At 52.8% G+C, this 288,358-nt stretch overlaps 3 protein-coding genes across 7 annotated transcripts in view; 2 read left to right on the top strand and 1 right to left on the bottom strand.

Annotated features, from left to right (window-relative positions):
• LOC129813314 (lysyl oxidase homolog 3B) overlaps nt 1–104,857 on the top strand; it is a 328,772-nt gene extending 223,915 nt beyond the window's left edge. For 2 of the 3 annotated variants that reach the window (XM_055865659.1, XM_055865656.1), the window contains 6 exons: nt 86,988–87,147; nt 87,837–88,080; nt 102,095–102,210; nt 102,833–102,969; nt 103,297–103,408; nt 103,586–104,857. In XM_055865659.1, the coding sequence (XP_055721634.1) occupies nt 86,988–87,147; nt 87,837–88,080; nt 102,095–102,210; nt 102,833–102,969; nt 103,297–103,408; nt 103,586–103,659 (843 nt within the window). In that variant the 3' untranslated portion in view covers nt 103,660–104,857. Of the gene's footprint in view, nt 1–85,461; nt 85,679–86,987; nt 87,148–87,836; nt 88,081–102,094; nt 102,211–102,832; nt 102,970–103,296; nt 103,409–103,585 lie in introns of those variants that run through there. The other variant, XM_055865657.1, reaches the window with a different exon arrangement.
• A 23,780-nt stretch (nt 104,858–128,637) lies between these two features.
• mrps26 (mitochondrial ribosomal protein S26) lies at nt 128,638–132,577 on the bottom strand. The gene is made up of 4 exons (XM_055865655.1): nt 132,196–132,577; nt 130,762–130,908; nt 130,469–130,592; nt 128,638–130,300 (listed from the first exon to the last, which is right to left on the bottom strand). The coding sequence occupies exons 1-4, from the start codon at nt 132,411–132,413 to the stop codon at nt 130,169–130,171; spliced, it is 621 nt and encodes a 206-aa protein (XP_055721630.1). The 5' UTR covers nt 132,414–132,577; the 3' UTR covers nt 128,638–130,168.
• A 1,769-nt stretch (nt 132,578–134,346) lies between these two features.
• alms1 (ALMS1 centrosome and basal body associated protein) lies at nt 134,347–276,910 on the top strand. Of its 3 annotated transcripts, XM_055865650.1 has the most exons (22): nt 134,347–134,490; nt 137,628–137,688; nt 137,972–138,080; nt 138,236–138,380; nt 153,711–155,951; nt 156,092–156,257; nt 188,143–190,182; nt 197,820–197,935; nt 222,032–222,685; nt 224,060–224,675; nt 225,208–225,369; nt 227,008–228,612; nt 228,718–228,869; nt 230,768–230,876; nt 234,900–235,112; nt 237,774–237,933; nt 238,074–238,227; nt 244,170–244,335; nt 265,793–265,850; nt 268,172–268,228; nt 273,625–273,724; nt 276,593–276,910. In XM_055865650.1, exons 5-22 carry the CDS (start codon nt 154,206–154,208, stop codon nt 276,635–276,637), a joined length of 8,319 nt encoding a protein of 2,772 aa, XP_055721625.1. In that variant the 5' UTR covers nt 134,347–134,490; nt 137,628–137,688; nt 137,972–138,080; nt 138,236–138,380; nt 153,711–154,205; the 3' UTR covers nt 276,638–276,910. The 3 variants fall into 3 exon arrangements, with proteins under 3 accessions (XP_055721625.1, XP_055721627.1, XP_055721626.1); XM_055865652.1 differs by lacking the exon at nt 234,900–235,112; XM_055865651.1 differs by lacking the exon at nt 268,172–268,228.
• The last annotated feature ends 11,448 nt before the right edge of the window (nt 276,911–288,358 follow it).

Genomic DNA, 288,358 nt, shown 5'->3' with positions numbered 1-288,358 from the left:
TACCCCCAACACCCTGGTCCTCCATTTCTCCCAACACCCTGGTCCTCCATTACCCCCAACGTCCTGGTCCTCCAGTACCCCCAACACCCTGGTCCTCCATTACTCCCAACACCCTGGTCCTCAAGTACCCCCAACGTCCTGGTCCTCCATTACTCCCAACACCCTGGTCCTCCATTACCCCCAACGTCCTGGTCCTCCTGTACCCCCCAACACCCTTGTCCTAAAGTACCCCCAACACCCTGGTCCTCCATTACTCCCAACACCCTGGACCTCCATTACCCCCAACGTCCTGGTCCTCCAGTACCCCCCAACACCCTGGTCCTCCATTACCCCCAACGTCTTGGTCCTCCAGTACCCCCCAACACCCTTGTCCTAAAGTACCCCCCAACACCCTTGTCCTAAAGTACCCCCAACACCCTGGTCCTCCATTACCCCCAACGTACTGGTCCTCCAGTACACCCCAACGTCCTGGTCCTCCAGTACCCCCCAACACCCTGGTCCTCCAGTACCCCCCAACACCCTGGTCCTCCATTACCCCCAACGTCCTGGTCCTCCAGTACCCCCCAACACCCTGGTCCTCCAGTACACCCCAACACCCTGGTCCTCCATTACCCCCAACGTCCTGGTCCTCCAGTACCCCCAACACCCTGGTCCTCCATTACTCCCAACACCCTGGTCCTCCAGTACCCCCAACGTCCTGGTCCTCCATTACTCCCAACACCCTGGTCCTCCATTACCCCCAACGTCCTGGTCCTCCTGTACCCCCCAACACCCTTGTCCTAAAGTACCCCCAACACCCTGGTCCTCCATTACTCCCAACACCCTGGTCCTCCAGTACCCCCAACGTCCTGGTCCTCCATTACTCCCAACACCCTGGTCCTCCATTACCCCCAACGTCCTGGTCCTCCTGTACCCCCCAACACCCTTGTCCTAAAGTACTCCCAACACCCTGGTCCTCCAGTACCCCCAACGTCCTGGTCCTCCAGTACCCCCCAACACCCTGGTCCTCCATTACCCCCCAACACCCTGGTCCTCCATTACCCCTAACGTCCTGGTCCTCCAGTACCCCCCAACACCCTGGTCCTCCATTACCCCCAATGTCCTGGTCCTCCAGTACCCCCCAACACCCTGGTCCTCCATTACTCCCAACACCCTGGTCCTCCAGTACCCCCAACGTCCTGGTCCTCCATTACTCCCAACACCCTGGTCCTCCATCACCCCCAACGTCCTGGTCCTCCTGTACCCCCCAACACCCTTGTCCTAAAGTACCCCCAACATCCTGGTCCTCCAGTACCCCCCAACACCCTGGTCCTCCATTACCCCCCAACACCCTGGTCCTCCATTTCCCCTAACGTCCTGGTCCTCCAGTACCCCCCAACACCCTGGTCCTCCATTACCCCCAACGTCCTGGTCCTCCAGTACCCCCCAACACCCTGGTCCTCCATTACTCCCAACACCCTGGTCCTCCATTACCCCCAACGTCCTGGTCCTCCATTACTCCCAACACCCTGGTCCTCCATCACCCCCAACGTCCTGGTCCTCCTGTACACCCCAACACCCTTGTCCTAAAGTACCCCCAACACCCTGGTCCTCCAGTACCCCCAACGTCCTGGTCCTCCAGTACACCCCAACACCCTGGTCCTCCTGTACCCCCCAACACCCTTGTCCTAAAGTACCCCCAACACCCTGGTCCTCCAGTACCCCCAACGTCCTGGTCCTCCAGTACACCCCAACACCCTGGTCCTCCAGTACCCCCCAACACCCTGGTCCTCCATTACCCCCCAACACCCTGGTCCTCCATTTCCCCTAACGTCCTGGTCCTCCAGTACCCCCCAACACCCTTGTCCTAAAGTACCCCCAACACCCTGGTCCTCCATTACCCCCAACACCCTGGTCCTCCAGTACCCCCCAACACCCTGGTCCTCCATTACTCCCAACACCCTGGTCCTCCATTACTCCCAACACCCTGGTCCTCCAGTACCCCCAACGTCCTGGTCCTCCAGTACCCCCCAACACCCTGGTACACCCTGGTACATCCCCGTGTGGCTCAGTTGGTAGAGCATGGCGCTTGCAACGCCAGGGTTGTGGGTTCAATTCCCACGGGGGGCCAGTACAAAAAAAGTATGAATGTATGTACTTGTAAGTCGCTCTGGATAAGAGCGTCTGCTAAATGACTTAAATGTAAATGTAAATGTAACACCCTGGTCCTCCAGTACACCCCAACACCCTTGTCCTAAAGTACCCCCAACACCCTGGTCCTCCATTACCCCCAATGTCCTGGTCCTCCAGTACACCCCAACACCCTGGTCCTCCAGTACCCCCAACGTCCTGGTCCTCCAGTACACCCCAACGTCCTGGTCCTCCAGTACACCCCAACGTCCTGGTCCTCCAGTACACCCCAACACCCTGGTCCTCCAGTACCCCCAACACCCTGGTCCTCCAGTACCCCCAATGTCCTGGTCCTCCAGTACACCCCAACACCCTGGTCCTCCAGTACCCCCAACACCCTGGTCCTCCATTACCCCCAACGTCCTGGTCCTCCAGTACACCCCAACACCCTGGTCCTCCAGTACCCCCAACACCCTGGTCCTCCAGTACCCCCAATGTCCTGGTCCTCCAGTACACCCCAACACCCTGGTCCTCCAGTACACCCCAACACCCTTGTCCTAAAGTACCCCCAACACCCTGGTCCTCCATTACCCCCCAACACCCTGGTCCTCCATTACCCCCCAACACCCTGGTCCTCCTGTACCCCCCAACACCCTTGTCCTAAAGTACCCCCAACACCCTGGTCCTCCAGTACCCCCAACGTCCTGGTCCTCCAGTACCCCCAACGTCCTGGTCCTCCAGTACCCCCCAACACCCTGGTCCTCCATTACCCCCCAACACCCTGGTCCTCCATTACCCCTAACGTCCTGGTCCTCCATTACCCCTAACGTCCTGGTCCTCCAGTACCCCCCAACACCCTGGTCCTCCATTACCCCTAACGTCCTGGTCCTCCAGTACCCCCCAACACCCTGGTCCTCCATTACCCCCAACGTCCTGGTCCTCCTGTACCCCCCAACACCCTTGTCCTAAAGTACCCCCAACACCCTGGTCCTCCATTACCCCCAACGTCCTGGTCCTCCAGTACCCCCAACACCCTGGTCCTCCTGTACCCCCCAACACCCTTGTCCTCCAGTACCCCCCAACACCCTGGTCCTCCTGTACCCCCAACATCCTGGTCCTCCAGTACACCCCAACACCCTGGTCCTCCTGTAGCCCCCAACACCCTTGTCCTAAAGTACCCCCAACACCCTGGTCCTCCATTATCCCCAACACCCTGGTCCTCCAGTACCCCCAACGTCCTGGTCCTCCAGTACCCCCAACACCCTGTTCCTCCTGTACACCCCAACACCCTGGTCCTCCAGTACCCCCAACACCCTGGTCCTCCAGTACCCCCAATGTCCTGGTCCTCCAGTACACCCCAACACCCTGGTCCTCCAGTACCCCCAACACCCTGGTCCTCCATTACCCCCAACGTCCTGGTCCTCCAGTACACCCCAACACCCTGGTCCTCCAGTACCCCCAACACCCTGGTCCTCCAGTACCCCCCAACACCCTGGTCCTCCATTACCCCCAACGTCCTGGTCCTCCAGTACACCCCAACACCCTGGTCCTCCATTACCCCCAACGTCCTGGTCCTCCAGTACACCCCAACACCCTTGTCCTAAAGTACCCCCAACACCCTGGTCCTCCATTACCCCCCAACACCCTGGTCCTCCATTACCCCCCAACACCCTGGTCCTCCTGTACCCCCCAACACCCTTGTCCTAAAGTACCCCCAACACCCTGGTCCTCCAGTACCCCCAACGTCCTGGTCCTCCAGTACCCCCAACGTCCTGGTCCTCCAGTACCCCCCAACACCCTGGTCCTCCATTACCCCCCAACACCCTGGTCCTCCATTACCCCTAACGTCCTGGTCCTCCATTACCCCTAACGTCCTGGTCCTCCAGTACCCCCCAACACCCTGGTCCTCCATTACCCCTAACGTCCTGGTCCTCCAGTACCCCCCAACACCCTGGTCCTCCATTACCCCCAACGTCCTGGTCCTCCTGTACCCCCCAACACCCTTGTCCTAAAGTACCCCCAACACCCTGGTCCTCCATTACCCCCAACGTCCTGGTCCTCCAGTACCCCCAACACCCTGGTCCTCCTGTACCCCCCAACACCCTTGTCCTCCAGTACCCCCCAACACCCTGGTCCTCCTGTACCCCCAACATCCTGGTCCTCCAGTACACCCCAACACCCTGGTCCTCCTGTAGCCCCCAACACCCTTGTCCTAAAGTACCCCCAACACCCTGGTCCTCCATTATCCCCAACACCCTGGTCCTCCAGTACCCCCAACGTCCTGGTCCTCCAGTACCCCCAACACCCTGTTCCTCCTGTACCCCCCAACACCCTTGTCCTCCAGTACCCCCCAACACCCTGGTCCTCCTGTACCCCCAACATCCTGGTCCTCCAGTACCCCCCAACACCCTGGTCCTCCAGTACCCCCCAACACCCTGGTCCTCCATTACCCCCAACGTCCTGGTCCTCCAGTACACCCCAACACCCTGGTCCTCCATTACCCCCAACGTCCTGGTCCTCCAGTACCCCCCAACACCCTGTTCCTCCAGTACCCCCCAACACCCTGGTCTTCCATTACCCCCCAACACCCTGGTCCTCCAGTACCACCCAACACCCTGGTCCTCCAGTACCCCCCAACACCCTGGTCCTCCATTACCCCCCAACACCCTGGTCTTCCATTACCCCCCAACTTCCTGGTCCTCCAGTACCCCCCAACACCCTGGTCCTCCTGTACCCCCCAACACCCTTGTCCTAAAGTACCCCCAACACCCTGGTCCTCCAGTACCCCCCAACACCCTGGTCCTCCATTACCCCCCCAACGTCCTGGTCCTCCAGTACCCCCCAACACCCTGGTCCTCCATTACCCCCCAACACCCTGGTCCTCCATTACCCCTAACGTCCTGGTCCTCCATTACCCCTAACGTCCTGGTCCTCCAGTACCCCCCAACACCCTGGTCCTCCATTACCCCCAACGTCCTGGTCCTCCAGTACACCCCAACACCCTGGTCCTCCTGTACCCCCAACATCCTGGTCCTCCAGTACACCCCAACACCCTGGTCCTCCTGTACCCCCCAACACCCTTGTCCTAAAGTACCCCCAACACCCTGGTCCTCCATTACCCCCAACGTCCTGGTCCTCCATTACTCCCAACACCCTGGTCCTCCATTACCCCCAACGTCCTGGTCCTCCTGTACCCCCCAACACCCTTGTCCTAAAGTACCCCCAACACCCTGGTCCTCCAGTACCCCCCAACACCCTGGTCCTCCAGTACACCCCAACACCCTGGTCCTCCATTACCCCCAACACCCTGGACCTCCATTACCCCCCAACACCCTGGTCCTCCATTACCCCCAACACCCTGGTCCTCCAGTACCCCCAACGTCCTGGTCCTCCAGTACCCCCCAACACCCTGGTACACCCTGGTACATCCCCGTGTGGCTCAGTTGGTAGAGCATGGCGCTTGCAACGCCAGGGTTGTGGGTTCAATTCCCACGGGGGGCCAGTACAAAAAAAGTATGAATGTATGTACTTGTAAGTCGCTCTGGATAAGAGCGTCTGCTAAATGACTTAAATGTAAATGTAAATGTAACACCCTGGTCCTCCATTACCCCTAACGTCCTGGTCCTCCAGTACCCCCCAACACCCTGGTCCTCCATTACCCCCAACGTCCTGGTCCTCCAGTACCCCCAACACCCTTGTCCTAAAGTACCCCCAACACCCTGGTCCTCCATTACCCCCAACGTCCTGGTCCTCCAGTACACCCCAACACCCTGGTCCTCCTGTACCCCCCAACACCCTTGTCCTAAAGTACCCCCAACACCCTGGTCCTCCAGTACCCCCCAACACCCTGGTCCTCCATTACCCCCCAACGTCCTGGTCCTCCAGTACCCCCCAACACCCTGGTCCTCCATTACCCCCCAACACCCTGGTCCTCCATTACCCCTAACGTCCTGGTCCTCCATTACCCCTAACGTCCTGGTCCTCCAGTACCCCCCAACACCCTGGTCCTCCATTACCCCCAACGTCCTGGTCCTCCAGTACACCCCAACACCCTGGTCCTCCTGTACCCCCAACATCCTGGTCCTCCAGTACACCCCAACACCCTGGTCCTCCTGTACCCCCCAACACCCTTGTCCTAAAGTACCCCCAACACCCTGGTCCTCCATTACCCCCAACGTCCTGGTCCTCCAGTACCCCCCAACACCCTGGTCCTCCATTACCCCCAACGTCCTGGTCCTCCAGTACACCCCAACACCCTGGTCCTCCTGTACCCCCAACATCCTGGTCCTCCAGTACACCCCAACACCCTGGTCCTCCTGTACCCCCCAACACCCTTGTCCTAAAGTACCCCCAACACCCTGGTCCTCCAGTACACCCCAACACCCTGGTCCTCCATTACCCCCAACGTCCTGGTCCTCCATTACTCCCAACACCCTGGTCCTCCAGTACCCCCCAACACCCTGGTCTTCCATTACCCCCCAACACCCTGGTCCTCCAGTACCCCCCAACACCCTGGACCTCCAGTACCCCCCAACACCCTGGACCTCCAGTACCCCCCAACACCCTGGTCCTCCAGTACCCCCCAACACCCTGGTCCTCCAGTACCCCCCAACACCCTGGTCCTCCAGTACCCCCCAACACCCTGGTCCTCCATTACCCCTAACACCCTGGTCCTCCATTACCCCTAACGTCCTGGTCCTCCAGTACCCCCCAACACCCTGGTCCCCCCCAACAACCTGGTCCTCCTGTACCCCCCAACACCCTGGTCCTCCAGTACCCCCCAACACCCTGGTCCTCCATTACCCCAACACCCTGGTCCTCCAGTACACCCCAACACCCTGGTCCTCCATTACCCCCAACGTCCGGGTCCTCCAGTACACCCCAACACCCTGGTCCTCCATTACCCCCAACGTCCTGGTCCTCCAGTACCCCCCAACACCCTGGTCCTCCATTACTCCCAACACCCTGGTCCTCCATTACCCCCAACGTCCTGGTCCTCCAGTACCCCCAACACCCTGGTCCTCCATTACTCCCAACACCCTGGTCCTCCAGTACCCCCAACGTCCTGGTCCTCCATTACTCCCAACACCCTGGTCCTCCATTACCCCCAACGTCCTGGTCCTCCAGTACCCCCCAACACCCTGGTCCTCCATTACTCCAAAAACCCTGGTCCTCCAGTACCCCCAATGTCCTGGTCCTCCAGTACCCCCCAACACCCTGGTCCTCCATTACCCCCAACGTCCTGGTCCTCCAGTACCCCCCAACACCCTTGTCCTAAAGTACTCCCAACACCCTGGTCCTCCATTACCCCCATTCGTCCTGGTCCTCCAGTACACCCCAACACCCTGGTCCTCCAGTACCCCCCAACACCCTGGTCCTCCAGTACCCCCCAACCCCCTGGTCCTCCAGTACCCCCCAACACCCTGGTCAACCATTACCCCCAACGTCCTGGTCCTCCTGTACCCCCAACACCCTGGTCCTCCATTACTCCCAACACCCTGGTCCTCCAGTACCCCCAACGTCCTGGTCCTCCAGTACCCCCAACACCCTGGTCCTCCATTACCCCCCAACACCCTGGTCCTCCATTACCCCCCAACACCCTGGTCCTCCATTACCCCCAACGTCCTGGTCCTCCAGTTCCCCCCAACACCCTTGTCCTAAAGTACCCCCAACACCCTGGTCCTCCAGTACACCCCAACGTCCTGGTCCTCCATTACCCCCAACGTCCTGGTCCTCCAGTACACCCCAACACCCTGGTCCTCCTGTACCCCCCAACACCCTGGTCCTCCATTACCCCCAACGTCCTGGTCCTCCAGTACCCCCCAACGTCCTGGTCCTCCAGTACCCCCCAACACCCTTGTCCTACAGTACCCCCAACACCCTGGTCCTCCAGTACCCCCCAACACCCTGGTCCTCCATTACTCCCAACACCCTGGTCCTCCATTACCCCCAACGTCCTGGTCTTCCATTACTCCCAACACCCTGGTCCTCCATTACCCCCAACATCCTGGTCCTCCAGTACCCCCCAACACCCTGGTCCTCCATTACTCCCAACACCCTGGTCCTCCAGTACCCCCAACGTCCTGGTCCTCCATTACTCCCAACACCCTGGTCCTCCATTACCCCAAACATCCTGGTCCTCCAGTACCCCCCAACACCCTGGTCCTCCATTACTCCCAACACCCTGGTCCTCCATTACCCCCAACATCCTGGTCCTCCAGTACCCCCCAACACCCTGGTCCTCCATTACTCCCAACACCCTGGTCCTCCATTACCCCCAACACCCTGGTCCTCCATTACCCCCCAACACCCTGGTCCTCCAGTACCCCCAACGTCCTGGTCCTCCAGTACCCCCCAACACCCTGGTCCTCCATTACCCCCAACGTCCTCGTCCTCCAGTACACCCCAACGTCCTGGTCCTCCAGTACCCCCCAACACCCTGGTCCTAAAGTACCCCCAACACCCTGGTCCTCCATTACCCCCAACGTACTGCTCCTCCAGTACACCCCAACGTCCTGGTCCTCCAGTACCCCCCAACACCCTGGTCCTCCAGTACCCCCCAACACCCTGGTCCTCCATTACCCCCAACGTCCTGGTCCTCCAGTACACCCCAACACCCTGGTCCTCCATTACCCCCAACGTCCTGGTCCTCCAGTACCCCCAACACCCTGGTCCTCCATCACCCCCAACGTCCTGGTCCTCCTGTACCCCCCAACACCCTTGTCCTAAAGTACCCCCAACACCCTGGTCCTCCATTACCCCCAACGTCCTGGTCCTCCAGTACACCCCAACACCCTGGTCCTCCTGTACCCCCCAACACCCTTGTCCTAAAGTACCCCCAACACCCTGGTCCTCCATTACCCCCAACGTCCTGGTCCTCCAGTACCCCCAACGTCCTGGTCCTCCAGTACCCCCCAACACCCTGGTCCTCCAGTACCCCCCAACACCCTGGTCCTCCATTACCCCCAACGTCCTGGTCCTCCAGTACCCCCAACGTCCTGGTCCTCCAGTACCCCCCAACACCCTGGTCCTCCAGTACCTCCCAACACCCTGGTCCTCCATTACCCCCAACGTCCTGGTCCTCCAGTACCCCCAACGTCCTGGTCCTCCAGTACCCCCCAACACCCTGGTCCTCCAGTACCCCCCAACACCCTGGTCCTCCATTACCCCCAACGCCCTGGTCCTCCAGTACCCCCAAAGTCCTGGTCCTCCAGTATCCCCCAACACCCTGGTCCTCCAGTACCTCCCAACACCCTGGTCCTACATTACCCCCAACGTCCTGGTCCTCCAGTACCCCCCAACACCCTGGTCCTCCATTACTCCCAACACCCTGGTCCTCCATTACCCCCAACGTCCTGGTCCTCCAGTACCCCCAACACCCTGGTCCTCCATTACTCCCAACACCCTGGTCCTCAAGTACCCCCAACGTCCTGGTCCTCCATTACTCCCAACACCCTGGTCCTCCATTACCCCCAACGTCCTGGTCCTCCTGTACCCCCAACACCCTTGTCCTAAAGTACCCCCAACACCCTGGTCCTCCATTACTCCCAACACCCTGGACCTCCAGTACCCCCCAACACCCTGGTCCTCCAGTACCCCCAACGTCCTGGTCCTCCAGTACCCCCCAACACCCTGGTCCTCCATTACCCCCAACGTCTTGGTCCTCCAGTACCCCCAACACCCTTGTCCTAAAGTACCCCCAACACCCTGGTCCTCCAGTACCCCCAACACCCTGGTCCTCCATTACCCCCCAACACCCTGGTCCTCCATTACCCCCAACGTCCTGGTCCTCCATTACCCCCAACGTCCTGGTCCTCCAGTACCCCCAACACCCTGGTCCTCCATTACCCCCAACGTCCTGGTCCTCCAGTACACCCCAACACCCTGGTCCTCCTGTACCCCCCAACACCCTTGTCCTAAAGTACCCCCAACACCCTGGTCCTCCATTACCCCCAACGTCCTGGTCCTCCAGTACCCCCCAACACCCTGGTCCTCCTGTACCCCCCAACACCCTTGTCCTAAAGTACCCCCAACACCCTGGTCCTCCATTACCCCCCAACGTCCTGGTCCTCCAGTACCCCCCAACGTCCTGGTCCTCCAGTACCCCCTAACACCCTGGTCCTCCAGTACCCCCCAACACCCTGGTCCTCCATTACCCCCAACGTCCTGGTCCTCCAGTACCCCCCAACACCCTGGTCCTCCAGTACACCCCAACACCCTGGTCCTCCATTACCCCCAACGTCCTGGTCCTCCAGTACCCCCAACACCCTGGTCCTCCATTACTCCCAACACCCTGGTCCTCCAGTACCCCCAACGTCCTGGTCCTCCATTACTCCCAACACCCTGGTCCTCCATTACCCCCAACGTCCTGGTCCTCCTGTACCCCCCAACACCCTTGTCCTAAAGTACCCCCAACACCCTGGTCCTCCATTACTCCCAACACCCTGGTCCTCCAGTACCCCCAACGTCCTGGTCCTCCATTACTCCCAACACCCTGGTCCTCCATTACCCCCAACGTCCTGGTCCTCCTGTACCCCCCAACACCCTTGTCCTAAAGTACTCCCAACACCCTGGTCCTCCAGTACCCCCAACGTCCTGGTCCTCCAGTACCCCCCAACACCCTGGTCCTCCATTACCCCCCAACACCCTGGTCCTCCATTACCCCTAACGTCCTGGTCCTCCAGTACCCCCCAACACCCTGGTCCTCCATTACCCCCAATGTCCTGGTCCTCCAGTACCCCCCAACACCCTGGTCCTCCATTACTCCCAACACCCTGGTCCTCCAGTACCCCCAACGTCCTGGTCCTCCATTACTCCCAACACCCTGGTCCTCCATCACCCCCAACGTCCTGGTCCTCCTGTACCCCCCAACACCCTTGTCCTAAAGTACCCCCAACACCCTGGTCCTCCAGTACCCCCAACGTCCTGGTCCTCCAGTACACCCCAACGTCCTGGTCCTCCAGTACCCCCAACACCCTGGTCCTCCTGTACCCCCCAACACCCTGGTCCTCCTGTACCCCCCAACACCCTTGTCCTAAAGTACCCCCCAACACCCTGGTCCTCCATTACCTCCAACGTCCTTGTCCTCCAGTACACCCCAACACCCTGGTCCTCCAGTACGCCCCAACGTCCTGGTCCTCCAGTACCCCCTAACACCCTGGTCCTCCAGTACCCCCAACGTCCTGGTCCTCCAGTACCCCCCAACACCCTGGTCCTCCATTACCCCCAACGTCCTGGTCCTCCATTACCCCCAACACCCTGGTCCTCCAGTACCCCCCAACGTCCTGGTCCTCCTGTACCCCCAACACCCTTGTCCTAAAGTAGCCCCCAACACCCTGGTCCTCCATTACCCCCAACACCCTTGTCCTCCAGTACCCCCCAACACCCTGGTCCTCCATTACCCCCAACGTCCTGGTCCTCCAGTACCCCCAACGTCCTGGTCCTCCAGTACCCCCCAACACACTGGTCCTCCAGTACCTCCCAACACCCTGGTCCTCCATTACCCCCAACGTCCTGGTCCTCCAGTACCCCCAACGTCCTGGTCCTCCAGTACCCCCCAACACCCTGGTCCTCCAGTACCCCCCAACACCCTGGTCCTCCAGTACCCCCCAACACCCTGGTCCTCCATTACCCCCAACGCCCTGGCCCTCCAGTACCCCCAACGTCCTGGTCCTCCAGTATCCACCAAAACACCCTGGTCCTCCAGTACCTCCCAACACCCTGGTCCTCCATTACCCCCAACGTCCTGGTCCTCCAGTACCCCCCAACACCCTGGTCCTCCATTACTCCCAACACCCTGGTCCTCCATTACCCCCAACGTCCTGGTCCTCCAGTACCCCCAACACCCTGGTCCTCCATTACTCCCAACACCCTGGTCCTCAAGTACCCCCAACATCCTGGTCCTCCATTACTCCCAACACCCTGGTCCTCCATTACCCCCAACGTCCTGGTCCTCCAGTACCCCCCAACACCCATGTCCTAAAGTACCCCCAACACCCTGGTCCTCCATTACCCCCAACGTCCTGGTCCTCCAGTATCCCCCAACACCCTTGTCCTAAAGTACACCCCAACACCCTGGTCCTCCATTACCCCCAACGTCCTGGTCCTCCAGTACACCCCAACACCCTGGTCCTCCTGTACCCCCCAACACCCTTGTCCTAAAGTACACCCCAACACCCTGGTCCTCCATTACCCCCAACGTCCTGGTCCTCCAGTACACCCCAACACCCTGGTCCTCCTGTACCCCCCAACACCCTGGTCCTCCAGTACCCCCCAACACCCTGGTCCTCCAGTACCCCCCAACACCCTGGTCCTCCAGTACCCCCCAACACCCTGGTCCTCCAGTACCCCCCAACACCCTGGTCCTCCAGTACACCCCAACGTCCTGGTCCTCCAGTACCCCCCAACAACCTTGTCCTAAAGTACCCCCAACACCCTGGTCCTCCATTACCCCCAACGTCCTGGTCCTCCAGTACACCCCAACACCCTGGTCCTCCAGTACCCCCCAACACCCTGGTCCTCCATTACCCCCAACGTCCTGGTCCTCCAGTACCCCCCAACACCCTGGTCCTCCAGTACCCCCCAACACCCTGGTCCTCCATTACCCCCAACGTCCTGGTCCTCCAGTACCCCCCAACACCCTGGTCCTCCATTACTCCCAACACCCTGGTCCGCCATTACCCCCAACGTCCTGGTCCTCCAGTACCCCAAACGTCCTGGTCCTCCAGTACCCCCCAACACCCTGGTCCTCCAGTACCCCCCAACACCCTGGTCCTCCATTACCCCCCAACACCCTGGTCCTCCATTACCCCCAACGCCCTGGCCCTCCAGTACCCCCAACGTCCTGGTCCTCCAGTATCCCCCAACACCCTGGTCCTCCAGTACCTCCCAACACCCTGGTCCTCCATTACCCCCAACGTCCTGGTCCTCCAATACCCCCCAACACCCTGGTCCTCCATTACTCCCAACACCCTGGTCCTCCATTACCCCCAACGTCCTGGTCCTCCAGTACCCCCAACACCCTGGTCCTCCATTACTCCCAACACCCTGGTCCTCAAGTACCCCCAACGTCCTGGTCCTCCATTACTCCCAACACCCTGGTCCTCCATTACCCCCAACGTCCTGGTCCTCCAGTACCCCCCAACACCCATGTCCTAAAGTACCCCCAACACCCTGGTCCTCCATTACCCCCAACGTCCTGGTCCTCCAGTATCCCCCAACACCCTTGTCCTAAAGTACACCCCAACACCCTGGTCCTCCATTACCCCCAACGTCCTGGTCCTCCAGTACACCCCAACACCCTGGTCCTCCTGTACCCCCCAACACCCTTGTCCTAAAGCACACCCCAACACCCTGGTCCTCCATTACCCCCAACGTCCTGGTCCTCCAGTACACCCCAACACCCTGGTCCTCCTGTACCCCCCAACACCCTGGTCCTCCAGTACCCCCCAACACCCTGGTCCTCCAGTACACCCCAACACCCTGGTCCTCCATTACCCCCAACGTCCTGGTCCTCCAGTACACCCCAACACCCTGGTCCTCCTGTACCCCCCAACACCCTTGTCCTAAAGTACACCCCAACACCCTGGTCCTCCATTACCCCCAACGTCCTGGTCCTCCAGTACACCCCAACACCCTGGTCCTCCTGTACCCCCCAACACCCTGGTCCTCCAGTACCCCCCAACACCCTGGTCCTCCAGTACCCCCCAACACCCTGGTCCTCCAGTACCCCCCAACACCCTGGTCCTCCAGTACCCCCCCAACACCCTGGTCCTCCAGTACACCCCAACGTCCTGTTCCACCAGTACCCCCCAACACCCTTGTCCTAAAGTACCCCCAACACCCTGGTCCTCCATTACCCCCAACGTCCTGGTCCTCCAGTACACCCCAACACCCTGGTCCTCCAGTACCCCCCAACACCCTGGTCCTCCATTACCCCCAACGTCCTGGTCCTCCAGTACCCCCCAACACCCTGGTCCTCCAGTACCCCCCAACACCCTGGTCCTCCATTACCCCCAACGTCCTGGTCCTCCAGTACCCCCCAACACCCTGGTCCTCCATTACTCCCAACACCCTGGTCCTCCAGTACCCCCAACGTCCTGGTCCTCCATTACTCCCAACACCCTGGTCCTCCATTACCCCCAACGTCCTGGTCCTCCTGTACCCCCCAACACCCTTGTCCTAAAGTACCCCCAACACCCTGGTCCTCCATTACCCCCAACGTCCTGGTCCTCCAGTACCCCCCAACACCCTGGTCCTCCATTACCCCCCAACACCCTGGTCCTCCATTACCCCTAACGTCCTGGTCCTCCAGTACCCCCCAACACCCTGGTCCTCCATTACCCCCAACGTCCTGGTCCTCCAGTACCCCCCAACACCCTGGTCCTCCATTACTCCCAACACCCTGGTCCTCCAGTACCCCCAACGTCCTGGTCCTCCATTACTCCCAACACCCTGGTCCTCCATTACCCCCAACGTCCTGGTCCTCCTGTACCCCCCAACACCCTGGTCCTCCATTACCCCCAACACCCTGGTCCTCCTGTACCCCCAACACCCTGGTCCTCCAGTACCCCCCAACACCCTTGTCCTAAAGTACCCCCAACACCCTGGTCCTCCAGTACCCCCCAACACCCTGGTCCTCCATTACCCCCAACGTCCTGGTCCTCCAGTACCCCCCAACGTCCTGGTCCTCCAGTACCCCCCAACACCCTGGTCCTCCAGTACCCCCCAACACCCTGGTCCTCCATTACTCCCAACACCCTGGTCCTCCAGTACCCCCAACGTCCTGGTCCTCCAGTACCCCCCAACACCCTGGTACACCCTGGTACATCCCCGTGTGGCTCAGTTGGTAGAGCATGGCGCTTGCAACGCCAGGGTTGTGGGTTCAATTCCCACGGGGGGCCAGTACAAAAAAAGTATGAATGTATGTACTTGTAAGTCGCTCTGGATAAGAGCGTCTGCTAAATGACTTAAATGTAAATGTAAATGTAACACCCTGGTCCTCCATTACCCCCAACGTCCTGGTCCTCCAGTACCCCCCAACACCCTGGTCCTCCATTACCCCCAACGTCCTGGTCCTCCAGTACACCCCAACACCCTGGTCCTCCATTACCCCCAACGTCCTGGTCCTCCAGTACCCCCCAACACCCTGGTCCTCCATTACCCCCAACGTCCTGGTCCTCCAGTACACCCCAACACCCTGGTCCTCCAGTACCCCCAACACCCTGGTCCTCCTGTACCCCCCAACACCCTTGTCCTAAAGTACCCCCAACACCCTGGTCCTCCATTACCCCCAACGTCCTGGTCCTCAAGTACCCCCCAACACCCTGGTCCTCCATTACCCCCAACGTCCTGGTCCTCAAGTACCCCCCAACACCCTGGTCCTCCATTACCCCCCAACACCCTGGTCCTCCAGTACCCCCCAACACCCTGGTCCTCCATTACCCCCCAACACCCTGGTCCTCCATTACCCCTAACGTCCTGGTCCTCCATTACCCCTAACGTCCTGGTCCTCCAGTACCCCCCAACACCCTGGTCCTCCATTACCCCCAACGTCCTGGTCCTCCAGTACCCCCCAACACCCTTGTCCTAAAGTACCCCCAACACCCTGGTCCTCCATTACCCCCAACGTCCTGGTCCTCCAGTACACCCCAACACCCTGGTCCTCCTGTACCTCCAACATCCTGGTCCTCCAGTACACCCAAACACCCTGGTCCTCCTGTACCCCCCAACACCCTTGTCCTAAAGTACCCCCAACACCCTGGTCCTCCATTACCCCCAACGTCCTGGTCCTCCAGTACACCCCAACACCCTGGTCCTCCATTACCCCCAACGTCCTGGTCCTCCAGTACCCCCCAACACCCTGGTCCTCCAGTACCCCCCAACACCCTGGTCTTCCATTACCCCCCAACACCCTGGTCCTCCAGTACCACCCAACACCCTGGTCCTCCAGTACCCCCCAACACCCTGGACCTCCAGTACCCCCCAACACCCTGGTCCTCCATTACCCCCCAACACCCTGGTCTTCCATTACCCCCCAACACCCTGGTCCTCCAGTACCCCCCAACACCCTGGTCCTCCAGTACACCCCAACACACTGGTCCTCCAGTACCCCCCAACACCCTGGCCCCCCCCAACACCCTGGTCCTCCAGTACCCCCAACACCCTGGTCCTCCAGTACCCCCCAACACCCTGGTCCTCCAGTACCCCCCAACACCCTGGTCCTCCAGTACCCCCCAACACCCTGGTCCTCCATTACCCCTAACACCCTGGTCCTCCATTACCCCTAACGTCCTGGTCCTCCAGTACCCCCCAACACCCTGGTCCCCCCCAACAACCTGGTCCTCCTGTACCCCCCAACACCCTGGTCCTCCAGTACCCCCCAACACCCTGGTCCTCCATTACCCCAACACCCTGGTCCTCCAGTACACCCCAACACCCTGGTCCTCCATTACCCCCAACGTCCGGGTCCTCCAGTACACCCCAACACCCTGGTCCTCCATTACTCCCAACACCCTGGTCCTCCATTACCCCCAACACCCTGGTCCTCCAGTACCCCCAACACCCTGGACCTCCATTACCCCCAACGTCCTGGTCCTCCACTACCCCCCAACACCCTGGTCCTCCATTACCCCCAACGTCCTGGTCCTCCTGTACCCCCCAACACCCTTGTCCTAAAGTACCCCCAACACCCTGGTCCTCCATTACTCCCAACACCCTGGTCCTCCATTACCCCCAACGTCCTGGTCCTCAAGTACCCCCCAACACCCTGGTCCTCCATTACCCCCAACGTCCTGGTCCTCAAGTACCCCCCAACACCCTGGTCCTCCATTACCCCCCAACACCCTGGTCCTCCAGTACCCCCCAACACCCTGGTCCTCCATTACCCCCCAACACCCTGGTCCTCCATTACCCCTAACGTCCTGGTCCTCCATTACCCCTAACGTCCTGGTCCTCCAGTACCCCCCAACACCCTGGTCCTCCATTACCCCCAACGTTCTGGTCCTCCAGTACCCCCCAACACCCTTGTCCTAAAGTACCCCCAACACCCTGGTCCTCCATTACCCCCAACGTCCTGGTCCTCCAGTACACCCCAACACCCTGGTCCTCCTGTACCTCCAACATCCTGGTCCTCCAGTACACCCAAACACCCTGGTCCTCCTGTACCCCCCAACACCCTTGTCCTAAAGTACCCCCAACACCCTGGTCCTCCATTACCCCCAACGTCCTGGTCCTCCAGTACACCCCAACACCCTGGTCCTCCATTACCCCCAACGTCCTGGTCCTCCAGTACCCCCCAACACCCTGGTCCTCCAGTACCCCCCAACACCCTGGTCTTCCATTACCCCCCAACACCCTGGTCCTCCAGTACCACCCAACACCCTGGTCCTCCAGTACCCCCCAACACCCTGGACCTCCAGTACCCCCCAACACCCTGGTCCTCCATTACCCCCCAACACCCTGGTCTTCCATTACCCCCCAACACCCTGGTCCTCCAGTACCCCCCAACACCCTGGTCCTCCAGTACACCCCAACACACTGGTCCTCCAGTACCCCCCAACACCCTGGTCCCCCCCAACACCCTGGTCCTCCAGTACCCCCAACACCCTGGTCCTCCAGTACCCCCCAACACCCTGGTCCTCCAGTACCCCCCAACACCCTGGTCCTCCAGTACCCCCCAACACCCTGGTCCTCCATTACCCCTAACACCCTGGTCCTCCATTACCCCTAACGTCCTGGTCCTCCAGTACCCCCCAACACCCTGGTCCCCCCCAACAACCTGGTCCTCCTGTACCCCCCAACACCCTGGTCCTCCATTACCCCCCAACACCCTGGTCCTCCATTACCCCAACACCCTGGTCCTCCAGTACACCCCAACACCCTGGTCCTCCATTACCCCCAACGTCCGGGTCCTCCAGTACACCACAACACCCTGGTCCTCCATTACTCCCAACACCCTGGTCCTCCATTACCCCCAACACCCTGGTCCTCCAGTACCCCCAACACCCTGGACCTCCATTACCCCCAACGTCCTGGTCCTCCACTACCCCCCAACACCCTGGTCCTCCATTACCCCCAACGTCCTGGTCCTCCTGTACCCCCCAACACCCTTGTCCTAAAGTACCCCCAACACCCTGGTCCTCCATTACCCCAACACCCTGGTCCTCCAGTACACCCCAACACCCGGGTCCTCCATTACCCCCAACGTCCGGGTCCTCCAGTACACCACAACACCCTGGTCCTCCATTACTCCCAACACCCTGGTCCTCCATTACCCCCAACACCCTGGTCCTCCAGTACCCCCAACACCCTGGACCTCCATTACCCCCAACGTCCTGGTCCTCCACTACCCCCCAACACCCTGGTCCTCCATTACCCCCAACGTCCTGGTCCTCCTGTACCCCCCAACACCCTTGTCCTAAAGTACCCCCAACACCCTGGTCCTCCATTACTCCCAACACCCTGTTCCTCAAGTACCCCCAACGTCCTGGTCCTCCATTACTCCCAACACCCTGGTCCTCCATTACCCCCAACGTCCTGGTCCTCCTGTACCCCCCAACACCCATGTCCTAAAGTACCCCCAACACCCTGGTCCTCCATTACTCCCAACACCCTTGTCCTCCAGTACCCCCAACACCCTGGTCCTCCAGTACCCCCCAACACCCTGGTCCTCCATTACCCCCAACGTCTTGGTCCTCCAGTACCCCCCAACACCCTTGTCCTAAAGTACCCCCAACACCCTGGTCCTCCATTACCCCCAACGTCCTGGTCCTCCAGTACACCCCAACACCCTGGTCCTCCATTACCCCCCAACACCCTTGTCCTAAAGTACCCCCAACACCCTGGTCCTCCATTACTCCCAACACCCTGGTCCTCCAGTACCCCCCAACACCCTGGTCCTCCAGTACACCCCAACGCCCTGGTCCTCCATTACCCCCCAACACCCTGGTCCTCCAGTACCCCCAACACCCTGGTCCTCCATTACCCCCAACACCCTGGTCCTCCATTACCCCCAACGTCCTGGTCCTCCAGTACACCCCAACACCCTGGTCCTCCAGTACCCCCCAATACCCTGGTCCTCCATTACTCCCAACCCTGGTCCTCCATTACTCCCAACACCCTGGTCCTCCATTACCCCCCAACACCCTGGTCCTCCATTACCCCCAACGTCCTGGTCCTCCATTACTCCCAACACCCTGGTCCTCCATTACCCCCAACGTCCTGGTCCTCCTGTACCCCAACACCCTGGTCCTCCATTACCCCCAACACCCTGGTCCTCCATTACCCCCAACACCCTGGTCCTCCATTACCCCCAACACCCTGGTCCTCCAGTACCCCCCAACACCCTGGTCCTCCATTACCCCCAACACCCTGGTCCTCCAGTACACCCCAACACCCTGGTCCTCCAGTACCCCCCAACACCCTTGTCCTAAAGTACCCCCAACACCCTGGTCCTCCAGTACCCCCAACGTCCTGGTCCTCCAGTACCCCCCAACACCCTGGTCCTCCATTACCCCCAACGTCCTGGTCCTCCAGTACCCCCCAACACCCTGGTCCTCCATTACTCCCAACACCCTGGTCCTCCAGTACCCCCAACGTCCTGGTCCTCCATTACTCCCAACACCCTGGTCCTCCATTACCCCCAACACCCTGGTCCTCCTGTACCCCCCAACACCCTTGTCCTAAAGTACCCCCAACACCCTGGTCCTCCAGTACCCCCCAACACCCTGGTCCTCCAGTACCCCCAACACCCTGGTCCTCCAGTACACCCCAACACCCTGGTCCTCCATTACCCCCAACACCCTGGACCTCCATTACCCCCCAACACCCTGGTCCTCCATTACCCCCAACACCCTGGTCCTCCAGTACCCCCAACGTCCTGGTCCTCCAGTACCCCCCAACACCCTGGTACACCCTGGTACATCCCCGTGTGGCTCAGTTGGTAGAGCATGGCGCTTGCAACGCCATTGTTGTGGGTTCAATTCCCACGGGGGGCCAGTACAAAAAAAGTATGAATGTATGTACTTGTAAGTCGCTCTGGATAAGAGCGTCTGCTAAATGACTTAAATGTAAATGTAAATGTAACACCCTGGTCCTCCATTACCCCTAACGTCCTGGTCCTACAGTACCCCCCAACACCCTGGTCCTCCATTACCCCCAACGTCCTGGTCCTCCAGTACCCCCAACACCCTTGTCCTAAAGTACCCCCAACACCCTGGTCCTCCAGTACACCCCAACACCCTGGTCCTAAAGTAGCCCCAACACCCTGGTCCTCCATTACCCCAAACGTCCTGGTCCTCCAGTACCCCCCAACACCCTGGTGCTCCATTACCCCCCAACACCCTGGTCCTCCATTACCCCTAACGTCCTGGTCCTCCATTACCCCTAACGTCCTGGTCCTCCAGTACCCCCCAACACCCTGGTCCTCCATTACCCCCAACGTCCTGGTCCTCCAGTACCCCCCAACACCCTTGTCCTAAAGTACCCCCAACACCCTGGTCCTCCATTACTCCCAACACCCTGGTCCTCCATTACCCCCAACGTCCTGGTCCTCCATTACCCCCAACGTCCTGGTCCTCCATTACCCCTAACGTCCTGGTCCTCCATTACCCCTAACGTCCTGGTCCTCCAGTACCCCCCAACACCCTGGTCCTCCATTACCCCCAACGTCCTGGTCCTCCAGTACCCCCAACACCCTGGTCCTCCTGTACCCCCCAACACCCTTGTCCTCCAGTACCCCCCAACACCCTGGTCTTCCTGTACCCCCAACATCCTGGTCCTCCAGTACACCCCAACACCCTGGTCCTCCTGTAGCCCCCAACACCCTTGTCCTAAAGTACCCCCAACACCCTGGTCCTCCATTATCCCCAACGTACTGGTCCTCCAGTACCCCCAACACCCTGGTCCTCCATTACCCCCAACGTCCTGGTCCTCCAGTACCCCCAACACCCTGGTCCTCCATTATCCCCAACGTCCTGGTCCTCCAGTACCCCCAACACCCTGGTCCCCCAGTACCCCCAAACACCCTGGTCCTCCATTACCCCCAACGTCCTGGTCCTCCAGTACACCCCAACACCCTGGTCCTCCATTACCCCAACACCCTGGTCCTCCAGTACCCCCCAACACCCTGGTCCTCCAGTACCCCCCAACACCCTGGTTTTCCATTACCCCCCAACACCCTGGTCCTCCAGTACCACCCAACACCCTGGTCCTCCAGTACCCCCCAACACCCTGGACCTCCAGTACCCCCCAACACCCTGGTCCTCCATTACCCCCCAACACCCTGGTCTTCCATTACCCCCCAACACCCTGGTCCTCCAGTACCCCCCAACACCCTGGTCCTCCAGTACCCCCCAACACACTGGTCCTCCAGTACCCCCCAACACCCTGGTCCCCCCCAACACCCTGGTCCTCCAGTACCCCCCAACACCCTGGTCCTCCAGTACCCCCCAACACCCTGGTCCTCCAGTACCCCCCAACACCCTGGTCCTCCAGTACCCCCCAACACCCTGGTCCTCCATTACCCCTAACACCCTGGTCCTCCATTACCCCTAACCTCCTGGTCCTCCAGTACCCCCCAACACCCTGGTCCCCCCCAACAACCTGGTCCTCCTGTACCCCCCAACACCCTGGTCCTCCAGTACCCCCCAACACCCTGGTCCTCCATTACCCCAACACCCTGGTCCTCCAGTACACCCCAACACCCTGGTCCTCCATTACCCCCAACGTCCTGGTCCTCCAGTACCCCCCAACACCCTGGTCCTCCATTACCCCCAACGTCTTGGTCCTCCAGTACCCCCCAACACCCTTGTCCTAAAGTACCCCCAACACCCTGGTCCTCCATTACCCCCAACGTCCTGGTCCTCCATTACCCCCCAACACCCTGGTCCTCCATTACCCCCAACGTCCTGGTCCTCCAGTACACCCCAACACCCTGGTCCTCCTGTACCCCCCAACACCCTTGTCCTAAAGTACCCCCAACACCCTGGTCCTCCATTACCCCCAACGTACTGGTCCTCCAGTACACCCCAACGTCATGGTCCTCCAGTACCCCCCAACACCCTGGTCCTCCAGTACCCCCCAACACCCTGGTCCTCCATTACCCCCAACGTCCTGGTCCTCCAGTACCCCCCAACACCCTGGTCCTCCAGTACACCCCAACACCCTGGTCCTCCATTACCCCCAACGTCCTGGTCCTCCAGTACCCCCCAACACCCTGGTCCTCCATTACTCCCAACACCCTGGTCCTCCAGGACCCCCAACGTCCTGGTCCTCCATTACTCCCAACACCCTGGTCCTCCATTACCCCCAACGTCCTGGTCCTCCTGTACCCCCCAACACCCTTGTCCTAAAGTACCCCCAACACCCTGGTCCTCCATTACTCCCAACACCCTGGTCCTCCAGTACCCCCAACGTCCTGGTCCTCCAGTACCCCCCAACACCCTGGTCCTCCATTACCCCCCAACACCCTGGTCCTCCATTACCCCTAACGTCCTGGTCCTCCAGTACCCCCCAACACCCTGGTCCTCCATTACCCCCAACGTCCTGGTCCTCCAGTACCCCCCAACACCCTGGTCCTCCATTACTCCCAACACCCTGGTCCTCCAGTACCCCCAACGTCCTGGTCCTCCATTACTCCCAACACCCTGGTCCTCCATTACCCCCAACGTCCTGGTCCTCCTGTACCCCCCAACACCCTTGTCCTAAAGTACCCCCAACACCCTGGTCCTCCAGTACCCCCCAACACCCTGGTCCTCCATTACCCCCAACACCCTGGACCTCCATTACCCCCCAACACCCTGGTCCTCCATTACCCCCAACACCCTGGTCCTCCAGTACCCCCAACGTCCTGGTCCTCCAGTACCCCCCAACACCCTGGTACACCCTGGTACATCCCCGTGTGGCTCAGTTGGTAGAGCATGGCGCTTGCAACGCCAGGGTTGTGGGTTCAATTCCCACGGGGGGCCAGTACAAAAAAAGTATGAATGTATGTACTTGTAAGTCGCTCTGGATAAGAGCGTCTGCTAAATGACTTAAATGTAAATGTAAATGTAACACCCTGGTCCTCCATTACCCCTAACGTCCTGGTCCTCCAGTACCCCCCAACACCCTGGTCCTCCATTACCCCCAACGTCCTGGTCCTCCAGTACCCCCAACACCCTTGTCCTAAAGTACCCCCAACACCCTGGTCCTCCATTACCCCCCAACGTCCTGGTCCTCCAGTACCCCCCAACACCCTGGTCCTCCATTACCCCCCAACACCCTGGTCCTCCATTACCCCTAACGTCCTGGTCCTCCATTACCCCTAACGTCCTGGTCCTCCAGTACCCCCCAACACCCTGGTCCTCCATTACCCCCAACGTCCTGGTCCTCCAGTACACCCCAACACCCTGGTCCTCCTGTACCCCCAACATCCTGGTCCTCCAGTACACCCCAACACCCTGGTCCTCCTGTACCCCCCAACACCCTTGTCCTAAAGTACCCCCAACACCCTGGTCCTCCATTACCCCCAACGTCCTGGTCCTCCAGTACACCCCAACACCCTGGTCCTCCATTACCCCCAACGTCCTGGTCCTCCAGTACCCCCCAACACCCTGGTCCTCCAGTACCCCCCAACACCCTGGTCTTCCATTACCCCCCAACACCCTGGTCCTCCAGTACCACCCAACACCCTGGTCCTCCAGTACCCCCCAACACCCTGGACCTCCAGTACCCCCCAACACCCTGGTCCTCCAGTACCACCCAACACCCTGGTCCTCCAGTACCCCCCAACACCCTGGACCTCCAGTACCCCCCAACACCCTGGTCCTCCATTACCCCCTAACACCCTGGTCTTCCATTACCCCCCAACACCCTGGTCCTCCAGTACCCCCCAACACCCTGGTCCTCCAGTACCCCCCAACACACTGGTCCTCCAGTACCCCCCAACACCCTGGTCCCCCCCAACACCCTGGTCCTCCAGACCCCCCAACACCCTGGTCCTCCAGTACCCCCCAACACCCTGGTACTCCAGTACCCCCCAACACCCTGGTCCTCCAGTACCCCCCAACACCCTGGTCCTCCATTACCCCTAACACCCTGGTCCTCCATTACCCCTAACGTCCTGGTCCTCCAGTACCCCCCAACACCCTGGTCCCCCCCAACAACCTGGTCCTCCTGTACCCCCCAACACCCTGGTCCTCCAGTACCCCCCAACACCCTGGTCCTCCATTACCCCAACACCCTGGTCCTCCAGTACACCCCAACACCCTGGTCCTCCATTACCCCCAACGTCCGGGTCCTCCAGTACACCCCAACACCCTGGTCCTCCATTACTCCCAACACCCTGGTCCTCCATTACCCCCAACACCCTGGTCCTCCAGTACCCCCAACACCCTGGACCTCCATTACCCCCAACGTCCTGGTCCTCCAGTACCCCCCAACACCCTGGTCCTCCATTACCCCCAACGTCTTGGTCCTCCAGTACCCCCCAACACCCTTGTCCTAAAGTACCCCCAACACCCTGGTCCTCCATTACCCCCAACGTCCTGGTCCTCCATTACCCCCCAACACCCTGGTCCTCCATTACCCCCAACGTCCTGGTCCTCCAGTACACCCCAACACCCTGGTCCTCCTGTACCCCCCAACACCCTTGTCCTAAAGTACCCCCAACACCCTGGTCCTCCATTACCCCCAACGTACTGGTCCTCCAGTACACCCCAACGTCATGGTCCTCCAGTACCCCCCAACACCCTGGTCCTCCAGTACCCCCCAACACCCTGGTCCTCCATTACCCCCAACGTCCTGGTCCTCCAGTACCCCCCAACACCCTGGTCCTCCAGTACACCCCAACACCCTGGTCCTCCATTACCCCCAACGTCCTGGTCCTCCAGTACCCCCCAACACCCTGGTCCTCCATTACTCCCAACACCCTGGTCCTCCAGGACCCCCAACGTCCTGGTCCTCCATTACTCCCAACACCCTGGTCCTCCATTACCCCCAACGTCCTGGTCCTCCTGTACCCCCCAACACCCTTGTCCTAAAGTACCCCCAACACCCTGGTCCTCCATTACTCCCAACACCCTGGTCCTCCAGTACCCCCAACGTCCTGGTCCTCCAGTACCCCCCAACACCCTGGTCCTCCATTACCCCCCAACACCCTGGTCCTCCATTACGCCTAACGTCCTGGTCCTCCAGTACCCCCCAACACCCTGGTCCTCCATTACCCCCAACGTCCTGGTCCTCCAGTACCCCCCAACACCCTGGTCCTCCATTACTCCCAACACCCTGGTCCTCCAGTACCCCCAACGTCCTGGTCCTCCATTACTCCCAACACCCTGGTCCTCCATTACCCCCAACGTCCTGGTCCTCCTGTACCCCCCAACACCCTTGTCCTAAAGTACCCCCAACACCCTGGTCCTCCAGTACCCCCCAACACCCTGGTCCTCCATTACCCCCAACACCCTGGACCTCCATTACCCCCCAACACCCTGGTCCTCCATTACCCCCAACACCCTGGTCCTCCAGTACCCCCAACGTCCTGGTCCTCCAGTACCCCCCAACACCCTGGTACACCCTGGTACATCCCCGTGTGGCTCAGTTGGTAGAGCATGGCGCTTGCAACGCCAGGGTTGTGGGTTCAATTCCCACGGGGGGCCAGTACAAAAAAAGTATGAATGTATGTACTTGTAAGTCGCTCTGGATAAGAGCGTCTGCTAAATGACTTAAATGTAAATGTAAATGTAACACCCTGGTCCTCCATTACCCCTAACGTCCTGGTCCTCCAGTACCCCCCAACACCCTGGTCCTCCATTACCCCCAACGTCCTGGTCCTCCAGTACCCCCAACACCCTTGTCCTAAAGTACCCCCAACACCCTGGTCCTCCATTACCCCACAACGTCCTGGTCCTCCAGTACCCCCCAACACCCTGGTCCTCCATTACCCCCCAACACCCTGGTCCTCCATTACCCCTAACGTCCTGGTCCTCCATTACCCCTAACGTCCTGGTCCTCCAGTACCCCCCAACACCCTGGTCCTCCATTACCCCCAACGTCCTGGTCCTCCAGTACACCCCAACACCCTGGTCCTCCTGTACCCCCAACATCCTGGTCCTCCAGTACACCCCAACACCCTGGTCCTCCTGTACCCCCCAACACCCTTGTCCTAAAGTACCCCCAACACCCTGGTCCTCCATTACCCCCAACGTCCTGGTCCTCCAGTACACCCCAACACCCTGGTCCTCCATTACCCCCAACGTCCTGGTCCTCCAGTACCCCCCCAACACCCTGGTCCTCCAGTACCCCCAACACCCTGGTCTTCCATTACCCCCCAACACCCTGGTCCTCCAGTACCACCCAACACCCTGGTCCTCCAGTACCCCCCAACACCCTGGACCTCCAGTACCCCCCAACACCCTGGTCCTCCATTACCCCCCAACACCCTGGTCTTCCATTACCCCCCAACACCCTGGTCCTCCAGTACCCCCCAACACCCTGGTCCTCCAGTACCCCCCAACACACTGGTCCTCCAGTACCCCCCGACACCCTGGTCCCCCCCAACACCCTGGTCCTCCAGTACCCCCCAACACCCTGGTCCTCCAGTACCCCCCAACACCCTGGTCCTCCAGTACCCCCCAACACCCTGGTCCTCCAGTACCCCCCAACACCCTGGTCCTCCATTACCCCTAACACCCTGGTCCTCCATTACCCCTAACGTCCTGGTCCTCCGGTACCCCCAAACACCCTGGTCCCCCCCAACAACCTGGTCCTCCTGTACCCCCCAACACCCTGGTCCTCCAGTACCCCCCAACACCCTGGTCCTCCATTACCCCAACACCCTGGTCCTCCAGTACACCCCAACACCCTGGTCCTCCATTACCCCCAACGTCCGGGTCCTCCAGTACACCCCAACACCCTGGTCCTCCATTACCCCCAACGTCCTGGTCCTCCAGTACCCCCCAACACCCTGGTCCTCCATTACTCCCAACACCCTGGTCCTCCATTACCCCCAACGTCCTGGTCCTCCAGTACCCCCAACACCCTGGTCCTCCATTACTCCCAACACCCTGGTCCTCCAGTACCCCCAACGTCCTGGTCCTCCATTACTCCCAACACCCTGGTCCTCCATTACCCCCAACGTCCTGGTCCTCCAGTACCCCCCAACACCCTGGTCCTCCATTACTCCCAACACCCTGGTCCTCCAGTACCCCCAATGTCCTGGTCCTCCAGTACCCCCCAACACCCTGGTCCTCCATTACCCCCAACGTCCTGGTCCTCCAGTACCCCCCAACACCCTTGTCCTAAAGTACTCCCAACACCCTGGTCCTCCATTACCCCCATTCGTCCTACTCCTCGAGTACACCCCAACACCCTGGTCCTCCTGTACCCCCCAACACCCTGGTCCTCCAGTACCCCCCAACACCCTGGTCCTCCAGTACCCCCCAACACCCTGGTCCTCCAATTCCCCCAACACCCTGGTCCTCCATTACCCCCAACGTCCTGGTCCTCCAGTACCCCCCAACGTCCTGGTCCTCCAGTACACCCCAACACCCTGGTCCTCCATTACCCCCAACGTCCTGGTCCTCCAGTACACCCCAACACCCTGGTCCTCCATTACCCCCCAACACCCTTGTCCTAAAGTACCCCCAACACCCTGGTCCTCCAGTACCCCCCAACACCCTGGTCCTAAAGTACCCCCAACACCCTGGTCCTCCAGTACCCCCCAACACCCTGGTCCTCCATTACCCCCAACGTCCTGGTCTTCCATTACTCCCAACACCCTGGTCCTCCATTACCCCCAACATCCTGGTCCTCCAGTACCCCCCAACACCCTGGTCCTCCATTACTCCCAACACCCTGGTCCTCCATTACCCCCAACACCCTGGTCCTTCATTACTCCCAACACCCTGGTCCTCCATTACCCCCAACACCGTGGTCCTCCATTACCCCCCAACACCCTGGTCCTCCAGTACCCCCAACACCCTGGTCCTCCAGTACCCCCCAACACCCTGGTCCTCCATTACCCCCAACGTCCTCGTCCTCCAGTACACCCCAACGTCCTGGTCCTCCAGTACCCCCCAACACCCTGGTCCTAAAGTACCCCCAACACCCTGGTCCTCCATTACCCCCAACGTACTGCTCCTCCAGTACACCCCAACGTCCTGGTCCTCCAGTACCCCCCAACACCCTGGTCCTCCAGTACCCCCCAACACCCTGGTCCTCCATTACCCCCAACGTCCTGGTCCTCCAGTACACCCCAACACCCTGGTCCTCCATTACCCCCAACGTCCTGGTCCTCCAGTACCCCCAACACCCTGGTCCTCCATCACCCCCAACGTCCTGGTCCTCCTGTACCCCCCAACACCCTGGTCCCCCCCAACACCCTGGTCCTCCAGTACACCCCAACACCCTGGTCCTCCTGTACCCCCCAACACCCTTGTCCTAAAGTACCCCCAACACCCTGGTCCTCCAGTACCCCCAACGTCCTGGTCCTCCAGTACCCCCCAACACCCTGGTCCTCCATTACCCCCCAACACCCTGGTCCTCCATTACCCCTAACGTCCTGGTCCTCCAGTACCCCCCAACACCCTGGTCCTCCATTACCCCCAACGTCCTGGTCCTCCAGTACCCCCCAACACCCTGGTCCTCCATTACTCCCAACACCCTGGTCCTCCAGTACCCCCAACGTCCTGGTCCTCCATTACTCCCAACACCCTGGTCCTCCATTACCCCCAACGTCCTGGTCCTCCTTTACCCCCCAACACCCTGGTCCTCCATTACCCCCAACACCCTGGTCCTCCTGTACCCCCAACACCCTGGTCCTCCAGTACCCCCCAACACCCTTGTCCTAAAGTACCCCCAACACCCTGGTCCTCCAGTACCCCCCAACGTCCTGGTCCTCCAGTACCCCCCAACACCCTGGTCCTCCATTACCCCCAACGTCCTGGTCCTCCAGTACCCCCCAACGTCCTGGTCCTCCAGTACCCCCCAACACCCTGGTCCTCCAGTACCCCCCAACACCCTGGTCCTCCATTACTCCCAACACCCTGGTCCTCCAGTACCCCCAACGTCCTGGTCCTCCAGTACCCCCCAACACCCTGGTACACCCTGGTACATCCCCGTGTGGCTCAGTTGGTAGAGCATGGCGCTTGCAATGCCAGGGTTGTGGGTTCAATTCCCACGGGGGGCCAGTACAAAAAAAGTATGAATGTATGTACTTGTAAGTCGCTCTGGATAAGAGCGTCTGCTAAATGACTTAAATGTAAATGTAACACCCTGGTCCTCCATTACCCCCAACGTCCTGGTCCTCCAGTACCCCCCAACACCCTGGTCCTCCATTACCCCCAACGTCCTGGTCCTCCAGTACACCCCAACACCCTGGTCCTCCAGTACCCCCCAACACCCTGGTTCTCCTGTTACCCCAAACACCCTGGTCCTCCAGTACCCCCCAACACCCTGGTCCTCCATTACCCCCCAACACCCTTGTCCTAAAGTACCCCCAACACCCTGGTCCTCCATTACCCCCAACGTCCTGGTCCTCCAGTACCCCCAACACCCTTGTCCTAAAGTACCCCCAACACCCTGGTCCTCCAGTACCCCCAACGTCCTGGTCCTCCAGTACCCCCAACGTCCTGGTCCTCCAGTACCCCCCAACACCCTGGTCCTCCAGTACCCCCCAACACCCTGGTCCTCCATTACCCCCAACGTCCTGGTCCTCCAGTACCCCCCAACACCCTGGTCCTCCAGTACACCCCAACACCCTTGTCCTAAAGTACCCCCAACACCCTGGTCCTCCATTACTCCCAACACCCTGGTCCTCCAGTACACCCCAACGCCCTGGTCCTCCATTACCCCCCAACACCCTGGTCCTCCAGTACCCCCAACACCTTGGTCCTCCATTACCCCCAACACCCTGGTCCTCCATTACCCCCAACGTCCTGGTCCTCCAGTACACCCCAACACCCTGGTCCTCCAGTACCCCCCAACACCCTGGTCCTCCATTACTCCCAACCCTGGTCCTCCATTACTCCCAACACCCTGGTCCTCCATTACCCCCCAACACCCTGGTCCTCCATTACCCCCAACGTCCTGGTCCTCCATTACTCCCAACACCCTGGTCCTCCATTACCCCCAACGTCCTGGTCCTCCTGTACCCCAACACCCTGGTCCTCCATTACCCCCAACACCCTGGTCCTCCATTACCCCCAACACCCTGGTCCTCCATTACCCCCAACACCCTGGTCCTCCAGTACCCCCCAACACCCTGGTCCTCCATTACCCCCAACACCCTGGTCCTCCAGTACCCCCCAACACCCTGGTCCTCCAGTACCCCCCAACACCCTTGTCCTAAAGTACCCCCAACACCCTGGTCCTCCAGTACCCCCAACGTCCTGGTCCTCCAGTACCCCCCAACACCCTGGTCCTCCATTACCCCCAACGTCCTGGTCCTCCAGTACCCCCCAACACCCTGGTCCTCCATTACTCCCAACACCCTGGTCCTCCAGTACCCCCAACGTCCTGGTCCTCCATTACTCCCAACACCCTGGTCCTCCATTACCCCCAACACCCTGGTCCTCCTGTACCCCCCAACACCCTTGTCCTAAAGTACCCCCAACACCCTGGTCCTCCAGTACCCCCCAACACCCTGGTCCTCCAGTACACCCCAACACCCTGGTCCTCCATTACCCCCAACACCCTGGACCTCCATTACCCTCCAACACCCTGGTCCTCCATTACCCCCAACACCCTGGTCCTCCAGTACCCCCAACGTCCTGGTCCTCCAGTACCCCCCAACACCCTGGTACACCCTGGTACATCCCCGTGTGGCTCAGTTGGTAGAGCATGGCGCTTGCAACGCCAGGGTTGTGGGTTCAATTCCCACGGGGGGCCAGTACAAAAAAAGTATGAATGTATGTACTTGTAAGTCGCTCTGGATAAGAGCGTCTGCTAAATGACTTAAATGTAAATGTAAATGTAACACCCTGGTCCTCCATTACCCCTAACGTCCTGGTCCTCCAGTACCCCCCAACACCCTGGTCCTCCAGTACCCCCAACACCCTGGTCCTCCGGTACCCCCCAACACCCTGGTCCTAAAGTACCCCCAACACCCTGGTCCTCCAGTACCCCCAACGTCCTGGTCCTCCAGTACCCCCCAACACCCTGGTCCTCCATTACCCCCCAACACCCTGGTCCTCCATTACCCCTAACGTCCTGGTCCTCCATTACCCCTAACGTCCTGGTCCTCCAGTACCCCCCAACACCCTGGTCCTCCATTACCCCCAACGTCCTGGTCCTCCAGTACCCCGCAACACCCTTGTCCTAAAGTACCCCCAACACCCTGGTCCTCCATTACTCCCAACACCCTGGTCCTCCATTACCCCCAACGTCCTGGTCCTCCATTACCCCCAACGTCCTGGTCCTCCATTACCCCTAACGTCCTGGTCCTCCATTACCCCTAACGTCCTGGTCCTCCAGTACCCCCCAACACCCTGGTCCTCCATTACCCCCAACGTCCTGGTCCTCCAGTACCCCCAACACCCTGGTCCTCCTGTACCCCCCAACACCCTTGTCCTCCAGTACCCCCCAACACCCTGGTCCTCCTGTACCCCCAACATCCTGGTCCTCCAGTACACCCCAACACCCTGGTCCTCCTGTAGCCCCCAACACCCTTGTCCTAAAGTACCCCCAACACCCTGGTCCTCCATTATCCCCAACGTACTGGTCCTCCAGTACCCCCAACACCCTGGTCCTCCATTACCCCCAACGTCCTGGTCCTCCAGTACCCCCAACACCCTGGTCCTCCAGTACCCCCCAACACCCTGGTTTTCCATTACCCCCCAACACCCTGGTCCTCCAGTACCACCCAACACCCTGGTCCTCCAGTACCCCCCAACACCCTGGACCTCCAGTACCCCCCAACACCCTGGTCCTCCATTACCCCCCAACACCCTGGTCTTCCATTACCCCCCAACACCCTGGTCCTCCAGTACCCCCCAACACCCTGGTCCTCCAGTACCCCCCAACACCCTGGTCCTCCAGTACCCCCCAACACCCTGGTCCTCCAGTACCCCCCAACACCCTGGTCCTCCAGTACCCCCAACACCCTGGTCCTCCATTACCCCTAACACCCTGGTCCTCCATTACCCCTAACGTCCTGGTCCTCCAGTACCCCCCAACACCCTGGTCCCCCCCAACAACCTGGTCCTCCTGTACCACCCAACACCCTGGTCCTCCAGTACCCCCCAACACCCTGGTCCTCCATTACCCCAACACCCTGGTCCTCCAGTACACCCCAACACCCTGGTCCTCCATTACCCCCAACGTCCGGGTCCTCCAGTACACCCCAACACCCTGGTCCTCCATTACTCCCAACACCCTGGTCCTCCATTACCCCCAACACCCTGGTCCTCCAGTACCCCCAACACCCTGGACCTCCATTACCCCCAACGTCCTGGTCCTCCAGTACCCCCCAACACCCTGGTCCTCCATTACCCCCAACGTCTTGGTCCTCCAGTACCCCCCAACACCCTTGTCCTAAAGTACCCCCAACACCCTGGTCCTCCATTACCCCCAACGTCCTGGTCCTCCATTACCCCCAAACACCCTGGTCCTCCATTACCCCCAACGTCCTGGTCCTCCAGTACACCCCAACACCCTGGTCCTCCTGTACCCCCCAACACCCTTGTCCTAAAGTACCCCCAACACCCTGGTCCTCCATTACCCCCAACGTACTGGTCCTCCAGTACACCCCAACGTCATGGTCCTCCAGTACCCCCCAACACCCTGGTCCTCCAGTACCCCCCAACACCCTGGTCCTCCATTACCCCCAACGTCCTGGTCCTCCAGTACCCCCCAACACCCTGGTCCTCCAGTACACCCCAACACCCTGGTCCTCCATTACCCCCAACGTCCTGGTCCTCCAGTACCCCCCAACACCCTGGTCCTCCATTACTCCCAACACCCTGGTCCTCCAGGACCCCCAACGTCCTGGTCCTCCATTACTCCCAACACCCTGGTCCTCCATTACCCCCAACGTCCTGGTCCTCCTGTACCCCCCAACACCCTTGTCCTAAAGTACCCCCAACACCCTGGTCCTCCATTACTCCCAACACCCTGGTCCTCCAGTACACCCCAACGTCCTGGTCCTCCAGTACCCCCCAACACCCTGGTCCTCCATTACCCCCCAACACCCTGGTCCTCCATTGCCCCTAACGTCCTGGTCCTCCAGTACCCCCCAACACCCTGGTCCTCCATTACCCCCAACGTCCTGGTCCTCCAGTACCCCCCAACACCCTGGTCCTCCATTACTCCCAACACCCTGGTCCTCCAGTACCCCCAACGTCCTGGTCCTCCATTACTCCCAACACCCTGGTCCTCCATTACCCCCAACGTCCTGGTCCTCCTGTACCCCCCAACACCCTTGTCCTAAAGTACCCCCAACACCCTGGTCCTCCAGTACCCCCCAACACCCTGGTACACCCTGGTACATCCCCGTGTGGCTCAGTTGGTAGAGCATGGCGCTTGCAACGCCAGGGTTGTGGGTTCAATTCCCACGGGGGGCCAGTACAAAAAAAGTATGAATGTATGTACTTGTAAGTCGCTCTGGATAAGAGCGTCTGCTAAATGACTTAAATGTAAATGTAAATGTAACACCCTGGTCCTCCATTACCCCTAACGTCCTGGTCCTCCAGTACCCCCCAACACCCTGGTCCTCCATTACCCCCAACGTCCTGGTCCTCCAGTACCCCCAACACCCTTGTCCTAAAGTACCCCCAACACTCTGGTCCTCCATTACTCCCAACACCCTGGTCCTCCATTACCCCCCAACGTCCTGGTCCTCCAGTACCCCCCAACACCCTGGTCCTCCATTACCCCCCAACACCCTGGTCCTCCATTACCCCTAACGTCCTGGTCCTCCATTACCCCTAACGTCCTGGTCCTCCAGTACCCCCCAACACCCTGGTCCTCCATTACCCCCAACGTCCTGGTCCTCCAGTACACCCCAACACCCTGGTCCTCCTGTACCCCCAACATCCTGGTCCTCCAGTACACCCCAACACCCTGGTCCTCCTGTACCCCCCAACACCCTTGTCCTAAAGTACCCCCAACACCCTGGTCCTCCATTACCCCCAACGTCCTGGTCCTCCAGTACACCCCAACACCCTGGTCCTCCATTACCCCCAACGTCCTGGTCCTCCAGTACCCCCCAACACCCTGGTCCTCCAGTACCCCCCAACACCCTGGTCTTCCATTACCCCCCAACACCCTGGTCCTCCAGTACCACCCAACACCCTGGTCCTCCAGTACCCCCCAACACCCTGGACCTCCAGTACCCCCCAACACCCTGGTCCTCCATTACCCCCCAACACCCTGGTCTTCCATTACCCCCCAACACCCTGGTCTTCCATTACCCCCCAACACCCTGGTCCTCCAGTACCCCCCAACACCCTGGTCCTCCAGTACCCCCCAACACACTGGTCCTCCAGTACCCCCCAACACCCTGGTCCCCCCCAACACCCTGGTCCTCCAGTACCCCCCAACACCCTGGTCCTCCAGTACCCCCCAACACCCTGGTCCTCCAGTACCCCCCAACACCCTGGTCCTCCAGTACCCCCCAACACCCTGGTCCTCCATTACCCCTAACACCCTGGTCCTCCATTACCCCTAACGTCCTGGTCCTCCAGTACCCCCCAACACCCTGGTCCCCCCCAACAACCTGGTCCTCCTGTACCCCCCAACACCCTGGTCCTCCAGTACCCCCCAACACCCTGGTCCTCCATTACCCCAACACCCTGGTCCTCCAGTACACCCCAACACCCTGGTCCTCCATTAACCCCAACGTCCGGGTCCTCCAGTACACCCCAACACCCTGGTCCTCCATTACCCCCAACGTCCTGGTCCTCCAGTACCCCCCAACACCCTGGTCCTCCATTACTCCCAACACCCTGGTCCTCCATTACCCCCAACGTCCTGGTCCTCCAGTACCCCCAACACCCTGGTCCTCCATTACTCCCAACACCCTGGTCCTCCAGTACCCCCAACGTCCTGGTCCTCCATTACTCCCAACACCCTGGTCCTCCATTACCCCCAACGTCCTGGTCCTCCAGTACCCCCCAACACCCTGGTCCTCCATTACTCCCAACACCCTGGTCCTCCAGTACCCCCAATGTCCTGGTCCTCCAGTACCCCCCAACACCCTGGTCCTCCATTACCCCCAACGTCCTGGTCCTCCAGTACCCCCCAACACCCTTGTCCTAAAGTACTCCCAACACCCTGGTCCTCCATTACCCCCATTCGTCCTGGTCCTCCAGTACACCCCAACACCCTGGTCCTCCAGTACCCCCCAACACCCTGGTCCTCCAGTACCCCCCAACACCCTGGTCCTCCATTACCCCCAACGTCCTGGTCCTCCAGTACACCCCAACACCCTGGTCCTCCATTACCCCCAACGTCCTGGTCCTCCAGTACACCCCAACACCCTGGTCCTCCTGTACCCCCCAACACCCTTGTCCTAAAGTACACCCCAACACCCTGGTCCTCCATTACCCCCAACGTCCTGGTCCTCCAGTACACCCCAACATCCTGGTCCTCCTGTACCCCCCAACACCCTTGTCCTAAAGTACCCCCAACACCCTGGTCCTCCATTACCCCCAACGTCCTGGTCCTCCAGTACACCCCAACACCCTGGTCCTCCTGTACCCCCAACACCCTGGTCCTCCATTACTCCCAACACCCTGGTCCTCCAGTACCCCCAACGTCCTGGTCCTCCAGTACCCCCAACACCCTGGTCCTCCATTACCCCCCAACACCCTGGTCCTCCATTACCCCCAACGTCCTGGTCCTCCAGTACCCCCAACACCCTGGTCCTCCAGTACCCCCAACGTCCTGGTCCTCCAGTACACCCCAACACCCTGGTCCTCCTGTACCCCCCAACACCCTGGTCCTCCATTACCCCCAACGTCCTGGTCCTCCAGTACACCCCAACACCCTGGTCCTCCTGTACCCCCCAACACCCTGGTCCTCCATTACCCCCAACGTCCTGGTCCTCCAGTACCCCCCAACGTCCTGGTCCTCCAGTACCCCCCAACACCCTGGTCCTCCATTACCCCCAACGTCCTGGTCCTCCAGTACACCCCAACACCCTGGTCCTCCATTACCCCCCAACACCCTTGTCCTAAAGTACCCCCAACACCCTGGTCCTCCAGTACCCCCCAACACCCTGGTCCTAAAGTACCCCCAACACCCTGGTCCTCCAGTACCCCCCAACACCCTGGTCCTCCATTACCCCCAACGTCCTGGTCTTCCATTACTCCCAACACCCTGGTCCTCCATTACCCCCAACATCCTGGTCCTCCAGTACCCCCCAACACCCTGGTCCTCCATTACTCCCAACACCCTGGTCCTCCAGTACCCCCAACGTCCTGGTCCTCCATTACTCCCAACACCCTGGTCCTCCATTACCCCCAACATCCTGGTCCTCCAGTACCCCCCAACACCCTGGTCCTCCATTACTCCCAACACCTTGGTCCTCCATTACCCCCAACATCCTGGTCCTCCAGTACCCCCCAACACCCTGGTCCTCCATTACTCCCAACACCCTGGTCCTCCATTACCCCCAACACCCTGGTCCTCCATTACCCCCCAACACCCTGGTCCTCCAGTACCCCCAACGTCCTGGTCCTCCAGTACCCCCCAACACCCTGGTCCTCCATTACCCCCAACGTCCTCGTCCTCCAGTACACCCCAACGTCCTGGTCCTCCAGTACCCCCCAACACCCTGGTCCTAAAGTACCCCCAACACCCTGGTCCTCCATTACCCCCAACGTACTGCTCCTCCAGTACACCCCAACGTCCTGGTCCTCCAGTACCCCCCAACACCCTGGTCCTCCAGTACCCCCCAACACCCTGGTCCTCCATTACCCCCAACGTCCTGGTCCTCCAGTACACCCCAACACCCTGGTCCTCCATTACCCCCAACGTCCTGGTCCTCCAGTACCCCCAACACCCTGGTCCTCCATCACCCCCAACGTCCTGGTCCTCCTGTACCCCCCAACACCCTGGTCCCCCCCAACACCCTGGTCCTCCAGTACACACCAACACCCTGGTCCTCCTGTACCCCCCAACACCCTTGTCCTAAAGTACCCCCAACACCCTGGTCCTCCAGTACCCCCAACGTCCTGGTCCTCCAGTACCCCCCAACACCCTGGTCCTCCATTACCCCCCAACACCCTGGTCCTCCATTACCCCTAACGTCCTGGTCCTCCAGTACCCCCCAACACCCTGGTCCTCCATTACCCCCAACGTCCTGGTCCTCCAGTACCCCCCAACACCCTGGTCCTCCATTACTCCCAACACCCTGGTCCTCCAGTACCCCCAACGTCCTGGTCCTCCATTACTCCCAACACCCTGGTCCTCCATTACCCCCAACGTCCTGGTCCTCCTTTACCCCCCAACACCCTGGTCCTCCATTACCCCCAACACCCTGGTCCTCCTGTACCCCCAACACCCTGGTCCTCCAGTACCCCCCAACACCCTTGTCCTAAAGTACCCCCAACACCCTGGTCCTCCAGTACCCCCCAACGTCCTGGTCCTCCAGTACCCCCCAACACCCTGGTCCTCCATTACCCCCAACGTCCTGGTCCTCCAGTACCCCCCAACGTCCTGGTCCTCCAGTACCCCCAACGTCCTGGTCCTCCAGTACACCCCAACACCCTGGTCCTCCAGTACCCCCCAACACCCTGGTTCTCCTGTACCCCCCAACACCCTGGTCCTCCAGTACCCCCCAACACCCTGGTCCTCCATTACCCCCCAACACCCTTGTCCTAAAGTACCCCCAACACCCTGGTCCTCCATTACCCCCAACGTCCTGGTCCTCAAGTACCCCCCAACACCCTGGTCCTCCATTACCCCCAACGTCCTGGTCCTCAAGTACCCCCCAACACCCTGGTCCTCCATTACCCCCCAACACCCTGGTCCTCCAGTACCCCCCAACACCCTGGTCCTCCATTACCCCCCAACACCCTGGTCCTCCATTACCCCTAACGTCCTGGTCCTCCATTACCCCTAACGTCCTGGTCCTCCAGTACCCCCCAACACCCTGGTCCTCCATTACCCCCAACGTCCTGGTCCTCCAGTACCCCCCAACACCCTTGTCCTAAAGTACCCCCAACACCCTGGTCCTCCATTACCCCCAACGTCCTGGTCCTCCAGTACACCCCAACACCCTGGTCCTCCTGTACCTCCAACATCCTGGTCCTCCAGTACACCCAAACACCCTGGTCCTCCTGTACCCCCCAACACCCTTGTCCTAAAGTACCCCCAACACCCTGGTCCTCCATTACCCCCAACGTCCTGGTCCTCCAGTACACCCCAACACCCTGGTCCTCCATTACCCCCAACGTCCTGGTCCTCCAGTACCCCCCAACACCCTGGTCCTCCAGTACCCCCCAACACCCTGGTCTTCCATTACCCCCCAACACCCTGGTCCTCCAGTACCACCCAACACCCTGGTCCTCCAGTACCCCCCAACACCCTGGACCTCCAGTACCCCCCAACACCCTGGTCCTCCATTACCCCCCAACACCCTGGTCTTCCATTACCCCCCAACACCCTGGTCCTCCAGTACCCCCCAACACCCTGGTCCTCCAGTACCCCCCAACACACTGGTCCTCCAGTACCCCCCAACACCCTGGTCCCCCCCAACACCCTGGTCCTCCAGTACCCCCCAACACCCTGGTCCTCCAGTACCCCCCAACACCCTGGTCCTCCAGTACCCCCCAACACCCTGGTCCTCCAGTACCCCCCAACACCCTGGTCCTCCATTACCCCTAACACCCTGGTCCTCCATTACCCCTAACGTCCTGGTCCTCCAGTACCCCCCAACACCCTGGTCCCCCCCAACAACCTGGTCCTCCTGTACCCCCCAACACCCTGGTCCTCCAGTACCCCCCAACACCCTGGTCCTCCATTACCCCAACACCCTGGTCCTCCAGTACACCCCAACACCCTGGTCCTCCATTACCCCCAACGTCCGGGTCCTCCAGTACACCCCAACACCCTGGTCCTCCATTACTCCCAACACCCTGGTCCTCCATTACCCCCAACACCCTGGTCCTCCAGTACCCCCAACACCCTGGTCCTCCATTACCCCCAACGTCCTGGTCCTCCAGTACCCCCCAACACCCTGGTCCTCCATTACTCCCAACACCCTGGTCCTCCATTACCCCCAACGTCCTGGTCCTCCAGTACCCCCAACACCCTGGTCCTCCATTACTCCCAACATCCTGGTCCTCAAGTACCCCCAACGTCCTGGTCCTCCATTACTCCCAACACCCTGGTCCTCCATTACCCCCAACGTCCTGGTCCTCCTGTACCCCCCAACACCCATGTCCTAAAGTACCCCCAACACCCTGGTCCTCCATTACTCCCAACACCCTGGTCCTCCAGTACCCCCAACACCCTGGTTCTCCAGTACCCCCAACACCCTGGACCTCCATTACCCCCAACGTCCTGGTCCTCCAGTACCCCCCAACACCCTGGTCCTCCATTACCCCCAACGTCTTGGTCCTCCAGTACCCCCCAACACCCTTGTCCTAAAGTACCCTCAACACCCTGGTCCTCCATTACCCCCAACGTCCTGGTCCTCCAGTACCCCCCAACACCCTGGTCCTCCAGTACCCCCCAACACCCTGGTCCTCCAGTACACCCCAACACCCTGGTCCTCCAGTACACCCCAACACCCTGGTCCTCCTGTACCCCCCAACACCCTTGTCCTAAAGTACCCCCAACACCCTGGTCCTCCATTACCCCCAACGTCCTGGTCCTCCATTACCCCCCAACACCCTGGTCCTCCAGTACCCCCCAACACCCTGGTCCTCCATTACCCCCAACGTCCTGGTCCTCCATTACTCCCAACACCCTGGTCCTCCATTACCCCCAACGTCCTGGTCCTCCTGTACCCCAACACCCTGGTCCTCCATTACCCCCAACACCCTGGTCCTCCATTACCCCCAACACCCTGGTCCTCCATTACCCCCAACGTCCTGGTCCTCCATTACTCCCAACACCCTGGTCCTCCATTACCCCCAACGTCCTGGTCCTCCTGTACCCCAACACCCTGGTCCTCCATTACCCCCAACACCCTGGTCCTCCATTACCCCCAACACCCTGGTCCTCAATTACCCCCAACACCCTGGTCCTCCATTACCCCCCAACACCCTGGTCCTCCATTACCCCCAACACCCTGGTCCTCCAGTACCCCCCAACACCCTGGTCCTCCAGTACCCCCCAACACCCTTGTCCTAAAGTACCCCCAACACCCTGGTCCTCCAGTACCCCCCAACACCCTGGTCCTCCATTACTCCCAACACCCTGGTCCTCCAGTACCCCCAACGTCCTGGTCCTCCAGTACCCCCCAACGTCCTGGTCCTCCAGTACACCCCAACACCCTGGTCCTCCATTACTCCCAACACCCTGGTCCTCCATTACTCCCAACACCCTGGTCCTCCAGTACCCCCAACGTCCTGGTCCTCCAGTACCCCCCAACACCCTGGTACACCCTGGTACATCCCCGTGTGGCTCAGTTGGTAGAGCATGGCGCTTGCAACGCCAGGGTTGTGGGTTCAATTCCCACGGGGGGCCAGTACAAAAAAAGTATGAATGTATGTACTTGTAAGTCGCTCTGGATAAGAGCGTCTGCTAAATGACTTAAATGTAAATGTAAATGTAACACCCTGGTCCTCCATTACCCCTAACGTCCTGGTCCTCCAGTACCCCCCAACACCCTGGTCCTCCATTACCCCCAACGTCCTGGTCCTCCAGTACCCCCCAACACCCTGGTCCTCCATTACCCCCAACGTCCTGGTCCTCCAGTACCCCCCAACACCCTTGTCCTAAAGTACCCCCAACACCCTGGTCCTCCATTACCCCCCAACACCCTGGTCCTCCAGTACCCCGCAACGTCCTGGTCCTCCAGTACCCCCCAACACCCTGGTCCTCCATTACCCCCCAACACCCTGGTCCTCCATTACCCCTAACGTCCTGGTCCTCCAGTACCCCCAACACCCTGGTCCTCCTGTACCCCCCAACACCCTTGTCCTCCAGTACCCCCCAACACCCTGGTCCTCCTGTACCCCCAACATCCTGGTCCTCCAGTACACCCCAACACCCTGGTCCTCCTGTAGCCCCCAACACCCTTGTCCTAAAGTACCCCCAACATCCTGGTCCTCCAGTACACCCCAACACCCTGGTCCTCCTGTAGCCCCCAACACCCTTGTCCTAAAGTACCCCCAACGTACTGGTCCTCCAGTACACCCCAACGTCCTGGTCCTCCAGTACCCCCCAACACCCTGGTCCTCCAGTACCCCCCAACACCCTGGTCCTCCATTACCCCCAACGTCCTGGTCCTCCAGTACACCCCAACACCCTGGTCCTCCATTACCCCCAACGTCCTGGTCCTCCAGTACCCCCCAACACCCTGGTCCTCCAGTACCCCCCAACACCCTGGTCTTCCATTACCCCCCAACACCCTGGTCCTCCAGTACCACCCAACACCCTGGTCCTCCAGTACCCCCCAACACCCTGGACCTCCAGTACCCCCCAACACCCTGGTCCTCCATTACCCCCCAACACCCTGGTCTTCCATTACCCCCCAACACCCTGGTCCTCCAGTACCCCCCAACACCCTGGTCCTCCAGTACCCCCCAACACCCTGGTCCTCCAGTACCCCCCAACACCCTGGTCCCCCCCAACACCCTGGTCCTCCTGTACCCCCCAACACCCTGGTCCTCCAGTACCCCCCAACACCCTGGTCCTCCAGTACCCCCCAACACCCTGGTCCTCCAGTACCCCCCAACACCCTGGTCCTCCATTACCCCCCAACACCCTGGTCCTCCATTACCCCTAACACCCTGGTCCTCCATTACCCCTAACGTCCTGGTCCTCCAGTACCCCCCAACACCCTGGTCCCCCCCAACACCCTGGTCCTCCAGTACCCCCCAACACCCTGGTCCTCCATTACCCCAACACCCTGGTCCTCCAGTACACCCCAACACCCTGGTCCTCCATTACCCCCAACGTCCGGGTCCTCCAGTACACCCCAACACCCTGGTCCTCCATTACTCCCAACACCCTGGTCCTCCATTACCCCCAACACCCTGGTCCTCCAGTACCCCCAACACCCTGGACCTCCATTACCCCCAACGTCCTGGTCCTCCAGTACCCCCCAACACCCTGGTCCTCCATTACCCCCAACGTCTTGGTCCTCCAGTACCCCCCAACACCCTTGTCCTAAAGTACCCCCAACACCCTGGTCCTCCATTACCCCCAACGTCCTGGTCCTCCATTACCCCCCAACACCCTGGTCCTCCATTACCCCCAACGTCCTGGTCCTCCAGTACCCCCCAACGTACTGGTCCTCCAGTACACCCCAACGTCATGGTCCTCCAGTACCCCCCAACACCCTGGTCCTCCAGTACCCCCCAACACCCTGGTCCTCCATTACCCCCAACGTCCTGGTCCTCCAGTACCCCCCAACACTCTGGTCCTCCAGTACACCCCAACACCCTGGTCCTCCATTACCCCCAACGTCCTGGTCCTCCAGTACCCCCCAACACCCTGGTCCTCCATTACTCCCAACACCCTGGTCCTCCAGGACCCCCAACGTCCTGGTCCTCCATTACTCCCAACACCCTGGTCCTCCATTACCCCCAACGTCCTGGTCCTCCAGTACACCCCAACACCCTGGTCCTCCATTACCCCCAACGTCCTGGTCCTCCAGTACCCCCAACACCCTGGTCCTCCATTACTCCCAACACCCTGGTCCTCCATTACCCCCAACGTACTGGTCCTCCAGTACACCCCAACGTCCTGGTCCTCCAGTACCCCCAACGTCCTGGTCCTCCAGTACCCCCCAACACCCTGGTCCTCCATTACCCCCCAACACCCTGGTCCTCCATTACCCCTAACGTCCTGGTCCTCCAGTACCCCCCAACACCCTGGTCCTCCATTACCCCCAACGTCCTGGTCCTCCAGTACCCCCCAACACCCTGGTCCTCCATTACTCCCAACACCCTGGTCCTCCAGTACCCCCAACGTCCTGGTCCTCCATTACTCCCAACACCCTGGTCCTCCATTACCCCCAACGTCCTGGTCCTCCTGTACCCCCCAACACCCTTGTCCTAAAGTACCCCCAACACCCTGGTCCTCATTTACCCCCAACATCCTGGTCCTCCAGTACACCCCAACACCCTGGTCCTCCTGTACCCCCAACGTCCTGGTCCTCCAGTACCCCCCAACACCCTGGTACACCCTGGTACATCCCCGTGTGGCTCAGTTGGTAGAGCATGGCGCTTGCAACGCCAGGGTTGTGGGTTCAATTCCCACGGGGGGCCAGTACAAAAAAAGTATGAATGTATGTACTTTTAAGTCGCTCTGGATAAGAGCGTCTGCTAAATGACTTAAATGTAAATGTAAATGTAACACCCTGGTCCTCCATTACCCCTAACGTCCTGGTCCTCCAGTACCCCCCAACACCCTGGTCCTCCATTACCCCCAACGTCCTGGTCCTCCAGTACCCCCAACATCCTTGTCCTAAAGTACCCCCAACACCCTGGTCCTCCATTACCCCCAACACCCTGGTCCTCCAGTACACCCCAACACCCTTGTCCTAAAGTACCCCCAACACCCTGGTCCTCCATTACTCCCAACACCCTGGTCCTCCATTACTCCCAACACCCTGGTCCTCCAGTACCCCCCAACACCCTGGTCCTCCATTACCCCCAACACCCTGGTCCTCCAGTACAACCCAACATCCTGGTCCTCCAGTACCCCCCAACACCCTGGTCCTCCAGTACCCCCCAACACCCTGGTCCTCCTGTACCCCCCAACACCCTTGTCCTAAAGTACCCCTAACACCCTGGTCCTCCATTACTCCCAACACCCTGGTCCTCCATTACTCCCAACACCCTGGTCCTCCTGTACCCCCCAACACCCTGGTCCTCCATTACCCCCCAACACCCTGGTCCTCCATTACCCCCCAACGTCCTGGTCCTCCAGTACCCCCCAACACCCTGGTCCTCCATTACCCCCCAACACCCTGGTCTTCCATTACCCCCCAACACCCTGGTCCTCCAGTACCCCCCAACACCCTGGTCCTCCAGTACCCCCCAACACACTGGTCCTCCAGTACCTCCCAACACCCTGGTCCCCCCCAACACCCTGGTCCTCCAGTACCCCCCAACACCCTGGTCCTCCAGTACCCCCCAACACCCTGGTCCTCCAGTACCCCCCAACACCCTGGTCCTCCAGTACCCCCCAACACCCTGGTCCTCCATTACCCCTAACACCCTGGTCCTCCATTACCCCTAACGTCCTGGTCCTCCAGTAACCCCAACACCCTGGTCCCCCCCAACAACCTGGTCCTCCTGTACCCCCAACACCCTGGTCCTCCAGTACCCCCCAACACCCTGGTCCTCCATTACCCCAACACCCTGGTCCTCCAGTACACCCCAACACCCTGGTCCTCCATTACCCCCAACGTCCGGGTCCTCCAGTACACCCCAACACCCTGGTCCTCCATTACCCCCAACGTCCTGGTCCTCCAGTACCCCCCAACACCCTGGTCCTCCATTACTCCCAACACCCTGGTCCTCCATTACCCCCAACGTCCTGGTCCTCCAGTACCCCCAACACCCTGGTCCTCCATTACTCCCAACACCCTGGTCCTCCAGTACCCCCAACGTCCTGGTCCTCCATTACTCCCAACACCCTGGTCCTCCATTATCCCCAACGTCCTGGTCCTCCAGTACCCCCCAACACCCTGGTCCTCCATTACTCCCAACACCCTGGTCCTCCAGTACCCCCAATGTCCTGGTCCTCCAGTACCCCCCAACACCCTGGTCCTCCATTACCCCCAACGTCCTGGTCCTCCAGTACCCCCCAACACCCTTGTCCTAAAGTACTCCCAACACCCTGGTCCTCCAGTACACCCCAACACCCTGGTCCTCCAGTACCCCCCAACACCCTGGTCCTCCAGTACCTCCCAACACCCTGGTCCTCCAGTACCCCCCAACACCCTGGTCCTCCATTACCCCCAACGTCCTGGTCCTCCAGTACACCCCAACACCCTGGTCCTCCATTACCCCCAACGTCCTGGTCCTCCAGTACACCCCAACACCCTGGTCCTCCTGTACCCCCCAACACCCTTGTCCTAAAGTACCCCCAACACCCTGGTCCTCCATTACCCCCAACGTCCTGGTCCTCCAGTACACCCCAACGTCCTGGTCCTCCTGTACCCCCAACACCCTGGTCCTCCATTACTCCCAACACCCTGGTCCTCCAGTACCCCCAACGTCCTGGTCCTCCAGTACCCCCAACACCCTGGTCCTCCATTACCCCCCAACACCCTGGTCCTCCATTACCCCCCAACACCCTGGTCCTCCATTACCCCCAACGTCCTGGTCCTCCAGTTCCCCCCAACACCCTTGTCCTAAAGTACCCCCAACACCCTGGTCCTCCAGTACACCCCAACACCCTGGTCCTCCATTACCCCCCAACACCCTTGTCCTAAAGTACCCCCAACACCCTGGTCCTCCAGTACCCCCCAACACCCTGGTCCTCCAGTACCCCCCAACACCCTGGTCCTCCAGTACCCCCAACGTCCTGGTCCTCCATTACCCCCAACGCCCTGGTCCTCCAGTACCCCCAACGTCCTGGTCCTCCATTACCCCCAACACCCTGGTCCTCCATTACCCCCCAACACCCTGGTCCTCCAGTACCCCCCAACACCCTGGTCCTCCATTACCCCCAACGTCCTGGTCCTCCATTACTCCCAACACCCTGGTCCTCCATTACCCCCAACATCCTGGTCCTCCAGTACCCCCCAACACCCTGGTCCTCCATTACTCCCAACACCCTGGTCCTCCAGTACCCCCAACGTCCTGGTCCTCCATTACTCCCAACACCCTGGTCCTCCATTACCCCCAACATCCTGGTCCTCCAGTACCCCCCAACACCCTGGTCCTCCATTACCCCCAACACCCTGGTCCTCCATTACCCCCCAACACCCTGGTCCTCCAGTACCCCCAACGTCCTGGTCCTCCAGTACCCCCCAACACCCTGGTCCTCCATTACCCCCAACGTCCTCGTCCTCCAGTACACCCCAACGTCCTGGTCCTCCAGTACCCCCCAACACCCTGGTCCTAAAGTACCCCCAACACCCTGGTCCTCCATTACCCCCAACGTACTGCTCCTCCAGTACACCCCAACGTCCTGGTCCTCCAGTACCCCCCAACACCCTGGTCCTCCAGTACCCCCCAACACCCTGGTCCTCCATTACCCCCAACGTCCTGGTCCTCCAGTACACCCCAACACCCTGGTCCTCCATTACCCCCAACGTCCTGGTCCTCCAGTACCCCCAACACCCTGGTCCTCCATCACCCCCAACGTCCTGGTCCTCCTGTACCCCCCAACACCCTTGTCCTAAAGTACCCCCAACACCCTGGTCCTCCATTACCCCCAACGTCCTGGTCCTCCAGTACCCCCCAACACCCTTGTCCTAAAGTACCCCCAACACCCTGGTCCTCCATTACCCCCAACGTCCTGGTCCTCCAGTACCCCCAACGTCCTGGTCCTCCAGTACCCCCCAACACCCTGGTCCTCCAGTACCCCCCAACACCCTGGTCCTCCATTACCCCCAACGTCCTGGTCCTCCAGTACCCCCAACGTCCTGGTCCTCCAGTACCCCCCAACACCCTGGTCCTCCAGTACCTCCCAACACCCTGGTCCTCCATTACCCCCAACGTCCTGGTCCTCCAGTACCCCCAACGTCCTGGTCCTCCAGTACCCCCCAACACCCTGGTCCTCCAGTACCCCCCAACACCCTGGTCCTCCATTACCCCCAACGCCCTGGTCCTCCAGTACCCCCAACGTCCTGGTCCTCCAGTATCCCCCAACACCCTGGTCCTCCAGTACCTCCCAACACCCTGGTCCTCCATTACCCCCAACGTCCTGGTCCTCCAGTACCCCCCAACACCCTGGTCCTCCATTACTCCCAACACCCTGGTCCTCCATTACCCCCAACGTCCTGGTCCTCCAGTACCCCCAACACCCTGGTCCTCCAGTACACCCCAACACCCTGGACCTCCATTACCCCCAACGTCCTGGTCCTCCAGTACCCCCCAACACCCTGGTCCTCCATTACCCCCAACGTCTTGGTCCTCCAGTACCCCCCAACACCCTTGTCCTAAAGTACCCCCAACACCCTGGTCCTCCATTACCCCCAACGTCCTGGTCCTCCAGTACACCCCAACACCCTGGTCCTCCTGTACCCCCCAACACCCTTGTCCTAAAGTACCCCCAACACCCTGGTCCTCCATTACCCCCAACGTACTGGTCCTCCAGTACACCCCAACGTCCTGGTCCTCCAGTACCCCCCAACACCCTGGTCCTCCAGTACCCCCCAACACCCTGGTCCTCCATTACCCCCAACGTCCTGGTCCTCCAGTACCCCCCAACACCCTGGTCCTCCAGTACACCCCAACACCCTGGTCCTCCATTACCCCCAACGTCCTGGTCCTCCAGTACCCCCAACACCCTGGTCCTCCATTACTCCCAACACCCTGGTCCTCCAGTACCCCCAACGTCCTGGTCCTCCATTACTCCCAACACCCTGGTCCTCCATTACCCCCAACGTCGTGGTCCTCCTGTACCACCCAACACCCTTGTCCTAAAGTACCCCCAACACCCTGGTCCTCCATTACTCCCAACACCCTGGTCCTCCAGTACCCCCAACGTCCTGGTACTCCATTACTCCCAACACCCTGGTCCTCCATTACCCCCAACGTCCTGGTCCTCCTGTACCCCCCAACACCCTTGTCCTAAAGTACTCCCAACACCCTGGTCCTCCAGTACCCCCAACGTCCTGGTCCTCCAGTACCCCCCAACACCCTGGTCCTCCATTACCCCCCAACACCCTGGTCCTCCATTACCCCTAACGTCCTGGTCCTCCAGTACCCCCCAACACCCTGGTCCTCCATTACCCCCAATGTCCTGGTCCTCCAGTACCCCACAACACCCTGGTCCTCCATTACTCCCAACACCCTGGTCCTCCAGTACCCCCAACGTCCTGGTCCTCCATTACTCCCAACACCCTGGTCCTCCATCACCCCCAACGTCCTGGTCCTCCTGTACCCCCCAACACCCTTGTCCTAAAGTACCCCCAACACCCTGGTCCTCCATTACTCCCAACACCCTGGTCCTCCATTACCCCCAACGTCCTGGTCCTCCATTACTCCCAACACCCTGGTCCTCCATCACCCCCAACGTCCTGGTCCTCCTGTACACCCCAACACCCTTGTCCTAAAGTACCCCCAACACCCTGGTCCTCCAGTACCCCCCAACACCCTGGTCCTCCATTTCCCCTAACGTCCTGGTCCTCCAGTACCCCCCAACACCCTTGTCCTAAAGTACCCCCAACACCCTGGTCCTCCATTACCCCCAACGTCCTGGTCCTCCAGTACCCCCCAACACCCTGGTCCTCCATTACCCCCCAACACCCTGGTCCTCCAGTACCCCCCAACACCCTGGTCCTCCATTACCCCCCAACACCCTGGTCCTCCAGTACCCTCCAACACCCTGGTCCTCCAGTACCCCCCAACACCCTGGTCCTCCATTACTCCCAACACCCTGGTCCTCCATTACTCCCAACACCCTGGTCCTCCAGTACCCCCAACGTCCTGGTCCTCCAGTACCCCCCAACACCCTGGTACACCCTGGTACATCCCCGTGTGGCTCAGTTGGTAGAGCATGGCGCTTGCAACGCCAAGGTTGTGGGTTCAATTCCCACGGGGGGCCAGTACAAAAAAAGTATGAATGTATGTATTTGTAAGTCGCTCTGGATAAGAGCGTCTGCTAAATGACTTAAATGTAAATGTAAATGTAACACCCTGGTCCTCCAGTACACCCCAACACCCTTGTCCTAAAGTACCCCCAACACCCTGGTCCTCCATTACCCCCAACGTCCTGGTCCTCCAGTACCCCCAACACCCTTGTCCTCCATTACCCCCAACACCCTGGTCCTCCATTACCCCCCAACACCCTGGTCCTCCATTACCCCCAACGTCCTGGTCCTCCAGTACCCCCAACACCCTTGTCCTAAAGTACCCCCAACACCCTGGTCCTCCAGTACACCCCAACACCCTGGTCCTCCATTACCCCCCAACACCCTTGTCCTAAAGTACCCCCAACGTCCTGGTCCTCCATTACCCCCAACGTCCTGGTCCTCCAGTACACCTCAACATCCTGGTCCTCCAGTACACCCCAACACCCTGGTCCTCCTGTACCCCCCAACACCCTTGTCCTAAAGTACCCCCAACACCCTGGTCCTCCAGTACCCCCAACGTCCTGGTCCTCCAGTACCCCCCAACACCCTGGTCCTCCATTACCCCCCAACACCCTGGTCCTCCATTACCCCTAACGTCCTGGTCCTCCATTACCCCTAACGTCCTGGTCCTCCAGTACCCCCCAACACCCTGGTCCTCCATTACCCCCAACGTCCTGGTCCTCCAGTACCCCCCAACACCCTTGTCCTAAAGTACCCCAAACACCCTGGTCCTCCATTACCCCCAACGTCCTGGTCCTCCATTACCCCCCAACACCCTGGTCCTCCATTACCCCTAACGTCCTGGTCCTCCATTACCCCTAACGTCCTGGTCCTCCAGTACCCCCCAACACCCTGGTCCTCCATTACCCCCAACGTCCTGGTCCTCCATTACCCCCCAACACCCTGGTCCTCCATTACCCCTAACGTCCTGGTCCTCCATTACCCCTAACGTCCTGGTCCTCCAGTACCCCCCAACACCCTGGTCCTCCATTACCCCCAACGTCCTGGTCCTCCAGTACCCCCCAACACCCTTGTCCTAAAGTACCCCCAACACCCTGGTCCTCCATTACCCCCAACACCCTGGTCCTCCAGTACCCCCCAACACCCTGGTCCTCCTGTACCCCCCAACACCCTTGTCCTCCAGTACCCCCCAACACCCTGGTCCTCCTGTACCCCCAACATCCTGGTCCTCCAGTACCCCCAACATCCTGGTCCTCCAGTACCCCCCAACACCCTGATCCTCCTGTAGCCCCCAACACCCTTGTCCTAAAGTACCCCCAACACCCTGGTCCTCCATTACCCCCAACGTCCTGGTCCTCCATTACCCCCAACACCCTGGTCCTCCAGTACCCCCCAACACCCTGGTCCTCCAGTACACCCCAACACCCTGGTCCTCCATTACCCCCAACACCCTGGTCCTCCATTACCCCCCAACACCCTGGTCCTCCATTACCCCCAACACCCTGGTCCTCCAGTACCCCCAACACCCTGGTCCTCCATTACCCCTAACGTCCTGGTCCTCCATTACCCCCCAACACCCTTGTCCTAAAGTACCCCCAACACCCTGGTCCTCCAGTACCCCCCAACACCCTGGTCCTCCAGTACCCCCCAACACCCTGGTCCTCCATTACCCCCAACGTCCTGGTCCTCCATTACTCCCAACACCCTGGTCCTCCATTACCCCCAACATCCTGGTCCTCCAGTACCCCCCAACACCCTGGTCCTCCATTACTCCCAACACCCTGGTCCTCCATTACCCCCAACATCCTGGTCCTCCAGTACCCCCCAACACCCTGGTCCTCCATTACTCCCAACACCCTGGTCCTCCATTACCCCCAACACCCTGGTCCTCCATTACCCCCCAACACCCTGGTCCTCCAGTACCCCCAACGTCCTGGTCCTCCAGTACCCCCCAACACCCTGGTCCTCCATTACCCCCAACGTCCTCGTCCTCCAGTACACCCCAACGTCCTGGTCCTCCAGTACCCCCCAACACCCTGGTCCTAAAGTACCCCCAACACCCTGGTCCTAAAGTACCCCCAACACCCTGGTCCTCCATTACCCCCAACGTACTGCTCCTCCAGTACACCCCAACGTCCTGGTCCTCCAGTACCCCCCAACACCCTGGTCCTCCAGTACCCCCCAACACCCTGGTCCTCCATTACCCCCAACGTCCTGGTCCTCCAGTACACCCCAACACCCTGGTCCTCCATTACCCCCAACGTCCTGGTCCTCCAGTACCCCCAACACCCTGGTCCTCCATCACCCCCAACGTCCTGGTCCTCCTGTACCCCCCAACACCCTTGTCCTAAAGTACCCCCAACACCCTGGTCCTCCATTACCCCCAACGTCCTGGTCCTCCAGTACACCCCAACACCCTGGTCCTCCTGCACCCCCCAACACCCTTGTCCTAAAGTACCCCCAACACCCTGGTCCTCCATTACCCCCAACATCCTGGTCCTCCAGTACCCCCAACGTCCTGGTCCTCCAGTACCCCCCAACACCCTGGTCCTCCAGTACCCCCCAACACCCTGGTCCTCCATTACCCCCAACGTCCTGGTCCTCCAGTACCCCCAACGTCCTGGTCCTCCAGTACCCCCCAACACCCTGGTCCTCCAGTACCTCCCAACACCCTGGTCCTCCATTACCCCCAACGTCCTGGTCCTCCAGTACCCCCAACGTCCTGGTCCTCCAGTACCCCCCAACACCCTGGTCCTCCAGTACCCCCCAACACCCTGGTCCTCCATTACCCCCAACGCCCTGGTCCTCCAGTACCCCCAACGTCCTGGTCCTCCAGTATCCCCCAAAACCCTGGTCCTCCAGTACCTCCCAACACCCTGGTCCTCCATTACCCCCAACGTCCTGGTCCTCCAGTACCCCCCAACACCCTGGTCCTCCATTACTCCCAACACCCTGGTCCTCCATTACCCCCAACGTCCTGGTCCTCCAGTACCCCCAACACCCTGGTCCTCCATTACTCCCAACACCCTGGTCCTCAAGTACCCCCAACGTCCTGGTCCTCCATTACTCCCAACACCCTGGTCCTCCATTACCCCCAACGTCCTGGTCCTCCTGTACCCCCCAACACCCTTGTCCTAAAGTACCCCCAACACCCTGGTCCTCCATTACTCCCAACACCCTGGACCTCCATTACCCCCAACGTCCTGGTCCTCCAGTACCCCCCAACACCCTGGTCCTCCCTTACCCCCAACGTCTTGGTCCTCCAGTACCCCCCAACACCCTTGTCCTAAAGTACCCCCAACACCCTGGTCCTCCATTACCCCCAACGTCCTGGTCCTCCAGTACACCCCAACACCCTGGTCCTCCTATACCCCCCAACACCCTTGTCCTAAAGTACCCCCAACACCCTGGTCCTCCATTACCCCCAACGTACTGGTCCTCCAGTACACCCCAACGTCCTGGTCCTCCAGTACCCCCCAACACCCTGGTCCTCCAGTACCCCCCAACACCCTGGTCCTCCATTACCCCCAACGTCCTGGTCCTCCAGTACCCCCCAACACCCTGGTCCTCCAGTACACCCCAACACCCTGGTCCTCCATTACCCCCAACGTCCTGGTCCTCCAGTACCCCCAACACCCTGGTCCTCCATTACTCCCAACACCCTGGTCCTCCAGTACCCCCAACGTCCTGGTCCTCCATTACTCCCAACACCCTGGTCCTCCATTACCCCCAACGTCCTGGTCCTCCTGTACCCCCCAACACCCTTGTCCTAAAGTACCCCCAACACCCTGGTCCTCCATTACTCCCAACACCCTGGTCCTCCAGTACCCCCAACGTCCTGGTCCTCCATTACTCCCAACACCCTGGTCCTCCATTACCCCCAACGTCCTGGTCCTCCATTACTCCCAACACCCTGGTCCTCCATCACCCCCAACGTCCTGGTCCTCCTGTACCCCCCAACACCCTTGTCCTAAAGTACCCCCAACACCCTGGTCCTCCAGTACCCCCAACACCCTGGTCCTCCATTACCCCCCAACACCCTGGTCCTCCATTTCCCCTAACGTCCTGGTCCTCCAGTACCCCCCAACACCCTGGTCCTCCATTAACCCCAACGTCCTGGTCCTCCAGTACCCCCCAACACCCTGGTCCTCCATTACTCCCAACACCCTGGTCCTCCATTACCCCCAACGTCCTGGTCCTCCATTACTCCCAACACCCTGGTCCTCCATCTCCCCAACGTCCTGGTCCTCCTGTACACCCCAACACCCTTGTCCTAAAGTACCCCCAACACCCTGGTCCTCCATTACCCCCCAACACCCTGGTCCTCCATTTCCCCTAACGTCCTGGTCCTCCAGTACCCCCCAACACCCTTGTCCTAAAGTACCCCCAACACCCTGGTCCTCCATTACCCCCAACACCCTGGTCCTCCAGTACCCCCCAACACCCTGGTCCTCCATTACTCCCAACACCCTGGTCCTCCATTACTCCCAACACCCTGGTCCTCCAGTACCCCCAACGTCCTGGTCCTCCAGTACCCCCCAACACCCTGGTACACCCTGGTACATCCCCGTGTGGCTCAGTTGGTAGAGCATGGCGCTTGCAACGCCAGGGTTGTGGGTTCAATTCCCACGGGGGGCCAGTACAAAAAAAGTATGAATGTATGTACTTGTAAGTCGCTCTGGATAAGAGCGTCTGCTAAATGACTTAAATGTAAATGTAAATGTAACACCCTGGTCCTCCAGTACACCCCAACACCCTTGTCCTAAAGTACCCCCAACACCCTGGTCCTCCATTACCCCCAACGTCCTGGTCCTCCAGTACACCCCAACACCCTGGTCCTCCAGTACCCCCAACGTCCTGGTCCTCCAGTACACCCCAACGTCCTGGTCCTCCAGTACACCCCAACGTCCTGGTCCTCCAGTACACCCCAACACCCTGGTCCTCCAGTACCCCCAACACCCTGGTCCTCCAGTACCCCCAATGTCCTGGTCCTCCAGTACACCCCAACACCCTGGTCCTCCAGTACCCCCAACACCCTGGTCCTCCATTACCCCCAACGTCCTGGTCCTCCAGTACACCCCAACACCCTGGTCCTCCAGTACCCCCAACACCCTGGTCCTCCAGTACCCCCAATGTCCTGGTCCTCCAGTACACCCCAACACCCTGGTCCTCCAGTACACCCCAACACCCTTGTCCTAAAGTACCCCCAACACCCTGGTCCTCCATTACCCCCCAACACCCTGGTCCTCCATTACCCCCCAACACCCTGGTCCTCCTGTACCCCCCAACACCCTTGTCCTATAGTACCCCCAACACCCTGGTCCTCCAGTACCCCCAACGTCCTGGTCCTCCAGTACCCCCAACGTCCTGGTCCTCCAGTACCCCCCAACACCCTGGTCCTCCATTACCCCCCAACACCCTGGTCCTCCATTACCCCTAACGTCCTGGTCCTCCATTACCCCTAACGTCCTGGTCCTCCAGTACCCCCCAACACCCTGGTCCTCCATTACCCCTAACGTCCTGGTCCTCCAGTACCCCCCAACACCCTGGTCCTCCATTACCCCCAACGTCCTGGTCCTCCTGTACCCCCCAACACCCTTGTCCTAAAGTACCCCCAACACCCTGGTCCTCCATTACCCCCAATGTCCTGGTCCTCCAGTACCCCCAACACCCTGTTCCTCCTGTACCCCCCAACACCCTTGTACTCCAGTACCCCCCAACACCCTGGTCCTCCTGTACCCCCAACATCCTGGTCCTCCAGTACACCCCAACACCCTGGTCCTCCTGTAGCCCCCAACACCCTTGTCCTAAAGTACCCCCAACACCCTGGTCCTCCATTATCCCCAACACCCTGGTCCTCCAGTACCCCCAACGTCCTGGTCCTCCAGTACCCCCAACACCCTGGTCCTCCTGTACCCCCCAACACCCTTGTCCTCCAGTACCCCCAACACCCTGGTCCTCCTGTACCCCCAACACCCTGGTCCTCCATTACCCCTAACGTCCTGGTCCTCCAGTACCCCCCAACACCCTGGTCCTCCATTACCCCCCAACACCCTGGTCCTCCATTACCCCCAATGCCCTGGTCCTCCAGTACCCCCCAACACCCTGGTCCTCCATTACTCCCAACACCCTGGTCCTCCATTACCCCCAACGTCCTGGTCCTCCATTACTCCCAACACCCTGGTCCTCCATCACCCCCAACGTCCTGGTCCTCCTGTACCCCCCAACACCCTTGTCCTAAAGTACCCCCAACACCCTGGTCCTCCAGTACCCCCAACGTCCTGGTCCTCCAGTACCCCCCAACACCCTGGTCCTCCATTACCCCCCAACACCCTGGTCCTCCATTTCCCCTAACGTCCTGGTCCTCCAGTACCCCCCAACACCCTGGTCCTCCATTACCCCCAACGTCCTGGTCCTCCAGTACCCCCCAACACCCTGGTCCTCCATTACTCCCAACACCCTGGTCCTCCATTACCCCCAACGTCCTGGTCCTCCATTACTCCCAACACCCTGGTCCTCCATCACCCCCAACGTCCTGGTCCTCCTGTACACCCCAACACCCTGGTCCTCCATTACCCCCAACGTCCTGGTCCTCCAGTACCCCCCAACACCCTGGTCCTCCAGTACCCCCCAACACCCTGGTCCTCCATTACCCCCCAACACCCTGGTCCTCCATTACCCCTAACGTCCTGGTCCTCCAGTACCCCCCAACACCCTGGTCCTCCAGTACCCCCAACGTCCTGGTCCTCCAGTACACCCCAACACCCTGGTCCTCCAGTACCCCCCAACACCCTGGTCCTCCATTACCCCCCAACACCCTGGTCCTCCATTTCCCCTAAAGTCCTGGTCCTCCAGTACCCCCCAACACCCTTGTCCTAAAGTACCCCCAACACCCTGGTCCTCCATTACCCCCAACACCCTGGTCCTCCAGTACCCCCCAACACCCTGGTCCTCCATTACTCCCAACACCCTGGTCCTCCATTACTCCCAACACCCTGGTCCTCCAGTACCCCCAACGTCCTGGTCCTCCAGTACCCCCCAACACCCTGGTACACCCTGGTACATCCCCGTGTGGCTCAGTTGGTAGAGCATGGCGCTTGCAACGCCAGGGTTGTGGGTTCAATTCCCACGGGGGGCCAGTACAAAAAAAGTATGAATGTATGTACTTGTAAGTCGCTCTGGATAAGAGCGTCTGCTAAATGACTTAAATGTAAATGTAAATGTAACACCCTGGTCCTCCAGTACACCCCAACACCCTTGTCCTAAAGTACCCCCAACACCCTGGTCCTCCATTACCCCCAACGTCCTGGTCCTCCAGTACACCCCAACACCCTGGTCCTCCAGTACCCCCAACGTCCTGGTCCTCCAGTACACCCCAACGTCCTGGTCCTCCAGTACACCCCAACGTCCTGGTCCTCCAGTACACCCCAACACCCTGGTCCTCCAGTACCCCCAACACCCTGGTCCTCCAGTACCCCCAATGTCCTGGTCCTCCAGTACACCCCAACACCCTGGTCCTCCAGTACCCCCAACACCCTGGTCCTCCATTACCCCCAACGTCCTGGTCCTCCAGTACACCCCAACACCCTGGTCCTCCAGTACCCCCAACACCCTGGTCCTCCAGTACCCCCAATGTCCTGGTCCTCCAGTACACCCCAACACCCTGGTCCTCCAGTACACCCCAACACCCTTGTCCTAAAGTACCCCCAACACCCTGGTCCTCCATTACCCCCCAACACCCTGGTCCTCCATTACCCCCCAACACCCTGGTCCTCCTGTACCCCCCAACACCCTTGTCCTAAAGTACCCCCAACACCCTGGTCCTCCAGTACCCCCAACGTCCTGGTCCTCCAGTACCCCCAACGTCCTGGTCCTCCAGTACCCCCCAACACCCTGGTCCTCCATTACCCCCCAACACCCTGGTCCTCCATTACCCCTAACGTCCTGGTCCTCCAGTACCCCCCAACACCCTGGTCCTCCATTACCCCTAACGTCCTGGTCCTCCAGTACCCCCCAACACCCTGGTCCTCCATTACCCCCAACGTCCTGGTCCTCCTGTACCCCCCAACACCCTTGTCCTAAAGTACCCCCAACACCCTGGTCCTCCATTACCCCCAACGTCCTGGTCCTCCAGTACCCCCAACACCCTGGTCCTCCTGTACCCCCCAACACCCTTGTCCTCCAGTACCCCCCAACACCCTGGTCCTCCTGTACCCCCAACATCCTGGTCCTCCAGTACACCCCAACACCCTGGTCCTCCTGTAGCCCCCAACACCCTTGTCCTAAAGTACCCCCAACACCCTGGTCCTCCATTATCCCCAACACCCTGGTCCTCCAGTACCCCCAACGTCCTGGTCCTCCAGTACCCCCAACACCCTGGTCCTCCTGTACCCCCCAACACCCTTGTCCTCCAGTACCCCCCAACACCCTGGTCCTCCTGTACCCCCAACATCCTGGTCCTCCAGTACCCCCCAACACCCTGGTCCTCCAGTACCCCCCAACACCCTGGTCCTCCATTACCCCCAACGTCCTGGTCCTCCAGTACACCCCAACACCCTGGTCCTCCATTACCCCCAACGTCCTGGTCCTCCAGTACCCCCCAACACCCTGGTCCTCCAGTACCCCCCAACACCCTGGTCTTCCATTACCCCCCAACACCCTGGTCCTCCAGTACCACCCAACACCCTGGTCCTCCAGTACCCCCCAACACCCTGGACCTCCAGTACCCCCCAACACCCTGGTCCTCCATTACCCCCCAACACCCTGGTCTTCCATTACCCCCCAACACCCTGGTCCTCCAGTACCCCCCAACACCCTGGTCCTCCAGTACCCCCCAACACACTGGTCCTCCAGTACCCCCCAACACCCTGGTCCCCCCCAACACCCTGGTCCTCCAGTACCCCCCAACACCCTGGTCCTCCAGTACCCCCAACACCCTGGTCCTCCAGTACCCCCCAACACCCTGGTCCTCCAGTACCCCCCAACACCCTGGTCCTCCATTACCCCTAACACCCTGGTCCTCCATTACCCCTAACGTCCTGGTCCTCCAGTACCCCCCAACACCCTGGTCCCCCCCAACAACCTGGTCCTCCTGTACCCCCCAACACCCTGGTCCTCCAGTACCCCCCAACACCCTGGTCCTCCATTACCCCAACACCCTGGTCCTCCAGTACACCCCAACACCCTGGTCCTCCATTACCCCCAACGTCCAGGTCCTCCAGTACACCCCAACACCCTGGTCCTCCATTACTCCCAACACCCTGGTCCTCCATTACCCCCAACACCCTGGTCCTCCAGTACCCCCAACACCCTGGACCTCCATTACCCCCAACGTCCTGGTCCTCCAGTACCCCCCAACACCCTGGTCCTCCATTACCCCCAACGTCTTGGTCCTCCAGTACCCCCCAACACCCTTGTCCTAAAGTACCCCCAACACCCTGGTCCTCCATCACCCCCAACGTCCTGGTCCTCCATTACCCCCCAACACCCTGGTCCTCCATTACCCCCAACGTCCTGGTCCTCCAGTACACCCCAACACCCTGGTCCTCCTGTACCCCCCAACACCCTTGTCCTAAAGTACCCCCAACACCCTGGTCCTCCATTACCCCCAACGTCCTGGTCCTCCAGTACACCCCAACACCCTGGTCCTCCAGTACACCCCAACACCCTGGTCCTCCATTACCCCCAACGTCCTGGTCCTCCAGTACCCCCCAACACCCTGGTCCTCCATTACTCCCAACACCCTGGTCCTCCAGGACCCCCAACGTCCTGGTCCTCCATTACTCCCAACACCCTGGTCCTCCATTACCCCCAACGTCCTGGTCCTCCTGTACCCCCCAACACCCTGGTCCTCCATTACCCCCCAACACCCTGGTCCTCCATTACCCCTAACGTCCTGGTCCTCCAGTACCCCCCAACACCCTGGTCCTCCATTACCCCCAACGTCCTGGTCCTCCAGTACCCCCCAACACACTGGTCCTCCATTACTCCCAACACCCTGGTCCTCCAGTACCCCCAACGTCCTGGTCCTCCATTACTCCCAACACCCTGGTCCTCCATTACCCCCAACGTCCTGGTCCTCCTGTACCCCCCAACACCCTTGTCCTAAAGTACCCCCAACACCCTGGTCCTCCAGTACCCCCCAACACCCTGGTCCTCCAGTACACCCCAACACCCTGGTCCTCCATTACCCCAACACCCTGGACCTCCATTACCCCCCAACACCCTGGTCCTCCATTACCCCCAACACCCTGGTCCTCCAGTACCCCCAACGTCCTGGTCCTCCAGTACCCCCCAACACCCTGGTACACCCTGGTACATCCCCGTGTGGCTCAGTTGGTAGAGCATGGCGCTTGCAACGCCAGGGTTGTGGGTTCAATTCCCACGGGGGGCCAGTACAAAAAAAGTATGAATGTATGTACTTGTAAGTCGCTCTGGATAAGAGCGTCTGCTAAATGACTTAAATGTAAATGTAAATGTAACACCCTGGTCCTCCATTACCCCTAACGTCCTGGTCCTCCAGTACCCCCCAACACCCTGGTCCTCCATTACCCCCAACGTCCTGGTCCTCCAGTACCCCCCAACACCCTGGTCCTCCATTACCCCCAACACCCTTGTCCTAAAGTACCCCCAACACCCTGGTCCTCCATTACCCCCAACGTCCTGGTCCTCCAGTACACCCCAACACCCTGGTCCTCCTGTACCCCCCAACACCCTGGTCCTCCATTACCCCCAACGTCCTGGTCCTCCAGTACCCCCCAACGTCCTGGTCCTCCAGTACCCCCCAACGTCCTGGTCCTCCAGTACCCCCCAACACCCTTGTCCTAAAGTATCCCCAACACCCTGGTCCTCCAGTACCCCCCAACACCCTGGTCCTCCATTACCCCCCAACGTCCTGGTCCTCCAGTACCCCCCAACACCCTGGTCCTCCATTACCCCCCAACACCCTGGTCCTCCATTACCCCCAACGTCCTGGTCCTCCAGTACACCCCAACACCCTGGTCCTCCTGTACCCCCAATATCCTGGTCCTCCAGTACACCCCAACACCCTGGTCCTCCTGTACCCCCCAACACCCTTGTCCTAAAGTACCCCCAACACCCTGGTCCTCCATTACCCCCAACGTCCTGGTCCTCCAGTACACCCCAACACCCTGGTCCTCCTGTACCCCCAACATCCTGGTCCTCCAGTACACCCCAACACCCTGGTCCTCCTGTACCCCCCAACACCCTTGTCCTAAAGTACCCCCAACACCCTGGTCCTCCAGTACACCCCAACACCCTGGTCCTCCATTACCCCCAACGTCCTGGTCCTCCAGTACCCCCCAACACCCTGGTCCTCCAGTACCCCCCAACACCCTGGTCTTCCATTACCCCCCAACACCCTGGTCCTCCAGTACCACCCAACACCCTGGTCCTCCAGTACCCCCCAACACCCTGGACCTCCAGTACCCCCCAACACCCTGGTCCTCCATTACCCCCCAACACCCTGGTCTTCCATTACCCCCCAACACCCTGGTCCTCCAGTACCCCCCAACACCCTGGTCCTCCAGTACCCCCCAACACACTGGTCCTCCAGTACCCCCCAACACCCTGGTCCCCCCCAACACCCTGGTCCTCCAGTACCCCCCAACACCCTGGTCCTCCAGTACCCCCCAACACCCTGGTCCTCCAGTACCCCCCAACACCCTGGTCCTCCAGTACCCCCCAACACCCTGGTCCTCCATTACCCCTAACACCCTGGTCCTCCATTACCCCTAACGTCCTGGTCCTCCAGTACCCCCCAACACCCTGGTCCCCCCCAACAACCTGGTCCTCCTGTACCCCCCAACACCCTGGTCCTCCAGTACCCCCCAACACCCTGGTCCTCCATTACCCCAACACCCTGGTCCTCCAGTACACCCCAACACCCTGGTCCTCCATTACCCCCAACGTCCGGGTCCTCCAGTACACCCCAACACCCTGGTCCTCCATTAACCCCAACGTCCTGGTCCTCCACTACCCCCCAACACCCTGGTCCTCCATTACTCCCAACACCCTGGTCCTCCATTACCCCCAACGTCCTGGTCCTCCAGTACCCCCAACACCCTGGTCCTCCATTACTCCCAACACCCTGGTCCTCCAGTACCCCCAACGTCCTGGTCCTCCATTACTCCCAACACCCTGGTCCTCCATTACCCCCAACGTCCTGGTCCTCCAGTACCCCCCAACACCCTGGTCCTCCATTACTCCCAACACCCTGGTCCTCCAGTACCCCCAATGTCCTGGTCCTCCAGTACCCCCCAACACCCTGGTCCTCCATTACCCCCAACGTCCTGGTCCTCCAGTACCCCCCAACACCCATGTCCTAAAGTACTCCCAACACCCTGGTCCTCCATTACCCCCATTCGTCCTGGTCCTCCAGTACACCCCAACACCCTGGTCCTCCAGTACCCCCCAACACCCTGGTCCTCCAGTACCCCCCAACACCCTGGTCCTCCAGTACCCCCCAACACCCTGGTCCTCCATTACCCCCAACGTCCTGGTCCTCCTGTACCCCCAACACCCTGGTCCTCCATTACTCCCAACACCCTGGTCCTCCAGTACCCCCAACGTCCTGGTCCTCCAGTACCCCCAACACCCTGGTCCTCCATTACCCCCCAACACCCTGGTCCTCCATTACCCCCCAACACCCTGGTCCTCCATTACCCCCAACGTCCTGGTCCTCCAGTTCCCCCCAACACCCTTGTCCTAAAGTACCCCCAACACCCTGGTCCTCCAGTACACCCCAACGTCCTGGTCCTCCATTACCCCCAACGTCCTGGTCCTCCAGTACACCCCAACACCCTGGTCCTCCTGTACCCCCCAACACCCTGGTCCTCCATTACCCCCAACGTCCTGGTCCTCCAGTACCCCCCAACGTCCTGGTCCTCCAGTACCCCCCAACACCCTTGTCCTAAAGTACCCCCAACACCCTGGTCCTCCATTACTCCCAACACCCTTGTCCTCCATTACCCCCAACGTCCTGGTCTTCCATTACTCCCAACACCCTGGTCCTCCATTACCCCCAACATCCTGGTCCTCCAGTACCCCCCAACACCCTGGTCCTCCATTACTCCCAACACCCTGGTCCTCCATTACCCCCAACATCCTGGTCCTCCAGTACCCCCCAACACCCTGGTCCTCCATTACTCCCAACACCCTGGTCCTCCATTACCCCCAACATCCTGGTCCTCCAGTACCCCCCAACACCCTGGTCCTCCATTACTCCCAACACCCTGGTCCTCCATTACCCCCAACACCCTGGTCCTCCATTACCCCCCAACACCCTGGTCCTCCAGTACCCCCAACGTCCTGGTCCTCCAGTACCCCCCAACACCCTGGTCCTCCATTACCCCCAACGTCCTCGTCCTCCAGTACACCCCAACGTCCTGGTCCTCCAGTACCCCCCAACACCCTGGTCCTAAAGTACCCCCAACACCCTGGTCCTCCATTACCCCCAACGTACTGCTCCTCCAGTACACCCCAACGTCCTGGTCCTCCAGTACCCCCCAACACCCTGGTCCTCCAGTACCCCCCAACACCCTGGTCCTCCATTACCCCCAACGTCCTGGTCCTCCAGTACACCCCAACACCCTGGTCCTCCATTACCCCCAACGTCCTGGTCCTCCAGTACCCCCAACACCCTGGTCCTCCATCACCCCCAACGTCCTGGTCCTCCTGTACCCCCCAACACCCTTGTCCTAAAGTACCCCCAACACCCTGGTCCTCCATTACCCCCAACGTCCTGGTCCTCCAGTACACCCCAACACCCTGGTCCTCCTGTACCCCCCAACACCCTTGTCCTAAAGTACCCCCAACACCCTGGTCCTCCATTACCCCCAACGTCCTGGTCCTCCAGTACCCCCAACGTCCTGGTCCTCCAGTACCCCCCAACACCCTGGTCCTCCAGTACCCCCCAACACCCTGGTCCTCCATTACCCCCAACGTCCTGGTCCTCCAGTACCCCCATCGTCCTGGTCCTCCAGTACCCCCCAACACCCTGGTCCTCCAGTACCTCCCAACACCCTGGTCCTCCATTACCCCCAACGTCCTGGTCCTCCAGTACCCCCAACGTCCTGGTCCTCCAGTACCCCCCAACACCCTGGTCCTCCAGTACCCCCCAACACCCTGGTCCTCCATTACCCCCAACGCCCTGGTCCTCCAGTACCCCCAACGTCCTGGTCCTCCAGTATCCCCCAACACCCTGGTCCTCCAGTACCTCCCAACACCCTGGTCCTACATTACCCCCAACGTCCTGGTCCTCCAGTACCCCCCAACACCCTGGTCCTCCATTACTCCCAACACCCTGGTCCTCCATTACCCCCAACGTCCTGGTCCTCCAGTACCCCCAACACCCTGGTCCTCCATTACTCCCAACACCCTGGTCCTCAAGTACCCCCAACGTCCTGGTCCTCCATTACTCCCAACACCCTGGTCCTCCATTACCCCCAACGTCCTGGTCCTCCTGTACCCCCAACACCCTTGTCCTAAAGTACCCCCAACACCCTGGTCCTCCATTACTCCCAACACCCTGGACCTCCAGTACCCCCCAACACCCTGGTCCTCCAGTACCCCCAACGTCCTGGTCCTCCAGTACCCCCCAACACCCTGGTCCTCCATTACCCCCAACGTCTTGGTCCTCCAGTACCCCCAACACCCTTGTCCTAAAGTACCCCCAACACCCTGGACCTCCAGTACCCCCAACGTCCTGGTCCTCCAGTACCCCCAACACCCTGGTCCTCCATTACTCCCAACACCCTGGTCCTCCATTACCCCCAATGTCCTGGTCCTCCAGTACACCCCAACACCCTGGTCCTCCTGTACCCCCCAACACCCTTGTCCTAAAGTACCCCCAACACCCTGGTCCTCCATTACCCCCAACGTCCTGTTCCTCCAGTACCCCCCAACACCCTGGTCCTCCTGTACCCCCCAACACCCTTGTCCTAAAGTACCCCCAACACCCTGGTCCTCCATTACCCCCCAACGTCCTGGTCCTCCAGTACCCCCCAACGTCCTGGTCCTCCAGTACCCCCCAACACCCTGGTCCTCCAGTACCCCCCAACACCCTGGTCCTCCATTACCCCCAACGTCCTGGTCCTCCAGTACCCCCCAACACCCTGGTCCTCCAGTACACCCCAACACCCTGGTCCTCCATTACCCCCAACGTCCTGGTCCTCCAGTACCCCCAACACCCTGGTCCTCCATTACTCCCAACACCCTGGTCCTCCAGTACCCCCAATGTCCTGGTCCTCCATTACTCCCAACACCCTGGTCCTCCATTACCCCCAACGTCCTGGTCCTCCTGTACCCCCCAACACCCTTGTCCTAAAGTACCCCCAACACCCTGGTCCTCCATTACTCCCAACACCCTGCTCCTCCAGTACCCCCAACGTCCTGGTCCTCCATTACTCCAAACACCCTGGTCCTCCATTACCCCCAACGTCCTGGTCCTCCTGTACCCCCCAACACCCTTGTCCTAAAGTACTCCCAACACCCTGGTCCTCCAGTACCCCCAACGTCCTGGTCCTCCAGTACCCCCCAACACCCTGGTCCTCCATTACCCCCCAACACCCTGGTCCTCCATTACCCCTAACGTCCTGGTCCTCCAGTACCCCCCAACACCCTGGTCCTCCATTACCCCCAATGTCCTGGTCCTCCAGTACCCCCCAACACCCTGGTCCTCCATTACTCCCAACACCCTGGTCCTCCAGTACCCCCAACATCCTGGTCCTCCATTACTCCCAACACCCTGGTCCTCCATCACCCCCAACGTCCTGGTCCTCCTGTACCCCCCAACACCCTTGTCCTAAAGTACCCCCAACACCCTGGTCCTCCATTACTCCCAACACCCTGGTCCTCCAGTACCCCCAACGTCCTGGTCCTCCAGTACCCCCCAACACCCTGGTCCTCCATTACCCCCCAACACCCTGGTCCTCCATTTCCCCTAACGTCCTGGTCCTCCAGTACCCCCCAACACCCTGGTCCTCCATTACCCCCAACGTCCTGGTCCTCCAGTACCCCCCAACACCCTGGTCCTCCATTACTCCCAACACCCTGGTCCTCCATTACCCCCCAACGTCCTGGTCCTCCAGTACCCCCAACACCCTGGTCCTCCTGTACCCCCCAACACCCTGGTCCTCCTGTACCCCCCAACACCCTTGTCCTAAAGTACTCCCAACACCCTGGTCCTCCAGTACCCCCAACGTCCTGGTCCTCCAGTACCCCCCAACACCCTGGTCCTCCATTACCCCCCAACACCCTGGTCCTCCATTACCCCTAACGTCCTGGTCCTCCAGTACCCCCCAACACCCTGGTCCTCCATTACCCCCAATGTCCTGGTCCTCCAGTACCCCCCAACACCCTGGTCCTCCATTACTCCCAACACCCTGGTCCTCCAGTACCCCCAACGTCCTGGTCCTCCATTACTCCCAACACCCTGGTCCTCCATCACCCCCAACGTCCTGGTCCTCCTGTACCCCCCAACACCCTTGTCCTAAAGTACCCCCAACACCCTGGTCCTCCATTACTCCCAACACCCTGGTCCTCCAGTACCCCCAACGTCCTGGTCCTCCAGTACCCCCCAACACCCTGGTCCTCCATTACCCCCCAACACCCTGGTCCTCCATTTCCCCTAACGTCCTGGTCCTCCAGTACCCCCCAACACCCTGGTCCTCCATTACCCCCAACGTCCTGGTCCTCCAGTACCCCCCAACACCCTGGTCCTCCATTACTCCCAACACCCTGGTCCTCCATTACCCCCAACGTCCTGGTCCTCCATTACTCCCAACACCCTGGTCCTCCATCACCCCCAACGTCCTGGTCCTCCTGTACCCCCCAACACCCTTGTCCTAAAGTACCCCCAACACCCTGGTCCTCAAGTACCCCCAACGTCCTGGTCCTCCAGTACACCCCAACGTCCTGGTCCTCCAGTACCCCCAACACCCTGGTCCTCCTGTACCCCCCAACACCCTGGTCCTCCTGTACCCCCCAACACCCTTGTCCTAAAGTACCCCCCAACACCCTGGTCCTCCATTACCTCCAACGTCCTGGTCCTCCAGTACACCCCAACACCCTGGTCCTCCAGTACCCCCCAACGTCCTGGTCCTCCAGTACCCCCCAACACCCTGGTCCTCCAGTACCCCCAACGTCCTGGTCGTCCAGTACCCCCCAACACCCTGGTCCTCCATTACCCCCAACGTCCTGGTCCTCCATTACCCCCAACACCCTGGTCCTCCAGTACCCCCCAACGTCCTGGTCCTCCTGTACCCCCAACACCCTTGTCCTAAAGTAGCCCCCAACACCCTGGTCCTCCATTACCCCCAACACCCTTGTCCTCCAGTACCCCCCAACACCCTGGTCCTCCATTACCCCCAACGTCCTGGTCCTCCAGTACCCCCAACGTCCTGGTCCTCCAGTACCCCCCAACACCCTGGTCCTCCAGTACCTCCCAACACCCTGGTCCTCCATTACCCCCAACGTCCTGGTCCTCCAGTACCCCCAACGTCCTGGTCCTCCAGTACCCCCCAACACCCTGGTCCTCCAGTACCCCCCAACACCCTGGTCCTCCATTACCCCCAACGCCCTGGCCCTCCAGTACCCCCAACGTCCTGGTCCTCCAGTATCCCCCAACACCCTGGTCCTCCAGTACCTCCCAACACCCTGGTCCTCCATTACCCCCAACGTCCTGGTCCTCCAGTACCCCCCAACACCCTGGTCCTCCATTACTCCCAACACCCTGGTCCTCCATTACCCCCAATGTCCTGGTCCTCCAGTACACCCCAACACCCTGGTCCTCCTGTACCCCCCAACACCCTTGTCCTAAAGTACCCCCAACACCCTGGTCCTCCATTACCCCCAACGTCCTGTTCCTCCAGTACCCCCCAACACCCTGGTCCTCCTGTACCCCCCAACACCCTTGTCCTAAAGTACCCCCAACACCCTGGTCCTCCATTACCCCCCAACGTCCTGGTCCTCCAGTACCCCCCAACGTCCTGGTCCTCCAGTACCCCCCAACACCCTGGTCCTCCAGTACCCCCCAACACCCTGGTCCTCCATTACCCCCAACGTCCTGGTCCTCCAGTACCCCCCAACACCCTGGTCCTCCAGTACACCCCAACACCCTGGTCCTCCATTACCCCCAACGTCCTGGTCCTCCAGTACCCCCAACACCCTGGTCCTCCATTACTCCCAACACCCTGGTCCTCCAGTACCCCCAACGTCCTGGTCCTCCATTACTCCCAACACCCTGGTCCTCCATTACCCCCAACGTCCTGGTCCTCCTGTACCCCCCAACACCCTTGTCCTAAAGTACCCCCAACACCCTGGTCCTCCATTACTCCCAACACCCTGCTCCTCCAGTACCCCCAACGTCCTGGTCCTCCATTACTCCAAACACCCTGGTCCTCCATTACCCCCAACGTCCTGGTCCTCCTGTACCCCCCAACACCCTTGTCCTAAAGTACTCCCAACACCCTGGTCCTCCAGTACCCCCAACGTCCTGGTCCTCCAGTACCCCCCAACACCCTGGTCCTCCATTACCCCCCAACACCCTGGTCCTCCATTACCCCTAACGTCCTGGTCCTCCAGTACCCCCCAACACCCTGGTCCTCCATTACCCCCAATGTCCTGGTCCTCCAGTACCCCCCAACACCCTGGTCCTCCATTACTCCCAACACCCTGGTCCTCCAGTACCCCCAACGTCCTGGTCCTCCATTACTCCCAACACCCTGGTCCTCCATCACCCCCAACGTCCTGGTCCTCCTGTACCCCCCAACACCCTTGTCCTAAAGTACCCCCAACACCCTGGTCCTCCATTACTCCCAACACCCTGGTCCTCCAGTACCCCCAACGTCCTGGTCCTCCAGTACCCCCCAACACCCTGGTCCTCCATTACCCCCCAACACCCTGGTCCTCCATTTCCCCTAACGTCCTGGTCCTCCAGTACCCCCCAACACCCTGGTCCTCCATTACCCCCAACGTCCTGGTCCTCCAGTACCCCCCAACACCCTGGTCCTCCATTACTCCCAACACCCTGGTCCTCCATTACCCCCAACGTCCTGGTCCTCCATTACTCCCAACACCCTGGTCCTCCATCACCCCCAACGTCCTGGTCCTCCTGTACCCCCCAACACCCTTGTCCTAAAGTACCCCCAACACCCTGGTCCTCCAGTACCCCCAACGTCCTGGTCCTCCAGTACACCCCAACGTCCTGGTCCTCCAGTACCCCCAACACCCTGGTCCTCCTGTACCCCCCAACACCCTGGTCCTCCTGTACCCCCCAACACCCTTGTCCTAAAGTACCCCCCAACACCCTGGTCCTCCATTACCTCCAACGTCCTGGTCCTCCAGTACACCCCAACACCCTGGTCCTCCAGTACCCCCCAACGTCCTGGTCCTCCAGTACCCCCCAACACCCTGGTCCTCCAGTACCCCCAACGTCCTGGTCGTCCAGTACCCCCCAACACCCTGGTCCTCCATTACCCCCAACGTCCTGGTCCTCCATTACCCCCAACACCCTGGTCCTCCAGTACCCCCCAACGTCCTGGTCCTCCTGTACCCCCAACACCCTTGTCCTAAAGTAGCCCCCAACACCCTGGTCCTCCATTACCCCCAACACCCTTGTCCTCCAGTACCCCCCAACACCCTGGTCCTCCATTACCCCCAACGTCCTGGTCCTCCAGTACCCCCAACGTCCTGGTCCTCCAGTACCCCCCAACACCCTGGTCCTCCAGTACCTCCCAACACCCTGGTCCTCCATTACCCCCAACGTCCTGGTCCTCCAGTACCCCCAACGTCCTGGTCCTCCAGTACCCCCCAACACCCTGGTCCTCCAGTACCCCCCAACACCCTGGTCCTCCATTACCCCCAACGCCCTGGCCCTCCAGTACCCCCAACGTCCTGGTCCTCCAGTATCCCCCAACACCCTGGTCCTCCAGTACCTCCCAACACCCTGGTCCTCCATTACCCCCAACGTCCTGGTCCTCCAGTACCCCCCAACACCCTGGTCCTCCATTACTCCCAACACCCTGGTCCTCCATTACCCCCAACGTCCTGGTCCTCCAGTACCCCCAACACCCTGGTCCTCCATTACTCCCAACACCCTGGTCCTCAAGTACCCCCAACGTCCTGGTCCTCCATTACTCCCAACACCCTGGTCCTCCATTACCCCCAACGTCCTGGTCCTCCAGTACCCCCCAACACCCATGTCCTAAAGTACCCCCAACACCCTGGTCCTCCATTACCCCCAACGTCCTGGTCCTCCAGTATCCCCCAACACCCTTGTCCTAAAGTACACCCCAACACCCTGGTCCTCCATTACCCCCAACGTCCTGGTCCTCCAGTACACCCCAACACCCTGGTCCTCCTGTACCCCCCAACACCCTTGTCCTAAAGTACACCCCAACACCCTGGTCCTCCATTACCCCCAACGTCCTGGTCCTCCAGTACACCCCAACACCCTGGTCCTCCTGTACCCCCCAACACCCTGGTCCTCCAGTACCCCCCAACACCCTGGTCCTCCAGTACCCCCCAACACCCTGGTCCTCCAGTACCCCCCAACACCCTGGTCCTCCAGTACCCCCCAACACCCTGGTCCTCCAGTACACCCCAACGTCCTGGTCCTCCAGTACCCCCCAACACCCTTGTCCTAAAGTACCCCCAACACCCTGGTCCTCCATTACCCCCAACGTCCTGGTCCTCCAGTACACCCCAACACCCTGGTCCTCCAGTACCCCCCAACACCCTGGTCCTCCATTACCCCCAACGTCCTGGTCCTCCAGTACCCCCCAACACACTGGTCCTCCAGTACCCCCCAACACCCTGGTCCTCCATTACCCCCAACGCCCTGGTCCTCCAGTACCCCCCAACACCCTGGTCCTCCATTACTCCCAACACCCTGGTCCTCCAGTACCCCCAACGTCCTGGTCCTCCATTACTCCCAACACCCTGGTCCTCCATTACCCCCAACGTCCTGGTCCTCCTGTACCCCCCAACACCCTTGTCCTAAAGTACCCCCAACACCCTGGTCCTCCATTACCCCCAACGTCCTGGTCCTCCAGTACCCCCCAACACCCTGGTCCTCCATTACCCCCCAACACCCTGGTCCTCCATTACCCCTAACGTCCTGGTCCTCCAGTACCCCCCAACACCCTGGTCCTCCATTACCCCCAACGTCCTGGTCCTCCAGTACCCCCCAACACCCTGGTCCTCCATTACTCCCAACACCCTGGTCCTCCAGTACCCCCAACGTCCTGGTCCTCCATTACTCCCAACACCCTGGTCCTCCATTACCCCCAACGTCCTGGTCCTCCTGTACCCCCCAACACCCTGGTCCTCCATTACCCCCAACACCCTGGTCCTCCAGTACCCCCCAACACCCTTGTCCTAAAGTACCCCCAACACCCTGGTCCTCCAGTACCCCCCAACACCCTGGTCCTCCATTACCCCCAACGTCCTGGTCCTCCAGTACCCCCCAACGTCCTGGTCCTCCAGTACCCCCCAACACCCTGGTCCTCCAGTACCCCCCAACACCCTGGTCCTCCATTACTCCCAACACCCTGGTCCTCCAGTACCCCCAACGTCCTGGTCCTCCAGTACCCCCCAACACCCTGGTACACCCTGGTACATCCCCGTGTGGCTCAGTTGGTAGAGCATGGCGCTTGCAACGCCAGGGTTGTGGGTTCAATTCCCACGGGGGGCCAGTACAAAAAAAGTATGAATGTATGTACTTGTAAGTCGCTCTGGATAAGAGCGTCTGCTAAATGACTTAAATGTAAATGTAAATGTAACACCCTGGTCCTCCATTACCCCCAACGTCCTGGTCCTCCAGTACCCCCCAACACCCTGGTCCTCCATTACCCCCAACGTCCTGGTCCTCCAGTACACCCCAACACCCTGGTCCTCCATTACCCCCAACGTCCTGGTCCTCCAGTACCCCCCAACACCCTGGTCCTCCATTACCCCCAACGTCCTGGTCCTCCAGTACACCCCAACACCCTGGTCCTCCAGTACCCCCAACACCCTGGTCCTCCTGTACCCCCCAACACCCTTGTCCTAAAGTACCCCCAACACCCTGGTCCTCCATTACCCCCAACGTCCTGGTCCTCAAGTACCCCCCAACACCCTGGTCCTCCATTACCCCCAACGTCCTGGTCCTCAAGTACCCCCCAACACCCTGGTCCTCCATTACCCCCCAACACCCTGGTCCTCCAGTACCCCCCAACACCCTGGTCCTCCATTACCCCCCAACACCCTGGTCCTCCATTACCCCTAACGTCCTGGTCCTCCATTACCCCTAACGTCCTGGTCCTCCAGTACCCCCCAACACCCTGGTCCTCCATTACCCCCAACGTCCTGGTCCTCCAGTACCCCCCAACACCCTTGTCCTAAAGTACCCCCAACACCCTGGTCCTCCATTACCCCCAACGTCCTGGTCCTCCAGTACACCCCAACACCCTGGTCCTCCTGTACCCCCAACATCCTGGTCCTCCAGTACACCCAAACACCCTGGTCCTCCTGTACCCCCCAACACCCTTGTCCTAAAGTACCCCCAACACCCTGGTCCTCCATTACCCCCAACGTCCTGGTCCTCCAGTACACCCCAACACCCTGGTCCTCCATTACCCCCAACGTCCTGGTCCTCCAGTACCCCCCAACACCCTGGTCCTCCAGTACCCCCCAACACCCTGGTCTTCCATTACCCCCCAACACCCTGGTCCTCCAGTACCACCCAACACCCTGGTCCTCCAGTACCCCCCAACACCCTGGACCTCCAGACCCCCCAACACCCTGGTCCTCCATTACCCCCCAACACCCTGGTCTTCCATTACCCCCCAACACCCTGGTCCTCCAGTACCCCCCAACACCCTGGTCCTCCAGTACCCCCCAACACACTGGTCCTCCAGTACCCCCCAACACCCTGGTCCCCCCCAACACCCTGGTCCTCCAGTACCCCCCAACACCCTGGTCCTCCAGTACCCCCCAACACCCTGGTCCTCCAGTACCCCCCAACACCCTGGTCCTCCAGTACCCCCCAACACCCTGGTCCTCCATTACCCCTAACACCCTGGTCCTCCATTACCCCTAACGTCCTGGTCCTCCAGTACCCCCCAACACCCTGTTCCCCCCCAACAACCTGGTCCTCCTGTACCCCCCAACACCCTGGTCCTCCAGTACCCCCCAACACCCTGGTCCTCCATTACCCCAACACCCTGGTCCTCCAGTACACCCCAACACCCTGGTCCTCCATTACCCCCAACGTCCGGGTCCTCCAGTACACCCCAACACCCTGGTCCTCCATTACTCCCAACACCCTGGTCCTCCATTACCCCCAACACCCTGGTCCTCCAGTACCCCCAACACCCTGGACCTCCATTACCCCCAACGTCCTGGTCCTCCACTACCCCCCAACACCCTGGTCCTCCATTACCCCCAACGTCCTGGTCCTCCTGTACCCCCCAACACCCTTGTCCTAAAGTACCCCCAACACCCTGGTCCTCCATTACCCCCAACGTCCTGGTCCTCCAGTACCCCCCAACACCCTGGTCCTCCATTACTCCCAACACCCTGGTCCTCCATTACCCCCAACGTCCTGGTCCTCCAGTACCCCCAACACCCTGGTCCTCCATTACTCCCAACACCCTGGTCCTCAAGTACCCCCAACGTCCTGGTCCTCCATTACTCCCAACACCCTGGTCCTCCATTACCCCCAACGTCCTGGTCCTCCTGTACCCCCCAACACCCATGTCCTAAAGTACCCCCAACACCCTGGTCCTCCATTACTCCCAACACCCTGGTCCTCCAGTACCCCCAACACCCTGGTCCTCCAGTACCCCCCAACACCCTGGTCCTCCATTACCCCCAACGTCTTGGTCCTCCAGTACCCCCCAACACCCTTGTCCTAAAGTACCCCCAACACCCTGGTCCTCCATTACCCCCAACGTCCTGGTCCTCCAGTACACCCCAACGTCCTGGTCCTCCATTACCCCCAACACGCTGGTCCTCCAGTACACCCCAACACCCTGGTCCTCCTGTACCCCCAACACCCTGGTCCTCCAGTACACCCCAACACCCTTGTCCTAAAGTACCCCCAACACCCTGGTCCTCCAGTACCCCCCAACACCCTGGTCCTCCAGTACACCCCAACGTCCTGGTCCTCCTGTACCCCCCAACACCCTTGTCCTAAAGTACCCCCAACACCCTGGTCCTCCATTACCCCCAACACCCTGGTCCTCCAGTACACCCCAACACCCTGGTCCTCCATTACCCCCCAACACCCTGGTCCTCCATTACCCCCAACGTCCTGGTCCTCCATTACTCCCAACACCCTGGTCCTCCATTACCCCCAACGTCCTGGTCCTCCTGTACCCCAACACCCTGGTCCTCCATTACCCCCAACACCCTGGTCCTCCATTACCCCCAACACCCTGGTCCTCCATTACCCCAACACCCTGGTCCTCCAGTACCCCCCAACACCCTGGTCCTCCATTACCCCCAACACCCTGGTCCTCCAGTACCCCCCAACGTCCTGGTCCTCCAGTACACCCCAACACCCTGGTCCTCCATTACTCCCAACACCCTGGTCCTCCATTACTCCCAACACCCTGGTCCTCCAGTACCCCCAACGTCCTGGTCCTCCAGTACCCCCCAACACCCTGGTACACCCTGGTACATCCCCGTGTGGCTCAGTTGGTAGAGCATGGCGCTTGCAACGCCAGGGTTGTGGGTTCAATTCCCACGGGGGGCCAGTACAAAAAAAGTATGAATGTATGTACTTGTAAGTCGCTCTGGATAAGAGCGTCTGCTAAATGACTTAAATGTAAATGTAAATGTAACACCCTGGTCCTCCATTACCCCTAACGTCCTGGTCCTCCAGTACCCCCCAACACCCTGGTCCTCCATTACCCCCAACGTCCTGGTCCTCCAGTACCCCCCAACACCCTGGTCCTCCATTACCCCCAACGTCCTGGTCCTCCAGTACCCCCCAACACCCTTGTCCTAAAGTACCCCCAACACCCTGGTCCTCCATTACCCCCAACGTCCTGGTCCTCCAGTACCCCCCAACACCCTGGTCCTCCATTACCCCCCAACACCCTGGTCCTCCATTACCCCTAACGTCCTGGTCCTCCATTACCCCTAACGTCCTGGTCCTCCAGTACCCCCCAACACCCTGGTCCTCCATTACCCCCAACGTCCTGGTCCTCCATTACCCCCAACGTCCTGGTCCTCCAGTACCCCCAACACTCTGGTCCTCCATTACCCCCAACGTACTGGTCCTCCAGTACACCCCAACGTCCTGGTCCTCCAGTACCCCCCAACACCCTGGTCCTCCAGTACCCCCCAACACCCTGGTCCTCCATTACCCCCAACGTCCTGGTCCTCCAGTACACCCCAACACCCTGGTCCTCCATTACCCCCAACGTCCTGGTCCTCCAGTACCCCCCAACACCCTGGTCCTCCAGTACCCCCCAACACCCTGGTCTTCCATTACCCCCCAACACCCTGGTCCTCCAGTACCACCCAACACCCTGGTCCTCCAGTACCCCCCAACACCCTGGACCTCCAGTACCCCCCAACACCCTGGTCCTCCATTACCCCCCAACACCCTGGTCTTCCATTACCCCCCAACACCCTGGTCCTCCAGTACCCCCCAACACCCTGGTCCTCCAGTACCCCCCAACACACTGGTCCTCCAGTACCCCCCAACACCCTGGTCCCCCCCAACACCCTGGTCCTCCAGTACCCCCCAACACCCTGGTCCTCCAGTACCCCCCAACACCCTGGTCCTCCAGTACCCCCCAACACCCTGGTCCTCCAGTACCCCCCAACACCCTGGTCCTCCATTACCCCTAACACCCTGGTCCTCCATTACCCCTAACGTCCTGGTCCTCCAGTACCCCCCAACACCCTGGTCCCCCCCAACAACCTGGTCCTCCTGTACCCCCCAACACCCTGGTCCTCCAGTACCCCCCAACACCCTGGTCCTCCATTACCCCCAACGTCCTGGTCCTCCAGTACCCCCCAACACCCTGGTCCTCCAGTACACCCCAACACCCTGGTCCTCCATTACCCCCAACGTCCTGGTCCTCCAGTACCCCCAAACACCCTGGTCCTCCATTACTCCCAACACCCTGGTCCTCCAGGACCCCCAACGTCCTGGTCCTCCATTACTCCCAACACCCTGGTCCTCCATTACCCCCAACGTCCTGGTCCTCCTGTACCCCCCAACACCCTTGTCCTAAAGTACCCCCAACACCCTGGTCCTCCATTACCCCCAACGTACTGGTCCTCCAGTACACCCCAACGTCCTGGTCCTCCAGTACCCCCAACGTCCTGGCCCTCCAGAACCCCCCAACACCCTGGTCCTCCATTACCCCCCAACACCCTGGTCCTCCATTACCCCTAACGTCCTGGTCCTCCAGTACCCCCCAACACCCTGGTCCTCCATTACCCCCAACGTCCTGGTCCTCCAGTACCCCCCAACACCCTGGTCCTCCATTACTCCCAACACCCTGGTCCTCCAGTACCCCCAACGTCCTGGTCCTCCATTACCCCCAACGTCCTGGTCCTCCTGTACCCCCCAACACCCTTGTCCTAAAGTACCCCCAACACCCTGGTCCTCCATTACCCCCAACGTCCTGGTCCTCCAGTACCCCCCAACACCCTGGTACACCCTGGTACATCCCCGTGTGGCTCAGTTGGTAGAGCATGGCGCTTGCAACGCCAGGGTTGTGGGTTCAATTCCCACGGGGGGCCAGTACAAAAAAAGTATGAATGTATGTACTTGTAAGTCGCTCTGGATAAGAGCGTCTGCTAAATGACTTAAATGTAAATGTAAATGTAACACCCTGGTCCTCCATTACCCCTAACGTCCTGGTCCTCCAGTACCCCCCAACACCCTGGTCCTCCATTACCCCCAACGTCCTGGTCCTCCAGTACCCCCAACACCCTTGTCCTAAAGTACCCCCAACACCCTGGTCCTCTATTACCCCCAACGTCCTGGTCCTCCAGTACCCCCCAACACCCTGGTCCTCCATTACCCCCAACGTACTGGTCCTCCAGTACAACCCAACATCCTGGTCCTCCAGTACCCCCCAACACCCTGGTCCTCCAGTACCCCCCAACACCCTGGTCCTCCATTACCCCCCAACACCCTGGTCCTCCATTACCCCCCAACGTCCTGGTCCTCCAGTACCCCCCAACACCCTGGTCCTCCATTACCCCCCAACACCCTGGTCCTCCATTACCCCTAACGTCCTGGTCCTCCATTACCCCTAACGTCCTGGTCCTCCAGTACCCCCCAACACCCTGGTCCTCCATTACCCCCAACACCCTGGTCCTCCATTACCCCCAACGTCCTGGTCCTCCAGTACACCCCAACACCCTGGTCCTCCTGTACCCCCAACATCCTGGTCCTCCAGTACACCCCAACACCCTGGTCCTCCTGTACCCCCCAACACCCTTGTCCTAAAGTACCCCCAACACCCTGGTCCTCCATTACCCCCAACGTCCTGGTTCTCCAGTACTCCCAACACCCTGGTCCTCCAGTACCCCCCAACACCCTGGTCCTCCAGTACCCCCCAACACCCTGGTCTTCCATTACCCCCCAACACCCTGGTCCTCCAGTACCACCCAACACCCTGGTCCTCCAGTACCCCCCAACACCCTGGACCTCCAGTACCCCCCAACACCCTGGTCCTCCATTATCCCCCAACACCCTGGTCTTCCATTACCCCCCAACACCCTGGTCCTCCAGTACCCCCCAACACCCTGGTCCTCCAGTACCCCCCAACACACTGGTCCTCCAGTACCCCCCAACACCCTGGTCCCCCCCAACACCCTGGTCCTCCAGTACCCCCCAACACCCTGGTCCTCCAGTACCCCCCAACACCCTGGTCCTCCAGTACCCCCCAACACCCTGGTCCTCCAGTACCCCCCAACACCCTGGTCCTCCATTACCCCTAACACCCTGGTCCTCCATTACCCCTAACGTCCTGGTCCTCCAGTACCCCCCAACACCCTGGTCCCCCCCAACAACCTGGTCCTCCTGTACCCCCCAACACCCTGGTCCTCCAGTACCCCCCAACACCCTGGTCCTCCATTACCCCAACACCCTGGTCCTCCAGTACACCCCAACACCCTGGTCCTCCATTACCCCCAACGTCCGGGTCCTCCAGTACACCCCAACACCCTGGTCCTCCATTACCCCCAACGTCCTGGTCCTCCAGTACCCCCCAACACCCTGGTCCTCCATTACTCCCAACACCCTGGTCCTCCATTACCCCCAACGTCCTGGTCCTCCAGTACCCCCAACACCCTGGTCCTCCATTACTCCCAACACCCTGGTCCTCCAGTACCCCCAACGTCCTGGTCCTCCTGTACCCCCCAACACCCTTGTCCTAAAGTACCCCCAACACCCTGGTCCTCCATTACCCCCAACGTCCTGGTCCTCCATTACTCCCAACACCCTGGTCCTCCATTACCCCCAACATCCTGGTCCTCCAGTACCCCCCAACACCCTGGTCCTCCATTACTCCCAACACCCTGGTCCTCCAGTACCCCCAACGTCCTGGTCCTCCATTACTCCCAACACCCTGGTCCTCCATTACCCCCAACATCCTGGTCCTCCAGTACCCCCCAACACCCTGGTCCTCCATTACTCCCAACACCCTGGTCCTCCATTACCCCCAACATCCTGGTCCTCCAGTACCCCCCAACACCCTGGTCCTCCATTACTCCCAACACCCTGGTCCTCCATTACCCCCAACACCCTGGTCCTCCATTACCCCCCAACACCCTGGTCCTCCAGTACCCCCAACGTCCTGGTCCTCCAGTACCCCCCAACACCCTGGTCCTCCATTACTCCCAACACCCTGGTCCTCCAGTACCCCCAACGTACTGCTCCTCCAGTACACCCCAACGTCCTGGTCCTCCAGTACCCCCCAACACCCTGGTCCTCCAGTACCCCCCAACACCCTGGTCCTCCATTACCCCCAACGTCCTGGTCCTCCAGTACACCCCAACACCCTGGTCCTCCAATACCCCCAACGTCCTGGTCCTCCAGTACCCCCAACACCCTGGTCCTCCATCACCCCCAACGTCCTGGTCCTCCTGTACCCCCCAACACCCTTGTCCTAAAGTACCCCCAACACCCTGGTCCTCCATTACCCCCAACGTCCTGGTCCTCCAGTACACCCCAACACCCTGGTCCTCCAGTACCCCCAACACCCTTGTCCTAATGTACCCCCAACACCCTGGTCCTCCATTACCCCTAACGTCATGGTCCTCCAGTACACCCCAACACCCTGGTCCTCCAGTACCCCCAACACCCTTGTCCTAATGTACCCCCAACACCCTGGTCCTCCATTACCCCCAACGTCCTGGTCCTCCAGTACCCCCCAACACCCTGGTCCTCCATTACCCCCCAACACCCTGGTCCTCCATTACCCCTAACGTCCTAGTCCTCCAGTACCCCCAACACCCTGGTCCTCCATTACCCCCAACGTCCTGGTCCTCCAGTTCCCCCCAACACCCTTGTCCTAAAGTACCCCCAACATACTGGTCCTCCTGTACCCCCAACGTCCTGGTCCTCCAGTACACCCCAACACCCTGGTCCTCCTGTACCCCCCAACACCCTTGTCCTAAAGTACCCCCAACACCCTGGTCCTCCATTACCCCCAACGTACTGGTCCTCCAGTACACCCCAACGTCCTGGTCCTCCAGTACCCCCCAACACCCTGGTCCTCCAGTACCCCCCAACACCCTGGTCCTTCATTACCCCCAACGTCCTGGTCCTCCAGTACACCCCAACACCCTGGTCCTCCAGTACCCCCCAACACCCTTGTCCTAAAGTACCCCCAACACCCTGGTCCTCCATTACCCCCAACGTCCTGGTCCTCCAGTACCCCCAACACCCTTGTCCTAAAGTACCCCCAACGTCCTGGTCCTCCAGTACACCCCAACGTCCTGGTCCTCCAGTACCCCCCAACACCCTGGTCCTCCATTACCCCCAACGTACTGGTCCTCCAGTACACCCCAACGTCCTGGTCCTCCAGTACCCCCCAACACCCTGGTCCTCCATTACCCCCAACGTCCTGGTCCTCCAGTACACCCCAACACCCTGGTCCTCCATTACCCCCAACGTCCTGGTCCTCCAGTACACCCCAACACCCTGGTCCCCCAGTACACCCCAACACCCTTGTCCTAAAGTACCCCCAACACCCTGGTCCTCCTGTACCCCCAACACCCTGGTCCTCCAGTACCCCCCAACACCCTGGTCCTCCATTACCCCCAACGTCCTGGTCCTCCAGTACACCCCAACCCTGGTCCCCCAGTACACCCCAACACCCTTGTCCTAAAGTACCCCCAACACCCTGGTCCTCCTGTACCCCCAACGTCCTGGTCCTCCAGTACACCCCAACACCCTGGTCCTCCATTACCCCCCAACACCCTGGTCCTAAAGTACCCCCAACACCCTGGTCCTCCAGTACCCCCAACGTCCTGGTCCTCCAGTACCCCTAACACCCTGGTCCTCCAGTACCCCCAATGTCCTGGTCCTCCAGTACACCCCAACACCCTGGTCCTCCAGTACCCCCAATGTCCTGGTCCTCCAGTACACCCCAACACCCTGGTCCTCCAGTACCCCCAACACCCTGGTCCTCCAGTACCCCCAATGTCCTGGTCCTCCAGTACACCCCAACACCCTGGTCCTCCAGTACCCCCAACACCCTGGTCCTCCATTACCCCCAACGTACTGGTCCTCCAGTACACCCCAACACCCTGGTCCTCCAGTACCCCCAACACCCTGGTCCTCCAGTACCCCCAATGTCCTGGTCCTCCAGTACACCCCAACACCCTGGTCCTCCAGTACCCCCAACACCCTGGTCCTCCATTACCCCCAACGTACTGGTCCTCCATTACCCCCAACGTCCTGGTCCTCCAGTACACCTCAACATCCTGGTCCTCCAGTACACCCCAACACCCTGGTCCTCCATTACCCCCCAACACCCTGGTCCTCCAGTACCCCCCAACACCCTTGTCCTAAAGTACCCCCAACACCCTGGTCCTCCATTACCCCCAACGTCCTGGTCCTCCAGTACCCCCCAACGTCCTGGTCCTCCAGTACCCCCAACACCCTGGTCCTCCAGTACCCCCAACACCCCGGTCCTCCATTACCCCCCAACACCCTGGTCCTCCATTACCCCCAACACCCTGGTCCTCCATTACCCCCAACACCCTGGTCCTCCATTACCCCCAACACCCTGGTCCTCCAGTACCCCCAACACCCTGGTCCTCCAGTACCCCCCAACACCCTGGTCCTCCATTACCCCCAACACCCTGGTCCTCCATTACCCCCAACACCCTGGTCCTCCAGTACCCCCAACACCCTGGTCCTCCAGTACCCCCAACACCCTGGTCCTCCATTACCCCCAACACCCTGGTCCTCCATTACCCCCAACGTCCTGGTCCTCCAGTACACCCCAACGTCCTGGTCCTCCAGTACCCCCAACACCCTGGTCCTCCATTACCCCCAACGTCCTGGTCCTCCAGTACACCCCAACACCCTGGTCCTCCTGTACCCCCCAACACCCTTGTACTAAAGTACCCCCAACACCCTGGTCCTCCATTACCCCCAACGTCCTGGTCCTCCAGTACACCCCAACACCCTGGTCCTCCATTACCCCCAACGTACTGGTCCTCCAGTACACCCCAACACCCTGGTCCTCCATTACCCCCAACGTACTGGTCCTCCAGTACCCCCAACACCCCGGTCCTCCATTACCCCCCAACACCCTGGTCCCCCAGTACCCCCAACGTCCTGGTCCTCCAGTACCCCCCAACACCCTGGTCCTCCATTACCCCCAACGTACTGGTTCTCCAGTACCCCCAACACCCCGGTCCTCCAGTACCCCCCAACACCCTGGTCCTCCATTACCCCCAACACCCTGGTCTTCCATTACCCCCCAACACCCTGGTCCTCCATTACCCCCAACACCCTGGTCCTCCAGTACCCCCAACACCCCGGTCCTCCATTACCCCCCAACACCCTGGTCCTCCATTACCCCCAACACCCTGGTCCTCCATTACCCCCAACACCCTGGTCCTCCATTACCCCCAACACCCTAGTCCTCCAGTACCCCCAACACCCTGGTCCTCCAGTACCCCCCAACACCCTGGTCCTCCATTACCCCCAACACCCTGGTCCTCCATTACCCCCAACACCCTAGTCCTCCAGTACCCCCAACACCCTGGTCCTCCAGTACCCCCCAACACCCTGGTCCTCCATTACGCCCAACACCCTGGTCCTCCATTACCCCCAACACCCTGGTCCTCCAGTACCCCCAACACCCTGGTCCTCCAGTACCCCCAACACCCTGGTCCTCCATTACCCCCAACACCCTGGTCCTCCATTACCCCCAACGTCCTGGTCCTCCAGTACACCCCAACACCCTGGTCCTCCATTACCCCCAACGTACTGGTCCTCCTGTACCCCCCAACACCCTGGTCCTCCAGTACCCCCCAACACCCTGGTCCTCCATTACCCCCAACGTACTGGTCCTCCAGTACCCCCAACACCCCGGTCCTCCAGTACCCCCCAACACCCTGGTCCTCCAATACCCCCAACGTCCTGGTCCTCCAGTACCCCCAACACCCTGGTCCTCCATCACCCCCAACGTCCTGGTCCTCCTGTACCCCCCAACACCCTTGTCCTAAAGTACCCCCAACACCCTGGTCCTCCATTACCCCCAACGTCCTGGTCCTCCAGTACACCCCAACACCCTGGTCCTCCAGTACCCCCAACACCCTTGTCCTAATGTACCCCCAACACCCTGGTCCTCCATTACCCCTAACGTCATGGTCCTCCAGTACACCCCAACACCCTGGTCCTCCAGTACCCCCAACACCCTTGTCCTAATGTACCCCCAACACCCTGGTCCTCCATTACCCCCAACGTCCTGGTCCTCCAGTACCCCCCAACACCCTGGTCCTCCATTACCCCCCAACACCCTGGTCCTCCATTACCCCTAACGTCCTAGTCCTCCAGTACCCCCAACACCCTGGTCCTCCATTACCCCCAACGTCCTGGTCCTCCAGTTCCCCCCAACACCCTTGTCCTAAAGTACCCCCAACATACTGGTCCTCCTGTACCCCCAACGTCCTGGTCCTCCAGTACACCCCAACACCCTGGTCCTCCTGTACCCCCCAACACCCTTGTCCTAAAGTACCCCCAACACCCTGGTCCTCCATTACCCCCAACGTACTGGTCCTCCAGTACACCCCAACGTCCTGGTCCTCCAGTACCCCCCAACACCCTGGTCCTCCAGTACCCCCCAACACCCTGGTCCTTCATTACCCCCAACGTCCTGGTCCTCCAGTACACCCCAACACCCTGGTCCTCCAGTACCCCCCAACACCCTTGTCCTAAAGTACCCCCAACACCCTGGTCCTCCATTACCCCCAACGTCCTGGTCCTCCAGTACCCCCAACACCCTTGTCCTAAAGTACCCCCAACGTCCTGGTCCTCCAGTACACCCCAACGTCCTGGTCCTCCAGTACCCCCCAACACCCTGGTCCTCCATTACCCCCAACGTACTGGTCCTCCAGTACACCCCAACGTCCTGGTCCTCCAGTACCCCCCAACACCCTGGTCCTCCATTACCCCCAACGTCCTGGTCCTCCAGTACACCCCAACACCCTGGTCCTCCATTACCCCCAACGTCCTGGTCCTCCAGTACACCCCAACACCCTGGTCCCCCAGTACACCCCAACACCCTTGTCCTAAAGTACCCCCAACACCCTGGTCCTCCTGTACCCCCAACACCCTGGTCCTCCAGTACCCCCCAACACCCTGGTCCTCCATTACCCCCAACGTCCTGGTCCTCCAGTACACCCCAACCCTGGTCCCCCAGTACACCCCAACACCCTTGTCCTAAAGTACCCCCAACACCCTGGTCCTCCTGTACCCCCAACGTCCTGGTCCTCCAGTACACCCCAACACCCTGGTCCTCCATTACCCCCCAACACCCTGGTCCTAAAGTACCCCCAACACCCTGGTCCTCCAGTACCCCCAACGTCCTGGTCCTCCAGTACCCCTAACACCCTGGTCCTCCAGTACCCCCAATGTCCTGGTCCTCCAGTACACCCCAACACCCTGGTCCTCCAGTACCCCCAATGTCCTGGTCCTCCAGTACACCCCAACACCCTGGTCCTCCAGTACCCCCAACACCCTGGTCCTCCAGTACCCCCAATGTCCTGGTCCTCCAGTACACCCCAACACCCTGGTCCTCCAGTACCCCCAACACCCTGGTCCTCCATTACCCCCAACGTACTGGTCCTCCAGTACACCCCAACACCCTGGTCCTCCAGTACCCCCAACACCCTGGTCCTCCAGTACCCCCAATGTCCTGGTCCTCCAGTACACCCCAACACCCTGGTCCTCCAGTACCCCCAACACCCTGGTCCTCCATTACCCCCAACGTACTGGTCCTCCATTACCCCCAACGTCCTGGTCCTCCAGTACACCTCAACATCCTGGTCCTCCAGTACACCCCAACACCCTGGTCCTCCATTACCCCCCAACACCCTGGTCCTCCAGTACCCCCCAACACCCTTGTCCTAAAGTACCCCCAACACCCTGGTCCTCCATTACCCCCAACGTCCTGGTCCTCCAGTACCCCCCAACGTCCTGGTCCTCCAGTACCCCCAACACCCTGGTCCTCCAGTACCCCCAACACCCCGGTCCTCCATTACCCCCCAACACCCTGGTCCTCCATTACCCCCAACACCCTGGTCCTCCATTACCCCCAACACCCTGGTCCTCCATTACCCCCAACACCCTGGTCCTCCAGTACCCCCAACACCCTGGTCCTCCAGTACCCCCCAACACCCTGGTCCTCCATTACCCCCAACACCCTGGTCCTCCATTACCCCCAACACCCTGGTCCTCCAGTACCCCCAACACCCTGGTCCTCCAGTACCCCCAACACCCTGGTCCTCCATTACCCCCAACACCCTGGTCCTCCATTACCCCCAACGTCCTGGTCCTCCAGTACACCCCAACGTCCTGGTCCTCCAGTACCCCCAACACCCTGGTCCTCCATTACCCCCAACGTCCTGGTCCTCCAGTACACCCCAACACCCTGGTCCTCCTGTACCCCCCAACACCCTTGTACTAAAGTACCCCCAACACCCTGGTCCTCCATTACCCCCAACGTCCTGGTCCTCCAGTACACCCCAACACCCTGGTCCTCCATTACCCCCAACGTACTGGTCCTCCAGTACACCCCAACACCCTGGTCCTCCATTACCCCCAACGTACTGGTCCTCCAGTACCCCCAACACCCCGGTCCTCCAGTACCCCCCAACACCCTGGTCCCCCAGTACCCCCAACGTCCTGGTCCTCCAGTACCCCCCAACACCCTGGTCCTCCATTACCCCCAACGTACTGGTTCTCCAGTACCCCCAACACCCCGGTCCTCCAGTACCCCCCAACACCCTGGTCCTCCATTACCCCCAACACCCTGGTCTTCCATTACCCCCCAACACCCTGGTCCTCCATTACCCCCAACACCCTGGTCCTCCAGTACCCCCAACACCCCGGTCCTCCATTACCCCCCAACACCCTGGTCCTCCATTACCCCCAACACCCTGGTCCTCCATTACCCCCAACACCCTGGTCCTCCATTACCCCCAACACCCTAGTCCTCCAGTACCCCCAACACCCTGGTCCTCCAGTACCCCCCAACACCCTGGTCCTCCATTACCCCCAACACCCTGGTCCTCCATTACCCCCAACACCCTAGTCCTCCAGTACCCCCAACACCCTGGTCCTCCAGTACCCCCCAACACCCTGGTCCTCCATTACGCCCAACACCCTGGTCCTCCATTACCCCCAACACCCTGGTCCTCCAGTACCCCCAACACCCTGGTCCTCCAGTACCCCCAACACCCTGGTCCTCCATTACCCCCAACACCCTGGTCCTCCATTACCCCCAACGTCCTGGTCCTCCAGTACACCCCAACACCCTGTTCCTCCATTACCCCCAACGTACTGGTCCTCCTGTACCCCCCAACACCCTGGTCCTCCAGTACCCCCCAACACCCTGGTCCTCCATTACCCCCAACGTACTGGTCCTCCAGTACCCCCAACACCCCGGTCCTCCAGTACCCCCCAACACCCTGGTCCTCCATTACCCCCAACACCCTGGTCTTCCATTACCCCCCAACTCCGGTCTTCCATTACCCCCAACAGTACATGTTTGTTGTAGTCCTGGACAAACACACCCCCTTCAACTCATTGAAGGCTTGATGATTGCTTGACAAGTTGAATCAGGTGTGCTCGTCCGGGGTTACAATGAAAATGCGTACTGCTAGGGGTACTGGAGGACCGGAGTTGGGCTGTTTGGGGTACTGGAAGACCAGGGTTGGGAAACACTGGACTAGAGGAAGCACAGATAGACTACAGACAGGACATGAGGTGCCATCTGATTGACGTGTCCTTGGGGATAAGTCTGAGACGTAAATCCCCAGTGGAAATGCACAGAAAATGGCCTATCACTGACTTCCCTTAGGGCCCCGTTACAGGTGCGTATCGTCGGAGGCAGGACGTACTATGAGGGCCGCGTGGAGGTTCAGGTGGGGGCGCGGTGGGGCACAGTGTGCTCTGCAGGCTGGACCACTAAAGAGGCCATGGTTGTCTGCAGACAACTAGGCCTGGGATACTCCATGCATGCCATCACTGTGAGTAAACACTGGGATGAAGAAGAAAAGTAAATACCACGGCTTATTTCTACGAGCCAAAGTATTCTACTCCCTTATCACCATACAGGGATATGTGGTTGTCTTACCTGACAGAGACGCACATCTGAGTTATCTTGTTGAAAGGTAATAACGTCCAAGTAAAGAGAAACCGGCACACTGCTCTTTATAGAAGAGAAACCGGCACACCGCTCTTTATAGAAGAGAAACCGGCACACTGCTCTTTATAGAAGAGAAACCGGCACACCGCTCTTTATAGAAGAGAAACCGGCACACCGCTCTTTATTCAAGCTATGCTTCCAGCAAGAGCAGCGTGCAGGTTTCTCTTTTCTTTACAAGCACAGAGTAGAAAGTCAATAACTCTCTGAGTTAACTCTGAGTTATAACTCTCTGAGTTAAGGTATTCTACTGTACTGCCTTATCATAGCTGTAAGGTGTCTTTTAGTCAGAGGCTGAGCAAGCAGCTTTTCAGAGGCAGAATGATGAGATTTCATTAGTCGCTTATAAATTGTTGATCATGCACAAATTTAAATGTATTTATTTGCCATAAATTAGCACGAATGCTAACCTAATTGACATACTGTATATCACTCCTCACCTCTCCAACATGCTAGCTGATGTGTGGTGAGCATTCTGGCACAAATGAGTTGCATCAGTCAGGTGGGTGCTACACATTGGTGGTGGATGAGTTGGATGAGGAAGAGGTGAGTTTCCCCATTACACAAGAAGAAGAAAAAAAAGGTTCCATCTAGAACGGGGATGGGCAACTCCAGTCCTTGGGGGGGGGGGGGGGGGGGGGGGGGCAGAGTTTTGTCACAGTTTTTCCCATCCCTAGCAGAACACAGCTGATTAAACTAATTACATTCTAAACTGAAGATCATAATTAGTTGATTATTGGAGTCAGGTGTGTTGGATGGGGCAAAAAAGGGGACAATAGTTGCCCGTCCTTGATGTAGAACATAAAAAGGGCTCTTTGGCTGTTGCCACGGGAGAACACATTGATGAATCTATTTCGGTTGCAGATAGAACCCTTTTCACAGAGGGTTCTATGTTCAAGTCAAAGGGTTCTAACTGGAACCCCCCCAAAAATGAAGGGTTCTTCCATGGGGACACCTAAAGAACCCTTTTGGAATTCTTTTTTTCTAAGTGTGTAATGCGCTTTTGAGATACTGGAAAAGCACTTTGTCAATCATAACCTCTTAATGTCTGGGCTCTGTGTGTTTTTTTGTTTATCCTGCCCCCCCCCCCCCCCCCCCCCACCCCCCCCACCCCGCCCCGCCCCATCTCTAAGGAAACATGGTACTGGGACAGTAGTAATGTCACAGAGATGGTGATGAGTGGAGTGAAGTGTACAGGGAGCGAGATGTCTCTGAGCCACTGTCAGCATCACAGAACCGTCAGCTGTCAGAAGACTGCTGCTAAGTTCTCTGCTGGCGTCATCTGCTCAGAGAGTGAGTTACACTGTTTATAAATGGTAGTAACAGTGTTATGACGCAATCATAAGCATTGGTAACACAGTAACAGAATCATAAACATTAATAAACCCTATGATTCTGGATAACCAGAATGCTCAACCAGTATGATAAATTATTGGTTCGTTATTATACATTGTAATCAACCGACACTAAAACTGAGCTGGGTATGGAAACTACATGTTGACGGTTTTAATATTACTACCCTCTTCTTCTCTCTTCTCCTCCACCTCTCCTCTCCTCCTATCTCCTCTTCATCCCTCGTCTCCTCTCCTCCCCCTCCTCCTCTCCTCTCCTCCTATCTCCTCTTCATCCCTCGTCTCCTCTCCTCCCCCTCCACCTCTCCTCTCCTCCTATCTCCTCTTCATCCCTCGTCTCCTCTCCTCCCCCTCCACCTCTCCTCTCCTCCTATCTCCTCTTCATCCCTCGTCTCCTCTCCTCCCCCTCCTCCTCTCCTCTCCTCCTATCTCCTCTTCATCCCTCGTCTCCTCTCCTCCTCTTCCTCCTCTCCTCCACCTCTCCTCTCCTCCTCTCCCTCCTCTCCCTATCTCCTCCACCTCTCCTCCTATCTCCTCTCCTCTCCTCTCCTCCTCTCCTCCTCTTCCTCATCTCCTCTCCCTCCTCTCCTCCCCCTCCTCCTCTCCTCTCCTCCTCCTCTCTCCTCCCAGCGGCGTCTGACCTCGTCCTGAATGCTCCCCTGGTCCAGCAGTCCGTGTACATTGAGGACCGCCCGCTCCACATGTTGTACTGCGCAGCGGAGGAGAACTGTCTGTCTAAGTCTGCCGCTAGTGCTAACTGGCCCTACGGACACCGCCGCCTGCTGCGGTTCTCCTCTCAGATCCACAACATCGGACGGGCCGACTTCAGGCCCAAGGCTGGACGCCACTCCTGGGTCTGGCACGCCTGTCACGGGTAACTATTGGCAACCTAGTCATCACAGAGCAGTGGTTCCCAAACGTTTTATAGTCCCGTACACCTTTAACTATTCAACCTCCAGCTGTACCCCCTCTAGCACCAGGGTCAGCTGTACCCCCTCTAGCACCAGGGTCAGCTGTACCCCCTCTAGCACCAGGGTCAGCTGTACTCCCTCTAGCACCAGGGTCAGCTGTACCCCCTCTAGCACCAGGGTCAGCTGTACCCCCTCTAGCACCAGGGTCAGCGTAGCCCTCTAGCACCAGGGTCAGCTGTACCCCCTCTAGCCCCAGGGTCACCTGTACCCCCTCTAGCACCAGGGTCAGCTGTACCCCCTCTAGCACCAGGATCAGCTGTACCCCCTCTAGCACCAGGGTCACCTGTACCCCCTCTAGCACCAGGGTCAGCTGTACCCCCTCTAGCACCAGGGTCAGCTGTACCCCCTCTAGCACCAGGGTCAGCTGTACCCCCTTTAGCACCAGGGTCAGCTGTACCCCCTCTAGCACCAGGGTCAGCTGTACCCCCTCTAGCACCAGGGTCAGCTGTACCCCCTTTAGCACCAGGGTCAGCTGTACCCCCTCTAGCACCAGGGTCAGCTGTACCCCCTCTAGCACCAGGGTCAGCTGTACCCCCTCTAGCACCAGGTTCAGCTGTACCCCCTCTAGCACCAGGGTCAGCTGTACCCCCTCTAGCACCAGGGTCAGCTGTACCCCCTCTAGCACCAGGGTCAGCTGTACCCCCTCTAGCACCAGGGTCAGCTGTACCCCCTCTAGCACCAGGGTCAGCTGTACCCCCTCTAGCACCAGGGTCAGCTGTACCCCCTCTAGCACCAGGGTCAGCTGTACCCCCTCTAGCACCAGGGTCAGCTGTACCCCCTCTAGCACCAGGGTCAGCTGTACCCCCTCTAGCACCAGGGTCACCTGTACCCCCTCTAGCACCAGGGTCAGCTGTACCCCCTCTAGCACCAGGGTCAGCTGTACCCCCTCTAGCACCAGGGTCAGCTGTACCCCCTCTAGCACCAGGGTCAGCTGTACCCCCTTTAGCACCAGGGTCAGCTGTACCCCCTCTAGCACCAGGGTCAGCTGTACCCCCTCTAGCACCAGGGTCAGCTGTACCCCCTCTAGCACCAGGGTCAGCTGTACCCCCTCTAGCACCAGGGTCAGCTGTACCCCCTCTAGCACCAGGGTCAGCTGTACCCCCTCTAGCACCAGGGTCAGCTGTACCCCCTTTAGCACCAGGGTCAGCTGTACCCCCTCTAGCACCAGGGTCAGCTGTACCCCCTCTAGCACCAGGGTCAGCTGTACCCCCTTTAGCACCAGGGTCAGCTGTACCCCCTTTAGCACCAGGGTCAACTGTACCCCCTCTAGCCCCAGGGTCAGCTGTACCCCCTTTAGCACCAGGGTCAGCTGTACCCCCTCTAGCACCAGGGTCAGCTGTACCCCCTCTAGCACCAGGGTCAGCTGTACCCCCTCTAGCACCAGGGTCAGCTGTACCCCCTCTAGCACCAGGGTCAGCTGTACCCCCTCTAGCACCAGGGTCAGCTGTACCCCCTTTAGCACCAGGGTCAGCTGTACCCCCTCTAGCACCAGGGTCAGCTGTACCCCCTCTAGCACCAGGGTCAGCTGTACCCCCTTTAGCACCAGGGTCAGCTGTACCCCCTTTAGCACCAGGGTCAGCTGTACCCCCTCTAGCCCCAGGGTCAGCTGTACCCCCTCTAGCACCAGGGTCAGCTGTACCCCCTCTAGCACCAGGGTCAGCTGTACCCCCTCTAGCACCAGGGTCAGCTGTACCCCCTCTAGCACCAGGGTCAGCTGTACCCCCTCTAGCACCAGGGTCAGCTGTACCCCCTCTAGCACCAGGGTCAGCTGTACCCCCTCTAGCACCAGGGTCAGCTGTACCCCCTCTAGCACCAGGGTCAGCTGTACCCCCTCTAGCACCAGGGTCAGCTGTACCCCCTCTAGCACCAGGGTCAGCTGTACCCCCTCTAGCACCAGGGTCAGCTGTACCCCCTCTAGCACCAGGGTCAGCTGTACCCCCTCTAGCACCAGGGTCAGCTGTACCCCCTCTAGCACCAGGGTCAGCTGTACCCCCTCTAGCACCAGGGTCAGCTGTACCCCCTCTAGCACCAGGGTCAGCTGTACCCCCTCTAGCACCAGGGTCAGCTGTACCCCCTCTAGCACCAGGGTCAGCTGTACCCCCTCTAGCACCAGGGTCAGCTGTACCCCCTTTAGCACCAGGGTCAGCTGTACCCCCTCTAGCACCAGGGTCAGCTGTACCCCCTCTAGCACCAGGGTCAGCTGTACCCCCTCTAGCACCAGGGTCAGCTGTACCCCCTCTAGCACCAGGGTCAGCTGTACCCCCTCTAGCACCAGGGTCAGCTGTACCCCCTCTAGCACCAGGGTCAGCTGTACCCCCTTTAGCACCAGGGTCAGCTGTACCCCCTCTAGCACCAGGGTCAGCTGTACCCCCTCTAGCACCAGGGTCAGCTGTACCCCCTTTAGCACCAGGGTCAGCTGTACCCCCTCTAGCACCAGGGTCAACTGTACCCCCTCTAGCCCCAGGGTCAGCTGTACCCCCTTTAGCACCAGGGTCAGCTGTACCCCCTCTAGCACCAGGGTCAGCTGTACCCCCTCTAGCACCAGGGTCAGCTGTACCCCCTCTAGCACCAGGGTCAGCTGTACCCCCTCTAGCACCAGGGTCAGCTGTACCCCCTCTAGCACCAGGGTCAGCTGTACCCCCTTTAGCACCAGGGTCAGCTGTACCCCCTCTAGCACCAGGGTCACCTGTACCCCCTCTAGCACCAGGGTCAGCTGTACCCCCTTTAGCACCAGGGTCAGCTGTACCCCCTTTAGCACCAGGGTCAGCTGTACCCCCTCTAGCCCCAGGGTCAGCTGTACCCCCTCTAGCACCAGGGTCAGCTGTACCCCCTCTAGCACCAGGGTCAGCTGTACCCCCTCTAGCACCAGGGTCAGCTGTACCCCCTCTAGCACCAGGGTCAGCTGTACCCCCTTTAGCACCAGGGTCAACTGTACCCCCTCTAGCACCAGGGTCAGCTGTACCCCCTCTAGCACCAGGGTCAGCTGTACCCCCTCTAGCACCAGGGTCAGCTGTACCCCCTCTAGCACCAGGGTCAGCTGTACCCCCTCTAGCACCAGGGTCAGCTGTACTCCCTCTAGCACCAGGGTCAGCTGTACCCCCTCTAGCACCAGGGTCAGCTGTACCCCCTCTAGCACCAGGGTCAGCTGTACCCCCTCTAGCACCAGGGTCAGCTGTACCCCCTCTAGCACCAGGGTCAGCTGCACCCCCTCTAGCACCAGGGTCAGCTGTACCCCCTCTAGCACCAGGATCAGCTGTACCCCCTCTAGCACCAGGGTCAGCTGTACCCCCTCTAGCACCAGGGTCAGCTGTACCCCCTCTAGCACCAGGGTCACCTATACCCCCTTTAGCACCAGGGTCAGCTGTACCCCCTCTAGCACCAGGGTCAGCTGTACCCCCTCTAGCACCAGGGTCAGCTGTACCCCCTCTAGCACCAGGGTCACCTGTACCCCCTCTAGCACCAGGGTCAGCTGTACCCCCTCTAGCACCAGGGTCAGCTGTACCCCCTCTAGCACCAGGGTCAGCTGTACCCCCTCTAGCACCAGGGTCAGCTGTACCCCCTCTAGCACCAGGGTCACCTGTACCCCCTCTAGCACCAGGGTCAGCTGTACCCCCTCTAGCACCAGGGTCACCTGTACCCCCTCTAGCACCAGGGTCAGCTGTACCCCCTCTAGCACCAGGGTCAGCTGTACCCCCTCTAGCACCAGGGTCAGCTGTACCCCCTCTAGCACCAGGGTCAGCTGTACCCCCTCTAGCACCAGGGTCAGCTGTACCCCCTCTAGCACCAGGGTCAGCTGTACCCCCTCTAGCACCAGGGTCAGCTGTACCCCCTTTAGCACCAGGGTCAGCTGTACCCCCTCTAGCACCAGGGTCACCTGTACCCCCTCTAGCACCAGGGTCATCTGTACCCCCTCTAGCACCAGGGTCAGCTGTACCCCCTCTAGCACCAGGGTCAGCTGTACCCCCTCTAGCACCAGGGTCAGCTGTACCCCCTCTAGCACCAGGGTCAGCTGTACCCCCTCTAGCACCAGGGTCAGCTGTACCCCCTCTAGCACCAGGGTCAGCTGTACCCCCTCTAGCACCAGGGTCAGCTGTACCCCCTCTAGCACCAGGGTCAGCTGTACCCCCTCTAGCACCAGGGTCAACTGTACCCCCTCTAGCACCAGGGTCAGCTGTACCCCCTCTAGCACCAGGGTCAGCTGTACCCCCTCTAGCACCAGGGTCAGCTGTACCCCCTCTAGCACCAGGGTCAGCTGTACCCCCTCTAGCACCAGGGTCAGCTGTACCCCCTCTAGCACCAGGGTCAGCTGTACCCCCTCTAGCACCAGGGTCAGCTGTACCCCCTCTAGCACCAGGGTCAGCTGTACCCCCTCTAGCACCAGGGTCAGCTGTACCCCCTCTAGCACCAGGGTCAGCTGTACCCCCTCTAGCACCAGGGTCAGCTGTACCCCCTCTAGCACCAGGGTCAGCTGTACCCCCTCTAGCACCAGGGTCAGCTGTACCCCCTCTAGCACCAGGGTCAGCTGTACCCCCTCTAGCACCAGGGTCAGCTGTACCCCCTCTAGCACCAGGGTCAGCTGTACCCCCTCTAGCACCAGGGTCAGCTGTACCCCCTCTAGCACCAGGGTCAGCTGTACCCCCTCTAGCACCAGGGTCAGCTGTACCCCCTTTAGCACCAGGGTCAGCTGTACCCCCTCTAGCACCAGGGTCAGCTGTACCCCCTCTAGCCCCAGGGTCAGCTGTACCCCCTTTAGCACCAGGGTCAGCTGTACCCCCTCTAGCACCAGGGTCAGCTGTACCCCCTCTAGCACCAGGGTCAGCTGTACCCCCTCTAGCACCAGGGTCAGCTGTACCCCCTCTAGCACCAGGGTCACCTGTACCCCCTCTAGCACCAGGGTCAGCTGTACCCCCTTTAGCACCAGGGTCAGCTGTACCCCCTCTAGCACCAGGGTCAGCTGTACCCCCTCTAGCACCAGGGTCAGCTGTACCCCCTTTAGCACCAGGGTCAGCTGTACCCCCTTTAGCACCAGGGTCAGCTGTACCCCCTCTAGCCCCAGGGTCAGCTGTACCCCCTCTAGCACCAGGGTCAGCTGTACCCCCTCTAGCACCAGGGTCAGCTGTACCCCCTCTAGCACCAGGGTCAGCTGTACCCCCTCTAGCACCAGGGTCAGCTGTACCCCCTTTAGCACCAGGGTCAGCTGTACCCCCTCTAGCACCAGGGTCAGCTGTACCCCCTCTAGCACCAGGGTCAGCTGTACCCCCTCTAGCACCAGGGTCAGCTGTACCCCCTCTAGCACCAGGGTCACCTGTACCCCCTCTAGCACCAGGGTCAGCTGTACCCCCTCTAGCACCAGGGTCAGCTGTACTCCCTCTAGCACCAGGGTCACCTGTACCCCCTCTAGCACCAGGGTCAGCTGTACCCCCTCTAGCACCAGGGTCAGCTGTACCCCCTCTAGCACCAGGGTCAGCTGTACCCCCTCTAGCACCAGGGTCAGCTGTACCCCCTCTAGCACCAGGGTCAGCTGTACCCCCTCTAGCACCAGGATCAGCTGTACCCCCTCTAGCACCAGGGTCAGCTGTACCCCCTCTAGCACCAGGGTCAGCTGTACCCCCTCTAGCACCAGGGTCAGCTGTACCCCCTTTAGCACCAGGGTCAGCTGTACCCCCTCTAGCACCAGGGTCAGCTGTACCCCCTCTAGCACCAGGGTCAGCTGTACCCCCTCTAGCACCAGGGTCAGCTGTACCCCCTCTAGCACCAGGGTCACCTGTACCCCCTCTAGCACCAGGGTCAGCTGTACCCCCTCTAGCACCAGGGTCACCTGTACCCCCTCTAGCACCAGGGTCAGCTGTACCCCCTCTAGCACCAGGGTCACCTGTACCCCCTCTAGCACCAGGGTCAACTGTACCCCCTCTAGCACCAGGGTCAGCTGTACCCCCTCTAGCACCAGGGTCAGCTGTACCCCCTCTAGCACCAGGGTCAGCTGTACCCCCTCTAGCACCAGGGTCAGCTGTACCCCCTCTAGCACCAGGGTCAGCTGTATCCCCTCTAGCACCAGGGTCAGCTGTACCCCCTCTAGCACCAGGGTCAGCTGTACCCCCTCTAGCACCAGGGTCAGCTGTACCCCCTCTAGCACCAGGGTCAGCTGTACCCCCTCTAGCACCAGGGTCAGCTGTACCCCCTCTAGCACCAGGGTCAGCTGTACCCCCTCTAGCACCAGGGTCAGCTGTACCCCCTCTAGCACCAGGATCAGCTGTACCCCCTCTAGCACCAGGGTCAGCTGTACCCCCTCTAGCACCAGGGTCAGCTGTACCCCCTTTAGCACCAGGGTCATCTGTACCCCCTTTAGCACCAGGGTCTTCTGTACCCCCTCTAGCACCAGGGTCAGCTGTACCCCCTCTAGCACCAGGGTCAACTGTACCCCCTCTAGCACCAGGGTCAGCTGTACCCCCTTTAGCACCAGGGTCTTCTGTACCCCCTCTAGCACCAGGGTCAGCTGTACCCCCTCTAGCACCAGGGTCAGCTGTACCCCCTTTAGCACCAGGGTCACCTGTACCCCCTCTAGCACCAGGGTCAGCTGTACCCCCTCTAGCACCAGGGTCAGCTGTACCCCCTCTAGCACCAGGGTCAGCTGTACCCCCTCTAGCACCAGGGTCAGCTGTACCCCCTCTAGCACCAGGGTCAGCTGTACCCCCTCTAGCACCAGGGTCAGCTGTACCCCCTCTAGCACCAGGGTCAGCTGTACCCCCTCTAGCACCAGGGTCAGCTGTACCCCCTCTAGCACCAGGGTCAGCTGTACCCCCTCTAGCACCAGGGTCAGCTGTACCCCCTCTAGCACCAGGGTCACCTGTACCCCCTCTAGCACCAGGGTCAGCTGTACCCCCTCTAGCACCAGGGTCAGCTGTACCCCCTCTAGCACCAGGGTCAGCTGTACCCCCTCTAGCACCAGGGCCAGCTGTTACCCCCTCTAGCACCAGGGTCAGCTGTACCCCCTCTAGCACCAGGGTCAGCTGTACCCCCTCTAGCACCAGGGTCAGCTGTACCCCCTCTAGCACCAGGGTCAGCTGTACCCCCTCTAGCACCAGGGTCAGCTGTACCCCCTCTAGCACCAGGGTCAGCTGTACCCCCTCTAGCACCAGGGTCAGCTGTACCCCCTCTAGCACCAGGGTCAGCTGTACCCCCTCTAGCACCAGGGTCAGCTGTACCCCCTCTAGCACCAGGGTCATCTGTACCCCCTCTAGCACCAGGGTCAGCTGTACCCCCTCTAGCACCAGGGTCAGCTGTACCCCCTCTAGCACCAGGGTCAGCTGTACCCCCTCTAGCACCAGGGTCAGCTGTACCCCCTCTAGCACCAGGGTCAGCTGTACCCCCTCTAGCACCAGGATCAACTGTACCCCCTCTAGCACCAGGGTCAGCTGTACCCCCTCTAGCACCAGGGTCAGCTGTACCCCCTTTAGCACCAGGGTCAGCTGTACCCCCTTTAGCACCAGGGTCAGCTGTACCCCCTCTAGCACCAGGGTCAGCTGTACCCCCTCTAGCACCAGGGTCAGCTGTACCCCCTCTAGCACCAGGGTCAGCTGTACCCCCTCTAGCACCAGGGTCAGCTGTACCCCCTCTAGCACCAGGGTCAGCTGTACCCCCTCTAGCACCAGGGTCAGCTGTACCCCCTTTAGCACCAGGGTCAGCTGTACCCCCTCTAGCACCAGGGTCAGCTGTACCCCCTCTAGCACCAGGGTCAGCTGTACCCCCTCTAGCACCAGGGTCATCTGTACCCCCTCTAGCACCAGGGTCAGCTGTACCCCCTCTAGCACCAGGGTCAGCTGTACCCCCTCTAGCACCAGGGTCAGCTGTACCCCCTCTAGCACCAGGGTCAGCTGTACCCCCTCTAGCACCAGGGTCAGCTGTACCCCCTCTAGCACCAGGGTCAGCTGTACCCCCTCTAGCACCAGGGTCACCTGTACCCCCTCTAGCACCAGGGTCACCTGTACCCCCTCTAGCACCAGGGTCAGCTGTACCCCCTCTAGCACCAGGGTCAGCTGTACCCCCTCTAGCACCAGGGTCAGCTGTACCCCCTCTAGCACCAGGGCCAGCTGTTACCCCCTCTAGCACCAGGGTCAGCTGTACCCCCTCTAGCACCAGGGTCAGCTGTACCCCCTCTAGCACCAGGGTCAGCTGTACCCCCTCTAGCACCAGGGTCACCTGTACCCCCTCTAGCACCAGGGTCATCTGTACCCCCTCTAGCACCAGGGTCAGCTGTACCCCCTCTAGCACCAGGGTCAGCTGTACCCCCTCTAGCACCAGGGTCAGCTGTACCCCCTCTAGCACCAGGGTCAGCTGTACCCCCTCTAGCACCAGGGTCAGCTGTACCCCCTCTAGCACCAGGGTCAGCTGTACCCCCTCTAGCACCAGGGTCAGCTGTACCCCCTCTAGCACCAGGGTCAGCTGTACCCCCTCTAGCACCAGGGTCAGCTGTACCCCCTTTAGCACCAGGGTCAGCTGTACCCCCTTTAGCACCAGGGTCAACTGTACCCCCTCTAGCCCCAGGGTCAGCTGTACCCCCTTTAGCACCAGGGTCAGCTGTACCCCCTCTAGCACCAGGGTCAGCTGTACCCCCTCTAGCACCAGGGTCAGCTGTACCCCCTCTAGCACCAGGGTCAGCTGTACCCCCTCTAGCACCAGGGTCAGCTGTACCCCCTCTAGCACCAGGGTCAGCTGTACCCCCTTTAGCACCAGGGTCAGCTGTACCCCCTCTAGCACCAGGGTCAGCTGTACCCCCTCTAGCACCAGGGTCAGCTGTACCCCCTTTAGCACCAGGGTCAGCTGTACCCCCTTTAGCACCAGGGTCAGCTGTACCCCCTCTAGCCCCAGGGTCAGCTGTACCCCCTCTAGCACCAGGGTCAGCTGTACCCCCTCTAGCACCAGGGTCAGCTGTACCCCCTCTAGCACCAGGGTCAGCTGTACCCCCTCTAGCACCAGGGTCAGCTGTACCCCCTTTAGCACCAGGGTCAGCTGTACCCCCTCTAGCACCAGGGTCAGCTGTACCCCCTCTAGCACCAGGGTCAGCTGTACCCCCTCTAGCACCAGGGTCAGCTGTACCCCCTCTAGCACCAGGGTCAGCTGTACCCCCTCTAGCACCAGGGTCAGCTGTACCCCCTCTAGCACCAGGGTCAGCTGTACTCCCTCTAGCACCAGGGTCAGCTGTACCCCCTCTAGCACCAGGGTCAGCTGTACCCCCTCTAGCACCAGGGTCAGCTGTACCCCCTCTAGCACCAGGGTCAGCTGTACCCCCTCTAGCACCAGGGTCAGCTGTACCCCCTCTAGCACCAGGGTCAGCTGTACCCCCTCTAGCACCAGGATCAGCTGTACCCCCTCTAGCACCAGGGTCAGCTGTACCCCCTCTAGCACCAGGGTCAGCTGTACCCCCTCTAGCACCAGGGTCAGCTGTACCCCCTCTAGCACCAGGGTCAGCTGTACCCCCTCTAGCACCAGGGTCAGCTGTACCCCCTCTAGCACCAGGGTCACCTGTACCCCCTCTAGCACCAGGGTCAGCTGTACCCCCTCTAGCACCAGGGTCACCTGTACCCCCTCTAGCACCAGGGTCAGCTGTACCCCCTCTAGCACCAGGGTCAGCTGTACCCCCTCTAGCACCAGGGTCAGCTGTACCCCCTCTAGCACCAGGGTCAGCTGTACCCCCTCTAGCACCAGGGTCAGCTGTACCCCCTCTAGCACCAGGGTCAGCTGTATCCCCTCTAGCACCAGGGTCAGCTGTACCCCCTCTAGCACCAGGGTCAGCTGTACCCCCTCTAGCACCAGGATCAGCTGTACCCCCTCTAGCACCAGGGTCAGCTGTACCCCCTCTAGCACCAGGGTCAGCTGTACCCCCTTTAGCACCAGGGTCAGCTGTACCCCCTTTAGCACCAGGGTCAGCTGTACCCCCTCTAGCACCAGGGTCAGCTGTACCCCCTCTAGCACCAGGGTCAGCTGTACCCCCTCTAGCACCAGGGTCAGCTGTACCCCCTCTAGCACCAGGGTCAGCTGTACCCCCTCTAGCACCAGGGTCAGCTGTACCCCCTCTAGCACCAGGGTCAGCTGTACCCCCTCTAGCACCAGGGTCAGCTGTACCCCCTCTAGCACCAGGGTCAGCTGTACCCCCTCTAGCACCAGGGTCAGCTGTACCCCCTCTAGCACCAGGGTCAGCTGTACCCCCTCTAGCACCAGGGTCAGCTGTACCCCCTCTAGCACCAGGGTCAGCTGTACCCCCTCTAGCACCAGGGTCAGCTGTACCCCCTCTAGCACCAGGGTCAGCTGTACCCCCTCTAGCACCAGGGTCAGCTGTACCCCCTCTAGCACCAGGGTCAGCTGTACCCCCTCTAGCACCAGGGTCAGCTGTACCCCCTCTAGCACCAGGGTCACCTGTACCCCCTCTAGCACCAGGGTCAGCTGTACCCCCTCTAGCACCAGGGTCAACTGTACCCCCTCTAGCACCAGGGTCAGCTGTACCCCCTCTAGCACCAGGGCCAGCTGTTACCCCCTCTAGCACCAGGGTCAGCTGTACCCCCTCTAGCACCAGGGTCAGCTGTACCCCCTCTAGCACCAGGGTCAGCTGTACCCCCTCTAGCACCAGGGTCACCTGTACCCCCTCTAGCACCAGGGTCAGCTGTACCCCCTCTAGCACCAGGGTCAGCTGTACCCCCTCTAGCACCAGGGTCAGCTGTACCCCCTCTAGCACCAGGGTCAGCTGTACCCCCTCTAGCACCAGGGTCACTCTCAGAAGTAGTTTTTTGCCATCATTGTTAGCCTGCCACACGCACAGTATACGATACATTTATTAAACATAAGAATGAGTGTGAGGTTTTTGTCATAACCCGTCTCGTGGGAAGTGACAAAGAGCTCTTATAGGACGAGGGCACAAATAATAATATAATAATAATCAATAATTTTGCTCTTTATTTATAAAACCTTACATATAAAACCTTAGCTGTTCATCGAAAATGGTGAGTAACTCACCCCAGGTTAATGAGAAGGGTGTGCTTGAAAGGATTCACATAACTCTGCAATGTTTGGGTTGTATTGGAGAGAGTCTCCCAGAAGACCCTCTCTGTAAACCGTTCCCCCTTCCCTGGCCCCCCTTCCCCAACCCCCTCCTCCCTAGCCCCCAGCCCTCCCTCCCCGGTTTCCCCAGCCCCCCTACTCCCTAGCCAACCAGCCCTCCCTCCCCGGTTTCCCCAGCCCCCCTACTCCCTAGCCAACCAGCCCTCCCTCCCCGGTTTCCCCAGCCCCCCTACTCCCTAGCCAACCAGCCCTCCCTCCCCGGTTTCCCCAGCCCCCCTACTCCCTAGCCCCCAGCCCTCCCTCCCCGGTTTCCCCAGCCCCCCTCCTCACCAGCCCCCAGCCCTCCCTCCCCGGTTTCCCCAACCCCCTACTCCCTAGCCAACCATCCCTCCCTCCCCGGTTTCCCCCGCCCTGCACTATAAATACAGGGTTGTAGCATAACAGTAAGTGGCAGCATTGTATATTAAATCTCTTAAGCAGCATATTTTGGTTCTTATGGCATAAATAATAATAATTAAAACAATAATAATAATCAAGCCAAACTAAATAAGTAACCCATTCACACCTTTACAATTAAATTAGCAGACTGGACCAGTAAGGGTGGGTAATGAAGTTAGCAGACTGGACCAGTAAGGGTGGGTAATGAAGTTATCAGACTGGACCAGTAAGGGTGGGTAATGAAGTTATCAGACTGGACCAGTAAGGGTGGGTAATGAAGTTAGCAGACTGGACCAGTAAGGGTGGGTAATGAAGTTATCAGACTGGACCAGTAAGGGTGGGTAATGAAGTTATCAGACTGGACCAGTAAGGGTGGGTAACGAAGTTATCAGACTGGACCAGTAAGGGTGGGTAATGAAGTTATCAGACTGGACCAGTAAGGGTGGGAAATGAAGTTATCAGACTGGACCAGTAAGGGTGGGTAATGAAGTTAGCAGACTGGACCAGTAAGGGTGGGTAATAAAGTTATCAGACTGGACCAGTAAGGGTGGGTAATAAAGTTATCAGACTGGACCAGTAAGGGTGGGTAATGAAGTTATCAGACTGGACCAGTAAGGGTGGGTAATGAAGTTATCAGACTGGACCAGTAAGGGTGGGTAATGAAGTTATCAGACTGGACCAGTAAGGGTGGGTAATGAAGTTAGCAGACTGGACCAGTAAGGGTGGGTAATGTAGTTATCAGACTGGACCAGTAAGGGTGGGTAATGAAGTTATCAGACTGGACCAGTAAGGGTGGGTAATAAAGTTATCAGACTGGACCAGTAAGGGTGGGTAATGAAGGTATCAGACTGGACCAGTAAGGGTGGGTAATGAAGTTATCAGACTTGACCAGTAAGGGTGGGTAATGAAGTTATCAGACTGGACCAGTAAGGGTGGGTAATTAAGGTATCAGACTGGACCAGTAAGGGTGGGTAATGAAGTTATCAGACTGGACCAGTAAGGGTGGGTAATGAAGTTATCAGACTGGACCAGTAAGGGTGGGTAATGAAGTTATCAGACTGGACCAGTAAGGGTGGGTAATGAAGTTAGCAGACTGGACCAGTAAGGGTGGGTAATGAAGGTATCAGACTGGACCAGTAAGGGTGGGTAATGAAGTTATCAGACTGGACCAGTAAGGGTGGGTAATGAAGTTATCAGACTGGACCAGTAAGGGTGGGTAATGAAGTTATCAGACTGGACCAGTAAGGGTGGGTAATGAAGTTATCAGACTGGACCAGTAAGGGTGGGTAATGAAGTTAGCAGACTGGACCAGTAAGGGTGGGTAATGAAGTTATCAGACTGGACCAGTAAGGGTGGGTAATGAAGTTATCAGACTGGACCAGTAAGGGTGGGTAATGAAGTTAGCAGACTGGACCAGTAAGGGTGGGTAATGAAGTTATCAGACTGGACCAGTAAGGGTGGGTAATGAAGTTAGCAGACTGGACCAGTAAGGGTGGGTAATGAAGTTATCAGACTGGACCAGTAAGGGTGGGTAATGAAGTTATCAGACTGGACCAGTAAGGGTGGGTAATGAAGTTATCAGACTGGACCAGTAAGGGTGGGTAATGAAGTTATCAGACTGGACCAGTAAGGGTGGGTAATGAAGTTAGCAGATTGGACCAGTAAGGGTGGGTAATGAAGTTATCAGACTGGACCAGTAAGGGTGGGTAATGAAGTTATCAGACTGGACCAGTAAGGGTGGGTAATGAAGTTAGCAGACTGGACCAGTAAGGGTGGGTAATGAAGTTAGCAGACTGGACCAGTAAGGGTGGGTAATGAAGTTATCAGACTGGACCAGTAAGGGTGGGTAGTGAAGTTATCAGACTGGACCAGTAAGGGTGGGTAATGAAGTTAGCAGACTGGACCAGTAAGGGTGGGTAATGAAGTTAGCAGACTGGACCAGTAAGGGTGGGTAATGAAGTTATCAGACTGGACCAGTAAGGGTGGGTAATGAAGTTATCAGACTGGACCAGTAAGGGTGGGTAATGAAGTTAGCAGGCTGGACCAGTAAGGGTGGGTAATGAAGTTAGCAGACTGGACCAGTAAGGTTAGGTAATGAAGTTATCAGACTGGACCAGGAAGGGTGGGTAATAATAAAATAATGAAAATTAAACCAGATATGACAGATATGACAGGTATGACAGATTTGACAGGTATGACAGGTATGACAGATATGACAGATATGCCAGATATGACAGGTATGACAGGTATGATAGATTTGACAGGTATGACAGATATAACAGGTATGACAGGTGTAACAGGTATGACAGGTATGACAGGTATGATATATTTGACAGGTATGACAGATATAACAGGTATGACAGGTATGCCAGATATGACAGGTATGATCGTTTTTAATAATTCTTTACTATTGTTACACTCCCCATGCAGCCACTACCACAGTATGGATATCTTCACCCACTACGACCTGTTGTCATCCAACGGGACCAAGGTGGCTGAGGGACACAAAGCCTCCTTCTGTCTGGAGGACACCGAGTGTCACGAGGGTGAGTCTGGGAGGCAAACCAATCAGAACAGTCTACTGGAAGTCCATTCAATCAGAACAGTCTACTGGAAGTCCATCCAATCAGAACAGTCTACTGGAAGTCCATTCAATCAGAACAGTCTACTGGAAGTCCATCCAATCAGAACAGTCTACTGGAAGTCCACCCAATCAGAACAGAGTCTATTGGCGTGCCATCCAATCAAAACAGACTTTACTAGATGGCCAGCCAATCAAATATGGCCTTTATTTGGGTGTTAAGATTAGTGATATCTTATCCAAATCCAAGTGAAACATTTTGTATCTGGTTTTGGAGGATATAGTATTTTTGGTTAAAAGTCTAATTGTTGTAAACTGTGATCTCCAGGTATCTCTAAGAGGTATGAGTGTTCTGTGTTCTCCAGGTATCTCTAAGAGGTATGAATGTTCTGTGTTCTCCAGGTATCTCTAAGAGGTATGAATGTTCTGTGTTCTCCAGGTATCTCTAAGCGGTATGAGTGTTCTGTGTTCTCCAGGTATCTCTAAGAGGTAGGAGTGTTCTGTGTTCTCCAGGTATCTCTAAGAGGTAGGAGTGTTCTGTGTTCTCCAGGTATCTCTAAGAGGTAGGAGTGTTCTGTGTTCTCCAGGTATCTCTAAGAGGTATGAGTGTGCTAACTTCGGAGAGCAGGGCATCACCGTGGGGTGTTGGGACCTGTATCGCCATGACATCGACTGCCAGTGGATCGATATCACCGACATCAAACCAGGAAACTACATCCTACAGGTGGACTACCATTTTTAAGAGGCTGTTAAAAAATCCCGGGGAAGCCCCCGAATCAGACATGTAACTTCCAAAATGTGTAACTGCATGAAGTTTTGAAATATATTTGGCAAACTACAAATTTGAGTTGTCAAACAGTGTGAAATTCTTCTTGTTCTGTCTGCTTTTATTCTTTTCCCGTTGCTTTTTCATGAACCCTTTGATAACTCACCGAGCGCCCTTAGGGGTCGGAACCTCCAGACCAACTGCAGACTTATGGAGTGACAGAATTATGTTAACGTCAACTCCATATCATTTACCTCTTTGTGTTTAACGTTCAAATCCTTTCAGATTGTAATCAATCCAAACTTTGAAGTGGCGGAGAGTGACTTCACCAACAACGCCATGAAATGCAACTGCAAGTACGACGGTCACCGGATCTGGCTTCACAACTGCCATATGGGTGAGAAGCTGTACCCCCGAGATTTGTCATTTGAGTTAACTAACAGGTTTTATTTAATGCTCTCCAGTCTGAATAGGGTCCTACGTAGGGAATAATGGTGTCATTTTCAGACATACCCCTAGTTTGTTCCAGACTCTTCCACTGCTTTCTGTCTCTGACTATCGGTTGCCCCTACAGGTGATGCCTTCAGTGAGGAGGCAGAGAGGCAGTTTGAGAAATACCCGGGACAGCTCAACAACCAGATCTCATAATCTGCCTAGCAACACACCAATCTCATCAGACCCCCATGTACAAACAAAAAGGGGGGGGGGGCTGATGCGTCTAACCATGTTCAACAATGGGACAACCAATCACAAAACCCTCCACCACCTATCTACCAACCAGAAACCCAAGTCATTATCAAATCCCAAACCAACCAACCAATCACAACCAACATCATTGAATCACAAGCAACATGCCCACAGGGCAGCAGTCAGCAGTGATCTTGGACCGGGATTCAAATCTGAACGCATTTTGTCGACTAAGGCACCGTTTCAAAGGCCATGTTTCCCGCAGAGACCGCATTCACGGTAAAAGCTCCGTATGTCGGCTTCAAATGACCTTTAAAATGTCAAGCTCGCTCTACCGCTGATCAGATTGAATCCAGGCCTTGACAGAAGGAGCCATGTTATACGGTGAATCATGTGTTGGTGTATGTTACATTTTGTCATACAGTGAATGTGTTGGTGTATGTCAGTGTTATTATACTTGAATACTTAGTGCTCTAAGATTTGTTTTAACAAACTTATTTTTAGATTTTATTTTTTTGTTCAAATGTGAGTATATTATGCTACATTTTGTCACAGAAGAACAAGTCATATGATATCATAACTAGTCTTAATTCATGTTTGACTGATTGATGCCTGACGTGCAAAACCTTTTCATTCACGTTTTGTTAAAGTTGTATTTTGTTGTTGTTGTCCAGTCTGTAGTCTTGAAAGGTGATCCAGAGGTGTATTCACTAGGAACCAAACAGAAGCAAACGAAACAGGTGGAAGGACTTACCTACATTTGTCCAATATAAGCTCTTTGGTTTTCGTTGCAAAACGTTTTCAGTTGTTTCGCTACGCTGTGCACTAATGAATACACCTCAGGAGAAGACGCTAGTCCTTATTTCTGCTACAAGACATCTTCATAATGACCTGAGGTATCACAGCGAACCATCCAACGTTGTTGCATCACCATGTAGTTCTCATAGTTCACACGTGAAGATCTGTTTAGATAAAATATATTCTAAAATCCTCAAATTCAAATCTGGACCTTGAAGCCAGTTCCACTGCTTTTTTCATTCTTCCCCTTTAATCAGGGACTGATTTAGTGGGTGCAATTAATCATCAGAAAACAATGTGTAATGTGTAAAGTGTTGGTCCCATGTTTCATGAGCTGAAATAAAAGATCCCATAAATTTTCCATACGCACAAAATGCTTATTTCTCTAAAATGTTGTGCACAAATTTGTTTACATCCCTGTTAGTGAGAATTTCTCCTTTGGCCAAAATAATCCATCTCCCTGATAGGTGTGGCATATCAAGAAGCTGATTAAACAGCATGATCATTACACAGGTGCACCTTGTGCTGGTTACAATAAAAGGCCACTCTAAAAGGTGCCGTTTATCACACAACACAATGCCGCAGCTGTTTTAAGTTGTGAGGGAGTGTGCAATTGGCATCCTGACTTCAGGAATGTCCACCAGAGCTGTTATCAGAGAATTCTCTACCATAAGCCGCCTCCAACGTTTTAGAGAATTTATCAGTACGTCTAACCAGTTTCACAACCGTAGACCAGGTGTAACCACGCCAGCCCAGAACCTCCACATCTGGCTTCTTCACCTGCAGGATCATCTGAGACCAGCCCACCCGGACAGCTGATGAAACTGTGGGTTTGCACAACCAAAGAATTTCTGCACAAACTGTCAGACACCGTCTCAGGGAAGCTCATCTGCGTGCCCATCATCCTCACCAGGGTCTTGACCTGACTGCAGTTCGGCGTCGTAACCGACATCAGTGTTCAAATGCTCACCTTCGATGGCCACTATCAAATCAAATCCAATATTATTGGTCACATACACATGGTTAGCAGATGTTAATGCGAGTGTAGCGAAATGCTTGTGCTTCTAGTTCCGGCCGTGCGGTAATATCAAACAAGCAATCTAATCTAACAATTCCACAACTACTACCTTATACACACAAGTGTAAAGGAATGAATACGAATATGTATATAAAAATATAGAAATGAGTGATGGCCGAACGGCATAGGCAAGATGCAGTAGATGGTAAAGTGTGTTCTTCACAGGCGAATCCCGGTTTCAACTGTACCGAGCAGATGGCAGACAGCGTGTATGGCGTTATGTGGGCGAACAATGTGCTGATGTATTCCCAGTCATTTGAAATTCCTAGATAAGGGCATAATTTATTTATTTCAATCTTTGAAATTGTTGCATGTTGCGTTTATATTTTATTTTAATTTTATATATGAATATATGTGTAGTTTGGATTTGCTTGTAACACATACAGAACACACCAGAAAGTGAATAATATTTTGTAAATGTATTTATTGACCAATGTTTCCAGGTGCTAAGGGATGATTATGCTAGACTGAGATAAGGAATATTCATTAGGTTATTACACATTAAACGGATAAAGAATAATTATTAGGTTATTACACATTAAACAGAAAGGGAATATTCATTAGGTTATTACACATTAAACAGATAAGGAATATTCATTAAGTTATTAAACATTAAACAGATAAGGAATATTCATTAGGCTATTACACATTAAACAGATAGGGAATATTCATTAGGTTATTACACATTAAACAGATAAGGAATATTCATTAAGTTATTACACATTAAACAGATAAGGAATATGCATTAGGTTATTACACATTAAACAGATACGGAATATTCATTAGGTTATTACACATTAAACAGATACGGAATATTCATTAGGCTATTACACATTAAACAGATAGGGAATATTCATTAGGTTATTACACATTAAACAGATACGGAATATTCATTAAGTTATTACACATTAAACAGATAAGGAATATTCATTAGGTTATTACACATTAAACAGATACGGAATATTCATCAGGTTATTACACATTAAACAGATAATGAATATTCATTAGGTTATTACACATTAAACAGATAAGGAATATTCATTAGGTTATTACACATTAAACAGATAGGGAATATTCATTAGGTTATTACACATTAAACAGATACGGAATATTCATTAGGTTATTACACATTAAACAGATAAGGAATATTCATTAGGTTATTACACATTAAACAATAGACTGACTTTATACCTGACCCTTAAAACCACACAGTATTACAACATTAAACAGATGGAGCCTTTCCTATGACTCCCACTAAGAGGATAACCCTATGCCTGGAGCCTTTCCTATGACTACCCACTAAGAGGATAACCCTATGCCTGTAGCCTTTCCTATGACTACCCACTAAGAGGATAACCCTATGCCTGTAGCCTTTCCTATGACTACCCACTAAGGGGAAACCACTATGCCTGGAGCCTTTCCTATGACTACCCACTAAGAGGATAACCCTATGCTGGAGCCTTTCCTATGACTACCCACTAAGAGGATAACCCTATGCCTGTAGCCTTTCCTATGACTACCCACTAAGAGGATAACACTATGCCTGGAGCCTTTCCTATGACTACCCACTAAGAGGATAACCCTATGCTGGAGCCTTTCCTATGACTACCCACTAAGAGGATAACCCTATGCCTGTAGCCTTTCCTATGACTACCCACTAAGAGGATAACCCTATGCTGGAGCCTTTCCTATGACTACCCACTAAGAGGATAACCCTATGCTGGAGCCTTTCCTATGACTACCTACTAAGAGGATAACCCTATGCCTGGAGCCTTTCCTATGACTACCCACTAAGAGGATAACCCTATGCCTGTAGCCTTTCCTATGACTACCCACTAAGAGGATAACACTATGCCTGGAGCCTTTCCTATGACTACCCACTAAGAGGATAACCCTATGCTGGAGCCTTTCCTATGACTACCCACTAAGAGGATAACCCTATGCCTGTAGCCTTTCCTATGACTACCCACTAAGAGGATAACCCTATGCTGGAGCCTTTCCCATGACTACCCACTAAGAGGATAACCCTATGCCTGGAGCCTTTCCTAAGACTACCCACTAAGAGGATAACCCTATGCCTGGAGCCTTTCCTATGACTACCCACTAAGAGGATAACCCTATGCTGGAGCCTTTCCTATGACTACCCACTAAGAAGATAACCCTATGCTGGAGCCTTTCCTATGATTACACACTAAGAGGATAACCCTATGCCTGGAGCCTTTCCTATGACTACGCACTAAGAGGATGACCCTATGCCTGTAGCCTTTCCTATGACTCGCACTAAGAGGATAACCCTATGCCTGTAGCCTTTCCTATGACTACCCACTAAGAGGATAACCCTATGCTGGAGCCTTTCCTATGACTACCCACTAAGAGGATAACCCTATGCTGGAGCCTTTCCTATGACTACCCACTAAGAAGATAACCCTATGCCTGGAGCCTTTCCTATGACTACCCACTAAGAGGATAACCCTATGACTACCCACTAAGAGGATAACCCTATGCTGGAGCCTTTCCTATGACTACCCACTAAGAAGATAACCCTATGCCTGGAGCCTTTCCTATGGCTACCCACTAAGAGGATAACACTATGACTACCCACTAAGAGGATAACCCTATGCTGGAGCCTTTCCTATGACTACCCACTAAGAGGATAACCCTATGACTACCCACTAAGAGGATAACCCTATGCTGGAGCCTTTCCTATGACTACCCACTAAGAGGATAACCCTATGACTCCCACTAAGAGGATAACCCTATGCTGGAGCCTTTCCTATGACTACCCACTAAGAGGATAACCCTATGGTGGAGCCTTTCTTATAACTACCCACTAAGAGGATAACCCTATGCCTGTAGCCTTTCCTATGACTACCCACTAAGAGGATAACCCTATGCTGGAGCCTTTCCTATGACTACCCACTAAGAGGATAACCCTATGCTGGAGCCTTTCCTATGACTACCCACTAAGAGGATAACCCTATGCTGGAGCCTTTCCTATGACTACCCACTAAGAAGATAACCCTATGCCTGGAGCCTTTCCTATGACTACCCACTAAGAGGATCACCCTATGACTCCCCTTTAAGAGGATAACCCTATGCTGGAGAATTTCCTATGACTACCCACTAAGAGGATAACCCTATGACTACCCACTAAGAGGGTAACCCTATGCTGGAGCCTTTCCTATGACTACCCACTAAGAGGATAACCCTATGCCTGTAGCCTTTCCTATGACTACCCAATAAGAGGATAACCCTATGCTGGAGCCTTTCCTATGACTACCCACTAAGAGGATAACCCTATGCTGGAGCCTTTCCTATGACTACCCACTAAGAGGATAACCCTATGCCTGGAGCCTTTCCTATGACTACCCACTAAGAGGATAACCCTATGCCTGGAGCCTTTCCTATGACTACCCACTAAGAGGATAACCCTATGCTGGAGCCTTTCCTATGACTACCCACTAAGAGGATAACCCTATGCTGGAGCCTTTCCTATGATTACACACTAAGAGGATAACCCTATGCCTGGAGCCTTTCCTATGACTACCCATTAAGAGGATGACCCTATGCCTGTAGCCTTTCCTATGACTCCCACTAAGAGGATAACCCTATGCCTGTAGCCTTTCCTATGACTACCCACTAAGAGGATAACCCTATGCTGGAGCCTTTCCTATGACTACCCACTAAGAGGATAACCCTATGCTGGAGCCTTTCCTATGACTACCCACTAAGAGGATAACCCTATGCTGGAGCCTTTCCTATGACTACCCACTAAGAGGATAACCCTATGCCTGGAGCCTTTCCTATGACTACCCACTAAGAGGATAACCCTATGCCTGGAGCCTTTCCTATGACTACCCACTAAGAGGATAACCCTATGCTGGAGCCTTTCCTATGACTACCCACTAAGAGGATAACCCTATGCTGGAGCCTTTCCTATGATTACACACTAAGAGGATAACCCTATGCCTGGAGCCTTTCCTATGACTACCCACTAAGAGGATGACCCTATGCCTGTAGCCTTTCCTATGACTCCCACTAAGAGGATAACCCTATGCCTGTAGCCTTTCCTATGACTACCCACTAAGAGGATAACCCTATGCTGGAGGCTTTCCTATGACTACCCACTAAGAAGATAACCCTATGCTGGAGCCTTTCCTATGACTACCCACTAAGAGGATAACCCTATGCTGGAGCCTTTCCAATGACTACCCACTAAGAGGATAACCCTATGACTACCCACTAAGAGGATAAACCTATGCTGGAGCCTTTCCTATGACTACCCACTAAGAGGATAACCCTATGCTGGAGCCTTTCCTATGACTACCCACTAAGAAGATAACCCTATCCCTGGAGCCTTTCCTATGACTACCCACTAAGAGGATAACCCTATGACTACCCACTAAGAGGATAACCCTATGCTGGAGCCTTTCCTATGACTACCCACTAAGAGGATAACCCTATGACTCCCACTAAGAGGATAACCCTATGCTGGAGCCTTTCTTATAACTACCCACTAAGATGATAACCCTATGCCTGTAGCCTTTCCTATGACTACCCACTAAGAGGATAACCCTATGCTGGAGCCTTTCCTATGACTACCCACTAAGAGGATAACCCTATGCCTGTAGCCTTTCCTATGACTACCCACTAAGAGGATAACCCTATGCTGGAGCCTTTCCTATGACTACCCACTAAGAGGATAACCCTATGCTGGAGCCTTTCCTATGACTACCCACTAAGAGGATAACCCTATGCTGGAGCCTTTCCTATGACTACCCACTAAGAAGATAACCCTATGCCTGGCGCCTTTCCTATGACTACCCACTAAGAGGATAACCCTATGACTACCCACTAAGAGGATAACCCTATGCTGGAGCCTTTCCTATGACCACCCACTAAGAGGATAACCCTATGACTACCCACTAAGAGGGTAACCCTATGCTGGAGCCTTTCCTATGACTACCCACTAAGAGGATAACCCTATGCTGGAGCCTTTCCTATGACTACCCACTAAGAGGATAACCCTATGCCTGGAGCCTTTCCTATGACTACCCACTAAGAGGATAACCCTATGCCTGGAGCCTTTCCTATGACTACCCACTAAGAGGATAACCGTATGCTGGAGCCTTTCCTATGACTACCCACTAAGAGGATAACCCTATGCCTGGAGCCTTTCCTATGACTACCCACTAAGAGGATAACCCTATGCCTGGAGCCTTTCCTATGACTACCCACTAAGAGGATAACCCTATGTTGGAGCCTTTCCTATGACTACCCACAAAGAGGATAACCCTATGCTGGAGCCTTTCCTATGATTACACACTAAGAGGATAACCCTATGCCTGGAGCCTTTCCTATGACTACCCATTAAGAGGATGACCCTATGCCTGTAGCCTTTCCTATGACTCCCACTAAGAGGATAACCCTATGCCTGTAGCCTTTCCTATGACTACCCACTAAGAGGATAACCCTATGCTGGAGCCTTTCCTATGACTACCCACTAAGAAGATAACCCTATGCTGGAGCCTTTCCTATGACTACCCACTAAGAGGATAACCCTATGCTGGAGCCTTTCCTATGACTACCCACTAAGAGGATAACCCTATGCCTGGAGCATTTCCTATGACTACCCACTAAGAGGATAACCCTATGCCTGGAGCCTTTCCTATGACTACCCACTAAGAGGATAACCCTATGCTGGAGCCTTTCCTATGACTACCCACTAAGAGGATAACCCTATGCTGGAGCCTTTCCTATGATTACACACTAAGAGGATAACCCTATGCATGGAGCCTTTCCTATGACTACCCACTAAGAGGATGACCCTATGCTTGTAGCCTTTCCTATGACTCCCACTAAGAGGATAACCCTATGCCTGTAGCCTTTCCTATGACTACCCACTTAGAGGATAACCCTATGCTGGAGCCTTTCCTATGACTACCCACTAAGAAGATAACCCTATGCTGGAGCCTTTCCTATGACTACCCACTAAGAGGATAACCCTATGCTGGAGCCTTTCCAATGACTACCCACTAAGAGGATAACCCTATGACTACCCACTAAGAGGATAACCCTATGCTGGAGCCTTTCCTATGACTACCCACTAAGAGGATAACCCTATGCTGGAGCCTTTCCTATGACTACCCACTAAGAAGATAACCCTATGCCTGGAGCCTTTCCTATGACTACCCACTAAGAGGATAACCCTATGACTACCCACTAAGAGGATAACCCTATGACTACCCACTAAGAGGATAACCCTATGCTGGAGCCTTTCCTATGACTACCCACTAAGAGGATAACCCTATGGTGGAGCCTTTCTTATAACTACCCAATAAGAAGATAACCCTATGCCTGGAGCCTTTCCTATGACTACCCACTAAGAGGATAACCCTATGACTCCCACTAAGAGGATAACCCTATGCTGGAGCCTTTCCTATGACTACCCACTAAGAAGATAACCCTATGGTGGAGCCTTTCTTATAACTACCCACTAAGATGATAACCCTATGCCTGTAGCCTTTCCTATGACTACCCACTAAGAGGATAACCCTATGCTGGAGCCTTTCCTATGACTACCCACTAAGAGGATAACCCTATGCCTGTAGCCTTTCCTATGACTACCCACTAAGAGGATAACCCTATGCTGGAGCCTTTCCTATGACTACCCACTAAGAAGATAACCCTATGCCTGGAGCCTTTCCTATGACTACCCACTAAGAGGATAACCCTATGACTACCCACTAAGAGGATAACCCTATGCTGGAGCCTTTCCTATGACTACCCACTAAGAGGATAACCCTATGCTGGGGCCTTTCCTATGACTACCCACTAAGAAGATAACCCTATGCCTGGAGCCTTTCCTATGACTACCCACTAAGAGGATAACCCTATGACTACCCACTAAGAGGATAACCCTATGCTGGAGCCTTTCCTATGACCACCCACTAAGAGGATAACCCTATGACTACCCACTAAGAGGGTAACCCTATGCTGGAGCCTTTCCTATGACTACCCACTAAGAGGATAACCCTATGCTGGAGCCTTTCCTATGACTACCCACTAAGAGGATAACCCTATGCTGGAGCCTTTCCTATGACTACCCACTAAGAGGATAACCCTATGCCTGGAGCCTTTCCTATGACTACCCACTAAGAGGATAACCCTATGCCTGGAGCCTTTCCTATGACTACCCACTAAGAGGATAACCCTATGCTGGAGCCTTTCCTATGACTACCCACTAAGAGGATAACCCTATGCTGGAGCCTTTCCTATGATTACACACTAAGAGGATAACCCTATGCCTGGAGCCTTTCCTATGACTACCTTCTAAGAGGATGACCCTATGACTACCCACTAAGAGGATAACCCTATGCTGGAGCCTTTCCTATGACTACCCACTAAGAGGATAACCCTATGCCTGTAGCCTTTCCTATGACTACCCACTAAGAGGATAACCCTATGCTGGAGCCTTTCCTATGACTATCCACTAAGAAGATAACCCTATGCTGGAGCCTTTCCTATGACTACCCACTAAGAGGATAACCCTATGCTGGAGCCTTTCCTATGACTACCCACTAAGAGGATAACCCTATGACTACCAACTAAGAGGATAACCCTATGACTACCCACTAAGAGGATAACCCTATGCTGGAGCCTTTCCTATGACTACCCACTAAGAGGATAACCCTATGCTGGAGCCTTTCCTATGACTACCCACTAAGAGGATAACCCTATGCCTGGAGCCTTTCCTATGACTACCCACTAAGAGGATAACCCTATGACTACCCACTAAGAGGATAACCCTATGCTGGAGCCTTTCCTATGACTACCCACTAAGAGGATAACCCTATGACTCCCACTAAGAGGATAACCCTATGCTGGAGCCTTTCCTATGACTACCCACTAAGAGGATAACCCTATGGTGGAGCCTTTCCTATAACTACCCACTAAGAGGATAACCCTATGCCTGTAGCCTTTCCTATGACTACCCACTAAGAGGATAACCCTATGCTGGAGCCTTTCCTATGACTCCCCACTAAGAGGATAACCCTATGCCTGTAGCCTTTCCTATGACTACCCACTAAGAGGATAACCCTATGCTGGAGCCTTTCCTATGACTACCCACTAAGAGGATAACCCTATGCTGGAGCCTTTCCTATGACTACCCACTAAGAGGATAACCCTATGCTGGAGCCTTTCCTATGACTACCCACTAAGAAGATAACCCTATGCCTGGAGCCTTTCCTATGACTCCCCACTAAGAGGATAACCCTATGCTGGAGCCTTTCCTATGACTACCCACTAAGAGGATAACCCTATGACTACCCACTAAGAGGAAAACCCTATGCTGGAGCCTTTCCTATGACTACCCACTAAGAGGATAACCCTATGACTACCCACTAAGAGGGTAACCCTATGCTGTAGCCTTTCCTATGACTACCCACTAAGAGGATAACCCTATGCTGTAGCCTTTCCTATGACTACCCACTAAGAGGATAACCCTATGCCTGGAGCCTTTCCTATGACTACCCACTAAGAGGATAACCCTATGCTGGAGCCTTTCCTATGACTACCCACTAAGAGGATAACCCTATGCTGGAGCCTTTCCTATGACTACCCACTAAGAGGATAACCCTATGCCTGGAGCCTTTCCTATGACTACCCACTAAGAGGATAACCCTATGACTACCCACTAAGAGGATAACCCTATGCTGGAGCCTTTCCTATGACTACCCACTAAGAGGATAACCCTATGACTCCCACTAAGAGGATAACCCTATGACTACCCACTAAGAGGATAACCCTATGACTACCCACTAAGAGGATAACCCTATGCTGGAGCCTTTCCTATGACTACCCACTAAGAGGATAACCCTATGCTGGAGCCTTTCCTGTGACTACCCACTAAGAGGATAACCCTATGCCTGGAGTCTTTCCTATGACTACCCACTAAGAGGATAACCCTATGACTACCCACTAAGAGGATAACCCTATGCTGGAGCCTTTCCTATGACTACCCACTAAGAGGATAACCCTATGCTGGAGCCTTTCCTATGACTACCCACTAAGAGGATAACCCTATGCCTGGAGCCTTTCCTATGACTACCCACTAAGAGGATAACCCTATGCCTGGAGCCTTTCCTATGACTACCCACTAAGAGGATAACCCTATGCTGGAGCCTTTCCTATGACTACCCACTAAGAGGATAACCCTATGCTGGAGCCTTTCCTATGATTACACACTAAGAGGATAACCCTATGCCTGGAGCCTTTCCTATGACTACCCACTAAGAGGATGACCCTATGCCTGTAGCCTTTCCTATGACTCCCACTAAGAGGATAACCCTATGCCTGTAGCCTTTCCTATGACTACCCACTAAGAGGATAACCCTATGCTGGAGGCTTTCCTATGACTACCCACTAAGAAGATAACCCTATGCTGGAGCCTTTCCTATGACTACCCACTAAGAGGATAACCCTATGCTGGAGCCTTTCCAATGACTACCCACTAAGAGGATAACCCTATGACTACCCACTAAGAGGATAAACCTATGCTGGAGCCTTTCCTATGACTACCCACTAAGAGGATAACCCTATGCTGGAGCCTTTCCTATGACTACCCACTAAGAAGATAACCCTATCCCTGGAGCCTTTCCTATGACTACCCACTAAGAGGATAACCCTATGACTACCCACTAAGAGGATAACCCTATGCTGGAGCCTTTCCTATGACTACCCACTAAGAGGATAACCCTATGACTCCCACTAAGAGGATAACCCTATGCTCGAGCCTTTCCTATGACTACCCACTAAGAGGATAACCCTATGGTGGAGCCTTTCTTATAACTACCCACTAAGATGATAACCCTATGCCTGTAGCCTTTCCTATGACTACCCACTAAGAGGATAACCCTATGCTGGAGCCTTTCCTATGACTACCCACTAAGAGGATAACCCTATGCCTGTAGCCTTTTCTATGACTACCCACTAAGAGGATAACCCTATGCTGGAGCCTTTCCTATGACTACCCACTAAGAGGATAACCCTATGCTGGAGCCTTTCCTATGACTACCCACTAAGAGGATAACCCTATGCTGGAGCCTTTCCTATGACTACCCACTAAGAAGATAACCCTATGCCTGGCGCCTTTCCTATGACTACCCACTAAGAGGATAACCCTATGACTACCCACTAAGAGGATAACCCTATGCTGGAGCCTTTCCTATGACCACCCACTAAGAGGATAACCCTATGACTACCCACTAAGAGGGTAACCCTATGCTGGAGCCTTTCCTATGACTACCCACTAAGAGGATAACCCTATGCTGGAGCCTTTCCTATGACTACCCACTAAGAGGATAACCCTATGCCTGGAGCCTTTCCTATGACTACCCACTAAGAGGATAACCCTATGCCTGGAGCCTTTCCTATGACTACCCACTAAGAGGATAACCGTATGCTGGAGCCTTTCCTATGACTACCCACTAAGAGGATAACCCTATGCCTGGAGCCTTTCCTATGACTACCCACTAAGAGGATAACCCTATGCCTGGAGCCTTTCCTATGACTACCCACTAAGAGGATAACCCTATGTTGGAGCCTTTCCTATGACTACCCACAAAGAGGATAACCCTATGCTGGAGCCTTTCCTATGATTACACACTAAGAGGATAACCCTATGCCTGGAGCCTTTCCTATGACTACCCATTAAGAGGATGACCCTATGCCTGTAGCCTTTCCTATGACTCCCACTAAGAGGATAACCCTATGCCTGTAGCCTTTCCTATGACTACCCACTAAGAGGATAACCCTATGCTGGAGCCTTTCCTATGACTACCCACTAAGAAGATAACCCTATGCTGGAGCCTTTCCTATGACTACCCACTAAGAGGATAACCCTATGCTGGAGCCTTTCCTATGACTACCCACTAAGAGGATAACCCTATGCCTGGAGCATTTCCTATGACTACCCACTAAGAGGATAACCCTATGCCTGGAGCCTTTCCTATGACTACCCACTAAGAGGATAACCCTATGCTGGAGCCTTTCCTATGACTACCCACTAAGAGGATAACCCTATGCTGGAGCCTTTCCTATGATTACACACTAAGAGGATAACCCTATGCATGGAGCCTTTCCTATGACTACCCACTAAGAGGATGACCCTATGCTTGTAGCCTTTCCTATGACTCCCACTAAGAGGATAACCCTGTGCCTGTAGCCTTTCCTATGACTACCCACTTAGAGGATAACCCTATGCTGGAGCCTTTCCTATGACTACCCACTAAGAAGATAACCCTATGCTGGAGCCTTTCCTATGACTACCCACTAAGAGGATAACCCTATGCTGGAGCCTTTCCAATGACTACCCACTAAGAGGATAACCCTATGACTACCCACTAAGAGGATAACCCTATGCTGGAGCCTTTCCTATGACTACCCACTAAGAGGATAACCCTATGCTGGAGCCTTTCCTATGACTACCCACTAAGAAGATAACCCTATGCCTGGAGCCTTTCCTATGACTACCCACTAAGAGGATAACCCTATGACTACCCACTAAGAGGATAACCCTATGACTACCCACTAAGAGGATAACCCTATGCTGGAGCCTTTCCTATGACTACCCACTAAGAGGATAACCCTATGGTGGAGCCTTTCTTATAACTACCCACTAAGAAGATAACCCTATGCCTGGAGCCTTTCCTATGACTACCCACTAAGAGGATAACCCTATGACTCCCACTAAGAGGATAACCCTATGCTGGAGCCTTTCCTATGACTACCCACTAAGAAGATAACCCTATGGTGGAGCCTTTCTTATAACTACCCACTAAGATGATAACCCTATGCCTGTAGCCTTTCCTATGACTACCCACTAAGAGGATAACCCTATGCTGGAGCCTTTCCTATGACTACCCACTAAGAGGATAACCCTATGCCTGTAGCCTTTCCTATGACTACCCACTAAGAGGATAACCCTATGCTGGAGCCTTTCCTATGACTACCCACTAAGAAGATAACCCTATGCCTGGAGCCTTTCCTATGACTACCCACTAAGAGGATAACCCTATGACTACCCACTAAGAGGATAACCCTATGCTGGAGCCTTTCCTATGACTACCCACTAAGAGGATAACCCTATGCTGGAGCCTTTCCTATGACTACCCACTAAGAAGATAACCCTATGCCTGGAGCCTTTCCTATGACTACCCACTAAGAGGATAACCCTATGACTACCCACTAAGAGGATAACCCTATGCTGGAGCCTTTCCTATGACCACCCACTAAGAGGATAACCCTATGACTACCCACTAAGAGGGTAACCCTATGCTGGAGCCTTTCCTATGACTACCACTAAGAGGATAACCCTATGCTGGAGCCTTTCCTATGACTACCCACTAAGAGGATAACCCTATGCTGGAGCCTTTCCTATGACTACCCACTAAGAGGATAACCCTATGCCTGGAGCCTTTCCTATGACTACCCACTAAGAGGATAACCCCATGCCTGGAGCCTTTCCTATGACTACCCACTAAGAGGATAACCCTATGCTGGAGCCTTTCCTATGACTACCCACTAAGAGGATAACCCTATGCTGGAGCCTTTCCTATGATTACACACTAAGAGGATAACCCTATGCCTGGAGCCTTTCCTATGACTACCTTCTAAGAGGATGACCCTATGACTACCCACTAAGAGGATAACCCTATGCTGGAGCCTTTCCTATGACTACCCACTAAGAGGATAACCTTATGCCTGTAGCCTTTCCTATGACTACCCACTAAGAGGATAACCCTATGCTGGAGCCTTTCCTATGACTACCCACTAAGAAGATAACCCTATGCTGGAGCCTTTCCTATGACTACCCACTAAGAGGATAACCCTATGCTGGAGCCTTTCCTATGACTACCCACTAAGAGGATAACCCTATGACTACCCACTAAGAGGATAACCCTATGACTACCCACTAAGAGGATAACCCTATGCTGGAGCCTTTCCTATGACTACCCACTAAGAGGATAACCCTATGCTGGAGCCTTTCCTATGACTACCCACTAAGAGGATAACCCTATGCCTGGAGCCTTTCCTATGACTACCCACTAAGAGGATAACCCTATGACTACCCACTAAGAGGATAACCCTATGCTGGAGCCTTTCCTATGACTACCCACTAAGAGGATAACCCTATGACTCCCACTAAGAGGATAACCCTATGCTGGAGCCTTTCCTATGACTACCCACTAAGAGGATAACCCTATGGTGGAGCCTTTCCTATAACTACCCACTAAGAGGATAACCCTATGCCTGTAGCCTTTCCTATGACTACCCACTAAGAGGATAACCCTATGCTGGAGCCTTTCCTATGACTCCCCACTAAGAGGATAACCCTATGCCTGTAGCCTTTCCTATGACTACCCACTAAGAGGATAACCCTATGCTGGAGCCTTTCCTATGACTACCCACTAAGAGGATAACCCTATGCTGGAGCCTTTCCTATGACTACCCACTAAGAGGATAACCCTATGCTGGAGCCTTTCCTATGACTACCCACTAAGAAGATAACCCTATGCTGGAGCCTTTCCTATGACTACCCACTAAGAGGATAACCCTATGACTACCCACTAAGAGGATAACCCTATGCTGGAGCCTTTCCTATGACTACCCACTAAGAGGATAACCCTATGACTACCCACTAAGAGGGTAACCCTATGCTGTAGCCTTTCCTATGACTACCCACTAAGAGGATAACCCTATGCTGTAGCCTTTCCTATGACTACCCACTAAGAGGATAACCCTATGCCTGGAGCCTTTCCTATGACTACCCACTAAGAGGATAACCCTATGCTGGAGCCTTTCCTATGACTACCCACTAAGAGGATAACCCTATGCTGGAGCCTTTCCTATGACTACCCACTAAGAGGATAACCCTATGCCTGGAGCCTTTCCTATGACTACCCACTAAGAGGATAACCCTATGACTTCCCACTAAGAGGATAACCCTATGCTGGAGCCTTTCCTATGACTACCCACTAAGAGGATAACCCTATGACTCCCACTAAGAGGATAACCCTATGACTACCCACTAAGAGGATAACCCTATGACTACCCACTAAGAGGATAACCCTATGCTGGAGCCTTTCCTATGACTACCCACTAAGAGGATAACCCTATGCTGGAGCCTTTCCTATGACTACCCACTAAGAGGATAACCCTATGCCTGGAGTCTTTCCTATGACTACCCACTAAGAGGATAACCCTATGACTACCCACTAAGAGGATAACCCTATGCTGGAGCCTTTCCTATGACTACCCACTAAGAGGATAACCCTATGACTCCCACTAAGAGGATAACCCTATGCTGGAGCCTTTCCTATGACTACCCACTAAGAGGATAACCCTATGGTGGAGCCTTTCCTATAACTACCCACTAAGAGGATAACCCTGTGCCTGTAGCCTTTCCTATGACTACCCACTAAGAGTATAACCCTATGCTGGAGCCTTTCCTATGACTACCCACTAAGAGGATAACCCTATGCCTGTAGCCTTTCCTATGACTACCCACTAAGAGGATAACCCTATGCTGGAGCCTTTCCTATGACTACCCACTAAGAGGATAACCCTATGCTGGAGCCTTTCCTATGACTACCCACTAAGAGGATAACCCTATGCTGGAGCCTTTCCTATGACTACCCACTAAGAAGATAACCCTATGCCTGGAGCCTTTCCTATGACTACCCACTAAGAGGATAACCCTATGCTGGAGCCTTTCCTATGACTACCCACTAAGAGGATAACCCTATGACTACCCACTAAGAGGATAACCCTATGCTGGAGCCTTTCCTATGACTACCCACTAAGAGGATAACCCTATGACTACCCACTAAGAGGGTAACCCTATGCTGTAGCCTTTCCTATGACTACCCACTAAGAGGATAACCCTATGCTGTAGCCTTTCCTATGACTACCCACTAAGAGGATAACCCTATGCCTGGAGCCTTTCCTATGACTACCCACTAAGAGGATAACCCTATGCTGGAGCCTTTCCTATGACTACCCACTAAGAGGATAACCCTATGCTGGAGCCTTTCCTATGACTACCCACTAAGAGGATAACCCTATGCTGGAGCCTTTAATATGACTACCCACTAAGAGGATAACCCTATGACTACCCACTAAGAGGATAACCCTATGCTGGAGCCTTTCCTATGATTACCCACTAAGAGGATAACCCTATGCTGGAGCCTTTCCTATGACTACCCACTAAGAGGATAACCCTATGCCGGAGCCTTTCCTATGACTACCCACTAAGAAGATAACCCTATGCTGTAGCCTTTCCTATGACTACCCACTAAGAGGATAACCCTATGACTACCCACTAAGAGGATAACCCTATGACTACCCACTAAGAGGATAACCCTATGACTACCCACTAAGAGGATAACCCTATGCTGGAGCCTTTCCTATGACTACCCACTAAGAGGATAACCCTATGACTACCCACTAAGAGGATAACCCTATGACTACCCACTAAGAGGATAACCCTATGACTACCCACTAAGAGGATAACCCTATGCTGGAGCCTTTCCTATGACTACCCACTAAGAGGATAACCCTATGCTTGAGCCTTTCCTATGACTACCCACTAAGAAGATAACCCTATGCCTGGAGCCTTTCCTATGACTACCCACTAAGAGGATAACCCTATGACTACCCACTAAGAGGATAACCCTATGACTCCCACTAAGAGGATAACCCTATGCTGGAGCCTTTCCTATGACTACCCACTAAGAGGATAACCCTATGCTGGAGCCTTTCCTATGACTACCCACTAAGAGGATAACCCTATGCTGGAGCCTTTCCTATGACTACCCACTAAGAGGATAACCCTATGCTGGAGCCTTTCCTATGACTACCCACTAAGAGGATAACCCTATGCTGGAGCCTTTCCTATGACTACCCACTAAGAGGATAACCCTATGCTGGAGCCTTTAATATGACTACCCACTAAGAGGATGACCCTATGCCTGGAGCCTTTCCGATGACTACCCACTAAGAGGGTAACCCTATGACTACCCACTAAGAGGATGACCCTATGACTACCCACTAAGAGGATGACCCTATGCCTGGAGCCTTTCGAACAGGCTGAACTTAAGGTGAGCATAATGTGACGACCCGGGGCAGAATCTCAATGGCATTTTTTTGATTCCTCGTGTCTTCTCTTCCCGCTTCCTTCAAATCCAATGTTTTTTTTTTTTGAGGTGGCAAGAGAGAGGATGCGAGGGAATCAAAGAAATGCAATTGAGTTTCTGCCAATATTGACCCAGACGTTTCTCTTATCGGCCACTACATGGGCGTTGGTGACGAGATGGGGACATCCCGACCGGAGAACGGGTGCCGTCATGGTAGAGCTTTGTTAAAACAGAACACAACTTTATTGTCCATTGATTAGAACGGAAATGTATCTTCTGGCTTTTCTGACACCCCCAGATCCACAGGCACAGGGTCAGCAGCAGCATCCCAGCCTGGTCCCAGATCTGTAGTTTGCTTCTATAGCCTGGTCCCAGATCTGTTGTCTCCTTCTATAGCCTGGTCCCAGATCTGTTGTCTCCTTCTATAGCCTGGTCCCAGATCTGTTGTCTCCTTCTATAGAATGTCTTCTTCTATAGCCTGGTCTCCTTTTATAGCCTGGTCCCAGATCAGTTGTCTCCTTCTATAGCCTGGTCCCAGATCAGTTGTCTCCATCTATAGCCTGGTCCCAGATCAGTTGTCTCCTTCTTTAGCCTGGTCCCAGATCAGTTGTCTTCTTCTATAGCCTGGTCCCAGATCAGTTGTCTCCATCTATAGCCTGGTCCCAGATCAGTTGTCTCCTTCTATAGCCTGGTCCCAGATCTGTTGTCTCCTTCTATAGCCTGGTCCCAGATCTGTTGTCTCCTCCTATAGCCTGGTCCCGGATCAGTTGTCTTCTTCTATAGCCTGGTCCCAGATCTGTTGTCTCCTTCTATAGCCTGGTCCCAGATCTGTTGTCTCCTTCTATAGCCTGGTCCCAGATCTGTTGTCTCCTCCTATAGCCTGGTCCCAGATCTGTTGTCTCCTTCTATAGCCTGGTCCCAGATTAGTTGTATCCTTCTATAGCCTGGTCCCAGATTAGTTGTATCCTTCTATAGCCTGGTCCCAGATCAGTTGTCTTCTTCTATAGCCTGGTCCCAGATCTGTAGTCTCCTCCTATAGCCTGGTCCCAGATCTGTAGTCTCCTATAGCCTGGTCCCACATCTGTAGTCTCCTTCTATAGCCTGGTCCCAGATCAGTTGTCTCCTTCTATAGCATGGTCCCAGATCTGTTGTCTGCTTCTATAGCCTGGTCCCAGATCAGTTGTCTCCTTCTAAAGCCTGGTCCCAGATCAGTTTGTGCTCTTGCTTGCCAACTCCCTATGCCGTCATTGATAAGCATGACATGACAAGGAGTTCAAGACGTTACATTTGTGGAGATGTTCCCCAGTGCACCTCCTGATTATCCAGAAGAGTTAACCGTTGACACGTGTTGACATATGGCTGCATCAGTCAGTCGGAGTGAAATAACGTTGTTTACACCGTTGGCATGGAGACAGGCAGCAGGATCTGTGTTGTTTACACCGTTGGCATGGAGACAGGCAGCAGGATCTGTGTTGTTTACACCATTGGCATGGAGACAGGCAGCAGGATCTGTGTTGTTTACACCGTTGGCATGGAGACAGGCAGCAGGATCTGCGTTGTTTACAACCTCGTTGTGAATAAGTCACACCTCTTCGTAGACCATACGGATCCACAACTCTTAATTTAGAGACCCAAGGATTTATTAAAACGCGGTCATAAAACAATTACAACGGTTGTAATATTAACACACTGAGGCAGGAAGAATAACAAACGTTGATCTGATGTCATGGGTCAAGTACAAGCCCAGTTGACGTGTAGTAACTAGTAGTAACAGCGCCACCCTCAGGCACTCCAGGTAAGGACAAGCACCACATCTTTCTAGGGTTAGTTGTAGGGTTAGGGTTAGGTTTAGGGTTAGGATAAAGTTTAGGTTTTTGGGTTAGGGTTAGGGTTAAGGTTAGGGTAAGAGTACGGGTTAGGATTAGGGTTAGGGGTTAGGGAAAATAGGATTTTGAATGGGACTGAATTGTATGTCCCCACAAGGTTAGCTATACAAGACTGTGTGTGTGTCTGTGTGTGTGTGTGTGTGTGTGTGTGTGTGTGTGTGTGTGTGTGTGTGTGTGTGTGTGTGTGTGTGTGTGTGTGTGTGTGTGTGTGTGTGTGTGTGTGTGTGTTTGTGTGTGTCTCTTCACAGTCCCTGCTGTTCCATAAGGTGTATGTTAAATCTGATTCTACTGCTGCATCAGTTACCTGATGTGGAATAGAGTTCCATGTAGTCATGGCTCTATGTAGTACTGTGCACCTCCCATAGTCTGTTCTGGACTTGGGGATTGTGAAGAGACCTCTTGTGGCATGTCTTGTGGGATATGCATGGGTGTCTGAGCTGTGTGCCAATAGTTCAAACAGACAGCTCGGTGAATTCAACATGTCAATAGCTCTCACAAATACAAGTAGTGATAAAGTCAATCTCTCCTCCACTTTGAGCCAGGAGAGATTGACATGCATATTATTAATATTAGCTCTTTGTGTACATCCAAGGGCCAGCTGTGCTGCCCTGTTCAAAATCAAATAGTTCTGAGCCAAATGCAATTTTCCTAAGTCCCTCTTTGTGACTCTTAGTCCAGGTGTGACGAAACTAGAGCCTGTAGGACCTGCCTTGTTGATAGTGTTGTTAAGAAGGCAGAGCAGCACTTTATTATGGACAGACTCCTCCCCATCTTAGCTACTGTTGTATCAATATGTTTTGACCATAACAGTTTACAATCCAGGGTTACTCCAAGCAGTTTAGTCATCTCAACTTGCTCAATTTCCACATTATTAATTACAAGATTTAGTTGAGGTTACGGGTTTAGTGAATGATTTCACTAAATACAACGCATTTCGTTTTTTAAATATTTAGGACTAACTTATTCCTTGCCACCCACTCTGAAACTAACTGCAGCTCTTTGTTAAGTGTTGCAGTCCTTTCAGTCGCTGTAGTAGCTGACGTGTATAGTGTTGAGTCATCCGCATACATAGACACACTGGCTTTACTCAAAGTGGCATGTCGTTAGTAAAAGTTAGGGGCCTAAACAGTCCCGTGTGGCTCAGTTGGTAGAGCATGGCGCTTGCAACGCCAGGGTTGTGGGTTCGATTCCCACGGGGGACCAGTACAAAAAAGTATGAATGTATGTACTTGTAAGTCGCTCTGGATAAGAGCGTCTGCTAAATGACTTAAATGTTAAATGTAAACAGCTGCCCTGGGGAATTCCTGATTCTACCTGGATTATCCGCATACATACTCTTTATCCACATTATAGCAGGGGGTGTAAAGCCATAACACATTATAGCAGGGGGTGTAAAGCCATAACACATTATAGCAGGGGGTGTAAAGCCATAACACATTATAGCAGGGGGTGTAAAGCCATAACATATTATAGCAGGGGGTGTAAAGCCATAACACATTATAGCAGGGGGTGTAAAGCCATAACACATTATAGCAGGGGGTGTAAAGCCATAACACATTATAGCAGGGGGTGTAAAGCCATAACACATTATAGCAGGGGGTGTAAAGCCATAACACATTATAGCAGGGGGTGTAAAGCCATAACACATTATAGCAGGGGGTGTAAAGCCATAACACATTATAGCAGGGGGTGTAAAGCCATAACACATTATAGCAGGGGGTGTAAAGCCATAACACATTATAGCAGGGGGTGTAAAGCCATAACACATTTTAGCAGGGGGTGTAAAGCCATAACACATTATAGCAGGGGGTGTAAAGCCATAACACATTATAGCAGGGGGTGTAAAGCCATAACACATTATAGCAGGGGTGTAAAGCCATAACACATTATAGCAGGGGGTGTAAAGCCATAACACATTATAGCAGGGGGTGTAAAGCCATAACACATTATAGCAGGGGGTGTAAAGCCATAACACATTATAGCAGGGGGTGTAAAGCCATAACACATTATAGCAGGGGGTGTAAAGCCATAACACATTATAGCAGGGGGTGTAAAGCCATAACACATATGTTTTTCCAGCAGCAGACTATGATCAATAATGTCAAAAGCTGCACTGAAGTCTAACAAGACAGCCCACACAATCATTTTATCATCAATTTCTCTCCTCAGCCAATCATCAGTCATGTGTGTAAGTTCTGTGCTTGTTGAATGTCCTTCCCTATAAGCTGAAAGTCTGTTGTCAATTTCTTTACTGTGAAATAACATTGTATCTGGTCAAACACAATTTTATTCCAGAAGTTTACGAACGGTTGGTGACAGGCTGATTGGTCGGCTATTTGAGCCAGTAAAGGGGGCTTTACTATTCTTGGTTAGAAGAATGACTTTAGCTTCCCTCCAGGCCCGAGGGCAAACTCTCTAGTAGGCTTAAATTGAAGATGTGTCAAATAGGAGTGGCAATATCGTCTGCTATTATCCTCAGTCATTTTACATCCAGATTGTCAGACCCCAGTGGCGTTCACACACGTTATCCAGATACTGACTGTTAACACTTGGTGGTCTATAGCAGCCTCCCACCAGAATGGGCTTTAGGTGAGGCAGATGAACCTCTAGCCATATTACTTCAGCAGTATAAATCAGTATTTTCAGTTCTGGTAGCGTTTTACCATTCTGATAGATCATCCATAAAGAGTTGATTTCACTGGTTTGTCTGTGGTCACTTTGTTGCTTTCCACTGTTTGTTTTGGTGTTGAAGCTGCAGGACACAGAGGTAAGTCGTTTCCTTCCTTCAGTTGTTTCAGGTTCTCTTTCCACAGGATGAGGTAAGTCCAGTATGGTTTCTGAGTGTCTCTCTGTGAGTGTTGTTCATGTGTTTAACAGGTGTCTCTGTGAGTGTTGTTCATGTGTTTAACAGGTGTCTCTGTCAGTGTTGTTCATGTGTTTAACAGGTGTCTCTGGGGGTGTTGTTCATGTGTTTAACAGGTGTCTCTGTGAGTGTTGTTCATGTGTTTAACAGGTGTCTCTGTGAGTGTTGTTCATGTGTTTAACAGGTGTCTCTGTGAGTGTTGTTCATGTGTTTAACAGGTGTCTCTGTGAGTGTTGTTCATGTGTTTAACAGGTGTCTCTGTGAGTGTTGTTCATGTGTTTAACAGGTGTCTCTGTGAGTGTTGTTCATGTGTTTAACAGGTGTCTCTGTGAGTGTTGTTCATGTGTTTAACAGGTGTCTCTGTGAGTGTTGTTCATGTGTTTAACAGGTGTCTCTGTGAGTGTTGTTCATGTGTTTAACAGGTGTCTCTGTGAGTGTTGTTCATGTGTTTAACAGGTGTCTCTGTGAGTGTTGTTCATGTGTTTAACAGGTGTCTCTGTGAGTGTTGTTCATGTGTTTAACAGGTGTCTCTGTGAGTGTTGTTCATGTGTTTAACAGGTGTCTCTGGGTGTTGTTCATGTGTCTCCGCTTCCTTCTGTAGATTCTCGTTTGGTGTTTGTACTGTGTAGGACCTTAGCTGGTGGGGTTTGTACTGTGTAGGACCTTAGCTGGTGGTGTTTGTACTGTGTAGGACCTTGGCTGGTGGTGTTTGTACTGTGTAGGACCTTGGCTGGTGGTGTTTATACTGTGTAGGACCTTGGCTGGTTGTGTTTGTACTGTGTAGGACCTTGGCTGGTTGTGTTTGTACTGTGTAGGACCTTGGCTGGTCGGGTTTGTACTGTGTAGGACCTTAGCTGGTGGTGTTTGTACTGTGTAGGACCTTGGCTGGTTGTGTTTGTACTGTGTAGGACCTTGGCTGGTCGGGTTTGTACTGTGTAGGACCTTGGCTGGTCGGGTTTGTACTGTGTAGGACCTTGGCTGGTGGTGTTTATATTATACTGTGTAGGACCTTGGCTGGTGGTGTTAGTACTGTGTAGGACCTTGGCTGATGTGACTGATGTGGTGTACTCCTAAATGCCATCGGAAGAATCCAGGAACGTATTCCAGTCTGTGCTAGCAAAACAGTCCCGTTAGCATCTGCGTCATCCGACCACTTCCATATTGAGCGAGTTACTGGTACTTCCTGCTTTAGTTTTTGCTTGTAAGCAGGAATCAAGAGGATAGAATTATGGTCAGATTTGCCAAATGGAGGGCGAGGGAGAGCTTTGTACACGTCTGTGTGTGGAGTGAAGGTGGCCTAGAATTTTTTTCTCCCTCTGGTTTCACATGTAACATGCTGGTAAAAATGAGGTAAAACGGATGTAAGTTTTCCTGCATTAAAGTCCCCGACCAATAGGAGCGCAGTTTCTGGATTAGCATTTTCTTGTTTGCTTATGGCCTCTTACAGCTCGTTGAGTGCGGTCTTAGCGCCAGCATCGGTTTATGGTGGTAAATAGACGGCTATGAATAATATAGATAAACTCTCTTGGTAAATAGTGTGGTCTACAGTTTCTCATGAGGTACTCTACCTCAGGCGAGCAAAACCTTAAGACTTCATTAATATTAGATTTTGTGCACCAGCTGTTATTGACAAATAGACACATACCTCCACCCCTTGTCTCACCGGAGGCGGCTGTTCTGACCGATGCACGGAAAACCCAGCCAGCTGTATATTATCCATGTCGTCGTTCAGCAACGACTCGGTGAAACATAAGATATTACAGTTTCGAATGTCCTGTTGGTAGGATAGTCTCGAGTTGGAGAGGTCATCCAGTTTATTTCCCAGCACGTTGGCCAATAGAACAGATGGTAGAGGTGAGCTTCCTGTTTTTCAGTCTTCTCTTCATGCCCATGACAGGGATTTGGGCCTGGTCCGGTATCTGCAGTAAGTCCTTTGCTAACCGACTCGTTAAAATAAAGACATCTTGGTCCAGTGAGGTGAGTAATCGGTTCTGATATCCTGAAGCTCTTTTCGGTTAGCAGAAACATTATGTACAAAATCTCCTCCGGTGCCATTATAATAATTATAATGATTTAAAGCCACATGACTCACAAGAAAGTAGTAGAGATGATCAATCAGGAAGAAACTATTATTTATTACATAAGGTTCCCATTATGTACTTGACAGATGAGAACTACAAGCTTGAAGTCCATAGAGTGAAGTTTTACAGCACTTTCATAAACTGTAAATCCCCCCCATAACCAAACTGGTGGAGACATGGGTAATTGTGCCAGGAAACTGTTCATCACACACACAGAGTAGGCTGTCCTTTTCAAGGGTTGACTTCCTGCCCAAATACATCGCAGACAGATATTACAACGCTTGAATAGGTATTTAACAAATCATGGCTGTATTCGAACCAAACAGAATAAAATGGAAGCAAATGAAACAGGGAGGGACCCATCTGAATTTGTCCAATAGAAACTAGGTTTGCGAATTGTCAGGTGCCTCACGATATGATATTATCACCATAGCGAGGGACCTTGCCAAACATATTGGTCACTGTATGTCTGCTGCAGAGGCAAGAGAGAGACATTAGAAAACAAGTTTTGATAAATTGTAAATAAAGATGGAGAGAAAGCTACAGGATGAACAATACTGGAGTTTTGGTGAAGGTACAGGCAGTCTCCTTTGACAGTATCGCTATACACCGAGTGTACAAAACATTAAGAACACCTTCCTAATATTGAGTTGTCCTCAGAACAAACTCAATTCGTCGGGGTGTGGACTCTACAAGGTGTCGAAAGCGTTCCACGGGGATGCTGGCCCATGTTGACTCTAATCCCCGTCTCAAGGCTTAAAAACCCTTCTTTAACCCCGTCTCGTCCCCTTCATCTACACCGATCGAAGTGGATTTAACAGGTGACATCAATAAGGGATCATAGCTTTCACCTGGATTCACCTGGTCAGTCTATGTCATGGAAAGAGCAAGTGTTCCTAATGTTTTGTACTCTTTGTGTAATATCATCAAAAATAACATTGCGATACGTAACTATCGATTCCCCCTTCCCCCCCATTACTAACATAAATGCCACAATTTGCGAGGGATTGGACAAATGACCCCAGCTAACCACATCCTGGTTGAACAAGACATTTGAGGAAGGATAACGTGTTCATGCTTTTCTCCTTTGACCAAAAAAACAGCTGTTTCCAAGTGGGCGTGGCAGATATCACAACTGTTCAGTGAAGGACTCAGGTAGGCTACACATGCCTATCATTTTCCGTTTGCCTACTAACGAATCGACATCTCAATAACTTATCGGTTTCCCGGGTCACAGAGGAGAGAGGGTGGAGGACAGACTTTTTCCCAAATGAGAAAAGGCCACACTGGCCGTGTCCCAGAGCATTGCGACGGACTGATCTACAAATACTAATGAGTAGTTATTTATGATGCAAGGTTATTTGTAGATCAGTCAGTCGTGACCAGTCTCCTCTGAGGCCTCCAGCCAGGCTCCAAGGTGGAATTTCCCTTAGGTATAGATCCAGGATCAGCTTCTAATCCCACAATCCTAACCTCAACCATAGTGGGGGAAAAATGTTAAACTGAACCCAGATCAGAGTCTAGGGGCAACTTCACCCTACACTTCCAGCCATCTTCAGTCTCTCTCACTGCAGCACAGTCCTCTTCACCACACGGCCATCTTTGTCGATGGCAAAGTTATAGTTCTTAGGGTTGTCCAGGGCTTCCTCAATACGCTGGTCCAGGTTCTCCATGTTGATGAAGCTCTTGGCCTCCTCCTGGAACAGAGTCATGTATGTAGAGAGTTGAGACATTGATGCATTGACACGACAACAGTCTAGTTTCAGAGGGAAACAACTTCCGCCAACAACTGGCGCCGCATTTGTTTACAACAAGGTCAATAACGTAACTTTGGCTTTCAAAAGGTTGACCAAACCTCTACATACCTGAATCCGCATTATCTCCTCTCCCTTCTCTTTAACAAAGATTTCCATGGTCTGCTCTCGCAGAATGGCTGCCTCTGTCTTCTTGACCTCAGCCGCTTCCACCTCTTTCTGAACTCTCAGTTCCCTAAAAGGCAGAGAACAAGAGAGAGGAGAGAGAGAATGTGAATACAGGACAGACATCATTTCCCATTAAGCTTTATGGATCATTTGATGGAGGTGGACATGAAAAGGGCAGTGAAAACTGAGGTTGCCATTTGGGACAAATCAGAACCAATGTCCTGTTCCTTCCTGACCTGATCTTGAGCATGCGGAGATTCTCCTCCTGGTTCCAGGTCATGAGGGAGCGGTGCTCCTCCGCCTCCTGCTTCGCCCTCTCCTCCGCCAGGGAGCCCACCTCCTCTTCATACCTCTTCCTCAGCATCTCCTCCTTGAACTCCAGCCTGTCAACCACATAAACACTAATCACAACCACATTCATGGACCACAACATTATAGCCGTCTGTCTGTGTTCTCCATACTGAAACCTCCAAAACCCTTCTTCTGTAAAAGTGAAAGTCACCCAGTCAAATACTACTTGAGTAAAAGTCTGAACGTATTTGGTTTTAAATATACTTAAGTATCAAAAGTAAATGGAATTGCTAAAATGTACTTAAGTATCAAAAGTATAAATCATTTTAACTTCCTTATTTTAAGGAAATAAGACAGAACGATTTTCTTGTATTTTTAAAATATATTTATGGATAGCCAGGGGCACACTCCAACACTCAGAACAGAATTTACAAAACAAAGCATTTGTGTTTAGTGAGTCCGCCAGATCAGAGGAAGTAAAGATGACCAGCGATGTTCTCTTGATAAGTGTGTGAATTGGACCATTTTCCTGTCAAACTGTAACTAGTACTTTTGGGTGTCAGGGAAAATGTATGGAGTAAAAAGTACACTATTTTCCTTAGGCATGTAGTGAAGTAAAGGTTGCCATAAATTTAAATACTAAAGTACAAATAGTGTATTTTAAAGTATTTTTACTCAGGTGCTTTACTGGTCTAATTATGTTGGTAACCAGTTTATAACAGCAATAATGCACCCCGGGATTGTGGTATATGGCCAATATACCACGGCTAACGGCTGTATCCAGGCACCCCACGTTGTGTCATGCATAACAACAGCCCTTAGCCGTGGTATATTGGCCATATACCATACCCCCTCGTGCCTTATTGCTTAATCATAGCAGTCAACGAGTTAAACGGACATCCGTTAATGGAAAATGATCTGGCGAGTTTAATAAGGGCAAATTATATTTTCTCTTGCCACATTCAAATTCCTTTATTGTCATATCTTGTAATAATAATCATTTTGAGGAAACCCACATTTTGCTTCTAACCTCATTACAAGTTACTATGATATTCATTCTTAATTGGCTCAATAACGTTATGGAAAAAGTGTTTATTGTATAAATATGGCAACTTCTATCTTGCTGTGAAAAAATAAATTGGGCTAGTTTATTAACCATGGCGGAGTTAGTGCCTACAAAAAGACGACATATTTATCTTTATGGCTATGAATGGGATAACTGAAAGCAAGGTAGCTAACGTTACTTACTTATTATCAGTAATGAAACTGATCAGTCAGACAATTTCACTTTTATACAGAACTAGCCATCAGTAACCTTAGATTTAATCTTAGATTTTGGTCTGAAACATAAACGTGGACGTGCATTGGTCTAGCCTTACCTTAGCGCTCTCATGATCAGGTCATATTCTGTGAATCTCTCCCTGAGGACCACCATCTCCACCGGGTCGACGGGGGGTGGCGTTTTGATGCGCCCCTCTTTGGATTTGGCCTTTGGGTCGTTGCGGGTCTTCCTACCCCGGACAGCCTCCACAAGCACGGCTCCACGGGGGGCGAGAAGCCGGATTACCGGGGTACTTCTGGTAATAACTTGAAACATACTGACTGACAATCGACTGCTTACTCTAATAGTTTATGTGCAAATATTTACCTACAACTATCAATAAAATGCGTGAATGTAGTTAACGGAAACATACAAGTTGCTTTACGAAGCAGCCATGTTGAAGAAAGAAATCCCGGAAGCATTCCCAAGGTTACCTAAATAACTTCCGGGTCAATGTCTAGGTTAAGGTACAAATAGAACATTGAGACAGATATTTCACCGGATGTATAAATGTGAAGCATCTAGTTGGCGTTTCCACTCACTACCAAATAAGTAGTAACTATTTTTTTTTATTTTTTTATTAACAACAAATCAATACAGAAAGTACTTAAGGGAACACAAGTATATATAGATTATATATAATGGACAATCGAGCTAGGGGGTACAATATCACATTACAATTACACAAGGACCTTATTAAGGGATATACATACACTTACAATTCTAATAGCTTTTTGTTTAGAATCAGCTTGATCCCCTCTGTCAAAGACGCTTGGACCTTATTTTTTGATATTTTCAGTGGTATTGTTAACAAACATAAACAATTTTATGTTACTTTAATGGACAAAAAAAATGCTTTTCTTTTAAAATCAAGGAAACGTCTAAGTGACACAACTTGTTGTTCAAAAGCTGGAAACGGCAGTTTACACAGAACCACCTTTGACAAATAATTCTCAGTGTGAAAAAGCGTCCCATGGTCCGTTTTATCAGCGAGCTCAATGTATTCCAAACACTGGTGAGTAGTAAACAATGCCTCCATCTGGTATGTTCTAATGAGAACTGTCTGAGACTTGTTGTTTCCTACACAAATATATTTTCCTTATTAAGTCAAAGACAAAATTAACTACAATATACTGGTCTCAAATATATTAGCATAACTAGGCTACACAAAACCACGGCGGACACAATGTAAAATAAGAGGCTTTTCACCATATTAAAACGTGTCCCAGCGCAACATGCCCATCTCTGCCCACTGGGGCGTAGTTTACTGAGCGCTCTTTGAAATAAGCGCTCGTATCGTCGCATACCAATTGATCTCACCACACCGACTGGACCAAAACATTGCTTTTAGTTGTCTGGCTTGCTAGGTTAACATTTACTGAATACATTTTGAAACAGATGTGTTTATTGGTGTTAAATTACAGAAAGTTTACTATTTGGAGCACCAGGCTGTTGATGTCATGCAGAGACTGTCGTTTTGGGTCTATACTTTTTCATAACGACAGCGACACGTTTGATGACAATATGTTTATGATTATCACTACGACAATTGTCAACAGACGTCGATGGACGGACTGTAAATCAGCCTTAGTTGTAATTGTAGCATTGACTTGAAATCACCTCAAAAAAAGACATGGGATCAATAACAAGATGAAACTCTAGCTGAAACGAGCCACGTACGATTCTCTACATGGCAGTTTCTTGTCATTGTTGCTGGCCATCCAGAATCACATACTCACGGACTTCTGCCCCATTGAAGAGTGCGCATTGTTTTCGTGACTGTCAGCAAGCACATATATAGCTAACTATTTGGTCTAGCATAGCTACTGCCAAAGCCATTCACCCGCGGTTACTACTGTTTATCAAATTAAAGTTAAATAAAGAGCTACAAATAATGTTTCTATGAAAGATAGCTATGCCTCAAAGATGTTTTGATCAAAGTTGAGACTTTCAGCTAACGTTAGCAGCTTTAGCTACGTGGAAGGCGATGACACAACCTTCAAAACCACAATGTCTTTCGGTATTATTTCGGTAAATATTTGTTGTGTTAGTATAAGATTACAGATATATGTCAAACATTTTAATTAAATGAATATACTTTTTTTTTTTATAGAAAAAATTCAACCCTCTACATGCTTTTGCTCTACCACTGCGTTAGATGTCGCAGTGAGACAGATTTGAACTAGTTTCTTGTTCCTTTTCAGCGAATCTCCCGCTCAAGATTTGCGGGCTTCCTAGCAACCGCCCTTCGATACGAACTGTGAAGGAAGCGAAGCGCCCCTGGCTCGGAGACAACAGCAACATGGAGCCTCAAGAGCCAACTTCTCCCGCAGACGAGGCAGATGTCAACAGAGTAAGAAATGTTAATTTTGTTGTATTAGCTACAATAAACGGGCAATCTTTGGTGTGCGCAAAGTTACAGCGACCGAGGTATAAAATAAACAGGAGTTTAGCTGAGACAAATGCGGAACCACCCCCTGATTAACGTTAACTAGTTCTAACGACGTTATCTAACCCGAGATAGCTAACTTAGATACCAGTAACATGGCTAGCTTAGCTAACTTTAGATACATACATTAGTACAGTCACATAGCACAGTGGTGTGGGTTTTCTACAGAAACATTGAGTAGGTTAACTACATTTATTTGACCCATAAAACATTCACATGTCTTACCTGCTTTCCCTAACCACTCAAACATAGGTAGTTAGTAACGTTAATTAAGATACAGTAACAATCAAACGAACTTATTTTCAGAGGTAGACTGGATCTAACAGTCAAATACTCCATCTAAACATTGAATCGCTTCTCAATTGCGATACGGCTCAAGAAACATAAAAGCCCTTTACTTTCATATCACATCAACATAAATTCACAAATGAAACATATACACTTCCTGTGTACTGTGTTAACCGGCTCTATCACAGTTACAGCCGACAGTATTTTTCAGTGAACACGTTTCTGGTGGCCTTCTGTTACACACAAGTGTTAGGAGCATGCAAGACAGATGGCTAATTCGATCAGGTGGTCCCTCTGTCTTCCGTAAACATCCGGTGTAACATGGAGATATGGCCGTGTGGAAACACTAACCCTATAAACATGTGTATCAATGTAACTTTAAAAAAAAAAAAGTAATTGTTTTACAAATTCTCGCCGATATGAAAGATAATGTAGAAATTGAGCAAGTTAAGGTGAATAAACTGCTTGGGGTAACCCTGGATTGTAAACTGTCATGGTCAAAACATATTGATACAACAGTAGCTAAGATGGGGAGAAGTCTGTCCATAATAAAGCGCTGCTCTGCCTTCTTAACTGTACTATCAACAGGGCAGGTCCTACAGGCCCTAGTTTTGTCACACCTGGACTACTGTTCCGTGGTGTGGTTAGGTGCTAGAATGAGGGACTAGGGAAAATTTGCTCAGAACTATTTGATTTTGAACAGGGCAGTACGATTGGCCCTTGGATGTACACAAAGAGCTAACATTAATAATATGCATGTCAATCTCTCCTGGCTAAAAGTGGAGGAGAGATTGACTTTATCACTACTTGTATTTGTGAGAGCTATTGACATGTTGAATTCACCGAGCTGTCTGTTTAAACTACTGGCACACAGCTCAGACACCCATGCATACCCCACAAGACATGCCACCAGAGGTCTCTTCACAGTCCCCAAGTTCAGAACAGACTATGGGAGGTGCACAGTACTACATAGAGCCATGACTACATGGAACTCTATTCCACATCAGGTAACTGATGCAGCAGTAGAATCAGATATAAAAAACACCTAATGGAACAGCAGGGACTGTGAAGAGACAAACACAGGCATAGACAGACATACACACTATACACACGTGTATTATGGATTTTGTGTTGTAGATATGTGGTGGTAGAATAGTTTTAAAATTGTAAAACTGCCTTAACTTCGCTGGACCCCAGGAAGAGTAGCTGCTGTCTTGGAAGGAACTAATGGGGATCCATAATAAACCCCAGGAAGAGGAGCTGCTGCCTTGGCAGGAACTAATGGGGATCCATAATAAACCCCAGGAAGAGTAGCTGCTGCCTTGGCAGGAACTAATGGGGATCCATAATAAATCCCAGGAAGAGTAGCTGCTGTCTTGGAAGGAACTAATGGGGATCCATAATAAACCCCAGGAAGAGTAGCTGCTGTCTTGGAAGGAACTAATGGGGATCCATAATAAACCCCAGGAAGAGTAGCTGCTGTCTTGGAAGGAACTAATGGGGATCCATAATAAACCCCAGGAAGAGTAGCTGCTGTCTTGGCAGGAACTAATGGAGATCCATAATAAACCCCAGGAAGAGTAGCTGCTGTCTTGGCAGGAACTAATGGAGATCCATAATAAACCCCAGGAAGAGTAGCTGCTGTCTTGACAGGAACTAATGGAGATCCATAATAAACCCCAGGAAGAGTAGCTGCTGTCTTGGCAGGAACTAATGGAGATCCATAATAAACCCCAGGAAGAGTAGCTGCTGCCTTGACAGGAACTAATGGGTATCCACAATAAACCCCAGGAAGAGTAGCTGCTGCCTTGACAGGAACTAATGGGTATCCACAATAAACCCCAGGAAGAGTAGCTGCTGCCTTGGCAGGAACTAATGGAGATCCATAATAAACCCCAGGAAGAGTAGCTGCTGCCTTGGCAGGAACTAATGGAGATCCATAATAAACCCCAGGAAGAGTAGCTGCTGCCTTGGCAGGAACTAATGGAGATCCATAATAAACCCCAGGAAGAGTAGCTGCTGCCTTGGCAGGAACTAATGGGGATCCATAATAAACCCCAGGAAGAGTAGCTGCTGTCTTGGCAGGAACTAATGGAGATCCATAATAAACCCCAGGAAGAGTAGCTGCTGCCTTGACAGGAACTAATGGGGATCCATAATAAACTACAGGAAGAGTAGCTGATGCCTTGGCAGGAACTAATGGGGATCCATAATAAACCCCAGGAAGAGTAGCTGCTGCCTTGGCAGGAACTAATGGAGATCCATAATAAACCCCAGGAAGAGTAGCTGCTGCCTTGGCAGGAACTAATGGGGATCCATAATAAATATAAAATACAAATAAGGACCTTCCTGTGTTTCCAAAACTACCGCAAGCGATGCATGTTGATGTTAAAACCGAGTGTTGGGGCTCTATAAAAAAAAATATATATATATATATATTATCCCCTACAGAATGACTGTTGTGTATAATGTAATCGAACTGAGAGTCATGGTCAAGGGCTAGCTTACTAGCCAGTCAACGTAACTTATTAGCTATTAGGTTGCTGGAGCGGTCACCCTCAGGTCTGTCATTGAGTACAAGGGGAAGTAATCCAGCTGCTGTCTATGATCCACAATTAATAGCAACTAGCTATAGCTATGCAGATGTGCTAATGCTCCTATGTTCAGAACATGAGCTGTTGTTTGAAGAGTTAGTGTTATTCTGTGATGTTGTGGTTTTATTGAGGAGTTTTTTTTTCTTCTCCATGTTTCAGAGGACTGAGTCATGGTTCCATCTCCCAGCAGAAGAGGACAGGAGTCAGTTCCTGGGTCTGGGTAAGACACCAGCCCACCTTGCTATGGGAGGGTCAATCTCAGCACTGTGCCAACCATACGAACAGACACACTTTCAACATGACAAGGGACTGGCAACTCCAACATCTAGATGACAGAGTTGGCTCTTTGAAACTAGCTGTCTGTCTGTGTGTCTGTCATAAAACAACCCGTCTGTTATGTTTTGTAACGTGGGTCTCACAGATTAATTAATCACCGGAAATGATAGAGATGACGTTGTAATATATGTCGTTGTTTTTAATATGTTGACTTTTTTTTCCATTAGAATTTCAGGACAGTCGTCTGTCACCTGCCCTCGCTCTGCTGCCGGAGTACGACTTCTCGGGATACTCTCTCTTCCAACAAACAACAGACTTAGAGTTTGCCCCTTTAAGGTAACGCTTTCTTCCATTAGAAAATCAAATTGTTTATTAAAATAATAGTTTCATTACTCTAATGAACAAAGGTCACTATATCAGTATGAATCGTTTTAGGTTATTGAAAAGGAACCCGTGCTTGTGTTATGCATGTCTCCTGTTTGTCTTGTCAGGGGGTCTCCAGACGTGTCTGTAGCCTCTGAGAGGTTTCTGACACCGCAGGCCAAGAAGGGCAGTAGCGGCGTTGTCCAGTCGTCTGACCCTCACCGTGCCTCTCTGTCCCAGCATCCTCTAGCCTACACCTCCACCCTGTCTGAGGTCAGCTGATCTTTCTCTACCTGTAACCTTCATATAGTAACCAATGCTTGCTACTTCTTGTCCCTCTTACTGTGCTAGCCTGCCAAATGGAGCTAACACCACCAGATCACAGAGCTAAATGGAGCTAACACCACCAGATCACAGAGCTAAATGGAGCTAACACCACCAGATCACAGAGCTAAATGGAGCTAACACCACCAGATCACAGAGCTAAATGGAGCTAACACCACCAGATCACAGAGCTAAATGGAGCTAACACCACCAGATCACAGAGCTAAATGGAGCTAACACCACCAGATCACAGAGCTAAATGGAGCTAACACCACCAGATCACAGAGCTAAATGGAGCTAACACCACCAGATCACAGAGCTAAATGGAGCTAACACCACCAGATCACAGAGCTAAATGGAGCTAACACCACCAGATCACAGAGCTAAATGGAGCTAACACCACCAGATCACAGAGCTAAATGGAGCTAACACCACCAGATCACAGAGCTAAATGGAGCTAACACCACCAGATCACAGAGCTAAATGGAGCTAACACCACCAGATCATGGAGCTAACACCACCAGATCACAGAGCTAAATGGAGCTAACACCACCAGATCACAGAGCTAAATGGAGCTAACACCACCAGATCACAGAGCTAAATGGAGCTAACACCACCAGATCACAGAGCTAAATGGAGCTAACACCACCAGATCACAGAGCTAAATGGAGCTAACACCACCAGATCAAAGAGCTAAATGGAGCTAACACCACCAGATCACAGAGCTAAATGGAGCTAACACTACCAGATCACAGAGCTAAATGGAGCTAACACCACCAGATCACAGAGCTAAATGGAGCTAACACCACCAGATCACAGAGCTAAATGTAGCTAACACCACTAGATCACAGAGCTAAATGTAGCTAACACCGCCAGATCACAGAGCTAAATGTAGCCAACACCGCCAGATCACAGCTAAATGGAGCTAACACCACCAGATCACAGAGCTAAATGTAGCCAACACCACCAGATCACAGAGCTAAATGTAGCTAACACCACCAGATCACAGAGCTAAATGGAGCTAACACCACCAGATCACAGAGCTAAATGGAGCTAACACCACCAGATCACAGAGCTAAATGTAGCCAACACCACCAGATCACAGAGCTAAATGGAGCTAACACCACCAGATCACAGAGCTAAATGGAGCTAACACTACCAGATCACAGAGCTAAATGTAGCCAACACCACCAGATCACAGAGCTAAATGGTGCTAACACCACCAGATCACAGAGCTAAATGTAGCTAACACCACCAGATCACAGAGCTAAATAGAGCTAACACCACCAGATCAGAGAGCTAAATGGAGCTAACACCACCAGATAACAGAGCTAAATGGAGCTAACACCACCAGATCACAGAGCTAAATGGAGCTAACACCACCAGATCACAGAGCTAAATGTAGCTAACACCACCAGATCACAGAGCTAAATGGAGCTAACACCACCAAATCACAGAGCTAAATGGAGCTAACACCACCAGATCACAGAGCTAAATGGAGCTAACACCACCAGATCACAGAGCTAAATGGAGCTAACACCACCAGATCACAGAGCTAAATGGAGCTAACACCACCAGATCACAGAGCTAAATGGAGCTAACACTACCAGATCACAGAGCTAAATGGAGCTAACACCACCAGATCACAGAGCTAAATGGAGCTAACACCACCAAATCACAGAGCTAAATGGAGCTAACACCACCAGATCACAGAGCTAAATGGAGCTAACACCACCAGATCACAGAGCTAAATGGAGCTAACACCACTAGATCACAGAGCTAAATGGAGCTAACACCACCAGATCAAAGAGCTAAATGGAGCTAACACCACCAGATCACAGAGCTAAATGGAGCTAACACCACCAGATCACAGAGCTAAATGGAGCTAACACCACCAGATCACAGAGCTAAATGGAGCTAACACTACCAGATCACAGAGCTAAATGGAGCTAACACCACCAGATCACAGAGCTAAATGGAGCTAACACCACCAGATCACAGAGCTAAATGTAGCTAACACCACTAGATCACAGAGCTAAATGTAGCTAACACCGCCAGATCACAGAGCTAAATGTAGCCAACACCACCAGATCACAGCTAAATGGAGCCAACACCACCAGATCACAGCTAAATGGAGCTAACACCACCAGATCACAGAGCTAAATGTAGCCAACACCACCAGATCACAGAGCTAAATGTAGCTAACACCACCAGATCACAGAGCTAAATGGAGCTAACACCACCAGATCACAGAGCTAAATGGAGCTAACACCACCAGATCACAGAGCTAAATGTAGCCACCACCACCAGATCACAGAGCTAAATGGAGCTAACACCACCAGATCACAGAGCTAAATGGAGCTAACACTACCAGATCACAGAGCTAAATGTAGCCAACACCACCAGATCACAGAGCTAAATGGTGCTAACACCACCAGATCACAGAGCTAACTGTAGCCAACACCACCAGATCACAGAGCTAAATGTAGCTAACACCACCAGATCACAGAGCTAAATAGAGCTAACACCACCAGATCAGAGAGCTAAATGGTGCTAACACCACCAGATCACAGAGCTAAATGAAGCTAACACCACCAGATCACGGAGCTAAATGGAGCTAACACCACCAGATCATAGAGCTAAATGTAGCTAACACTACCAGATCACAGAGCTAAATGGTGCTAACACCACCAGATCACAGAGCTAACACCACCAGATCACAGAGCTAAATGTAGCTAACACCACCAGATAACAGAGCTAAATGGAGCTAACACCACCAAATCACAGAGCTAAATGGAGCTAACACCACCAGATCACAGAGCTAAATGGAGCTAACACCACCAGATCACAGAGCTAAATGGAGCTAACACCACCAGATCACAGAGCTAAATGGAGCTAACACCACCAGATCACAGAGCTAAATGGAGCTAACACCACCAGATAACAGAGCTAAATGGAGCTAACACCACCAGATCACAGAGCTAAATGGAGCTAACACCACCAGATCACAGAGCTAAATGGAGCTAACACCACCAAATCACAGAGCTAACCACCAGATCACAGAGCTAAATGGAGCTAACACCACCAGATCACAGAGCTAAATGGAGCTAACACTACCAGATCACAGAGCTAAATGGAGCTAACACTACCAGATCACAGAGCTAAATGGAGCTAACACTACCAGATCACAGAGCTAAATGGAGCTAACACCACCAGATCACAGAGCTAAATGGAGCTAACACCACCAGATAACAGAGCTAAATGGAGCTAACACCACCAGATCACAGAGCTAAATGGAGCTAACACCACCAGATCACAGAGCTAAATGGAGCTAACACCACCAGATCACAGAGCTAAATGGAGCTAACACCACCCGTGTAGCTCAGTTGGTAGAGCATGGCGCTTGCAACGCCAGGGTTGTGGGTTCGATTCCCACGGGGGGCCAGTACAAAAAAGTATGAATGTATGTACTTGTAAGTCGCTCTGGATAAGAGCGTCTGCTAAATGACTTAAATGTAATGTAAATGTAAATCACAGAGCTAAATGGAGCTAACACTTCCAGATCACAGAGCTAAATGGAGCTAACACTACCAGATCACAGAGCTAAATGGAGCTAACACTACCAGATCACAGAGCTAAATGGAGCTAACACCACCAGATCACAGAGCTAAATGGAGCTAACACCACCAGATCATGGAGCTAACACCACCAGATCACAGAGCTAAATGGAGCTAACACCACCAGATCACAGAGCTAAATGGAGCTAACACCACCAGATAACAGAGCTAAATGGAGCTAACACCACCAGATCACAGAGCTAAATGGAGCTAACACCACCAGATCACAGAGCTAAATGGAGCTAACACCACCAGATCACAGAGCTAAATGGAGCTAACACCACCAGATAACAGAGCTAAATGGAGCTAACACCACCAGATCACAGAGCTAAATGGAGCTAACACCACCAGATCACAGAGCTAAATGGAGCTAACACCACCAGATCACAGAGCTAAATGGAGCTAACACCACCAAATCACAGAGCTAACCACCAGATCACAGAGCTAAATGGAGCTAACACCACCAGATCACAGAGCTAAATGGAGCTAACACTACCAGATCACAGAGCTAAATGGAGCTAACACTACCAGATCACAGAGCTAAATGGAGCTAACACCACCAGATAACAGAGCTAAATGGAGCTAACACTACCAGATCACAGAGCTAAATGGAGCTAACACCACCAGATCACAGAGCTAAATGGAGCTAACACCACCAAATCACAGAGCTAACCACCAGATCACAGAGCTAAATGGAGCTAACACCACCAGATCACAGAGCTAAATGGAGCTAACACCACCAGATAACAGAGCTAAATGGAGCTAACACCACCAGATCACAGAGCTAAATGGAGCTAACACCACCAGATCACAGAGCTAAATGGAGCTAACACCACCAGATCACAGAGCTAAATGGAGCTAACACCACCAGATAACAGAGCTAAATGGAGCTAACACCACCAGATAACAGAGCTAAATGGAGCTAACACCACCAGATCACAGAGCTAAATGGAGCTAACACCACCAGATCACAGAGCTAAATGGAGCTAACACCACCAAATCACAGAGCTAACCACCAGATCACAGAGCTAAATGGAGCTAACACCACCAGATCATGGAGCTAACACCACCAGATCACAGAGCTAAATGGAGCTAACACCACCAGATCACAGAGCTAAATGGAGCTAACACCACCAGATCACAGAGCTAAATGGAGCTAACACCACCAGATAACAGAGCTAAATGGAGCTAACACCACCAGATCACAGAGCTAAATGGAGCTAACACCACCAGATCACAGAGCTAAATGGAGCTAACACCACCAGATCACAGAGCTAAATGGAGCTAACACCACCAGATAACAGAGCTAAATGGAGCTAACACCACCAGATAACAGAGCTAAATGGAGCTAACACCACCAGATCACAAAGCTAAATAGAGCTAACACCACCAGATCACAGAGCTAAATGGAGCTAACACCACCAAATCACAAAGCTAAATAGAGCTAACCACCAGATCACAGAGCTAAATGGAGCTAACACCACCAGATCATGGAGCTAACACCACCAGATCACAGAGCTAAATGGAGCTAACACCACCAGATCACAAAGCTAAATAGAGCTAACCACCAGATCACAGAGCTAAATGGAGCTAACAACACCAGATCATGGAGCTAACACCACCAGATCACAGAGCTAAATGGAGCTAACACCACCAGATCACAGAGCTAACCACCAGATCACAGAGCTAAATGGAGCTAACACCACCAGATCACAGAGCTAAATGGAGCTAACACTACCAGATCACAGAGCTAAATGGAGCTAACACTACCAGATCACAGAGCTAAATGGAGCTAACACCACCAGATAACAGAGCTAAATGGAGCTAACACTACCAGATCACAGAGCTAAATGGAGCTAACACCACCAGATCACAGAGCTAAATGGAGCTAACACCACCAGATCACAGAGCTAAATGGAGCTAACACCACCAGATAACAGAGCTAAATGGAGCGTAGACCACCAGATAACAGAGCTAAATGCAGCTAACACCACCAGATCACAGAGCTAAATGGAGCTAACACCACCAGATCACAGAGCTAAATGGAGCTAACACCACTAGATCACAGAGCTAAATGTAGCTAACACCGCCAGATCACAGAGCTAAATGTAGCCAACACCACCAGATCACAGCTAAATGGAGCCAACACCACCAGATCACAGCTAAATGGAGCTAACACCACCAGATCACAGAGCTAAATGTAGCCAACACCACCAGATCACAGAGCTAAATGTAGCTAACACCACCAGATCACAGAGCTAAATGGAGCTAACACCACCAGATCACAGAGCTAAATGGAGCTAACACCACCAGATCACAGAGCTAAATGTAGCCACCACCACCAGATCACAGAGCTAAATGGAGCTAACACCACCAGATCACAGAGCTAAATGGAGCTAACACTACCAGATCACAGAGCTAAATGTAGCCAACACCACCAGATCACAGAGCTAAATGGTGCTAACACCACCAGATCACAGAGCTAACTGTAGCCAACACCACCAGATCACAGAGCTAAATGTAGCTAACACCACCAGATCACAGAGCTAAATAGAGCTAACACCACCAGATCAGAGAGCTAAATGGTGCTAACACCACCAGATCACAGAGCTAAATGAAGCTAACACCACCAGATCACGGAGCTAAATGGAGCTAACACCACCAGATCATAGAGCTAAATGTAGCTAACACTACCAGATCACAGAGCTAAATGGTGCTAACACCACCAGATCACAGAGCTAACACCACCAGATCACAGAGCTAAATGTAGCTAACACCACCAGATAACAGAGCTAAATGGAGCTAACACCACCAAATCACAGAGCTAAATGGAGCTAACACCACCAGATCACAGAGCTAAATGGAGCTAACACCACCAGATCACAGAGCTAAATGGAGCTAACACCACCAGATCACAGAGCTAAATGGAGCTAACACCACCAGATCACAGAGCTAAATGGAGCTAACACCACCAGATAACAGAGCTAAATGGAGCTAACACCACCAGATCACAGAGCTAAATGGAGCTAACACCACCAGATCACAGAGCTAAATGGAGCTAACACCACCAAATCACAGAGCTAAATGGAGCTAACACCACCAGATCACAGAGCTAAATGGAGCTAACACTTCCAGATCACAGAGCTAAATGGAGCTAACACTACCAGATCACAGAGCTAAATGGAGCTAACACTACCAGATCACAGAGCTAAATGGAGCTAACACCACCAGATCACAGAGCTAAATGGAGCTAACACCACCAGATCACAGAGCTAAATGGAGCTAACACCACCAGATCACAGAGCTAAATGGAGCTAACACCACCAGATCACAGAGCTAAATGGAGCTAACACCACCAGATCACAGAGCTAAATGGAGCTAACACCACCCGTGTAGCTCAGTTGGTAGAGCATGGCGCTTGCAACGCCAGGGTTGTGGGTTCGATTCCCACGGGGGGCCAGTACAAAAAAGTATGAATGTATGTACTTGTAAGTCGCTCTGGATAAGAGCGTCTGCTAAATGACTTAAATGTAATGTAAATGTAAATCACGGAGCTAAATGGAGCTAACACTTCCAGATCACAGAGCTAAATGGAGCTAACACTACCAGATCACAGAGCTAAATGGAGCTAACACTACCAGATCACAGAGCTAAATGGAGCTAACACCACCAGATCACAGAGCTAAATGGAGCTAACACCACCAGATCATGGAGCTAACACCACCAGATCACAGAGCTAAATGGAGCTAACACCACCAGATCACAGAGCTAAATGGAGCTAACACCACCAGATAACAGAGCTAAATGGAGCTAACACCACCAGATCACAGAGCTAAATGGAGCTAACACCACCAGATCACAGAGCTAAATGGAGCTAACACCACCAGATCACAGAGCTAAATGGAGCTAACACCACCAGATAACAGAGCTAAATGGAGCTAACACCACCAGATCACAGAGCTAAATGGAGCTAACACCACCAGATCACAGAGCTAAATGGAGCTAACACCACCAGATCACAGAGCTAAATGGAGCTAACACCACCAAATCACAGAGCTAACCACCAGATCACAGAGCTAAATGGAGCTAACACCACCAGATCACAGAGTTAAATGGAGCTAACACTACCAGATCACAGAGCTAAATGGAGCTAACACTACCAGATCACAGAGCTAAATGGAGCTAACACCACCAGATAACAGAGCTAAATGGAGCTAACACTACCAGATCACAGAGCTAAATGGAGCTAACACCACCAGATCACAGAGCTAAATGGAGCTAACACCACCAAATCACAGAGCTAACCACCAGATCACAGAGCTAAATGGAGCTAACACCACCAGATCATGGAGCTAACACCACCAGATCACAGAGCTAAATGGAGCTAACACCACCAGATCACAGAGCTAAATGGAGCTAACACCACCAGATAACAGAGCTAAATGGAGCTAACACCACCAGATCACAGAGCTAAATGGAGCTAACACCACCAGATCACAGAGCTAAATGGAGCTAACACCACCAGATCACAGAGCTAAATGGAGCTAACACCACCAGATAACAGAGCTAAATGGAGCTAACACCACCAGATAACAGAGCTAAATGGAGCTAACACCACCAGATCACAGAGCTAAATGGAGCTAACACCACCAGATCACAGAGCTAAATGGAGCTAACACCACCAAATCACAGAGCTAACCACCAGATCACAGAGCTAAATGGAGCTAACACCACCAGATCATGGAGCTAACACCACCAGATCACAGAGCTAAATGGAGCTAACACCACCAGATCACAGAGCTAAATGGAGCTAACACCACCAGATCACAGAGCTAAATGGAGCTAACACCACCAGATAACAGAGCTAAATGGAGCTAACACCACCAGATCACAGAGCTAAATGGAGCTAACACCACCAGATCACAGAGCTAAATGGAGCTAACACCACCAGATCACAGAGCTAAATGGAGCTAACACCACCAGATAACAGAGCTAAATGGAGCTAACACCACCAGATAACAGAGCTAAATGGAGCTAACACCACCAGATCACAAAGCTAAATAGAGCTAACACCACCAGATCACAGAGCTAAATGGAGCTAACACCACCAAATCACAAAGCTAAATAGAGCTAACCACCAGATCACAGAGCTAAATGGAGCTAACACCACCAGATCACAGAGCTAAATGGAGCTAACACCACCAGATAACAGAGCTAAATGGAGCTAACACCACCAGATCACAGAGCTAAATGGAGCTAACACCACCAGATCACAGAGCTAAATGGAGCTAACACCACCAAATCACAGAGCTAACCACCAGATCACAGAGCTAAATGGAGCTAACACCACCAGATCACAGAGCTAAATGGAGCTAACACTTCCAGATCACAGAGCTAAATGGAGCTAACACTACCAGATCACAGAGCTAAATGGAGCTAACACTACCAGATCACAGAGCTAAATGGAGCTAACACCACCAGATCACAGAGCTAAATGGAGCTAACACCACCAGATAACAGAGCTAAATGGAGCTAACACCACCAGATCACAGAGCTAAATGGAGCTAACACCACCAGATCACAGAGCTAAATGGAGCTAACACCACCATATCACAGAGCTAAATGGAGCTAACACCACCCGTGTAGCTCAGTTGGTAGAGCATGGCGCTTGCAACGCCAGGGTTGTGGGTTCGATTCCCACGGGGGGCCAGTACAAAAAAGTATGAATGTATGTACTTGTAAGTCGCTCTGGATAAGAGCGTCTGCTAAATGACTTAAATGTAATGTAAATGTAAATCACAGAGCTAAATGGAGCTAACACTTCCAGATCACAGAGCTAAATGGAGCTAACACTACCAGATCACAGAGCTAAATGGAGCTAACACTACCAGATCACAGAGCTAAATGGAGCTAACACCACCAGATCACAGAGCTAAATGGAGCTAACACCACCAGATCATGGAGCTAACACCACCAGATCACAGAGCTAAATGGAGCTAACACCACCAGATCACAGAGCTAAATGGAGCTAACACCACCAGATAACAGAGCTAAATGGAGCTAACACCACCAGATCACAGAGCTAAATGGAGCTAACACCACCAGATCACAGAGCTAAATGGAGCTAACACCACCAGATCACAGAGCTAAATGGAGCTAACACCACCAAATCACAGAGCTAACCACCAGATAACAGAGCTAAATGGAGCTAACACCACCAGATCACAGAGCTAAATGGAGCTAACACCACCAGATCACAGAGCTAAATGGAGCTAACACCACCAGATCACAGAGCTAAATGGAGCTAACACCACCAAATCACAGAGCTAACCACCAGATCACAGAGCTAAATGGAGCTAACACCACCAGATCACAGAGCTAAATGGAGCTAACACTACCAGATCACAGAGCTAAATGGAGCTAACACTACCAGATCACAGAGCTAAATGGAGCTAACACCACCAGATAACAGAGCTAAATGGAGCTAACACTACCAGATCACAGAGCTAAATGGAGCTAACACCACCAGATCACAGAGCTAAATGGAGCTAACACCACCAAATCACAGAGCTAACCACCAGATCACAGAGCTAAATGGAGCTAACACCACCAGATCATGGAGCTAACACCACCAGATCACAGAGCTAAATGGAGCTAACACCACCAGATCACAGAGCTAAATGGAGCTAACACCACCAGATAACAGAGCTAAATGGAGCTAACACCACCAGATCACAGAGCTAAATGGAGCTAACACCACCAGATCACAGAGCTAAATGGAGCTAACACCACCAGATCACAGAGCTAAATGGAGCTAACACCACCAGATAACAGAGCTAAATGGAGCTAACACCACCAGATAACAGAGCTAAATGGAGCTAACACCACCAGATCACAGAGCTAAATGGAGCTAACACCACCAGATCACAGAGCTAAATGGAGCTAACACCACCAAATCACAGAGCTAACCACCAGATCACAGAGCTAAATGGAGCTAACACCACCAGATCACAGAGCTAAATGGAGCTAACACCACCAGATCACAGAGCTAAATGGAGCTAACACCACCAGATAACAGAGCTAAATGGAGCTAACACCACCAGATCACAGAGCTAAATGGAGCTAACACCACCAGATCACAGAGCTAAATGGAGCTAACACCACCAGATCACAGAGCTAAATGGAGCTAACACCACCAGATAACAGAGCTAAATGGAGCTAACACCACCAGATAACAGAGCTAAATGGAGCTAACACCACCAGATCACAAAGCTAAATAGAGCTAACACCACCAGATCACAGAGCTAAATGGAGCTAACACCACCAAATCACAAAGCTAAATAGAGCTAACCACCAGATCACAGAGCTAAATGGAGCTAACACCACCAGATCATGGAGCTAACACCACCAGATCACAGAGCTAAATGGAGCTAACACCACCAGATCACAAAGCTAAATAGAGCTAACCACCAGATCACAGAGCTAAATGGAGCTAACACCACCAGATCATGGAGCTAAAACCACCAGATCACAGAGCTAAATGGAGCTAACACCACCAGATCACAGAGCTAACCACCAGATCACAGAGCTAAATGGAGCTAACACCACCAGATCACAGAGCTAAATGGAGCTAACACTACCAGATCACAGAGCTAAATGGAGCTAACACTACCAGATCACAGAGCTAAATGGAGCTAACACCACCAGATAACAGAGCTAAATGGAGCTAACACTACCAGATCACAGAGCTAAATGGAGCTAACACCACCAGATCACAGAGCTAAATGGAGCTAACACCACCAGATCACAGAGCTAAATGGAGCTAACACCACCAGATAACAGAGCTAAATGGAGCGTACACCACCAGATAACAGAGCTAAATGGAGCTAACACCACCAGATCACAGAGCTAAATGGAGCTAACACCACCAGATCACAGAGCTAAATGGAGCTAACACCACCAAATCACAGAGCTAACCACCAGATCACAGAGCTAAATGGAGCTAACACCACCAGATCACAGAGCTAACACCACCAGATCACAGAGCTAAATGTAGCTAACACCACCAGATAACAGAGCTAAATGGAGCTAACACCACCAAATCACAGAGCTAAATGGAGCTAACACCACCAGATCACAGAGCTAAATGGAGCTAACACCACCAGATCACAGAGCTAAATGGAGCTAACACCACCAGATCACAGAGCTAAATGGAGCTAACACCACCAGATAACAGAGCTAAATGGAGCTAACACCACCAGATCACAGAGCTAAATGGAGCTAACACCACCAGATCACAGAGCTAAATGGAGCTAACACCACCAAATCACAGAGCTAACCACCAGATCACAGAGCTAAATGGAGCTAACACCACCAGATCACAGAGCTAAATGGAGCTAACACTACCAGTTCACAGAGCTAAATGGAGCTAACACTACCAGATCACAGAGCTAAATGGAGCTAACACCACCAGATAACAGAGCTAAATGGAGCTAACACTACCAGATCACAGAGCTAAATGGAGCTAACACCACCAGATCACAGAGCTAAATGGAGCTAACACCACCAAATCACAGAGCTAACCACCAGATCACAGAGCTAAATGGAGCTAACACCACCAGATCATGGAGCTAACACCACCAGATCACAGAGCTAAATGGAGCTAACACCACCAGATCACAGAGCTAAATGGAGCTAACACCACCAGATCACAGAGCTAAATGGAGCTAACACCACCAGATAACAGAGCTAAATGGAGCTAACACCACCAGATCACAGAGCTAAATGGAGCTAACACCACCAGATCACAGAGCTAAATGTAGCTAACACCACCAGATCACAGAGCTAAATGGAGCTAACACCACCAGATAACAGAGCTAAATGGAGCTAACACCACCAGATAACAGAGCTAAATGGAGCTAACACCACCAGATCACAAAGCTAAATAGAGCTAACACCACCAGATCACAGAGCTAAATGGAGCTAACACCACCAGATCATGGAGCTAACACCACCAGATCACAGAGCTAACCACCAGATCACAGAGCTAAATGGAGCTAACACCACCAGATCACAGAGCTAAATGGAGCTAGCACTACCAGATCACAGAGCTAAATGGAGCTAACACTACCAGATCACAGAGCTAAATGGAGCTAACACCACCAGATAACAGAGCTAAATGGAGCTAACACTACCAGATCACAGAGCTAAATTGAGCTAACACCACCAGATCACAGAGCTAAATGGAGCTAACACCACCAAATCACAGAGCTAACCACCAGATCACAGAGCTAAATGGAGCTAACACCACCAGATCATGGAGCTAACACCACCAGATCACAGAGCTAAATGGAGCTAACACCACCAGATCACAGAGCTAAATGGAGCTAACACCACCAGATCACAGAGCTAAATGGAGCTAACACCACCAGATCACAGAGCTAAATGGAGCTAACACCACCAGATCACAGAGCTAAATGGAGCTAACACCACCAGATAACAGAGCTAAATGGAGCTAACACCACCAGATAACAGAGCTAAATGGAGCTAACACCACCAGATCACAGAGCTAAATGGAGCTAGCACTACCAGATCACAGAGCTAAATGGAGCTAACACTACCAGATCACAGAGCTAAATGGAGCTAACACCACCAGATAACAGAGCTAAATGGAGCTAACACTACCAGATCACAGAGCTAAATTGAGCTAACACCACCAGATCACAGAGCTAAATGGAGCTAACACCACCAAATCACAGAGCTAACCACCAGATCACAGAGCTAAATGGAGCTAACACCACCAGATCATGGAGCTAACACCACCAGATCACAGAGCTAAATGGAGCTAACACCACCAGATCACAGAGCTAAATGGAGCTAACACCACCAGATCACAGAGCTAAATGGAGCTAACACCACCAGATCACAGAGCTAAATGGAGCTAACACCACCAGATCACAGAGCTAAATGGAGCTAACACCACCAGATAACAGAGCTAAATGGAGCTAACACCACCAGATAACAGAGCTAAATGGAGCTAACACCACCAGATCACAGAGCTAAATGGAGCTAACACCACCAGATCACAGAGCTAAATGGAGCTAACACCACCAAATCACAGAGCTAACCACCAGATCACAGAGCTAAATGGAGCTAACACCACCAGATCATGGAGCTAACACCACCAGATCACAGAGCTAAATGGAGCTAACACCACCAGATCACAGAGCTAAATGGATCTAACACCACCAGATAACAGAGCTAAATGGAGCTAACACCACCAGATAACAGAGCTAAATGGAGCTAACACCACCAGATCACAGAGCTAAATGGAGCTAACACCACCAGATCACAGAGCTAAATGGAGCTAACACCACCAGATCACAGAGCTAAATGTAGCTAACACCACCAGATCACAGAGCTAAATGTAGCTAACACCACCAGATCACAGAGCTAAATGGAGCTAACACCACCAGATCACAGAGCTAAATGGAGCTAACACTACCAGATCACAGAGCTAAATGGAGCTAACACCACCAGATCACAGAGCTAAATGGAGCTAACACCACCAGATCACAGAGCTAAATGGAGCTAACACTACCAGATCACAGAGCTAAATGTAGCTAACACTACCAGATCACAGAGCTAAATGTAGCTAACACCACCAGATCATGGAGCTAACACCACCAGATCACAGAGCTAAATGGAGCTAACACCACCAGATCATGGAGCTAACACTACCAGATCACAGAGCTAAATGGAGCTAACACTACCAGATCACAGAGCTAAATGTAGCTAACACCACCAGATCACAGAGCTAAATGGAGCTAACACCACCAGATCACAGAGCTAAATGTCGCTAACACCACCAGATCACAGAGCTAAATGGAGCTAACACCACCAGATCACAGAGCTAAATGGAGCTAACACCACCAGATCACAGAGCTAAATGGAGCTAACACCACCAGATCACAGAGCTAAATGGAGCTAACACCACCAGATCACAGAGCTAAATGGAGCTAACACCACCAGATCACAGAGCTAAATGGAGCTAACACCACCAGATCACAGAGCTAAATGGAGCTAACACCACCAGATCACAGAGCTAAATGGAGCTAACACCACCAGATCACAGAGCTAAATGGAGCTAACACCACCAGATCACAGAGCTAAATGGAGCTAACACCACCAGATCACAGAGCTAAATGGAGCTAACACCACCAGTGGAAACAAAGAATAAACAGAAAATAAACATTGTCTGGTGAAATTGTTTAGTGGATCTGGTAGCAACAAGACAATTATAATAATAATTTAGGGAGTGTTTATATTTGTCCTGTTAGACAACGGGTACAAGTATGTATTGGAAATGTGTGTCTCGCATATCCCAACTGCCCCTTAGACGCCCCTAGGTAGTGGGGCCAGGGTCACCATTGTCACCAGCGCCTCTGGAGCGATTAGGATTAAGTGCCTTGCTGAAGGGCACAAGTGACATATTTTTCACCTTGTCTGCTCTGGGATTCGAACCAGCGACTTTTCAGTTACTGGCCCAAAGCTCTAATCTCGAGGCTACCTGCTGCCCCAATTAGTGTCCATAGTTTGTTTTGTGTTTGGTACGATTTATGCTTATTCTGTCTCAGTCAGAGATGTATTCTTTCTGTCTCAGCACCCTCTGGGTCACACTTCCACCCTGTCTCAGTCAGAGGAGCGGGCCAGTAGCTGCTGCTCCCTCTCCGAACACAGCATGTCCCCTGGTGACGGGTTGGGACAACCAGTGGAGGACCGCTACGCAGCCACCGTCAGAGATAACGAGGGGCAGAAGACTCATCGTTCTGGGTTACTGGTCGGTAGCAGGGAGGGGAAGATCTATATTATATATATATATAGTATACTGTATGTAGACTGTGTAAATGCCTCTGTCTATATTCTGTCTGTATATTTTCTCTATTGCTTGCATTGCCATATCACCAAGTAAAATTCTGTGTAAATGTACATGTCCTTGGGCGAAATAAAGGCTGTTTCTGATTCTGATCACTAGACACGTACCAGTCTCCTTGACCCAGACAGACCTCTGTCCGTGCTCCCTGACGACAACGCTTCCTTCCTCAGCGGGGACATCCCTGCTAGAAAGCTGCTGGAGCTGCTCCAGAAGGACGTTGGGATGCCCAGCGGTAGCAGCAGTGCTCTCTCCTCTGCCTCTGAGACCTCTCTCAACAGGACTAACTTCTTTGGGGGAGAATCCAGGAGTGACAGCTGTGTTTCCAAACCAGGTGGCTTGAGAGAAGAGAGGGATGTGAGCCAAAGAGTGCAGCCTGACGTCTCACCTGAGCTGCAGCCTGACGTCTCACCTGAGCTGCAGCCTGACGTCTCACCTGAGCTGCAGCCTGACGTCTCACCTGAGCTGCAGTCTGACGTCTCACCACCAGTCACAGGGAGAAGAGAAGGCCCTCAAGGAGGAGCCTCCATCTCACCTGAGAAGACGGAGAAACTCAAAAGTAAACAGTCTTCGCGGATGTCGGAAATTTCCAACATCACCATCCGTTCCCTGAGCAGCCAACCGGATGAAAGCAGTAATGCGCTCCGCAGGCAGCTCTGCTCGGAGCTAGAGAGGAGTCTGGACTCTGAGCCTGGAGCAGAGACCCAGAGAGGTGCAGGCCGTGGGCCCGTACCCTCCTTACACAGTGAAGTCAACACACCTGACATTGTCACCAATACACCTAACGTTTTAACCACTGAATCCGCCAAAGGGAGGTTGAGCGTGACCAGAGGGCTACTGGACAGTGTGTTAGGGGCCGGGGCCGGGGTCGGGGCCCAGTTTTCAGCAGGGTTCAGTGTGGAGCGAGGTCATAGGGAGACAGACCTCTGGTCCTCAGGGAACCAGACAGGCATAGAACAAGACGTCTCGTTCCTGAGCCTCCTCCCCCAGCCCGTGTCCCAGTCCACCCCAGGTGTGTTCCTCCACGCTCCAGTCAGATCCAGCACTAAGCTGTCTGCCCTCACCTTTAACATGGAGGTCTCTCAGCGCTCTTCAGGCTCCAGAGTCTCCTCCCAGCCCCAGCCTGCTGTAGTCACCCTGCCTGATAGAGCCACCCCTGTCCCGGACCCCCCTCTGCCTGCCAGAGAGACAGTACAGGAGCCCTCAGGAAGAAGCCACCATTCTCTCCCCAGTCTCAACTACCTACAGAAGGTTGATGCCTGGAAGGCCAACCAGAGTTCAAACAAGATGTCGCTCTTTGACAACTTGTCTCTTCAGGGCTTCTCCGGGGTCTCTCCCAAGCAGAAGGCCTACGATGCAGTCTCTGAGTCTCTGACCCGTATCCTGACTCTTCCACAGCTGGGCAACCAGACCCTCTGCAGGAGTGAATCTGGATCCTCCTCCCCTACTAGAGGGGAAGCAGCAGGTAGTGGTCTTCCCGAGAGAGAGGACACAGCAGGGCCTGTAGGAGGGCCATCCCCCCTGGGCAGGTCTCAGTCTCACTCCTCCCTCAACACAGTGGTCACGTCTATCCAGAGAGCTCAGCGTGCACAGACGCACACTGACCAGGACAGCAGCCAGACGCAGACAGAGGAGGAGAGCGCTCCAGGGCAGCCCGGGGAGTTGGAGAGGACCCAGGGAGGGTCAGGGTCAGACCGGGTTCAGTCAGGAGGTAGACCTGAACAGCCCGGTGGTGCTCCAACCGAGCCCTCTCCTTTCATCAGCCTGGGACGCTTCAGTAACGTGTCATCAAACCGAGACGTCCTCTCCAGCTCCCAGGACAGTGGTCACAGTGGGCAGAACTTTGAGGTGTCCGTCAGGGCTACTTCTTCTGTGGTCAGTCTGGAGGTGGATAACTATGCTCCGTACTGGTCCTCCAAACCCTCCTCACCACACAAGGAGAGGGAGCTCAACATTGAAGAAAGGATTCCGGTAAGACTAATTTCACAACTTATGTGAGGAGGGAAGGTGTCCAACATTCTGCTCTGTTGATCTGAAAATAACACCATATCTATACAATAACATATTCTTATGGACTCACTGTATATGACTGTTTTGATTCTGATCTGCAGATGTACCTTCACAACCTTGGGATCGACCAATCTCCTTCTACGATCCTCAATCCCTTTGGACCTCGAGGGCCAATCAGAGAGCCAGAGTTCTCTCCGACTGATCTGTGCACCATAAAGGGATCCACAGCCACTGGCACGCCAACCAAGAGCACACAGCCTTCTGAAGGTAGGTAACCATCCTATAGGACAGCCTTCTGTAGGTAGGTAGGTAGGTAACCATCCTATAGGACAGCCTTCTGAAGGTAGATAGGTACCCATCCTAAAGGACTGCCTTCTGTAGGTAGGTAGGTAGGTAGGTACCCATCCTAAAGGACAGCCTTCTGAAGGTAGGTAGATAGATACCCATCCTAAAGGACAGCCTTCTGAAGGTAGGTAGGTAGGTAGGTAGGTAGGTAGGTACCCATCCTAAAGGACTGCCTTCTGAAGGTAGGTAGATAGATACCCATCCTAAAGGACAGCCTTCTGAAGGTAGGTAGGTAGGTAGGTACCCATCCTAAAGGACAGCCTTCTGAAGGTAGGTAGATAGATACCCATCCTAAAGGACAGCCTTCTGTAGGTAGGTAGGTAGGTACCCATCCTATAGGACAGCCTTCTGAAGGTAGGTAGGTAGGTAGGTAGGTACCCATCCTATAGGACAGCCTTCTGAAGGTAGGTAGGTAGGTACCCATCCTATAGGACAGCCTTCTGTAGGTAGGTAGGTAGGTACCCATCCTATAGGACAGCCTTCTGTAGGTAGGTAGGTAGGTACCCATCCTATAGGACAGCCTTCTGAAGGTAGGTAGATAGATACCCATCCTAAAGGACAGCCTTCTGTAGGTAGGTAGGTAGGTACCCATCCTATAGGACAGCCTTCTGTAGGTAGGTAGATAGGTACCCATCCTATAGGACAGCCTTCTGTAGGTAGGTAGGTAGGTACCCATCCTATAGGACAGCCTTCTGAAGGTAGGTAGGTAGGTACCCATCCTAAAGGACAGCCTTCTGTAGGTAGGTAGGTAGGTACCCATCCTAAAGGACAGCCTTCTGTAGGTAGGTAGGTAGGTACCCATCCTATAGGACAGCCTTCTGTAGGTAGGTAGGTAGGTAGGTAGGTAACCATCCTAAAGGACAGCCTTCTGAAGGTAGGTAGGTAACCATCCTAAAGGACAGCCTTCTGAAGGTAGGTAGGTAACCATCCTAAAGGACAGCCTTCTGAAGGTAGGTAGGTAGGTACCCATCCTATAGGACAGCCTTCTGTAGGTAGGTAGGTAGGTAGGTAGGTAACCATCCTAAAGGACAGCCTTTTGAAGGTAGGTAGGTAACCATCCTAAAGGACAGCCTTCTGAAGGTAGGTAGGTAACCATCCTAAAGGACAGCCTTCTGAAGGTAGGTAGGTAACCATCCTAAAGGACAGCCTTCTGTAGGTAGGTAGGTAGGTACCCATCCTATAGGACAGCCTTCTGTAGGTAGGTAGGTAGGTAACCATCCTATAGGACAGCCTTCTGTAGGTAGGTAGGTAGGTACCCATCCTATAGGACAGCCTTCTGTAGGTAGGTAGGTAGGTACCCATCCTATAGGACAGCCTTCTGTAGGTAGGTAGGTAGGTAACCATCCTAAAGGACAGCCTTCTGAAGGTAGGTAGGTAGGTAACCATCCTAAAGGACAGCCTTCTGAAGGTAGGTAGGTAGGTACCCATCCTATAGGACAGCCTTCTGTAGGTAGGTAGGTAGGTACCCATCCTATAGGACAGCCTTCTGTAGGTAGGTAGGTAGGTAACCATCCTAAAGGACAGCCTTCTGAAGGTAGGTAGGTAACCATCCTAAAGGACAGCCTTCTGAAGGTAGGTAGGTAGGTAGGTAACCATCCTATAGGACAGCCTTCTGTAGGTAGTTAGGTAGGTAGGTAGGTAGGTAGGTAACCATCCTATAGGACAGCCTTCTGATGGTAGGTAGGTAGGTAACCATCCTATAGGACAGCCTTCTGTAGGTAGGTAGGTAGATAGATACCCATCCTATAGGACAGCCTTCTGATGGTAGGTAGGTAGATAGATACCCATCCTATAGGACAGCCTTCTGTAGGTAGGTAGGTACCCATCCTATAGGACAGCCTTCTGTAGGTAGGTAGGTAGGTAGATACCCATCCTATAGGACAGCCTTCTGTAGGTAGGTAGGTAGGTACCCATCCTATAGGACAGCCTTCTGTAGGTAGGTAGGTAGGTACCCATCCTATAGGACAGCCTTCTGTAGGTAGGTAGGTAGGTACCCATCCTATAGGACAGCCTTCTGTAGGTAGGTAGATAGGTACCCATCCTATAGGACAGCCTTCTGTAGGTAGGTAGATAGGTACCCATCCTATAGGACAGCCTTCTGTAGGTAGGTAGATAGGTCCCCATCCTATAGGACAGCCTTCTGTAGGTAGGTAGATAGGTCCCCATCCTATAGGACAGCCTTCTGTAGGTAGGTAGATAGGTACCCATCCTATAGGACAGCCTTCTGTAGGTAGGTAGGTAGGTACCCATCCTATAGGACAGCCTTCTGTAGGTAGGTAGGTAGGTACCCATCCTATAGGACAGCCTTCTGTAGGTAGGTAGATAGGTACCCATCCTATAGGACAGCCTTCTGTAGGTAGGTAGGTAGGTAGGTAGGTAGGTACCCATCCTATAGGACAGCCTTCTGTAGGTAGGTAGGTAGGTAGGTACCCATCCTATAGGACAGCCTTCTGTAGGTAGGTAGGTAGGTACCCATCCTATAGGACAGCCTTCTGTAGGTAGGTAGATAGGTACCCATCCTATAGGACAGCCTTCTGTAGGTAGGTAGGTAGGTACCCATCCTATAGGACAGCCTTCTGTAGGTAGGTAGGTAGGTACCCATCCTATAGGACAGCCTTCTGTAGGTAGGTAGGTAGGTACCCATCCTAAAGGACAGCCTTCTGTAGGTAGGTAGGTAGGTACCCATCCTATAGGACAGCCTTCTGTAGGTAGGTAGGTAGGTACCCATCCTATAGGACAGCCTTCTGTAGGTAGGTAGATAGGTACCCATCCTATAGGACAGCCTTCTGTAGGTAGGTAGGTAGGTACCCATCCTATAGGACAGCCTTCTGTAGGTAGGTAGGTAGGTACCCATCCTATAGGACAGCCTTCTGTAGGTAGGTAGATAGGTACCCATCCTATAGGACAGCCTTCTGTAGGTAGGTAGGTAGGTAGGTAGGTACCCATCCTATAGGACAGCCTTCTGTAGGTAGGTAGGTAGGTACCCATCCTATAGGACAGCCTTCTGTAGGTAGGTAGGTAGGTACCCATCCTATAGGACAGCCTTCTGTAGGTAGGTAGATAGGTACCCATCCTATAGGACAGCCTTCTGAAGGTAGGTAGGTAGGTACCCATCCTATAGGACAGCCTTCTGAAGGTAGGTAGGTAGGTACCCATCCTAAAGGACAGCCTTCTGTAGGTAGGTATGTAGGTACCCATCCTATAGGACATCCTTCTGTAGGTAGGTAGATAGGTCCCCATCCTATAGGACAGCCTTCTGTAGGTAGGTAGGTAGGTACCCATCCTATAGGACATCCTTCTGTAGGTAGGTAGATAGGTCCCCATCCTATAGGACAGCCTTCTGAAGGTAGGTAGGTAGGTACCCATCCTATAGGACAGCCTTCTGTAGGTAGGTAGGTAGGTAGGTAGGTAACCATCCTAAAGGACAGCCTTCTGAAGGTAGGTAGGTAACCATCCTAAAGGACAGCCTTCTGAAGGTAGGTAGGTAACCATCCTAAAGGACAGCCTTCTGAAGGTAGGTAGGTAGGTACCCATCCTATAGGACAGCCTTCTGTAGGTAGGTAGGTAGGTAGGTAGGTAGGTAGGTAGGTAGGTAACCATCCTAAAGGACAGCCTTTTGAAGGTAGGTAGGTAACCATCCTAAAGGACAGCCTTCTGAAGGTAGGTAGATAGGTACCCATCCTATAGGACAGCCTTCTGTAGGTAGGTAGGTAGGTAGGTAACCATCCTAAAGGACAGCCTTCTGAAGGTAGGTAGGTAACCATCCTAAAGGACAGCCTTCTGTAGGTAGGTACCCATCCTATAGGACAGCCTTCTGTAGGTAGGTAGGTAGGTAACCATCCTAAAGGACAGCCTTCTGAAGGTAGGTAGGTAGGTAACCATCCTAAAGGACAGCCTTCTGAAGGTAGGTAGGTAGGTAGGTAACCATCCTATAGGACAGCCTTCTGTAGGTAGTTAGGTAGGTAGGTAGGTAGGTAGGTAGGTAGGTAACCATCCTATAGGACAGCCTTCTGATGGTAGGTAGGTAGGTAACCATCCTATAGGACAGCCTTCTGTAGGTAGGTAGGTAGATAGATACCCATCCTATAGGACAGCCTTCTGTAGGTAGGTAGGTAGGTAGGTACCCATCCTAAAGGACAGCCTTCTGTAGGTAGGTAGGTAGATACCCATCCTATAGGACAGCCTTCTGTAGGTAGGTAGGTACCCATCCTATAGGACAGCCTTCTGTAGGTAGGTAGGTAGGTAGATACCCATCCTATAGGACAGCCTTCTGTAGGTAGGTAGGTAGGTACCCATCCTATAGGACAGCCTTCTGTAGGTAGGTAGGTAGGTACCCATCCTATAGGACAGCCTTCTGTAGGTAGGTAGATAGGTACCCATCCTATAGGACAGGTTTCTGTAGGTAGGTAGATAGGTACCCATCCTATAGGACAGCCTTCTGTAGGTAGGTAGATAGGTACCCATACTATAGGACAGCCTTCTGTAGGTAGGTAGATAGGTCCCCATCCTATAGGACAGCCTTCTGTAGGTAGGTAGGTAGGTACCCATCCTATAGGACAGCCTTCTGTAGGTAGGTAGGTAGGTACCCATCCTATAGGACAGCCTTCTGTAGGTAGGTAGGTAGGTACCCATCCTATAGGACAGCCTTCTGTAGGTAGGTAGGTAGGTACCCATCCTATAGGACAGCCTTCTGTAGGTAGGTAGATAGGTACCCATCCTATAGGACAGCCTTCTGTAGGTAGGTAGATAGGTACCCATCCTATAGGACAGCCTTCTGTAGGTAGGTAGATAGGTCCCCATCCTATAGGACAGCCTTCTGTAGGTAGGTAGATAGGTCCCCATCCTATAGGACAGCCTTCTGTAGGTAGGTAGATAGGTACCCATCCTATAGGACAGCCTTCTGTAGGTAGGTAGGTACCCATCCTATAGGACAGCCTTCTGTAGGTAGGTAGGTAGGTACCCATCCTATAGGACAGCCTTCTGTAGGTAGGTAGATAGGTACCCATCCTATATGACAGCCTTCTGTAGGTAGGTAGGTAGGTACCCATCCTATAGGACAGCCTTCTGTAGGTAGGTAGGTAGGTACCCATCCTATAGGACAGCCTTCTGTAGGTAGGTAGATAGGTACCCATCCTATAGGACAGCCTTCTGTAGGTAGGTAGGTAGGTACCCATCCTATAGGACAGCCTTCTGTAGGTAGGTAGATAGGTACCCATCCTATAGGACAGCCTTCTGTAGGTAGGTAGATAGGTACCCATCCTATAGGACAGCCTTCTGTAGGTAGGTAGGTAGGTACCCATCCTATAGGACAGCCTTCTGTAGGTAGGTAGATAGGTACCCATCCTATAGGACAGCCTTCTGAAGGTAGGTAGGTAGGTACCCATCCTATAGGACAGCCTTCTGTAGGTAGGTAGGTAGGTAGGTAGGTAGGTACCCATCCTATAGGACAGCCTTCTGTAGGTAGGTAGGTAGGTAGGTACCCATCCTATAGGACAGTCTTCTGTAGGTAGGTAGGTAGGTACCCATCCTATAGGACAGCCTTCTGTAGGTAGGTAGATAGGTACCCATCCTATAGGACAGCCTTCTGTAGGTAGGTAGGTAGGTACCCATCCTATAGGACAGCCTTCTGTAGGTAGGTAGGTAGGTACCCATCCTATAGGACAGCCTTCTGTAGGTAGGTAGGTAGGTACCCATCCTAAAGGACAGCCTTCTGTAGGTAGGTAGGTAGGTACCCATCCTATAGGACAGCCTTCTGTAGGTAGGTAGGTAGGTACCCATCCTATAGGACAGCCTTCTGTAGGTAGGTAGATAGGTACCCATCCTATAGGACAGCCTTCTGTAGGTAGGTAGGTAGGTACCCATCCTATAGGACAGCCTTCTGTAGGTAGGTAGGTAGGTACCCATCCTATAGGACAGCCTTCTGTAGGTAGGTAGATAGGTACCCATCCTATAGGACAGCCTTCTGTAGGTAGGTAGGTAGGTAGGTAGGTACCCATCCTATAGGACAGCCTTCTGTAGGTAGGTAGGTAGGTACCCATCCTATAGGACAGCCTTCTGTAGGTAGGTAGGTAGGTACCCATCCTATAGGACAGCCTTCTGTAGGTAGGTAGATAGGTACCCATCCTATAGGACAGCCTTCTGAAGGTAGGTAGGTAGGTACCCATCCTATAGGACAGCCTTCTGTAGGTAGGTAGATAGGTACCCATCCTATAGGACAGCCTTCTGTAGGTAGGTAGGTAGGTACCCATCCTATAGGACAGCCTTCTGAAGGTAGGTAGGTAGGTACCCATCCTATAGGACAGCCTTCTGTAGGTAGGTAGGTAGGTACCCATCCTATAGGACAGCCTTCTGAAGGTAGGTAGGTAGGTACCCATCCTAAAGGACAGCCTTCTGTAGGTAGGTAGGTAGGTACCCATCCTATAGGACAGCCTTCTGTAGGTAGGTAGGTAGGTACCCATCCTATAGGACAGCCTTCTGAAGGTAGGTAGGTAGGTACCCATCCTATAGGACAGCCTTCTGTAGGTAGGTAGGTAGGTACCCATCCTATAGGACAGCCTTCTGAAGGTAGGTAGGTAGGTACCCATCCTAAAGGACAGCCTTCTGTAGGTAGGTATGTAGGTACCCATCCTATAGGACATCCTTCTGTAGGTAGGTAGATAGGTCCCCATCCTATAGGACAGCCTTCTGTAGGTAGGTAGGTAGGTACCCATCCTATAGGACATCCTTCTGTAGGTAGGTAGATAGGTCCCCATCCTATAGGACAGCCTTCTGAAGGTAGGTAGGTAGGTACCCATCCTATAGGACAGCCTTCTGTAGGTAGGTAGGTAGGTAGGTAGGTAACCATCCTAAAGGACAGCCTTCTGAAGGTAGGTAGGTAACCATCCTAAAGGACAGCCTTCTGAAGGTAGGTAGGTAACCATCCTAAAGGACAGCCTTCTGAAGGTAGGTAGGTAGGTACCCATCCTATAGGACAGCCTTCTGTAGGTAGGTAGGTAGGTAGGTAGGTAGGTAACCATCCTAAAGGACAGCCTTTTGAAGGTAGGTAGGTAACCATCCTAAAGGACAGCCTTCTGAAGGTAGGTAGATAGGTACCCATCCTATAGGACAGCCTTCTGTAGGTAGGTAGGTAGGTAACCATCCTAAAGGACAGCCTTCTGAAGGTAGGTAGGTAACCATCCTAAAGGACAGCCTTCTGTAGGTAGGTACCCATCCTATAGGACAGCCTTCTGTAGGTAGGTAGGTAGGTAACCATCCTAAAGGACAGCCTTCTGAAGGTAGGTAGGTAGGTAACCATCCTAAAGGACAGCCTTCTGAAGGTAGGTAGGTAGGTAGGTAACCATCCTATAGGACAGCCTTCTGTAGGTAGTTAGGTAGGTAGGTAGGTAGGTAGGTAGGTAGGTAACCATCCTATAGGACAGCCTTCTGATGGTAGGTAGGTAGGTAACCATCCTATAGGACAGCCTTCTGTAGGTAGGTAGGTAGATAGATACCCATCCTATAGGACAGCCTTCTGTAGGTAGGTAGGTAGGTAGGTACCCATCCTAAAGGACAGCCTTCTGTAGGTAGGTAGGTAGATACCCATCCTATAGGACAGCCTTCTGTAGGTAGGTAGGTACCCATCCTATAGGACAGCCTTCTGTAGGTAGGTAGATAGGTACCCATCCTATAGGACAGCCTTCTGTAGGTAGGTAGGTAGGTACCCATCCTATAGGACAGCCTTCTGTAGGTAGGTAGGTAGGTACCCATCCTATAGGACAGCCTTCTGTAGGTAGGTAGGTAGGTACCCATCCTAAAGGACAGCCTTCTGTAGGTAGGTAGGTAGGTACCCATCCTATAGGACAGCCTTCTGTAGGTAGGTAGGTAGGTACCCATCCTATAGGACAGCCTTCTGTAGGTAGGTAGATAGGTACCCATCCTATAGGACAGCCTTCTGTAGGTAGGTAGGTAGGTACCCATCCTATAGGACAGCCTTCTGTAGGTAGGTAGGTAGGTACCCATCCTATAGGACAGCCTTCTGTAGGTAGGTAGATAGGTACCCATCCTATAGGACAGCCTTCTGTAGGTAGGTAGGTAGGTAGGTAGGTACCCATCCTATAGGACAGCCTTCTGTAGGTAGGTAGGTAGGTACCCATCCTATAGGACAGCCTTCTGTAGGTAGGTAGGTAGGTACCCATCCTATAGGACAGCCTTCTGTAGGTAGGTAGATAGGTACCCATCCTATAGGACAGCCTTCTGAAGGTAGGTAGGTAGGTACCCATCCTATAGGACAGCCTTCTGTAGGTAGGTAGATAGGTACCCATCCTATAGGACAGCCTTCTGTAGGTAGGTAGGTAGGTACCCATCCTATAGGACAGCCTTCTGAAGGTAGGTAGGTAGGTACCCATCCTATAGGACAGCCTTCTGTAGGTAGGGAGGTAGGTACCCATCCTATAGGACAGCCTTCTGAAGGTAGGTAGGTAGGTACCCATCCTAAAGGACAGCCTTCTGTAGGTAGGTAGGTAGGTACCCATCCTATAGGACAGCCTTCTGTAGGTAGGTAGGTAGGTACCCATCCTATAGGACAGCCTTCTGAAGGTAGGTAGGTAGGTACCCATCCTATAGGACAGCCTTCTGTAGGTAGGTAGGTAGGTACCCATCCTATAGGACAGCCTTCTGAAGGTAGGTAGGTAGGTACCCATCCTAAAGGACAGCCTTCTGTAGGTAGGTATGTAGGTACCCATCCTATAGGACATCCTTCTGTAGGTAGGTAGATAGGTCCCCATCCTATAGGACAGCCTTCTGTAGGTAGGTAGGTAGGTACCCATCCTATAGGACATCCTTCTGTAGGTAGGTAGATAGGTCCCCATCCTATAGGACAGCCTTCTGAAGGTAGGTAGGTAGGTACCCATCCTATAGGACAGCCTTCTGTAGGTAGGTAGGTAGGTAGGTAGGTAACCATCCTAAAGGACAGCCTTCTGAAGGTAGGTAGGTAACCATCCTAAAGGACAGCCTTCTGAAGGTAGGTAGGTAACCATCCTAAAGGACAGCCTTCTGAAGGTAGGTAGGTAGGTACCCATCCTATAGGACAGCCTTCTGTAGGTAGGTAGGTAGGTAGGTAGGTAGGTAACCATCCTAAAGGACAGCCTTTTGAAGGTAGGTAGGTAACCATCCTAAAGGACAGCCTTCTGAAGGTAGGTAGATAGGTACCCATCCTATAGGACAGCCTTCTGTAGGTAGGTAGGTAGGTAACCATCCTAAAGGACAGCCTTCTGAAGGTAGGTAGGTAACCATCCTAAAGGATTCTGTAGGTAGGTACCCATCCTATAGGACAGCCTTCTGTAGGTAGGTAGGTAGGTAACCATCCTAAAGGACAGCCTTCTGAAGGTAGGTAGGTAGGTAACCATCCTAAAGGACAGCCTTCTGAAGGTAGGTAGGTAGGTAGGTAACCATCCTATAGGACAGCCTTCTGTAGGTAGTTAGGTAGGTAGGTAGGTAGGTAGGTAGGTAGGTAACCATCCTATAGGACAGCCTTCTGATGGTAGGTAGGTAGGTAACCATCCTATAGGACAGCCTTCTGTAGGTAGGTAGGTAGATAGATACCCATCCTATAGGACAGCCTTCTGTAGGTAGGTAGGTAGGTAGGTACCCATCCTAAAGGACAGCCTTCTGTAGGTAGGTAGGTAGATACCCATCCTATAGGACAGCCTTCTGTAGGTAGGTAGGTACCCATCCTATAGGACAGCCTTCTGTAGGTAGGTAGGTAGGTAGATACCCATCCTATAGGACAGCCTTCTGTAGGTAGGTAGGTAGGTACCCATCCTATAGGACAGCCTTCTGTAGGTAGGTAGGTAGGTACCCATCCTATAGGACAGCCTCTGTAGGTAGGTAGGTAGGTACCCATCCTATAGGACAGCCTTCTGTAGGTAGGTAGATAGGTACCCATCCTATAGGACAGGTTTCTGTAGGTAGGTAGATAGGTACCCATCCTATAGGACAGCCTTCTGTAGGTAGGTAGATAGGTACCCATCCTATAGGACAGCCTTCTGTAGGTAGGTAGATAGGTCCCCATCCTATAGGACAGCCTTCTGTAGGTAGGTAGGTAGGTACCCATCCTATAGGACAGCCTTCTTCAGGTAGGTAGGTAGGTACCCATCCTATAGGACAGCCTTCTGTAGGTAGGTAGATAGGTACCCATCCTATAGGACAGCCTTCTGTAGGTAGGTAGATAGGTACCCATCCTATAGGACAGCCTTCTGTAGGTAGGTAGATAGGTCCCCATCCTATAGGACAGCCTTCTGTAGGTAGGTAGATAGGTCCCCATCCTATAGGACAGCCTTCTGTAGGTAGGTAGGTAGGTAGGTACCCATCCTATAGGACAGCCTTCTGTAGGTAGGTAGGTAGGTACCCATCCTATAGGACAGCCTTCTGTAGGTAGGTAGATAGGTACCCATCCTATAGGACAGCCTTCTGTAGGTAGGTAGGTAGGTAGGTACCCATCCTATAGGACAGCCTTCTGTAGGTAGGTAGATAGGTACCCATCCTATAGGACAGCCTTCTGTAGGTAGGTAGATAGGTACCCATCCTATAGGACAGCCTTCTGTAGGTAGGTAGGTAGGTACCCATCCTATAGGACAGCCTTCTGTAGGTAGGTAGGTAGGTACCCATCCTATAGGACAGCCTTCTGTAGGTAGGTAGATAGGTACCCATCCTATAGGACAGCCTTCTGTAGGTAGGTAGGTAGGTAGGTAGGTACCCATCCTATAGGACAGCCTTCTGTAGGTAGGTAGGTAGGTACCCATCCTATAGGACAGCCTTCTGTAGGTAGGTAGGTAGGTACCCATCCTATAGGACAGCCTTCTGTAGGTAGGTAGATAGGTACCCATCCTATAGGACAGCCTTCTGAAGGTAGGTAGGTAGGTACCCATCCTATAGGACAGCCTTCTGAAGGTAGGTAGGTAGGTACCCATCCTAAAGGACAGCCTTCTGTAGGTAGGTATGTAGGTACCCATCCTATAGGACATCCTTCTGTAGGTAGGTAGATAGGTCCCCATCCTATAGGACAGCCTTCTGTAGGTAGGTAGGTAGGTACCCATCCTATAGGACATCCTTCTGTAGGTAGGTAGATAGGTCCCCATCCTATAGGACAGCCTTCTGAAGGTAGGTAGGTAGGTACCCATCCTATAGGACAGCCTTCTGTAGGTAGGTAGGTAGGTAGGTAGGTAGGTAACCATCCTAAAGGACAGCCTTCTGAAGGTAGGTAGGTAACCATCCTAAAGGACAGCCTTCTGAAGGTAGGTAGGTAACCATCCTAAAGGACAGCCTTCTGAAGGTAGGTAGGTAGGTACCCATCCTATAGGACAGCCTTCTGTAGGTAGGTAGGTAGGTAGGTAGGTAGGTAGGTAGGTAACCATCCTAAAGGACAGCCTTTTGAAGGTAGGTAGGTAACCATCCTAAAGGACAGCCTTCTGAAGGTAGGTAGATAGGTACCCATCCTATAGGACAGCCTTCTGTAGGTAGGTAGGTAGGTAGGTAACCATCCTAAAGGACAGCCTTCTGAAGGTAGGTAGGTAACCATCCTAAAGGACAGCCTTCTGTAGGTAGGTACCCATCCTATAGGACAGCCTTCTGTAGGTAGGTAGGTAGGTAACCATCCTAAAGGACAGCCTTCTGAAGGTAGGTAGGTAGGTAACCATCCTAAAGGACAGCCTTCTGAAGGTAGGTAGGTAGGTAGGTAACCATCCTATAGGACAGCCTTCTGTAGGTAGTTAGGTAGGTAGGTAGGTAGGTAGGTAGGTAGGTAGGTAACCATCCTATAGGACAGCCTTCTGATGGTAGGTAGGTAGGTAACCATCCTATAGGACAGCCTTCTGTAGGTAGGTAGGTAGATAGATACCCATCCTATAGGACAGCCTTCTGTAGGTAGGTAGGTAGGTAGGTACCCATCCTAAAGGACAGCCTTCTGTAGGTAGGTAGGTAGATACCCATCCTATAGGACAGCCTTCTGTAGGTAGGTAGGTACCCATCCTATAGGACAGCCTTCTGTAGGTAGGTAGGTAGGTAGGTAGATACCCATCCTATAGGACAGCCTTCTGTAGGTAGGTAGGTAGGTACCCATCCTATAGGACAGCCTTCTGTAGGTAGGTAGGTAGGTACCCATCCTATAGGACAGCCTCTGTAGGTAGGTAGGTAGGTACCCATCCTATAGGACAGCCTTCTGTAGGTAGGTAGATAGGTACCCATCCTATAGGACAGGTTTCTGTAGGTAGGTAGATAGGTACCCATCCTATAGGACAGCCTTCTGTAGGTAGGTAGATAGGTACCCATCCTATAGGACAGCCTTCTGTAGGTAGGTAGATAGGTCCCCATCCTATAGGACAGCCTTCTGTAGGTAGGTAGGTAGGTACCCATCCTATAGGACAGCCTTCTGTAGGTAGGTAGGTAGGTACCCATCCTATAGGACAGCCTTCTGTAGGTAGGTAGATAGGTACCCATCCTATAGGACAGCCTTCTGTAGGTAGGTAGATAGGTACCCATCCTATAGGACAGCCTTCTGTAGGTAGGTAGATAGGTCCCCATCCTATAGGACAGCCTTCTGTAGGTAGGTAGATAGGTCCCCATCCTATAGGACAGCCTTCTGTAGGTAGGTAGGTAGGTACCCATCCTATAGGACAGCCTTCTGTAGGTAGGTAGGTAGGTACCCATCCTATAGGACAGCCTTCTGTAGGTAGGTAGATAGGTACCCATCCTATAGGACAGCCTTCTGTAGGTAGGTAGGTAGGTAGGTACCCATCCTATAGGACAGCCTTCTGTAGGTAGGTAGATAGGTACCCATCCTATAGGACAGCCTTCTGTAGGTAGGTAGATAGGTACCCATCCTATAGGACAGCCTTCTGTAGGTAGGTAGGTAGGTAGGTACCCATCCTATAGGACAGCCTTCTGTAGGTAGGTAGATAGGTACCCATCCTATAGGACAGCCTTCTGTAGGTAGGTAGGTAGGTACCCATCCTATAGGATAGCCTTCTGTAGGTAGGTAGGTAGGTAGGTAGGTAGGTACCCATCCTATAGGACAGCCTTCTGTAGGTAGGTAGGTAGGTAGGTACCCATCCTATAGGACAGCCTTCTGTAGGTAGGTAGGTAGGTACCCATCCTATAGGACAGCCTTCTGTAGGTAGGTAGATAGGTACCCATCCTATAGGACAGCCTTCTGTAGGTAGGTAGGTAGGTACCCATCCTATAGGACAGCCTTCTGTAGGTAGGTAGGTAGGTACCCATCCTATAGGACAGCCTTCTGTAGGTAGGTAGGTAGGTACCCATCCTATAGGACAGCCTTCTGTAGGTAGGTAGATAGGTACCCATCCTATAGGACAGCCTTCTGTAGGTAGGTAGGTAGGTACCCATCCTATAGGACAGCCTTCTGTAGGTAGGTAGGTAGGTACCCATCCTATAGGACAGCCTTCTGTAGGTAGGTAGATAGGTACCCATCCTATAGGACAGCCTTCTGTAGGTAGGTAGGTAGGTAGGTAGGTACCCATCCTATAGGACAGCCTTCTGTAGGTAGGTAGGTAGGTACCCATCCTATAGGACAGCCTTCTGTAGGTAGGTAGGTAGGTACCCATCCTATAGGACAGCCTTCTGTAGGTAGGTAGATAGGTACCCATCCTATAGGACAGCCTTCTGAAGGTAGGTAGGTAGGTACCCATCCTATAGGACAGCCTTCTGTAGGTAGGTAGATAGGTACCCATCCTATAGGACAGCCTTCTGTAGGTAGGTAGGTAGGTACCCATCCTATAGGACAGCCTTCTGAAGGTAGGTAGGTAGGTACCCATCCTATAGGACAGCCTTCTGTAGGTAGGTAGGTAGGTACCCATCCTATAGGACAGCCTTCTGAAGGTAGGTAGGTAGGTACCCATCCTAAAGGACAGCCTTCTGTAGGTAGGTAGGTAGGTACCCATCCTATAGGACAGCCTTCTGTAGGTAGGTAGGTAGGTAGGTAGGTAGGTAACCATCCTAAAGGACAGCCTTCTGAAGGTAGGTAGGTAACCATCCTAAAGGACAGCCTTCTGAAGGTAGGTAGGTAACCATCCTAAAGGACAGCCTTCTGAAGGTAGGTAGGTAGGTACCCATCCTATAGGACAGCCTTCTGTAGGTAGGTAGGTAGGTAGGTAGGTAGGTAGGTAACCATCCTAAAGGACAGCCTTTTGAAGGTAGGTAGGTAGGTAGGTAGGTAGGTAGGTAGGTACCCATCCTAAAGGACAGCCTTCTGAAGGTAGGTAGGTAACCATCCTAAAGGACAGCCTTCTGAAGGTAGGTAGGTAACCATCCTAAAGGACAGCCTTCTGAAGGTAGGTAGGTAACCATCCTAAAGGACAGCCTTCTGTAGGTAGGTACCCATCCTATAGGACAGCCTTCTGTAGGTAGGTAGGTAGGTAACCATCCTAAAGGACAGCCTTCTGAAGGTAGGTAGGTAGGTAACCATCCTAAAGGACAGCCTTCTGAAGGTAGGTAGGTAGGTAGGTAACCATCCTATAGGACAGCCTTCTGTAGGTAGTTAGGTAGGTAGGTAGGTAGGTAACCATCCTATAGGACAGCCTTCTGTAGGTAGGTAGGTAGGTACCCATCCTATAGGACAGCCTTCTGATGGTAGGTAGGTAGGTAACCATCCTATAGGACAGCCTTCTGTAGGTAGGTAGGTAGATAGATACCCATCCTATAGGACAGCCTTCTGATGGTAGGTAGGTAGATAGATACCCATCCTATAGGACAGCCTTCTGTAGGTAGGTAGGTACCCATCCTATAGGACAGCCTTCTGTAGGTAGGTAGGTAGGTAGATACCCATCCTATAGGACAGCCTTCTGTAGGTAGGTAGGTAGGTACCCATCCTATAGGACAGCCTTCTGTAGGTAGGTAGGTAGGTACCCATCCTATAGGACAGCCTTCTGTAGGTAGGTAGGTAGGTAGGTAGGTACCCATCCTATAGGACAGCCTTCTGTAGGTAGGTAGGTAGGTACCCATCCTATAGGACAGCCTTCTGTAGGTAGGTAGGTAGGTACCCATCCTATAGGACAGCCTTCTGTAGGTAGGTAGATAGGTACCCATCCTATAGGACAGCCTTCTGAAGGTAGGTAGGTAGGTACCCATCCTATAGGACAGCCTTCTGTAGGTAGGTAGATAGGTACCCATCCTATAGGACAGCCTTCTGTAGGTAGGTAGGTAGGTACCCATCCTATAGGACAGCCTTCTGAAGGTAGGTAGGTAGGTACCCATCCTATAGGACAGCCTTCTGTAGGTAGGTAGGTAGGTACCCATCCTATAGGACAGCCTTCTGAAGGTAGGTAGGTAGGTACCCATCCTAAAGGACAGCCTTCTGTAGGTAGGTAGGTAGGTACCCATCCTATAGGACAGCCTTCTGTAGGTAGGTAGGTAGGTAGGTAGGTAACCATCCTAAAGGACAGCCTTCTGAAGGTAGGTAGGTAACCATCCTAAAGGACAGCCTTCTGAAGGTAGGTAGGTAACCATCCTAAAGGACAGCCTTCTGAAGGTAGGTAGGTAGGTACCCATCCTATAGGACAGCCTTCTGTAGGTAGGTAGGTAGGTACCCATCCTATAGGACAGCCTTCTGTAGGTAGGTAGATAGGTACCCATCCTAAAGGACAGCCTTCTGAAGGTAGGTAGGTAGGTACCCATCCTATAGGACAGCCTTCTGTAGGTAGGTAGGTAGGTACCCATCCTATAGGACAGCCTTCTGTAGGTAGGTAGGTAGATACCCATCCTATAGGACAGCCTTCTGTAGGTAGGTAGGTAGGTACCCATCCTAAAGGACAGCCTTCTGAAGGTAGGTAGGTAACCATCCTAAAGGACAGCCTTCTGAAGGTAGGTAGGTAACCATCCTAAAGGACAGCCTTCTGTAGGTAGGTACCCATCCTATAGGACAGCCTTCTGTAGGTAGGTAGGTAGGTAACCATCCTAAAGGACAGCCTTCTGAAGGTAGGTAGGTAGGTAACCATCCTAAAGGACAGCCTTCTGAAGGTAGGTAGGTAGGTAGGTAACCATCCTATAGGACAGCCTTCTGTAGGTAGTTAGGTAGGTAGGTAGGTAGGTAGGTAACCATCCTATAGGACAGCCTTCTGATGGTAGGTAGGTAGGTAACCATCCTATAGGACAGCCTTCTGTAGGTAGGTAGGTAGATAGATACCCATCCTATAGGACAGCCTTCTGATGGTAGGTAGGTAGATAGATACCCATCCTATAGGACAGCCTTCTGTAGGTAGGTAGGTACCCATCCTATAGGACAGCCTTCTGTAGGTAGGTAGGTAGGTAGATACCCATCCTATAGGACAGCCTTCTGTAGGTAGGTAGGTAGGTACCCATCCTATAGGACAGCCTTCTGTAGGTAGGTAGGTAGGTACCCATCCTATAGGACAGCCTTCTGTAGGTAGGTAGGTAGGTACCCATCCTATAGGACAGCCTTCTGTAGGTAGGTAGATAGGTACCCATCCTATAGGACAGCCTTCTGTAGGTAGGTAGATAGGTACCCATCCTATAGGACAGCCTTCTGTAGGTAGGTAGATAGGTACCCATCCTATAGGACAGCCTTCTGTAGGTAGGTAGTTAGGTCCCCATCCTATAGGACAGCCTTCTGTAGGTAGGTAGGTAGGTAGGTACCCATCCTATAGGACAGCCTTCTGTAGGTAGGTAGGTAGGTAGGTACCCATCCTATAGGACAGCCTTCTGTAGGTAGGTAGATAGGTACCCATCCTATAGGACAGCCTTCTGTAGGTAGGTAGATAGGTACCCATCCTATAGGACAGCCTTCTGTAGGTAGGTAGATAGGTCCCCATCCTATAGGACAGCCTTCTGTAGGTAGGTAGATAGGTCCCCATCCTATAGGACAGCCTTCTGTAGGTAGGTAGATAGGTACCCATCCTATAGGACAGCCTTCTGTAGGTAGGTAGATAGGTACCCATCCTATAGGACAGCCTTCTGTAGGTGGGTAGGTAGGTACCCATCCTATAGGACAGCCTTCTGTAGGTAGGTAGGTAGGTACCCATCCTATAGGACAGCCTTCTGTAGGTAGGTAGATAGGTACCCATCCTATAGGACAGCCTTCTGTAGGTAGGTAGGTAGGTAGGTAGGTAGGTACCCATCCTATAGGACAGCCTTCTGTAGGTAGGTAGGTAGGTACCCATCCTATAGGACAGCCTTCTGTAGGTAGGTAGGTAGGTAGGTAGGTACCCATCCTATAGGACAGCCTTCTGTAGGTAGGTAGATAGGTACCCATCCTATAGGACAGCCTTCTGAAGGTAGGTAGGTAGGTACCCATCCTATAGGACAGCCTTCTGTAGGTAGGTAGATAGGTACCCATCCTATAGGACAGCCTTCTGTAGGTAGGTAGGTAGGTACCCATCCTATAGGACAGCCTTCTGAAGGTAGGTAGGTAGGTACCCATCCTATAGGACAGCCTTCTGTAGGTAGGTAGGTAGGTACCCATCCTATAGGACAGCCTTCTGAAGGTAGGTAGATAGGTACCCATCCTATAGGACAGCCTTCTGTAGGTAGGTAGGTAGGTACCCATCCAAAAGGACAGCCTTCTGTAGGTAGGTAGGTAGGTACCCATCCTATAGGACAGCCTTCTGTAGGTAGGTAGGTAGGTAGGTAGGTACCCATCCTATAGGACAGCCTTCTGAAGGTAGGTAGGTAGGTACCCATCCTATAGGACAGCCTTCTGTAGGTAGGTAGGTAGGTACCCATCCTATAGGACAGCCTTCTGAAGGTAGGTAGATAGGTACCCATCCTATAGGACAGCCTTCTGTAGGTAGGTAGGTAGGTACCCATCCAAAAGGACAGCCTTCTGTAGGTAGGTAGGTAGGTACCCATCCTATAGGACAGCCTTCTGTAGGTAGGTAGGTAGGTACCCATCCTATAGGACAGCCTTCTGTAGGTAGGTAGATAGGTACCCATCCTATAGGACAGCCTTCTGTAGGTAGGTAGGTAGGTACCCATCCTATAGGACAGCCTTCTGTAGGTAGGTAGGTAGGTACCCATCCTATAGGACAGCCTTCTGTAGGTAGGTAGGTAGGTAGGTACCCATCCTATAGGACAGCCTTCTGTAGGTAGGTAGGTAGGTAGGTACCCATCCTATAGGACAGCCTTCTGTAGGTAGGTACCCATCCTATAGGACAGCCTTCTGTAGGTAGGTAGGTAGGTACCCATCCTATAGGACAGCCTTCTGTAGGTAGGTACCCATCCTATAGGACAGCCTTCTGTAGGTAGGTAGATAGGTACCCATCCTATAGGACAGCCTTCTGTAGGTAGGTAGGTAGGTACCCATCCTATAGGACAGCCTTCTGTAGGTAGGTAGGTAGGTACCCATCCTATAGGACAGCCTTCTGTAGGTAGGTAGGTAGGTACCCATCCTATAGGACAGCCTTCTGTAGGTAGGTAGGTAGGTAGGTACCCATCCTATAGGACAGCCTTCTGTAGGTAGGTAGGTAGGTAGGTACCCATCCTATAGGACAGCCTTCTGTAGGTAGGTACCCATCCTATAGGACAGCCTTCTGTAGGTAGGTAGATAGGTACCCATCCTATAGGACAGCCTTCTGTAGGTAGGTACCCATCCTATAGGACAGCCTTCTGTAGGTAGGTAGGAAGGTACCCATCCTATAGGACAGCCTTCTGTAGGTAGGTAGGTAGGTACCCATCCTATAGGACAGCCTTCTGTAGGTAGGTAGGTAGGTACCCATCCTATAGGACAGCCTTCTGTAGGTAGGTAGGTAGGTACCCATCCTATAGGACAGCCTTCTGTAGGTAGGTAGGTAGGTACCCATCCTATAGGACAGCCTTCTGAAGGTAGGTAGGTAGGTACCCATCCTATAGGACAGCCTTCTGTAGGTAGGTAGGTAGGTACCCATCCTATAGGACAGCCTTCTGTAGGTAGGTAGGTAGGTACCCATCCTATAGGACAGCCTTCTGTAGGTAGGTAGGTAGGTACCCATCCTATAGGACAGCCTTCTGTAGGTAGGTAGGTAGGTACCCAACCTATAGGACAGCCTTCTGTAGGTAGGTAGGTAGATACCCATCCTATAGGACAGCCTTCTGTAGGTAGGTAGATAGGTACCCATCCTATAGGACAGCCTTCTGTAGGTAGGTAGATAGGTAGGTACCCATCCTATAGGACAGCCTTCTGTAGGTAGGTAGGTAGGTAGGTACCCATCCTATAGGACAGCCTTCTGTAGGTAGGTAGGTAGGTACCCATCCTATAGGACAGCCTTCTGTAGGTAGGTAGGTAGGTAGGTACCCATCCTATAGGACAGCCTTCTGTAGGTAGGTAGATAGGTACCCATCCTATAGGACAGCCTTCTGTAGGTAGGTAGGTAGGTAGGTACCCATCCTATAGGACAGCCTTCTGTAGGTAGGTAGGTAGGTAGGTACCCATCCTATAGGACAGCCTTCTGTAGGTAGGTAGGTAGGTAACCATCCTATAGGACAGCCTTCTGTAGGTAGGTAGGTAGGTACCCATCCTATAGGACAGCCTTCTGTAGGTAGGTAGGTAGGTACCCATCCTATAGGACAGCCTTCTGTAGGTAGGTAGGTAGGTACCCATCCTATAGGACAGCCTTCTGTAGGTAGGTAGATAGGTAGGTACCCATCCTATAGGACAGCCTTCTGTAGGTAGGTAGGTAGGTACCCATCCTATAGGACAGCCTTCTGTAGGTAGGTAGGTAGGTAGGTACCCATCCTATAGGACAGCCTTCTGAAGGTAGGTAGGTACCCATCCTATAGGACAGCCTTCTGTAGGTAGGTAGGTAGGTACCCATCCTATAGGACAGCCTTCTGTAGGTAGGTAGATAGGTACCCATCCTATAGGACAGCCTTCTGTAGGTAGGTAGGTAGGTACCCATCCTATAGGACAGCCTTCTGTAGGTAGGTAGGTAGGTAGGTACCCATCCTATAGGACAGCCTTCTGTAGGTAGGTAGATAGGTACCCATCCTATAGGACAGCCTTCTGTAGGTAGGTAGGTAGGTACCCATCCTATAGGACAGCCTTCTGAAGGTAGGTAGGTAGGTACCCATCCTATAGGACAGCCTTCTGTAGGTAGGTAGGTAGGTACCCATCCTATAGGACAGCCTTCTGAAGGTAGGTAGATAGGTACCCATCCTATAGGACAGCCTTCTGTAGGTAGGTAGGTAGGTACCCATCCTAAAGGACAGCCTTCTGTAGGTAGGTAGATAGGTACCCATCCTATAGGACAGCCTTCTGTAGGTAGGTAGGTAGGTACCCATCCTATAGGACAGCCTTCTGTAGGTAGGTAGGTAGGTACCCATCCTATAGGACAGCCTTCTGTAGGTAGGTAGATAGGTACCCATCCTATAGGACAGCCTTCTGTAGGTAGGTAGGTAGGTACCCATCCTATAGGACAGCCTTCTGTAGGTAGGTAGGTAGGTACCCATCCTATAGGACAGCCTTCTGTAGGTAGGTAGGTAGGTAGGTACCCATCCTATAGGACAGCCTTCTGTAGGTAGGTAGGTAGGTAGGTACCCATCCTATAGGACAGCCTTCTGTAGGTAGGTACCCATCCTATAGGACAGCCTTCTGTAGGTAGGTAGGTAGGTAGGTACCCATCCTATAGGACAGCCTTCTGTAGGTAGGTACCCATCCTATAGGACAGCCTTCTGTAGGTAGGTAGATAGGTACCCATCCTATAGGACAGCCTTCTGTAGGTAGGTAGGTAGGTACCCATCCTATAGGACAGCCTTCTGTAGGTAGGTAGGTAGGTACCCATCCTATAGGACAGCCTTCTGTAGGTAGGTAGGTAGGTAGGTACCCATCCTATAGGACAGCCTTCTGTAGGTAGGTAGGTAGGTAGGTACCCATCCTATAGGACAGCCTTCTGTAGGTAGGTAGGTAGGTAGGTACCCATCCTATAGGACAGCCTTCTGTAGGTAGGTACCCATCCTATAGGACAGCCTTCTGTAGGTAGGTAGGTAGGTACCCATCCTATAGGACAGCCTTCTGTAGGTAGGTACCCATCCTATAGGACAGCCTTCTGTAGGTAGGTAGGTAGGTACCCATCCTATAGGACAGCCTTCTGTAGGTAGGTAGGTAGGTACCCATCCTATAGGACAGCCTTCTGAAGGTAGGTCGGTAGGTACCCATCCTATAGGACAGCCTTCTGTAGGTAGGTAGGTACCCATCCTATAGGACAGCCTTCTGAAGGTAGGTAGATAGGTACCCATCCTATAGGACAGCCTTCTGTAGGTAGGTAGGTAGGTACCCATCCTAAAGGACAGCCTTCTGTAGGTAGGTAGATAGGTACCCATCCTATAGGACAGCCTTCTGTAGGTAGGTAGGTAGGTACCCATCCTATAGGACAGCCTTCTGTAGGTAGGTAGGTAGGTACCCATCCTATAGGACAGCCTTCTGTAGGTAGGTAGGTAGGTACCCATCCTATAGGACAGCCTTCTGTAGGTAGGTAGGTAGGTACCCATCCTATAGGACAGCCTTCTGAAGGTAGGTAGGTAGGTACCCATCCTATAGGACAGCCTTCTGTAGGTAGGTAGGTAGGTACCCATCCTATAGGACAGCCTTCTGTAGGTAGGTAGGTAGGTACCCATCCTATAGGACAGCCTTCTGTAGGTAGGTAGGTAGGTACCCATCCTATAGGACAGCCTTCTGTAGGTAGGTAGGTAGGTACCCATCCTATAGGACAGCCTTCTGTAGGTAGGTAGGTAGATACCCATCCTATAGGACAGCCTTCTGTAGGTAGGTAGATAGGTACCCATCCTATAGGACAGCCTTCTGTAGGTAGGTAGATAGGTAGGTACCCATCCTATAGGACAGCCTTCTGTAGGTAGGTAGGTAGGTAGGTACCCATCCTATAGGACAGCCTTCTGTAGGTAGGTAGGTAGGTACCCATCCTATAGGACAGCCTTCTGTAGGTAGGTAGGTAGGTAGGTACCCATCCTATAGGACAGCCTTCTGTAGGTAGGTAGATAGGTACCCATCCTATAGGACAGCCTTCTGTAGGTAGGTAGGTAGGTAGGTACCCATCCTATAGGACAGCCTTCTGTAGGTAGGTAGGTAGGTAGGTACCCATCCTATAGGACAGCCTTCTGTAGGTAGGTAGGTAGGTAACCATCCTATAGGACAGCCTTCTGTAGGTAGGTAGGTAGGTACCCATCCTATAGGACAGCCTTCTGTAGGTAGGTAGGTAGGTACCCATCCTATAGGACAGCCTTCTGTAGGTAGGTAGGTAGGTACCCATCCTATAGGACAGCCTTCTGTAGGTAGGTAGATAGGTAGGTACCCATCCTATAGGACAGCCTTCTGTAGGTAGGTAGGTAGGTACCCATCCTATAGGACAGCCTTCTGTAGGTAGGTAGGTAGGTAGGTACCCATCCTATAGGACAGCCTTCTGAAGGTAGGTAGGTACCCATCCTATAGGACAGCCTTCTGTAGGTAGGTAGGTAGGTACCCATCCTATAGGACAGCCTTCTGTAGGTAGGTAGATAGGTACCCATCCTATAGGACAGCCTTCTGTAGGTAGGTAGGTAGGTACCCATCCTATAGGACAGCCTTCTGTAGGTAGGTAGGTAGGTAGGTACCCATCCTATAGGACAGCCTTCTGTAGGTAGGTAGATAGGTACCCATCCTATAGGACAGCCTTCTGTAGGTAGGTAGGTAGGTACCCATCCTATAGGACAGCCTTCTGAAGGTAGGTAGGTAGGTACCCATCCTATAGGACAGCCTTCTGTAGGTAGGTAGGTAGGTACCCATCCTATAGGACAGCCTTCTGAAGGTAGGTAGATAGGTACCCATCCTATAGGACAGCCTTCTGTAGGTAGGTAGGTAGGTACCCATCCTAAAGGACAGCCTTCTGTAGGTAGGTAGATAGGTACCCATCCTATAGGACAGCCTTCTGTAGGTAGGTAGGTAGGTACCCATCCTATAGGACAGCCTTCTGTAGGTAGGTAGGTAGGTACCCATCCTATAGGACAGCCTTCTGTAGGTAGGTAGATAGGTACCCATCCTATAGGACAGCCTTCTGTAGGTAGGTAGGTAGGTACCCATCCTATAGGACAGCCTTCTGTAGGTAGGTAGGTACCCATCCTATAGGACAGCCTTCTGTAGGTAGGTAGGTAGGTAGGTACCCATCCTATAGGACAGCCTTCTGTAGGTAGGTAGGTAGGTAGGTACCCATCCTATAGGACAGCCTTCTGTAGGTAGGTACCCATCCTATAGGACAGCCTTCTGTAGGTAGGTAGGTAGGTAGGTACCCATCCTATAGGACAGCCTTCTGTAGGTAGGTACCCATCCTATAGGACAGCCTTCTGTAGGTAGGTAGATAGGTACCCATCCTATAGGACAGCCTTCTGTAGGTAGGTAGGTAGGTACCCATCCTATAGGACAGCCTTCTGTAGGTAGGTAGGTAGGTACCCATCCTATAGGACAGCCTTCTGTAGGTAGGTAGGTAGGTAGGTACCCATCCTATAGGACAGCCTTCTGTAGGTAGGTAGGTAGGTAGGTACCCATCCTATAGGACAGCCTTCTGTAGGTAGGTAGGTAGGTAGGTACCCATCCTATAGGACAGCCTTCTGTAGGTAGGTACCCATCCTATAGGACAGCCTTCTGTAGGTAGGTAGGTAGGTACCCATCCTATAGGACAGCCTTCTGTAGGTAGGTACCCATCCTATAGGACAGCCTTCTGTAGGTAGGTAGGTAGGTACCCATCCTATAGGACAGCCTTCTGTAGGTAGGTAGGTAGGTACCCATCCTATAGGACAGCCTTCTGAAGGTAGGTCGGTAGGTACCCATCCTATAGGACAGCCTTCTGTAGGTAGGTAGGTACCCATCCTATAGGACAGCCTTCTGAAGGTAGGTAGATAGGTACCCATCCTATAGGACAGCCTTCTGTAGGTAGGTAGGTAGGTACCCATCCTAAAGGACAGCCTTCTGTAGGTAGGTAGGTAGGTACCCATCCTATAGGACAGCCTTCTGTAGGTAGGTAGGTAGGTACCCATCCTATAGGACAGCCTTCTGTAGGTAGGTAGATAGGTACCCATCCTATAGGACAGCCTTCTGTAGGTAGGTAGGTAGGTACCCATCCTATAGGACAGCCTTCTGTAGGTAGGTAGGTAGGTACCCATCCTATAGGACAGCCTTCTGTAGGTAGGTAGGTAGGTAGGTACCCATCCTATAGGACAGCCTTCTGTAGGTAGGTAGGTAGGTACCCATCCTATAGGACAGCCTTCTGTAGGTAGGTACCCATCCTATAGGACAGCCTTCTGTAGGTAGGTAGGTAGGTACCCATCCTATAGGACAGCCTTCTGTAGGTAGGTACCCATCCTATAGGACAGCCTTCTGTAGGTAGGTAGATAGGTACCCATCCTATAGGACAGCCTTCTGTAGGTAGGTAGGTAGGTACCCATCCTATAGGACAGCCTTCTGTAGGTAGGTAGGTAGGTACCCATCCTATAGGACAGCCTTCTGTAGGTAGGTAGGTAGGTACCCATCCTATAGGACAGCCTTCTGTAGGTAGGTAGGTAGGTAGGTACCCATCCTATAGGACAGCCTTCTGTAGGTAGGTAGGTAGGTAGGTACCCATCCTATAGGACAGCCTTCTGTAGGTAGGTACCCATCCTATAGGACAGCCTTCTGTAGGTAGGTAGGTAGGTACCCATCCTATAGGACAGCCTTCTGTAGGTAGGTACCCATCCTATAGGACAGCCTTCTGTAGGTAGGTAGGTAGGTACCCATCCTATAGGACAGCCTTCTGTAGGTAGGTAGGTAGGTACCCATCCTATAGGACAGCCTTCTGTAGGTAGGTAGGTAGGTACCCATCCTATAGGACAGCCTTCTGTAGGTAGGTAGGTAGGTACCCATCCTATAGGACAGCCTTCTGTAGGTAGGTAGGTAGGTACCCATCCTATAGGACAGCCTTCTGAAGGTAGGTAGGTAGGTACCCATCCTATAGGACAGCCTTCTGTAGGTAGGTAGGTAGGTACCCATCCTATAGGACAGGCTTCTGTAGGTAGGTAGGTAGGTACCCATCCTATAGGACAGCCTTCTGTAGGTAGGTAGGTAGGTACCCATCCTATAGGACAGCCTTCTGTAGGTAGGTAGGTAGGTACCCATCCTATAGGACAGCCTTCTGTAGGAAGGTAGGTAGATACCCATCCTATAGGACAGCCTTCTGTAGGTAGGTAGATAGGTACCCATCCTATAGGACAGCCTTCTGTAGGTAGGTAGATAGGTAGGTACCCATCCTATAGGACAGCCTTCTGTAGGTAGGTAGGTAGGTAGGTACCCATCCTATAGGACAGCCTTCTGTAGGTAGGTAGGTAGGTACCCATCCTATAGGACAGCCTTCTGTAGGTAGGTAGGTAGGTAGGTACCCATCCTATAGGACAGCCTTCTGTAGGTAGGTAGGTAGGTACCCATCCTATAGGACAGCCTTCTGTAGGTAGGTACCCATCCTATAGGACAGCCTTCTGTAGGTAGGTAGATAGGTACCCATCCTATAGGACAGCCTTCTGTAGGTAGGTAGGTAGGTACCCATCCTATAGGACAGCCTTCTGTAGGTAGGTAGGTAGGTACCCATCCTATAGGACAGCCTTCTGTAGGTAGGTAGGTAGGTACCCATCCTATAGGACAGCCTTCTGTAGGTAGGTAGGTAGGTAGGTACCCATCCTATAGGACAGCCTTCTGTAGGTAGGTAGGTAGGTACCCATCCTATAGGACAGCCTTCTGAAGGTAGGTAGGTAGGTACCCATCCTATAGGACAGCCTTCTGTAGGTAGGTAGGTAGGTACCCATCCTATAGGACAGCCTTCTGTAGGTAGGTAGGTAGGTACCCATCCTATAGGACAGCCTTCTGTAGGTAGGTAGGTAGGTACCCATCCTATAGGACAGCCTTCTGTAGGTAGGTAGGTAGGTACCCATCCTATAGGACAGCCTTCTGTAGGTAGGTAGGTAGATACCCATCCTATAGGACAGCCTTCTGTAGGTAGGTAGATAGGTACCCATCCTATAGGACAGCCTTCTGTAGGTAGGTAGATAGGTAGGTACCCATCCTATAGGACAGCCTTCTGTAGGTAGGTAGGTAGGTAGGTAGGTACCCATCCTATAGGACAGCCTTCTGTAGGTAGGTAGGTAGGTACCCATCCTATAGGACAGCCTTCTGTAGGTAGGTAGGTAGGTAGGTACCCATCCTATAGGACAGCCTTCTGTAGGTAGGTAGATAGGTACCCATCCTATAGGACAGCCTTCTGTAGGTAGGTAGGTAGGTAGGTACCCATCCTATAGGACAGCCTTCTGTAGGTAGGTAGGTAGGTAGGTACCCATCCTATAGGACAGCCTTCTGTAGGTAGGTAGGTAGGTAACCATCCTATAGGACAGCCTTCTGTAGGTAGGTAGGTAGGTACCCATCCTATAGGACAGCCTTCTGTAGGTAGGTAGGTAGGTACCCATCCTATAGGACAGCCTTCTGTAGGTAGGTAGGTAGGTACCCATCCTATAGGACAGCCTTCTGTAGGTAGGTAGATAGGTAGGTACCCATCCTATAGGACAGCCTTCTGTAGGTAGGTAGATAGGTAGGTACCCATCCTATAGGACAGCCTTCTGTAGGTAGGTAGGTAGGTAGGTACCCATCCTATAGGACAGCCTTCTGAAGGTAGGTAGGTACCCATCCTATAGGACAGCCTTCTGTAGGTAGGTAGGTAGGTACCCATCCTATTGGACAGCCTTCTGTAGGTAGGTAGATAGGTACCCATCCTATAGGACAGCCTTCTGTAGGTAGGTAGGTAGGTACCCATCCTATAGGACAGCCTTCTGTAGGTAGGTAGGTAGGTACCCATCCTATAGGACAGCCTTCTGTAGGTAGGTAGATAGGTACCCATCCTATAGGACAGCCTTCTGTAGGTAGGTAGGTAGATACCCATCCTATAGGACAGCCTTCTGTAGGTAGGTAGATAGGTACCCATCCTATAGGACAGCCTTCTGTAGGTAGGTAGGTAGGTAGGTACCCATCCTATAGGACAGCCTTCTGTAGGTAGGTAGGTAGGTACCCATCCTATAGGACAGCCTTGTGAATTTATTGATACCATTTCATCCTTCCACAAGATATAGTCCTGAAACAAATCTAGGGTTGCTACCCAAGCTGGCTGGTCGTTTGTTCTATCGGTTCAGTTGCCAGAGACATTGGGGCTATTTGTTCTGTATCTATGGACGCGACCCAGTCGTTCTGTCTCTATGGACGCGACCCAGTCGTTCTGTCTCTATGGACGCGACCCAGTCGTTCTGTCTCTATGGTCGCGACCCAGTCGTTCTGTATCTATGGGACGCGACCCAGTCGTTCAGTATCTATGGACGCGACCCAGTCGTTCTGTCTCTATGGACGCGACCCAGTCGTTCTGTATCTATGGACGCGACCCAGTCGTTCTGTATCTATGGACGCGACCCAGTCGATCTGTATCTATGGACGCGACCAAGTCGTTCTGTATCTATGGGACGCGACCCAGTCGTTCAGTATCTATGGACGCGACCCAGTCGTTCTGTATCTATGGGACGCGACCCAGTCGTTCTGTCTCTATGGACGCGACCCAGTCGATCTGTATCTATGGACGCGACCCAGTCGTTCTGTATCTATGGACGCGACCCAGTCGTTCTGTCTCTATGAGACGCGACCCATTCGTTCAGTATCTATGGACGCGACCCAGTCGTTCTGTCTCTATGGACGCGACCCAGTCGTTCGGTATCTATGGACGCGACCCAGTCGTTCTGTCTCTATGGGACGCGACCCATTCGTTCAGTATCTATGGACGCAACCCAGTCGTTCTGTCTCTATGGACGCGACCCAGTCGTTCTGTCTCTATGGACGCGACCCAGTCGTTCTGTCTCTATGAGACGCGACCCATTCGTTCAGTATCTATGGACGCGACCCATTCGTTCAGTATCTATGGACGCGACCCAGTCGTTCTGTCTCTATGGACGCGACCCAGTCGTTCGGTATCTATGGACGCGACCCAGTCGTTCTGTCTCTATGGGACGCGACCCATTCGTTCAGTATCTATGGACGCGACCCAGTCGTTCTGTCTCTATGGACGCGACCCAGTCGTTCTGTCTCTATGGACGCGACCCAGTCGTTCAGTCTCTATGGACGCGACCCAGTCGTTCTGTATCTATGGACGCGACCCAGTCGTTCTGTATCTATGGACGCGACCCAGTCGTTCTGTCTCTATGGACGCGACCCAGTCGTTCTGTCTCTATGGACGCGACCCAGTCGTTCTGTATCTATGGACGCGACCCAGTCGTTCAGTATCTATGGACGCGACCCAGTCGTTCTGTATCTATGGGACGCGACCCAGTCGTTCTGTCTCCATGGACGCGACCCAGTCGATCTGTATCTATGGACGCGACCCAGTCGTTCTGTATCTATGGACGCGACCCAGTCGTTCTGTCTCTATGAGACGCGACCCATTCGTTCAGTATCTATGGACGCGACCCAGTCGTTCTGTCTCTATGGACGCGACCCAGTCTTCTGTCTCTATGGACGCGACCCAGTCGTTCTGTCTCTATGGACGCGACCCAGTCGTTCTGTCTCTATGGACGCGACCCAGTCGTTCTGTATCTATGGACGCGACCCAGTCGTTCTGTATCTATGGGACGCGACCCAGTCGATCTGTATCTATGGACGCGACCCAGTCGTTCTGTATCTATGGGACGCGGCCCAGTCGTTCTGTCTCTATGGACGCGACCCAGTCGTTCTGTCTCTAAGGACGCGACCCAGTCGTTCTGTCTCTATGGACGCGACCCAGTCGTTCTGTCTCTATGGACGCGACCCAGTCGTTCTGTCTCTATGGACGCGACCCAGTCGTTCTGTCTCTATGGACGCGACCCAGTCGTTCTGTCTCTATGGACGCGACCCAGTCGTTCTGTCTCTATGGACGCGACCCAGTCGTTCTGTCTCTATGGACGCGACCCAGTCGATCTGTCTCTATGGACGCGACCCAGTCGTTCTGTTTCTATGGACGCGACCCAGTCGTTCTGTATCTATGGACGCGACCCAGTCGATCTGTATCTATTGACGCGACCCAGTCGATCTGTATCTATGGACGCGACCCAATTGTTCTGTATCTATGGACGCGACCCAGTCGATCTGTATCTATGGACGCGGCCCAGTTGTTCTGTATCTATGGACGCGACCCAGTCGATCTGTATCTATGGACGCGACCCAGTCGATCTGTTTCTATGGACGCGACCCAGTCGTTCTGTATCTATGGTCGCGACCCAGTCGTTCTGTATCTATGGTCGCGACCCAGTCGTTCTGTATCTATGGACGCGACCCAGTCGATCTGTATCTATGGTCGCTTCCCAGTCGATCTGTATCTATGGACGCGACCCAGTCGATCTGTATCTATGGACGCGACCCAGTCGATCTGTATCTATGGACGCGACCCAGTCGTTCTGTATCTATGGACGCGACCCAGTCGTTCTGTATCTATGGTCGCGACCCAGTCGTTCTGTATCTATGGTCGCGACCCAGTCGTTCTGTATCTATGGACGCGACCCAGTCGATCTGTATCTATGGACGCGACCCAGTCGTTCTGTATCTATGGACGCGACCCAGTCGTTCTGTATATATGGTCGCGACCCAGTCGTTCTGTATCTATGGTCGCGACCCAGTCGTTCTGTATCTATGGTCGCGACCCAGTCGTTCTGTATCTATGGTCGCGACCCAGTCGTTCTGTATCTATGGACGCGACCCAGTCGATCTGTATTTATGGACGCGACCCAGTCGTTCTGTATCTATGGACGCGACCCAGTCGTTCTGTATCTATGGACGCGACCCAGTCGATCTGTATCTATTGACGCGACCCAGTCGATCTGTATCTATGGACGCGACCCAGTTGTTCTGTATCTATGGACGCGACCCAGTCGATCTGTATCTATGGACGCGGCCCAGTTGTTCTGTATCTATGGACGCGACCCAGTCGATCTGTATCTATGGACGCGACCCAGTCGATCTGTTTCTATGGACGCGACCCAGTCGTTCTGTATCTATGGTCGCGACCCAGTTGTTCTGTATCTATGGACGCGACCCAGTCGATCTGTATCTATGGTCGCTTCCCAGTCGATCTGTATCTATGGACGCGACCCAGTCGATCTGTATCTATGGACGCGACCCAGTCGATCTGTATCTATGGACGCGACCCAGTCGTTCAGTATCTATGGACGCGACCCAGTCGTTCTGTATCTATGGTCGCGACCCAGTCGTTCTGTATCTATGGTCGCGACCCAGTCGTTCTGTATCTATGGTCGCGACCCAGTCGTTCTGTATCTATGGTCGCGACCCAGTCGTTCTGTATCTATGGTCGCGACCCAGTCGTTCTGTATCCATGGACGCGACCCAGTCGTTCTGTATCCATGGACGCGACCCAGTCGTTCTGTATCTATGGACGCGACCCAGTCGTTCTGTATCTATGGTCGCGACTCAGTCGTTCTGTATCTATGGACGCGACCCAGTCGTTCTGTATCTATGGACGCGACCCAGTCGTTCTGTATCCATGGACGCGACCCAGTCGTTCTGTATCTATGGACGCGACCCAGTCGTTCTGTATCTATGGTCGCGACTCAGTCGTTCTGTATCTATGGACACGACCCAGTCGTCGTTCTGTATCGACAGCCAGTCGTTCTGTATCTAAGGACGCGACCCAGTCGTTCTGTCTCTATGGTCGCGACCCAGTCGTTCTAAATGTTCCCTTGCCAGACTGGCTGACAACGTTCTTATTCCTTTGCTTGCTAGCTATCCAACTACGGCTAATTTACAGTCACGTCAAACAGAATAACAACAGTAGCTGCTTTTGCATTTTGTTTAAGCTGTTTTTCTAGTGACATTTATTTGGATACATCCATAACAATGGGCTAATGAGATGCGATTTCACCTGGCGTAGAAAATGTGTTCTCTGGTCAGGACACTGTTGTTCAGAGGAGCTAGCTAACAACACAGCCAACAACACAGCCAACAACACAGCTAACAACACAGCCAACAACACAGCCAACAACACAGCTAACAACACAGCCAACAACACAGCCAACAGCACAGCTAACAACACAGCCAGCAACACAGCCAGCAACACAGCTAACACCACCTCCAACAACACAGCCAACAACACAGCCAACAACACAGCCAACAACACAGCCAACAACACAGCCAACAGCACAGCTAACAACACAGCCAACAGCACAGCCAACAACACAGCTAACACCACCTCCAACAACACAGCCAACAACACAGCCAACAACACAGCCAACAACACAGCCAACAACACAGCCAGCAACACAGCTAACAACACAGCTAACAACACAGCTAACACCACAGCCAGCAACACAGCCAGCAACACAGCTAACAACACAGCCAACAACACAGCCAACAACACAGCCAACAACACAGCCAACAACACAGCCAACAACACAGCCAACAACACAGATAACAACACAGATAACAACACAGCTAGCAACACAGCTAACAACACAGATAACAACACAGCTAACACAATCACTTCTAACTGAAGCTGGAAACACTGAAAAACTAGCTACACTTCGTCTCCATATAGTGGAGATCCAGTTTATAAATTGCCTGGCTGGGCTGATGTGGATTGCACGGGTCAGATGGAACAGAGTAAATAGTCATTTTAACATCGTAGATTTAGCCGGTGGCAACTTGTGGAATAGACACCGTCTGGAATGCGGTTTTAACCAATCAGCATTCAGGATTAGACCCACCTGGTTGTATAATAAAGTAACTTCCTCTCTTCTCCCGTGGTGTTCCCAGGCGACAGCCCTCATAAAGGAGAGTTCTCGAGGTCCAGCCTGCTGTCTGTGGCCTCAAGCATGTCTCTACCTCTCAGTGTAGACAGCCTCCATCTCCATCCCATAAGGAGCCAGGCAGAGAACACCAGGGACTGCCTGTCCCCGTCTCCGGGACCAGACAGAGACAGGTCTTCCAGCCAGGGCAGTCTGAGAATGGCCCTCTGCCCCCTGGATATCTCAGTGGAGAACACAGTGGTCCAGGACTCCCAGCAGGATCCTCATTGTCTCCAGCCATCCTCCCCTGCACCACAGTCCACCCAGCCCCAAGACCTCCACCTCTACCAGCTCCCTGCACCACAGTCCACCCAGCCTCAAGACCTCCACCTCTACCAGATCCCTGCACCACAGTCCACCCAGCCCCAAGACCTCCATCTCTACCAGCTCCCTGCACCACAGTCCAATAATCAAAAGTACCCTGGCTTGCTTCCGGACCTACAGTCCTCTGCGCCACAACAGAGAGACAGCAGAGTTAATGTCTCTACCCAGGCTGCTATAGAGCTGGCAGGGAAGCTTGAGTCCAGTTCTGACAGCTTATCTCAGTACAGAGACAGGGTCAAAAACAGCTTATCTCAAAACAAAGATGGCGACCGAGACAGTTTATACAGGGACAGAGACATCTTGTCTCAGTACAGAGACAGAGTAGTAGCAACCTGTCCCCAGGTTAACACCACCATGGATCGTAGTAATCCTGACGATTCCTTCGTAGGCTCCCAGACTCTGCAGGACATTAGGCTTTTGCTGGGCCGGGCTGAAAACATTGTGTCGGGTGGCTCCTCCTCCTCTGGCGCCTCCTCCCACCTCCTCCACTCTGACGACGACATCATGCTCCTCTCTCTCAGGAGGAAGATGGAGGGATTCCAGGACTCCTCCTTCACCTCCTCCTCTGGTGGGGCCGGAGTGGGGGACCTAAGGAGTCACTCCTCATTGCTTTGGGCCCGCTCCTCCTCTGACTCAATGCTACCGGGGGTTAGGAAGAGAGATGAGAGCTCTGCCTACAGCCGGGAAGGTCATGTCAGGCTAACCGGAGAAGCAGAGCACCAGTCCACACCCGCCAGAGAGGAGTCTGGGAGACTACTACAGGACAGAGAGCATTATGGGAGACCACAGGACAGTTCTGAAGACAGAGAGCATTATGGGAGACCACAGGACAGTTCTGAAGACAGAGAGCATTATGGGAGACAACAAGACAGTTCTGAAGACAGAGAGCATTATGGGAGACCACAGGACAGTTCTGAAGACAGAGAGCATTATGGGAGACCACAGGACAGTTCTGAAGACAGAGAGCATTATGGGAGACCACAGGACAGTTCTGAAGACAGAGAGCATTATGGGAGACCACAGGACAGTTCTGAAGACAGAGAGCATTATGGGAGACCACAGGACAGTTCTGAAGACAGAGAGCATTATGGGAGACCACAGGACAGTTCTGAAGACAGAGAGCATTATGGGAGACCACAGGACAGTTCTGAAGACAGAGAGCATTATGGGAGACCACCACAGGACATCTCCGGCGGTAGCTCCACCTTCCTCCTGACCGAATCCGTGCGGAGGGCGGAGCCTGAGGGCTGCAGTGCCGGCCTCTCGGACACGAGGATTGGCCCTGTGCTGTTGTCAGTTATGCCGGTCAGCCAACCTGGTCCCTCATTGGGTGATGCTGTCGGTGGCAAGCTGCAGCAGGCTTCAACAACAACAGTGGGAGGAGGGAACACAGTGCAGGTGGCTCCAGCAGAAGTAAACTCTTCCTCCTCTTCGTCCTCCTGTCCCGTGGGCTCTGAGCAGGGGTGCGGAGGTCTGTCTGAGCAGGGGTGCGGAGGTCTGTCTGAGCCGGCCCAAGGTGTGGATCAGGGTGGAGATGCTCTGAGTGATGGTGGTAGCAGCAGTGGTAGTTCTCTAGCAGCCAGGGTAGCCAGGTTGCTCCAGAGTGAGTCTCCAGCCACGGTGGTGTCCCTGTCCAGCCGAGCTAGTACCGCCACCGCAGACCTGGAGGAAAGCAGAGCCAGAGGTCAGTAACTAACCACTACCGAGGCTTCGACCCTAAATAGAGCCCTAATTCTGTAGTGCACTACTTTTGACCAGGGCCTATTGGGCTCTGAGCAAACGTAGTGCACTAAGTAGGGAATAGGGCTCCATTTGGGAGTGTGATGCACTAACAGTACCCTACCTAGGGTCTGCTTACCACAAGTATTGGGTAGGGATTAACACCGGTAACTGTCCCGGGAACACTTTACATCCCCCCCCCCCCAGAAGACATGGGAAATGACAACATTTTCCCCAATGTGGCACTAATGCAATTCCACAATATACACACGAGCAGCAGCAGATTGGCACGTTATCCAACCAGCTAGAAGCCTTTAGCCTAGCCTATTTACTTGACACAAAGTCGACATAAGTTGGAAGCACACACATGATTGAAACTGCCGAGACCGAGCCGGACTGCACACGAGACCCGAATGCAGTTTAAGAGTTCTCATCAGAACTCAACATTCGATCTTGCTTTGACCCAAGCCCGGTCAGCTGAAGCATGAGGCCTGGTCTGACCCAAGCCCGGTCAGCTGAAGCATGAGGCCTGGTCTGACCCAAGCCCGGTCAGCTGAAGCATGAGGCCTGGTCTGACCCAAGCCCGGTCAGCTGAAGCATGAGGCCTGGTCTGACCCAAGCCCGGTCAGCTGAAGCATGAGGCCTGGTCTGACCCAAGCCCGGTCAGCTGAAGCATGAGGCCTGGTCTGACCCAAGCCCGGTCAGCTGAAGCATGAGGCCTGGTCTGACCCAAGCCCGGTCAGCTGAAGCATGAGGCCTGGTCTGACCCAAGCCCGGTCAGCTGAAGCATGAGGCCTGGTCTGACCCAAGCCCGGTCAGCTGAAGCATGAGGCCTGGTCTGACCCAAGCCCAGTCAGCTGAAGCATGAGGCCTGGTCTGACCCAAGCCCGGTCAGCTGAAGCATGAGGCCTGGTCTGACTCAAGCCCGGTCAGCTGAAGCATGAGGCCTGGTCTGACCCAAGCCCGTTAGGTTAGAGTGTAGGGACGGCAGGTAGACTAGTGGTTAGAGTGTAGGGGGGCAGGTAGTCTAGTGGTTAGAGTGTAGGGGTGGCAGGTAGTCTAGTGGTTAGAGTGTAGGGGCGGCAGGTAGTCTAGTGGTTAGAGTGTAGGGACGGCAGGTAGCCTAGTGGTTAGAGTGTAGGGGCGGCAGGTAGCCTAGTGGTTAGAGTGTAGGGGCGGCAGGTAGACTAGTGGTTAGAGTGTAGGGGCGGCAGGTAGCCTAGTGGTTAGAGTGTAGAGACGGCAGGTAGCCTAGTGGTTAGAGTGTAGGGGCGGCAGGTAGCCTAGTGGTTAGAGTGTAGGGGCGGCAGGTAGCCTAGTGGTTAGAGTGTAGGGGCGGCAGGTAGCCTAGTGGTTAGAGTGTAGAGGCGGCAGGTAGCCTAGTGGTTAGAGTGTAGGGGCGGCAGGTAGTCTAGTGGTTAGAGTGTAGGGGCGGCAGGTAGTCTAGTGGTTAGAGTGTAGGGGCGGCAGGGTAGCCTAGTGGTTAGAGTGTAGAGACGGCAGGTAGCCTAGTGGTTAGAGTGTAGGGACGGCAGGTAGACTAGTGGTTAGAGTGTAGGGACGGCAGGTAGTCTAGTGGTTAGAGTGTAGGGACGGCAGGTAACCTAGTGGTTAGAGTGTAGGGGCGGCAGGTAGCCTAGTGGTTAGAGTGTAGGGGCGGCAGGTAGCCTAGTGGTTAGAGTGTAGAGACGGCAGGTAGCCTAGTGGTTAGAGTGTAGGGGCGGCAGGTAGCCTAGTGGTTAGAGTGTAGGGGCGGCAGGTAGCCTAGTGGTTAGAGTGTAGGGGCGGCAGGTAGCCTAGTGGTTAGAGTGTAGAGACGGCAGGTAGCCTAGTGGTTAGAGTGTAGGGGCGGCAGGTAGCCTAGTGGTTAGAGTGTAGGGGCGGCAGGTAGCCTAGTGGTTAGAGTGTAGGGGCGGCAGGTAGCCTAGTGGTTAGAGTGTAGGGGCGGCAGGTAGCCTAGTGGTTAGAGTGTAGGGGCGGCAGGTAGCCTAGTGGTTAGAGTGTAGGGGCGGCAGGTAGCCTAGTGGTTAGAGTGTAGAGACGGCAGGTAGCCTAGTGGTTAGAGTGTAGGGGCGGCAGGTAGCCTAGTGGTTAGAGTGTAGGGGCGGCAGGTAGCCTAGTGGTTAGAGTGTAGAGGTGGCAGGTAGCCTAGTGGTTAGAGTGTAGGGGCGGCAGGGTAGCCTGGTGGTTAGAGTGTAGGGGCGGCAGGTAGCCTGGTGGTTAGAGTGTAGGGGCGGCAGGTAGCCTAGTGGTTAGAGTGTAGGGGCGGCAGGTAGCCTAGTGGTTAGAGTGTAGGGGCGGCAGGTAGCCTAGTGGTTAGAGTGTAGGGGCGGCAGGTAGCCTAGTGGTTAGAGTGTAGAGGCGGCAGGTAGCCTAGTGGTTAGAGTGTAGGGGCGGCAGGTAGCCTAGTGGTTAGAGTGTAGAGGTGGCAGGTAGCCTAGTGGTTAGAGTGTAGGGGCGGCAGGGTAGCCTAGTGGTTAGAGTGTAGGGGCGGCAGGTAGCCTAGTGGTTAGAGTGTAGAGACGGCAGGTAGCCTAGTGGTTAGAGTGTAGGGGCGGCAGGTAGTCTAGTGGTTAGAGTGTAGGGACGGCAGGTAGTCTAGTGGTTAGAGTGTAGGGGCGGCAGGGTAGCCTAGTGGTTAGAGTGTAGAGACGGCAGGTAGCCTAGTGGTTAGAGTGTAGGGGCGGCAGGTAGCCTAGTGGTTAGAGTGTAGGGGCGGCAGGTAGCCTAGTGGTTAGAGTGTAGGGGCGGCAGGTAGCCTAGTGGTTAGAGTGTAGGGGCGGCAGGTAGCCTAGTGGTTAGAGTGTAGGGGCGGCAGGTAGCCTAGTGGTTAGAGTGTAGAGGCGGCAGGTAGCCTAGTGGTTAGAGTGTAGGGGCGGCAGGTAGCCTAGTGGTTAGAGTGTAGGGGCGGCAGGTAGCCTAGTGGTTAGAGTGTAGGGGCGGCAGGTAGCCTAGTGGTTAGAGTGTAGGGGCGGCAGGTAGCCTAGTGGTTAGAGTGTAGGGGCGGCAGGTAGCCTAGTGGTTAGAGTGTAGGGGCGGCAGGTAGCCTAGTGGTTAGAGTGTAGGGGCGGCAGGTAGCCTAGTGGTTAGAGTGTAGGGGCGGCAGGTAGCCTAGTGGTTAGAGTGTAGGGGCGGCAGGTAGCCTAGTGGTTAGAGTGTAGGGGCGGCAGGTAGCCTAGTGGTTAGAGTGTAGGGGCGGCAGGTAGCCTAGTGGTTAGAGTGTAGAGACGGCAGGTAGCCTAGTGGTTAGAGTGTAGAGGTGGCAGGTAGCCTAGTGGTTAGAGTGTAGGGGCGGCAGGGTAGCCTAGTGGTTAGAGTGTAGGGGCGGCAGGTAGCCTAGTGGTTAGAGTGTAGGGGCGGCAGGTAGCCTAGTGGTTAGAGTGTAGGGGCGGCAGGTAGCCTAGTGGTTAGAGTGTAGGGGCGGCAGGTAGCCTAGTGGTTAGAGTGTAGGGGCGGCAGGTAGCCTAGTGGTTAGAGTGTAGGGGCGGCAGGTAGCCTAGTGGTTAGAGTGTAGGGGCGGCAGGTAGCCTAGTGGTTAGAGTGTAGGGGCGGCAGGGTAGCCTAGTGGTTAGAGTGTAGGGGAGGCAGGGTAGCCTAGTGGTTAGAGTGTTGGGGCGGCAGGTAGCCTAGTGGTTAGAGTGTTGGGGCGGCAGGTAGCCTAGTGGTTAGAGTGTTGTGGCGGCAGGTAGCCTAGTGGTTAGAGTGTTGTGGCGGCAGGTAGCCTAGTAGTTAGAGTGTAGGGGCGGCAGGTAGCCTAGTGGTTAGAGTGTTGCGGCGGCAGGTAGCCTAGTGGTTAGAGTGTAGGGGCAGCAGGGTAGCCTAGTGGTTAGAGTGTAGGGGCGGCAGGTAGCCTAGTGGTTAGAGTGTAGGGACGGCAGGTAGCCTAGTGGTTAGAGTGTAGGGACGGCAGGTAGCCTAGTGGTTAGAGTGTAGGGGCGGCAGGTAGCCTAGTGGTTAGAGTGTAGGGGCGGCAGGTAGCCTAGTGGTTAGAGTGTAGGGGCGGCAGGTAGCCTAGTGGTTAGAGTGTAGGGGCGGCAGGTAGCCTAGTGGTTAGAGTGTAGGGGCGGCAGGTAGCCTAGTGGTTAGAGTGTAGAGGCGGCAGGTAGCCTAGTGGTTAGAGTGTAGGGGTGGCAATGTGGCGTAGCGTCCTCTTATTTGGGGAGAACCCTGGCTTAGTGACCATTTTGGGGGTTTTAAACACTTTAAATGGGCAATTCCGATTTTTGCCTTTATTTCCCGGGCAGTGATGTAAATTACTTAAGTAAAAAATACTTGAAAGTACTACTTAAGTAGTTTTTATGGGTATCTGTACTTTACTATTTATATTTTTTGACAATTTTTACTTCACTACATTCCTAAAGAAAATGAAGTACTTTTCACTCCATACATTTTCCCTGAAACCCAAAAGTACATGTTGAATGCTTTATCAGGACAGGAAAATGGTCTAATTCACACACTCAAAATAACATCCCCGTCATCTCTACTGCCTCTGATCTGGCGGACTCTCTAAACACATGCTTCATTTGTAACTGGAGTGTTGGAGAGTGCCCCTGTCTATCTGTAAATGGGGTGTTGGAGAGTGCCCCTGTCTATCTGTAAATGGGGTGTTGGAGAGTGCCCCTGTCTATCTGTAAATGGGGTGTTGGAGAGTGCCCCTGTCTATCTGTAAATGGGGTGTTGGAGAGTGCCCCTTGCTATCTGTAAAAGGGGTGTTGGAGAGTGCCCCTGACTATCTGTAAATGGGGTGTTGGAGAGTGCCCCTGTCTATCTGTAAATGGGGTGTTGGAGAGTGCCCCTGTCTATCTGTAAATGGAGTGTTGGAGAGTGCCCCTGTCTATCTGTAAATGGGGTGTTGGAGAGTGCCCCTGTCTATCTGTAAATGGGGTGTTGGAGAGTGCCCCTTGCTATCTGTAAATGGGGTGTTGGAGAGTGCCCCTGACTATCTGTAAATGGGGTGTTGGAGAGTGCCCCTGTCTATCTGTAAATGGGGTGTTGGAGAGTGCCCCTGTCTATCTGTAAATGGGGTGTTGGAGAGTGGCCCTGTCTGTCTGTAAATGGAGTGTTGGAGAGTGCCCCTGTCTATCTGTAAATGGGGTGTTGGAGAGTGCCCCTGTCTATCTGTAAATGGGGTGTTGGAGAGTGGCCCTGTCTATCTGTAAATGGAGTGTTGGAGAGTGCCCCTGTCTATCTGTAAATGGGGTGTTGGAGAGTGCCCCTGTCTATCTGTAAATGGGGTGTTGGAGAGTGCCCCTGTCTATCTGTAAATGGGGTGTTGGAGAGTGCCCCTGTCTATCTGTAAATGGGGTGTTGGAGAGTGTCCCTGTCTATCTGTAAATGGGGTGTTGGAGAGTGCCCCTGTCTATCTGTAAATGGAGTGTTGGAGAGTGCCCCTGTCTATCTGTAAATGGAGAGTGCCCCTGTCTATCTGTAAATGGGGTGTTGGAGAGTGCCCCTGTCTATCTGTAAATGGGGTGTTGGAGAGTGCCCCTGTCTATCTGTAAATGGGGTGTTGGAGAGTGCCCCTGTCTATCTGTAAATGGGGTGTTGGAGAGTGCCCCTGTCTATCTGTAAATGGGGTGTTGGAGAGTGCCCCTGTCTATCTGTAAATGGGGTGTTGGAGAGTGTCCCTGTCTATCTGTAAATGGGGTGTTGGAGAGTGCCCCTGTCTATCTGTAAATGGGGTGTTGGAGAGTGCCCCTGTCTATCTGTAAATGGAGTGTTGGAGAGTGCCCCTGTCTATCTGTAAATGGGGTGTTGGAGAGTGCCCCTGACTATCTGTAAATGGGGTGTTGGAGAGTGCCCCTGTCTATCTGTAAATGGAGTGTTGGAGAGTGCCCCTGTCTATCTGTAAATGGGGTGTTGGAGAGTGCCCCTGTCGATCTGTAAATGGAGTGTTGGAGAGTGCCCCTGTCTATCTGTAAATGGGGTGTTGGAGAGTGCACCTGTCTATCTGTAAATGGGGTGTTGGAGAGTGCCCCTGTCTATCTGTAAATGGAGTGTTGGAGAGTGCCCCTGTCTATCTGTAAATGGGGTGTTGGAGAGTGCCCCTGTCTATCTGTAAATGGGGTGTTGGAGAGTGCCCCTGTCTATCTGTAAATGGAGTGTTGGAGAGTGCCCCTGTCTATCTGTAAATGGGGTGTTGGAGAGTGCCCCTGTCTATCTGTAAATGGGGTGTTGGAGAGTGGCCCTGTCTATCTGTAAATGGGGTGTTGGAGAGTGCCCCTGTCTATCTGCAAATGGGGTGTTGGAGAGTGCCCCTGTCTATCTGTAAATGGGGTGTTGGAGAGTGCCCCTGTCTATCTGTAAATGGAGTGTTGGAGAGTGCCCCTGTCTATCTGTAAATGGGGTGTTGGAGAGTGCCCCTGTCTATCTGTAAATGGGGTGTTGGAGAGTGCCCCTGTCTATCTGTAAATGGGGTGTTGGAGAGTGCCCCTGTCTATCTGTAAATGGGGTGTTGGAGAGTGCCCCTGTCTATCTGTAAATGGGGTGTTGGAGAGTGCCCCTGGTTATCTGTAAATGGGGTGTTGGAGAGTGCCCCTGTCTATCTGTAAATGGGGTGTTGGAGAATGCCCCTGTCTATCTGTAAATGGGGTGTTGGAGAGTGCCCCTGTCTATCTGTAAATGGGGTGTTGGAGAGTGCCCCTGTCTATCTGTAAATGGGGTGTTGGAGAGTGCCCCTGTCTATCTGTAAATGGGGTGTTGGAGAGTGCCCCTGTCTATCTGTAAATGGGGTGTTGGAGAGTGCCCCTGTCTATCTGTAAATGGGGTGTTGGAGAGTGCCCCTGTCTATCTGTAAATGGAGTGTTGGAGAGTGCCCCTGTCTATCTGTAAATGGGGTGTTGGAGAGTGCCCCTGTCTATCTGTAAATGGGGTGTTGGAGAGTGCCCCTGTCTATCTGTAAATGGGGTGTTGGAGAGTTCCCATGTCTATCTGTAAATGGGGTTTTGTAGAGTGCCCCTGTCGATCTGTAAATGGAGTGTTTGAGAGTACCCCTGTCTATCTGTAAATGGGGTGTTGGAGAGTGCCCCTGTCTATCTGTAAATGGGGTGTTGGAGAGTGCCCCTGTCTATCTGTAAATGGGGTGTTGGAGAGTTCCCATGTCTATCTGTAAATGGAGTGTTGGAGAGTGACCCTGGTTATCTGTAAATGGAGTGTTGGAGAGTTCCCCTGGTTATCCATAAATTAAACAAAACAAGACAATGGTGACGTCTGGTTTGCTTAATATAAGAAATTTGAAAAGATTTTTAGCCTACTTTTACTTTTGATACTTAGGTAAATTTTAGCAATTACATTTACTTTTAAATACTTAAGTATATTTAAAACCAAATACTTTTTTACTTTTCTTTCAAGTAGGATTTTACTGGGTGACTTTCACTTTTACTTGAGTCATTTTCTATTAAGGTATCTTTACGTTTACTCAAGTATGATAATTGGGTACTTTTTCCCACCACTGTCCCACCCGGGACACTCTGGATAAATATTAATTATTCCCGGTATTGAAACTTGGTAGATTTAATTTTTGAAAGCTAATTAAAGATCATCCCCAGGTTATAACATGTTGATGTTTGTTCCCAACTTGCCCTGATTGTATCAAACCCCCAGAGTGGCTGAGGATGAAGGTGTCGGGGCAGCAGTGTGAAACTCTGGAGCTCAACACGGAGGATAGACAACGCATAGAAGAGATCAAGAGAGAGATACTCTTTAAACACCCACTAAAGGTACTGTTATAGTCACTCCTACTCAATACCAAACACCCACTAAAGGTATTGTCATAGTCACTCAATACCAAACACCCACTAAAGGTACTGTCATAGTCACTCACTACCAAACACCCACTAAAGGTACTGTCATAGTCACTCACTACCAAACACCCACTAAAGGTACTGTTATAGTCACTCCTACTCAATACCAAACACCCACTAAAGGTACTGTCATAGTCACTCCTACTCAATACCAAACACCCACTAAAGGTACTGTTATAGTCACTCCTACTCACTACCAAACACCCACTAAAGGTACTGTCATAGTCACTCACTACCAAACACCCACTAAAGGTACTGTTATAGTCACTCACTACCAAACACCCACTAAAGGTACTGTCATAGTCACTCCTACTCAATACCAAACACCCACTAAAGGTACTGTCATAGTCACTCAATACCAAACACCCACTAAAGGTACTGTCATAGTCACTCACTACCAAACACCCACTAAAGGTACTGTCATAGTCACTCACTACCAAACACCCACTAAAGGTACTGTCATAGTCACTCCTACTCAATACCAAACACCCACTAAAGGTACTGTCATAGTCACTCCTACTCAATACCAAACACCCACTAAAGGTACTGTCATAGTCACTCCTACTCAATACCAAACACCCACTAAAGGTACTGTTATAGTCACTCCTACTCACTACCAAACACCCACTAAAGGTACTGTTATAGTCACTCCTACTCAATACCAAACACCCACTAAAGGTACTGTCATAGTCACTCACTACCAAACACCCACTAAAGGTACTGTTATAGTCACTCACTACCAAACACCCACTAAAGGTACTGTCATAGTCACTCCTACTCAATACCAAACACCCACTAAAGGTACTGTCATAGTCACTCACTACCAAACACCCACTAAAGGTACTGTCATAGTCACTCACTACCAAACACCCACTAAAGGTACTGTCATAGTCACTCCTACTCAATACCAAACACCCACTAAAGGTACTGTCATAGTCACTCCTACTCAATACCAAACACCCACTAAAGGTACTGTCATAGTCACTCCTACTCAATACCAAACACCCACTAAAGGTACTGTTATAGTCACTCCTACTCACTACCAAACACCCACTAAAGGTACTGTTATAGTCACTCCTACTCAATACCAAACACCCACTAAAGGTACTGTCATAGTCACTCACTACCAAACACCCACTAAAGGTACTGTTATAGTCACTCACTACCAAACACCCACTAAAGGTACTGTCATAGTCACTCCTACTCAATACCAAACACCCACTAAAGGTACTGTCATAGTCACTCAATACCAAACACCCACTAAAGGTACTGTCATAGTCACTCAATACCAAACACCCACTAAAGGTACTGTCATAGTCACTCACTACCAAACACCCACTAAAGGCACTGTCATAGTCACTCAATACCAAACACCCACTAAAGGTACTGTCATAGTCACTCAATACCAAACACCCACTAAAGGTACTGTCATAGTCACTCACTACCAAACACCCACTAAAGGTACTGTCATAGTCACTCCTACTCAATACCAAACACCCACTAAAGGTACTGTCATAGTCACTCCTACTCGATACCAAACACCCACTAAAGGTACTGTCATAGTCACTCAATACCAAACACCCACTAAAGGTACTGTCATAGTCACTCAATACCAAACACCCACTAAAGGTACTGTCATAGTCACTCAATACCAAACACCCACTAAAGGTACTGTCATAGTCACTCACTACCAAACACCCACTAAAGGTACTGTCATAGTCACTCCTACTCAATACCAAACACCCACTAAAGGTACTGTCATAGTCACTCAATACCAAACACCCACTAAAGGTACTGTCATAGTCACTCACTACCAAACACCCACTAAAGGTACTGTCATAGTCACTCAATACCAAACACCCACTAAAGGTACTGTCATAGTCACTCAATACCAAACACCCACTAAAGGTACTGTCATAGTCACTCAATACCAAACACCCACTAAAGGTACTGTCATAGTCACTCACTACCAAACACCCACTAAAGGTACTGTCATAGTCACTCACTACCAAACACCCACTAAAGGTACTGTCATAGTCACTCACTACCAAACACCCACTAAAGGTACTGTCATAGTCACTCAATACCAAACACCCACTAAAGGTACTGTCATAGTCACTCCTACTCAATACCAAACACCCACTAAAGGTACTGTCATAGTCACTCCTACTCAATACCAAACACCCACTAAAGGTACTGTCATAGTCACTCCTACTCAATACCAAACACCCACTAAAGGTACTGTTATAGTCACTCCTACTCACTACCAAACACCCACTAAAGGTACTGTCATAGTCACTCACTACCAAACACCCACTAAAGGTACTGTTATAGTCACTCACTACCAAACACCCACTAAAGGTACTGTCATAGTCACTCCTACTCAATACCAAACACCCACTAAAGGTACTGTCATAGTCACTCAATACCAAACACCCACTAAAGGTACTGTCATAGTCACTCACTACCAAACACCCACTAAAGGTACTGTCATAGTCACTCACTACCAAACACCCACTAAAGGTACTGTCATAGTCACTCCTACTCAATACCAAACACCCACTAAAGGTACTGTCATAGTCACTCCTACTCAATACCAAACACCCACTAAAGGTACTGTCATAGTCACTCCTACTCAATACCAAACACCCACTAAAGGTACTGTTATAGTCACTCCTACTCACTACCAAACACCCACTAAAGGTACTGTTATAGTCACTCCTACTCAATACCAAACACCCACTAAAGGTACTGTCATAGTCACTCACTACCAAACACCCACTAAAGGTACTGTTATAGTCACTCACTACCAAACACCCACTAAAGGTACTGTCATAGTCACTCCTACTCAATACCAAACACCCACTAAAGGTACTGTCATAGTCACTCACTACCAAACACCCACTAAAGGTACTGTCATAGTCACTCACTACCAAACACCCACTAAAGGTACTGTCATAGTCACTCCTACTCAATACCAAACACCCACTAAAGGTACTGTCATAGTCACTCCTACTCAATACCAAACACCCACTAAAGGTACTGTCATAGTCACTCCTACTCAATACCAAACACCCACTAAAGGTACTGTTATAGTCACTCCTACTCACTACCAAACACCCACTAAAGGTACTGTTATAGTCACTCCTACTCAATACCAAACACCCACTAAAGGTACTGTCATAGTCACTCACTACCAAACACCCACTAAAGGTACTGTTATAGTCACTCACTACCAAACACCCACTAAAGGTACTGTCATAGTCACTCCTACTCAATACCAAACACCCACTAAAGGTACTGTCATAGTCACTCAATACCAAACACCCACTAAAGGTACTGTCATAGTCACTCAATACCAAACACCCACTAAAGGTACTGTCATAGTCACTCAATACCAAACACCCACTAAAGGCACTGTCATAGTCACTCACTACCAAACACCCACTAAAGGCACTGTCATAGTCACTCAATACCAAACACCCACTAAAGGTACTGTCATAGTCACTCAATACCAAACACCCACTAAAGGTACTGTCATAGTCACTCCTACTCAATACCAAACACCCACTAAAGGTACTGTCATAGTCACTCCTACTCGATACCAAACACCCACTAAAGGTACTGTCATAGTCACTCAATACCAAACACCCACTAAAGGTACTGTCATAGTCACTCAATACCAAACACCCACTAAAGGTACTGTCATAGTCACTCAATACCAAACACCCACTAAAGGTACTGTCATAGTCACTCACTACCAAACACCCACTAAAGGTACTGTCATAGTCACTCCTACTCAATACCAAACACCCACTAAAGGTACTGTCATAGTCACTCAATACCAAACACCCACTAAAGGTACTGTCATAGTCACTCACTACCAAACACCCACTAAAGGTACTGTCATAGTCACTCAATACCAAACACCCACTAAAGGTACTGTCATAGTCACTCAATACCAAACACCCACTAAAGGTACTGTCATAGTCACTCAATACCAAACACCCACTAAAGGTACTGTCATAGTCACTCACTACCAAACACCCACTAAAGGTACTGTCATAGTCACTCACTACCAAACACCCACTAAAGGTACTGTCATAGTCACTCACTACCAAACACCCACTAAAGGTACTGTCATAGTCACTCAATACCAAACACCCACTAAAGGTACTGTCATAGTCACTCCTACTCAATACCAAACACCCACTAAAGGTACTGTCATAGTCACTCCTACTCAATACCAAACACCCACTAAAGGTACTGTTATAGTCACTCCTACTCACTACCAAACACCCACTAAAGGTACTGTTATAGTCACTCCTACTCAATACCAAACACCCACTAAAGGTACTGTCATAGTCACTCACTACCAAACACCCACTAAAGGTACTGTTATAGTCACTCACTACCAAACACCCACTAAAGGTACTGTCATAGTCACTCCTACTCAATACCAAACACCCACTAAAGGTACTGTCATAGTCACTCAATACCAAACACCCACTAAAGGTACTGTCATAGTCACTCAATACCAAACACCCACTAAAGGTACTGTCATAGTCACTCACTACCAAACACCCACTAAAGGCACTGTCATAGTCACTCAATACCAAACACCCACTAAAGGTACTGTCATAGTCACTCACTACCAAACACCCACTAAAGGTACTGTCATAGTCACTCACTACCAAACACCCACTAAAGGTACTGTCATAGTCACTCCTACTCAATACCAAACACCCACTAAAGGTACTGTCATAGTCACTCCTACTCGATACCAAACACCCACTAAAGGTACTGTCATAGTCACTCAATACCAAACACCCACTAAAGGTACTGTCATAGTCACTCCTACTCAATACCAAACACCCACTAAAGGTACTGTCATAGTCACTCCTACTCGATACCAAACACCCACTAAAGGTACTGTCATAGTCACTCAATACCAAACACCCACTAAAGGTACTGTCATAGTCACTCAATACCAAACACCCACTAAAGGTACTGTCATAGTCACTCAATACCAAACACCCACTAAAGGTACTGTCATAGTCACTCACTACCAAACACCCACTAAAGGTACTGTCATAGTCACTCCTACTCAATACCAAACACCCACTAAAGGTACTGTCATAGTCACTCAATACCAAACACCCACTAAAGGTACTGTCATAGTCACTCACTACCAAACACCCACTAAAGGTACTGTCATAGTCACTCAATACCAAACACCCACTAAAGGTACTGTCATAGTCACTCAATACCAAACACCCACTAAAGGTACTGTCATAGTCACTCACTACCAAACACCCACTAAAGGTACTGTCATAGTCACTCAATACCAAACACCCACTAAAGGTACTGTCATAGTCACTCAATACCAAACACCCACTAAAGGTACTGTCATAGTCACTCCTACTCAATACCAAACACCCACTAAAGGTACTGTCATAGTCACTCAATACCAAACACCCACTAAAGGTACTGTCATAGTCACTCAATACCAAACACCCACTAAAGGTACTGTCATAGTCACTCAATACCAAACACCCACTAAAGGTACTGTCATAGTCACTCAATACCAAACACCCACTAAAGGTACTGTCATAGTCACTCCTACTCAATACCAAACACCCACTAAAGGTACTGTCATAGTCACTCAATACCAAACACCCACTAAAGGTACTGTCATAGTCACTCAATACCAAACACCCACTAAAGGTACTGTCATAGTCACTCACTACCAAACACCCACTAAAGGTACTGTCATAGTCACTCAATACCAAACACCCACTAAAGGTACTGTCATAGTCACTCCTACTCAATACCAAACACCCACTAAAGGTACTGTCATAGTCACTCCTACTCAATACCAAACACCCACTAAAGGTACTGTCATAGTCACTCAATACCAAACACCCACTAAAGGTACTGTCATAGTCACTCAATACCAAACACCCACTAAAGGTACTGTCATAGTCACTCAATACCAAACACCCACTAAAGGTACTGTCATAGTCACTCCTACTCAATACCAAACACCCACTAAAGGTACTATCATAGTCACTCAATACCAAACACCCACTAAAGGTACTGTCATAGTCACTCAATACCAAACACCCACTAAAGGTACTGTCATAGTCACTCCTACTCAATACCAAACACCCACTAAAGGTACTGTCATAGTCACTCACTACCAAACACCCACTAAAGGTACTGTCATAGTCACTCAATACCAAACACCCACTAAAGGTACTGTCATAGTCACTCAATACCAAACACCCACTAAAGGTACTGTCATAGTCACTCCTACTCAATACCAAACACCCACTAAAGGTACTGTCATAGTCACTCACTACCAAACACCCACTAAAGGTACTGTCATAGTCACTCAATACCAAACACCCACTAAAGGTACTGTCATAGTCACTCACTACCAAACACCCACTAAAGGTACTGTCATAGTCACTCAATACCAAACACCCACTAAAGGTACTGTCATAGTCACTCCTACTCAATACCAAACACCCACTAAAGGTACTGTCATAGTCACTCAATACCAAACACCCACTAAAGGTACTGTCATAGTCACTCACTACCAAACACCCACTAAAGGTACTGTCATAGTCACTCAATACCAAACACCCACTAAAGGTACTGTCATAGTCACTCAATACCAAACACCCACTAAAGGTACTGTCATAGTCACTCAATACCAAACACCCACTAAAGGTACTGTCATAGTCACTCACTACCAAACACCCACTAAAGGCACTTTCATAGTCACTCACTACCAAACACCCACTAAAGGTACTGTCATAGTCACTCAATACCAAACACCCACTAAAGGTACTGTCATAGTCACTCACTACCAAACACCCACTAAAGGTACTGTCATAGTCACTCCTACTCAATACCAAACACCCACTAAAGGTACTGTCATAGTCACTCCTACTCAATACCAAACACCCACTAAAGGTACTGTCATAGTCACTCACTACCAAACACCCACTAAAGGTACTGTCATAGTCACTCAATACCAAACACCCACTAAAGGTACTGTCATAGTCACTCAATACCAAACACCCACTAAAGGTACTGTCATAGTCACTCCTACTCAATACCAAATACCCACTAAAGGTACTGTCATAGTCACTCCTACTCGATACCAAACACCCACTAAAGGTACTGTCATAGTCACTCAATACCAAACACCCACTAAAGGTACTGTCATAGTCACTCAATACCAAACACCCACTAAAGGTACTGTCATAGTCACTCAATACCAAACACCCACTAAAGGTACTGTCATAGTCACTCACTACCAAACACCCACTAAAGGTACTGTCATAGTCACTCCTACTCAATACCAAACACCCACTAAAGGTACTGTCATAGTCACTCAATACCAAACACCCACTAAAGGTACTGTCATAGTCACTCACTACCAAACACCCACTAAAGGTACTGTCATAGTCACTCAATACCAAACACCCACTAAAGGTACTGTCATAGTCACTCAATACCAAACACCCACTAAAGGTACTGTCATAGTCACTCACTACCAAACACCCACTAAAGGTACTGTCATAGTCACTCACTACCAAACACCCACTAAAGGTACTGTCATAGTCACTCACTACCAAACACCCACTAAAGGTACTGTCATAGTCACTCAATACCAAACACCCACTAAAGGTACTGTCATAGTCACTCAATACCAAACACCCACTAAAGGTACTGTCATAGTCACTCCTACTCAATACCAAACACCCACTAAAGGTACTGTCATAGTCACTCAATACCAAACACCCACTAAAGGTACTGTCATAGTCACTCAATACCAAACACCCACTAAAGGTACTGTCATAGTCACTCACTACCAAACACCCACTAAAGGTACTGTCATAGTCACTCAATACCAAACACCCACTAAAGGTACTGTCATAGTCACTCCTACTCAATACCAAACACCCACTAAAGGTACTGTCATAGTCACTCCTACTCAATACCAAACACCCACTAAAGGTACTGTCATAGTCACTCAATACCAAACACCCACTAAAGGTACTGTCATAGTCACTCAATACCAAACACCCACTAAAGGTACTGTCATAGTCACTCAATACCAAACACCCACTAAAGGTACTGTCATAGTCACTCAATACCAAACACCCACTAAAGGTACTGTCATAGTCACTCCTACTCAATACCAAACACCCACTAAAGGTACTATCATAGTCACTCAATACCAAACACCCACTAAAGGTACTGTCATAGTCACTCAATACCAAACACCCACTAAAGGTACTGTCATAGTCACTCCTACTCAATACCAAACACCCACTAAAGGTACTGTCATAGTCACTCACTACCAAACACCCACTAAAGGTACTGTCATAGTCACTCAATACCAAACACCCACTAAAGGTACTGTCATAGTCACTCAATACCAAACACCCACTAAAGGTACTGTCATAGTCACTCAATACCAAACACCCACTAAAGGTACTGTCATAGTCACTCACTACCAAACACCCACTAAAGGTACTGTCATAGTCACTCAATACCAAACACCCACTAAAGGTACTGTCATAGTCACTCACTACCAAACACCCACTAAAGGTACTGTCATAGTCACTCAATACCAAACACCCACTAAAGGTACTGTCATAGTCACTCCTATTCAATACCAAACACCCACTAAAGGTACTGTCATAGTCACTCCTATTCAATACCAAACACCCACTAAAGGTACTATCATAGTCACTCCTACTCACTACCAAACACCCACTAAAGGTACTGTCATAGTCACTCAATACCAAACACCCACTAAAGGTACTGTCATAGTCACTCAATACCAAACACCCACTAAAGGTACTGTCATAGTCACTCCTACTCGATACCAAACACCCACTAAAGGTACTGTCATAGTCACTCAATACCAAACACCCACTAAAGGTACTGTCATAGTCACTCAATACCAAACACCCACTAAAGGTACTGTCATAGTCACTCAATACCAAACACCCACTAAAGGTACTGTCATAGTCACTCACTACCAAACACCCACTAAAGGTACTGTCATAGTCACTCCTACTCAATACCAAACACCCACTAAAGGTACTGTCATAGTCACTCAATACCAAACACCCACTAAAGGTACTGTCATAGTCACTCACTACCAAACACCCACTAAAGGTACTGTCATAGTCACTCAATACCAAACACCCACTAAAGGTACTGTCATAGTCACTCAATACCAAACACCCACTAAAGGTACTGTCATAGTCACTCACTACCAAACACCCACTAAAGGTACTGTCATAGTCACTCAATACCAAACACCCACTAAAGGTACTGTCATAGTCACTCAATACCAAACACCCACTAAAGGTACTGTCATAGTCACTCACTACCAAACACCCACTAAAGGTACTGTCATAGTCACTCACTACCAAACACCCACTAAAGGTACTGTCATAGTCACTCAATACCAAACACCCACTAAAGGTACTGTCATAGTCACTCCTACTCAATACCAAACACCCACTAAAGGTACTGTCATAGTCACTCAATACCAAACACCCACTAAAGGTACTGTCATAGTCACTCAATACCAAACACCCACTAAAGGTACTGTCATAGTCACTCAATACCAAACACCCACTAAAGGTACTGTCATAGTCACTCAATACCAAACACCCACTAAAGGTACTGTCATAGTCACTCCTACTCAATACCAAACACCCACTAAAGGTACTGTCATAGTCACTCAATACCAAACACCCACTAAAGGTACTGTCATAGTCACTCAATACCAAACACCCACTAAAGGTACTGTCATAGTCACTCACTACCAAACACCCACTAAAGGTACTGTCATAGTCACTCAATACCAAACACCCACTAAAGGTACTGTCATAGTCACTCCTACTCAATACCAAACACCCACTAAAGGTACTGTCATAGTCACTCCTACTCAATACCAAACACCCACTAAAGGTACTGTCATAGTCACTCAATACCAAACACCCACTAAAGGTACTGTCATAGTCACTCAATACCAAACACCCACTAAAGGTACTGTCATAGTCACTCAATACCAAACACCCACTAAAGGTACTGTCATAGTCACTCCTACTCAATACCAAACACCCACTAAAGGTACTATCATAGTCACTCAATACCAAACACCCACTAAAGGTACTGTCATAGTCACTCAATACCAAACACCCACTAAAGGTACTGTCATAGTCACTCCTACTCAATACCAAACACCCACTAAAGGTACTGTCATAGTCACTCACTACCAAACACCCAATAAAGGTACTGTCATAGTCACTCAATACCAAACACCCACTAAAGGTACTGTCATAGTCACTCAATACCAAACACCCACTAAAGGTACTGTCATAGTCACTCCTACTCAATACCAAACACCCACTAAAGGTACTGTCATAGTCACTCACTACCAAACACCCACTAAAGGTACTGTCATAGTCACTCAATACCAAACACCCACTAAAGGTACTGTCATAGTCACTCACTACCAAACACCCACTAAAGGTACTGTCATAGTCACTCAATACCAAACACCCACTAAAGGTACTGTCATAGTCACTCCTACTCAATACCAAACACCCACTAAAGGTACTGTCATAGTCACTCAATACCAAACACCCACTAAAGGTACTGTCATAGTCACTCACTACCAAACACCCACTAAAGGTACTGTCATAGTCACTCAATACCAAACACCCACTAAAGGTACTGTCATAGTCACTCAATACCAAACACCCACTAAAGGTACTGTCATAGTCACTCAATACCAAACACCCACTAAAGGTACTGTCATAGTCACTCACTACCAAACACCCACTAAAGGCACTGTCATAGTCACTCACTACCAAACACCCACTAAAGGTACTGTCATAGTCACTCAATACCAAACACCCACTAAAGGTACTGTCATAGTCACTCACTACCAAACACCCACTAAAGGTACTGTCATAGTCACTCCTACTCAATACCAAACACCCACTAAAGGTACTGTCATAGTCACTCCTACTCGATACCAAACACCCACTAAAGGTACTGTCATAGTCACTCAATACCAAACACCCACTAAAGGTACTGTCATAGTCACTCAATACCAAACACCCACTAAAGGTACTGTCATAGTCACTCCTACTCAATACCAAACACCCACTAAAGGTACTGTCATAGTCACTCCTACTCGATACCAAACACCCACTAAAGGTACTGTCATAGTCACTCAATACCAAACACCCACTAAAGGTACTGTCATAGTCACTCAATACCAAACACCCACTAAAGGTACTGTCATAGTCACTCAATACCAAACACCCACTAAAGGTACTGTCATAGTCACTCACTACCAAACACCCACTAAAGGTACTGTCATAGTCACTCCTACTCAATACCAAACACCCACTAAAGGTACTGTCATAGTCACTCAATACCAAACACCCACTAAAGGTACTGTCATAGTCACTCACTACCAAACACCCACTAAAGGTACTGTCATAGTCACTCAATACCAAACACCCACTAAAGGTACTGTCATAGTCACTCAATACCAAACACCCACTAAAGGTACTGTCATAGTCACTCACTACCAAACACCCACTAAAGGTACTGTCATAGTCACTCACTACCAAACACCCACTAAAGGTACTGTCATAGTCACTCACTACCAAACACCCACTAAAGGTACTGTCATAGTCACTCAATACCAAACACCCACTAAAGGTACTGTCATAGTCACTCAATACCAAACACCCACTAAAGGTACTGTCATAGTCACTCCTACTCAATACCAAACACCCACTAAAGGTACTGTCATAGTCACTCAATACCAAACACCCACTAAAGGTACTGTCATAGTCACTCAATACCAAACACCCACTAAAGGTACTGTCATAGTCACTCACTACCAAACACCCACTAAAGGTACTGTCATAGTCACTCAATACCAAACACCCACTAAAGGTACTGTCATAGTCACTCCTACTCAATACCAAACACCCACTAAAGGTACTGTCATAGTCACTCCTACTCAATACCAAACACCCACTAAAGGTACTGTCATAGTCACTCAATACCAAACACCCACTAAAGGTACTGTCATAGTCACTCAATACCAAACACCCACTAAAGGTACTGTCATAGTCACTCAATACCAAACACCCACTAAAGGTACTGTCATAGTCACTCAATACCAAACACCCACTAAAGGTACTGTCATAGTCACTCCTACTCAATACCAAACACCCACTAAAGGTACTATCATAGTCACTCAATACCAAACACCCACTAAAGGTACTGTCATAGTCACTCAATACCAAACACCCACTAAAGGTACTGTCATAGTCACTCCTACTCAATACCAAACACCCACTAAAGGTACTGTCATAGTCACTCACTACCAAACACCCACTAAAGGTACTGTCATAGTCACTCAATACCAAACACCCACTAAAGGTACTGTCATAGTCACTCAATACCAAACACCCACTAAAGGTACTGTCATAGTCACTCAATACCAAACACCCACTAAAGGTACTGTCATAGTCACTCACTACCAAACACCCACTAAAGGTACTGTCATAGTCACTCAATACCAAACACCCACTAAAGGTACTGTCATAGTCACTCACTACCAAACACCCACTAAAGGTACTGTCATAGTCACTCAATACCAAACACCCACTAAAGGTACTGTCATAGTCACTCCTATTCAATACCAAACACCCACTAAAGGTACTGTCATAGTCACTCCTATTCAATACCAAACACCCACTAAAGGTACTATCATAGTCACTCCTACTCACTACCAAACACCCACTAAAGGTACTGTCATAGTCACTCAATACCAAACACCCACTAAAGGTACTGTCATAGTCACTCAATACCAAACACCCACTAAAGGTACTGTCATAGTCACTCAATACCAAACACCCACTAAAGGTACTGTCATAGTCACTCCTACTCAATACCAAACACCCACTAAAGGTACTGTCATAGTCACTCACTACCAAACACCCACTAAAGGTACTGTCATAGTCACTCACTACCAAACACCCACTAAAGGTACTGTCATAGTCACTCACTACCAAACACCCACTAAAGGTACTGTCATAGTCACTCACTACCAAACACCCACTAAAGGTACTGTCATAGTCACTCACTACCAAACACCCACTAAAGGTACTGTCATAGTCACTCACTACCAAACACCCACTAAAGGTACTGTCATAGTCACTCACTACCAAACACCCACTAAAGGTACTGTCATAGTCACTCACTGCCAAACACCCACTAAAGGTACTGTCATAGTCACTCAATACCAAACACCCACTAAAGGTACTGTCATAGTCACTCACTACCAAACACCCACTAAAGGTACTATCAGGAATCACTCCTCAACACCAAATGTATAGGCTCAACTTCCTCACTCTCTGTTTTAAACCATGTGAATGTTGTCTCATTTTGATGCTAGCCTCCTCTCCTTGGACTGGCCAGGTGTGGTGGGTAAAGGTAACTGTGAGGTGTGTCAGTCTCAGTCATGGCATGGTGTGATGTTCCAACTAGCCTATCCTAGCATCTAAGCAGGTTTTAGACATTTCACAATTTTGTTTTAGTCCTGAACTAGCTCAACTTATCCACCTTGTCAAGGGCTTGATAATGAGCAGTAGTCCTTAACTAGCTCACCTTATCCACCTTGTCAAGGGCTTTATAATGAGCAGTAGTCCTGAACTAGCTCACCTTATCCACCTTGTCAAGGGCTTTATAATGAGCAGTAGTCCTGAACTAGCTCACCTTATTCACCTTGTCAAGGGCTTGATAATGAGCAGTAGTCCTGAACTAGCTCACCTTATTCACCTTGTCAAGGGCTTGATAATGAGCAGTAGTCCTGAATTAGCTCACCTTATTCACCTTGTCAAGGGCTTGATAATGAGCAGTAGTCCTGAACTAGCTCACCTTATCCACCTTGTCAAGGGCTTGATAATGAGCAGTAGTCCTGAACTAGCTCATTTTATCCACCTTGTCAAGGGCTTGATAATGAGCAGTAGTCCTGAACTAGCTCACCTTATCCACCTTGTCAAGGGCTTGATAATGAGCAGTAGTCCTGAACTAGCTCACCTTATCCACCTTGTCAAGGGCTTGATAATGAGCAGTAGTCCTGAACTAGCTCACCTTATCCACCTTGTCAAGGGCTTGATAATGAGATGTAGTCCTGAACTAGCTCACCTTATCCACCTTGTCAAGGGCTTGATAATGAGTTGTAGTCCTGAACTAGCTCACCTTATTCACCTTGTCAAGGGCTTGATAATGAGCTGTAGTCCTGAACTAGCTCACCTTATTCACCTTGTCAAGGGCTTGATAATGAGCAGTAGTCCTGAACTAGCTCACCTTAACCACCTTGTCAAGGGCTTGATAATGAGTTGTGGTCCTGAACTAGCTCACCTTATTCACCTTGTCAAGGGCTTGATAATGAGTTGTAGTCCTGAACTAGCTCACCTTATTCACCTTGTCAAGGGCTTGATAATGGGTTGTAGTCCTGAACTAGCTCACCTTATCCACCTTGTCAAGGGCTTGATAATGAGCTGTAGTCCTGAACTAGCTCACCTTATTCACCTTGTCAAGGGCTTGATAATGAGTTGTAATCCTGAACTAGCTCACCTTATCCACCTTGTCAAGGGCTTGATAATGAGCTGTAGTCCTGAACTAGCTCACCTTAACCACCTTGTCAAGGGCTTGATAATGAGCAGTAGTCCTGAACTAGCTCACCTTAACCACCTTGCCAAGGGCTTGATAATGAGCAGTAGTCCTGAACTAGCTCACCTTATCCACCTTGTCAAGGGCTTGATAATGAGCAGTAGTCCTGAACTAGCTCACCTTATCCACCTTGTCAAGGGCTTGATAATGAGCAGTAGTCCTGAACTAGCTCACCTTAACCACCTTGTCAAGGTCTTGATAATGAGCAGTAGTCCTGAACTAGCTCACCTTATTCACCTTGTCAAGGGCTTGATAATGAGATGTAGTCCTGAACTAGCTCACCTTATTCACCTTGTCAAGGGCTTGATAATGAGTTGTAGTCCTTAACTAGCTCACCTTATTCACCTTGTCAATGGCTTGATAATGAGCAGTAGTCCTGAACTAGCTCACCTTATTCACCTTGTCAAGGGCTTGATAATGAGATGTAGTCCTGAACTAGCTCACCTTATTCACCTTGTCAAGGGCTTGATAATGAGTTATAGTCCTGAACTAGCTCACCTTATTCACCTTGTCAAGGGCTTGATAATGAGTTGTAGTCCTTAACTAGCTCACCTTATTCACCTTGTCAAGGGCTTGATAATGAGTTGTAGTCCTGAACTAGCTCACCTTATTCACCTTGTCAAGGGCTTGATAATGAGTTGTAGTCCTGAACTAGCTCACCTTATCCACCTTGTCAAGGGCTTGATAATGAGCTGTAGTCCTGAACTAGCTCACCTTATTCACCTTGTCAAGGGCTTGATAATGAGTTGTAATCCTGAACTAGCTCACCTTATCCACCTTGTCAAGGGCTTGATAATGAGCTGTAGTCCTGAACTAGCTCACCTTAACCACCTTGTCAAGGGCTTGATAATGAGCAGTAGTCCTGAACTAGCTCACCTTAACCACCTTGCCAAGGGCTTGATAATGAGCAGTAGTCCTGAACTAGCTCACCTTATCCACCTTGTCAAGGGCTTGATAATGAGCAGTAGTCCTGAACTAGCTCACCTTATCCACCTTGTCAAGGGCTTGATAATGAGCAGTAGTCCTGAACTAGCTCACCTTATCCACCTTGTCAAGGGCTTGATAATGAGCAGTAGTCCTGAACTAGCTCACCTTATCCACCTTGTCAAGGGCTTGATAATGAGATGTAGTCCTGAACTAGCTCACCTTATCCACCTTGTCAAGGGCTTGATAATGAGTTGTAGTCCTGAACTAGCTCACCTTATTCACCTTGTCAAGGGCTTGATAATGAGCTGTAGTCCTGAACTAGCTCACCTTATTCACCTTGTCAAGGGCTTGATAATGAGCAGTAGTCCTGAACTAGCTCACCTTAACCACCTTGTCAAGGGCTTGATAATGAGTTGTGGTCCTGAACTAGCTCACCTTATTCACCTTGTCAAGGGCTTGATAATGAGTTGTAGTCCTGAACTAGCTCACCTTATTCACCTTGTCAAGGGCTTGATAATGGGTTGTAGTCCTGAACTAGCTCACCTTATCCACCTTGTCAAGGGCTTGATAATGAGCTGTAGTCCTGAACTAGCTCACCTTATTCACCTTGTCAAGGGCTTGATAATGAGTTGTAATCCTGAACTAGCTCACCTTATCCACCTTGTCAAGGGCTTGATAATGAGCTGTAGTCCTGAACTAGCTCACCTTAACCACCTTGTCAAGGGCTTGATAATGAGCAGTAGTCCTGAACTAGCTCACCTTAACCACCTTGCCAAGGGCTTGATAATGAGCAGTAGTCCTGAACTAGCTCACCTTATCCACCTTGTCAAGGGCTTGATAATGAGCAGTAGTCCTGAACTAGCTCACCTTATCCACCTTGTCAAGGGCTTGATAATGAGCAGTAGTCCTGAACTAGCTCACCTTAACCACCTTGTCAAGGTCTTGATAATGAGCAGTAGTCCTGAACTAGCTCACCTTATTCACCTTGTCAAGGGCTTGATAATGAGATGTAGTCCTGAACTAGCTCACCTTATTCACCTTGTCAAGGGCTTGATAATGAGTTGTAGTCCTTAACTAGCTCACCTTATTCACCTTGTCAATGGCTTGATAATGAGCAGTAGTCCTGAACTAGCTCACCTTATTCACCTTGTCAAGGGCTTGATAATGAGATGTAGTCCTGAACTAGCTCACCTTATTCACCTTGTCAAGGGCTTGATAATGAGTTATAGTCCTGAACTAGCTCACCTTATTCACCTTGTCAAGGGCTTGATAATGAGTTGTAGTCCTTAACTAGCTCACCTTATTCACCTTGTCAAGGGCTTGATAATGAGTTGTAGTCCTGAACTAGCTCACCTTATTCACCTTGTCAAGGGCTTGATAATGAGTTGTAGTCCTGAACTAGCTCACCTTATCCACCTTGTCAAGGGCTTGATAATGAGCTGTAGTCCTGAACTAGCTCACCTTATTCACCTTGTCAAGGGCTTGATAATGAGTTGTAATCCTGAACTAGCTCACCTTATCCACCTTGTCAAGGGCTTGATAATGAGCTGTAGTCCTGAACTAGCTCACCTTAACCACCTTGTCAAGGGCTTGATAATGAGCAGTAGTCCTGAACTAGCTCACCTTAACCACCTTGCCAAGGGCTTGATAATGAGCAGTAGTCCTGAACTAGCTCACCTTATCCACCTTGTCAAGGGCTTGATAATGAGCAGTAGTCCTGAACTAGCTCACCTTATCCACCTTGTCAAGGGCTTGATAATGAGCAGTAGTCCTGAACTAGCTCACCTTAACCACCTTGTCAAGGTCTTGATAATGAGCAGTAGTCCTGAACTAGCTCACCTTATTCACCTTGTCAAGGGCTTGATAATGAGATGTAGTCCTGAACTAGCTCACCTTATTCACCTTGTCAAGGGCTTGATAATGAGTTGTAGTCCTTAACTAGCTCACCTTATTCACCTTGTCAATGGCTTGATAATGAGCAGTAGTCCTGAACTAGCTCACCTTATTCACCTTGTCAAGGGCTTGATAATGAGATGTAGTCCTGAACTAGCTCACCTTATTCACCTTGTCAAGGGCTTGATAATGAGTTGTAGTCCTGAACTAGCTCACCTTATTCACCTTGTCAAGGGCTTGATAATGAGTTGTAGTCCTTAACTAGCTCACCTTATTCACCTTGTCAAGGGCTTTATAATGAGCAGTAGTCCTGAACTAGCTCACCTTATTCACATTGTCAAGGGCTTGATAATGAGTTGTAGTCCTTAACTAGCTCACCTTATTCACCTTGTCAATGGCTTGATAATCAGCAGTAGTCCTGAACTAGCTCACCTTATTCACCTTGTCAAGGGCTTGATAATGAGCAGTAGTCCTGAACTAGCTCACCTTATCCACCTTGTCAAGGGCTTGATAATGAGTTGATTATGTGCGCTATCTCCGGGAATAGATCAAACACATGGAATGGCTGGGTGTGGCGGTTCTAAAAGAATGTTGTTTACAAACCTGTTAACTATCTTTTCTAAGGTTGAACATTTTTGGTAACTGTTTCCTAGTTGTAGGATTCCTGGATTTCCTGCTTATTCACTACCCTAATTCCAGGAATATTCAAACCAGGAGTTCTAGATAACCAGTGAGTTTTGGTAAAGATACAGGAATGTTGCAATCCTAATCTAAGCAGTTTGCTACTATTGCTTTTCTCCATTATGAGAAGGAAGATGGCGCCGTACTGTATGGCTGCCATCTTGCTAGCTCCCAACCCACTTTGCTATTTTGTGATTCTTTTGACGTTTATCTTGACTTTGTTTTTTTGCACGAAATGTATCGGCTATCATTTCTTATGTTCGACAATGACTTTTTGATCAGATCGGCAGTTATTGACCTCAATTTCGGCTACGACTCATCTGCCCTGGGCTCTTTGTGTAATTCGCGATGCAATTTTCGGGCTACCCAAGAGGAAATGCCTGCTAAAAAGAAGCAGGAGAGGGGAATCCTGGCGAGATTAAAGCGACGGGAAAAGCGGCCATATCTTATCTCCATTCTATTGGCCAATCACCTGATAATAAATAAAATGGATGACCTCTGACCGTGGATTTGCTACCAACGGGACTCTCGTAATTGCAATATTCTCTGCTTTTCTGAAACTTGGTTTTCGGGACAAGATACTCCTCGTGGCTATCCAACTCGATGGATTCTCCATTCACCGAGCGGACAGGCCGTTAGATTCACGGAAATCAAGAGGGGGAGGGGTATGTCTCTTCATCAACAACAAACGGTGTGTTGACTCTAGTGCAGTGTAAGTCTCTACCCATTGTTCACCCGTCTTGGAATACCTGATTGTCAAATGCAGACCCATCTACCTCCAGAGAGAGTTTATTTGTTGTCAAGACTGCTGTAGATATTCCACCTCAGGACAACCACAACAAGCTGGAACTTAACGAACTGTACGAGGCTATGAACAAGCAGGAATCCATGGCTGCTTTTTAATTCCGACACGTAATGCCCGACTCCCATCAACACGTCTCCTTTGCCACTAGGGGCGATAAAGACCACTCTTACTCTACTCACACGCAAGCGTTAAAGGCCCTCCCTTATCCCCTCCCCCATGATTCTATACTCCTGCTTCCTGTCTACAAGTAGAAGATGCTCAAACAGGAAGTACCCGCTCCATTGAGAAATGGTCCTCTGAATCGGAGGCTATGCTACAGGACTGCTTTGCTAGGTCTGACTAGAATATGTTCTGGGACTCCGTCAATAGAAGCAGAAGCTAAAAACCAGAATATACCCGTGACTCGGTTGAGAAACGGTAATGAGAATCAGAGGTTATGCGCTATTTGGAATATGTTCTGGGGCTCCGTCAATAGCGTCGACGAGCTAAACCCCTCCGAAACCGTCTTCATAAGGAAATTCATCGCCGACGTCGTCCCCACAGTGAGGGTTCGCTGCTTAACCCAATCAAAAGCCCTGGATTAACACAGAGGTTGGTGCTAAGCTAAAGGACAGGGTTACCACACACAGAGCTATCACAGACAACCCTGGAGGCTACGGCTGAGGACAGGAACAAGTACAAGAAGTCCCACTTCGACCTCTGCAGAGCCATCAAACAACAAAAGGACGATATAGGAACAAGGTGTAATCATACTACACAGGCTCTGACGTCCGTCGCATGTGGCAAGGGGCTACAGTCCATTACGGATTACAAAAGGAAGACCCAACTGTGATCTGCCCAACGATGCCTCTCTACCAGACCAACTCACTGCATTTTACATCTGACAAAAACAACACAGAGCTGTGCATGAGGGCACCCGCTGACCCAGAGGACTGGGTTAATTCGCTCTCAGTCAAGTCCTAAGGTCGCGGGGCCGGACTGTATTCCGGGGCGAGTTCTCAGAGCATGCGCAGAACAGCTGGCAGGCCTATTGACTGTTATTTTCAACCTCTCCTCGTCCCAGTCTGTAATGCCCACATGTCTCAAGCTGACCACCATCACTCCTGTTCCCATGAACTCTTGAGGCTACCTGCCACAATGACTCCCACCCTGTAGCACTCACATCTGTAATCATGAAGTGCTTTGAAAGGCTGGTTATGGCACACATTAACTCTACCATCCCTGACTCCTTAGACCCACTCCAATTTGCATACGGCCCCCAGCAGATCCATAGACAACGCAATATCAATTGCACTCCACAATTCCCTCACCCACCTAGATAAGCTGAATACCTATGTGACAATGCTGTTCATTGACTACAGCTTAGCGTTCAACCCCAGTCCCCTCCAAGCTCGTCACTAAGCTTGTGACCCTGGGACTGAACACCTCCCTATGCAGCTGGATCCTAGGGGGAGGGGGGCAACTGGATCCTGTGGGGAGGGGGGGCAACTGGATCCTGTGGGGAGGGGGGGCAACTGGATCCTAGGGGGAGGGGGGGGGGGGGCAACTGGATCCTAGGGTTAGGGGGGGGCAACTGGATTCTAGGGGGAGGGGGGGGAAGCGGTACTGGAGCAACAAGTCTGACACCAACAGGCTCCTGAACAGCTTTTATCCCCCCAGGACATAGTCTGTGTAGCCATCTTGTTAACTATTTACAGACTATCTGCCCTGCCTTCTACTTTGTCCTGCCCTGCCTTCTACTTTGTCCTGCCCTGCCTTCTACTTTGTCCTGCCTTGACTTCTACATTGTCCTGCCTTGACTTCTACATTATCCTGCCTTGACTTCTACATTATCCTGCCTTGACTTCTACATTATCCTGCCTTGACTTCTACATTATCCTGTCTTCTACTTCTACATTATCCTGCCTTAGACTTCTACATTGTCCTGCCTTGACTTCTACATTGTCCTGCCTTGACTTCTACATTATCCTGCCTTGACTTCTACATTATCCTGCCTTGACTTCTACATTATCCTGCCTTGACTTCTACATTATCCTGCCTTGACTTCTACATTATCCTGCCTTGACTTCTACATTATCCTGCCTTGACTTCTACATTATCCTGCCTTAGCCTCTACATTATCCTGCCTTGACCTCTACTTTGTCCTGCCTTGACTTCTACTTTGTCCTGCCTTAACTTCTACTTTGTCCTGCCTTGACTTCTACATTATCCTGCCTTGACTTCTACTTTATCCTGCCTTGACTTCTACATTATCCTGTCTTGACTTCTAATTTGACCTGCATTGACTTCTACATTATCCTGTCTTGACTTCTAATTTGACCTGCATTGACTTCTACATTATCCTGTCATGACTTCTAATTTGACCTGCATTGACTTCTACATTATCCTGTCTTGACTTCTAATTTGACCTGCATTGACTTCTACATTATCCTGCCTTGACTTCTAATTTGACCTGCATTGACTTCTACATTATCCTGCCTTGACTTCTAATTTGACCTGCATTGACTTCTACATTATCCTGCCTTGACTTCTACATTATCCTGCATTGACTTCTACTTAGTGCAAAAAAATGGAGTCTGCACACGCAACACACTGACACTACAATCCACACACCCACTCATAACACACACACATACTGACTCACGCACACACACTCACATATAATCATCATATTTGCTGCCGCTACTCTGTTTATCATATATCTTCATGCCTAGTCACCTTCCCCCTATACAAGCCTACCCCTACACCTACCACTCCAGTATCCCTGTCGCCTAGTCACCTTCCCCCTATACAAGCCTACCCCTACACCTACCACTCCAGTATCCCTGTCACCTAGTCACCTTCCCCCTATACAAGCCTACCCCTACACCTACCACTCCAGTATCCCTGTCGCCTAGTCACCTTCCCCCTATACAAGCCTACCCCTACACCTACCACTCCAGTATCCCTGTCGCCTAGTCACCTTCCCCCTATACAAGCCTACCCCTACACCTACCACTCCAGTATCCCTGTCACCTAGTCACCTTCCCCCTATACAAGCCTACCCCTACACCTACCACTCCAGTATCCCTGTCGCCTAGTCACCTTCCCCCTATACAAGCCTACCCCTACACCTACCACTCCAGTATCCCTGTCACCTAGTCACCTTCCCCCTATACAAGCCTACCCCTACACCTACCACTCCAGTATCCCTGTCGCCTAGTCACCTTCCCCCTATACAAGCCTACCCCTACACCTACCACTCCAGTATCCCTGTCGCCTAGTCACCTTCCCCCTATACAAGCCTACCCCTACACCTACCACTCCAGTATCCCTGTCACCTAGTCACCTTCCCCCTATACAAGCCTACCCCTACACCTACCACTCCAGTATCCCTGTCGCCTAGTCACCTTCCCCCTATACAAGCCTACCCCTACACCTACCACTCCAGTATCCCTGTCGCCTAGTCACCTTCCCCCTATACAAGCCTACCCCTACACCTACCACTCCAGTATCCCTGCACATTGTAAGTATGGAATTGGCACTGATCTTGATTACTGCATTGTTGGGAAAGAGCAAGCAAGAAAGGCATTTCACTGTACTTATGCAGAAAAAGTTGATCTCATGGCTCCACTGCAGTAGGAGGCAGCATGGCGTTTGTAGTTGTAACGCTCGTCGTTAGGTGGAAGAGAGGAGGACCAAGGCGCAGCGTGGTGAATGTTCATGATGTAGAATTTTAATAATTTATCCAACAAGACAGAACACTGACAAAATACAAAATAACAAAACGAATTGAACAGACCTGAACTTGAGAACATAAAACATAAACGCACGAACAGGAACGAACGAAACGAAACGAAACAGTACCGTGTGGTGAAACAAACACAGACACAGCAACAATCACCCACAACCAAACAGTGAGAACAGCCTACCTTAATATGGTTCTCAATCAGAGGAAACGTAAAACACCTGCCCCTGATTGAGAACCATATCAGGCTAGTTGACAACCCAACATAGAAACACATGACATAGAATGCCCACCCAGCTCACGTCCTGACCAACTAAACAAGACTTAACAAAGGAAATAAGGTCAGGAACGTGACAGTAGTGATGGGATGGTTGTGGTGTTTTGGGACCTGTGTCCTCTCCAGCATGCTGTTCAGTGGTGTGGTGTGTAGACAAGCCTTCTACAGATCTTTTCCTTTCTACTTTATTTGCGATTGAATTCATAAAAGAAGTCAACAGCAGTTCAGTCTTGGATTTGGGAGAAATGTTTAAGAGTTAACGTCACTTTTTATTTTTCTGCTCAGTTGAAACTGGTTCTTTCTGGTCAGTTGAAACTGGTTCTTTCTGGTCAGTTGAAACTGGTTCTTTCTGGTCAGTTGAAACTGGTTCTTTCTGGTCAGTTGAAACTGGTTCTTTCTGCTCAGTTGAAACTGGTTCTTTCTGGTCAGTTGAAACTGGTTCTTTCTGCTCAGTTGATTCTGGTTCTTTCTGCTCAGTTGAAACTGGTTCTTTCTGGTCAGTTGAAACTGGTTCTTTCTGGTCAGTTGAAACTGGTTCTTTCTGGTCAGTTGAAACTGGTTCTTTCTGGTCAGTTGAAACTGGTTCTTTCTGGTCAGTTGAAACTGGTTCTTTCTGCTCAGTTGAAACTGGTTCTTTCTGGTCAGTTGATTCTGGTTCTTTCTGCTCAGTTGAAACTGGTTCTTTCTGGTCAGTTGATTCTGGTTCTTTCTGCTCAGTTGAAACTGGTTCTTTCTGCTCAGTTGAAACTGGTTCTTTCTGCTCAGTTGAAACTGGTTCTTTCTGGTCAGTTGATTCTGGTTCTTTCTGGTCAGTTGATTCTGGTTCTTTCTGCTCAGTTGAAACTGGTTCTTTCTGCTCAGTTGAAACTGGTTCTTTCTCCATTCGTTCAGAGCCAGAGGAGCATGGACACGGACAGCAGTACTGCGTCCAGCCTTGTAGGTCCAGGGGGCCAGCCTCCCTCCCTACCCCAGCCTGAGGAGCAGTTGAGTGCGGAGCAGCAGCAGTTCAGGGCCCTGAGGGCAGCAGAGGACTGTCTGTCCCACCAGCTACAGCAGCTGAGCAGGAACCCGTTTGACGACAGCGTTGAGCTGCGTACCCCTCTAAGGCAGGACCTAGAGGGCCGGGTCAGACAAATCGCCCTCCGAGAGGGGTTATACGTCCTCCCTAGAACGCACCCTCCACCCCTCACCTCCATCACCATTGCTACCTCCCGCCGCTCCCCCCTCCCCGAGCCTCTACAGGTGTCCCGGTTCACCTTAGAAGGGGTCTCCCAACCCACAGTGCAGGGGTGGCTACCTCAGACACGGCCCCAGCAGCAGGAGAGGGAGAGCACCACCACCTCGACACACTGCTCCATGTCCAGAGACCCAACCACCATGACTGGATCACAGGCCAACAGCAGCAGTCTGTACCCCAGAGACAGAAAGACACGCCTGGGACAGGAGCCGGGCCAGGAGCCGGACCAGGAGCCGGACCAGGAGCCGGGCCAGGAGCCGGGCCAGGAGCCGGGCCAGGAACCGGGACAGGAACCGGGACAGGAGCAGGTAGAAACCCAGCTGAATCTATCTTTACCGCTTACTGACTAAAGAACTTGCACTGTTATTTACTCTCAGATCTGTTATAGACTGAAACTGTTGTAGACTGACACTGTTGTAGACTGATACTGTTGTAGACTGATACTGTTGTAGACTGACACTGTTATAGACTGACACTGTTGTAGACTGACACTGTTGTAGACTGACACTGTTGTAGACTGACGCTGTTATAGATTGACACTGTTGTAGACTGACACTGTTGTAGACTGACACTGTTATAGACTGACACTGTTATAGACTGACACTGTTATAGACTGACACTGTTGTAGACTGACACTGTTGTAGACTGACACTGTTATAGACTGACACTGTTATAGACTGACACTGTTATAGACTGACACTGTTATTCACAATTCAGATGACCTGGTGTTTAAGAAAAGGAATGTCCTCTGGACCCTAACACTGTCACTCTCTCTCTCCCTCTCCCCCCTCTTCCTCGGTCTCCCTCTCTCCCCTCTTCCCCGGTCTCCCTCTCTCCCCCCTTCCTCGGTCTCCCTCTCTCCCCCCTTCCTCGGTCTCCCTCTCTCCCCCCTTCCTCGGTCTCCCCTCTTCCTCGGTCTCCCTCTCTCCCCTCTTCCTCGGTCTCCCTCTCTCCCCTCTTCCTCGGTCTCCCTCTCTCCCCCCTTCCTCGGTCTCCCTCTCTCCCCCCTTCCTCGGTCTCCCTCTCTCCCCCCTTCCTCGGTCTCCCGCTCTCCCCCCTTCCTCGGTCTCCCTCTCTCCCCCCTTCCTCGGTCTCCCGCTCTCCCCCCTTCCTCGGTCTCCCGCTCTCCCCCCTTCCTCGGTCTCCCCTCTTCCTCGTTCTCCCTCTCTCCCCTCTTCCTCGGTCTCCCTCTCTCCCCTCATCCTCGTTCTCCCTCTCTCCCCCCTTCCTCGGTCTCCCTCTCTCCCCCCTTCCCCGGTCTCCCTCTCTCCCCTCTTCCCCGGTCTCCCTCTCTCCCCCCTTCCTCGGTCTCCCTCTCTCCCCCCTTCCTCGGTCTCCCGCTCTCCCCCCTTCCTCGGTCTCCCGCTCTCCCCCCTTCCTCGGTCTCCCCTCTTCCTCGTTCTCCCTCTCTCCCCTCTTCCTCGGTCTCCCTCTCTCCCCTCATCCTCGTTCTCCCTCTCTCCCCCCTTCCTCGGTCTCCCTCTCTCCCCTCTTCCTCGGTCTCCCTCTCTCCCCTCATCCTCGGTCTCCCTCTCTCCCCTCATCCTCGGTCTCCCCCTCATCCTCGTTCTCTTCCTCGTTCTCCCCCTCTTCCTCGGTCTCCCCCTCTTCCTCGTTCTCCCTCTCTCCCCTCTTCCTCGGTCTCCCTCTCTCCCCTCTTCCTCGGTCTCTCTTCCATCCAGCTGCCTGGTGGAGACCAAGAGAACCACTCTGCAGCTCCTCCTCTCCCTCTAACCCCAGGCATGTACGGGCAGATTTCCAGTTCTCACCCCGACGTAGGGCGTCCTGGGTCCATCATGGGTTCTGGAGCAGACTGGGTCTCTGGAGCTTGGACCACCAGGACGGGTCAGGTCTCCCACCTCCACCTCACCCTCTCCCCTGGTCCTAAAGGGTCTGAAGAGAGGTCTCGGAGACTTCTGTCCTTTGCTCCTGTCAGACACTCCTCTGCTGTGTCCAGCAGTGTTGACGTAGACGAGAGCCTAGGATACACCCCCGAGCCTGCCCGGGCCAATCAGACGGGGTCGCAGGAGAACAGAGATACAATTTGGAGACAGGGGCATGAGACGGCCGACGCCTCAGTTCAGATCACCACGGGAACGGCAACATCCACCTTCCCACAATGCTTCACACCTCCCCAGAGGCTGACTGGTACCGGTCCATCTAGGCAGGCGGCGCTGTCGGTTCTGTTGCCATATAAACCACACGGCAGTGAGGAAATGTTCTACATATCCCAGACACATACGGACCCACAGCTTTCCCCCGTACGATCTGACTCCACCATGGAGAGTTCCCACCCAGGTACAACATCTCTTATCTAGCTAGTTAAAATACATTATTTAGACATTTTTAAACTATCTATAGTGACACTGACAGGAATTCCAGGGCATTCAATAATGAATGATCACCTTGGTCTAGAGAACTCCTAAAGGCTAACTGAGATCGTCCTGTAATAGATGCAGCCACCTGGCCCCTCCTCCTCTCCTCTGGCCCCTCCTCACCTCTCCTCTGGCCCCTCCTCTCCTCTGGCCCCTCCTCCTCTCCTCTGGCCCCTCCTCTCTCCTCTCCTCTGGCCCCTCCTCTCTCCTCTCCTCTCTCTTCTGGCCCCTCCTCTCTCCTCTGGCCCCTCTCTCCTCCTCCCCCAGGCGGGTAGCAGCTGGTCTTTTGTAACAGGCACAAAATTAATTATTCATGTTCCGGTGTGTGAGAGAGACAGAGGCGGTGTTCAGTCCCAGGTCCGACAGCGATGATCCTCAGAAAGAGCGAGAGAGAGACAGGGCTTCCTCTCCGAGCCACTCACCCGTTCCTCCCTCTCTCTCTCTCTCCTCCCCAGGCTCGGACGACGCGGTGCCCCCTCGCTTCAACATAGAGATCCTGGGGTCACGAGAGCAGCAGGTGGACCAGGTGGTGGACAGGGGGGTCAACATCAAACACACAGAGGGTATCTACAGCAAGAGACAAAGACTGGGAGACAGCTACAGTATGGAGAGGACAGGTGAGCACTCAGTATAGTGAGGGATTAACACTGGGGGGAAGGACCGGGTCAATATAGTGAGGGTTTAACACTGGGGGGAAGGACCGGGTCAATATAGTGAGGGTTTAACACTGGGGGGAAGGACCGGGTCAATATAGTGAGGGATTAACACTGGGGGGAAGGACCGGGTCAGTATAGTGAGGGTTTAATACTTGGGGGAAGGACCGGGTCAATATAGTGAGGGTTTAATACTGGGGGGAAGGACCGGGTCAATATAGTGAGGGTTTAACACTGGGGGGAAGGACCGGGTCAGTATAGTGAGGGTTTAATACTGGGGGGAAGGACCGGGTCAGTATAGTGAGGGATTAACACTGGGGGTAATGACCGGGTCAATATAGTGAGGGTTTAATACTGGGGGGAAGGACCGGGTCAGTATAGTGAGGGATTAACACTGGGGGGAAGGACCGGGTCAGTATAGTGAGGGTTTAACACTGGGGGGAAGGACCGGGTCAGTATAGTGAGGGTTTAACACTGGGGGGAAGGACCGGGTCAGTATAGTGAGGGATTAACACTGGGGGTAATGACCGGGTCAATATAGTGAGGGTTTAATACTGGGGGGAAGGACCGGGTCAGTATAGTGAGGGATTAACACTGGGGGGAAGGACCGGGTCAGTATAGTGAGGGTTTAACACTGGGGGGAAGGACCGGGTCAGTATAGTGAGGGTTTAACACTGGGGGTAATGACCGGGTCAGTATAGTGAGGGATTAACACTGGGGGGAAGGACCCGGGTCAGTATAGTGAGGGATTAACACTGGGGGGAAGGACCGGGTCAGTATAGTGAGGGTTTAACACTGGGGGGAAGGACCGGGTCAGTATAGTGAGGGTTTAACACTGGGGGTAATGACCGGGTCAGTATAGTGAGGGATTAACACTGGGGGGAAGGACCCGGGTCAGTATAGTGAGGGTTTAACACTGGGGGGAAGGACCGGGTCAGTATAGTGAGGGTTTAATACTGGGGGGAAGGACCGGGTCAGTATAGTGAGGGATTAACACTGGGGGTAATGACCGGGTCAGTATAGTGAGGGTTTAATACTGGGGGGAAGGACCGAGTCAGTATAGTGAGGGTTTAATACTTGGGGGAAGGACCGGGTCAGTATAGTGAGGGATTAACACTGGGGGGAAGGACCGGGTCAGTATAGTGAGGGTTTAACACTGGGGGGAAGGACCGGGTCAGTATAGTGAGGGTTTAACACTGGGGGTAATGACCGGGTCAGTATAGTGAGGGATTAACACTGGGGGGAAGGACCCGGGTCAGTATAGTGAGGGATTAACACTGGGGGGAAGGACCGGGTCAGTATAGTGAGGGTTTAACACTGGGGGTAATGACCGGGTCAGTATAGTGAGGGATTAACACTGGGGGGAAGGACCGGGTCAGTATAGTGAGGGTTTAATACTGGGGGGAAGGACCGGGTCAGTATAGTGAGGGTTTAACACTGGGGGGGAAGGACCGGGTCAGTTTTGTGAGGGATTAACACTGGGGGGAATAATCAGGTCTGTATAGTATACAGTATGTATATTTTTAATGGACAGAGTCACTGCTTTGTGTGTGAATGTTATTTTCTCTTGAATTCTTAACCAGATACCATTTACACTCTCAGGTACTGCCGTGCCAGTGGATGAAGGCCAACCAATGATTGACCAGCGTACTCCACAGTCAATATGCTTCTCTCATGTAACAGGAGGGTTAACCAGAGGTCCTGCTATACCCTCCACCACCACTAGAGGTCCTGCTGTACCCTCCACCACCACTAGAGGTCCTGCTGTACCCTCCACCACCACTAGAGGTCCTGCTGTACCCTCCACCACCACTAGAGGTCCTGCTGTACCCTCCACCACCACTAGAGGTCCTGCTATACCAACCACCACCACTAGAGGTCCTGCTGTACCCTCCACCACCACTAGAGGTCCTGCTGTACCCTCCACCACCACTAGAGGTCCTGCTATACCATCCACCACCACTAGAGGTCCTGCTATACCAACCACCACCACTAGAGGTCCTGCTATACCATCCACCACCACTAGAGGTCCTGCTATACCATCCACCACCACTAGAGGTCCTGCTATACCATCCACCACCACTAGAGGTCCTGCTATACCATCCACCACCACTAGAGGTCCTGCTATACCATCCACCACCACTAGAGGTCCTGCTATACCCTCCACCACCACTAGAGGTCCTGCTATACCCTCCACCACCACTAGAGGTCCATCTGGGGCCATGAGAGACCATGGAACCTCAATCACCATCTCCACACACACCCAGGGGGTCCCAGACACAGACCGCCTTGTCCAGCCCTCCCTTCACTGCAGCCTGGGGGTGGGGGAGGAGGAGCTGGAGGTTTTTCAGCCTCTGCATGTTGAGATGGACTATAGTTCTATGGACCTCCACCATCACTACCCCAAAACTCACCATCTTCACATGGACCACCAGATCTCCAACGCTCACCTTGTCCGAACCTCAGCCCCTCACCCAGGGATGGAGCGAGAGCCGGGGAGGCGGGACCACAGTCTAGCCCAGCGGAGTGGCAGCACTCTGGACCAACTGTGGCGCAGGTTCAGTGAGAGGTGGAGCCTGGAGGAGGCCCGGCCCACCAATGAGAGAGAGGCGTCCCTGCTGGAGCGGCTGGAGCGTCTGTCCCGCCTCATCCACAGCACCTCCTCCTTCCTCCCAGAGCCAGAACCAAGGCAGCAGACTGACACCACAGAACAAGAGGGAGGAGGGAGGAGAAGAGAACGGAAGAGTAGTAGGAAGGAGGAAGAGAGAAGAGGAGGTGTTGAGGAAGGGAGGAGAAGAGGAGGTGTTGAGGAAGGGAGGAGAAGAGGAGGTGTTGAGGAAGAGAGGAGAAGAGGAGGTGTTGAGGAAGAGAGGAGAGGAGGAGGTGTTGAGGAAGGGAGGAGAAGGAGAGAGGAGAGCAGCAGTGGACGGAGCGATCCCGATGCTAACCCTAACCAGGCTAAGCCTCGTGTTCCGCGCCAGGCCTGGGAACAGCAGGATGAGGAGGCCGCAGAGGGGGAGGACTGCCCAGCCTCTTACAGCTCTAGCCCCTCCCACCGCCCGGCCCGCAGCCAATACCTGTGTCCAGCAGAGAGAGAGAGGTCTGGGAGCATCTCAGGGGAGACCAGCAGCTCCATGTCTACAATAGACACAGCCCGACTGGTGAGGGCCTTCGGAGCCCACAGGGTCAGAGGGCTGAATACAGGAGGTGAGTTCAGCAAGGGTTCTGCTTAGGAACAATTTCAGTTGAACCAGATTCGAATGAACATTAGCTAACGTTTACAAACTATTGTCTTTTGTTCAACTCACCTAGGGACTATCTCCAGTCACAGGACCAGCCACAGCCTTAGTAAACTGTACAGCACCATCCTTCGGCAGAGCAAGGAGCAGAGGAGAGGAGGATCCAGAGAGACTCCTCATATCCCCCCAGTCCCCTCAGAGTCTACTGGCACTGATGACTCTGTAGTATGTCTACCGTTCTGTTGACTTGCCCTTCTGTCTCTCTCTCTTCTCTCTTCTCTCTCCTCTCTCTCTCTCCTCTCTCTCCTCTCTCTCTCCTCTCTCTCTCCTCTCTCTCTCCTCTCTCTCTCCTCTCTCTCTCCTCTCTCTTCTCTTCTCTCTCTTCTCTCCTCTCTCTTTCCTCTCATCTCTCCTCTCTCTCTCCTCTCTCCCCTCTCTCTCTCCTCTTCTCCTCTCTCTCTCCTCTCTCTTCTCTCTCTCCTCTCTCTCTCCTCTCTCTCTCCTCTCTCTCTCCTCTCTCCTCTCTCTCTCCTCTCTCTCCTCTCTCTCTCCTCTCTCTCTCCTCTCTCTCTCCTCTTCTCCTCTCTCTCTCCTCTCTCTCTCCTCTCTCTCTCCTCTCTCTCTCCTCTTCTCATCTCTCTCTCCTCTCTCTCTCCTCTCTCTCTCCTCTCTCTCTCCTCTTCTCCTCTCTCTCTCCTCTTCTCATCTCTCTCTTCTCTCTCTTCTCTCCTCTCTCTTTCCTCTCCTCTCTCCTCTCTCCTCTCTCCTCTCTCCTCTCTCCTCTCTCCTCTCTCCTCTCTCCTCTCTCTCTCCTCTCTCTCTCCTCTTCTCCTCTCTCTCTCCTCTCTCCTCTCTCTCTCCTCTCTCTCTCCTCTTCTCATCTCTCTCTCCTCTCTCTCTCCTCTCTCTCTCCTCTCTCTCTCCTCTCTCTCTCCTCTTCTCCTCTCTCTCTCCTCTTCTCATCTCTCTCTTCTCTCTCTTCTCTCCTCTCTCTTTCCTCTCCTCTCTCCTCTCTCCTCTCTCCTCTCTCTTCTCTCCTCTCTCTTTCCTCTCCTCTCTCTTTCCTCTCCTCTCTCTTCTCTCTCTCTCTCTCTCCTCTCTCTTCTCTCTCTCTCTCCTCTCCCTCTCAATTTCAATTCAATTCAAGGGGCTTTATTGGCATGGGAAACATATGTTTACATTGCAAAAGCAAGTGAAATAGATAATAAACAAAAAGTGAAATGAATAGTAAACATTACACTCACAGAAGTTCCAAAAGAATAAAGACATTTCAAATGTCATATTATGTCTAGATACAGTGTTGTAACGATGTGCAAATAGTTAAAGTACAAAAGAGAAAATAAGTAAACATAAATATAGGTTGTATTTACAATGGTGGTTGCCCTTTTCCTGTGGCAACAGGTCACACATCTTCCTGCTGTGATGGTACACTGTGGTATTTCACCCAGTAGATATGGGAGTTTATCAAAATTGGTTTTGTTGTCAAATTCTTTGTTGATCTGTGTAATCTGAGGGAAATATGTGTCTCTAATATGGTCATACATTGGGCAGGAGGTTAGGAAGTGCAGCTCAGTTTCCACCTCATTTTGTGGGCAGTGTGCACATAGCCTGTCTTCTCTTGAGAGCCATGTCTGCCTACGGCGGCCTTTCTCAACAGCAAGGCTATGCTCACTGAGTCTGTACATAGTCAAAGCTTTCCTTAAGTTTGGGTCAGTCACAGTGGTCAGGTATTCTGCCACTGTACACTCTCTGTTTAGGGCCAAATAGCATTCTAGTTTGCTATGTTTTTTTGTTGTTAGTTCTTTCCAATGTGTCAAGTAATTATCTTTCTGTTTTCTCATAATTTGGTTGTGTCTAATTGTGTTGCTGTCCTGGGGCTCTGTGGGGTGTTTGTATTTGTGTACAGAGCCTCAGGACCAGCTTGCCTCTCTCTCCTCTCTCTCGCTCTCCTCTCTCCTTTCTCCTATCGCTCTAATCTCTTCTCTTTCTCTCTCTCTCTCTCTCTACTCTTTCTGTTATAAAACTGTTTGCTTTCCGACCCCATCTTTCTCAGGCTCTGTTCTCTACTGTATATTGAATGGTCTATAGTTTTGATATTGATCGGCTGTATTGTGGCTCCTCAGGTTCCAGCGGACTCTGCATCATCAACCAGCACCTACACCCTCCCCTCGCATCGTGGCCCCTCCCACTCCAAGAAGGCAGTCAGACATGTCAGTAAAGGCGTACAGGCAGGTCAGTAACCCAGTATGTTCTGAAAATAATATGTATGCTGAACAAAATAAGAAACGGTAAAATATTAGAAATATTTTACTGAGTTACAGTTCATTCAGAAAGTATTCAGACCCATTGACTATTTCCACATTTTGTTTTACGTTACAGCCTTATTCTAAAATGGATTAAATTGTTTTTTTCCTCATCAACCTACACACAATACCCCATCATGACATCACAATACCCCATCATGACATCACAATACCCCAACATGACATCACAATACCCCATAATGACATCACAATACCCCAACATGACATCACAATACCCCATCATGACATCACAATACCCCAACATGACATCACAATACCCCAACATGACATCACAATACCCCATCATGACATCACAATACCCCAACATGACATCACAATACCCCATCATGACATCACAATACCCCAGCATGACATCACAATACCCCATCATGACATCACAATACCCCACCATGACATCACAATACCCCATATTGACAAAGCAAAAAAACGTTTTTTAGACATTTTCGCAAATGTTTAAAAAATAATAATGAACTTAAATCACATTTACATAAGTATTCAGACCCTTTACTCAGTACTTTGATGAAGCACCTTTGGCAGCGATTACAGCCTCGAGTCTACAGCTTGGCATTCAGGCCAAAGAGTTCAATCTTGTTTTCTTCAGACCAGAGAATCTTGTTTCTCATGGTCAGAGTCTTTAGGTGCCTTTTTGGCAAACTCAAAGCAGGCTGTTATGTGCCTTTTAACTGAGGAGTGGCTTCCGTCTGGCCCCTCTACCATAAAGGCCTGATTGGCGGAGGGCTGCAGAGATGGTTGTCCTTCTGGAAAGTTCTCCCATCTCCACAGAGGAACTCTGGAGCTCTGTCAGAGTGACCATCAGGTTCTTGGTCACCTTCCAGACTTAGGCCCTTCTTCCCCAAATGCTCATTTTGCCCGGGCGTCCAGATCTAGGAAGAGTCTTGGTGGTTCCAGACTTCTTCCATTTAAGAATGATGGAGGCCACTGTGTTCTTGGGGACCTTCAATGCTGCAGAAATGTTTTGGTACCCTTCCCCAGATCTGTGCCTCATCACAATCCTGTCTCGGAGCTCTACGAACAATTTCTTCCACCTCACGGCTTGGTTTTTGCTAGGACATGCACTGTTACCTGTATTTATCACATGTGAACAACTTGTTTGTGCTTTGTCATTATGGGGCGTGGTGCGTAGATTGATGAGGGGGGAAAAATATTGAATCAATTTTAGAATAAGGCTGTAACTAAAGGGTAAGGGGTCTGAATACTTTCCGAATGAACTGTATAAGGAATTCAGTCAATTGAAATATATTAATTAGGCCCTAATCTATGAATGTCACGTGACTGGGAATACAGATATACATCTGTTGGTCACAGACACCTTAAACCTCCTTGAGGATCTGACCCTTTTTTTTCAAATTCCTCCTAAAATGACATACCCGAATCTAAATGCCTGTAGCTCAGGACCTGAAGCAAGGATATGCATATTCTTGATACCATTTGAAAGGAAACACTTTGACATTTGTGGAAATGTGAAATGAATGTAGGAGCATATAACACAATAGATCTGGTAAAGATAATACAAAGAAAAAAACATGCATTTCCTATTTTATAAGACATAATATAATATTGCAGTTTAGACACAATTTAGATTTTGTCCACTAGATGGCAGCAGTGTGTGTGTAAAGTTTCAGATTGATCCAGTGAAGCTTTGCAATACTGGACAACATGTTGTATCAAGTCTGCCCAAATGTGCCGAATTGGTCAATTGATACATTTTCAAGTATACATAACTATAGAGAACATACAAAAATGCTATGGTAATAACAAATTAAAGTTTACACAGTCCCAGAAATGTCATACATGATGGATCATTAGCTTTCACACATCAAGATGGCCGCGCGGGGTGGGTGTGGAGCCAGAGACAGCAGTGGGGTCAAACTGTAGATCATAAAACTGGATTTTATCAAACAGAACTATGCTACATTTTATCTCTGGGACCCTCAGGATGACACATCAGAGCCAGATTACTGAATGTAAGTACATTATTTACCTTCAGAGGTGAATGTATCAAACCAGTTGCCCTGATAAAAGTGTTTTGTTGTTGTGGACTCTCCTCAAACAATAGCATGGTATTTTAGTCAATGTAATAACTACTGGTGAACGGGTGAAAGTGAGTGGTGCCCGCTGGGCTAGAGCGGCTGTAAGGGCTGCATGTGGGATATGTTGTGGACTCTCCTCAAACAATAGCATGGTATTTTAGTCAATGTAATAACTACTGGTGAACGGGTGAAAGTGAGTGGTGCCCGCTGGGCTAGAGCGGCTGTAAGGGCTTCATGTGGGATATGTTGTGGACTCTCCTCAAACAATAGTATGGTATTTTTTTACTGTAATAGCTACTGTAAATTGGACAGTGCAGTTACAGTAACATGAATTTAAGCTTCCGGCCCGTATAAGACATGTCTATGTCCCGGAAAGTTTGCTGTTACTTACAACTGTCATGCTAATCACATTAGCGCACGTTAGCTCAACTGTCCCTTTGAGGTAAACAACAAAAAAAGTAGGGCCGTAGATCAGAAAACCAGTCAGTATCTGATGTGACCATCATTTGCCCCATGCAGAGTGACACATATCCTTTGCATAGAATTGATCAGGCTGTTGATTGTGGTCTGTGGAATGTTGTCCCACTCTTCTTCCATGGCTGTGGAATGTTGTCCCACTCCTCTTGCATGGCTGTGCGAAGTTGCTGGATATTGGAGGAAACTGGAACACTCTGTCGTACACGTTGATCCAGAGCATCCCAAACTGCTCAATGGGTGACATGTCTGGTGAGTACGCAGGCCATGGAAGAACTAGGACATTTTCAGCTTCCAGGAATTGTGTACAGATCCTTCCGACATGGGGCCGTGCATTGTCATGCTGAAACATGAGGTGATGGCGGCGGATGAATGGCACGACAATGGGCTGCTCAGGATCTCGTCACGGTTTCTCTGTGCATTCAAACTGCCATCGATAAAATGCAATTGTGTTTGTTGTCCGTAGCTCATGCCTGCCCCATACCATAACCCCAGCGCCACCATGGGGGCACTCTGTTCACAACGTTGACATCAGCAAACGACCTTCCCTTTATGACGCTGTCTGCCATCAGCCCAGTTGAAACTGAGATTCATTGTGAAGAGCACAGTTCTCCAGCGTGCCAGTGGCCATCGAAGGTGAGCATTTGCTCACTGAAATCAGTTACGACGCTGAACTGCAGTCAGGTCAAGACCCTGGTGAGGATGACGAACACGCAGCATTAGCTTCCCTGAGACGGTTTCTGACAGTTTGTGCAGAAGTTTTTCAGTTGTGCAATCCCACAGTTACATCAGCTGTCCGGATGGCTGGTCTCAGATGATCCTGCAGGTGAAGAAGCCGGATGTGGAGGTCCTGGGTTGGCGTGGTTATACATGGTCTGTGGTTTTGAGGCCGGTTGGACGTACTGTCAAATTCTCTAAAACATCATTGGAGGTGGCTTATCATAGAGAAATTAACATTCAATTCTCTGGCAACAGCTCTGGTGGACATTCCTGCAGTCAGCATGACAATTGCACGCTCCCTCAACTTGAGACATCTGTGGCATTGTGTTGTGTGACAAAACTGCACATTTTAGAGTGGCCTTTTATTGTCCCCAGCACAAGGTGCACCTGTGTAATGATCATGCTGTTTAATCAGCTTTTTGATTTGCCACACCTGTCAGGTGGATGGATTATTTTGGCCAAAGGAGAAATGCTCACTAACAGGGATGAAAACAAATTTGTGCAGAAAACATTTGAGAGAAATAAGCTTTTTGTGCATCTGGAACATTTCTGGGATCTTTTATTTCAGCTCATGAAACACGTTTTACAACACTTTTACATGTTGCGTTTTATATTTTTTGTTAAGTGTATAAACATTGAGATGTGGAGGGAGTGGCTCAAACCATCTCTCACTCTCCTCTCCGCAGGGGACCTGGAGATTGTGAGTAACGGAACGCGTCGCCACACCCGTGACGTTGGCACAACGTTCCCCTCGCCAGGCTCAGCCAGGGGTGCCAGGGTGCTCCCCTCCTCACACTCTGGTAGCAAGAGGGGTAGAGCGGGGGACAGGAGCCCTCCTCCTAAAACCCAGAGGAAGAGGAAGATGAGCCAACCCTCTGCCAAGCCCTACTACCCTCAAGGTATGGAGAACTGACATTTTACATTTAAACTCTGGAGCGCTACAAATCAGGAACACAATACTAATCTAATATTATTCAAAGACAGAAATGAGCAATGTGCAGCGGGGTTGGACTAGCCTCACTATTTGAAGCACCTTCCGTTTGTCCTCAGAACAGCCTCAATTCGTCAGGGCATGGACTCTACAAGGTGTCGAAAGCGTTCCACAGGGATGCTGGCCCATGTTGACTCCAATGCTTCCCACACTTGTGTCCAGTTGGCTGGATGTCCTTTGGGTGGTGGACCATTCTTGAAACACACAGGAAACTGTTGAGTGTGCAAAAACCCAGCAGCGTTGCAGTTCTTGACACAAACCGGTGCGCCTGGCAGCTACTACCAAACCCCATTCAAAGGCACATCAATATTTTGTCTTGCCCATTTACCCTCTGAATGGCACACAGACACTATCCATGTATCAATTGTTTCAAGGCTTAAAACTCCTTCTTTAACCACCAGTCTCCTCCTCTTCATCTACACTGATTGAAGTGGATTTAACAAGTGACATCAATAAGGGATCATAGCTTTCACCTGTATTCACCTGGTCAGTCTGTCATGGAAAAAGCAGGTGTTCCTAATGTTTTGTATACTCAGTGTATATCTCCATGTATCGCTGTCTGATAAGAAGTGAGTACCATGCAGTCCTACCAACCTTATTGTTAGTGTCCGCCCTGAGATTGGTTATGAAGTTCAAGGTTATGAGTTCAATCCCTGGACGAGTCATACCAAAGACGGTAAAAATTGTGAGGTGATGCGTCTCTGCTTGGCACTCGGCATTAAGGAGATAGTTTAGGGCACTCTGCATTAAGGAGATAGTTTAGGGCACTCTGCATTAAGGAGATAGTTTAGGGCACTCGGCATTAAGGAGATAGTTTAGGGCACTCGGCATTAAGGAGATAGTTTAGGGCACTCGGCATTAAGGAGATAGTTTAGGGCACTCTGCATTAAGGAGATAGTTTAGGGCACTCTGCATTAAGGAGATAGTTTAGGGCACTCGGCATTAAGGAGATAGTTTAGGGCACTCGGCATTAAGGAGATAGTTTAGGGCACTCGGCATTAAGGAGATAGTTTAGGGCACTCGGCATTAAGGAGATAGTTTAGGGCACTCGGCATTAAGGAGATAGTTTAGGGCACTCGGCATTAAGGAGATAGTTTAGGGCACTCGGCATTAAGGAGATAGTTTAGGGCACTCGGCATTAAGGAGATAGTTTAGGGCACTCGGCATTAAGGAGATAGTTTAGGGCACTCGGCATTAAGGAGATAGTTTAGGGCACTCGGCATTAAGGAGATAGTTTAGGGCACTCGGCATTAAGGAGATAGTTTAGGGCACTCGGCATTAAGGAGATAGTTTAGGGCACTCGGCATTAAGGAGATAGTTTAGGGCACTCGGCATTAAGGAGATAGTTTAGGGCACTCGGCATTAAGGAGATAGTTTAGGGCACTCGGCATTAAGGAGATAGTTTAGGGCACTCGGCATTAAGGAGATAGTTTAGGGCACTCGGCATTAAGCAGATAGTTTAGGGCACTCGGCATTAAGCAGATAGTTTAGGGCACTCGGCATTAAGCAGATAGTTTAGGGCACTCGGCATTAAGCAGATAGTTTAGGGCACTCGGCATTAAGGAGATAGTTTAGGGCACTCGGCATTAAGGAGATAGTTTAGGGCACTCGGCATTAAGGAGATAGTTTAGGGCACTCGGCATTAAGGAGATAGTTCAGGGTGTTTATTTTTACATCAAGCTGCCTCATGCTACAAAAACAGCTTTTGCTCCTATGAGCCATTCTGGCTACCTATTTTACGGACCATAATGTTTCCTACTTCCAGGTGTGTCGTCATGTCTGTTTCCTACTTCCAGGTGTGTCGTCATGTCTGTTTCTTACTTCCAGGTGTGTCGTCATGTCTGTCCTACTTCCAGGTGTGTCGTCATGTCTGTTTCCTACTTCCAGGTGTGTCGTCATGTCTGTTTCCTACTTCCAGGTGTGTCGTCATGTCTGTTTCCTACTTCCAGGTGTGTCGTCATGTCTGTTTCCTACTTCCAGGTGTGTCGTCATGTCTGTTTCCTACTTCCAGGTGTGTCGTCATGTCTGTTTCCTACTTCCAGGTGTGTCGTCATGTCTGTGTCCTACTTCCAGGTGTGTCGTCATGTCTGTGTCCTACTTCCAGGTGTGTCGTCATGTCTGTGTCCTACTTCCAGGTGTGTCGTCATGTCTGTGTCCTACTTCCAGGTGTGTCGTCATGTCTGTTTCCTACTTCCAGGTGTGTCGTCATGTCTGTTTCCTACTTCCAGGTGTGTCGTCATGTCTGTTTCCTACTTCCAGGTGTGTCGTCATGTCTGTTTCCTACTTCCAGGTGTGTCGTCATGTCTGTGTCCTACTTCCAGGTGTGTCGTCATGTCTGTGTCCTACTTCCAGGTGTGTCGTCATGTCTGTGTCCTACTTCCAGGTGTGTCGTCATGTCTGTTTCCTACTTCCAGGTGTGTCGTCATGTCTGTTTCCTACTTCCAGGTGTGTCGTCATGTCTGTTTCCTACTTCCAGGTGTGTCGTCATGTCTGTTTCCTACTTCCAGGTGTGTCGTCATGTCTGTTTCCTACTTCCAGGTGTGTCGTCATGTCTGTTTCCTACTTCCAGGTGTATCATGGCACATCCCTGCTGAGGACCTGAGAGCTGAGGGCAGGAAGGAGAACAATCCAGAGGAGCAGCCTCCCCAGGGCCCGGCCTGGTTTGAACCCTACAGCAGAACCACCCGGCCCTGGAGAGAACCGCTCAGACAGAGACAAATACAGGACAGGTATGTCTAATCTTAATCTACTATTTGTTTAAAAATCTATTGTTTTTTACATCTTTCTCACTTTTTATTATTCTATTGTATAGTTTGAGAACTTTGAACAGTCTTTTTGTTGTTATAAGAACTGTCCTTTGATTTGTCAGGGAGAGACTGACAGACAGACTACAGACCAATCAGCTAGAGGCTGACCGGGACAGACCCAGTGAGAGGCAGCACATCAAGCACAGCATCATCACCCCTCCTGGGCCTGAACCCACTGGTCACGCCCCCGCCGCTCTGGTCCGCATCTCTCTCCAGGTCTGGTTCACTACTCGGTGTTCCGCTGTGTCTGTTACCTACGCTGTGTGTCTGTTACCTACGCTGTGTGTCTGTTACCTACGCTGTGTGTCTGTTACCTACGCGGTGTGTCTGTTACCTACGCGGTGTGTCTGTTACCTACGCGGTGTGTCTGTTACCTACGTGATGTGTCTGTTACCTACGCGGTGTGTCTGTTACCTACGCTGTGTGTCTGTTACCTACGCTGTGTGTCTGTTGCCTACACTGTGTGTCTGTTGCCTACGCTGTGTGTCTGTTACCTGCGCTGTGTGTCTGTTGCCTACGCTGTGTGTCTGTTGCCTGCGCTGTGTGTCTGTTGCCTACGCTGTGTGTCTGTTGCCTACGCTGTGTGTCTGTTACCTACGCTGTGTGTCTGTTACCTACGCTGTGTGTCTGTTGCCTGCGCTGTGTGTCTGTTGCCTACGCTGTGTGTCTGTTACCTACGCTGTGTGTCTGTTACCTACGCGGTGTGTCTGTTACCTACGCGGTGTGTCTGTTACCTACGCGGTGTGTCTGTTACCTACGCGGTGTGTCTGTTACCTACGCGGTGTGTCTGTTACCTACGCTGTGTGTCTGTTACCTACGCGGTGTGTCTGTTACCTACGCTGTGTGTCTGTTACCTACGCTGTGTGTCTGTTACCTACGCTGTGTGTCTGTTACCTACGCGGTGTGTCTGTTACCTACGCGGTGTGTCTGTTACCTACGCGGTGTGTCTGTTAACTACGCGGTGTGTCTGTTAACTACGCTGTGTGTCTGTTACCTACGCTGTGTGTCTGTTACCTACGCTGTGTGTCTGTTACCTACGCTGTGTGTCTGTTACCTACGCTGTGTGTCTGTTACCTACGCGGTGTGTCTGTTACCTACGCGGTGTGTCTGTTACCTACGCGGTGTGTCTGTTACCTACGCTGTGTGTCTGTTACCTACTCTGTGTGTCTGTTACGTACGCGGTGTGTCTGTTACCTACGTTGTGTGTCTGTTACCTACGTTGTGTGTCTGTTACCTACGCTGTGTGTCTGTTGCCTACGCTGTGTGTCTGTTACCTACTCTGTGTGTCTGTTACCTACGCTGTGTGTCTGTTACCTACGCGGTGTGTCTGTTACCTACGCTGTGTGTCTGTTGCCTACGCTGTGTGTCTGTTACCTACTCTGTGTGTCTGTTACCTACGCTGTGTGTCTGTTACCTACTCTGTGTGTCTGTTACCTACTCTGTGTGTCTGTTACCTACGCTGTGTGTCTGTTACCTACGCTGTGTGTCTGTTACCTACGCGGTGTGTCTGTTACCTACGCTGTGTGTCTGTTGCCTACGCTGTGTGTCTGTTACCTACTCTGTGTGTCTGTTACCTACGCGGTGTGTCTGTTACCTACGCGGTGTGTCTGTTACCTACGCGGTGTGTCTGTTGCCTACGCTGTGTGTCTGTTACCTACGCTGTGTGTCTGTTACCTACGCTGTGTGTCTGTTACCTACTCTGTGTGTCTGTTACCTACGCTGTGTGTCTGTTACCTACGCTGTGTGTCTGTTTCCTACTCTGTGTGTCTGTTGCCTACGCTGTGTGTCTGTTACCTACGCTGTGTGTCTGTTTCCTACTCTGTGTGTCTGTTACCTACGCTGTGTGTCTGTTGCCTACGCTGTGTGTCTGTTACCTACGCTGTGTGTCTGTTGCCTACGCTGTGTGTCTGTTACCTACGCTGTGTGTCTGTTGCCTACGCTGTGTGTCTGTTACCTACGCTGTGTGTCTGTTACCTACGCTGTGTGTCTGTTACCTACGCGGTGTGTCTGTTACCTACGCGGTGTGTCTGTTACCTACGCGGTGTGTCTGTTACCTACGCGGTGTGTCTGTTACCTACGCGGTGTGTCTGTTACCTACGCGGTGTGTCTGTTACCTACGCGGTGTGTCTGTTACCTACGCTGTGTGTCTGTTACCTACGCTGTGTGTCTGTTACCTACGCTGTGTGTCTGTTACCTACGCTGTGTGTCTGTTACCTACGCGGTGTGTCTGTTACCTACGCGGTGTGTCTGTTACCTACGCGGTGTGTTTGTTAACTACGCGGTGTGTCTGTTAACTACGCTGTGTGTCTGTTACCTACGCTGTGTGTCTGTTACCTACGCTGTGTGTCTGTTACCTACGCTGTGTGTCTGTTACCTACGCTGTGTGTCTGTTACCTACGCTGTGTGTCTGTTACCTACGCGGTGTGTCTGTTACCTACGCGGTGTGTCTGTTACCTACGCGGTGTGTCTGTTACCTACGCTGTGTGTCTGTTACCTACTCTGTGTGTCTGTTACGTACGCGGTGTGTCTGTTACCTACGTTGTGTGTCTGTTACCTACGTTGTGTGTCTGTTACCTACGCTGTGTGTCTGTTGCCTACGCTGTGTGTCTGTTACCTACTCTGTGTGTCTGTTACCTACGCTGTGTGTCTGTTACCTACGCGGTGTGTCTGTTACCTACGCTGTGTGTCTGTTGCCTACGCTGTGTGTCTGTTACCTACTCTGTGTGTCTGTTACCTACGCTGTGTGTCTGTTACCTACTCTGTGTGTCTGTTACCTACTCTGTGTGTCTGTTACCTACGCTGTGTGTCTGTTACCTACGCTGTGTGTCTGTTACCTACGCGGTGTGTCTGTTACCTACGCTGTGTGTCTGTTGCCTACGCTGTGTGTCTGTTACCTACTCTGTGTGTCTGTTACCTACGCGGTGTGTCTGTTACCTACGCGGTGTGTCTGTTACCTACGCGGTGTGTCTGTTGCCTACGCTGTGTGTCTGTTACCTACTCTGTGTGTCTGTTACCTACGCTGTGTGTCTGTTACCTACGCTGTGTGTCTGTTACCTACGCTGTGTGTCTGTTACCTACGCTGTGTGTCTGTTACCTACGCTGTGTGTCTGTTACCTACGCGGTGTGTCTGTTACCTACTCTGTGTGTCTGTTACCTACGCTGTGTGTCTGTTACCTACTCTGTGTGTCTGTTACCTACGCTGTGTGTCTGTTACCTACGCTTCGTGTCTGTTACCTACGCGGTGTGTCTGTTACCTACGCTGTGTGTCTGTTACCTACGCTGTGTGTCTGTTACCTACGCGGTGTGTCTGTTACCTACGCGGTGTGTCTGTTACCTACGCGGTGTGTCTGTTACCTACGCTGTGTGTCTGTTACCTACGCTGTGTGTCTGTTACCTACGCTGTGTGTCTGTTACCTACGCTGTGTGTCTGTTACCTACGCGGTGTGTCTGTTACCTACGTTGTTTGTCTGTTACCTACGTTGTGTGTCTGTTACCTACGCGGTGTGTCTGTTACCTACGCGGTGTGTCTGTTACCTACGCGGTGTGTCTGTTACCTACGCTGTGTGTCTGTTACCTACTCTGTGTGTCTGTTACGTACGCGGTGTGTCTGTTACCTACGTTGTGTGTCTGTTACCTACGTTGTGTGTCTGTTACCTACGCTGTGTGTCTGTTACCTACGCGGTGTGTCTGTTATCCCCCGATGTGTCTGTTGCCCCCGATGTGTCTGTTACCTACGCTGTGTGTCTGTTACCTACGCTGTGTGTCTGTTACCTACGCTGTGTGTCTGTTACCTACGCTGTGTGTCTGTTACCTACGCTGTGTGTCTGTTGCCCCCGCTGTGTGTCTGTTATCCCCCGCTGCATGTCTGTTGTCCCCCGCTGCGTGTCTGTTGCCCCCGATGTGTGTCTGTTACCTACGCTGTGTGTTTGTTACCTACGCTGTGTGTCTGTTGCCCCCGCTGTGTGTCTGTTGTCCCCCGCTGTGTGTGTGTTGTCCCCCGCTGTGTGTCTGTTGTCCCCCGCTGTGTGTCTGTTGTCCCCCGCTGTGTGTCTGTTGTCCCCCACTGTGTGTCTGTTGCCCCCGATGTGTGTCTGCTGTCCCCGCTGTGTGTCTGTTGTCCCCCGCTGTGTGTCTGTTGTCCCCCGCTGTGTGTCTGTTGCCCCCGCTGTGTGTCTGTTGCCCCCGCTGTGTGTCTGTTGCCCCCTCTGTGTGTCTGTTATCCCGCGCTGTGTGTCTGTTGCCCCCACTGTGTCTGTTGCCCCCGCTGTGTGTCTGTTGCCCCCGCTGTGTGTCTGTTGCCCCCGCTGCGTGTCTGTTGCCCCCGCTGCGTGTCTGTTGCCCCCGCTGTGTCTGTTGCCCCCGCTGTGTCTGTTGCCCCCACTGTGTCTGTTGCCCCCACTGTGTCTGTTGCCCCCACTGTGTCTGTTGCCCCCGATGTGTCTGTTGCCCCCGCTGTGTGTCTGTTATCCCCCGCTGTGTGTCTGTTATCCCGCGCTGTGTGTCTGTTGCCCCCTCTGTGTGTCTGTTGTCCACGGTGTGTCTGTTACCTACGCTGTGTGTCTGTTGCCCCCGCTGTGTCTGTTGCCCCCGCTGTGTCTGTTGCCCCCACTGTGTGCCTGTTGCCCCCACTGTGTCTGTTGCCCCCGCTGCGTGTCTGTTGCCCCCACTGTGTGTCTGTTGCCCGCACTGTGTGTCTGTTGCCCCCGCTGCGTGTCTGTTGCCCCCACTGTGTGTCTGTTGCCCGCACTGTGTGTATGTTGCCCCCGCTGTGTCTGTTGCCCCCGCTGTGTGTCTGTTGCCTACGCTGTGTGTCTGTTGCCCCTGCTGTGTCTGTTGCCCCCGCTGTGTGTCTGTTGCCCCCGCTGTGTGTCTGTTGCCCCCGCTGTGTGTCTGTTGTCCACGGTGTGTCTGTTACCTACGCTGTGTGTCTGTTGCCCCCGCTGTGTCTGTTGCCCCCGCTGTGTCTGTTGCCCCCGCTGTGTCTGTTGCCCCCGCTGTGTCTGTTGCCCCCACTGTGTGTCTGTTGCCCCCACTGTGTGTCTGTTGCCCCCACTGTGTGTCTGTTGCCCCCACTGTGTGTCTGTTGCCCGCACTGTGTGTCTGTTGCCCCCGCTGCGTGTCTGTTGCCCCCACTGTGTGTCTGTTGCCCGCACTGTGTGTCTGTTGCCCCCGCTGTGTCTGTTGCCCCCGCTGTGTGTCTGTTGCCTACGCTGTGTGTCTGTTGCCCCCGCTGTGTGTCTGTTGTCCACGGTGTGTCTGTTACCTACGCTGTGTGTCTGTTGCCCCCGATGTGTGTCTGTTGTCCCCCGCTGTGTGTCTGTTGCCCCCGATGTGTGTCTGTTGCCCCCGATGTGTGTCTGTTGCCCCCGATGTGTGTGTGTTGTCCCCCGCTGTGTGTCTGTTGTCCCCCGCTGTGTGTCTGTTGTCCCCCGCTGTGTGTCTGTTGCCCCCGCTGTGTGTCTGTTGCCCGCACTGTGTGTCTGTTGCCCCCGCTGTGTCTGTTGCCCCCGCTGTGTGTCTGTTGCCTACGCTGTATGTCTGTTGTCCCCCACTGTGTCTGTTATCCCCCGCTGTATGTCTGTTGCCCCCGCTGTGTCTGTTGCCCCCACTGTGTGTCTGTTGTCCCCCACTGTCTGTTATCCCCCGCTGTGTGTCTGTTGTCCCCCACTGTGTGTCTGTTATCCCCCACTGTGTGTCTGTTGTCCCCCGCTGTGTGTCTGTTGTCCCCCGCTGTGTGTCTGTTATCCCCCGCTGTGTGTCTGTTATCCCCCGCTGTGTGTCTGTTATCCCCCGCTGTGTGTCTGTTATCCCCCGCTGTGTGTCTGTTGTCCCCCGCTGTGTGTCTGTTGTCCCCCGCTGTGTGTCTGCTGCCCCCGCTGTGTGTCTGCTGCCCCCGATGTGTGTCTGTTGCCCCCGATGTGTGTCTGTTGCCCCCGATGTGTCTGTTGCCCCCGATGTGTCTGCTGCCCCCGCTGTGTGTCTGTTGCCCCCGATGTGTGTCTGTTGCCCCCGATGTGTGTCTGTTGCCCCCACTGTGTGTCTGTTGTCCCCCGCTGTGTGTCTGTTGCCTACGTTGTTGGTCAAAGGTCAAACAAACTGCTCCTCTTCAACACTATAAAGCTGATCTGACACCTATTCCACATCTTCACCTCCTGTAGGAAGCTCTGGAGCTGCGCCGGCCAGAGTTCGTGTCTCGGTCTCGGGAGAGGGTGAAGCGTCTGCTGCTGCAGGTGGAGGAGAGGAAGCTGCAGGTCGTCTTCAGCAGAGAGAGAAACGAGCTCTTCAACCAACCCAGAAGACCAGGGAGACTGTCCCGACCTGCAGGTACCAACCCTCCCCTAGTCTCCCAACCTGCAGGTACCAACCGTCCCCCGGTGTCCCGACCTGCAGGTACCAACCGCCCCCCTAATCTCCCGACCTGCAGGTACCAACCCTCCCCCGGTGTCCCGACCTGCAGATACCAACCCTCCCCTAGTCTCCCGACCTGCAGATACCAACCCTCCCCCTAGTCTCCCAACCTGCAGATACCAACCCTCCCCCTAGTCTCCCAACCTGCAGGTACCAACCCTCCCCCTAGTCTCCCAACCTGCAGGTACCAACCCTCCCCTAGTCTCCCAACCTGCAGGTACCAACCCTCCCCTAGTCTCCCAACCTGCAGGTACCAACCCTCCCCCGGTGTCCCGACCTGCAGGTACCAACCGCCCCCCGGTGTCCCAACCTGCAGGTACCAACCCTCCCCTGGTCTCCCAACCTGCAGGTACCAACCCTCCCCTAGTCTCCCAACCTGCAGGTACCAACCCTCCCCTGGTCTCCCAACCTGCAGGTACCAACCCTCCCCCGGTGTCCCAACCTGCAGGTACCAACCGTCCCCCGGTGTCCCAACCTGCAGGTACCAACCGTCCCCCGGTGTCCCAACCTGCAGGTACCAACCGTCCCCCTAATCTCCCAACCTGCAGATACCAACCGTCCCCCGGTGTCCCAAACTGCAGGTACCAACCGTCCCCCGGTGTCCCAAACTGCAGATACCAACCGTCCCCCGGTGTCCCAACCTGCAGGTACCAACCGTCCCCCTAATCTCCCAACCTGCAGGTACCAACCCTCCCCCAGTCTCCCACCCTGCAGGTACCAACCCTCCCCCCAGTCTCCCAACCTGCAGGTACCAACCCTCCCCCAGTCTCCCAACCTGCAGGTACCAACCCTCCCCCAGTATCCCAACCTGCAGGTACCAACCCTCCCCCAGTCTCCCAACCTGCAGGTACCAACTGTCCCCCGGTGTCCCAACCTGCAGGTACCAACCCTCCCCCTAATCTCCCAAACTGCAGGTACCAACCCTCCCCTAGTCTCCCAACCTGCAGATACCAACCCTCCCCCTAGTCTCCCAACCTGCAGGTACCAACCGTCTCCCAACCTGCAGGTACCAACCCTCCCCTAGTCTCCCAACCTGCAGGTACCAACCGTCTCCCAACCTGCAGGTACCAACCGTCTCCCAACCTGCAGGTGCCAACCCTCCCCCAGTCTCCCAACCTGCAGGTACCAACCCTCCCCCAGTCTCCCAACCTGCAGGTACCAACCCTCCCCTAGTCTCCCAACCTGCAGTTACCAACCGTCTCCCAACCTGCAGGTACCAACCCTCCCCTAGTCTCCCAACCTGCAGGTACCAACCCTCCCCCGGTGTCCCGACCTGCAGATACCAACCGTCCCCCGGTGTCCCAAACTGCAGGTACCAACCGTCCCCCGGTGTCCCAAACTGCAGATACCAACCGTCCCCCGGTGTCCCAACCTGCAGGTACCAACCGTCCCCCTAATCTCCCAACCTGCAGGTACCAACCCTCCCCCAGTCTCCCACCCTGCAGGTACCAACCCTCCCCCCAGTCTCCCAACCTGCAGGTACCAACCCTCCCCCAGTCTCCCAACCTGCAGGTACCAACCCTCCCCCAGTATCCCAACCTGCAGGTACCAACCCTCCCCCAGTCTCCCAACCTGCAGGTACCAACTGTCCCCCGGTGTCCCAACCTGCAGGTACCAACCCTCCCCCTAATCTCCCAAACTGCAGGTACCAACCCTCCCCTAGTCTCCCAACCTGCAGATACCAACCCTCCCCCTAGTCTCCCAACCTGCAGGTACCAACCGTCTCCCAACCTGCAGGTACCAACCCTCCCCTAGTCTCCCAACCTGCAGGTACCAACCGTCTCCCAACCTGCAGGTACCAACCGTCTCCCAACCTGCAGGTGCCAACCCTCCCCCAGTCTCCCAACCTGCAGGTACCAACCCTCCCCCAGTCTCCCAACCTGCAGGTACCAACCCTCCCCTAGTCTCCCAACCTGCAGTTACCAACCGTCTCCCAACCTGCAGGTACCAACCCTCCCCTAGTCTCCCAACCTGCAGATACCAACCCTCCCCCAGCCTCCCAACCTGCAGGTACCAACCGTCTCTCAACCTGCAGGTACCAACCCTCCCCTAGTCTCCCAACCTGCAGGTACCAACCCTCCCCCTAATCTCCCAACCTGCAGATACCAACCCTCCCATGGTCTCCCAACCTGCAGGTACCAACCGTCCCCCGGTGTCCCAACCTGCAGGTACCAACCCTCCCCCAGTCTCCCAACCTGCAGGTACCAACCGTCCCCCGGTGTACCAACCGTCCCCCAGTCTCCCAACCTGCAGGTACCAACCTCCCCTAGTCTCCCAACCTGCAGGTACCAACCGTCCCCCGGTGTACCAACCGTCCCCCAGTCTCCCAACCTGCAGGTACCAACCTCCCCTAGTCTCCCAACCTGCAGGTACCAACCGTCTCCCAACCTGCAGGTACCAACCGTCCCCCAGTGTCCCAAACTGCAGGTACCAACCGTCCCCCAGTCTCCCAACCTGCAGGTACCAACCGTCCCCCGGTGTCCCAACCTGCAGCTACCAACCCTCCCCCAGTCTCCCAACCTGCAGGTACCAACCCTCACCTAGTCTCCCAACCTGCAGATACCAACCCTCCCCCAGCCTCCCAACCTGCAGGTACCAACCGTCTCTCAACCTGCAGGTACCAACCCTCCCCTAGTCTCCCAACCTGCAGATACCAACCCTCCCATGGTCTCCCAACCTGCAGGTACCAACCGTCCCCCGGTGTCCCAACCTGCAGGTACCAACCCTCCCCCAGTCTCCCAACCTGCAGGTACCAACCGTCCCCCGGTGTACCAACCGTCCCCCAGTCTCCCAACCTGCAGGTACCAACCTCCCCTAGTCTCCCAACCTGCAGGTACCAACCGTCTCCCAACCTGCAGGTACCAACCGTCCCCCAGTGTCCCAAACTGCAGGTACCAACCGTCCCCCAGTCTCCCAACCTGCAGGTACCAACCGTCCCCCGGTGTCCCAACCTGCAGGTACCAACCCTCCCCCAGTCTCCCAACCTGCAGGTACCAACCGTCCCCCAGTGTCCCAACCTGCAGGTACCAACCGTCCCCCTAATCTCCCACCCTGCAGGTACCAACCCTCCCTTAGTCTCCCAACCTGCAGATACCAACCCTCCCCCAGTCTCCCAACCTGCAGGTACCAACCGTCTCCCAACCTGCAGGTACCAACCCTCCCCTAGTCTCCCAACCTGCAGGTACCAACCGTCTCCCAACCTGCAGGTACCAACCGTCTCCCAACCTGCAGGTGCCAACCCTCCCCCAGTCTCCCAACCTGCAGGTACCAACCCTCCCCCAGTCTCCCAACCTGCAGGTACCAACCCTCCCCCAGTCTCCCAACCTGCAGGTGCCAACCCTCCCCCAGTCTCCCAACCTGCAGGTACCAACCCTCCCCCAGTCTCCCAACCTGCAGATACCAACCCTCCCCCAGTCTCCCAACCTGCAGGTACCAACCGTCTCTCAACCTGCAGGTACCAACCCTCCCCCAGTCTCCCAACCTGCAGGTACCAACCGTCTCCCAACCTGCAGATACCAACCCTCCCCCCAGTCTTCCAACCTGCAGGTACCAACCCTCCCCCAGTCTCCCAACCTGCAGATACCAACCCTCCCCCAGTCTCTCAACCTGCAGGTACCAACCCTCCCCCTAGTCTCCCAACCTGCAGATACCAACCCTCCCCCAGTCTCCCAACCTGCAGGTACCAACCGTCTCTCAACCTGCAGATACCAACCCTCCCCCCAGTCTCCCAACCTGCAGGTGCCAACCCTCCCCCAGTCTCCCAACCTGCAGGTACCAACCCTCCCCCAGTCTCCCAACCTGCAGGTACCAACCCTCCCCTAGTCTCCCAACCTGCAGGTACCAACCCTCCCCCGGTCTCCCAACCTGCAGGTACCAACCCTCCCCTGGTCTCCCAACCTGCAGGTACCAACCCTCCCCCTAATCTCCCAACCTGCAGGTACCAACCCTCCCCTAGTCTCCCAACCTGCAGATACCAACCCTCCCCCTAGTCTCCCAACCTGCAGGTACCAACCCTCCCCCAGTCTCCCAACCTGCAGGTACCAACCGTCTCCCAACCTGCAGGTACCAACCCTCCCCTAGTCTCCCAACCTGCAGGTACCAACCGTCTCCCAACCTGCAGGTACCAACCGTCTCCCAACCTGCAGGTGCCAACCCTCCCCCAGTCTCCCAACCTGCAGGTACCAAACCTCCCCCAGTCTCCCAACCTGCAGGTACCAACCCTCCCCCAGTCTCCCAACCTGCAGGTACCAACCCTCCCCCAGTCTCCCAACCTGCAGGTACCAACCCTCCCCCAGTCTCCCAACCTGCAGGTACCAACCGTCTCCCAACCTGCAGGTACCAACCCTCCCCTAGTCTCCCAACCTGCAGATACCAACCCTCCCCCAGTCTCCCAACCTGCAGGTACCAACCGTCTCTCAACCTGCAGGTACCAACCCTCCCCCAGTCTCCCAACCTGCAGGTACCAACCGTCTCCCAACCTGCAGATACCAACCCTCCCCCAGTCTCCCAACCTGCAGGTACCAACCCTCCCCCAGTCTCCCAACCTGCAGGTACCAACCCTCCCCCAGTCTCCCAACCTGCAGGTACCAACCCTCCCCCGGTCTCCCAACCTGCAGGTACCAACCCTCCCCTGGTCTCCCAACCTGCAGGTACCAACCCTCCCCTGGTCTCCCAACCTGCAGGTACCAACCGTCCCCCTAATCTCCCAACCTGCAGGTACCAACCCTCCCCCTAATCTCCCAACCTGCAGGTACCAACCCTCCCCTAGTCTCCCAACCTGCAGATACCAACCCTCCCCCTAGTCTCCCAACCTGCAGGTACCAACCCTCCCCCAGTCTCCCAACCTGCAGGTACCAACCGTCTCCCAACCTGCAGGTACCAACCCTCCCCTAGTCTCCCAACCTGCAGGTACCAACCGTCTCCCAACCTGCAGGTACCAACCGTCTCCCAACCTGCAGGTGCCAACCCTCCCCCAGTCTCCCAACCTGCAGGTACCAACCCTCCCCCAGTCTCCCAACCTGCAGGTACCAACCCTCCCCCAGTCTCCCAACCTGCAGGTACCAACCCTCCCCCAGTCTCCCAACCTGCAGGTACCAACCCTCCCCCAGTCTCCCAACCTGCAGGTACCAACCGTCTCCCAACCTGCAGGTACCAACCCTCCCCTAGTCTCCCAACCTGCAGATACCAACCCTCCCCCAGTCTCCCAACCTGCAGGTACCAACCGTCTCTCAACCTGCAGGTACCAACCCTCCCCCAGTCTCCCAACCTGCAGGTACCAACCGTCTCCCAACCTGCAGATACCAACCCTCCCCCCAGTCTCCCAACCTGCAGGTACCAACCCTCCCCCAGTCTCCCAACCTGCAGATACCAACCCTCCCCCAGTCTCTCAACCTGCAGGTACCAACCGTCTCTCAACCTGCAGATACCAACCCTCCCCCAGTCTCCCAACCTGCAGGTACCAACCGTCTCTCAACCTGCAGATACCAACCCTCCCCCCAGTCTCCCAACCTGCAGGTACCAACCCTCCCCCAGTCTCCCAACCTGCAGGTACCAACCCTCCCCCAGTCTCCCAACCTGCAGGTACCAACCCTCCCCCAGTCTCCCAACCTGCAGGTACCAACCCTCCCCCGGTCTCCCAACCTGCAGGTACCAACCCTCCCCTGGTCTCCCAACCTGCAGGTACCAACCCTCCCCTGGTCTCCCAACCTGCAGGTACCAACCGTCCCCCTAATCTCCCTACCTGCAGGTACCAACCCTCCCCCTAATCTCCCAACCTGCAGGTACCAACCCTCCCCTAGTCTCCCAACCTGCAGATACCAACCCTCCCCCTAGTCTCCCAACCTGCAGGTACCAACCCTCCCCCAGTCTCCCAACCTGCAGGTACCAACCGTCTCCCAACCTGCAGGTACCAACCCTCCCCTAGTCTCCCAACCTGCAGGTACCAACCGTCTCCCAACCTGCAGGTACCAACCGTCTCCCAACCTGCAGGTGCCAACCCTCCCCCAGTCTCCCAACCTGCAGGTACCAACCCTCCCCCAGTCTCCCAACCTGCAGGTACCAACCCTCCCCCAGTCTCCCAACCTGCAGGTACCAACCCTCCCCCAGTCTCCCAACCTGCAGGTACCAACCCTCCCCCAGTCTCCCAACCTGCAGGTACCAACCGTCTCCCAACCTGCAGGTACCAACCCTCCCCTAGTCTCCCAACCTGCAGATACCAACCCTCCCCCAGTCTCCCAACCTGCAGGTACCAACCGTCTCTCAACCTGCAGGTACCAACCCTCCCCCAGTCTCCCAACCTGCAGGTACCAACCGTCTCCCAACCTGCAGATACCAACCCTCCCCCCAGTCTCCCAACCTGCAGGTACCAACCCTCCCCCAGTCTCCCAACCTGCAGATACCAACCCTCCCCCAGTCTCTCAACCTGCAGGTACCAACCGTCTCTCAACCTGCAGATACCAACCCTCCCCCCAGTCTCCCAACCTGCAGGTACTAACCCTCCCCATAGTCTCCCAACCTGCAGATACCAACCCTCCCCTAGTCTCCCAACCTGCAGGTACCAACCCTCCCCCAGTCTCCCAACCTGCAGGTACCAACCCTCCCCTAGTCTCCCAACCTGCAGGTACCAACCCTCCCCCAGTCTCCCAACCTGCAGGTACCAACCCTCCCCCCAGTCTCCCAACCTGCAGATACCAACCCTCCCCCAGTCTCCCAACCTGCAGGTACCAACCGTCTCCCATCCTACAGATACCAACCCTCCCCCAGTCTCCCAACCTGCAGGTACCAACCGTCTCTCAACCTGCAGATACCAACCCTCCCCCCAGTCTCCCAACCTGCAGGTACCAACCCTCCCCCAGTCTCCCAACCTGCAGGTACCAACCCTCCCCCAGTCTCCCAACCTGCAGGTACCAACCCTCCCCCAGTCTCCCAACCTGCAGGTACCAACCCTCCCCCGGTCTCCCAACCTGCAGGTACCAACCCTCCCCTGGTCTCCCAACCTGCAGGTACCAACCCTCCCCTGGTCTCCCAACCTGCAGGTACCAACCGTCCCCCAGTGTCCCAACCTGCAGGTACCAACCGTCCCCCTAATCTCCCAACCTGCAGGTACCAACCGCCCCCCTAATCTCCCGACCTGCAGGTACCAACCCTCCCCCGGTGTCCCGACCTGCAGATACCAACCCTCCCCTAGTCTCCCGACCTGCAGATACCAACCCTCCCCCTAGTCTCCCAACCTGCAGATACCAACCCTCCCCCTAGTCTCCCAACCTGCAGGTACCAACCCTCCCCCTAGTCTCCCAACCTGCAGGTACCAACCCTCCCCTAGTCTCCCAACCTGCAGGTACCAACCCTCCCCTAGTCTCCCAACCTGCAGGTACCAACCCTCCCCCGGTGTCCCGACCTGCAGGTACCAACCGCCCCCCGGTGTCCCAACCTGCAGGTACCAACCCTCCCCTGGTCTCCCAACCTGCAGGTACCAACCCTCCCCTAGTCTCCCAACCTGCAGGTACCAACCCTCCCCTGGTCTCCCAACCTGCAGGTACCAACCCTCCCCCGGTGTCCCAACCTGCAGGTACCAACCGTCCCCCGGTGTCCCAACCTGCAGGTACCAACCGTCCCCCTAATCTCCCAACCTGCAGATACCAACCGTCCCCCGGTGTCCCAAACTGCAGGTACCAACCGTCCCCCGGTGTCCCAAACTGCAGATACCAACCGTCCCCCGGTGTCCCACCCTGCAGGTACCAACCCTCCCCCCAGTCTCCCAACCTGCAGGTACCAACCCTCCCCCAGTCTCCCAACCTGCAGGTACCAACCCTCCCCCAGTATCCCAACCTGCAGGTACCAACCCTCCCCCAGTCTCCCAACCTGCAGGTACCAACTGTCCCCCGGTGTCCCAACCTGCAGGTACCAACCCTCCCCCTAATCTCCCAAACTGCAGGTACCAACCCTCCCCTAGTCTCCCAACCTGCAGATACCAACCCTCCCCCTAGTCTCCCAACCTGCAGGTACCAACCGTCTCCCAACCTGCAGGTACCAACCCTCCCCTAGTCTCCCAACCTGCAGGTACCAACCGTCTCCCAACCTGCAGGTACCAACCGTCTCCCAACCTGCAGGTGCCAACCCTCCCCCAGTCTCCCAACCTGCAGGTACCAACCCTCCCCCAGTCTCCCAACCTGCAGGTACCAACCCTCCCCTAGTCTCCCAACCTGCAGTTACCAACCGTCTCCCAACCTGCAGGTACCAACCCTCCCCTAGTCTCCCAACCTGCAGATACCAACCCTCCCCCAGCCTCCCAACCTGCAGGTACCAACCGTCTCTCAACCTGCAGGTACCAACCCTCCCCTAGTCTCCCAACCTGCAGGTACCAACCCTCCCCCTAATCTCCCAACCTGCAGATACCAACCCTCCCATGGTCTCCCAACCTGCAGGTACCAACCGTCCCCCGGTGTCCCAACCTGCAGGTACCAACCCTCCCCCAGTCTCCCAACCTGCAGGTACCAACCGTCCCCCGGTGTACCAACCGTCCCCCAGTCTCCCAACCTGCAGGTACCAACCTCCCCTAGTCTCCCAACCTGCAGGTACCAACCGTCCCCCGGTGTACCAACCGTCCCCCAGTCTCCCAACCTGCAGGTACCAACCTCCCCTAGTCTCCCAACCTGCAGGTACCAACCGTCTCCCAACCTGCAGGTACCAACCGTCCCCCAGTGTCCCAAACTGCAGGTACCAACCGTCCCCCAGTCTCCCAACCTGCAGGTACCAACCGTCCCCCGGTGTCCCAACCTGCAGGTACCAACCCTCCCCCGGTCTCCCAACCTGCAGGTACCAACCGTCCCCCGGTGTCCCAACCTGCAGCTACCAACCCTCCCCCAGTCTCCCAACCTGCAGGTACCAACCCTCACCTAGTTTCCCAACCTGCAGATACCAACCCTCCCCCAGCCTCCCAACCTGCAGGTACCAACCGTCTCTCAACCTGCAGGTACCAACCCTCCCCTAGTCTCCCAACCTGCAGATACCAACCCTCCCATGGTCTCCCAACCTGCAGGTACCAACCGTCCCCCGGTGTCCCAACCTGCAGGTACCAACCCTCCCCCAGTCTCCCAACCTGCAGGTACCAACCGTCCCCCGGTGTACCAACCGTCCCCCAGTCTCCCAACCTGCAGGTACCAACCTCCCCTAGTCTCCCAACCTGCAGGTACCAACCGTCCCCCGGTGTACCAACCGTCCCCCAGTCTCCCAACCTGCAGGTACCAACCTCCCCTAGTCTCCCAACCTGCAGGTACCAACCGTCTCCCAACCTGCAGGTACCAACCGTCCCCCAGTGTCCCAAACTGCAGGTACCAACCGTCCCCCAGTCTCCCAACCTGCAGGTACCAACCGTCCCCCGGTGTCCCAACCTGCAGGTACCAACCCTCCCCCAGTCTCCCAACCTGCAGGTACCAACCGTCCCCCAGTGTCCCAACCTGCAGGTACCAACCGTCCCCCTAATCTCCCAACCTGCAGGTACCAACCCTCCCCCTAATCTCCCACCCTGCAGGTACCAACCCTCCCCTAGTCTCCCAACCTGCAGATACCAACCCTCCCCCAGTCTCCCAACCTGCAGGTACCAACCGTCTCCCAACCTGCAGGTACCAACCCTCCCCTAGTCTCCCAACCTGCAGGTACCAACCGTCTCCCAACCTGCAGGTACCAACCGTCTCCCAACCTGCAGGTGCCAACCCTCCCCCAGTCTCCCAACCTGCAGGTACCAACCCTCCCCCAGTCTCCCAACCTGCAGGTACCAACCCTCCCCTAGTCTCCCAACCTGCAGGTACCAACCCTCCCCCAGTCTCCCAACCTGCAGGTACCAACCCTCCCCCAGTCTCCCAACCTGCAGGTGCCAACCCTCCCCCAGTCTCCCAACCTGCAGGTACCAACCCTCCCCCAGTCTCCCAACCTGCAGATACCAACCCTCCCCCAGTCTCCCAACCTGCAGGTACCAACCGTCTCTCAACCTGCAGGTACCAACCCTCCCCCAGTCTCCCAACCTGCAGGTACCAACCGTCTCCCAACCTGCAGATACCAACCCTCCCCCCAGTCTTCCAACCTGCAGGTACCAACCCTCCCCCAGTCTCCCAACCTGCAGATACCAACCCTCCCCCAGTCTCTCAACCTGCAGGTACCAACCCTCCCCCTAGTCTCCCAACCTGCAGATACCAACCCTCCCCCAGTCTCCCAACCTGCAGGTACCAACCGTCTCTCAACCTGCAGATACCAACCCTCCCCCCAGTCTCCCAACCTGCAGGTACCAACCCTCCCCCAGTCTCCCAACCTGCAGGTACCAACCCTCCCCCAGTCTCCCAACCTGCAGGTACCAACCCTCCCCCAGTCTCCCAACCTGCAGGTACCAACCCTCCCCCGGTCTCCCAACCTGCAGGTACCAACCCTCCCCTGGTCTCCCAACCTGCAGGTACCAACCCTCCCCCTAATCTCCCAACCTGCAGGTACCAACCCTCCCCTAGTCTCCCAACCTGCAGATACCAACCCTCCCCCTAGTCTCCCAACCTGCAGGTACCAACCCTCCCCCAGTCTCCCAACCTGCAGGTACCAACCGTCTCCCAACCTGCAGGTACCAACCCTCCCCTAGTCTCCCAACCTGCAGGTACCAACCGTCTCCCAACCTGCAGGTACCAACCGTCTCCCAACCTGCAGGTGCCAACCCTCCCCCAGTCTCCCAACCTGCAGGTACCAACCCTCCCCCAGTCTCCCAACCTGCAGGTACCAACCCTCCCCCAGTCTCCCAACCTGCAGGTACCAACCCTCCCCCAGTCTCCCAACCTGCAGGTACCAACCCTCCCCCAGTCTCCCAACCTGCAGGTACCAACCGTCTCCCAACCTGCAGGTACCAACCCTCCCCTAGTCTCCCAACCTGCAGATACCAACCCTCCCCCAGTCTCCCAACCTGCAGGTACCAACCGTCTCTCAACCTGCAGGTACCAACCCTCCCCCAGTCTCCCAACCTGCAGGTACCAACCGTCTCCCAACCTGCAGATACCAACCCTCCCCCCAGTCTCCCAACCTGCAGGTACCAACCCTCCCCCAGTCTCCCAACCTGCAGGTACCAACCCTCCCCCAGTCTCCCAACCTGCAGGTACCAACCCTCCCCCGGTCTCCCAACCTGCAGGTACCAACCCTCCCCTGGTCTCCCAACCTGCAGGTACCAACCCTCCCCTGGTCTCCCAACCTGCAGGTACCAACCGTCCCCCTAATCTCCCAACCTGCAGGTACCAACCCTCCCCCTAATCTCCCAACCTGCAGGTACCAACCCTCCCCTAGTCTCCCAACCTGCAGATACCAACCCTCCCCCTAGTCTCCCAACCTGCAGGTACCAACCCTCCCCCAGTCTCCCAACCTGCAGGTACCAACCGTCTCCCAACCTGCAGGTACCAACCCTCCCCTAGTCTCCCAACCTGCAGGTACCAACCGTCTCCCAACCTGCAGGTACCAACCGTCTCCCAACCTGCAGGTGCCAACCCTCCCCCAGTCTCCCAACCTGCAGATACCAACCCTCCCCCAGCCTCCCAACCTGCAGGTACCAACCGTCTCTCAACCTGCAGGTACCAACCCTCCCCTAGTCTCCCAACCTGCAGGTACCAACCCTCCCCCTAATCTCCCAACCTGCAGATACCAACCCTCCCATGGTCTCCCAACCTGCAGGTACCAACCGTCCCCCGGTGTCCCAACCTGCAGGTACCAACCCTCCCCCAGTCTCCCAACCTGCAGGTACCAACCGTCCCCCGGTGTACCAACCGTCCCCCAGTCTCCCAACCTGCAGGTACCAACCTCCCCTAGTCTCCCAACCTGCAGGTACCAACCGTCCCCCGGTGTACCAACCCTCCCCCAGTCTCCCAACCTGCAGGTACCAACCCTCCCCTAGTCTCCCAACCTGCAGATACCAACCCTCCCCCTAGTCTCCCAACCTGCAGGTACCAACCCTCCCCCAGTCTCCCAACCTGCAGGTACCAACCGTCTCCCAACCTGCAGGTACCAACCCTCCCCTAGTCTCCCAACCTGCAGGTACCAACCGTCTCCCAACCTGCAGGTACCAACCGTCTCCCAACCTGCAGGTGCCAACCCTCCCCCAGTCTCCCAACCTGCAGATACCAACCCTCCCCCAGCCTCCCAACCTGCAGGTACCAACCGTCTCTCAACCTGCAGGTACCAACCCTCCCCTAGTCTCCCAACCTGCAGGTACCAACCCTCCCCCTAATCTCCCAACCTGCAGATACCAACCCTCCCATGGTCTCCCAACCTGCAGGTACCAACCGTCCCCCGGTGTCCCAACCTGCAGGTACCAACCCTCCCCCAGTCTCCCAACCTGCAGGTACCAACCGTCCCCCGGTGTACCAACCGTCCCCCAGTCTCCCAACCTGCAGGTACCAACCTCCCCTAGTCTCCCAACCTGCAGGTACCAACCGTCCCCCGGTGTACCAACCGTCCCCCAGTCTCCCAACCTGCAGGTACCAACCTCCCCTAGTCTCCCAACCTGCAGGTACCAACCGTCTCCCAACCTGCAGGTACCAACCGTCCCCCAGTGTCCCAAACTGCAGGTACCAACCGTCCCCCAGTCTCCCAACCTGCAGGTACCAACCGTCACCCGGTGTCCCAACCTGCAGGTACCAACCCTCCCCCGGTCTCCCAACCTGCAGGTACCAACCGTCCCCCGGTGTCCCAACCTGCAGCTACCAACCCTCCCCCAGTCTCCCAACCTGCAGGTACCAACCCTCACCTAGTCTCCCAACCTGCAGATACCAACCCTCCCCCAGCCTCCCAACCTGCAGGTACCAACCGTCTCTCAACCTGCAGGTACCAACCCTCCCCTAGTCTCCCAACCTGCAGATACCAACCCTCCCATGGTCTCCCAACCTGCAGGTACCAACCGTCCCCCGGTGTCCCAACCTGCAGGTACCAACCCTCCCCCAGTCTCCCAACCTGCAGGTACCAACCGTCCCCCGGTGTACCAACCGTCCCCCAGTCTCCCAACCTGCAGGTACCAACCTCCCCTAGTCTCCCAACCTGCAGGTACCAACCGTCCCCCGGTGTACCAACCGTCCCCCAGTCTCCCAACCTGCAGGTACCAACCTCCCCTAGTCTCCCAACCTGCAGGTACCAACCGTCTCCCAACCTGCAGGTACCAACCGTCCCCCAGTGTCCCAAACTGCAGGTACCAACCGTCCCCCAGTCTCCCAACCTGCAGGTACCAACCGTCCCCCGGTGTCCCAACCTGCAGGTACCAACCCTCCCCCAGTCTCCCAACCTGCAGGTACCAACCGTCCCCCAGTGTCCCAACCTGCAGGTACCAACCGTCTCCCAACCTGCAGGTACCAACCGTCTCCCAACCTGCAGGTGCCAACCCTCCCCCAGTCTCCCAACCTACAGGTACCAACCCTCCCCCAGTCTCCCAACCTGCAGGTACCAACCCTCCCCTAGTCTCCCAACCTGCAGGTACCAACCCTCCCCCAGTCTCCCAACCTGCAGGTACCAACCCTCCCCCAGTCTCCCAACCTGCAGGTACCAACCCTCCCCCTAATCTCCCAACCTGCAGGTACCAACCCTCCCCTAGTCTCCCAACCTGCAGATACCAACCCTCCCCCTAGTCTCCCAACCTGCAGGTACCAACCCTCCCCCAGTCTCCCAACCTGCAGGTACCAACCGTCTCCCAACCTGCAGGTACCAACCCTCCCCTAGTCTCCCAACCTGCAGGTACCAACCGTCTCCCAACCTGCAGGTACCAACCGTCTCCCAACCTGCAGGTGCCAACCCTCCCCCAGTCTCCCAACCTGCAGATACCAACCCTCCCCCAGCCTCCCAACCTGCAGGTACCAACCGTCTCTCAACCTGCAGGTACCAACCCTCCCCTAGTCTCCCAACCTGCAGGTACCAACCCTCCCCCTAATCTCCCAACCTGCAGATACCAACCCTCCCATGGTCTCCCAACCTGCAGGTACCAACCGTCCCCCGGTGTCCCAACCTGCAGGTACCAACCCTCCCCCAGTCTCCCAACCTGCAGGTACCAACCGTCCCCCGGTGTACCAACCGTCCCCCAGTCTCCCAACCTGCAGGTACCAACCTCCCCTAGTCTCCCAACCTGCAGGTACCAACCGTCCCCCGGTGTACCAACCCTCCCCCAGTCTCCCAACCTGCAGGTACCAACCCTCCCCTAGTCTCCCAACCTGCAGATACCAACCCTCCCCCTAGTCTCCCAACCTGCAGGTACCAACCGTCCCCCGGTGTCCCAACCTGCAGGTACCAACCCTCCCCCGGTCTCCCAACCTGCAGGTACCAACCGTCCCCCGGTGTCCCAACCTGCAGCTACCAACCCTCCCCCAGTCTCCCAACCTGCAGGTACCAACCCTCACCTAGTCTCCCAACCTGCAGATACCAACCCTCCCCCAGCCTCCCAACCTGCAGGTACCAACCGTCTCTCAACCTGCAGGTACCAACCCTCCCCTAGTCTCCCAACCTGCAGATACCAACCCTCCCATGGTCTCCCAACCTGCAGGTACCAACCGTCCCCCGGTGTCCCAACCTGCAGGTACCAACCCTCCCCCAGTCTCCCAACCTGCAGGTACCAACCGTCCCCCGGTGTACCAACCGTCCCCCAGTCTCCCAACCTGCAGGTACCAACCTCCCCTAGTCTCCCAACCTGCAGGTACCAACCGTCCCCCGGTGTACCAACCGTCCCCCAGTCTCCCAACCTGCAGGTACCAACCTCCCCTAGTCTCCCAACCTGCAGGTACCAACCGTCTCCCAACCTGCAGGTACCAACCGTCCCCCAGTGTCCCAAACTGCAGGTACCAACCGTCCCCCAGTCTCCCAACCTGCAGGTACCAACCGTCCCCCGGTGTCCCAACCTGCAGGTACCAACCCTCCCCCAGTCTCCCAACCTGCAGGTACCAACCGTCCCCCAGTGTCCCAACCTGCAGGTACCAACCGTCCCCCAACCTGCAGATACCAACCCTCCCCCCAGTCTCCCAACCTGCAGGTACCAACCCTCCCCCAGTCTCCCAACCTGCAGGTACCAACCCTCCCCCAGTCTCCCAACCTGCAGGTACCAACCCTCCCCCGGTCTCCCAACCTGCAGGTACCAACCCTCCCCTGGTCTCCCAACCTGCAGGTACCAACCCTCCCCTGGTCTCCCAACCTGCAGGTACCAACCGTCCCCCTAATCTCCCAACCTGCAGGTACCAACCCTCCCCCTAATCTCCCAACCTGCAGGTACCAACCCTCCCCTAGTCTCCCAACCTGCAGATACCAACCCTCCCCCTAGTCTCCCAACCTGCAGGTACCAACCCTCCCCCAGTCTCCCAACCTGCAGGTACCAACCGTCTCCCAACCTGCAGGTACCAACCCTCCCCTAGTCTCCCAACCTGCAGGTACCAACCGTCTCCCAACCTGCAGGTACCAACCGTCTCCCAACCTGCAGGTGCCAACCCTCCCCCAGTCTCCCAACCTGCAGGTACCAACCCTCCCCCAGTCTCCCAACCTGCAGGTACCAACCCTCCCCCAGTCTCCCAACCTGCAGGTACCAACCCTCCCCCAGTCTCCCAACCTGCAGGTACCAACCCTCCCCCAGTCTCCCAACCTGCAGGTACCAACCGTCTCCCAACCTGCAGGTACCAACCCTCCCCTAGTCTCCCAACCTGCAGATACCAACCCTCCCCCAGTCTCCCAACCTGCAGGTACCAACCGTCTCTCAACCTGCAGGTACCAACCCTCCCCCAGTCTCCCAACCTGCAGGTACCAACCGTCTCCCAACCTGCAGATACCAACCCTCCCCCCAGTCTCCCAACCTGCAGGTACCAACCCTCCCCCAGTCTCCCAACCTGCAGATACCAACCCTCCCCCAGTCTCTCAACCTGCAGGTACCAACCGTCTCTCAACCTGCAGATACCAACCCTCCCCCCAGTCTCCCAACCTGCAGGTACTAACCCTCCCCATAGTCTCCCAACCTGCAGATACCAACCCTCCCCTAGTCTCCCAACCTGCAGGTACCAACCCTCCCCCAGTCTCCCAACCTGCAGGTACCAACCCTCCCCTAGTCTCCCAACCTGCAGGTACCAACCCTCCCCCAGTCTCCCAACCTGCAGGTACCAACCCTCCCCCCAGTCTCCCAACCTGCAGATACCAACCCTCCCCCAGTCTCCCAACCTGCAGGTACCAACCGTCTCCCAACCTACAGATACCAACCCTCCCCCAGTCTCCCAACCTGCAGATACCAACCGTCTCTCAACCTGCAGATACCAACCCTCCCCCCAGTCTCCCAACCTGCAGGTACCAACCCTCCCCCAGTCTCCCAACCTGCAGGTACCAACCCTCCCCCGGTCTCCCAACCTGCAGGTACCAACCGTCCCCCAGTGTCCCAACCTGCAGGTACCAACCGTCCCCCTAATCTCCCAACCTGCAGGTACCAACCCTCCCCCTAATCTCCCACCCTGCAGGTACCAACCCTCCCCTAGTCTCCCAACCTGCAGATACCAACCCTCCCCCAGTCTCCCAACCTGCAGGTACCAACCGTCTCCCAACCTGCAGGTACCAACCCTCCCCTAGTCTCCCAACCTGCAGGTACCAACCGTCTCCCAACCTGCAGGTACCAACCGTCTCCCAACCTGCAGGTGCCAACCCTCCCCCAGTCTCCCAACCTGCAGGTACCAACCCTCCCCCAGTCTCCCAACCTGCAGGTACCAACCCTCCCCTAGTCTCCCAACCTGCAGGTACCAACCCTCCCCCAGTCTCCCAACCTGCAGGTACCAACCCTCCCCCAGTCTCCCAACCTGCAGGTGCCAACCCTCCCCCAGTCTCCCAACCTGCAGGTACCAACCCTCCCCCAGTCTCCCAACCTGCAGATACCAACCCTCCCCCAGTCTCCCAACCTGCAGGTACCAACCGTCTCTCAACCTGCAGGTACCAACCCTCCCCCAGTCTCCCAACCTGCAGGTACCAACCGTCTCCCAACCTGCAGATACCAACCCTCCCCCCAGTCTTCCAACCTGCAGGTACCAACCCTCCCCCAGTCTCCCAACCTGCAGATACCAACCCTCCCCCAGTCTCTCAACCTGCAGGTACCAACCCTCCCCCTAGTCTCCCAACCTGCAGATACCAACCCTCCCCCAGTCTCCCAACCTGCAGGTACCAACCGTCTCTCAACCTGCAGATACCAACCCTCCCCCCAGTCTCCCAACCTGCAGGTACCAACCCTCCCCCAGTCTCCCAACCTGCAGGTACCAACCCTCCCCCAGTCTCCCAACCTGCAGGTACCAACCCTCCCCCAGTCTCCCAACCTGCAGGTACCAACCCTCCCCCGGTCTCCCAACCTGCAGGTACCAACCCTCCCCTGGTCTCCCAACCTGCAGGTACCAACCCTCCCCTGGTCTCCCAACCTGCAGGTACCAACCGTCCCCCTAATCTCCCAACCTGCAGGTACCAACCCTCCCCCTAATCTCCCAACCTGCAGGTACCAACCCTCCCCTAGTCTCCCAACCTGCAGATACCAACCCTCCCCCTAGTCTCCCAACCTGCAGGTACCAACCCTCCCCCAGTCTCCCAACCTGCAGGTACCAACCGTCTCCCAACCTGCAGGTACCAACCCTCCCCTAGTCTCCCAACCTGCAGGTACCAACCGTCTCCCAACCTGCAGGTACCAACCGTCTCCCAACCTGCAGGTGCCAACCCTCCCCCAGTCTCCCAACCTGCAGGTACCAACCCTCCCCCAGTCTCCCAACCTGCAGGTACCAACCCTCCCCCAGTCTCCCAACCTGCAGGTACCAACCCTCCCCCAGTCTCCCAACCTGCAGGTACCAACCCTCCCCCAGTCTCCCAACCTGCAGGTACCAACCGTCTCCCAACCTGCAGGTACCAACCCTCCCCTAGTCTCCCAACCTGCAGATACCAACCCTCCCCCAGTCTCCCAACCTGCAGGTACCAACCGTCTCTCAACCTGCAGGTACCAACCCTCCCCCAGTCTCCCAACCTGCAGGTACCAACCGTCTCCCAACCTGCAGATACCAACCCTCCCCCCAGTCTCCCAACCTGCAGGTACCAACCCTCCCCCAGTCTCCCAACCTGCAGATACCAACCCTCCCCCAGTCTCTCAACCTGCAGGTACCAACCGTCTCTCAACCTGCAGATACCAACCCTCCCCCCAGTCTCCCAACCTGCAGGTACTAACCCTCCCCATAGTCTCCCAACCTGCAGATACCAACCCTCCCCTAGTCTCCCAACCTGCAGGTACCAACCCTCCCCCAGTCTCCCAACCTGCAGGTACCAACCCTCCCCTAGTCTCCCAACCTGCAGATACCAACCCTCCCCCAGTCTCCCAACCTGCAGGTACCAACCCTCCCCCAGTCTCCCAACCTGCAGGTACCAACCCTCCCCCCAGTCTCCCAACCTGCAGATACCAACCCTCCCCCAGTCTCCCAACCTGCAGGTACCAACCGTCTCCCATCCTACAGATACCAACCCTCCCCCAGTCTCCCAACCTGCAGGTACCAACCGTCTCTCAACCTGCAGATACCAACCCTCCCCCAGTCTCCCAACCTGCAGGTACCAACCCTCCCCCAGTCTCCCAACCTGCAGGTACCAACCCTCCCCCGGTCTCCCAACCTGCAGGTACCAACCCTCCCCTGGTCTCCCAACCTGCAGGTACCAACCCTCCCCTGGTCTCCCAACCTGCAGGTACCAACCGTCCCCCAGTGTCCCAACCTGCAGGTACCAACCGTCCCCCTAATCTCCCAACCTGCAGGTACCAACCCTCCCCCTAATCTCCCAACCTGCAGGTACCAACCCTCCCCTAGTCTCCCAACCTGCAGATACCAACCCTCCCCCTAGTCTCCCAACCTGCAGGTACCAACCCTCCCCCAGTCTCCCAACCTGCAGGTACCAACCGTCTCCCAACCTGCAGGTACCAACCCTCCCCTAGTCTCCCAACCTGCAGGTACCAACCGTCTCCCAACCTGCAGGTACCAACCGTCTCCCAACCTGCAGGTGCCAACCCTCCCCCAGTCTCCCAACCTGCAGGTACCAACCCTCCCCCAGTCTCCCAACCTGCAGGTACCAACCCTCCCCCAGTCTCCCAACCTGCAGGTACCAACCCTCCCCCAGTCTCCCAACCTGCAGGTACCAACCCTCCCCCAGTCTCCCAACCTGCAGGTACCAACCGTCTCCCAACCTGCAGGTACCAACCGTCTCCCAACCTGCAGGTACCAACCCTCCCCTAGTCTCCCAACCTGCAGATACCAACCCTCCCCCAGTCTCCCAACCTGCAGGTACCAACCGTCTCTCAACCTGCAGGTACCAACCCTCCCCCAGTCTCCCAACCTGCAGGTACCAACCCTCCCCCAGTCTCCCAACCTGCAGATACCAACCCTCCCCCAGTCTCTCAACCTGCAGGTACCAACCGTCTCTCAACCTGCAGATACCAACCCTCCCCCCAGTCTCCCAACCTGCAGGTACTAACCCTCCCCATAGTCTCCCAACCTGCAGATACCAACCCTCCCCTAGTCTCCCAACCTGCAGGTACCAACCCTCCCCCAGTCTCCCAACCTGCAGGTACCAACCCTCCCCTAGTCTCCCAACCTGCAGGTACCAACCCTCCCCCAGTCTCCCAACCTGCAGGTACCAACCCTCCCCCCAGTCTCCCAACCTGCAGATACCAACCCTCCCCCAGTCTCCCAACCTGCAGGTACCAACCGTCTCCCATCCTACAGATACCAACCCTCCCCCAGTCTCCCAACCTGCAGGTACCAACCGTCTCTCAACCTGCAGATACCAACCCTCCCCCAGTCTCCCAACCTGCAGGTACCAACCCTCCACCAGTCTCCCAACCTGCAGGTACCAACCCTCCCCCGGTCTCCCAACCTGCAGGTACCAACCCTCCCCTGGTCTCCCAACCTGCAGGTACCAACCCTCCCCTGGTCTCCCAACCTGCAGGTACCAACCGTCCCCCAGTGTCCCAACCTGCAGGTACCAACCGTCCCCCTAATCTCCCAACCTGCAGGTACCAACCCTCCCCCTAATCTCCCAACCTGCAGGTACCAACCCTCCCCTAGTCTCCCAACCTGCAGATACCAACCCTCCCCCTAGTCTCCCAACCTGCAGGTACCAACCCTCCCCCAGTCTCCCAACCTGCAGGTACCAACCGTCTCCCAACCTGCAGGTACCAACCCTCCCCTAGTCTCCCAACCTGCAGGTACCAACCGTCTCCCAACCTGCAGGTACCAACCGTCTCCCAACCTGCAGGTGCCAACCCTCCCCCAGTCTCCCAACCTGCAGGTACCAACCCTCCCCCAGTCTCCCAACCTGCAGGTACCAACCCTCCCCCAGTCTCCCAACCTGCAGGTACCAACCCTCCCCCAGTCTCCCAACCTGCATGTACCAACCCTCCCCCAGTCTCCCAACCTGCAGGTACCAACCGTCTCCCAACCTGCAGGTACCAACCGTCTCCCAACCTGCAGGTACCAACCCTCCCCTAGTCTCCCAACCTGCAGATACCAACCCTCCCCCAGTCTCCCAACCTGCAGGTACCAACCGTCTCTCAACCTGCAGGTACCAACCCTCCCCCAGTCTCCCAACCTGCAGGTACCAACCGTCTCCCAACCTGCAGATACCAACCCTCCCCCCAGTCTCCCAACCTGCAGGTACCAACCCTCCCCCAGTCTCCCAACCTGCAGATACCAACCCTCCCCCAGTCTCTCAACCTGCAGGTACCAACCGTCTCTCAACCTGCAGATACCAACCCTCCCCCCAGTCTCCCAACCTGCAGGTACCAACCCTCCCCATAGTCTCCCAACCTGCAGATACCAACCCTCCCCTAGTCTCCCAACCTGCAGGTACCAACCCTCCCCCAGTCTCCCAACCTGCAGGTACCAACCCTCCCCTAGTCTCCCAACCTGCAGGTACCAACCCTCCCCCAGTCTCCCAACCTGCAGGTACCAACCCTCCCCCCAGTCTCCCAACCTGCAGATACCAACCCTCCCCCCAGTCTCCCAACCTGCAGATACCAACCGTCTCCCAACCTGCAGATACCAACCCTCCCCCCAGTCTCCCAACCTGCAGATACCAACCCTCCCCCAGTCTCTCAACCTGCAGGTACCAACCCTCCCCCTAGTCTCCCAACCTGCAGATACCAACCCTCCCCCAGTCTCCCAACCTGCAGGTACCAACCGTCTCTCAACCTGCAGATACCAACCCTCCCCCCAGTCTCCCAACCTGCTGGTACCAACCCTCCCCCCAGTCTCCCACCCCTCTCAGGTTCTCCCAATCTTTCAGGCTCCTGTATCCACCAACTCAACAACTTAACAGGTTTGTTAAACATGGCTGATTTTGTCCTGTCTTCTCTCCCAAGGCACAGCGGAGTTTCAACGAGCCGTTCCAAAGAAGGAGATGGTGCAGAGGTCTAAACAGTAAGGCCGGATAGATGTCGACTTTAATTAGCATTAAACATTCTGCTTTTCACTTTGAATGAGGATATCTCACATTTTAATTATTATCAAGTGGAAATAAATGCAGGTTATTTTCCATAAACGTATCACATTGTGTTCGTTCCCCTCCCGTAACTCCTCCCCTCTTCTGTTTCCCTCTCGTAACCCCTCCCCTCTCCGCTGTTTCCCTCTCGTAACCCCTCCCCTCTCTTCTGTTCCCCTCTCGTAACCCCTCCCCTCTCTATTGTTCCCCTCTCGTAACCCCTCCCCTCTCTTCTGTTCCCCTCTCGTAACCCCTCCCCTCTCTTCTGTTCCCCTCTCGTAACCCCTCCCCTCTCCGCTGTTCCCCTCTCGTAACCCCTCCCCTCTCCGCTGTTCCCCTCTCGTAACCCCTCCCCTCTCCGCTGTTCCCCTCCCGTAACCCCTCCCCTCTCTTCTGTTCCCCTCTCGTAACCCCTCCCCTCTCTTCTGTTCCCCTCTCGTAACCCCTCCCCTCTCCGCTGTTCCCCTCTCGTAACCCCTCCCCTCTTTGCTGTTCCCCTATCGTAACCCCTCCCCTCTCCGCTGTTCCCCTATCGTAACCCCTCCCCTCTTCTGTTCCCCTCTCGTAACCCCTCCCCTCTTCTGTTCCCCTCTCGTAACCCCTCCCCTCTCTTCTGTTCCCCTCTCGTAACCCCTCCCCTCTCCGCTGTTCCCCTCTCGTAACCCCAACCCTCTCCGCTGTTCCCCTCTCGTAACCCCTCCCCTCTTCTGTTCCCCTCTCGTAACCCCTCCCCTCTCCGCTGTTCCCCTCTCGTAACCCCTCCCCTCTCCGCTGTTCCCCTCTCGTAACCCCAACCCTCTCCGCTGTTCCCCTCTCGTAACCCCTCCCCTCTTCTGTTCCCCTCTCGTAACCCCTCCCCTCTCCGCTGTTCCCCTCTCGTAACCCCTCCCCGCTCCGCTGTTCCCCTCTCGTAACCCCTCCCCTCTTCGCTGTACCCCTATCGTAACCCCTCCCCTCTCTTCTGTTTCCCTCTCGTAACCCCTCCCCTCTCCGCTGTTTCCCTCTCGTAACCCCAACCCTCTCTTCTGTTTCCCTCTCGTAACCCCTCCCCTCTTCTGTTCCCCTCTCGTAACCCCAACCCTCTCTTCTGTTCCCCTCTCGTAACCCCTCCCCTCTCCGCTGTTCCCCTCCCGTAACCCCTCCCCTCTCCGCTGTTCCCCTCTCGTAACCCCTCCCCTCTCCGCTGTTCCCCTCTCGCAACCCCTCCCCTCTCCGCTGTTTCCCTCTCGTAACCCCAACCCTCTCCGCTGTTTCCCTCTCGTAACCCCTCCCCTCTCCGCTGTTCCCCTCTCGTAACCCCAACCCTCTCTGCTGTTTCCCTCTCGTAACCCCTCCCCTCTCCGCTGTTCCCCTCTCGTAACCCCTCCCCTCTCCGCTGTTCCCCTCTCGTAACCCCTCCCCTCTCCGCTGTTCCCCTCTCGTAACCCCTCCCCTCTCCTCTGTTCCCCTCTCGTAACCCCTCCCCTCTCCTCTGTTTCCCTCTCGTAACCCCAACCCTCTCCGCTGTTTCCCTCTCGTAACCCCTCCCCTCTCCGCTGTTCCCCTCTCGTAACCCCAACCCTCTCTGCTGTTTCCCTCTCGTAACCCCTCCCCTCTCCGCTGTTCCCCTCTCGTAACCCCTCCCCTCTCCGCTGTTCCCCTCTCGTAACCCCTCCCCTCTCCGCTGTTCCCCTCTCGTAACCCCTCCCCTCTCCTCTGTTCCCCTCTCGTAACCCCTCCCCTCTCCTCTGTTCCCCTCTCGTAACCCCTCCCCTCTCCGCTGTTCCCCTCTCGTAACCCCTCCCCTCTCCGCTGTTCCCCTCTCGTAACCCCTCCCCTCTCTGCTGTTTCCCTCTCTTAACCCCTCCCCTCTCTTCTGTTTCCCTCTCGTAACCCCTCCCCTCTCCGCTGTTTCCCTCTCGTAACCCCTCCCCTCTCCTCTGTTCCCCTCTCGTAACCCCTCCCCTCTCCGCTGTTCCCCTCTCGTAACCCCATCCCTCTCCGCTGTTTCCCTCTCGTAACCCCTCCCCTCTCCGCTGTTCCCCTCTCGTAACCCCTCCCCTCTCCTCTGTTCCCCTCTCGTAACCCCTCCCCTCTCCTCTGTTCCCCTCTCGTAACCCCTCCCCTCTCCGCTGTTCCCCTCTCGTAACCCCTCCCCTCTCCGCTGTTCCCCTCTCGTAACCCCATCCCTCTCCGCTGTTTCCCTCTCGTAACCCCTCCCCTCTCCGCTGTTCCCCTCTCGTAACTCCCCCCCCCCCCCCCCCCCCTCTTGTGCTATCAGACGGTCAGGTCAGGAACAGGAAGCAGACTCTAACAACAGGGGGGCCAGGAGGAGGAGGTAGGTTACACAACATAGATAACCCCTCCCCCTGTGCTGTCAGACAGGAACAGGAAGCAGACTCTAACACTGAGACCAGACAGGAGGAGGTGGTAGGTTACACAACATAGATAACCCTCCCCCTGTGCTGTCAGACAGGAACAGGAAGCAGACTCTAACACTGAGACCAGACAGGAGGAGGTGGTAGGTTACACAACATAGATAACCCTCCCCCTGTGCTGTCAGACAGGAACAGGAAGCAGACTCTAACACTGAGACCAGACAGGAGGAGGTGGTAGGTTACACAACATAGATAACCCTCCCCCTGTGCTGTCAGACAGGAACAGGAAGCAGACTCTAACACTGAGACCAGACAGGAGGAGGAGGTAGGTTACACAACATAGATAACCCTCCCCCTGTGCTGTCAGACAGGAACAGGAAGCAGACTCTAACACTGAGACCAGACAGGAGGAGGTGGTAGGTTACACAACATAGATAACCCTCCCCCTGTGCTGTCAGACAGGAACAGGAAGCAGACTCTAACACTGAGACCAGACAGGAGGAGGTGGTAGGTTACACAACATAGATAACCCTCCCCCTGTGCTGTCAGACAGGAACAGGAAGCAGACTCTAACACTGAGACCAGACAGGAGGAGGTGATAGGTTACACAACATAGATAACCCTCCCCCTGTGCTGTCAGACAGGAACAGGAAGCAGACTCTAACACTGAGACCAGACAGGAGGAGGTGGTAGGTTACACAACATAGATAACCCTCCCCCTGTGCTGTCAGACAGGAACAGGAAGCAGACTCTAACACTGAGACCAGACAGGAGGAGGAGGTAGGTTACACAACATAGATAACCCTCCCCCTGTGCTGTCAGACAGGAACAGGAAGCAGACTCTAACACTGAGACCAGACAGGAGGAGGAGGTAGGTTACACAACATAGATAACCCTCCCCCTGTGCTGTCAGACAGGAACAGGAAGCAGACTCTAACACTGAGACCAGACAGGAGGAGGAGGTAGGTTACACAACATAGATAACCCTCCCCCTGTGCTGTCAGACAGGAACAGGAAGCAGACTCTAACACTGAGACCAGACAGGAGGAGGTGGTAGGTTACACAACATAGATAACCCTCCCCCTGTGCTGTCAGACAGGAACAGGAAGCAGACTCTAACACTGAGACCAGACAGGAGGAGGTGGTAGGTTACACAACATAGATAACCCTCCCCCTGTGCTGTCAGACAGGAACAGGAAGCAGACTCTAACACTGAGACCAGACAGGAGGAGGTGATAGGTTACACAACATAGATAACCCTCCCCCTGTGCTGTCAGACAGGAACAGGAAGCAGACTCTAACACTGAGACCAGACAGGAGGGACACAGCTGACGCTTAAACCAACTATCCAAAACCTAAAACTGACCCTTAACCTAAACCTAATTTTGATATGTTCTGGGGCGTCACGCGTGTCCTTGTAGGCTTTACTAGACAGAGGAGGAGGTAAGTCACAGGTCAGACAGATCAAAGTTCCCACAGCATACATAGATAACCCTGGTTCAAAAAGCTGGTTCACCAGCAATGTGTCTGTCTTATCCTGCCATGGATTAACCAGGAGCCTATCCATAAAGGTTTCCCAATGGTCTACTCGACTCTTCAGGCTTTTGCCGTCATGCTTTAGTATTATTCACAGTTCGCATAGGCCTACCTGCAGTATTCACAGTTCGCATAGGCCTACTGCAGTATTCACAGTTCACATAGGCCTACTGCAGTATTCACAGTTCGCATAGGCCTACCTGCAGTGCATACTGCAGTATTCACAGTTCACATAGTCCTACCTGCAGTATTCACAGTTCACATAGGCCTACCTGCAGTATTCACAGTTCTCATAGGCCTACCTGCAGTGCATACTGCAGTATTCACAGTTCACATAGGCCTACTGCAGTATTCACAGTTCGCATAGGCCTACCTGCAGTATTCACAGTTCGCATAGGCCTACCTGCAGTATTCACAGTTCACATAGGCCTCCCTGCAGTGCATACTGCAGTGTTCACAGTTCACATAGGCCTACCTGCAGTGCATACTGCAGTATTCACAGTTCGTACAGGCCTCCCTGCAGTGCATACTGCAGTATTCACAGTTCACATAGACCTACCTGCAGTGCATACTGCAGTATTCACAGTTCGCATAGGCCTACCTGCAGTGCATACCGCAGTATTCACAGTTCACATAGGCCTACCTGCAGTGCATACTACAGTATTCACAGTTCACATAGGCCTACCTGCAGTGCATACTGCAGTATTCACAGTTCACATAGGCCTACCTGCAGTGCATACTGCAGTATTCAAAGTTCATATAGGCCTACCTGCAGTGCATACTGCAGTATTCACAGTTCACATAGGCCTACCTGCAGTGCATTCTGCAGTATTCACAGTTCACATAGGTCTACCTGCAGTGCATACTGCAGTATTCACAGTTCACATAGGTCTACCTGCAGTGCATACTGCAGTATTCACAGTTCACATAGGTCTACCTGCAGTGCATACTGCAGTATTCACAGTTCACATAGGTCTACCTGCAGTGCATACTGCAGTATTCACAGTTCACATAGGCCTACCTGCAGTGCATGCTGCAGTATTCACAGTTCATATAGGCCTCCCTGCAGTGCATACTGCAGTATTCACAGTTCACATAGGCCTCCCTGCAGTGCATACTACAGTATTCACAGTTCGTACAGGCCTCCCTGCAGTGCATACTGAGCCTATATGCAAAGACATGTAGTCCTCAAGACAATGTTGACTGTCGACACTCCAAACATTTTGACTGTTGTCAGTACTCGTTACTGTATGTGCTATTTAGTAAACTGTTGGATCAATCCACGATAGACTAGAATATTCCGTGCCCCTAGCTCAACACAAAGACCGTCAATAACCTGCAGAACTGGAGACAATGGTTGATTGGCCAAGGCCTCGTCACACTTCAATTTATTCATCAACATCCAGCCGTTTCTCCCCACCGCCTCCAGCCGTTTCTCCCCACCGCCTCCAGCCGTTTCTCCCCACCGCCTCCAGCCGTTTCTCCCCACCGCCTCCAGCCGTTTCTCCCCACCGCCTCCAGCTATTGTGCTCATAATTCCTGCTGTGAAAATAGCAGAAGTATTTCTGACACACCCCTGGATCTACAGTGTATTTGGGAAAGTATTCAGACCCCTTCTTGACTATTTCCACATTTTGTTACGTTACAGACTTATTCTAAAATGGATTCAATAAATAAAACATCCTCAGCGATCTACACACAATACCCCATAATGACAAAGCGAAAACAGATTTTTATTTTTAATATACACATACCTTATTTACATAAGTATTCAGACCCTTTGCTATGAGACTTGAAATTGAGCTCAAGTGGATCCTGTTTATATTGATCATCCTTGATGTTTCTACAACTTCATTGGAGTTCACCTGTGGTATTATCCAAATGATTGGACATGATTTGGAAAGGCACACACCTGTCTATATAAGGTCCCACAGTTGACAGTGCATTTCAGAGCAAAAAACAAAGCCATAAGGTCAAAGGAATTGTCCGTAGAGCTCAGAGACAGGATTGTGTCGAGGCACAGATCTGGGGAAGGGTACCAAAACCATTTCTGCAGCATTGAAGGTCCCCAAGAACACAGTGGCCTCCATCATTCTTAAATGGAAGAACTTTGGAACCACCAAGACTCTTCCTAGAGCTGGCCGCTCGGCCAAACTGAGCAATCGGGGGAGAAAGGCCTTGGTCAGGGAGGTGACCAAGAACCCAATGCTCACTGACAGAGCTCTAGAGTTCCTCAGTGGAGATGGGAGAACCTTCCAGAAGGACAAACATCTCTGCAGCACTCCACCAATCAGGCCTTTATGGTAGAGTGGCCAGACGGAAGCCACTCCTCAGTAAAAGGCACATGACAGCCCGCTTGGAGTTTGCCAAAAGGACTCTCAGACCATGAGAAACAAGATTCTCTGTTCTAATGAAACATGGCACCATCCCTACGGTGAAGCAGGGTGGAGGCAGCATCATGCTGTGGGGATGTTTTTCAGTGGCAGGGACTGGGAGACTAGTCAGGATCAAAGGAAAGATGAATGGAACAAAGTACAGAGAGATCCTTGATGAAAACCTGCTCCAGAGCGCTCAGGACCTCAGACTGGGGCGACGGTTCACCTTCCAACAGGACAACGACCCTAAGCACACAGCCAAGACAACGCTGCTGTGCAGCGACGCCCCCCATCCAACCTGACAGAGCTTGAGAGGATCTGCAGAGAAGAATGGGAGAAACTCCCCAAATACAGGTGTGCCAAGCTTGTAACGTCATACCCAAGAAGACTCAAGGCTGTAATCACTGCCAAAGGTGCTTCAACAAAGTACATCACTTATTTAAATGTGATGTTTCAGTTTTTTATTTATACATTTGCAAAAATGTATAAAAACCTGTTTTTGCTTTGTCATTATGGGGTGTTGTGATGTCATTATGGGGTATTGTGATGTCATTATGGGGTATTGTGATGTCATTATGGGGTGTTGTGATGTCATTATGGGGTGTTGTGATGTCATTATGGGGTGTTGTGATGTCATTATGGGGTGTTGTGATGTCATTATGGGGTGTTGTGATGTCATTATGGGGTGTTGTGATGTCATTATGGGGTATTGTGATGTCATTATGGGGTGTTGTGTGGAGATCCATTTTAGAATAAATCTGTAACGTGACAAAACGTGAAAAATGTCAAGAGGTCTAAATACTTTCAGAATGAACTGTATAGTGCTACTGCCAGTGCTAAGACTTGACTTAGCCTTGACTTAGCCTTGACTTAGCCTTGACTTAGCCTTGACTTAGCCTTGACTTGGCCTTGACTTGGCCTTGCCTTGGCCTTGACGTGGCCTTGACTTGGCCTTGACTTGGCCTTGCCTTAGGTTTGTTCAAATAGAGCCCAAGGAGTGCTGCTGGAAAAATCAAGAGTTGCTGATGGTCAGAATACAGTTATAATATACTGGACAACCTAATGATTCATACTCATGATTATATCTGGACAGGTCATGTTTTATCTATCTCACCGTATCCCCCTCTCCCCTGTCATCTCTCCTCCCATCTCTCTCTTCCCCTCCTCTCTCTCCCATAATCTCTCCTCCCCCTCTCTCCCCTGTCATTTCTCCTCCCCCTCCTCTCATCTCTCTCTTCCTCTCCTCTCTCTCCCATCATCTCTCTTCCCCTGTCATCTCTCCTCCCCCTCCTCTCATCTCTCTTCCTCTCCTCTCTCTCCCATCATCTCTCCTCCCCCTCGCTCCCCTGTCATCTCTCCTCCCCCTCCTCTCATCTCTCTCTTCCCCTCTCTCTCCCATCATCTCTCCCCTGTCACCCCCCCCCCCCCCCCTCTCTCCCCATCAGGATGTATGAGCAGCTGCCAGAGGTGCAGAGAAGGAGAGAGGAGGAGAAGAGGAGAGAGGAGTACCGCTCTTACAGACTCAACGCTCAGCTCTACAACAAGGTAGTAGGCTGTTCAAACCCACAACTCTACTGCATGGGTCCTGGTCAACAGTAGAGTACTATATAGGGCCCTGGTAAACAGTAGAGTACTATATAGGGTCCTGGTCAACAGTAGAGTACTATATAGGGTCCTGGTCAACAGTAGAGTACTAAATAGGGCCCTGGTAAAGAGTAGAGAACTATATAGGGTCCTGGTCAACAGTAGAGTACTATATAGGGTCCTGGTCAACAGTAGAGTACTATATAGGGCCCTGGTAAACAGTAGAGTACTATATAGGGTCCTGGTCAACAGTAGAGTACTATATAGGGTCCTGGTCAACAGTAGAGTACTAAATAGGGCCCTGGTAAAGAGTAGAGAACTATATAGGGTCCTGGTCAACAGTAGAGTACTATATAGGGTCCTGGTCAACAGTAGAGTACTATATAGGGCCCTGGTAAACAGTAGAGTACTATATAGGGTCCTGGTCAACAGTAGAGTACTATATAGGGCCCTGGTCAACAGGAGAGTACTATATAGGGCCCTGGTCAACAGGAGAGTACTATATAGGGTCCTGGTCAACAGTAGAGTACTATATAGGGTCCTGGTCAACAGTAGAGTACTATATAGGGTCCTGGTCAACAGGAGAGTACTATATAGGGTCCTGGTCAACAGTAGAGTACTATATAGGGAATAGGGTCCTGGTCAACAGTAGAGTACTATATAGGGCCCTGGTCAACAGGAGAGTACTATATAGGGTCCTGGTCAACAGGAGAGTACTATATAGGGCCCTGGTCAACAGGAGAGTACTATATAGGGTCCTGGTCAACAGTAGAGTACTATATAGGGCCCTGGTCAACAGGAGAGTACTATATAGGGCCCTGGTCAACAGTAGAGTACTATATAGGGTCCTGGTCAACAGGAGAGTACTATATAGGGTCCTGGTCAACAGGAGAGTACTATATAGGGTCCTGGTCAACAGTAGAGTACTATATAGGGTCCTGGTCAACAGGAGTGTACTATATAGGGTCCTGGTCAACAGTAGTGTACTATATAGGGCCCTGGTCAACAGTAGAGTACTATATAGGGCCCTGGTCAACAGTAGAGTACTATATAGGGCCCTGGTCAACAGGAGAGTACTATATAGGGCCCTGGTCAACAGGAGAGTACTATATAGGGTCCTGGTCAACAGTAGAGTACTATATAGGGTCCTGGTCAACAGTAGAGTACTATATAGGGCCCTGGTAAACAGTAGAGTACTATATAGGGTCCTGGTCAACAGTAGAGTACTATATAGGGTCCTGGTCAACAGTAGAGTACTATATAGGGTCCTGGTCAACAGTAGAGTACTATATAGGGCACTGGTCAACAGTAGAGTACTATATAGGGTTCTGGTCAACAGGAGAGTACTATATAGGGTCCTGGTCAACAGGAGAGTACTATATAGGGTCCTGGTCAACAGTAGAGTACTATATAGGGCCCTGGTCAACAGGAGAGTACTATATAGGGTCCTGGTCAACAGTAGAGTACTATATAGGGTCCTGGTCAACAGTAGAGTACTATATAGGGCCCTGGTCAACAGTAGAGTACTATATAGGGTCCTGGTCAACAGTAGAGTACTATATAGGGTCCTGGTCAACAGTAGAGTACTATAAAGGGTCCTGGTCAACAGTAGAGTACTATATAGGGTCCTGGTCAACAGTAGAGTACTATATAGGGTCCTGGTCAACAGTAGAGTACTATATAGGGTCCTGGTCAACAGTAGAGTACTATATAGGGTCCTGGTCAACAGTAGAGTACTATATAGGGCCCTGGTCAACAGGAGAGTACTATATAGGGTCCTGGTCAACAGGAGAGTACTATATAGGGTCCTGGTCAACAGTAGAGTACTATATAGGGCCCTGGTAAACAGTAGAGTACTATATAGGGTCCTGGTCAACAGGAGAGTACTATATAGGGCCCTGGTAAACAGGAGAGTACTATATAGGGTCCTGGTCAACAGGAGAGTACTATATAGGGTCCTGGTCAACAGTAGAGTACTATATAGGGCCCTGGTAAACAGGAGAGTACTATATAGGGTCCTGGTCAACAGGAGAGTACTATATAGGGTCCTGGTCAACAGTAGAGTACTATATAGGGAATAGGGTCCTGCAGCAGCGTTGGTGTACGTAACGGCTGCAGCAGCATTAGTATTTTGTTTGTATCGAATTTAAGATTTTGTACATATTATGTATACATGTAAACAGGTATAGAATGTATTTTACATTCTTTAGGAGTTTCCTCAGTGTGAATGAATCAGCCATAGTGAATGAATCAACCGTAGTGAATGAATCAACCGTAGTGAATGAATCAGCCGTAGTGAATGAATCAACTCTAGTGAATGAATCAACTCTAGTGAATGAATCAACTCTAGTGAATGAATCATGAATCAACCGTAGTGAATGAATCAACCGTAATGAATGAATCATGAATCAAACGTAGTGAATGAATCACCTCCCGGGTGGCGCAGTGGTCTAGGGCACTGCATCACAGTGCTAGCTGCGCCACCAGAGTCTCTGGGTTCGCGCCCAGGCTGGGCTGGGTTCGCGCCCAGGCTCGGCCGCAACCGGGAGGTCCGTGGGGCGACGCACAATTGGCATAGCGTCGTCCGGGTTAGGGAGGGTTTGGCCGGTAGGGATATCCTTGTCTCAGTATGTAAAAATGTAAAATGTAATAAAATGTATGCACTCTACTGTAAGTCGCTCTGGATAAGAGCGTCTGCTAAATGACTAAAATGTAAATGTAATGTAAAAATGAATCAACCGTAATGAATGAATCATGAATCAACTGTAGTGAATGAATCAACTCTAGTGAATGAATCAACCGTAGTGATTGAATCCTTTTGTGTTGCAGAGAATCACCAACAGAGTCCTGGGCAGACAAACCCCCTGGCAGTGAGCGCCACACCGAGGAGGTCTTCTACCCTTTATTCCATGTACGTGTGCTGTGAATAAAAGTAGTTCAATCGTTTACATTTTTTTTTTTTACATTTTATTCCGATCTGCTGCAAAGCTTACATTTTGTTCACGTTTAACACATCATGAAGAGAAAAGTCAATAATTTATCTGTTTCTGAAGAGACAAGGCTTTAGTCCTACCAGTTGAGTGTGTATTTAAATACTTTTGGATTATAGTTTTTATGACCATAATATAAATAAACATGCTTTCTACACTGCTGTCTGTTTGTCCCAACCTTGTGTTAGGGCAGAAAGCAGTTCTCCTCACTCCGAGACCCTATAAACTGGATAACCACACAGCTCCAATAGTTACCACAGCTCCAACAGTTACTACAGCTCCAACAGTTACCACAGCTCCAACAGTTACTACAGCTCCAACAGTTACCACAGCTCCAACAGTTACTACAGCTCCAACAGTTACTACAGCTCCAACAACAGTTACTACAGCTCCAACAGTTACTACAGCTCCAACAGTTACTACAGCTCCAATAGTTACCACAGCTCCAACAGTTACTACAGCTCCAACAGTTACCACAGCTCCAATAGTTACTACAGCTCCAACAGTTACTACAGCTCCAACAGTTACTACAGCTCCAACAGTTACTACAGCTCCAACAGTTACTACAGCTCCAATAGTTACTACAGCTCCAACAGTTACTACAGCTCCAACAGTTAGTTACCACAGCTCCAACAGTTACTACAGCTCCAATAGTTACCACAGCTCCAACAGTTACTACAAATCCAACAGTTACCACAGCTCCAATAGTTACTACAGCTCCAATAGTTACTACAGCTCCAACAGTTACTACAGCTCCAACAGTTACTACAGCTCCAACAGTTACTACAAATCCAACAGTTACCACAGCTCCAATAGTTACTACAGCTCCAACAGTTACTACAGCTCCAATAGTTACCACAGCTCCAACAGTTACCACAGTTACAATAGTTACTACAGCTCCAACAGTTAGTTACTACAGCTCCAACAGTTACTACAGCTCCAACAGTTACTACAGCTCCAACAGTTACTACAGCTACAACAGTTACTACAGCTCCAACAGTTACCACAGCTACAACAGTTACCACATTTACAACAGTTACTACAGCTACAACAGTTACTACAGCTCCAACAGTTAGTTACTACAGCTCCAACAGTTACTACAGCTCCAACAGTTACTACAGCTCCAACAGTTACTACAGCTACAACAGTTACTACAGCTCCAACAGTTACTACAGCTCCAACAGTTACTACAGCTCCAACAGTTACTACAGCTCCAACAGTTACTACAGCTACAACAGTTACCACAGCTCCAATAGTTACTACAGTTAGTTACTACAGCTACAACAGTTACTACAGCTACAACAGTTACCACAGCTCCAATAGTTACCACAGCTCCAATAGTTACTACAGCTCCAACAGTTACTACAGCTCCAACAGTTACTACAGCTCCAACAGTTACTACAGCTCCAACAGTTACTACAGCTCCAACAGTTACTACAGCTCCAACAGTTACTACAGCTCCAATAGTTACTACAGCTCCAATAGTTACTACAGCTCCAACAGTTACTACAGCTCCAACAGTTACTACAGCTCCAACAGTTACTACAGCTCCAACAGTTACTACAGCTCCAACAGTTACTACAGCTCCAACAGTTACTACAGCTCCAACAGTTACTACAGCTCCAACAGTTACTACAGCTCCAACAGTTACTACAGCTCCAACAGTTACTACAGCTCCAACAGTTACCACAGCTCCAACAACAGTTACTACAGCTCCAACAACAGTTACTACAGCTCCAATAGTTACTACAGCTCCAATAGTTACTACAGCTCCAACAACAGTTACTACAGCTCCAACAACAGTTACTACAGCTCCAACAGTTACTACAGCTCTGTTATCCAACAGTTACTACAGCTCCAATAGTTACCACAGCTCCAATAGTTACCACAGCTCCAACAGTTACTACAGCTCCAATAGTTACCACAGCTCCAACAGTTACCACAGTTACAATAGTTACTACAGCTCCAACAGTTAGTTACTACAGCTCCAATAGTTACTACAGCTCCAACAGTTACTACAGCTCCAACAGTTACTACAGCTCCAACAGTTACTACAGCTCCAACAGTTACCACAGCTCCAATAGTTACTACAGCTACAACAGTTACTACAGCTACAACAGTTAGTTACTACAGCTCCAACAGTTACTACAGCTACAACAGTTACTACAGCTACAACAGTTACTACAGCTACAACAGTTAGTTACTACAGCTCCAATAGTTACTACAGCTCCAACAGTTAGTTACTACAGCTCCAACAGTTAGTTACTACAGCTCCAATAGTTACTACAGCTACAACAGTTACTACAGCTACAACAGTTACTACATCTCCAACAGTTAGTTACTACAGCTACAACAGTTACTACATCTCCAACAGTTAGTTACTACAGCTACAACAGTTACTACAGCTCCAGCAGTTACTACAGCTCCAACAGTTACTACAGTTAGTTACTACAGCTCCAACAGTTACTACAGCTCCAACAGTTACTACAGTTAGTTACTACAGCTCCAAATGTTACTACAGCTCCAACAGTTACTACAGTTAGTTACTACAGCTCCAAATGTTACTACAGCTCCAACAGTTACAACAGTTAGTTACTACAGCTACAACAGTTACCACAGCTCCAATAGTTACTACAGCTCCAATAGTTACTACAGCTCCAATAGTTACTACAGCTCCAACAGTTACTACAGCTCCACCAGTTACTACAGCTCCAACAGTTACTACAGCTCCAACAGTTACCACAGCTCCAGCAGTTACTACAGTTACTACAGCTCCAATAGTTACTACAGCTCCAATAGTTACTACAGCTCCAACAGTTACTACAGCTCCAAATGTTACTACAGCTCCAACAGTTACTACAGCTCCAACAGTTACTACAGCTCCAACAGTTACTACAGTTAGTTACTACAGCTACAACAGTTACTACAGCTACAACAGTTACCACAGCTCCAACAGTTACTACAGCTCCAATAGTTACTACAGCTCCAATAGTTACTACAGCTCCAATAGTTACTACAGCTCCAACAGTTACCACAGCTCCAACAGTTACTACAGCTCTGTTAGCAGTTACTACAGCTCCAATAGTTACTACAGCTCCAACAGTTACTACAGCTCCACCAGTTACTACAGCTCCAACAGTTACTACAGCTCCAACAGTTACCACAGCTCCAGCAGTTACTACATCTCCAACAGTTACTACAGCTCCAACAGTTACTACAGCTCCACCAGTTACTACAGCTCCAATAGTTACTACAGCTCCAACAGTTACCACAGCTCCAACAGTTACTACAGCTCTGTTAGCAGTTACTACAGCTCCAATAGTTACTACAGCTCCAACAGTTACTACAGCTCCACCAGTTACTACAGCTCCAACAGTTACCACAGCTCCAGCAGTTACTACAGCTCCAGCAGTTACTACAGCTCCAACAGTTACCACAGCTCCAGCAGTTACTACAGCTCCAGCAGTTACTACAGCTACAACAGTTACCACAGCTCCAACAGTTACTACAGCTCCAACAGTTACCACAGCTCCAGCAGTTACTACAGCTCCAACAGTTACCACAAGTACAACAGTTACTACAGCTCCAACAGTTACTACAGCTCCAGCAGTTACTACAGCTCCAACAGTTACCACAGCTCCAGCAGTTACTACAGCTCCAACAGTTACTTCAGCTCCAACAGTTACTACAGCTCCAACAGTTACTACAGCTCCAACAGTTACTACAGCTCCAACAGTTACTACAGCTCCAATAGTTACCACAGCTCCAACAACAGTTACCACAGCTACAACAGTTACTACAGCTCCAACAGTTACTACAGCTCCAACAGTTAGTTACTACAGCTACAACAGTTACTACAGCTACAACAGTTACTACAGCTACAACAGTTACTACAGCTACAACAGTTACTACAGCTACAACAGTTACTACAGCTACAACAGTTACTACAGCTACAACAGTTACTACAGCTACAACAGTTACTACAGCTACAACAGTTACCACAGCTCCAACAGTTACCACAGCTCCAACAGTTACCACAGCTCCAATAGTTACTACAGCTACAACAGTTACTACAGCTACAACAGTTACTACAGCTCCAACAACAGTTACTACAGCTCCAACAACAGTTACTACATCTCCAACAGTTACTACAGCTCCAACAACAGTTACTACAGCTCCACCAGTTACTACAGCTACAACAGTTACTACAGCTCCAACAGTTAGTTACTACAACTACAACAGTTACTACAGCTACAACAGTTACTACAGCTACAACAACAGTTACTACAGCTCCAACAACAGTTACTACAGCTCCAACAGTTACTACAGCTCCAACAACAGTTACTACAGCTCCAACAGTTACTACAGCTCCAACAACAGTTACTACAGCTCCAACAGTTACTACAGCTCCAATAGTTACCACAGCTCCAACAACAGTTACCACAGCTACAACAGTTACTACAGCTCCAACAGTTACTACAGCTCCAACAGTTACTACAGCTCCAACAACAGTTACTACAGCTCCAACAGTTACTACAGCTACAACAGTTAGTTACTACAGCTCCAACAACAGTTACTACAGCTCCAATAGTTACTACAGCTCCAACAGTTACTACAGCTCCAACAGTTACTACAGCTACAACAGTTACTACAGCTACAACAGTTACTACAAAAAAACTGTTTTTGCTTTGTCATTATTGGGTATTGTGTGTAGATTGATGAGGGGGGGAAAAACAATGCTGTAACATAACAAAATGTGGAAAAGGTCAAGGGGTCTGAAAACTTTCTGAAGTTAAAGTTACCAAGGCCCTGTTCCCCAAAGCATTAAGGCTCAGTTAGGAAAACTGGGCTCAGGTTGTTAGTAGGGCTGCACGATATTGGCAAAAAATCTAAATGCGATTTTTCAACCAAATATTGCGATTTGACTTGAAATATACACTGACTATACCAAACATTAGGAACACCTTCCCCGTTTGTCCTCAGAACAGCCTCAATTCGTCAGGGCATGGACTCTACAAGGTGTCGAAAGCGTTCCACAGGGATGCTGGCCCATGTTGACTCCAATGCTTCCCAGAGTTGTCAAGTTGGCTGGATGTCCTTTGGGTGGTGGACCATTCTTGATACACACGGGAAACTGTTGAGAGTGAATAACCTAGCAGCTTTGCAGTTCTTGACACAAACAGGTGCACCTGGCACCGACTACCATACCCCGTTCAAAGACACTTAAATCTTTTGTCTTTCCCGTTCACCCTCTGAATGGCAAACAAACACAATCCATGTCTCAATTGTCTCAAGGTTTAAAAATCCACTATTTAACCTGACTCCTCCCCTTCATCTACACTGATTTGAAGTGGATTTAACAAGTGTCATCAATAAGGGATCATAGCTTTCACCTGGATTCACCTGGTCAGTCTATGTCATGGAAAGTGTAGGTGTTCCTAATGTTTTGTACACTGTGTGTGTTTGTGTCCCTGTCTGCTCTTCCTTCCTGCCACCACAAGGTGTCAGTCTCCTGTTGAGAAGTGTAGAGTGTCATGTTCACCACAAGGTGTCAGTCTCCTGTTGAGTAATGTAGAGTGTCATGTCCACCACAAGGTGTCAGTCTCCTGTTGAGAAGTGTAGAGTGTCATGTCCACCACAAGGTGTCAGTCTCCTGTTGAGAAGCCTATGTCATGGAAAAGTTCTGTGTGTATGTCATGTGACAAAGTTAAATGGCGCCAACAGAGTGCTGCCTTGCTTCTCGTTTTTAGGAAACTTTTGCAGGATTTGAGTTTTTTTCTGTATTATTTCTTACATTGTTATGCCAGATTTTTTTTTTTTGTGTTATTACATGCCGGGGGAACTATTTGGATATCAGAGTGGCGGTAACTCACCAGCACTACCAGGAATACGACTTTCCAGAAGCGGATCCTTTGTTCGCACCTCCCATCAGGGCGATTTGAACTGATTCCAGAAGCCGACCCAAAACGACGCCGGCGAAGGAGAGATACTCGGAGCGTTCTTCTATTTCGAAATAGGAGGAGAGCACACCAACCACCGCTTCCGAGTATATTACTCGCAAATGTTCAGTCTCTGGATAATAAAGTTGACGAGCTCAGGACAAGGACTTCTTTCCAGCGAGACATCAGAAAGTCACGCAACTACAGAGGACAAACATACAGTAGGTACAAGTTGGGGCGTTTTTCATAATTATATCAAATCAAGTTTCAAATCAAGTTTATTTATATAGCCCTTCGTACATCAGCTAATATCTCGAAGTGCTGTACAGAAACCCAGCCTAAAACCCCAAACAGCAAAGCAATGCAGGTGTAGAAGCACGGCAGGGCTTGTGGCTAGAAGCAGAGTAGCCCTACCAGCCTACCCTACCAGCCTGCCTCAGTTTCATACCAAACACATCAGCTTTTTTTTATAACCTTCCAACCCGTTAGTAAACACAGAAAGCTCTTAGTTAGATATTCCTTCATATATTCATATGTATTTCTAGAACTACAACCCTAAACCTAAATGCTTGTTCTAATTCAACCAATTACAGTTCTCTCTCACAAACATGAGCAAGCTCACAAATGCATTTCAAATAATTATATATTTTTTTTACGTATTGACCTTGGACGAATCGATGTAGTCAGAGGTAGATTCCACGAAGCCTGGTCTCTGGCTCCATTCTTTTGGTGAAATTCTTGAGAAACTTTCTTCACCGTGGAGTTTAGTCCGCTGGGCTTCCGTAGACCGGCTAAGGGCCCTGTTCAATCTGGATCGCCGAAGTGTTACCGATTTGCATGATGAGAAATGGAAAGATAATTTCCCATTGAGCCGACATATACAGCAACAGTGTTTTAGCGTAAATGCAGTCTCCGCTAACGCGGGAACATTGCCAGTAACGGTGATGTTGTGGTATATTAACCCAAATTGGTTATGATGGTTGCACTTTAGAGCCCTGTGTGTACCTGGCCCTCTGACCAATCAAATTGAAGTTATTTGAAATTGTCACGCCCCGACTTTTTCTTAATTTTTTTGGTTAGATCAGGGTGTGACAAGGGTGGTTTGTTTAGTTTTTGTATTGTCTAGGTTTTTTTTATCTTGTCTAGGGTTTTTGTTTATCTATGGGGATTTTGTATGGTCTAGGGGTATGTAGGTTTATGGTTCCCAATCAGAGACAGCTGTTTGTCGTTGTCTCTGATTGGGGAGCCTATTTAGGTTGCCATTTTCCATGTTGGTTTTGTGGGTAGTTGTTTTCTGTTTTGTGTTGCTGCACCTGACAGGGCTGTTTCGTTTTCGTTTCACTCTCGTTATTTTGTTTAGTGTTTCTGTTTTAATAAATATAACAAACACTTACCACGCTGCGCATTGGTCCGATGATTCCTCATCCGACGACGGAAATCGTTACAGAAATGTAAATTCTGAAATGTATAATAACCTGAAATATAAAAACTGTGGGATAAAAAACTTTAGGCTTACTACAGACAGACAGACAGACATTATCTACAGACAGCATCCTTCTCCTACAGCGGATAGGCTTACTACAGACAGAAGACTTCTCCTACAGAGGTGTCATGACTGTTCTTGGGTGAGTATCATAGGCGCCCCCCCCCTCTCTCTCCACAGTTTTATGACTTAACAACAGGTCGTAAATTCCTGGAAGGGACCCTCTCCCCCTTTGGACATGCAGTATTGAGGGAGAGAGAGAACAAAGAGAGACTTGGCCAAACTCCTAATCCCCAAAATGTGAGAATTAAACAATATTTCTTGTTTTGAAAATGTGGGAAAGGTCAGGGACAGTTACGACGAGTGTGTTTCGTTTGGTGATCTCACGAGGGACAGGAAACACGCATAACTGTATCTCTTAAAGTGTACATTTCCCAGCTGTCAGGTTTACATCTAAATATTGTGAAACGTATGTGATTAAACATGAACCTATTTGTGAAAAGATGTAATGTGATGTTAACCTTCTAAATTAAGGTGTGGATTTTCATATAAAGATGAACTAGTCAGTGGCCACACCCCTGTGAGCCCAGACATCTCATTAGGCGTCATAGAACCGACCCTTCTTCCACAGAGTATAAAACACCCTCCTACAAAATATACATTAAATCAGAGAACGTCCGGGACAGAGTCCCCACGTTGGAATGGCTACAATTCTATAGGCCACAAAGACCATACAGCTGTAGTTTTGGCTACACGGCTGGAAATGGTTCAACTCTAAGACTATCGATTCACTACAGAAGGAACAAATTGTAGACGACACAAATTACTAGTCGGCAACTAGAAATTACGTAAACCTAGAAAGAGAATACCGACAACCGCCGAAGCATCTATTCTATGAGAACATTTCCGAATGATACTCTGAAGTATCCATACTAACCACCTACAACCACGAAAGACATTGTGACTTTGGGGAAAGTTAACCAGAGACTCTGATGAACTCTACAGGACGATCGCGTGTTTTCAACGGAGAGACAACGACATCCAAGCGTAAATATTGTGGTGTCCCAGGAGGTCTACCCCGGGGGATGGTAAAAGAGGGGAGGTACGTGAGGCGACGTTGGCTCCCTCTGCTGGGAATACAGGAGCTAGGCACCCCGACAGCTCTAAGTGGAGGTAATTAGAGGAAAGTGCCAACCAGCCGTGGAGGCCAAATAAAAGGAGCACGGTGGCACACCGAGAGAGAGAACGGGGAGAGTCCGACACCAAGCCACAGTAGAGAAGAAGGACCGAGCCAAACCTAAGTTCTTTGTTATGTTTATTTCTGTCTTTGCCGACTAAAACCTCCCTGTCTCCGTGTCAATCTCTGCACGCTCAACCCAACACCCCACGGTTGTAACGGTAGTCTTCGTCCTCCTCGTCTGAGGAGTAAGAAATGTCGGACCAATACGCAGCGTGGTGAGTATTCATATTTATTCAAATACTTTAAATAAAGAACAAAACAATAAATAAACGAAGACGCAACAGTCCCGAAATAGTGAACACTAAAACACACCAACAGGAACAATCACCCACAAACCACAATACAAAAACAGGATACCTAAATATGGCTCCCAATCAGAGACAATGACAAACACCTGCCTCTGATTGAGAACCATATCAGGCCAAACACATAGAAATAGACAAACTAGACAAACAACATAGAATGCCCACTCAGATCACACCCTGACCAAACAAAACATAGAAACATATACAGCAAACTATGGTCAAGGCGTGACAACGGTTTACCACAATATGTACATTGCAATTTCTTTCAGAATGAGCGGCCGTTCATGTGTATTAGAATGTCCAATGTCCGTGTATTAGAATGTCCATGAGTACAATTATCCACTGTGTGTAGTGAATCCATTTAGTCTTTCCCGCTCTTTCTCAGTCCCCACCCCTTTCCTTTGTCTACCAAGCAGTCATATCAGTTTTGTCCGCTAGGGACATTTTCTTTGTATCATGTTAGTAACCAATATCTACTGTTTGTTTGTTATGTAATTCTTTGTGATTATTTAGTTAGTTAGTAAATAAATAAATAAGCCAATTTGTATATATTGCTGATTCATTATGGAAACTAGAGTTCGTGCAGATATCCAAGGGTTTGTGAAGTTCAGTAATGAGAACTGATGCGGTAACAATTAATCATCATTAATGGAAGACCTAATTGATCGGATATTAAAATATCTGAAGAGTTATGTTCAGGAAATTATAACTAAACATTTTCCCGTGGTGCCCCGACTTCCTAGTTAATTAATGTTTACATGATTGGTTTAATCACGTAATAATTAAACCTAGAGTATTGATTTGATAATATACAGTCTTCACGTTTATAGTGATAGTTATAGTCCAGACATGACCGCGGATAGGCTTACTCGACGCTGACGAACATCTACAGACAGACAGACAGTATGGCATTCCTCCACCTACAGCTTATTTATTGTTCAGATGGTTACAGAGCAGTAATAGTGGTTAGAGTTGTTCCATTACGGTGGTGGAATTCTGGTGACTTTCCCCAAATTCTCAGGTTTTCCAGAAATCACGGTTTGAGGATTCCTGGATTTCCTACTGATTTCTGTCAGATAACGTGAATCTTCCAATCGGGATTTCTGGGAATTTGGGGAAAGTTGCCGTAATTTAGCAACCCTGCACAGCAGTAATAGTAACAGCACTGAGAGGGACATGTTACAGTGGAGAGACAGGGCTCTGGGTTACAGTGGAGACACAGGGCTCTGGGTTACAGTGGAGACACAGGGCTCTGGGTTACAGTGGAGAGACAGGGCTCTGGGTTACAGTGGAGACACAGGGCTCTGGGTTCCGGTGGAGACACAGGGCTCTGGGTTACAGTGGAGACACAGGGCTCTGGGTTCCAGTGGAGACACAGGGCTCTGGGTTACAGTGGAGACACAGGGCTCTGGGTTACAGTGGAGACACAGGGCTCTGGGTTCCAGTGGAGACACAGGGCTCTGGGTTACAGTGGAGACACAGGGCTCTGGGTTCCAGTGGAGAGACAGGGCTCTGGGTTACAGTGGAGACACAGGGCTCTGGGTTACAGTTGATTGGCCAGCGACAGGGCTGTAGTAGAGGCCAGCGACAGGGCTGTAGTAGATTGGCCAGCGACAGGGCTGTAGTAGATTGGCCAGCGACAGGGCTGTAATAGATTGGCCAGCGACAGGGCTGTAATAGATTGGCCAGCGACAGGGCTGTAGTAGATTGGCCAGCGACAGGGCTGTAGTATAGGCCAGCGACAGGGCTGTAGTATAGGCCAGCGACAGGGCTGTAGTAGATTGGCCAGCGACAGGGCTGTAGTATAGGCCAGCCACAGGGCTGTAGTATAGGCCAGCGACAGGGCTGTAGTATAGGCCAGCGACAGGGCTGTAGTAGATTGGCCAGCGACAGGGCTGTAGTAGATTGGCCAGCGACAGGGCTGTAGTAGATTGGCCAGCGACAGGGCTGTAGTAGATTGGCCAGCGACAGGGCTGTAGTAGATTGGCCAGCGACAGGGCTGTAGTAGATTGGCCAGCGACAGGGCTGTAGTAGATTGGCCAGCGACAGGGCTGTAATAGATTGGCCAGCGACAGGGCTGTAGTAGATTGGCCAGTGACAGGGCTGTAGTAGAGGCCAGTGACAGGGCTGTAGTAGATTGGTAATAATGGTATGCCACGCCACCTTACGGTACAGTTGTGTATTGTTACTATCAGATTTAGCTGTTTTTTGAATATAGTACACTTGAAGATGTTACAGGCTGCACAGAAATACATTATATGCTAGCAACAGGCTGCACAGAAGTACATTATATGCTAGCAACAGGCTGCACAGAGGTACATTATATGCTAGCAACAGGCTGCACAGAGGTACATTATATGCTAGCAACAGGCTGCACAGAGGTACATTATATGCTAGCAACAGGCTGCACAGAGGTACATTATATGCTAGCAACAGGCTGCACAGAGGTACATTATATGCTAGCAACAGGCTGCGCAGAGGTACATTATATGCTAGCAACAGGCTGCACATATATACATTATATTCTAGCAACAGGCTGCACAGAGGTACATTATATGCTAGCAACAGGCTGCACATATATACATTATATGCTAGCAACAGGCTGCACAGAGGTACATTATATGCTAGCAACAGGCTG

Source organism: Salvelinus fontinalis, chromosome 16 (genome assembly GCF_029448725.1).
Source record: "Salvelinus fontinalis isolate EN_2023a chromosome 16, ASM2944872v1, whole genome shotgun sequence".
Classification (NCBI taxonomy): Eukaryota; Metazoa; Chordata; class Actinopteri; order Salmoniformes; family Salmonidae; genus Salvelinus; species Salvelinus fontinalis.
This window is presented reverse-complemented; position numbering and strand designations above follow the sequence as displayed.

Excerpts from the sequence above, each read along its gene's own strand:
- mrps26 (XM_055865655.1), bottom strand. The coding sequence starts at position 132,413 with ATGTTTCAAGTTATTACCAGAAGTACCCCGGTAATCCGGCTTCTCGCC. Across the intron at positions 130,909-132,195 it reads CTGATCATGAGAGCGCTAAG|GCTGGAGTTCAAGGAGGAGA; the intron begins GTAAGGCTAGAC and ends TGTGGTTGACAG. Across the intron at positions 130,593-130,761 it reads CTCCGCATGCTCAAGATCAG|GGAACTGAGAGTTCAGAAAG; the intron begins GTCAGGAAGGAA and ends TCTGCCTTTTAG.
- alms1 (XM_055865650.1), top strand. The coding sequence starts at position 154,206 with ATGCCCAGCGGTAGCAGCAGTGCTCTCTCCTCTGCCTCTGAGACCTCT. Across the intron at positions 228,613-228,717 it reads CAGAGGGCTGAATACAGGAG|GGACTATCTCCAGTCACAGG; the intron begins GTGAGTTCAGCA and ends CAACTCACCTAG. Across the intron at positions 237,934-238,073 it reads CAGAGACAAATACAGGACAG|GGAGAGACTGACAGACAGAC; the intron begins GTATGTCTAATC and ends TTGATTTGTCAG.